Source organism: Crotalus tigris, unplaced genomic scaffold, assembly GCF_016545835.1.
Source record: "Crotalus tigris isolate CLP2741 ecotype Arizona unplaced genomic scaffold, ASM1654583v1 scf7180000018368.3068619, whole genome shotgun sequence".
Lineage (NCBI taxonomy): Eukaryota > Metazoa > Chordata > Lepidosauria > Squamata > Viperidae > Crotalus > Crotalus tigris.
In genome coordinates, this window is record NW_024096968.1 from 2,298,186 (window position 1) to 2,586,543 (window position 288,358).

Here is a 288,358-nt window from a genome sequence, read left to right on the forward strand (position 1 = left end):
GAAAATTATAACTTCTGAAAAGTCAAACCAGTAATCTTTTTCATAATATTGTAATTGCAATGCAAGAGAATTCAGGGTTTTAAAAATATTATTAAATTTGACCTTTCCAAGGTAAGATGTTTGACAAATATATTTCAGCAGTAAAAGCTCAGAAACACTAATAACATTTTCCTGTACAGTAAATCTCAAAGTTGGGGGTACACGTGAGGTGCTCACTGAAGTGCCAATGTATGGGCTTCCCAATTGGCCAACTGTAGGGAGCGTTGTCAACTCATTAAGTTACTTGTTAATTAGTGAAAGGACACTTGTGGGAGCATGTAAGAAGCTGTGTGGAAATTTTTCATGATTTTTGTTCTCTGCTCATGTAATTTATTTTTTTAACCCATTTTTATGTTCATATTTAGTTTCAGAAGAATACCCTCAAAGAAAGGGAAATAGGAAAAGATGTTCTTCCCTCGACTCATATCAAAGCCTTAAATAGCTAGATAACTGATTTATATATTTATAGGGTGCCACAATCTGTATGGTTCTGAGTGGCTCCCCACAAACAGGACAGCTCTTGCTGCACTAACTTTAGGAGACAAGTAAGAAACTTCTGAATCCTGTGTTTACACTTGATAACACCCATAATCAGAAATAAATAAAATTCAACAGTATTTTTTTAAATGCCACAATTTGTGGATGTTTTGATGAAAGACTAGAACTATAGCATTAGATACACTGCAAAATTAACTCCAAACTTTGCTGTCTGCTTTGCCTGTAGAAGCTAAGTTGTACTTCTGAGTTGCCCCAATTGCCAAAGAAACACTTTGGGAATTCCAGACTTAATGTATTCTGTATATTTATTAATGTATCTTTCTTCTTTGCCTTTTCTCTCATCAGTATAAATGATGAGGATTGTAATCCTAAAAAAACATAAAGTGCTTTAATTACATAATAAAAAGTTGTTTATCATAACACTGAACAGCTGATGATAGAGAAAATGAGGAAGAACAGAGTTCAATAGCAATAGCACTTAGATTTTTATACCACTTCACAGTGCTTTACAGCCCTCTCTAAGGAGTTTTCAGAGTCAGTATACTGGGCCACTTTACCAACCTCAGAAGGATGGAGGGCTGAGTCAACCTTGAGCTGATGAGAATAAAACTGCTGAACTGCTGGCAATCAGTAGTCAGCAGAATTAGCCTGCAATGCTGCAGGCTGTTCAAGAATTATTTCATTAGGTTAGAAGTATTCACTAACTGGAGTCTCTCATTGTTACTGTATTAAACAATCAGTAAGGATATAACATCAACTTCTCAATCTTAATTGCACACATAATCTTATTTCAGCTATACTCTACAAACAGGAAAAGTATTTAGAAGCTTTGCATGGAAGGGTATTATTATATTCAATAATATTATGCTTTTTCAGTTAATAAATATCATTCATGTTTATGAATCACTATTGTTAAAAATGACAATTTGTTACACATTGATTAATTTACTTATATTGTACTAGGAGAATGGTTGTCATTCCAAACTTTTATTGTCAAATTTGAAAATGTTCATATGTAACAGAAGCATTGTTATATTTCCATAACATATAATATGTTATATATATTATAGACTGATAAACAACAAAAATAAAGTTATTCTGTTAAAAAATAAGTCAACTCTTATTAATAACATTTCTTTTATGAATATAAAAATATCAATGAATAACATATATTTGTAGAATATACACATTTCAACATACAATTGTATTTTAACAAATATAATCTATGTCTTCTTTCTTTGGAGAGAATTCATTAGTTGCTGTTTCCTATTCTTTTCTTCATAGGAGGAGCTGAATCCGATTCTTTTGAACTATGATTATATGAATAAATTAGTTTAAATATTATTAATAATTTAAATTTAGAATATTATGTATGCTTTTTATAATAGGAATATAGTTTGTAAATCATAAATGCATATCATTTATGCCAATAACTATGATGAACAAATATATCTTTCAGGTTTAATCTGCAAATGACATTGATCAAATTCAGCATTTTGTAAAGGAGGAAAAATAAATAATAAAGTACACAGGATTTTATTTTTTAAAATAAGTAAAATTAACACTTCACATGGATTCATTACATATTATTAATCTTATTAGTCTTAGCAGCCTTTTGAAGTTACAGTGGACTCTCCCCAAAAGCTGCTTGTGACTCAGTCCCAAAGTTCTGGCCCCTGCAGCACTCACCTCAATTGTTTGCCCTTACAGCCAAATGCTGTAAGTGCAGCTCCCCTGCCTCTTCCCCCCATTCCCTCCACTGGATCCCCGCAGGCATTGGGCCTGCTTTCCACCCCCCAGACCTGATAGACAAACCTGTATGAACGTTTTGTTTCTCTTCCTGTTTTTGAATGGCTTGGAGCTTTGGACAAATCAAGCTCTTCTGAGGGGGGTGATGATCTGCTGTACTGACTTGAGGTCATACCTATGTAGATAAATCTTACTTTTAATTTTAGAATGTATGATACTACATAGCTGCAAGTATCTGAAGGAGACAGGCAGTTCAAGAACAAATAAAATAGTGTGTATAAAGTTCTGCATATTCAAAAATACCTGATTATTTACAACTCTACTTGATGCTAAAAGGTGGTACTGTATATATTTACGTGAAACTGGCTTGGAAAACACCCCTTCATATAATCAATCCTTTACATTTATCTCTAACTCCTGTGCCCAAGCTGACCCATTCAGCTTTCTCCCTTCCTATTCAAATGATCATTCTGCATACTTTCCTTTCCAATAAAGAAAAGATATAAGGTGGGAATTGCAGGCACTCCACTGGATCACCTACAGCAGTGTTTCCCAAATTTGACAATTTTAAGGCATGTGGACTTCAACTCCCAGAATTCCACAGCCAGCATTGCTGGCTGTGGAATTCTGAGAATTGAAGTCCACATGCCTTAAAATTGTCAAGTTTGGGAAACACTGACCTACAGGCATTACACTGTCAGGAAGTATTCACTTAACAATTGTTTTCAAACCGCTATCTCTTGAGTGTAAATAAATAGCATGGTGAATTGTAGAAATTGAAACAAGGCTTAGGCCCAAGGCACTGTCTTCCAGACTGCATGAGGAAGAGAACTGAACTCTGCCCTCTAAATTCCAATCAGCCTTCTGAATTCCCATCTCCGGCAGGCCTGGGTTCCATATGCCATGCTTCTCTATCTTGCCTAGTAAGGTTTTCTGACACTGTTTCTGTTAATGTTTTATGAGTAGCCTTTGATCTTGCCAGTTTCAGAGACACAATGGAGGGTTACTGTATTTTTCTTTATAACAATTTAATAGAAAAATTATACTACCCTTTTCTGCAGTTCATTTGTTTCCAGGTTAACTGTACATATACAAATGACTATGAAATCGTGACATATAATAGTTCAATATATTTGATTTCACCCGAATCCAGATACATATTTTAAAGTAAATCTGTTGCATTGAAAACCCATTTTTCTGGAATACAAAAACTATTTTATGGATTGTATGGTAAAATAATTATCTTCTAATACTGCTAAAAAAGAGGAACGATGGCTTTGATCCAAAGTTTTGTGGAGCAAAAATATTAAACTGTATGTTCCAGTAAGCATATTTCTGATTATTCTCCTCAATCTCAAAACCCTTCCACAAGCTTGGGAAAACACTCTGGCAAAAGTTAGAATATGATACTGATGGCTGTAGGTAGAAGGGGAACTGGCAAAAAATGTTTTTTCTTGCTTTCCTTCCTCTCCAAATATCTCCAAGTAGTCCTTGACTTATGGTAGCAATTGGGACTGGAATTTCCACTGCTGATTCAGTCATTAAATGTGACTGCATTGCTTAGTGATCGCAATCCTTGCAGTCCCAGTTGGTATTATTAATCAAATTCCATAGCCATCAGGTGAACAATCTCCTGTTGGTTTCCCTCAACCAAAGTTATAAATTGTAAATCCCAAGCTGGTAGACGTGTAAATGGCTGCTACCAGGGGGGGCCCAGGGATGCAAGGGAGGATTGGAGAGGGTTCACAATGGTGTAGTGGAAGGACTCAGAAGAATGCAAGTGGCTGTGTAGGAGGCGCAGCGCAGGTCCAAGAGGCTGCAAGGGAGTGTGTGAGAGGTGTGGCTCAGGGAAAGTGCGAGAGGGTGTGCAAGAGGTATGATGCAAGATGGGGATGGTATGTAAGTGGCCTGGGTGGCACAGCACAGAGTGTCTGGGAAGGATGCATAAGTTGGGAAGACTTACCCCATTACTTTCTAGGAAAGCCAGCAGGGAAGGGTTGCAAATGATGTTCTCATGATTGTGGGATGCTACAACTAGTGATAAGTGCAAACTGGTTGCCAAGTATCCAAATCATGACCATGTGACCATGGACAGCCAGAACTTGAAGGATTAGTTGTTCAACACCACTGTTAACTTTGAACAGTTGTTGAATGAATGGTTGTAGGTTGAGAACTACCTGCAATGCTCTCTTATCTAGGACAGGAAGTCTTCAACTTACAACCACAATTCAGCCCAAAATTTCTATTGCTAAAGAAACCAGGTAAGTGAGTTTTGCTCCATTTTATGACATTTCTTGCCACAGTTGTTAAGTGAATCGCTGCAGTTGTTAAGTTGGTAACACGGTTGTTTATTGAATCTGGCTTTCCCATTGACTTTGCTTGTCAGACGGTCACAAAAGAGGATCGTGTGACCCTGGGACACTGCATCTGTCATAAATACATGCCAACTGCCAAGTACCTGAATTCTGATCATGTGACTATGGGTTTGCTGCAACGGCCATGTGAAAAATGATTATAAGTCATTTTTTTTAGTGTTGTTGCAATTTCGAACGTTCACCAAACAAATGGCTGAGGAGTACCTGTATATGAATAGAAGGTCCCTTTTGATTCATTAAAACTTGGGGCCTAATTATACATGACTTTATTATTTATGTTTATAAATTTATACTCCATTATATTTGAAAATATGGTGTGCCAAAATGCCTTTTAGTAATATATATGCGTGTGCCAATACATCCATACCTAATTTCTGCTCTATTAATGCTAATTTCGTTTCCTCGTCAGCAAGCTCTTCTTTCTTTCTTCGCATTTCTGAAGTATTAATTGATTGTAGTTGTTCTTCAAGGTCAGTGTTTAATTTATTAAGTCGGAAAACTGCTGTACGGTACTCCTGAAGGAGTTCTAATATATAAAGAAAAAGGATTTATATGTTAATAAAATACAACACTATGATCTGTAATAGTAATTAGCAGAAACAGCGAAGTCACTATGCATTGTCATTAAATAAAAGTATGAAACAACGCTTGATGAATATTTTTTTTGCTAAATATGTACAATTCAGTGTAAGAAAGTGCTGTTTTTACCAGTGAGCTATCATGTGATGCTTGGGATTCATTCTCCCCCTTCCTCCTTTAAATACAATTAAACTAGAAATTCCTGCCTGAAGGAACCCCGTATCTTATAGAGCAGGGGTCTTCAAACTTGGCTCTTTTATGACTCAAAGACTTCAACTCCCAGAATTCCTCAACCAGGCACGCTGGCTGAGGAATTCTGGGAGTTGAAATCCACGAGTCATAGAAGGGCTGAGTTTGAAGACCCCTGTTATAGAGTATGTGTGAAAGAGAGCAGGGTGGGGAGAGGGAGAGGTAACAATCTTAAAAACATCTTTTCTAAGACCTGGCACCTGACAAACCTTTCAACTTTAGATTTCAATAATTGTATATAATCCTTGTTGCTTTCTTAAAATGTTTTTCTAAAAGTAGAAAAAAAATCTACTAAATTAAGAGCAGTGGACTTCTTATTCTACATCAATGCATAGCAAAAATCAAAATAATTTTATTCACCTATGATACAATAAAATGTACATTACTCTATAATGGTTTGTTTTTTTTTAATAGCTGCAATGTGCTTCATACTGGAATCCAGCCAGCTAAAAACTTCTATTTCATTGGCTTAATATATAACAAGAGTAGCAATAGCTTGTTAATCAATTTAATTAAAATCTAGCAGTAATTTCAATTGAATTCTTAAGGGAAACACTTAAGAAAATATTATGTAATAGTTGATTTCATTTATTAAACTCTGAATGCACCTAGGTGTAGGTCGATAACCTTGCAAGCTGGTGGCAGAGGTGCTCCAAAAACCATCCCCCGAAGCTTCTCTATAGGAGGGGCTTTATTCTGGAAGCCTCCAAACTTTCCATTACTGCGAATTCTGTCCCCTTCTCTTGTTAATAAAGTTGGGCAATGCGTCGTTTTCACAACCTATATATATATATATAAAGAAAGAAAGAATCTACTATCAAAATTCAGTATTTTATTGTTGAAAAGTAACTCTGCAAGCTTTTTCTGTGATCCTGTTAGATCAAATGCAAGCTGTATATATTTTTTAAAAGAATATCTTAATTGCTACATAAATGATATAGAATGAAATAGGGGTCTATGTATGAACTTGCTGGGCCCTGTATGAACTCTTTATTATATATTTTATACAAATCCTGTTTGATTTAAAAGACAGGTACAAAAGCATGCTCCATTATCACCACCAGCATTTTTTTGCATCTGCCCATTCTGCAATCCTCAGAATGAGCACGACCTCCCACCCCTACCCAAAATATCAAGCTTGTGGACTATATTTTAAGACAATAAATAACCTGAACATCTTCTAATACTTTTGGTATTTGGGGAAGAAAAACTGCCTTCCTCCTCCCACTTCTACAGTGCAGACACCTACTTTTCCGCTTCTTCCCTTCCAATCTCAGCTTCTGACAAGTCGGATTGGAAGCAGGCTAGAGCTCTTTTTCCATGATCTTATCCTTTTTGTACACTAAGCTTTTTGTTATATACAATATGGAAATCTCACTCCAACTAACTAAGAGGCAAACCTATTCCTTCAGTCCTAAGCTTGGCCCTTCTCCTATAGCACATTGCAACCAGTCTGTTTAAGCACAAGGCACTTATAGTTGACAGTGAGGATAAGAATCCAAAGGACCTGGATTTCAACATGAATCCTGCATTCTTTTCAACATTATTTTTATTCTTGAATTTGCTTCTCCCCTTATGCCAACTGTTTATAAAGGTTTCTCTTCAAATTTTCTGAGGAAGTGAAGCCTAGATGTACTATCTGTACTGAAAACAAAATAGCTCAACACTGGGTTGATTCAAAACAAGCAGACCTTGCGTTTGGGGGAAAACCTGGATGAAAAACATGTGCTGAAAAGAACACATTTTACTGCAATAATTTATTTTTAATTAGGCTGTTTTCAGAATATCTAAAATTCAGATGAGCGTTTTTCTGTCTAAACCTAATTTTGATAGGAACTGAAAGTCAAGTGGTCTCCCTTTTGATATCTAGGTAATCCTTGCTTAACAATGGTAATTTGGACCAGCAACTCTGTTGCTAAGCAATGTATTTTTAAAGTGTAATGTCACATGACTATGTCAATTTATAATCTCAGTTGCTCTTTCATTAATCAAAACCACTTAGCCATAGCATACCATGTGATCTCTTGCCGGCTTCCCCACAGATTTTGCTTTTCGGAAGCTGACAGTTAATATCACAAATGGTAATCATGGGGTTACAGGGACGCTGTGACAGTTGCAACTATAAGGACCCATCATTACACCAAGTTCAGCACCATTGTGGTCATGCAGTAAGGACAACGTGTATTTGTTGATGATGCCCAATTGTACACTGTAATCCTGGAGAAGTCTTATCTCAGTATTTAATGGCTATTATTGTCTGGATAAAAGATAAAGGTTTCCCTGTCCAGTCATGTCCAACTCTAGGGAGCGGTGCTCATCTTAGTTTCTTAGCTGAGAGAACCAGCATTGTCTGAAGGCATTTCCATGATCATGTGGCCAGCATGACTATACCCTGAGGTGCACAGAACGCTATTACCTTCCCACCAAAGTGGTACCTATTTATCTTCTTGCATTTGCATGCTTTCAAACTGCTAAATGAGCAGGCGCTGAGGTAAGCAACAGGAACTCAGGTCTCAAACTCGGGCTGTCAGTTTTCCAGCCAAGAAGCTCTTTAACTACTGATCCCTCACACCCCGATGGTCTGGATAGAACAAGCTTAACCTTAACAGGAAGCGTACATCATAGGAAGATCTACTAGCTAGTAGAAAATGGACACCACAGAACCAAACAAGCCCTTTAGGAAAGAAGGTCTTTATAAGTTTGTGACTAAAATATCAATGGAGCCCTTTTTCGTTTTCAGTCACTCTTATGCATAAAAGCAATAAACAAAGCACTTTACAACTTTAATACACACCTCTTTTCTGTAATGAGTGGCAGCATCCAAATTGTCAATAATAATCGTATTACCCAAGAGCATCTCAAACACTGTAAAGATATATGAAATATTAATACAGTATTTAGAACATAAACCAATACATAAACTGGTATTTCTATTCACACCTACTTATTGTGGAACATCAATAGTGAATACAATGTTAACATCGTGCTATAGTTAACAGAATTACCTCTAAATTAGAAAGAAATTTTGTCAAGATAATCCAGGGTAAGAACAACTGTATTATGAGTAATAAGCATTGGATTCGATAGAGACTCCTTTGATAAACTATAGGTATTCAGAAACTGAATATTTGTATGTAAATGCAAGGCAGGCATGCATGTGTATACTCATTTTATGCCTTGTTCTCTAGTTGCTACATTCCAAGATGTCAGCTATGCAAAATTATGTAATATTTCATGCAGAAGCACATGTAAAAGTGGTGCTACTAGCTATTAGGGATATGTAAGCTTCCCTATGAGAGGAATGTTTCAACAAATAAAGCTATTTCAGCGGAACTTCGGTGGTATTAGGTAGTAAATCGTCTGAACTGGAAGGGATTTGAGGTATTTGAAGCCTATTTGGTCTGAAATACCTTGAATCACTTCCATATTGAAAAATTTATAGGAATTGCCCATTGTCCAGAGCAACATAATCTAGAGGGGGAACAGGAAGGTTGTGCTCTGCTCTGATGTAAGCCAGAGTTAGTTTTTCGTTTTTCAGACTAACTTGTGTTTGAGATCTTAAGTAAAAAGAAAGAAAAGGGAGAAGAGAATGTAATAAGTTTCTTACAAGAAAGGTGGGATAAATAAAAATTATTTATTTAATGCTAAAGAGAAACTTCTCAGTAGCAGTTACTAATAGCCAGATGGCGTTATTATTTGATGGAGAAGAAGACTTTCCAAAGATACAGTTTCTTCAAGCTCTTTCAATTACCAGCCTGGGATAACGGGTCAGGTATTGAAAGTACAGAGACCCAAATTAAAGTCTATATTTAAACATGGAAACTCTCAGTTATTCAGTCTTATCCCAACCTCCCTCACAGACTTGTTTTGTAGGAATAAAATGAAGAGCGACACCCACACAAATTCCTTGAGCTCATAAATAAAAACCTAACAAACATTATTTCTATGATATTTACCTATTTGGCAACTCTCCTTGTGCTCTGGAAATATTAGCAAGTTTCTAGCAAATACAGGATTTCCAATAGGATTGAAACAGTTTCTTTCATGAGGTAAAGGTCTGCTTAAAACAAAGAGATATTCTTTCATTACTGACTTTTGTCAGATAAATACAAAACATTTGGCCACCATTTAGATATTAGTGTTGACTGCTAGCATACTAAAGATAAATTTGCATTTTAAATATGTTACAATATACTTTACCATGTACAGGATTTAAAACAAAATATAAGATAAATTAATTCTTTCAGAAGTAAATCACCATTAGGAAAACAAATCAGCAGCTATTATTTAACTACTCAGATGTAGTGGCTAAAGTCCTGAGCTAAACCGGGAGGTTATGAGTTCTAGTCCTTCCTTAGGCATGAAAACTAGTTAGGTGACTTTTGGGAAGCCCACCTGCCCCACAGATTGTTGTTGTCAAGGAAATTAGAAGTAGAAACACTGTTTTGAGTGTTTTGTCTTGACCAAAAATAAAGGCAGGGGAAAAAAATCAATTAATAAACAAATTATTTTGTGCAGAGATGAAACTGAAAGTTTAGAGTTATTTGTAGTCCTTAAGATACAAATGTAATGGAGCCTGACCATTCCATTCGTAACTCAAGGATTCATAGGAGTGAATGACGTCCCTTGAATGCAATCACTCTCTGCTTTCGCGCACTCATTCATTAATCAAATGCGCGGATCATTAAGTGCACTTAAGGTATTTCAGGGTAGGAAAGGCCATGGGAGGCTTAATGATGGAACAGGCCCCCAAGGCCTCCCTGACTCACTGAGATACCTCATACTTCCCTACTCCGATTCTGCCGTGCCGGACCCACTCACTTTGCAAAGGTCTTTCTCCTCTCTGCTATGGTTTCTTTGCCTTTGAGGGAGAGTCCTCTTGGAAATGCTTTTTGCGCCTAGAGTGAAAGGTTCTGGGGGCCGTGATGTCGCACGACTTCAGCTACCCATTCTCTGCAAAAGAAGATAGTTGCCAGGACTACATTCTCTGGGGGAAAAGTGTTTGCTTCGTTTGCATGCATGTGGGGCAAAGTGTCCCCCAGGCATGCAAATGAAGCTTCCATTCTCCAGGGGAAAAGTGTTTGTGATACCTGTCTGCTGCTCCTCTCCCACAAACTCCTTTCTGCCTCTGCTGTGGCAGGGACGCTACATGCTTGCTAAAATCCTTCTGCTGGGAATGGAGAGAGATTCCATTGGGTCCCTTCCAAGAGGTGAGATGGACGGCACAGTCTCCGAGATCTCCCTGCCATTTCCTGTCTACCCACCCCTGCTTGGGGAAGTCCCTTTCGAGGCTTCATTCCTGCCCTCAAACAATAAAGCTGGCATACATGAGTGAGCAGCATATCCGGGCCATGGACAGCATTGGTTCCTGCGCCCGGCCAATTCCGATTCCACGGCGACTCGCCGGGTTCCAGCCATGGGAGTGAGGTGACAAAAGAGCTCCGTCCCCAGTGGAAGGATTTTAGCGGGCGTGGACAGTCCCTGCCATGGTGTTAAGGAGTTCGGGCAGGAAGGAGCAGCAAACAGGCATCGCAAACACTTTTCCCTTGGAGAATGGAAGTTTCTGGTGGCCATCCTCTTTTGCAGAGAATGGGTGGTTGAAGTCATGTGATATCATGGCCTTCAGAACCTTTCACTCTCGGAGCGAAAAGCATTCGCAAACTGGCTGGACACAGGGAGCGACACAATTGGCTTGTAAATGTTTTTTGCGCTGGGAGTGAAATGTTCTGGGGGCTGTAATCTTGTGTGACTTCAGGTATCCATTTTCTACAAAAGCGGCTGGGTGGCTGAAATTACGCGAGATCACAACCCCAGAACCTTTCACTCTTGGCATAAAAAGCCTTTCCAAGCTGAGTCTCCTCTCCCACAAAGGCAAAGAAACCGCGGCAGAGAGGAAACAGAACTTTTTTGCAAGGCAAGTGATTCCGGTGCGTCAGGATGGGAGTGGGAAACAGTTGTGGGAGGGGGAAATAGGGTGAATGTTGCAGTCGTTTGTAAGGGCGAACAACTGCAACATTTGTGCTGCAACATTCTTACTTTTGAGACTTGCTCATAAACATTAGGGGGCACTTATCACGTAACTTCAAATGTGCGCTAAGTGAATGTTTGTAACTTGGGGATTACCTATATTTATAGATTTGAGGGAGTTTTAAAAGTAGGAATTTGGTTTCCACTAGGAGAGTTTTCATTTTCAAAATTCCTATGTGATAAAATGTTCAATGTAAATTTATAAAAATTATGAAATGTATAGGTAATCCCCAGGTTACAACAGCAATTAGGAATGGAATTTCTGACGCTAAGCAATATAGTCATAAAGTGCAAACATGGTATAAACATGATGTGTTTTAGGTAAAATTGTTCCCAGCTGTCCTGGGATTTATATTTTAAAAGCAAGTTTTTTTTAATGTACTTTGAAAGAGCCTTGTAGTGCACCCAGAAGCAAGTCCTTCATTTTACATTCCTCTTTTTTTTTTTTCTTGATGAAGGACCTGCAAAAGGGAAAGTATGGCTCCTGCTACACTCAAAATAACATATATTTAAGAGGTCAACCTGGACTGGAGAATAATATGCAAAATACTATCTATCTTGCACTTTTGTTAAGAAGTTGAGTTAGGCTACAACTGTTCATGCTACTAAAATAAGATTTAATCGTTTTTTTCATTCTAAAAACAGACTGAAAAAGTAGAAATAAATTTCTGAGCTAGCACCCTTCCTTATCACTTCTGATTCAGCTCTAGTTTTAAGCAAAGAAATAAACTTGATAGAGTTGATAGAATCGTAGAATTGGAAGGGATCATTTAAGCCAATCTCATTCTCAGTGCAGGAATACAAATTAATAATGTCCAATATTGTATATCCCCATAGCAGGAAAAAAAACTAAATAAAATAATCTAAAGATGTTAGAATTATAATTATTACATTTGGAAGTAAAATATTAATTAAATTTGGAGAAGAAAACAAAACTTTACCTGTTCCAATCTAGAAAATCCTTCTTATAAATAGAATCAAGAGGCAACACTTGTTGTGCACCTTGAGTCTGATCAAAGATACAACGTGCAGCAGCTGTTGTCAAAGTGACTATACAATCCATATCACTTGCCAAATGCCAGGAAATCACCTTTGCTACTTCACTGTCTTCAATCTCTGCTAAGTGTGCAATCTTGCACAAAACATAAGCAATGAATTAAAAATTAAGGGTTATTTTGTATGTGCAAAAGTAAGAACTTAGCCTTCCCATGTGCTTAATCTATTTGGGAGACTATGCTATCCAGTTTTGAGGCTAAATTTTATATGCTAGATCTCCCAACATTAAAAAAAGAAAAGAAAAGAAATCTCAAAAGCCTTTACTGAAGAAATTTCTGATTTAAACAAAAAGTTGCATTTAATAAGGTGTAAAAAGAATTGGTTATGCACATTTATAATTATGCAATTTTTACTTAAGTGACAGCTTTACTTATCACTTTTTCACACAAGCACACATAGAGCCTTCAAGTCAATAATGACTCGTGCAGCTGCCAGGATACCCCGATAGTTTTCTCAGCAAGATTTTGCCATTGCTTGCTTCCTAGGGCTAAGAAAGAATGACTGGCCCAAAGTCACCCAGCTGGCTTTGTACCTAAAGTAAGATTAATCTCATGATTTCTACCCTGATGCCTCCACTAAACTGGCTCCTATGATGGTATTATTACATATTAAAACACACTTAATTAAAATATTGTTAATAATGCCCATTTCTGCAATTCTTCATTTAGAATTGGCAGGCAAGTATTATGATTCCCTAAAGCTGATAATATTGAGAAAAATAGTACTGTTGCTACTACTGCTACTAATACTACTGATAATAAAGCCTGAAGATATTCAATAATGTTTATCTGAGGACAAAACCCACATTCCATACACATAGCATCGCTGATGAGATTTAGATTTATCTAAATTATTTATTTGTTATGTTCACCAGCAACTCAATACAGCCTATTTTGTATTTGGGTTCTTATTGTATGTATTTCTATTTTTTCCAATTTCATCCATCCTGTTCTTTCAATAAAGCATTCAGATCTATGCACACGGTCTGCTTTATTGGAGGATAAGTGGGTTTAGCTGCATATCAAGCTCCACACAGAGTAACGTGTAGTGAGGACAGAACAAAAGGAGAGAAAAATAAAGTAATAAAAAAATAGGGTTTTTTTTAAAGAAAATTGAGAACAAACTGACCTTGCCCAAAATATCCTGATTACATTTGGGATATATGGCAACTGTGCATATTCTTCTAGGTTGTTTCAATATATTTTCCTTCTCAGCCTGCTTACGTATTATCAAGGATTCAATATGTTGCAGCTAAAAATTAAGACAGAAGAATAACACTATGTATTATTATAGAAATGTACTTTACAACACATATAAACAATTTACAAACATACAATTAATTTAAAGCTTTTATGACTTTTTATCTTACTTAAACAAGCCTCCACTGGACAGTAGTAAAAATCGTTGGGGTTTCTAAAAACAGCCTGGAAAAGTAGGAATTGATATTAAATATAGTTCACACTGATATTATTTTATCAATGAACTGGTAGCCATGGGATTGGGAATGTACTTCCCTTTTGTTTTTTGAACTACTCTTAGAAATTGGTTTTACATCTGAAAATGAAATCAAAGTGTTAAATTCAATCAGATAAAGGAATTACAACAAAAAGAGTCAAAAGCTGGAAAAAAACGAAATGTGTAATGAAAACAAATTATATGAGGTATTATTTATGATCTGTAAATGAATCTAAGAATTCTTTCATCCTGGAATATAAGCAAATTACAGTATTAACACTGAAATATGAAAGTTGCAATCTTATGTATGCTTATCTAAAACTAAATCCCACATTATATTTGACAATTATTTTTAAACTGATTTAAATAGTGTACATGTTCTGATAGGTGGGTTGGTGCATTTAGGTCAATGCTGACTTCTGCTAAATGTTTGGACAAGCCCCTGCAGTTTTCTTAGCAAGTTTGTTACTGCTTGCTTCCTAGGACTGAGAGAGAGTGAGTGGCCCAAACTCACCCCAATTGGCTTTGTGCATATGATGAGACTAGAACTACGTCTCCCAGGTTCTAGCCTAATACCTTAAGCCAGGGGTCTTCAAACTTGGCAACTTTAAAGACTTGTGCACTTCAACTCCCAGAATTCCTCAGTTAGCCAGGGCTGGCTCAGGAATTCTGGGAGTTGAAATCCACAAGTCTTAAAGTTGCCAAGTTTGAAGACCTCTGCCTTAAGCACTAATCAAACTGACTCTCTTGGATGAGCAGTCTAGTTTTAAAGATACAGTACTGTATCAAGGGCCAACAGATATGCAACCTAACAGAGATAAGGTATTATGCTCTTTCCATATTCAGATTAACTTCTTATTAAATACTGTTCTTTCATGTTAAATAATGTAAAGGTAGTACTTAACTTCGTTGTTCCTTAGTTGGATAGTTAAAAGTTACAATGGATCTCCCTGACAGTAGTTATGACCCCATTCTGAAGTTCCAATGGCTGGGCCCTTCCCCCAGGACCAGGCCTGCACTTTGGGAGCCTGGCAACCATTTTGCATTTATGGCCATTGCAATCTCCCCTATCACATTACCGTGTTTTATAACGTTTTTGCCAAAACCTGTTATTATTTCCAATTTTTTGCAAACCCAGCCCATTGCGAACCATTGGTTTGTTTTATGACTAGGACTGTGGTGGCCACTTTATGACTGTGGCATTCATGTGACTGCTGCAAAAAAGGTCATAAAATGGGGTCAGCAATGTGGGTGACAGGTCTTACAACTGTGTTGGGCAGTCGAGGACTACATGTATTAAAGTCAGGCACTTTGTCTCTATAAAGGAACAAGAAGCCTATTATAGCTCTTTGGATATAACTACCCTACATGAAAATTCTGATGGTTAAAAATGAATGAAAATTAAGACCATACCACATTGGCCTCAGGTATGTCAATCTGATGTGTTTTCAATTCATGTTTGAGCTGTAACTCCTTTTTTTCACATTCCTGTATTTGGCCTGGAAAATAAATCAGCATAACAAATTGGACTAAGTTGAGTTGAGTTTGTTGCTTAGTGAAAGTAGCATCAGAGAAAAACTAAAATAATATTTTTAAGCCAGAGGTTTAAAATGGAATTTTATTGCTTTTTTCAACATTAATTTTAATCATATTTTTATTAGATCTAAATTCATCACTTAAATGTTTTTTTCTCTTTATTTGCTACTTTAATGTATGCTGCAGTATGAGATGCCTATGTTGTTGGGAAATTGACCCTGATAAATATTTCGCACATCATGAAGGAATGGCATTTAAAGTAATCACTAGAATGTAAACAGACTTAGGTTAAGAAGGAGAAATTTATAAGCTGGCAAAATAACAGTCAGATATATTGTGAAAAACAGATATTTTACTCCCCCTACCCCAAAAGCTGTTTTGTGTGTGCTTATGAGATGAACTGGCCATTATCTATATTAGTAGATGCTCAAATAAATTGCACAGAGCAGCTACTGTGTTTAATAACAGTTCTAAAATTTAGATGGAATATTATTACTGTGGCACTGAAGGATACTTTATTTTGTTGAAAGTGAAGTTAGTCAGTGTCTCTATTGTTTTAGTTTGCATGCTCCCACTAAGAACATTTCTGAAATGTTCCATAGATGTTTTTTCAACACTGCATTTTACAAACCATCAATTGATAATTCTTTTTCCTAGTTGGGTGGATCAACTGTGGTTCCTCAGTTAATCCAACTCCGACTTCATCATATTCAAGTAATTATCATTTTGAAATTTAAAAATAATAAATTGGCTAATTCTAGATAGTATCTAAATTTCATAATTATATTGATATTACTTCATAACAGATCTTACTTTTGTGAAGTACATTAATAAGGATGAAAAAAAGAAAGGAATTATTTAATATTTTACTTATGGAATATCTGTGGATTCATTACTCTGGTCTGGCGTGGAAAAAGCAGCTAAAGTTTAACTTTTGTCTTTTTGTAAGAAATAATGGAAGCTGTGCAGATTTGATAGGCAGGAACCAATTCAGATAAAGTTCTACCAAGACTGAGTGTTTGAGCCACACAGACCTGGGGATATTCCATCTCTAATCTTGGATGGGAAAGCATTCCCCCTTTCTAGGCTATCATGCAATCTGAAATTCTTCCTGGATTCACAGTTCCTACTTGAAGAGCAAATGTCAGCTATGGCCAGAAAGACCTTCAACTCCATCTGGTGTACCAGTTGTGCCATTTCCTAGATTGGAGGCCCTCATGACCTAGTCACCTCACAGTTTAATTACTGCAACACATTCTATATGGGAGGATCACCAGAAGAAATAACTGATTCAGATTGTTACCTATTTTTGAAAAGCTTCCATAAGCATTATTAAAATTATTAATAATTTAATAAAATTATTAAACTATATATATGCATCACACTAATTTCAGAGTAAGCAATTTTATGCAAAGAAAAAAATAGAAGTGATAATAAGTATAAAACATACAGTAATACAAGTAATTTTTACAAATATTATTCAGTATAACAATTCATTTATTTCTTTCTTTACTTCCACCACATCCATATATTGATTCATACATTGTTTCTGATCTTTAAAAATCCTAGTCTTTCCAAATTTGTCAAGACATTGTATATACTTCCTAGTTGATGGGATATGGGCAACAATATTTTGGTTTGGTAGGTGATCCTAGCTCCCATATAACTGTGTGACTGTCCAAAAACTGATAGTATCATCTTTGCAAGTAGCAGATATATTGCATGTGTTGGGACATACATAAGGCTGTATCTAGAGCTTCTCTGTCGTACTAAAAATATATAAAAAACCTGTACATAAAATGTTCATTGATGAAACATGAAAATCAGTTACTTGAGAACAATGTGGCTTGTTTGCCTTGCAAAATTATGTGTACATGAATAGAATATCCTTATAGTACTTACGTTTTATTTCAGCAATAAGCTGATTCCTAATGTCAAAACAATCTCTATATGTTTTTATTGACCGTGAAAGTTTGTCTCTCTCTTTTGTAAGAATTGCCATTTGCTGTTGACTCTCATAATCTACAGATGAAAAAAATAATTCATTTTTTCCTTCAATAATAGACATACATACAATGAATTAACTAATGATGATAAACCTAAAGAAGATACAATAACAGAATAACAAAACTGGAAGGGATTAAAGAGGTCTTCTAGTCTAACCCCCTGCTCATGCAGGAGACCCTATACCATTCTGGGCAAATTGCTGTCCAATATCTTCTTAAAAGCCTCCAGTGATGGAACACCCACAACTTCTGAAGGCAAGCTATTCCACTGGTTAATTGTTCTCACTGTCAGGAAACTTCTCCTTAGTTCTAAATTAGTTCTCTCCTTGATTAGTTTCCATCTATCCTGCTTTCTGGTGCTTTGGAAAATAGCTTGACCCCCTCTTCTTTGTGGCAACCCCTCAAATATTGGAACACTGCTATCATGTCACCCTGGGAACTTCTTTTCACTAGACTAGACATAACCAATTCCTGCAACTGTTCTTCATATGTTTTAGTCTCCAGCCCCTTGATCATCATTGTTGCTCTACTCTGCACTTTTTCCAGAGTCTCAACACCTTTTTTACATTAAGGCAATCAAAACTGGATGCAATATTCCAAATGTGATCTTACCAAGGCATTATAAAAATGGTACTAATGCTTCATGTGATCTTGATTCTATCCCTCTGTTAATGCAGCCTAGAATTGCATTGGCTTTTTTGGTGGCTGCAGTGCACTGCTGGCTCATATTTAAGTGATTGACCACTAGGACACCAAGATCCCTCTCATAGATAGTACTATTGAGACCGGCTTCATATATTCTATACCTGTACATTTGGTTTAGAAATAATTTCTTAAACATTATAGAGGAAAAAGATAAATTTTAGAAAATAAAAAGTTGGAATTATTGAAACTCACCATTACAAAACATAAAGGGTAAATAATAAGATTGCAAATATTGTTTCGAAGAAGATATAACTGGCTCAAATACAAGCTTATACTTAGTTCTATGTCTTCCTGGACTTTTTTCTGCTAGCACAAGATCCTGAAAAAGAACAGTGTGATTTGCATTATATATTTAAGACATATTTACCTAATATGACTATACATTTAATTAGTATATAAAACCCTAACCTTTATTCAACACTAACAACTGCAAAATGTTTTTCCAAAATAAACAGCACATGTTATTAATAGCATGTTTTTAACAATAAGCAGGTAAAAATTTATTACTCCTCTCAATTTAAAAATAACTCAAAGTAATGTTCTCAGAACCAGATATATACTATTCACAAGAACAAAACCAACAACCCCAAATATTGTTATAGGTAATCATTGACTAATAGGGACTGGAATTCCAATCCTAAATCATTATGGTTGTAAAACAAATCATCCGATGATGAGCCCTGTTTTTACAAGCTTTTTCAATGGCACTCATTCAGCAAAGCACGCAGTCGGTAATCAAATCCATTCTTCCAAATAGATAATATCACGAATTGTAATTACAGGATATTACAACCAATCATAAATGTGACCCAGTTGCTAAGTACCCAAAATATGGTCATGTGATTGATATTTTATGATGGCCCAAAGTCTTTACAGGTCATAAAGCACCCTTGCTGAGGCAGCTGTAATTCTGAATGGTGGTTAAGCAATAGAATCATGTCCATTTACAACATTTTCTAAATTATAGAAAAATTAGGCAAAGAAAGGTAAATATTAAGAAAATAATATGCCTGTGAACATAGTAGACTGCTGATTTCCATTCCTAAACTATTAATTGGAATATTATTTAAGGAGACTCACCTTAATTTCAACAATTCCTCCGTGAAAACAAAATTCAACTGTACTTTTTTTACCCTGAAACAGGGGAATATCAATGTCTTTCTCAGTTGAACTTTCAATTTTTGCTACAATTTTTCCATGTAAATCACTTCCAGTACGGTTGTTGTATTTATCCTTAAATTAAGAAGACACTTGAATTAGAATTGATTTTTTTAAAAAATACATTGCTGGCTGTAGAATTCTGGAAGTTGAAGTCCACATGCCTTAAAATTGTCAAGGTTGAGAAACACTGCTTTAAGGTAAACAATGCCTCGAAGTTCTTTTGAAGTGTTTCATCTGTCGGTACTATGACAACATGTATGTATGTATGTATGTTATGTTTTCTGAGGTTTTCGTGAGTGTTTGTATGTAGGTCTTTGGTTATTCGGGTTTTCTCCCGCGTCAAATTGGAAGTGTCTTGGCGACGAAGTCTCATTCGTCATCTTCAGGCTGGTGTTTTCAGCTTTGTGCTTCTAGGAGCAATGTGTGATTGTAGCTGTTTCTTCCTTTTAACTGCCAGTGGGGGTATGAACTGATTGGGTGAGAGCTTGGCTGTGTTCTGATTGGGTGGAGGTATGTTCTGATTGGTTAGGAGCTTGGCTGTGCTCTGATTGGATGGGGGGTTGGCTGTGGTCTGATTGGATAGGGAAGTATGTATGTATGTATGTATGTATGTATGTATGTATGTATATATGTATATAATTCCATTTTAAACCACAATTCAGTTTAATCACCGTTACAATGAGAGTCAAATTCTTGACAAGGGTCCGACTGTCAATCTCCTGAACATTAGAAACAGCAGGAGTATTTGGCAAAGTTAGTGGCTTCAACAGTACTGGTTGGTTTGGCACCACATCAATTATAATCTTGAGAAAAAAAAATACAAAATATAGAGACTTAATGTACATATAGAAATTTATTAACAGCATTAGCCCTAATTGTAGAAGTACCCATTCATATTCTTGTCATATTTCACTCCTTTCTAGCTTGAGCCGATGAAGCAATTGGCAATGTATTACTACACTAGTATCACAAAATTTCATGTCAAAAAGAGGTAATCATGCGTCAATAATAAGCATGAACTAGATCCTTTAAACTTTTAAAGTTTAATCCCACTTTGGTTAAAGGTGGTGTGGCAATTTTATGATTGTTACAATTCTATTTCATTGTTGAAATTGTGCTATTTGTTGTTTTGCTTAAAATACACTGTAATCTATTTTAGAATAAATGCTTCAGAATGTTTAAGTAACTTTGTTTGAATTTATGTTTTGATTCTTTGCAGCTTTTTTAAAATCAAAGCATATATCCCAGAAAATAGTGGCACAGTTGATTAGTTCACCTCTCTAAATTTTATCATTGGCTATACAAAAGCAACATGAACTGACTTCCCTCATTCAAATAATTTTTTTAGAATGTTATTAGCATTTATTCACTATTTCATATGATAGCAATGGACTAGAAACATGCCTAGCTAAGTATTTATGACTTTCTATGTTACTTATTGAAAACTAATCTTTGACGAGACTGGTTTCTTTGTTTAAAGCAGTGGTTCTCAACGTTTGTGTGAAGGCGACCCCCGTCACACAAACGTTCTGCGCATGTGCGGCGCGGCGCACATGCGTGGCGCCGCCCCCATGCACGGCGCGCATGCGCGGCGCCACCCCCTGAGGGGAGAAAATGGCGGATCGCCTTCTTTGGCGACCCCCCAAAAATGGTCGATTGACCCCAAATAGGGTCGCGACCCATAGGTTGAGAATCGCTGGTTTAAAGTTTAAAGGACCCAAAATAGGTACTTAGGACCCAGATTCAAAATTCTGACAGCTGTCCCCCCCGTCACATGATTGCATTTTGGGTGTGTGACAATTGGCCCATATTTATGTGATTGATTTATAATATTTTTTGCTCAGGTTTCTGCTAAAACGCCTATTGCAGACAATTGATTCGCTTAATAGCCCTTAGACTTACATACTGCTTTATAGTGCTTTACAGCCCTCTCTAAGGGGTTTACACAGTCAGTATATTGCCCTCAACAATCTGGGTCCTCATTTTATTGACTTCGGAAGGATAGAAGGCTGAGTCAACCTTGAGCCGGTGAGGATCAAACTGTTGAACTGCTGGCAACCAGCAGTCAACAGAATTGGCCTGCAATGCTGCATTCAAACCACTGTGCTACCACGGCTCACCAAAACTACAGATTTACTTAATAGCCATTGTACTTAATTAATGCTCAAAAAAATATAACACTGGGTTGATCACAAGATGATCTTTTAACAATCAGCATGGTTACATCATAATTTGAGCCTTAGCTGCAGTTGTAAGTTGAGGACTACCAGTATCAACAAATAGACAAGCACAGACACTAAATTATGTAAGGAATCTTACATAGATTTCTTTTTTCCCTATTTGCTTACACAGTCTTGCCCTCTGATAATGTCAACTGATAATGCTGGAAACAAGAGGACAACACATATCAAGCCATAGAAAAAACCCAACTTCTTCACTTTGCCAGCTTAAATTCTCCAAATCCAATTCAAACAAGTTCTGATCCTTTTGCCCAGAATGAATATGACAGATATTTGCTAGAATTCAAAAGTGTGCCAATAAAAGGCAGGGCCGGGAAGGGGGATAGCTGAATTAATAATTACTGATTAAAATTAACTCTCTGCAAAACAAAAGGCCTTATTTACAAAATTAACAGATCCCTATTTGCATGTAGCAAATATTCTCTACACAGTGAAGTTTATGGCTCACCCCCTCATCACAGGTATAGGAAAAGTCCAATTGGATAGTGCATGAGTAATTTTGTATTCAACTATGTGAAGCCAAGAGCCAGTAGTTCTCACAGAGCAATGATGTCAGTTATGTCAACAACTAACAACCTCTCAGTTTTAATATCATGTAATGCAGATAGAGAGGGAGGGGCAATAGGTTTAAACTGTTATGGGTATAAGAGGTAACTGTCACTGACAGAGAACAATCAACAGTTCTGTATGGCTTCATTACAGTTTTTGATAAAAAATTGAATCAGCCCTGACAGTCAATTTTAAATCTAGCAGCCTCATTAAACAATGTAAAGTTATTATTATTTATTATTATTATTATTAGCTCTATCCTGGACCAAGAAATCTAATATCAACAAAGATGTCAGTTGATTAGATGATTCTTCTGATACATTTTTTTATTTCTGAAACTAACAAAGATAAAACTTATTTATGCATGTTATAAAAATCAACAAAAAACTTATAGTTGGTTAAAATTTTACTACAGAAATAATAAAATACAATTTTAAAAATGTAAAACACATTTTTACATATTATTTCAAAAGCTTACCTGTTTACTGTTAAGAACATTTGTTTTGTCAATTGCAAATACAAAATGGATGATGTATTTGCCCACTTTTACTGGAACTGTTTTATTCCTAAATTATGAACACTAATGTTAGTATTTCTTTACAATACTTAAATTCTCAATATTTTTCACTATTAAAGTAAAATATTGTTACTCTTTGAAACAAATAAACCAAAAACAATTTTTCGAAGTTAACTTGTTTTTATTATATATCTTATTCAGTCTGAAAATAAATACTTAGACTGATTAGAAATAAATAAATAGAATCCTCACATTTCATGTCTGCAATACTTGCTATACCACATTCCTGAAAGTTTAAGGGCTGAGAATTGACAATCCACATTCCTGAAATTGTTAGTTCTCAGCCCTTAAACCTTCTATTATGTCATTCATGACATCGATATGCTTTAATTAATCTAATTAGTCTCAAATAAAATTATATTTTTGCATGCATATTCTCAATTTTGAAACACTATTCTAGACACAGGTATTTAACAGACAACATATCAATACCTAGGTAGAAAAAAACCATACCTGCAATATGAATTTCAATCTTAATTAAAAAAAATTGCTATCAAACCAAACTATATTTAAAAAACAAAGTTGATTATTTTGCCCCTCATAGTTTTTTCTAAGCATCATTATATTAGAATTACTATAACACAACATTATTTGTTAACCTGACGCAAAAAAAGCCATCATCCTTGTCATTGTTTGCTTTGGTACATTCAAATGTTGCAAACTAAAAGAAAAAAGAAAAAAGATAGGGTTTTAGAGAAAGCCACATTATATATGCAAGCATTTAAAACTAATTGTATTAAATTCAGTTACTTTGAATCCCTGAAAATCTAAATAAAACAATTGACATTGTTTTAATTAAGAACTTAAAAAAGAGTATATATAGTAAAAATGAAGCTCATTGTTGTTTTACTTTTTAGCCAAAAACAAATCAATGGATTATCTTAAAAGATCAAAGTTCAATGTTAATTATGTTGATATTTAGGTTAAAAAAAATGTAAAATAAAATGCATACAGAACAAATTCATACAACTATTAAAGTTAATGGGGATATAGCAACAGGAGAGGATAAACCATAGATCCTAGTCAAACTTCTCTGTTGAATAAATTCGATAATTGGACTCCCCTACTAAAAACTATTATCTTTCAAACTCAAAAGCTCTTATAAAATTATCTCATGATCCAAGTAGATAATAATGAAGTGATTCTTCATATAATCTCATTTCTAACCTCTTTGGACTTTAAGGATACTGAAACCAATGCATCGGAACCTTATCTATTACTGAACAAGGCAATAATGTGAAACATCTATGATGGAAAAATAATATAGTTATCCATAAATTGATGAAGTTAAACTGAACTAAATTTGCATGCATATGTAAAGTATCTGTCTACCTGTTGCACATATTGTTTCCTGTTACTTACATTTTCTGATAAAGTATCATCACTATTTTTTTCCCTGATTTTCATACAAATCCTTCGTGAATTTATATTTTTAATATTGTTGCCGTCTTCAGAAATAACACTAACCATGAAATCTGCATCAGGGAAAGAAATGTTTTTCGCACATGTTGCTAAACTTAAATTCCAAATTAAAACTCTGAAGTAAAATATTACTAGTCAGAAATATATGTCAAAGAATATAAGAAGCTAATAAGGATATTATAATGATGTATATTCCATAAAATTACATTACCATATTCCCAGACATTTAATGACATCAGATCATAGCCAAAGCATCCAGTGCCATAATCCAGAATACCAATAGCACTTAGACTTATATACGACTTCAAAATAGTCCTCTCTAAGCGATTTACCGAGTCATTGGTGACAAAGCATCCAGTGATTTAAAACATCCAATGCCATGGCCCAGGATGATAGGACAGAGAAAGGAAAATGCAGTCAGACTTCAAGACTGATGTCAGCACTTTGACTTAAGCCAGGGGTTCTCAACCTTGGCAACTTTAAGACTTGTGGACTTCAATTCCCAGAATTCCTCAGCCAGCTGGCTGAGGAATTCTGGGAATTGAAGTCCACAAGTCTTAAAGTTGCCAAGGTTGAGAACCCCTGACCTAAGCCAAACCATGAAACTGACTCCCCATTTTGACTGGAACTATATTTTACTGATAAAGGCTATATAGCACAGGTGTCAAACTCGACCACGCCACGTGATGTATGGTGACTTTTTTTGCCTTTGTGGAGGCAGGCTGGCGGAGCCTGTGCATGATATATCCGGCACGCAGGCCACCGGTTTGACACCCCTGGGCTATAGAAATAACATTTGAAAGCCCATTTGCATCTTCTCTTCCTTCCCTCTTATACTCCTGAGAGTCAGACAAGAGCCAGTCCGAGTTTCTTTCTTAAGTCTACTTTGATTTCTTCGGTTTAAAGCATACCGCTGTACAAGTTTTTGTAATTGTTGCTGAACAATTTCTCCAAAATTACCTCTGTGGTTCTCCACATGGGATATGTTCATAAACCCTGGGCTTTGTTAGTAGCTAGTCATAAACTGGGATATCAATTGGATGCATGAATTCATTTGAATTGGAGATTAAGAGCACTAAGAAATGGCTACAGAAGCAAATCAAAATAACTGAATTGCTGAATAATTGTCTCAGAATATTAAAATATTCTGAGATTAAAACTGAAAAGAATAATATAAAGTTACTTCCAAAAGGTATTAATAGACTAGAACAGGGGTAGGCAACCCAAAACACTCAAAGAGCCACTTGGACCCGTTTCCCACCAAAAACAAAACACTGGGAGCCTCAAAACCCTTTTGATATCTAAAATGAAGATAACACTGCATATATCCTTTTTTACCTTTATTATAGATGTGTATATGTGTATGTGTGTGTGTGTGTGTGTGTGTGTGTATGTGTATATGTGTATATATATATACACACACACAGACACACACATACATATACACATTAAAAATAAAAGTAAAAATATGACTCTTGGGAATATCCATACTATTAAAACAATGATCACCAAGAGAATGCTTTAAGAGAATAAAATTATATATACACAGAGGTAAAAAAAGGATATATGCAGTGTTATCTTCATTTTAGATGTCAAAAGGGTCTCTCTCTCCCTCCCTCTCTATCTGCCCTTGGTCTGCCACTCCTCTTTCCCCACTCTCTCTCTCTCCCTCTCTCTCTCTTTCTCTCTCTCTCTTCTCCCCCCCCCTCCTATCTGCTGCTCACCTGGCAAGCTTCAAGCTGTTGTCCAACAACCTCCGGGGTAGGCAACCTCGTCTCTTTTATGACTCATGGACTTCAACTCCCAGAATTCCTGAGTCAGCCTAGCTGGGCTAGCTAGCTCTCTCCTGCCCTTCCTGCTTCCTGCTTCCTTCAGAGACGCAGCAAAGGGAGGAGCTCCGCCCAGAAAGCTTTTCAGCTCCTCAGAGAACACTGTGAGTGCACTCTCTTTTACACATACACACACACACACACACACACACACACACACACACAGAGAGAGAGAGAGAGAAGCAGGGAAGTGCAATTGCCTCTCTCTGTCTCTGTCTCTCTCTGCAAAGGCAGAGGAGGCTGGGAGCCACAGGGGAAGGCTCAAAGAGCCGCATGCGGCTCCGGAGCCGCAGGTTGCCGACCTGTGGACTAGAATAATCTTAACTTTGGTAGGATTACACTAAAGAAGAATGGAATATTAAGATATATTCCCAATGGGAGTATAATGGGAGAGTAATTTGTATTCTGCCAATTCAGTAATGCAAGGTACAAATGGAGAAACAATATTCCTAATGCCTACAGATAATTGCGTTTCAGAGTTTGGAGTCTTAGATTTGATATCGATTATAAAATGTTCTTAGCACTACTTCAAAGTAAGTCTTGAAAATTCTTATTTCTTTCCATAGGCCTACCCCTAATCTTTTTATCATACTCAATACACTTTGTCCTGTGGAGCAAAAAAAAAAAAAAAAGATTTTAAGCCTAAATTCAGATCTATCCATATCAGCGGTTCTCAACCTGTGGGTCGCAACCCCATTTGGGGTCGAACGACCATTTCACGGGGGTCGCCAAACAACGCAGTCCGCCATTTTTCCCCCTTTTCTTTAGCTGTGCTACTCCCTCTTATTCTATTGGCTTTTGAAAGCCAATAGAATAGACTCTATTCAAGAGACTCTATTCTATTGGCGTTCAAAAGCCAATAGAATCTATTGGCTTTCGAAAGCCAATAGAATAGACTCTCTTGACTAGAGTCTAATTCTATTGGCTTTCAAAAGCCAATAGGAGTTGTCCAGGCTGTCTCTGCCCTGCTGAGCCCGCCAAAAGTCCCAGTCTGCAAACAGTGCTGCAAGTTGTCTGCAGCTAAGGCGAGCTTTCTGCATGTTTCCACCCCTCCCTGCTGAGCAACTACTAAATGTAAGTAAAAGAGGGCCAGGGGTGGGAGGTGGGAGGCCGACGGGTGCAGGGAGGGTTGCTGGCACGCATGGGGCCCAGTGGGTGGCTTACCTCCCTTGGGATGGGCCAGCTGGTGGCCCAGCCGGTGGTTGGCCTGAGCCGTCGCTGCTGCTTGCCAGCTACGCCTCGGCCGGCGCAGGGGGCGGCACCACGCATGTGCGGCGTTCCTGGGCCGAGGTGGTTGCTGGGCGACGGCCTGCGTGCACCCTCGGCCTGCCCAGTGTGTGCTCCAGCTGCAGGAGAGGAGGTGGAGCATGCACACCTCTTCCTGCCCTGCCCGCAGGGAAATATAGGTAGTCCTCGACTTACGACCACATGGTTGGGGGTCGCGGCATTAGGAAGGCTGAGAACCACTGATCCATATGATACTTCAATATAGCGACATTTAGCACCAAGACATCAGCAGACTGCTATGTTAAGCTATAGAGAAACAGCCATTTTATAACCTAAAAATGGACATAGACATGGAAAACTATCTTTTAAAAGATGGCTGAAAATATTCTGCTGAAAAATAAGAAATAAAAGATAAGAAAAAGCATTCCAACTTTCTAATGGGTTATGATTAGAAAATAAAAAAATGTTAAAGCACTCACCAGGAAAAGTGTTTCCAGCAGTAAAGCTAGCATTCTCATCATATGTAATATTTAAACATTCAGGTTTCTCCGAGTCAGGTAAAACATTTATCTTGATCACTGGACTGCTTAGTGCCTTCTCGTTATAGGAGGCCTTGAACTGCAAAGTGTATTCTCCCCTGAAATACCATAATAATTAAGCATCAATATAGTTCTACTGAACGGTTCAAAGTTTTAAATAGAAATATAGGAGTTCCAATTACAGTAGTCTTTGATTTACAACCATTTTTTACAACTGGCATAGTATCGTCATAGTCATGTGTAACAATTTTTTGACACTTGGCAACTGCCATGTATTTACACCGGTAAACGGCACCTGAATGACCTCTGCTGGGAGAGGGATGGGGCTAACTCATCATCACTTCTTTTCTTGGCTTCTTGGCAGCCTTTGGTACCATCAACCATGGTATCATTCTGGACTGGATTCAGGGATTAGGGATAGATGGCACTGTATTGTGTTGATTCTTCTCTTTCTTCCCTGTGTCTGACGCTCTTGGTCCTTGCTTTGCGAGATTCCACAGGGTTTGGTACTTTCCCCTCTCCTGTTTAACATCTACATAAAGCTGATGGGTGAGATCATTCATCACTATGGGGTAAGTGTCTTCAGTACACTGATGATACTCAGCTTAATATCTTTGTCTATAATAAATTAAAAGATGCTGTTGATATTGTCACTTGATGACTGGAAGCTGTGAGGGTTTGGATGGGAAGAACAGGTCTCAGCTTAACTCTAGTTACACTGAGTGGCTTTAGGTTTTGGGGACTTCTGGTTCTAGGGATTTATCATCTCTTGTTCTTAATGAGGTGGCACTGCCCCAGACATTGTGTGCATTTTGGACATCCTCCTGAATTCCAGATTCCTGTTCAAAGAGGGCCCTTTCTTGGACCAGGTATTTGGTATGTAATATCTGGTAGGTAATCATTCTCTGATTACCTACCAAATATTACTGTCAAGTACGCTACATTGGACTGCCTTTAAAGTGTGTTTCCAGGTGAAATTCAAGGTGTTGAAAATGTCCTATAAAGACCTACATGGCAAATGATCAGGGTATCTGAGGGATTACACCTCCACTGTTATATCTACCTGTCCCACTGAATCTGAAGGAGAGGCATGTTATAGGTCCTGTCTACTAAAGAATATCATCTGACAGGACTCGGGAAGAGATCCCTTTCTACCTTGCTACCCATCCTTTGAAATGTCATTCCCTAGAACTTAGGTTGGCCACTATTCTATTGGCCCTTTTGAAAGCCCTAAAGACATGGATATGTAACAATGTTTGAGAGTCTGGTGGTAGCAGTCAGCCTGTTTAAAATACTGAATTGGATGCATTGATATTTACCCTATTGATTTTTGTACTGAATTTTGAGTTTGTAATAATGATTTTAGTATGATTGTTAGTCTATTTTTATTATTCTTGCTATTAATGTAAATATCGTGAGCTGTATTATATATGTGGTTTTCAAATGTTCAAAAAGTTGAACCAGAGCTTCACATCTGACATTTTGCAACATCTAATTTAAAAAAAAATTTTGTAAGGTTTTGAGCCACATGATTTTGTTTCTTTGAATCTTTTTTTTCTGGTCTGTTTCATTGTTGGTATTGTTCCTGCTTACCTTATATCCCATATACGTATGTGTGTGTGTGTGTGTGTGTATATATATATATATATATATATATATATATATATATATATATATACACACACACACACACATATATATATATATATGTGTGTGTGTGTGTGTGTGTGTGTGTGTATGTATATATATATTTTTTTTCCTGAGGTTTTCGCGGGTGTTTGTATGTAGGTCCTTGGCCATTCGGGTTTTCTTCCGCGTCAAATTGGAAGTGTCTTGGCGACGTGTCACCACCACACGTCCACGCAAAAAGCAAACCCAAACCCACACCAATGATGAGGCACGACCACAAACCAGAAGCCAGACCACAGCTGCATCATTAGCCACTTTAAACCCCTCCAATCCATACATGAAGCAAACTGACACCCACCATGAAGATGAGGCACGACCACGAACACGAAGTCAAACAATAGCAATGCAGCTCACCATCTCACATCTCCCTGCAACTCAGACTAACCTGAGCACAACAAAGCCCCCACCCAAACAGAATACTCCCCCAACCAATCAGAGTACAGCCAACCCCCCATCCAATCAGAGCACAGCCAAGCTCCTAACCAATCAGAATACACCTCCATCCAATCAGAACACAACCAAGCTCTCATCCAATCAGTTCGTACCCCCAGTTAAAAGGAAGAAACAGCTACGATCACACGTTGTTCCTAGGAGCACGAAGCCGAAAACACCAGCCTGAAGATGACGAATGAGACTTCGTTGAAATGTCGCCAAGACACTTCCAATTTGACGGGGTAATTCCCCAGCGAGTAGAACTGGCGGATATACGATAACAACTAGATTGTGCCAGAGAAGAGGGAGAGATTCTCTACCGGTTGATTTGATAGGAGAACTGGGGGTAACGAGTGGTGAATACCCACTATCGTGGCAGAAGAATCCCCTGGTGAAGAAAAACGAAGAGGGATTTGATGGAATGGACAAAATATTGACCAGCAGCGAATGGAATGGCGGAGTGCTGTTGTTAACATGGCGAAAAGGAATAGCCCTCATGAACAAAGGGGGAGAGATGTCGGATTGGATGATAAACAAGCTTGGATGGAGTGTATGGAAGGAGATAAGAGGGTGGATATTGTAGAACGGGGTGAGACACCTAGGTTTCAATCACTAAGGGTGAGGAGGTCCGACCGTAACTCAGTTGAGACACATAAAGGGGCTAGAAGAAAATTGAACGACCCGCACCCCCCACCTGGTAAGGAGAGTTGCGCACAGGGAGGTGGGAGAATAGAAATGATTACCACAAGAAAGAGAGGGGAAAGAATCCTTTCTAGCCCCACAGTTAACAATGGAGGTATGCACGGCGGAGTATGGAGAGGGGATAGGAAAGAACCACATGCTGACGTGAGAGATGCATTCAGAACTCAACACGGTCAGCTGGGACCGGTTACACGATCTAGAAGCCGGATGCAGGCAATTAGAGAGTGCATATAAGCTTCTCCCAATGACTGCTTTTTTAAACCCTGACGATGTCGGGAGTACCCGACGAAAGCTAGGTTTGGTTTATTAAATATTTTCTATTTATTCTCTTGGTGATCATTATTTATTCATTTTTATAGCATATACATACATACATACATACATACATACATACATACATATATATATATATATATATATATATATATATATATATATAGGGAAGAAGTTATGGAGGGGATGAATTTTCACCCCCCATAACAACAACAACGGCCCATGGACATTCAGGAGAATAATCAACGATTGAGGGACTCCTCCCCCCTGCTCCAGGACCATGCACACGCTCCCGGACAGTGAGAGAACGGTTGCATGATGAGAAAGAGGCAATTAGCCAATAAACAATCATTCCCGACCCCCCGAAACCTAAAACAGCGTTGATCCAGCAGCATCAGGAAAGAAGGAGAAGGGGACCGGCTTGCCCTGTGATGACAGTCCATCAACAGAAACAACAGAGCGCCAATCGGAATGCCCAAGAGGATATAGAGATCGAGAGCAGTGTGAATGGGGGGGAAATGCAAATAAGGGTAGAATGTGATAGAAACTGTAAAAAAGATCAATGTGTTGATGGAGGGAGGGATATAAAGGAACCAGGCATATATACTCAAAAAAGGAGGGCACACAAGGGCTTGTGTGAGGAGGAAGGAGATATTCAAGGGATTCAGTCTGACGTGGAGTCCGAGAACATTAATAATGGGGTGAAAGAGCAAGTAGATGTCAGACGGAATGGCAATGACAGAAACGGAGTTTATGCAGCCAAAGAGAGGGAAATGGACAGCAAGGGATGGGGAGAAAGGCTGAGAGTGCGCCCCCTTAGAATGAGGGATCACAATTGGGGAGCAAGTAAAGATCAGAAGAAGGAGGAAGGTAGGAGACACGGAGGTGTGAAGAGGGAACAACTTAGAGATACGAATGACCAAAAAAGGGGAGTAAAGAACCTCCCTAATTCAAGACAGTGGGAGGTAGAGGGGAATAATGACACACCCACAAGCAGTAAAAGCAAGAAAAGAGGAGTCATCAGTATGGAAACCGTAATTAAAAAGCAGTTAAATCAATTAGGACCTACGACAAGCTGTGTGCAAATGACGGCTCACCTATAAAGGCACTCTCCCACAGACCAGCATTAACATTAAAGGTGCCAGAACGCTGTTCCGTGCGTTCTATGACAAAAAAAACCCTGGATGTTTCAACAAAGCAATTTGGGCAAATTCTACAAGGGAAAGCTCCCAAGGATCTTATCTACCAACACTGACCAGAGCATTTTGAGATCCTTGGGAGCTTTCCCTTGTAGAATTTGCCCAAATTGCTTTGTTGAAACATCCAGGTGCCAGAACGCACGGAACAGCGTTCTGGCACCTTTTTTTGAATGGAAGAACTAAGCTGCCAGCGTGAGTACAGACTTATCAATCACACATTGCTCCTAGAAGCACGAAGCCGAAAGCACCAGCCTGAAGATGATGAATGAGACTTCGTCGAAACATCGCCAAGACACTTCCAATTTTATGTGGGAGAAAACCCAAATAACCAAAGACCTACATATATATATATATATATATAAATAGAATGAATAAAGCGCGTTCACCAGGAGAGTTTAAAGTTAAAATACTTTAATTAAAGTATTTTACTATATTAAAAGGTTGCCAAGCTTTTGTTGGGAAAACTCCCCAACATCTTCAGGGCTGAGAGATCGTTTCTAATAAGGTGGTTTAAACGGGTTCCATAGACGTCTGCATGTGGCTCCTAGACCGTGTTAGCATTCCCCACTGAACAGCTGATAGGTGGGAGGGGGAATCGGAGTAAAGATTTCTTCCGTCGTTCTCTCGAGCACTTTTGTTCACATCTCCACCGTCGATCTCAGGGGGTATTATTAACACTATGTTCCACCCTCTCCCGGCAGCACTGGCTCTCGTATGCCCGGGAGTCGCATTTTGGGTATGCTCATGTTTTTAACAACTGGGGGGGGGATAAGAAATACAGCATACGATAGAACGCTCGGGCTACAATCGCACATGCCGGGGGAATGATTCACCCCCCAGGGAGTGAAACGGACACTCTTGTTACGTTAGTTGGGCTGGGTTGTGAGGGGGGGGAATAGCTCCGTGGTGATTGATCCCTTGGGAGGACAGAAGACTACGAATGGAGCGTGCCTGAGAGATTCTCCGATGAAGGATGAGGACGGAAGCCCCAAACAGAGTGAGCAACGGACTGACCGGTTACGAGCTAGGCGATGACTTACTGACATGCACACACTCTGGAACGATTCCCCCCAAGAATATAGGGAGGAGAGTGATGATAGACCGAAGGGGGTGATGGAAAGGAATAGGAGGGAGAGTGGTACAGGACGGGATGGCATACAGGGGCTACGATCCGAGAGAACAGGAGGACTGGAACGTGGCTCGGAGGGGATGGTTGGAGGAACTAGAAGGAAGCAGAAAACAGCAGCTACCGCCCGTGACAGACAGAATCACGAACGGGAAACTAGTGAAACATGCACTAACTGCAAGGAAAGGGGAAATATCCCAGCTAATTTTAGAACTAGTGAGAAAGACACACGTAACAGCATACATAGAAGGAGTGAGAAAGAACTAGACCCCAATGCAGGACACACACTTAGATTACAACGCACACAGCTGGGACCCATGACACGATCCAAGAGCCGAGCGCAAATGATTGGAGGCTGCATATAAGCCCTCCCAACGACTGCCATTTACACCCTGATGATGTCAAGTGCTCTTGAGGAAAGCTAGGTCTAGTAAATAAAAGTTTTAGCATTTTTATAATTTTATTCTCTTGGTGTTCGACTATTTATTGATTTTAACATATGTATGCATGTATGTATGTATTGATGTATGTATGTATGTATGTATGTATGTATGTATATATTGTTGTTGTTGTTGTTAATTGCGAAGTCGTGTCCGACCCATCGTGACCCCATGGTCCTCCAGGTCTTCCTGTCCTCTACCATCTTCTGGAGTCCATTTAAATTCACACCTACTGCTTCAGTGACTCCATCCAGCCATCTCATTCTCTGTTGTCCCCTTCTTCTATTGCCCTCAATCTTTCCCAGCATTAGGCTCTTCTCCAGTGAGTCCTTCCTTCTCATTAGGTGGCCAAAGTATTTGAGTTTCAACTTCAGGATCTGGTCTTCTAAAGAGCAGTCGGGGTTGATCTCTTCTAGGACTGACCAGTTTGAACGCCTTGCAGTCCAAGGGACTCGCAGGAGTCTTCTCCAGCACCATAGTTCAAAGGCCTCAATTCTTTGGGGCTCAGCCTTTCTTATGGTCCAACTTTCACAGCCATACATTGAAACTGGGAAAACCATGGCCTGGACTATACGCACTTTTGTTAGCAGGGTGATGTCTCTGCTTTTTAGTATGCTGTCTAGATTTGCCATAGCTTTCCTCCCCAGGAGCAAGCATCTTTTAATTTCTTGGCTGCAGTCCCCATCTGAGGTGATCTTGGAGCCCAGAAAAATAAAATCTGTCACTACCTCCATTTCTTCCCCATCTATTTGCCAGGAATTGAGAGGGCCGGATGCCATGATTTTGGTTTTCTTAATGTTGAGTTTCAAGCCAACTTTTGCACTCTCCTTCTTCACGTGCATCAAGAGGCTCTTTAGTTCCTCTTCACTTTCTGCATTAGAGTGGTATCATCTGCATATCTTAGGTTGTTGATATTTCTCCCGGCAATCTTAATTCCAACTTTTGATTCATCTAGCCCTGCCTTTCTCATGATGTGCTCTGCATATAAGTTAAATAGGCAGGGCGACAGTATACAGCCTTGCCGGACTCCTTTTCCAATTTTGAACCAATCAGTGGTTCCGTGTCCAGTCTCACTGTTGCTTCTTGACCCGCATATAGGTTTCTCAAGAGACAAATGAGATGGTCTGGTACTCCCATTTCTTTAAGAACTTGCCACAATTTGTTGTGATCCACACAATCAAAGGCTTTTGCATAGTCAATGAAGCAGAAGTAGATGTTTTTCTGGAACTCCCTAGCTTTCTCCATGATCCAGCGTATGTTGGCAATTTGATCTCTAGTTCCTCTGCCTCTTCGAAATCCTGCCTGTACTTCTGGTAGTTCTCGATATATATATATATATATATATATACATACACACATTTATATATATATACATACATACACACACACACACACACACAGTATATTCTGATTAATAGGAAGAATTTCAGACACTTACTTAGGAGCATGAACAGTAAGACTTCCAAAGCGTGCTCTACCAGTTTTATCTGTTTTATGCAGCATATCTGGAGGAATAATCTGGAAAAAAATATTTTCTTTTTATGAGAAAATATTGCTAAAGCTAACTAAATAACATTTTTTCATATATATTCTTGACTTCTCAGTAAAATGTAATATTCTCAAGATGACTTATTATGAACATGTTCTATTGTTTTTTTCCTCTATTTGTATTTTTGTATCAGTTTTATATATTTGATATGCTCAATTGACTTAATCAATAAAGTTTTATCTATTGAATCAAATAATTCTGCAGAAAGAAATAAGAGGTCATGGGAAATAAACTTTAGGAGACTATATGGGCAATCAAACTCTATGGTTGCAGATGGAATGGGATAACTTGCCATGGCCATCTTGCCTTGGCCATCTTGTCCTGGCCGACTCACCCCGATCAACTTGCTGTGGGACAACGTGATGCGACCAACCCGCTTCATTGAAGAAATGGTGGAATAGAATAATTAAAGAAAGGATGTTAAAGGAGGGACAAAACGAAATGTGAAAAAAATTAAAATAATGTTGAAGAAACAGTGGCGGATAACAGTAAAGTTATCTTGTGTTGATTTATCTTGCAGCGAGTTGTGGCGAGTTGTCTGGGGTGAGCCAGCTGCAGCAAGCTGGCCGCGAGGAGTCATCCTAGGGCTGGTTCCAGAAGTTCCCCATTTCTGCAGAACCACAGTTTGTTGGTTCCAGCCTTTCTGTCATTAGAAGAGAGTGGAAGGACAACTAGCAACAGTATGTAAATTGAGGCTGTCAATTTCCTCCCTCTTTATTAAACTAAAGAACTTGCTGACTACAGTATAGATTGTGACAACACTATCTGGCACATATATTAATAAGAATAATAATCCAAGTATAAATTAACAATCTTCAAGTGGCAATGTATCTATCCAAAATATTCTGAATATGTTGTAAATATTTTGTATAATAATGTATGATAGGATCCCAAAGTATTTAAAGCAAATAAGAATTATTTTTAAGATAATTGAGTTTAAAGTTATAGAGTGCTCCGAAATGGAATGTAAATTTACTAAATGAATAAGGAAGTTGTAATGGGAAGACCAAGTTTCACTTACTTTTATATTACTATGTTTTGAAAGTGTGATTGTGATATTAGATTCAGCAGATGGATTATTCCACTGATCACAGAGCTGGATTATAATAGCCTTTGGTAATTCTTTGCCATTAATTACAGATATAGGCTAGAAAAAAAAACAAAGATTATTATTTAGAATTATGTAGAATACATAGCATGATATACTGTTTCATTAATTACTTGTAAATATAAATCAAATTACAAGTTTTGTTTCAGTGTTCACTTTTATACTTGATAATCTGTCAAACTTTCAAGCATAATTAATAAACTCTTCACCTCTCAAGTTTTATAGATTCGCAAAATCAATTGTTAGCGTAGCATCATTTGGTATTATATCATATGGCATTGACTTACCTTCTCTGGTTCTATCCAGTCCTGAAGAACTAATTTAGCTGGAGGGCCAGCAATCAATTTTAACTTCATGTAATCAGAAAAATCACGCCAAGCAACATGTAGTTCTTTAACTTCTGGTCGGCCTGGTTCAAACATAATTCCTTTGACAGAAATAGTTTGTGTATTTTGCTATAAAAATATGTAATAAGAGATAAAGGAAACTTAATAGGATTTTATGGGGGGAAATGAGCTGATTGTAAAAGCATAGCAAGAATATACTTATTGCATATTTCAGGCAACTGACTGAAAAATCTAATGCTAAATTTGGCCCAGGAATTACGTATGTTGACAAGAGTTATAATCTGTTTCACAGATATTTGGATCAATGTCTAGTGACAAATATATCATTCTACATACAGTGATGCTCAGGAGTTTGTGAATCTTTTAAAATATTCAGTATTTTTATATAAATGTGACCTGAAATGTGATTGGTTTTCTACAAAGTCCTAAAAGTAGATAAAGAGAACCCAATTAACACAATTTAGGGAATAATAAAATAGTTTTCCTAGATGGCATTCTAGCCATCTCTTAATATTCATCTAGCTGTAATAAGTCTATTACTGTTGTTCAGAGATGTGGTCATTATGTGAGTCATCACATGATCAAGTGAGTTGTCACACCCATTTGATGAACTTTATAGCTATTGTTTTTCAGTGAATCATAGTTGTTGTGTGAGTCCAGTTTTTTCCTCATTGACTATGCTTGTTGGAAGCTGGATGGGACAGTTACAAATGGTGATCATATATTCCTGGAATACTGTAACTGTCATAAATGCATGCCGGCTGCATTTATGATCACATCACTGCCGGGTGCTATGAGTATAAGGAACAGTTGCAAAATACTTTTTTCAGTACTGTCATAACTTAGAATGGCTGCTAAATGAATGATTGTAGGTCAAGAACTACTTGTAAGCTGCTTTAGGGATAGCGATTTAAACTCCTCTCCCTACTTCTTTAAAACAAAAAAATATTTTAATGGATATAAATGCTATATAATGTGGGGCATTAAAAATACCTGCCAAAAAGTTTTCAAATATGATTTATCCAGACCATTCCCAGAAATCTTCAAGTCAGCCATACAAGATGATGTCAGGGACTTAATCTGATTTCCATGCTGATCTGTAATCATTATCTCTTTTATATAAAAAAAAGTACAAGTTATGAATATACTGTAGAGCACATTAGAGTTACAAAACAGATTAAAATATTACATATTTATAATATGTTATTGCAAACTACATTCTACATAAAACTTAAGTCCTCCTTGATGCTAAATACAACAGTAGTTTGATTTCATGCTTATTCAAGATCTGAAATGGGCTTAATGCTTCAGTCTATGCAAACAAAATTACAATGTAATATTCTATCTCATAGTCTAAATGTAACAGAAGTCTAGAATCTTACCCATCATACCATTAATGCAAATCTAACAGCACTGAATCGAATCAGAATGTGGGCCAAATGTAAATGTAGATTTACTTTGCACAACAGGGATATATTCAAACTCAAATCTCCTGAGAACTGTCTAAGTAAATAAAAGCAGCAGGGCTGCAGTTGGTGAATATATAAAGCTGCTGAAGATTGCCATGGTACTAGCATGGTGTTAATTAAAAGTGTTAAGAGTTACACATACATACCAATTTCATCTTGCAGCTTTTCACCCATTTTTATTATATCTGATCCTTTAATTTTGCATTTGATAAGTTTTGGCTCATCAGCAAGTGGTCTAGTGAAATAAACAGTGAGAGGTTAATATACTTATTTTAAGGAAGTAGTGATAAATTTCATATTATTCATACTTTGTACAATTATCTTTACTGGGATTTGAGTAGTGACATTTGCAGAAAGGGAGTGGGGGGAGGGAGAAATGACAGAACATATATTGTGATGTTGTAATGCAAACTCCACCCCTTGTATACTTTGCATGTGACACTCTGCTACAAATACAAAAGAACAGACCATGCATTCTGTTGTCATGATACATGTTTTGTTATTTTGGCATTATTGTGACTACATGGAAGTTTTGAGCTTCTTCATCCGAATAATTGCAAACATTACAATGGAGTAAATTACATATCAATGTGGGACTAATCCATAATCCTGTGCTTTCTGTTAAAGCATCTCTTTTCCTCCTCCTAAAGTGAACTTGTGGCTTGAGACCCAAAAAGATTCTGTGCTTTAAAAGTAGAATACTTTCTACTTATCAGGCACAATCTTCCAGGCTACACTGATCGTCCTCCTGAACACTGATCTTTTCCAGAAAAGACTGCAAACAGCAATCACATGATTGTGGAGGCAGTTGGCAACTGGTTGTAAATGTGAGCAGGCAGCCAAGCACCCCAAATGTGGTGATGTGGGCAGGTGTGACATTTATATATGTTAATATATAGAATGTTTTCTTAATATTCATACTGTATGTCTGTATAAACAAAAGGCATAGTTGGCAATAACAGTATTTTGTCCAGCAGGAAAAGCTACAGTTTCATTACTGAAACATGATTGAAGAAAAAGTACAAACCTGACCACAAATGAAGTTGACAAAGACACATGCTCATCATTGAAGGTAAGTAGACAACAGCTTTCATCGTTTACAGATGTTGGAACTTTCACATTAGGTAGCAATCCTTTGATCAGTTGTTTGCTATTAAACTTTGGACTCCAGCTTATCTAAGATAAAAAATGCTTTTAATACTAGAAAAATAACATTTTCCCTGTTCTTATGTATTTTTTTTTTACCGGAAATCCATGAACCCCTGACTGTTAATGACTGAACTAAAACTGCTTCAATTTAATATAAGCAAATATATTTTATTGGGGCTATTTCTGAATATCCAAAAACTATGCACATTCAACTCTAAATAAGTGTAATGTTCCCAATCTAATGCTTTCATGGTAGGCCATAAAAACTGTTTGAAATAATTAACGAAAAGTATTTTTCAAGAAAGGTGAACCATTTCATAGTCCATGTGTTTCTTTACTATAGCAATTAAAGTCGTCTGCTCATAAAGTGTGCAAAAAAATCATATATACAAAATATAACCCCAAGTACAATGTATTGCAGTAATCCAAGTGAAAGATGACAAAAGGCATGAATGACTGTGAATGGCTACCACATGTTCTTCATGTAGGAATTGGGAGTTTAAGGAATTTTCAGGTTAGGGGTGCATGAGGAAGGTGTAAGGATGTGAGTAGGTACATGAGGGCTTAAGGGAGGCACGGGGAGTATCAGGGAAGGTGTGCAGGAGTGTGTAATGGCTAGAGTGGAACTGGTCTACCTGATCTCCAGTGGCCAATGGAGGAAGCAGTCTACCTGGCCTCTGGAAGCTAGGAAGGACTGATCTACCAAATATCTGGATAGTGATGCAGCAACATGGCAGTGCTGAAGCAACCAAACTTTTGCCACATTTTAATTCCACAGGAGTCATGGATTCTGGATTTTGAATGCATTCTGTAAATTAGCCCATCTGAGGAACCTTCATCCAAAAGTTGTTGACCTATGATGCACTGCTTCCCCCAGTTAAAGGCTAGTGGGTGATATCAAGATCAGAAATGCAAATATGCTTCAGATCTGGAATTAATATCCTCTCAGTACCTGCTGATTGTGCCTTAAAGCTGCTGAGCTTTTGGAGGTTTACAGATACCACAGAGACTCATAGAATTATGCATCCAAGGTCAAAAGGAGGGGGAAAATGCAACCTTATAAGGAGATGGGGGAGGGGGGAATAGGCATCAGTTTTCCTTACTCATCCCATAAAGTAACGTTGAAAACCTATGTTTCTGCTGAACTGCAGTAAATTGAAAAAAGGTTTGTTTTTGGACTTCAAAAAAGCATGTCCTTTTAAGCATATCCCTAATAGTCAGCTTTCGATATTCTTTAAAGACTAGCTCTTCATATTCCATAGTAACATTTAAGAATGAGCATTTCAGAAATTTGAACAAAAGTAGAGTTTTCTAAGATCTATATGTGGACAAAAAAGAGAGCAAGCTGAGCTGCTATTTTTTTTCTTTCCTCGAAGTTTCACAAATATTAATTCATTACAAAAGATATACCGTATATTCCGGCGTATAAGGCGACCCGGTGTATAAGATGACCCCCAACTTTGGCGCCGAGTCGCATGCCTAGAAAGTCATCTTATACGCCGGAAACTACCGTTATTTCCGGCATATAAGACGACTAAGCGTATAAGACGACCCCCAACTTCGGCGCTGATTTTAACGCTTGCAAAAGTTGTCTTATACACCGGAAAGTACGGTAGTCAGCCTAAGTAATTGTTCCACAGTCTATTTTGCTTAGAAAATTTAGAGCTATTAATTAAACAAATTAATAAGAACATCTCTAGACACATTTCCATAATTACATTCACATGAGATGTCCATACTTACTTTAAATTTTTCAGCTAGAGCTGGAGTTATTATGATTTCTTTTTCTCCCTCATCATACATATGGAAAGTAAGATTTTTTAGCACATCACCTGCAACGTGGTTAATTTCTTCCTGGTTTCGAATCTGAATAACTTTTTTTTCTTCAGTGCAATAAACCTGCAGTCTTGCAGCATAGCTACTAGGAAGCAGTTTAATGATTTTGGATACTGGGGGCACATTTTTACAACTCTAGCAATAAAAACAAAAAGAAATACCACAAGGAAAAACAAATTGACTTTTCAAAGCTGTATAACAATATTTTACCTCATTAAACCTAATTAATAATAGTTATTACACTAAGAATATTTACAATATTAAAATAAAATATAATCTATATAAATAAAAATGTAAATGTTTGTTTGTTCAAAATCTTAAATTTCTGAAAGTTCTTCACCGATTGCTTTGAAATTTTGACATGTTGCATTCGAATACGCGCATTTTTATGTACCTATATTATATAGATGTCACACCTGTGACAGGTAAAAACATGCTTTTTTGGAAAAACAGCGCCATCTGTTGGACATAATCTCTATATCTGCACACACAATGGAACAACAAAAAATATTGTATACCCACAAGCATTGTGAAATTAAACATATTACAAACGTGTGCTTTCTCTTTTCTTTCTTTTCCATTTAACCACACTGAGCCACAGCAATGCGTGGCTGGGTACAGCTAGTTTAATATAAAATCTATATAATGTATCAAAATACAACTAAGAAACCACTACTTTGGGGTTTTTTAAATATGCTGTTCCTAACAGCATCAGTTACAATTGCTATGGTTATATGCTTTTCTTCCAAAAGAAAAAATAATAAATTTTATTTTTAAAAATAAAGATTAAGTTTTTTATATAATATTTTATTGAAATTTAAAATTACAAAGATAAAAATACTATAAACAAGAAAAAATATAGAAAGTACAAAAACATACCCACACAATGATATAAAAAGAATTAACTTCCTCTTTTATCCAAACAATTATAAACATTTTTAATACCGTATATGCCGGTGTATAAGACGACTTCTGCAAGTGCTAAAATCGGCGCCAAAGATGGGGGTCGTCTTATACGCCGAGTCGTCTTATACGCCAGAAATACTGGTAGTTTCCGGCGTATAAGACGATGTTCTAGGAATGCGACTCGGCGACAAAGACAGGGGTCGTCTTATACGCCGGGTCGCCTTGTACGCCGGCATATACGGTAGCTTAATATCTATTTCAATCAAAACTCTCTTCATTTCATAACTCATCTTTTATCTATTGGCAAATAATAAAAATCTTTCAATCTTAAATCAGCAAAAGTCCATGTCTAATATATATAAACAAATCTTTAAAACCTCATCATTCAAACGTAATTAAGTAAAATTCCACTGATTATTAGAAACAACAAATTGAAAATATTAATATTTACTCCCTTCAACTGAGGTTCCACAAATTAATTTATCATCTTCTCTTCATCTCTACTCAATTATAATATCATAACTTATTATTTCTTCTAAAAATACAACAAAACATTCTTCTTCCTATATCTTCCCCATAAAAACAATTTTAATATCTCAATATTAAGTCCTAGTCAAGAAAAACCATTTAAAAACTGTTAGAAAAGAGGCGAAACGTATCCTGCAGTTTAATCTTGACCAAATAGGCCCACTTTGTAAATCTTAGTTTTAGAGATCTGGATTATTCCTTTTAGTTAATGTCCAAATTGTTGGTTTCTTCTCTCTTTTGCTTTTCTCAGGAATTCCTTCAAGATAAAACCTCTCTTTTGCAAATCAGAAGTAAGAAAGTTATTCAAGTCACTTTTCTGAGTTAAAATATAGGTATCAAAGTTGTTTTTTGATATAGGTATTTGGGTCTGTTTTTTAACTATTGAAACCTCAGCCAGTTTCGTTAGTTGGTCTTATATAACATTCTCACATCCATTCATTTTAAATCATATCTAAAACAGACTGATTTTCGGTTATATTAATTTCAATGTCTTCTTTTAAGATCATTTTTATTGTATCTGACAGTCTAAAGCAGGCATGTCAAACTGCCGGCCCATGGGCAAAACCACACCCACCCCATTGCTGGCAATGGGGAAAAAGTTGCAATACGTCGCACGACATCATGTGATGTCGTGAGTTTGAATGCTTGGTCTAAAGAGTATGTTTGGGGTACATTGTTGCCAAGTATTCTTAAATTCCAGGGTCAAAATATTTTTCTCCATTCTATATTAGTGGGAATTCTCTTTTAACTATAATCTTTAATTATTTCTAATTGCATCCATAACCAGTCTTCAAGTTCTCCTCTTATGTTTTTCTCTCATCCAAATTTCTCAGGAAAGGATTTCTTACACTAAAACTTAGATCCTCATATAGTTTAATAGGATTTTATACAAACAACAAGCAATATTCTAACTTTTCCAATGTCTTATTTCCACTCAATCTGACCTCTTGTTCCAGTTAATTTTTCCCTAAAATCAACATTCTAATTGCCTTTAACTGCTTAATTCCAAATTTTAAAAAGGTTTTTCTTTTAAACTTATATAAATTGTTCACTGCGGGTTGGAGAAATATCACCCAGTAAAATAAAACTTATACTTTTGGAAGTTCTTAATGTCCAAAAAGTAATTTATAAGCTACTTCCAATAAAAGCGATTTAGAAGAGTGGTGAACAAACACAGCATCCTTATAAAAGGCTCCAACCACAGCTTAGGCAAAGCTGTCTCTTCTGACTCTCGGAGCTCTTATACCTGCTGGAAATTGCTAATTTGCTGGCCTGTCACATGGAGCATCTATAAGGAGCCTGTGGCTGATCCCAAGTTGTTTCTTTCTCCAGAGAGAAATTCAGGGAGCTAGTTCCTTTACCAGCTTTACTTTCTACTGCAATCATCTGCTTGGCTAAAAGTGAAGCCATCTTAGTCTGCCATACTCCCCGAAACTCTCAAAATTACATTTTTTGGTTTTAGCACTTCTTTTTGTTATGGTTGCAATGTTCATCCAATCTAATAAGAGATTTAGCTATAAAAATCTTGCCTTATTAAATTTACTGGTAAACTGAAATAATGTTCACGTGCAATTTACTAGCTGTTGCTCCCTATTATAAAAGCCATGACTGAGATGAAACTTGTAGATATATGCTTGTACAAAATTACCGTAACTGAATTCAAGATTCAAAGATTTTTGTTTCAGCTGTTAATACAACTTGTTCTTTAATATATTAGGGACTAGTCTAAGAAATTACATATATTTGTTCCCCATGATTTTCGTGTCTGAATACCACCTATAATCTTAAAAGAAATTAAAATATCCACAACAAAGACTATTTTATGCTTTATCAGCTTTTTTTTTATTGAAAATTTTTAAAAGTTTTTACAAATAAGGAGAAAAAAAAATAAAAAAACAAAAAACCCTACCCAACCACCCCAACCCTCCCAGTCCATCCCCCCCACCTTCCCAGAGCTGAATATAGGCTTGATTAAAATTTCTAAAAATCTTAAAAAAAATTAAAAAAATATAAACCATTAATATATCTAAATACATTACCTAAGCTTATAAGATAATTAACAATAATATATATGTAAAAAAAAACATAAATATTAAAAAGAAGAGAAAAAAAATTACTTAAAAAGAAAGAGAATAAGAGAAAAAAGAAAGAAGAAAAGATATATATATATATAAAGAAGTAAAATAAGATGAGATAACAATAAAAAATATAAGAAAAGAGAAGAGAAAAAAGAAAAAAAATACAATCTATAAAATATTAAAATTTATATATAGGTTATTGAAAAACTAAGTAATATTTTTTTATATCCAACTTATGTTGTATAAAATCTATCCATTTTTCCCATACCGCAAAAAACTTCTCTTGCGATTGATCCTTTAAAAAAGCCGAAATCTTTGCCATTTCCGCCAAATAAGAAACTTTAAAAAACCATTCTTGCAAGGTAGGCAAAGATTCCTTCTTCCAGTATTGCCCTACTAACAACCTTGCGGCTGTGATTAAATTTAACATCAGTATAACCTCCTTAACATCACAATCAGTAACAATACCCAACAAAAACAATTGTGGGGTAAATTTTACCCTCCTTCTAAAAATTCTTTGAATATTCCACCATATCTTAATCCAAAAAGCTTTTATATTTTTACACGACCACCAAATATGATAATAAGTAGCATCCAAACAACCACATCTCCAACATTTAGGCTGTAAGTCAGGATACATATGAGACATTTTTTGTGGATCAAGGTGCCATCTATAAAACATTTTGTATGCTTTATCAGCTTAACAAAGACTATGCTTTATCAGCTTTTTTTTTTTTTAAAAAAAAAAAACACCTCACATAGGCCAAAAGCATTGACAGTAAACAGAGAAAAGAGTATTCAAGGGTTCTAGAGCCCTGGAGAGAAGAGGGAGATTATCTTTAACTTACTGGTATTTCAATTCTTGCTTTAAGTATTTGAACTTTCTTTATATTTTGAATGTGCAGAGCTGGTCCAGTTAATTCATTTTTGCCAGTATTGCTGCAATCTGCAGTATATACAGGAAGGCCTGGAACTCCAAAAAACTAATATAATCAAGAATAATTTCAATTAAGGTTATGGCCCATTCAAGTCACAAGATAGCATAGATGTCTTAGAACAAAATCTTAAAACAGACTACAAATATGAAGTAGCAATGGTTTATTCCTATAAAAAGATGACATTCCTAATAAATACATATGCTATGGGTTATTAACATAAAACTCTAGCCACAATATCAACATCTACATTCTAGAGTTGAAATCACAGAATATTTCCATACTGTTATTTTCAGCAATATAAACAATTATATTTGAGAGCCATTGCCTACCGTGCACTGAACATGTAGTTTTGATTGGGCTGTTATGTTGCCCACTTCATCCAATACTTCAACATGCAAAGATAAAGCTGTTTTATTCTCAAGTGTCAAGACATCAGAATCTGTTTTTACATTTAGTTGCCAAGGAAGGCCTGTTGGAGGTTAGAAACTGACATTTAACTTGTTGCTACCAGCATTAAAAGGGTTACCTTGAGGTAAGATGAGTGTCCAATAAATGTTATAAATAAATAAAAATGTTAAAAAACAAACTAACAAGGAAACTTTGAAAATATCAATTTTTAAAATTATATTCAGGCCATAAACAATACAATATAAACTACAGACTAGATATGCAAGCCAATGCAGTTAATCCTCTATTTTTATTTTTCCAGTAATAATTTTTATATGATAACTTAAAGTTAAAAAGACATTTTACATTTTCATTTTTATATATTTTAGTAAAGTTAATGTTTAAATTATATTTGGTGTTACTCTATTTTGCCAAAGCAAATTAGGGAGATGATTGTTTTCCATTGCCGTATACTTTAAAGCCATGAGGAAATACTATAGAAACTTTTTTTTCTTTCATACTAACAAATAAAACTGTAGGCTGTGAGTTCTTGTTATATCTCACACCAGAGTTAAGAGGAACGACACCAGGTAAACACATCTTCTCAGCAATTAGCTTGTGGCAACAATAATTACAAAATAGCCATACCAAGGCAGAAAGGTGAGTCCGGGGTCTATAAAAACCAGCGGTCTTCTGGGACAGGAGAGATGAGATCCCCAACTTTTCAACCTAGAGCAGTGGTTCTCAACCTGTGGATCGGGACCCCATTTGGGGTCCAACGACCATTTCATGGGGATCGCCAAACAATGCAGTCTGCCATTTTCCCCCTTTTTCTTTAGCTGTGCTACTCCCTTTTATTCTATTGGCTTTTGAAAGCCAATAGAATAGACTCTCTTAAATAGAGTCTAATTGTATTGGCTTTCAAAAGCCAATAGGAATTGTCCAGGCTGTCTCTGCCCTGCTGAGCCCGCCAAAAGTCCCATTCTGCAAACAGTGCTGCACCAGTTGAGTAGTCCTCGACTTACAACCGGTTGGGGGTCGCAGCATTAAAAAGGTTGAGAACCACTGACCTAGAGGTTCAGCCCTGCTTCTAAAACTGGGAATTATAGAGGATGTTCTACTACATTCTGCTGTCTTTTTCATGCTTTCGAATAGAATGGGACTATTGAGAATATCCCATACACAGTGCTTTGGAGGAAACTACATGAAAATTCCTAGGCTGTAAACTGTGCTAAAAGCTTACAGCCAAAAAGATGGCAGCAGTGGCAAAACATTTATATTTTGTGAAAGAGCATGCTGAATGCTCATTGGTATTAGTTCACTTCAAATTGTCATATAAAATAACTGGAACATTTTAGGGACCATTTGAAAATAAAAAGACCTCTTTTAGTGAATGTTACCAATTCCATTTTTTTTTAAAAAAATGCTAATATAGTGTTTAAGCATTCCAGAGTTCTATATGGTTCAACATTTTCTAGTCCTTTCTCTCACAGTAAACCTGAACAAAGATAAAGCTTCTCATTGCCCAGACATTGTCAAAGGCAAGTTTTTCAAAAAGTAAAAAAGAATCTGAAGGTTTAAGTCCAAAATACATGTGTATGTGAGATCTAGTAAGTGTTGACTCCTAGCTGTTGCCTGGACAAATCCCTAAGGTTTACTTGACAAAATTTAGGATTTTCTTTTTATCTCCTTCCTTGAGTTGAAAAAGAGTGACTAGCTTTGTGCCTACAGCAGGATTAGAACTCACAGCCCATCCATCAGTTTCTGCCTGATACCTTTAATACCATACCAAACTGACTCTCCTCTAAAATCCTTACACTTATTTTTTTCCTAAAATATGACAAATCAGACTCTCAGTTTTTTCATATTCAATTTATTCTCTTGAAATTCAGTACAGCTTTTTGTGCTATGTTCATGTTAATTGGCCAGGAAAACAAAACCACAAAACCATTGATCTGATCTATGCCAAAATTGGATTCTAATGTATCTAAAATGTATTTCTCTTTGTAAATCATTAATGTCATTTTCAACCCATGCTTTCATACATTTCAAATATTTTACTTACCTGGGAGAAGTTTAATTTTCAAAACTTGAGATTCTTCCTTTAGACCAGGAAGAGTGATCTTTAGACTAAAATTCTATTGAAATGATAAGATATAATAATAATTAAACACTTGTCTATCTCAGGTCCTTGGGAAACATATGAAATCCAGTATAAATATTTAACTGATTATGCAACCAACAACAATACAACTGTGTTTGACTATTTACTACTTATAGTGAATATTCTTAAAAAGCAATTACGTAAGCATATGTTTGCATCTTTACTTGTAGTACATATTACTGAATACCCGCAACTATTGAATAGAGATTTTTTAGCTCCTTCCAAACTCTGCTTCAAATTATATTCAGATTATCCCATCATTTGAAAGGCATGCCACTACTTTAGATTCATAATTTATCAAAATCAGTTTAACTGAACAGGTATGCAAACAGCTTTAAATGCTTTAGTAATAGAATAAAATAGAATAAAAGGTTTGTTGTGATAGCTGCAAATTCTATTTTAAAACTACCCATTAATTAGATAATTAAAAAAAATCATTTTGTATTGAAAAAGATTAGCTTACCTTGCCTTGGTAATTATTTACAAGGCCTGAAGCAATTATGCCTTTAATGACACAATTTGGTCTTCTTGTTATTTCTTCATACTGTAATGTTAGACCACTACAAAATAAAACTTAAAATCAATGGAGATCAATAACAGTTGCAATTTTAATTTTAGTTATCATTTATGAGATAAATGGTTATATTTCAGTAAGAATTTTCTCTCTCTAATTCCTCTGAGAGACTAATCTCTGAGAGACCAAATAGCATGTGTGAGAGATATAGTCCTCACAATCTGTATTGTGTTATAGGTAATGAAAGGTAAAAATGAGAAAAAAAAGTGTCTGGCTTTGTAGTGGCTGGAAGTTTTAACCCTTCAATTCGTCTTTTTGAGAAACAGACAAATCTCACAAGACATAAACAAATAAAAGCTTTATTTTAAAAGAAGATACTATAAAAACATATTAAATTTTAAACACTCAAAATGTAAACATTCAGTGTTGAATGATTGAACTGCAATTTGATAAAAGAGAAAAAGAAAAATCTCATATGACAATATAATGTCTGAATAGACCACAAGATGGCAATAATACATTACAAATAGGATTTCTCTTAATTATACTTATTCTTGATTTATTTGGAGACTTTGCAAAAGTGATTCTGTATGGCTTAGTCTTATTAGAACAAGAATATTTTGTAGAGAAAAATGATAAATTTTCTGAAACATGACTGAAACATTCTTATGGTACTGGAGAAACATTCATATCATTAATAGTGGGAAGGACCTTTGAGCTGTCCCTCCTCCCCCCGCATCAATTCATAATGCATGGGAGAAAGCAATGATAAACCACTCCTGTACTTTTACCAAGAAAACTACATAGATAGAAAATACAAAATGATGGACAATGTACTGCTGGTATGATGTGCCCCTCAGATTAGATAGCACTCAACATCCTACTGAGGAAGAGCTGAGGATTTTTTTGAGTACTCATGGTATTATATAAGTTACATATAAGTTCCATATAAGAAAAAAAAATCTGAAGTTAACAAAGATAGAATTGCAGTAGGAATGTACAATTTGAAAAGCATGAATACAGAAAAGCTCAACACAGTAAAAGATGAAATGAAATGACTATAAATTGATATCTTAGGTATCAGTGAGTTCAGATGGACTCGGATGAGACACTTTCAGTCAGTTTTTAATCAGGACATGAAAAACAAAGAAGAAATAGTGTTGCTTTTATAGTTACGAAGGAAATAGCAAGAATAGTACTTAGCTACAGTAGTCAATGACTGAATAATATTGGTTCGTTTTCTAGGGCAACCTTTTAATACAGGACAAACTTTAATATAGCACTTAGACTTATATACAGCTACACTGTGCTCTATAGCAGGGCTTTTCAACCGGTGGTACCCATATCATCTGTGGTACTTTGCCACGTGGTAGGTGGTACGCGACTATCCTAGAAAAATGTAGTGGGAGTGGGGAATGAGCCAAAGTGACCCAAGCCTGAGGAAGAGGTAGCGGCAGGACTGTCTGGGCGTGGCAGAAGCCCCAGGAACTGGCAGGGCTCCAAATGATTGGCACTTCCAGAAGAAATATGGAGCTGGAGGTGAACTGAAGAAAAAGGGGGAGGGAGAAGAGGAGAGCAGGAAAGGGGAAGGGAAAAAAAGACAACAGGGAAAGAGAAGGAGAGCTCAGCAGGCAGGAAGGAAACAGGGACAGGGAAGAAGCAGCAGCTGTTACTGGAAGAAAAAATCCCTTGGTTCGTTTTCTCCAGCCAGGAGAATGCAATGAGCGCCGATGAAATGAAAAGCCAGCAGATGAGCATGTCGAAAAGGAGGTGGGTTTATTTAGTTCTGGATCAGCTGGCAGCTTGATTGGGTTACCATAAGGATTTTTGTACAGTTTTTACAGCGTTTTGTAATTCAGAGGCTCCTTTGTGTGCTTTGGTTATTGGAATATTTTAGTCTGTATTTTAGGCTAGCAATGAGTCCAAAGTGTTGACTTCTGTAGGTTTAATCCCTTTAAACAAATGTAATTAGTTTTACCCCGTTATCTTGAGTCTGTCTATGGATTTTAGAAAGTTTTCATTGAAGGTAAAGCTTTAGCTTTAAGGCTAAAGCTTTTTGCAATTGCCAGAGCCTTTCAGTCTTAGGTTGCAACATTGTGACACATGACATGCCTGAGGCAGCTTAAAGAAAAAAAATGGAGGTTATGTGTTTCTTTATTGTGTGAGTCTTTCTTGCTTTGCACTTGATTCCTGTGTCTTTAAGGGTGCAGGGAAGGGACATGTATGTGTGTGTGCATTCTTACTACACTGTGGAAAGAGCTCAGAAGGGAGAGAGGAAGAATGGCCGACCAGCTAGCTCAGGAGTCTACAAACTTAGCAACTTTAAGACCTGTGGACTTCAACTCCCAAAATTCCTCAGCCAGCCATGATGGCTGAGGAATTCTGGGAGCTGAAGTCCACAAGTCTTAAAAGGACCAAGTTTGAAAACCCCTGAGCTAGCTGGTAGTGGTGCATATTAATAAACACGGATAAATTCATCATACATTTTTCAGTGCAAAGGGAAAGTGATTCAGCAAAAGAACAGCCACCGAAGAAATTAAAACTAGTACTTTTTTCCTTTTTTTCTACAGTTTGTAATACTTTATTAGACTCATAGAATAAAATAGAAAAATACAAAAGCAAATAGTAGGACACAGTGAGGAGGAAAAAGGGGGGGAAAGTGAGGGGGAGAAGGGAAAAAGAACAATTTCCTCTGTTGCAGCAAAAGGAAGCATTAACATTGAACCTCAACTTTTTACTTTCCCATAATATTATAAACTAGCCATTTCTATAACACCAAATGAATCTAATCAGTAAAACCCAAAATCCCCCCTCTTTTTTTAGTCATCAAGTTTTTGACACCTTGCTAAGCACTAGTGGTACTCAAATATTGTCATGTCCTAAAATGGTACAATCTGAAAAGGTTGAAAAGCCCTGCTCTACAGCTCTGTCTAAGCAGTTTACAGAGTTAGCATATTGCACCCAACAATCTGGGTCCTCATTTTACCAACCTGGGAAGGATGGAAGGCTGAGTCAACCTTGAGCCTGTCAGGACAAACTCCTGGCAGTGGGCAGAGTCAGCCTGCAGTACTGCATTCTAACCACTGTGCCACCAAGGCTCCTTAATATGATTATTTAAGTTTATCTTCCAAGCACCAATGCAGAAGAGATTGATTATTTACTCGATCAAATTCAATTTATAATCAATGGAAATTGCCAGCAAGATATGTTGTGATTGGTGACTAGTTGGAAACTGGAAAGAGGAAAATGTAGTTAGATTGTATGGTTTAGGAAACCAAAATGGAACAAGAGACCATCTTATTAATGTCTGCATTTCTGTGACTTCATAATAACATTATTGTCAAACAACCAAAATCCCTCTATATGTGGACATCCCCAGGTGGAGTACATACAAATAAAATTGACTATATTATTGTTGGAAGGAGGTAAAGGAGCTCAATTATATCACCAAAGACATGGCTGAGTACTAACCGTGGAACATATCAGGAACTGCTCATGTACAAGTTCCAAGTAAAGTTAAAGAAGAAGAAAGCTGCTTAGGTTCCAAATCCAAATCCCAAATCCTCCTTTAAATCCTGAATCTGATTGTTAAAGAACCAAATTATGGAATGAACTCAAGAAATTATTAAGAATGAATGTGAAAAAAGACTTCCCAAAATGAAGAGAAGAAAGCAAACTAGATATCAGAACAACCCATGGAAATTGCCAAGACAAGAAAAGCCAAAACTAAGGGAAACAAACATCTCAGGAACTTAACAAAGAATTTCAGAGAGCTATTAGAAGAGATGAGAAGCAGTATTTAAATAATATTCATAAAGAAATTGAAGATGGAAGCAAATATGGAAAAATAAGTTCTTCAAAAGATCTCTGATCTCTGGAGGTATGCTATGCCAGTGGATAGACAGTAACCAATTCAAAGAAAATCAGAAGATGGAAAGAGTATACTGAAACTTCCCTCAGTAGAAAGATTAATATCCAACATAAAAGATATTCCCTACCTACATATACTGTACCTCTAACACTAAAGGATGAAGTTAGCTCAGTACTCTGATTATCAAGTCAGAAAGCCATATAGGAGTCAAGGTTTTAACCAAGCTATGCCAGCAATCTGAGGAATGACACAGTGATCAACCAATAGGGAGAGGCCAATCTACATTTCATTACCCCCCCCCCCAAAAGACTTATCAGAATGTGCAAACTATCACACACACACAAGAGTAAAATACTCCCGAATCTAGCTATTTATCTGTAATTGATTCAGGGGTTTTTTTTGTTTTTGTTTTTAAAGGGAGACAAGAACATAGGAGAAAAAGAAGATGGAATTGTATTTCCTTGAAGAAAACAAGATAAAAGAATCCTCAGCTGTTTGCTCTACAGAACAGTCACACATCATTGCATGATATCATCCATTCATACCTAAGAAAAATTTGTCACATCCATCATTTTATATATTCTCACTTTATTAAGAGAGCAGAAAAAAATAACTATGATAGAAGCATTTTCATTTCATTCCATTCCGTTCCACTCCCCTCCACTTTCTCTGAAATTTGCTGAAATGTAAGATATTTTAAAGAAAAATGTTCTAATTTTAGGACAACACAAGGAAAATAAATAGTTATGAAACACAAAATGCCCAGCATTCATATCAAATTACAGTCAAACAGCAATTTTTTCTCTATGTTATAAAAATGAGATAACTATTACCTTGCTTCAAGGCCTGGTACAATATCTTCCGTCAGTTCAGTGGAATGTCCAAAGGCATCCTGGACATCTAGAGGAACATTGAATGGATGCCCTATCCGAAATGGAGGATCCAAAATACCTACTGAAAACTTGTGAGGTTTGCCTTCTGAGAAAAATAAAAAAAAAAGTCAACATCTTAGTTGAGACTGGAATTTTTCAGTCACACCATTGATGGCTCTAGTCACTTTTTGCTATCATAATCAACTTTCAATTATAATTTTCTCATATATAAAATGAAGGAGAATTTCTATTATTTGAATTAAAGGCTATTTCTATTTCATTAGGTAAATTTCGTGATGCGTATCTTTAGAAATACAGCAGACCTCCCTAGTGCTACTTACAATCCATTTTTGAAGTTCTGACAGCCCCAGCCCTCCCACAGCCAGGTGACAGTATTTTGGATGCTTGACAACTGGCTTGCATTTATGACCATTTGCAGGGTCCCGTAGTCACATGACTGCAGTTTTCAGCATTCTTTTTTTGCCAGTTTCCAGCATTTACTTCCAATTTTTGCACATTGCATATAATGGATTTTTTTACACAACCATGATGTTTGATTAATGAGAGGCATAAAAATTTTGTAAAATCAGGCATGGTCAGGTGGTGATCCATTTAACAATTATCACAACCTTAATTCTGGAGTCAATTACAGTTGTAAGTTGAAGATTACCTACTGTGCATCTGATTGTATTAAAAAATATGAAATCTAATACAAGTAAACAGGAGATTTGAAAACAGAGTACATCAAATAAATTTGTGTGTCCTTTCATTCTAGAATGTAGTTCATATAACGTTCTGGAATATAAACTGACAGCAAACTGCACTCCTTACTAGCACTGATATTGATACCTAGTTTGGGTAATGAAATGTCTGCAAGAAAACAAGCAAGCTCAGAGAGCACCAAGGACCGCTCATTTTAACCCTGAGCTACAAATATTCTTCTTTATTGGTAAGACGTACCTTTTACATGAAATTCAAATGTTTTAGATGGAAGAGGAAATCCTGCACAAGTGTCTGCATTACTTTCATTCAACACCACTTGCAGATTTAGCGTGTAGGTTCCAAGCTTAGAAATATTTTCTGTATATAATCAGACATAAATGTTAAATTTAAGATATCAAATATTATTCAACTGTGGGATATAGTCAAATAAACAAACAAAAAACCCCACTTACCCATTTTTTTGAACCAGTAAGACCATTTCGCTCCATGACTGATATAACAAAAGAGTTCCTGATTTCCACCAGGAGCTTACAAAAAGAGAGAGACAAACATTTTATATGTTTATATTGTGTATCGCCTGCCTACCTGCCTGCCTGCCTGCCTCTAATCTAAATACAAATTTTTTCCAAATGCATTAGAATTATCTATAATTATCAATAATTACCTATACATTATTTACCTTACCTGCCTCCCAAATATATTAGTATTCCAGTTCATTTTTTTCTCCTATTAACTTTCCCTCAATCTAACATGTTTTAATTTTTGTAACTACATTAATGACATTGTTGTTGTTGTTGTTAATTGCGAAGTCGTGTCCGACCCATCGCGACCCCATGGACAACGTTCCTCCAGGTCTTCCTGTCCTCTACCATCTTCTGGAGTCCATTTAAATTCACACCTACTGCTTCAATGACTCCATTCAGCCATCTCATTCTCTGTCGTCCCCTTCTTCTATTGCCCTCAATCTTTCCCAGCATTAGGCTCTTCTCCAGTGAATCCTTCCTTCTCATTAGGTGGCCAAAGTACTTGAGTTTCAACTTCAGGATCTGCCTTCTAAAGAGCAGTCGGGGTTGATCTCTTCTAGGACTGACCGGTTTGAACGCCTTGCAGTCCAAGGAACTCGCAGGAGTCTTCTCCAGCACCATAGTTCAAAGGCCTCAATTCTTTGGCGCTCAGCCTTTCTTATGGTCCAACTTTCATAGCCATACATTGCAGCTGGGAAAACCATGGCCTGGACTATACGCACTTTTGTTGGCAGGGTGATGTCTCTGCTTTTTAGTATGCTGTCTAGATTTGCCATAGCTTTCCTCCCCAGGAGCAATCATCTTTTAATTTCTTGGCTGCAGTCCCCATCTGAGGTGATCTTGGAGCCCAGAAAAATAAAATCTGTCACTACCTCCATTTCTTCCCCATCTATTTGCCAGGAATTGAGAGGACCGGATGCCATGATTTTGGTTTTCTTAATGTTGAGTTTCAAGCCAACTTTTGCACTCTCCTTCTTCACCCGCATCAAGAGGCTCTTTAGTTCCTCTTCACTTTCTGTGGTATCATCTGCATATCTTAGGTTGTTGATATTTCTCCTGGCAATCTTAATTCCAACTTTTGATTCATCTAGCCCTACTTTTCTCATGAAGCAGAAGTAGATGTTTTTCTGGAACTTCCTAGCTTTCTCCATGATCCAGTGTATGTTGGCAATTTGATCTCTAGTTCCTCTGCCTCTTCGAAATCCTGCCTGTACTTCTGGTAGTTCTCGATCCACATCCTGCTGGAGTCTAGCTTGTAGGATTTTAAGATAACTTTACTAGCATGTGAAATGAGTGCAATGGTGCGATAATTTGAACATTCTTTGACATTGCCTTTCTTTGGAATTGGAATGTAAACTGACCTTTTCCAATCCTGTGGCCACTGTTGAGTTTTCCAAATTTGCAGGCAAATTGAGTGTAGCACTTTTACTGCATCGTCTTTTAAGATTTTGAATAGCTCAGCTGGAATACTGTCACCTCCACTAGCTTTGTTGTTGCTCAGATTTTCTAAGGCCCATTTCACTTCACATTCTAGGATGTCTGGTTCGAGGTCAGTGACCATCTCCTTGTGGTTATCTGGGATGTTAAGCTCATTCTTGTATAGTTCTTCTGTGTAGTTTTGCCATCTCTTCTTAATCTCTTCTGCCTCTGTTAGGTCTCTGCCATTTTGGTCCTTTATCATGCCCATCTTTGCATGAAACCTTCCCTTCATATCTCCAATTTTCTTGAAGAGATTTCTGGTCCTCCCTATCCTGTTGTTTTTTTCTATTTCTTTGCACTGTTCATTTAAGAAGGCATTCTTATCTCTTCTAGCTACTCTCTGGAATTCTGCAATCTTTTTGGGTGTATCTTTCTCTTTCTCCCTTGCCTTTCGCTTCCCTTCTTTCCTCAGCTATTTGCAAAGCTTGTTCAGATAGTCATTTTGCTTTCTTGCATTTCTTTTTCTTTGGGATGGTTTTAGTTGCTACCTCTTGTACAATGTTGCGAACTTCCATCCATAGTTCTTCAGGCACTCTGTCTATCAGATCTAATTTCTTAAATCTATTTGTCACCTCTACTGTATATTCATCAGGAATATGATTTAGTTCATACCTGAGTGGCCTAGTGCTTTTCCCTACTTTTTTCAATTTAAGCCTAAATTTTGCAATGAGAAGCTCATGATCTGAGCCACAGTCAGCTCCTGGTCTTGTTTTTACTGACTGTATAGAGCTTCTCCATCTTTGGCTGCAGAGCACATAGTCAATTTGATTTCTATGTTGACCATCAGGTGATGTCCATGTGTAGAGCCGTCTCTTGGGTTGCTGGAAAAGAGTGTTTGTTATGACCATCGTATTCTCTTGACAAAATTCTATTAGCCTATGCCCTGCTTCATTTTGTACTCCAAGGCCAAACTTGCCTGTTATTCCGGTTATCTTTTGGCTTCCTACCTTAGCATTCCAATCCCCCATGATGATAAGGACATTATTTTTTGGTGTTAATTCTATAAGGTGCTGTAGGGCTTCATAGAACCGGTCAATTTCATCCTCTTCAGCACCAGTGGTTGGGGCATAGATTTGGATATTGTGATATTGAATGGTTTGCCTTGGATTCGAATTGAGATCATTCTGTCATTTTGGGGATTGTATCCCAGTATTGCTTTTCCTATTCTTTTATTGACTATGAAGGCTACTCCATTTCTTCTGAGGATTCTTGCCCACAGTAGTATACCTGATGGTCCTCTGAGTTAAATTCACCCATTCCTGTCCATTTTAGTTCGCTGATTCCTAAGATGTCGATGTTCAATCTTGTCATCTCTTTTTTGACTACGTCTAGCTTGCCTTGATTCATGGATCTTACATTCCAGGTTCCTATGGAGAAAAAATCTTTACAGCATCGGACTTTCCTTTCACCACCAGATATATCCACAGCTGAGCGTCCTTTTGGCTTTGGCCCAGTCGCTTCATTCTTTCTGGCGCTACTAGTACTAGACCTCTGCTCTTCCCCAGTAGCATATTGGACACCTTCCGACCTGAGGGGCTCATCTTCCAGCGTCATATCTTTTTGCCTTTTAGTACTGTCCATGGGGTTTTCATGGCAAAGATACTGGAGTGGTTTGCCATTTCCTTCTCCAGTGGATCACATTTTGTCAGAACTCTCTGCTATAACCTGTCCGTCTTGGGTGGCCCTGCACGGCATAGCTTATAGCTTCATTGAGTTATGCAAGCTCCTTCGCCACGACAAGGCAGTAATTCATAAAGGGGATTAATGACATTAGTACATTCCTTATTTCATTCCAATATAGCTGGTTTAAAATACAAAAGAAAAAAAATTCAGTACCAAATTGTAAAAGTAATTTACAATTTATTTTAATATATAGGTAGAAATTATAATAGTGCTGAATGAATGGAATTTATGACTGGCCCTCAAAGTTGTGGCCATTGCACTAGCCCTGCAGTCGTGTGATCAAAATTTGGGCAACTGGCACCCTGCTTTCATTCACAATTGAAAGGTGAGCTTCAATTTCCCCCCCACACACACACACATCTACCCCATCTATGCTATTTGGCCGCCTTGCACTTCGCTGTCTCTGGCCAAGCATACGTTGCCAACAGCAGGAGAAAGAAGATGGAGGTCAGTTGGGGATAGTCGATGCAACAGGGGTAGTGGCATGTAGGGTAGTGGGTCCAGGGCAGCAGGGGTGGTAGAGTGCAGGGTGGCCAAAAGAGCATATATGGGGAGATAGACAGGTGGGGGGGGAGTTGAAATGGAAGTAAGCATAGCAGGGTACGAGAAACATATATTCCTGGCCTAACCGCACAGTCCTGACTTAACAACTGTAACCAGGAGTACTGAAACTGCTATTGCTAAGCGGTGGAGTCTTGTTATGTTTTGTCTAAGGACCATATCACTTAGTAACAAAAATTCTAGTCCTGATCAAGGTTGTTAAGCAAGATTATCTGTAAGTTGGCTGAAATAAAACCAATTCAAACATTTAACGATGGAAAATGTAACCTATTTTCATTTAAGAATTAAAATAACAATTTTTTTTCTTAAAGTGCATTAAAAAGCAGCCATAGATTAATATTATTTTAGGAGAGAACTCTACTGAATAGATAACGTAACAGTGAAAGTCTTTTCTGTAGCATTTGTTAGTGTTTACAAAGTTTCTGATATTTCTTCAAGCATGGGCTTGTTCCTATAAGGATAAACTGTTTTTCAGTTCAGTTTTTTTTAATCTGGGACATTTTTTTTTAAATTTAAAACATTTTTCTGGGGTAAGCTTTTACTTGCAAATAAGGAAGGGAAGGCAGGAACTAAAAACCAATGTGCAAAAAGAGAGGAAATGATATCAAAATGCTAATGAAGAAACAACCTTGTCTGGCACGATACATGAAGGTAGTATAAAAGGCAAACTCTTAACACTCATTTTCAAATTATCATTACTTTGACAGCACAATATTATATGAAATCATAAAAACATTCAAGATTTTTTTTAGATTTTTTTATTCTGCTTTTATTACTTTTATAAATAATTCAAGGCAGTAAACTCTTTTCTCCTCCTATTTTCCCCACAATAACAACCCTGTGAGGTAAGCTGGGGTGAGAGTGAGGGACTGGTCCAGTCACCTAGCTCAGAGGCCTCCAACCTTTTGGGCACCAGGGACCGGTTCTGTGGAGAGATGTTTTTCTGCAGGCTGGAGGGTGCCTGGTTTTGTGTGCTGCCTGCATCCCGCGGATGGGGCTTTGCTTGTTTGTGTGGACTGGTTGCTGGCATGCCATGGCCTGGTACTGGTCCATGGACCGGGGACTGGGGTTCCCTGATCTAGCTTTCATGCCTAAAGCAGGAATTAGAACTCAGTTTTTCAGTTTCTAGCCTGGTACCTTAACCACCAATTCTAAACTAATGTGTATTCATGATGTCAAGAATATAAGATAAAACAGTGACACCATTCACATATTTATTAGCCACAACCTTATAAAAATTACTTGGAGTTGCTATGCATAAGCAAAGCAGTTACCACTTGTAAAATATGTTTATGCATATAGTTAGAACTTTTGTTTTCATAAAATATTGGCAAGTTTATAATTATAAAAAATCCACTTATTGAGACTTTGTGATAACCTTGATCCTTGTATGGTTGTGGGCTAAATTTCTTGAAACGATATATATTATACATGGCTGAAGGCAAGAAACTTGTAAAAACCTATCAAAGAAATACACTGCATAAGAGACTGTTATGCAAAATACAAAACGTTACACAAATTAATATGTATATTTGCCTTCTTTTTTCAATTTTAACTATTTAAATCTGTTTGATGACTAACAGAAGAATCTATCCATGTAAATATGGTTAAACATAAATTACTACTTAACTCTTAATTTCCCCCCTTTTTAAAGGCAAAATTGTAATGCCACGTAAAATGTACTGCAATTTTTGTCTTCAAAAAATGGAAATGGAAATGAATACAAGTAGTACTAGGCTTACAACTATTCATTTAGTAACTATTTGAAGTTACAACAGCACTGAAAAACGTATGACTGTTTTTCACACTTATAAATGTTGTAGCAACCCCATGGCTACATGATCAAAATTTGGATGCTTGGCAATAGGCTCATATTTATGACAGCTGTTTCCTGGGTCATGTGATCACCTTTTGTGACCTTCTGATAAGCAAAGTCAATGGGGAAACCAAATTCACTTAACAACCATGTAATTAACTTAACAACTGCAGTGATTCACTTAACAATGTTGGCAAGAAAGGTCATAAAATTTGGTAAAACTCACTTAACAACTGTCTCATTTAGCAACAGAGATTTTGGGCTCGATTGTGGTCATACATCGAGGACTATCTGTATTTGTATATTATACCTGCATGTTGTTCATTATATTAAAATTCTAAATCCCGCAAAATTTCTAAAACATATTCATTATTATTTATTTATTCCATTTATATGGCCAATACATGTAACTCTGGGTGGGAGTTGGGCTGCCACATACTGTACATACCTAAATAAATAAGTGATCAAAATTCAAAATGTTTTGCACTTTACATTTACTGTTGTAGCATAGTGGCAACAATTTGAGCATCTTATTTTAATATATATTAATCCATTAAAATAATGTAGGAAAAATATAACTTGCATGCTTACAGTGCAAAATAAGCTTAAGTTGTACAAGTAATTTCTTTGATCCATGACTTGGTCCTGGAAGTTTTTGCATAGCCTCGCCTTTTTTATTCAGTATTTCAACTTTTAAAGCTCCTTAGGAAAAAAGAAAGCAACCAACATTCATGAAAAACAAATAAATTGAATCAGGTTTTAAATTACTAACTGAAATAACAAGCAATCCACATATTTATGAGAAACAAGTTGAAATTAAGCTATCTCTGAAATTAATACTAACCTATTTTAAATCCTGCACACTTAGTCTCATTTGGTAATAATTCATCTCCTTCAGGCCATGTTATTGACAAACTGTTAGGAAATCTAGCAAGAAAAGAAGTGTTAAAAATCACTTTGGTGAAATAGTTACATAAATGGCATAAATAAATAAATAAAGTAAAACACAGAGGAATTAAATTAACAAGACAATAAAAATGCATCTAACTACTTAGGTAATTTTCTTTAAAAAAATATAAACAATATAGTAATTTGTTCAGCCACTGCAGGCTATAGCAGTGTGTCAGCTCCAGGTGATCTCAAATAGACTAAAAGTGAGTTAATGATTGGATAAGAAGGGACTGGGAAAATCTCAGGGTTACAGATAAGACTGGGAAGTTGAAAAAAATCTGTTAGAAAACAATGGTAAACTTATCTTTTATAGTCAAACAATGCTAATCGTCATGTCTGTATAGTCACAAGGAATCAAGCTTGACTCAATGGAGTCTTTAGTTTAATATGTATTATTTAATTATTAATATTAACCTATTACTGATTGCATAAAATCTTAGCAAGAACTATCGACCAACATTCAAGAAAATGTCATGTAAAGTGGTGCTTGCTTCAACAAATGAAAAGTGCACCACATGAGAGAAAATTTTCTCTCTCAAGAATATTATTTCAGATATAATCAAACTATGCAGCTTGTCAGTTTTTGATGAATCTGTTGGAATATTCATGAACAGGAAGAGTCATGTGGTAACTCAGTCAGCCAATGTGAAGAAAGTGCTACTGAGTCTGTGCAAAAAGAGTATTGAGTTAGGAGCTGGATTTCCAGTCTCATGTCTGTCTCTGGTCTGTCTCTATAAGAAGTCTTCAATTAAGCTATGTTGCTGTAAAGAAGAATGGTATTGTAAATATTTTTATATAAATATAAAGTTATTTGAATCAGCTAAATGCAGTCAACTGTGAGAGCTTCTGATTTATTTTTCACCAATAGAGAAAATTAAAAATCTCTAACAGAATCAATTTTTAACATAATGTTTAATTGGGTGACAGGCTAATATTTTTATTTGTGTTTACTTTTTTTTCCAAAATGACAACATTATTTATTAGCTATAGAAACTTACCGAGACATTTCTTCTTTAATATATTTTTTCACTTCTGCTTCTGACACCGAACGATCAAGTTTGCATATTGGAATGATCTTTATTTCATTGTACAATGCTTGAGGCTCCTGAAAATTAATATATTTATAGGGAAGTAGAAAATTACCAATATCTACATATATTTATTCATATCTTTTCTTATGAAGACTTTGAAATTTGAACATATCTAAGTAAACTATTATATTCCCCTGTAATTAAATGCAATAACAAATTATAGCATAATTTTTAAAATTCCCATTTTTAACTATTTGTCGTAGAAATTAAAACTACTAAGTCAATTTATTAGTGTATTTTCTAATAAATATTTACAGATTAAAACACTATGTATTAACTGGGGAGACATTTTTAAAGTACTAATTTTATCTCACAACTTATTTATGATTATAAATTTTATATTGTCTCTTTAAGAATTGATTAAAATAATAAGCAATAAAAATAACAAATATTTATCATGGCAAGCACTAAGCACCATTTTGCTATCAAGTAACATTTTTCTCTCTCACAAGAATTAGTTTTTAAAAAGCTGCTTGTTATAGGTATGTACTACTTAAAGATCAGATATTTTCGGAGTTATTTTATTTTGTGAAAATTTAATCTACAAACACTCCTCTTCCTTATATTTTTTCAAGTTTCTCTTCATAAATATCGTTTTTTGTTAAGTTTTGGATTATACCTGGCAACAATTTTATTGAAACTAACTCATTATTAGATAATATTACTGAAATAAATCTTCCCTTGTTTACCGTTTCTTCCACCTGCACCTTCTCCTGTACAGGTAGTCTTCAACTTTGATCATAACTGAGCCCAGAATTAGGGTAATAAGTTTTTTGCCGACATAAGTTGAGCCACCCACATGATCAGAAGTAATTTTCCAGCCTTTCCATTGCAGGAATCACATGACTATGAGATGCTAGCTAGATGCCAAATGCCTGAATTTTAATCACACGACCAGAGAGATGCTGCCAGCCATAAGAATGGGGACAGTTATGTAAAAGTACTTTTTCAGTGCTGGCATAATCTCTAGCAATTGCTAAACAAGGCAGTTAATTGGTAAGGAAAGACTACCTGTAATTTTAGTTTCTTCAATACTTGTACCATACAATTCCATATTGATTCTAGTATAATACACTACAAAAAGTTGTGGCATTTTAGAATTGGAGTAGATAAATGTATGGTGAAAAAGGCTATGGATTCATGATGGCTAGTCTTTATAACAGAGGCATTTATTTTTTAATATAGTTGCTTGGAAGTGGATAAGTGGAAATCCATGGGAATAGAATTCTGGATTACATAAACCAGGGGTTCTCAAACCTGGCCATTTTAAGACTTATGGACTTCAACTCCCAGAATTCTGGGAGTTTGAGGACCCCTGACATAAACTTTGATCCAATTCAGTACAGTTCTTACATTACATTTTTTCTATTCAGGCTTGAATCAAACATATAACTGGATTAATTTAAAACTTGAAGCTATTTACTTACCAAAGCTATCTGAACATCTCCACCAGTAGCATAGACATCTCCATCATGATCTCCATACAGATAAAAATGTTGAATTCTTCCATGATACACAGGAGTTTTTTTAACTGATCTCACCTAACACATAAATAGCATTTACTTTTTACATAAAAATTTAACTTAATCCTAAAAATAATTTCTATAGTGTTACAATTTGTAAAAATATCTAACTTTGTCATAAATGTAAATAACAAATAAAAAGATTAATTATTATACTTTGGTTTACGATAACTTTTCAGCAATAATGTTTGGCAAAAATATTTTCTAATACAGTTCATAAAGTCTCTTCTTGGGCAATAATACAAAGCACAGTTTGCTAGGGAGCAAATAGCTTTAACAATAAGGAGTTATAACTAATTGCTGTATTTATTCTTATTGTAATGGTTAGAAATGGGATTGTTTCCAAAGAAAAAAGAAAAAAAATTCCATTTCAGATAGTCTTAGGATTTTCTTTCCAGGATTTACAGGGTTTAAAAGTTTGTGAACAATTTTCTGCATGTATATGACTAAAAACATGATCTGTTCCCCAAACAAATCCTTAAATTAAATAAAAAGAACTCAGTTAAATAAACAAAACTGAAACAAAAGTTTTGGTTTTAGTACAGTTTTTAATTATATTTTAATCTGTGTATTTTTTAATTTTTTAAATTATATTTCACTTGATTTATAACTTGTAAGCCACCCAGAACCATCTTGCAGGGGAGATGCACAGCATAAAAAATAAGTAAATAAAATGAATAAAAAATATCACACTTGAATTGCTAAGTAAAGGGCCAGTTTCTAACAATTTTTTTATTTAGAAGTCTTCTAAGATCCACGTAGACATTTTCCAAACTAATTATGGTAGAAATAGCTACATCTCAGTTGTCTGGTATGCGCTTATCTTGCAAGGAATAACTAGTGGGAAATACACTGCGGAAAATGGTAGAAAGCCAGGCAAATGTAAATAATAACCTCATTATCACGTCTTCACATAACTAGACAACTTACAGTCACTATTAAAGCTATTTTATGAATATATAAATCTTGTAATGGCAACACTTTTTTAAAAGCACCAATGATATTTTCCAAAGCACCTGAAGGCAGGACAAGAAGCAACGGGTGGAAACTAACCAAAGAGAGAAGCAACCTAGAACTAAAGAGAAACTTCCTGACAGTTAGAACAATTAACCAGACTTCCGGTGGTGACATCAGGGCGGTACAGAGGTAAGGAGACAATCTCTGTCACCTATCTCCGATTTTTCCACGTTTGGAGACCCTTTGGGGGCACGGGGAAGTCTGGAGGACAGCACGTGAGAAAGGGGGATGCCGGAGGAATAAAGAGGCGAAAGGCGATCACCCATTAGGACAAAGGAAACCTCCTAAATTCAACGTGGAAACTTCTGCCATTAGCGGATGGCAGATCTGAGGCCCTGATAAAGCCACAGATGATGTGGAAGTAAGAAGAATTCTAACAGACTGTGCTAAGTAGTAAGCTGTAATAGCCTATAATATTTCTAATAGAAAAGAATAAGAGGAGAGTCTAACAAGATTTAAGTGTCTATTAGGACAGGCGTTGAAAGGAAGCTCAATCAGTGAGGGAATCCTCAACGCAAGCGGCGACCCAGCGGGGGAGCTGTGAGTCAACAGATCTAAAGAACCAGAAGATTAAATAATAGAAGGAAGACACAAAGAAAGATAGTGTATTAAATCTGTGAGCACAGAAGACGGAGAGGTTTGAGGAAGAAGCTGGGAGCTGAGAGATCATGACAAAGTTGAAGCTGGTAGAGCCTGTGGATCGAGAGAACTGGATAGAGAAGATTGTGAGTTGAAAGAAAATGGTGGTTTAGAAAGAACGAAGGTGCGATTGAAAAGCGGTTGGAGAAAAAACTTGAGACAAACCTGAAGGCTGTGAAGATCGGGAACTCAAATAAGGTGCGGCCAATTATGGAAAATCGTGGTCTGCTGTAAAAATCCGAAGGTGGAAAGAGAGATTGAGAGGACACGATAGCAAAGGAAAGTGAAAAGAATAGACTGAGGTTGGAAGGAAAACCTGGAGCTTGAGAGATTCCACTCAAAAGAAACAAGGAAGGAGATGAGAGTGAAGGAGCGGAGCGACGATTGGAGAAAAGCGACAGGAGACAAAGCTGAAAAAGATGGGCTGACGCTGAGAAAGACAAGGCTGGAAAAAAGATTTATAGCTTGACAGGAACGGCGTTTCTAATTAAGACGAGCGTGAACGGAAGGGAAGAAGACGACAGAAGACAATGTTGGGAGTATCAGGAGAGTAGACGAGGTTTGAGAAGAGATAAAAATGGACTATATAATTGTGAAAAATTGTTGGTTAAATAAGTAAGAAAGAATAAGAAAGTGAAGGAAGTTGGAGGAGGTAGAGAGAGGAAAGTTCAGAGAAGTTGAGGAAAGAGAAGCTTAAAATTAAAATAAAAGTTAATTAAGTTTTTGGTCAATTAAAGGAATACTTAGAACTCTAGAGAAGCAGGAGATAATTATGGCAACATTGAGGACAGGAAAAAAAACGGTATCAAGCTTAACATTGACACCTTCATCCCCACCTGGCCAAGATCAATAGAAGGACTGTTTGGCACAGATAAACAAAATGTAATAGCTAATATGCAAACTATGCAATCAACACTCCTCATTATCCAAGAAACAATGTTAAAAATGCAAGAGACAATATCAAAAAATCATGTGGAAATGAGAGGCGATATAAATAAATTGGACAATAGAGTTGAAATGATACAACAAACGATGGAGAAAAATGAAGCAAGAATTCAATCAGTAGAAGTGAGGTTAGATAATGTTGTGAAAAAAGTTGACATATTAGACACAGAAATGATAGCCTCTAATAAAAAAATGGAGGAAGCAATTATTTATTTGGAAATGGGCAAGTCGGAATTTTACCTACGCTTCCAAAATGTGATAGAGGAGCAGGAAGAAGATCTGGGAGATATTATGGCAGATTTGATTTCTGATGCGTTGTAAAGGGACAAACAAGAAATTCTAACGGAGATAGATGAACCATATAGAATTCAGACAAATTATGCTAGATGTAATAGACTCCCATGAGAGGTATACATTAGGTTTGCCAGAAAAAGGGTGACAGATATAATTTATAAAATTACAAGGGAAGAGCCAATGATCTATAAAGGTGTAGAAATACAAACTTTAAAACAGATACCGAAAAGGATAAGAGATCAAAGAAGGGATTATAGATTCCTCAGTTCCTATTTAATAAAAAAAAAGTATACCCTTTAGATGGTTAATTCCGGAAGGAATGTTGATAACATGGAGAGAGAGGAAGATTAAAATAGATAATCTAGAGAAAGCCCGGGAATTTTTTGATCAATTGGAAGGAACTGAGGTAGAGAACAGTAGGAAGGAAGAATTGGAATCCAAAAGCCAGGAAGACCAACAACAAGAAGTTAGGGAAAGAGAACAGAAAGTAAGGGAGAAAACGGACAGAGGAAGGAGAAAGGAACAGGCCCTAGAACAGTGGTTCTCAACCTTTTTAATGCCACGACCCCCAACTGATCATAAGTTGAGGACTATTCAACTGGTCGTAAATCGAGGACTACTCAACTGGTGCAGCACCGTTTGCAGAATGGGACTTTTGGCGGGCTCAGCAGGGCAGAGACAGCCTGGACAATTCCTATTGGCTTTTGAAAGCCAATAGAATTAGACTCTATTCAAGAGAGTCTATTCTATTGGTTTTCAAAAGCCAATAGAATAAAAGGGAGTAGCACAGCTAAGGAAAAGGGGGAAAAAAATGTTGGACTGTGTTGTTTGGCGACCCCCGTGAAATGGTCGTTCGACCCCAAATGGGGTCCCGACCCACAGGTTGAGAACCACTGCCCTAGAACAAGACAAGCTCACAAATAAAACACACAAGTAGAAAATAGAAAAGGAAATTAGGTTATTATCTATTAATATTAATGGATTAAATGCACCAGTAAAGAGAAAACAAATATTAACAAAGCTAGCCAAACAATACATAGACATTGTCTGCTTACAAGAAGTACATATTAAACAGCAACATAGGAAATATTTAGAGCAGTGGTTCTCAACCTGTGGGTCGAGACCCCATTTGGGATCGAACGACCATTTCACGGGGGTCGCCAAACAAGGCTGTCCGCCATTTTTTCCCCCTTTTCTTTGGCCACGCCCTTGGCACCCGGTGATGTATAAGTGGTTGGGGGTCACCACAACATGGGGAACTGTATTATGGGGTCGCAGCATTAGAAAGGTTGAGAACCACTGATTTAGAGTTTCCCAAATTAGGATCACTATATACAGTATTAGCTGAACAAAAGCAAAGAGGAATAGCAGTTTATATTAAAAAAGAGATAAATGCAAACTTAAAATATCAAGATACAGATGGAAGGGTATTGATAATAGAAATACAAAGTGAACAGAAAACCTGGTTATTAGTAAGTAATATATGCACCGAATGAGAACCAATACGATTTTTATTATAAATTACATGAGAAATTGATAGAATTGGGTCATTTAAATATTTGTATTGTGGGTGATTATAATGCGGTGGTGGATGCAAAAAAAAGATTACATTAGTGGTAAGAAAAATAAAAAGAAAATATTACCAAAGCCCTTCTTTGATCTGGCACATGAACTTAATCTATCGGATCAGTGGAGAAAGAGAAATCAAGGGAAAAAAGGATATACATTCTTTTCAAACCCACATAAGTCATGGTCTCTAATACATATGGTATGGGCAAATGAAGAATTGGGACAGGATATAGAGACTATAGAAATAAAACCAAATGTATGGGCAGATCATAATCTGTTGGAAATAGTTTGGAAAGGTCGTAAAAAAGTAAGAAAAAGATGGGTAATGAATTCTTATATTTTGAAGGAAAAAGAATTTATTGTACAGACTAAAAGGGAAATGGATTACTTCTTTAAAGAAAATACAAAAGAACAAATATTGGTACAAATTATTTGGGACACAGCGAAGGCGTATTTAAGGGGACTAGCAATAGCTTATATAGCAAGGAAAAATAGGGAGAAAAGACAAATGCAAAACATGCTACAGGAAGAGATTAAAAAAATTGAATCCAAACTACAAAAAGAGCCCCAGGATGAATCGATTAAAGTGGGAATGGCATTAGCTAAACATAAATTAAATGTGATGGAGCAAGAAGAAAGAGTTAAAGAATTGAAATTGGCGAAACAAAATTTTTTTGAACATGCAAATAAACCTGGGAGATGGCTCTGTTACAAACTAAAAAAAAGAGAAAGAGGGAAAAATAATTCAGGAATGTTATGATAGAAATGGAGAGTTACAATATAAAATGGACAAAAAGAAAGAAGTAATTCAAACCTATTTTGAGTCATTATATAAAAAAGATGAAATAGACGGGGAAAAGATTAAACAATATTTGACAGTTAATGGTCTGCCAGAATTAAAAGAAGGACAAAGAGACGTACTGAATGGGAAAATAACAGCTGTGGAATTAAAAAGGGCGGTGCAAAAACAAAAAAAATAATAAGACCGCAGGACCGGATGGTCTTCCGGGGGAGCTATATAAAACCTTCCACGAAGATTTTGAAAAGATATTACTAGAGGTGTATAATGATGTGTTGGAGAAATCTAATCTACCAGACTCCTGGATAGATGCCATCATATCTCTTATCCCAAAAGAAGGCACAGACCCCAAACAGATTAAAAACTATAGACCAATCTCGCTGCTAAATATGGATTACAAAATTTTTACTAATATAATGGCTGAAAGATTAAAGTTAATTTTACAAAATATAATACATCCAGACCAAAATGGTTTTTTACCCCAAAGACAAATCAGAAACAATATTAGAACAGTGTTAAATGTCCTAGAGTATTATGAAATACACCTAGAAAACAGGCAGCTTTGATTTTTTTAGACACACAGAAAGTATTTGATAGCCTCAATTGGCAATTTATGTTCCAACAGATTGAGGATATGAAATTTGGTGAGAAATTTAGTAACATAATAAAGGCAATATATAGAACACAGAGAGCTAGTGTGATAATTAATGGAGAGAATACAAAAAGTTTTGAAATAAACAAAGGGGTAAGACAGGGATGCCCAATTTCACCTTTACTTTTTATTTTGACTGTTGAAGTATTATTAGTTCAAATTAGAGCGAATAAAGAAATAAAAGGGATACAGGTCAAAGCAGAAGAATATAAGTTACAGGCATTCGCTGATGACCTGGTTTTCTTCATTGAGGAACCTATAGAGGAAATATGCTTATGGGTGAAATAGAAAAATTTGGAATAGTGGCAGGATTAAAAATTAACAGAGAAAAGACTAAAATGTTAGCAAAAAATTTAACCGATAAACAAAAAAAGAAATTGGAAGAGAATTTGGAATTACAAGTAGCGAAAAAGATTAAATATTTAGGAATTTGGATAACCTCAAGGTGTTCCTCAATAAAAGAAGACAATTATACAAAATTGATACTAAAAATGAAACAAGAGCTTGAGACAATTATCATTATTAGGCAGAATCGCATTGACTAAAATGAATATACTACCAAGATTATTGTATTTATTTCAAACAATTCCAATAAAATTAGAGAAAACTTTTTTTAAAGAATTGGATAAAATAATAAATAAATTTATTTGGGCAGGCAAAAAAGCTAGGATAAATACCAAAACTACAAGACAGTAAGATTTCCCATTCTCTAAATGGGAAATCTATTATTATGCAGCAGGGTTATTATGGATTAAAGACTGGATAAACTTGTATAATGAAAGGACACTAATGATTGAAGGACATGATCTACAGGCTGGTTGGCATGCATTTCTATGGGGGAGACAGAAGAAAACATCAACATATTTCCAGCAACATCAGATAAAAGGAGCATTGATCGGGATATAGGGAAAAATAAAAAAAAAGACAATATGGGAAAATTCCAAATTGGTTTTCGCCGATGGGAGGCAGTGATTCATCCCAATACATTAGAAAAAAAAAGATGATTAGGTATAAAGAATTGCTGGATAACCAAGGAAATCTCAAGTCAAGAGAAGAGTTGGAGGAACAAAGAATACCCATAGATTGGTGGCCGTATTTACAAATTCAATCTAGATATAATAGGGATAGGCAAGAACATGGAATTAGTCAGACCCCACATCAACTTGATAAAATTCTAACAAGTAAGGAAGGAAAACTATTATCAAAAATTTATAAATACTTAGTAGAGATAGAGTTAGAGGAAGAAATAGTGAAGGGGCCAATGATAGCGTGGGCACGAAATGTGGAGCGAAATATAAATTTAGAGGAATAGGAAAGATTATGGAACATAAATTGCAAATTGACGCTATCAACTGCATACAGAGAGAATCAATATAAAATGATTTACAGATGGCATTTAACACTGGCGAGATTGGCCAAAATGTATAAAAACATAGACCCGAAGTGTTGGAAATGTAAAATCAGAGAAGGAACATTTTATCATATGTGGTGGCTGTGCCCCAAAGCAAAAAATTATTGGGAACGAATAAGGGATTGGATACAGGAGATAACTGAGATACAAATGGATTTTAAACTAGAATTATTTCTTTTGGGCATAATAAATTTAAAGATGGAAAAACAACTCCAACACATCATTATACACATATTGACTGCAGCTCATATAGCATATGCTCAATGTTGGAAGAGTGAAAACATACCCACAAATGATATGATTATGTACAAAATCTTGGAATGCGCAGAAATGAACAAACTTACATTAGAATTAAAAAACAAGGAGGCGACAGAATTTTATGAAATTTGGAATAAATGTTATAATTGGCTAGAACAGAGAAAGAAAAAGACACAATTATTGATGTACATAAAATGTAAATAAGATGTAAAGAATGCTTAAAATGTATAGTATTGTTCTGTTAAAAGAAAAGATTTATGTTTATGTATTTTAAGTTTGTTTTGGTGTATGGTGAAAAATAAAAAAAATTAAGAAAAAAAAGAACAATTAACCAGTGGAACAACCTGCCTCCAGAAGTGGTGAATGCGCCAACACTGGAAGTTTTAAAGAAGAAATTGGACAGCCATTTGGCTGAAATGGTATAGGGTTTCCTGCCTGAGCAGGGGGTTGGACTAGATGACCTCCAAGGTCCCTTCCAACTTTATTATTATTATTATATGCTCTCAAAAATCTTAATGTGTTCACTAGCTGAAAAAAAGGAAGTTAATATCTAAGATATTATTTCCATCCATGTAGCAAACTTTATCAATTTAAGAAATGATCTAACTTTTTTAACCAACAAAGAAAATATAGTTTTATTTATATTAGGTTATATAGAATTCACAGCCCATCAAATATACATACATTAAGCAATCTTTTCAAAAGTAATTAACTTACCAAATGTCCAGCTTTATATATATTTCCATCCCATTCAATTGCCGAATATTTAGCCCAAGGACTCTTTCTTTTAGAGCTCTGATCAGCACGTGTAACTATTTCTTTAAACTCAGTAAATTTGATTTGTTTATCATGTTTTTCATGGCAATTCTTGAGCCAATTTGTAAATTCTCTATCAATTTGCATTCTCTGTTCCTGTGGAAAGTTATGTATATGTATTACATGTACAGTTTTTTCAGTTATTGAATGATTATTGTTGAACAAAGCTTATTCTTCTTGCGTTATTTGTTGTAGCCTAAAATAACTGATGGATAATTTCCCAATGTATTATCTTAAAAGCCATACTTATCATTGTAATCCTGTTTTAAAAAGGTGGTCAGGACAATAAAACTAAAGAGGCAGTGACATGTCCATTGTGTCGGATTAGGAATTTTGATTTATATTCCCTCGTATCCATACAGGTGGTCCTCAACTTACAGTAGTTTGTTTAGTGACCATTCAAAGTTACAATGCCATGGAAAAAAGTCACTTAGGACTGTTTTCCACACTTCACTGTTGCAATATCCCCATGATCACATGATCAAAATTCAGATGCTTGACAACTGACTCATATTTATGATGGTTGCAGTGTCCGAGGAACATGTGATCATCTTTTGCGATCTTCTGACAAGCAAAGTCAATGGGGAAGTCTGATTCACTTTACAGCCATGTTACTAACTTAACAACTGCAGTGATTCATTTAACAAGTGTGGCAAGAAAGGTCAAAAAAAGGGGCAAAATTCACTTAACAACTATCTCGCATAGCAACAGGAATTTTGGATTTAATTGTGGTTGTAAGCCAAGGATTACCTGTACTAGTATTCCAAGTCTCAGAAATCATTGCAACCCTCTTTTTTTACACTCTACTCTTTTATATATATTTATAAAACATTAATGGAAGAGCATTCATCACTCAATATTCTTGAGCTGTAGGTTTAAACACGCGATAATGTGATCCAATAGTAATTTATCCCCTTAATACTTTTTTCTGATGTGATATTCTGAGCAAAGGCAGGAAGTTAGATAAAGACAACTTTTTAAATTTCATAATGCCCTCAGCCAAACATCTTTGAGTATTGTGGCAAGAATAAGGGTAAGTTGATGTATCATTTTTACTGTAGTTATAAGAATGTTAGGGACCAACAAAAGGTGCTTTATCAAGGTCCCTTCAAATCTCAGGCTGTCCTGAAACTGCAATAGCTTGTATTTTCTTACTATATAAAAGCACAAACAGTGATAAAATGTATTAGATCTAATTATTTTCTAAAGGAGTGTATACAGTATTAGCAAACAAATAGGTTAAATATTACCTGTCCATTGACAACTCTTGTAAAAATTGTACTTTTATCTTTTAACCTTATTTCCAAATCCGTGAAAGTCAGTTTGTTTGTGCTGACTTCAAACTTGTCATTTGTAAATAATACACCAGATATTCTGTTGTAGCATTCAACTGGAACGAGCCCTCTCTTTTTAGGCAAAGCACACCATTCAAAACTTGGGAGAAAAAGACAACATTTAGAAACACAGCAAGAAAAATATGTATCTATATGTATAAATTTCAGAACTAATACAAACTTACTCTGCTACAGTTGTATATGGGATTAATCTTCCATTCCAAAAACATTCAAAAATAGCTTTTTTCCCTCTGGCTCCTTTTTCTCTTGTATAATATTCCTCTTCTTCACCTTCTCCTTCTTCATCATCAGCATCTTTGAATCCTAAATTTAAAAGTTATTTTCATATCATTGTATGTAGAAATGCAAAATAGAAGTTTTCCAAATTATGGAAAACAAGTGCAAATTGGATGCCCACTTAACATTTCTCTTCAAAAATTGCTAGTGACATTAATTTCTAATACAATCAAAGGATAAGTTTATATATAAGGAGAGTATTACATAACTATATTTGGTTCCTATAATTAAATTGTGTATTTTAGGCAAGGTTTTGGCTTGATAAAGTTGGATACTCTTTCTTTAGAGTCCAATGTGTATTAAGCAAGTATCATACATCCATCAAATAGTTGTGCTGGCTGCTAAAAACTGTCAGCCTTGCAAGGTCTAGACAAGAAGCCCAAGCAGATAAATTAATGTGTCTTTATTGTAAGGTTACATTAACAGAATCTTGCCAAACTGAAATTATTTCTCTCCTTTTTTTTTTTTTAGACTCTGGAAAATGAGGAGTCCTTCTGAAATGCTTTCCGTCCACCTGTGGACTGAACTGCTTGACCATTATCTTGGCTGCAAGTCTGCCTCCTCATTCTCACATGCCATCACACCTTTACTATCACTGGAATCTTTTTTTTTTTTCTTTAAAATTGCAATCCCTCTGAGCAAGGGATCTCTCTAAGAAGTTTGTTACCATCATCAAATTTTTTATTGATTTGGAGATTTTTCCCATCCCCTGCTCCTTTCTTGTCTGATTTTTTTAGACTGAATGTGCATTCATTTTATTTAAAGGACAAAAGAAATCCATACCTAACTAAATTGAGGATGGGTGAGCTAGCAGCTGAATCACACTTCATTCTATAAAATTGGTTTGAAATGTAGCTTAGTAATCAATGATTCATGGAAAGTTACATAAATAATTATAATCATCACACAAAAACCTTCACAGAAAACAATCCTACTCCCCCAACTGTATTTATTTATTAAATTCATTTGCCACCCATCTCGCTGTCATGTGACTCTGTACGGCTTACAATCTGATAAAATAATTAAAACTAACTTTAATTGTTTAAAATAGTAAGACAATGAATACATTAAAATAACAAAGAAATAGCTAAGATAGTGGCAGGTATACAATAGACTGGAGGTTACTGGTTTATAGAAGTAAAGATGGCACAATGTATATTTAATATAGCTCCAATATATTCTTGAAACATAGTTGTCCTTCAATACAGGCATTTTACAATGTCCCCTAAAGCTAGATTGTGTAATATTTAAAATCATGGGAACATGATCAAATTTATCATAATTATTAGTATATGAATGAGAAACAGCATTTCTCCCTAGCAATTACTCACTTGAAGGATCTTCAGGATATGTTTCTTTCTCATATAAGAAAGGATGGTAACGTATAATTCCTTCCACTATACCATCTCTTTCAACACGAGCCTTGAACTCAAAACTATCTGCTGCTGTATTTATATATAAAGTCTGCATATCATCCTCAATTTCTCTCAGATTCACAACCTGAGGTGTCTTCCCCTTTTCAAACAGTGAAATCTAAACAGATAACAAGTGTTAGTTTCTCTGTCTATGAATTTCTTGACAAAGATATCACTAATAATAAAAAGCAAGAAAGATTAAATTAAATACCACAAATTATTTTTTAAAATTTGAATTTGATAACCAATATTTCAAAGAACTGTTAGATAATCATATATTTATGACATGTTATTAATGGACTGGATCCCAAAAAGGCACTTTTTTTAAACATGCAAGTACTACAGGTAGTGCTCAACTTACAACCACAATTAGGACTAGAACATCTGTTATTAAGTGATATGATCATTAAGAGAACAGCACCCAATTTTATGATCTTTTTTGCCAGTTGTTAAGACAATCTGGCTTTTCCATTTACTCTGCTTGTTGGAAGCTCCCTGAAAACATCATAAATGGTGATTACATGACCTCAAGATACTGCAATTGTTTTAAATACATGCTGGTTGCCAAGTGCCTGAATTTTGATCAGGTGACCAGAAAGACACTACAATGGTTGTCAAGTGTGAGGAGTGGTTGTTATGTCACTTTTTTCAGTGCCCCAACTTTGAATGGTCATTAAGTGAATGGTCATAAATTGAGAACTTTATGTACAATGTCTTCTAACTTTCTTTTCTATCATGACCAATAAACTGATTTATATGGCATCCTTAACACAAATTCTCAGACCTGGTTAAAATAAAAAGAAAATATATTCTAAACATTGATTATATCCTAAATCAATGGAGGGATTTTGGAGGGATATATTGGTGGCTAGTCTATGGTGGAAGAGCATGAAAATGATCCGTTCGTCACTAATACTGCTTAAGGTTATATAGAACAAGTAAAATGAGTATATTCATTGATTTACTTCCAATATTGAGAGATCCTACCTCAATGACCATGTTATTGAAAACTTTTTCTTCCTTCCTTGGCAAATTAGTGCAGTTTCCGTTTGGTCCATGGATATAGTAATGATATATGTGTCTGTAATAATAAAATTCATTAACCAAACTGTAAAATAAATAAGCACTGCAGGATTTTTTAAAAGGCCACTGAATACTTTAAAGATATAAAACAAAATACAACTTGTATCTAGAAGCCAGAAAGATAATATATAAATCCAAGGTTCCTGGCTGCTAATAAAAATATTCCACTCCAAACATTTCAACTAAAAACAAAACAACAAAGACAGAATAAAACAAAAACCTTCCTTCTATTATCTAATATTCTAGAATACTACATACTGTATGATGCAGTTTCTAGGTTTAGAAGTACAGGGGGGGGGGAGTTCTAAGTATGATAAAATGTAAGAATCATCAATCAACATACTTGAAAGGTAAGAGACATAAAGTACTTACGTTAACTGTCTTGTCCAACTTTCAAAATCATTTTTCAGGTATTGTATATTTTCAGGCTTCATTTCAGTAATAACAACGGCAGTAAAACTTTCTTTGTCTTTCTCTTCCATAATAAGCTTGCACAGAAATTGTTCATCATCAAAAATGTGGGAAGAATCAGATAGCTATTGGAATTTTTTTTTAAAAAAATACATTAGACAAGGAATGATACTGATTAACTTTCATTCATTTCAAAATCAGGAAAATAAAGTTGTTGTTGTTGTTAATTGCGAAGTCGTGTCTGACCCATCGCAACCCCATGGACAACGTTCCTCCAGGTCTTCCTGTCCTCTACCATCTTCTGGAGTCCATTTAAGTTCACACCTACTGCTTCAGTGATTCCATCCAGCCATCTCATTCTCTGTCGTCCCCTTCTTCTATTGCCCTCAATCTTTCCCAGAATTAGACCCTTCTCCAGTGAGTCCTTCCTTCTCATTAGATGGCCAAAGTATTTGAGTTTCAACTTCAGGATCTGGCCTTCTAAAGAGCAGTCGGGGTTGATCTCTTCTAGGACTGACCGGTTTGAACGCCTTGCAGTCCAAGGGATTCGCAGGAGTCTTCTCCAGCACCATAGTTCAAAGGCCTCAATTCTTTGGCGCTCAGCCTTTCTTATGGTCCAACTTTCACAGCCATACATTGCAACTGGGAAAACCGTGGCCTGGACTATACGCACTTTTGTTAGCAGGGTGATGTCTCTGCTTTTTAGTATGCTGTCTAGATTTGCCATAGCTTTCCTCCCCAGGAGCAAGCATCTTTTAATTTCTTGGCTGCAGTCCCCATCTGAGGTGATTTAGAACCCAGAAAAATAAAATCTGTCACTACCTCCATTTCTTCCCCATGTATTTGCCAGGAATTGAGAGGGCCGGATGCCATGATTTTGGTTTTCTTAATGTTGAGTTTCAAGCCTACCTTTGCACTCTCCTTCTTCACCCGCATCAAGAGGCTCTTTAGTTCCTCTTCACTTTCTGCCATTAGAGTGGTATCATCTGCATATCTTAGGTTGTTGATATTTCTCCCGGCAATCTTAATTCCAACTTTTGATTCATCTAGCCCTGCCTTTCTCATGATGTGCTCTGCATATAAGTTAAATAGGCAGGGTGACAGTATACAGCCTTGCCGTACTCCTTTTCCAATTTTGAACCAATCAGTGGTTCCGTGTTCGGTTCTCACTGTTGCTTCTTGACCCGCATATAGGTTTCTCAGGAGACAAATGAGATGGTCTGGTACTCCCATCTCTTTAAGAACTTGCCACAATTTGTTGTGATCCACACAATCAAAGGCTTTTGCATAGTCAATGAAGCAGAAGTAGATGTTTTTCTGGAACTCCCTAGCTTTCTCCATGATCCAGCGTATGTTGGCAATTTGATCTCTAGTTCCTCTGCCTCTTCGAAATCCTGCCTGTACTTCTGGTAGTTCTCGATCCACATACTGCTGGAGTCTAGCTTGTAGGATTTTAAGCATAACTTTACTAGCATGTGAAATGAGTGCAATGGTGCGATAGTTTGAACATTCTTTGGCATTGCCTTTCTTTGGAATTGGAATGTAAACTGACCTTTTCCAATCCCGTGGCCACTGTTGAGTTTTCCAAAAATACATTGGTTTCCTAAATCCTAGAAGCTTTTAAATGTGAAAGGACTGTTTCAAAGGTGGATATAATCCAATGATTAAAATACTACTATAGTCTTACCTTTCTATTTCTTATATATCCACTATATACAGATTCTTTGTTTCTTTCTTTCTTTTCAAAATCTTCTTTTGAAAGGATAAATTCATGAACATCTTGAGAATTTGCAGGTTTGCTTATCATCTAATAATTTTTTTTAAAAAAATACAAAGTTACATTGGAAGCAATTCTAGCAGCAACAATCAAGATACAGGAAATTTACATCACCAAAATTGCACTGAAGATTATGTACTTTCTCAAATATAACACCTCAATGGACCATTCTATGAAATATAAAAACATAGCAAGAGAAAGACTTATTACCTGATACCAGCAACACAGGTCTCACACAAATACAGCAGATATGTGATTTCAATAGTTGTCACTGAAATCTTCTTTACCATCCCTCAACAACTACAGCCTAGTAAACTTTGTCTTCTACTACAAACTGGCCCATTCCCCATGTATTCACAATCAGTTCCATTGAAGAAGCAGGAGCCTGCTAAGTCAATTACTAATCTAGGTTAACTAAGCAATATTAGGCGTTACTTACTCTAACAGTCTGTCCAACAAAAAACACAGCTTGTTTACCACCAACTCCAAAATACGATATATCACTGTTTAAGCTGCGAGGTACTATTTGAGGTTGTACATATCCTGAATGATCACTGATACAAAAAAAAAAAAAAATGAATAGAAGAAAAAAACACTGTTAAGTGTACAGATGTTATTAAATGAAATTAAACACAATAATAATGACAATGCTTTGGAGTGATAAAAAGAGATATATAAATTTTGTGAAATATACTTTTTATTTACATTTTAAAATACATTTTAAAATACGGCCCTTAAAAACCATACTAATAAATTACTTAACAACCTCAAATGTAGTAAGAGGCTTGATGATGCCACCCTTAAAAAGCTGCACCCTAGTGACACCGCAGTGGCCAGATTCTATGGCCTTCCTAAGGTCCACAAGGAGGGTGTCCCCCTTCGGCCTATTGTGGCATTTAGGGACACTCCGACCTCAGGCCTTGCCAAATGGCTGAGCAATCGCATCAGTCATTTGATTGAAGGTAGTTCTACTACCGTTAAATCTACTGAGGAATTCCTTGACAAGATCAGGTCTCTGAGGATAGAGGATGATGAGGTGATGGTGTCTTTTGACATCGTCTCCCTCTTCACCTCTATCCCACAAGATCTGGCCATCAAGACGATAAAAGACCTTCTTGACAAAAAGGGTTCAGGTCATCAGCAGGACCACCTTCAGCCTCAAGGCCTTATAAATCTATTAGAAATATGTCTAAAAACATACTTCACATTCCAGGGCACTACCTTTGAACAGGTGAAGGGCACTCCCATGGGGTCACCGATCTCCAGCATCACAGCAGAGGCAGTGTTGCAGCAATTGGAGCACGTAGCGATGACCCAGTGATGTCCTAAATTCTGGGCTTGCTACGTGGACGATACATTTGTCATCATTAAGAGGAGCCAAAAAGCTGGCTTTGTGGGCATGCTTAACTCTGTGTGCGTGGATTTGCAGTTTGCGGAAGAAGAAGAGCACCAGGGAGAGTTGGCATTTCTTGATGTCCTGGTCCATCGCCAACCTAACGGAACCCTGAGGACCAGGGTCTACCGCAAATCCACGCACACAGATAGAATTCTGCACTATGATAGCAACCATCTAGTGGCCCACAAGGCCAGCTGCATTAGAACACTCTTCAAGAGAGTAGGCTTCCACTGCAACACTGCTAAGGCTAGGATGGAAGAAAAGAAGCACCTTTTTAAGGTGTGCAGGCACAATGGTTACCCCATGAAGTTCATCAGGCGCCATGGACTACCATCTAGACCCCCCCTCCCCGGTAGGTCTCAAACAGAAGAATATACATCACAGAGACTTCGCATTACTCTCCCTTACATTAGCAACATCTCAGAGGCCACGGCTAGGTTATTGGCATCCTATAACGTGAGGGTGGCACATAACCCCAACCAGATGTTGCGATCTAAGGCGATAAGATTGAAAGACCCACTCCCCACCATAGAGAAATCCAGTGTCATTTACAGGATCAACTGTGAAAGTTGCCCTGCCAATTATGTGGGGGAGACCTCCAAACGTGTCAAAACTAGAATTCACGAGCATAAGTTGGCGGTAAGGAGAGGTGACCAATATTCCCAAATCGGAGCGCATATGCTGGAATCTGGGCATAGGTTCGATTTTAATAACGTGCAGGTGATGGTCAGTGACAACACGAAGGGGGGCCGGCTTCTTAAAGAAGCTTGGCTCTCCAACGAAGAATCCATCAACCGACATGTGGACCTATGCCCAGCACATGTAACATTAAGAGCATGGGCAATGCGTGACTGTCCCTCCAGAGGAAAACAATGTAATATTATAACGTGCCTTCAGCAAAGACGGTTGACGGAGGAGACGAGCCTTGGAAATGCCCGGATAGGGAATAAGCAGCAGCTGAGTAACTCTCCACCTGTGGAAACATATGCCCATCTCCCATGGGCGCAGGAGCGTATTGCCAACCAAGAGCCAACTGCCGATGAATCGAGGGTCTCCCCAGGAACAGCGAGGAGTTTGGCAAAGAAGCGATCTTGTATGGATTCTGGACTATTAAACAACCATGATTTGAATGATCGGAATGTCACGTGTAATTCCACTGGCGACTCTGCAACTAACTCCGCCCACGACATTTCCCTATTGAGCTGCTCTCACCTTGGGAATGCAGGAGAACTACGGGAAGATGGGGAGTCTGTTTGTTATAATCTTAGAGCCTCCACACGCTCCCACAGACATTTGAGAGGAACAACCCCTCGTAGGAATGTACAAGGAGATGCAAATCATGATCGCAAGGACACCGCCTCTCTCCCTTTAAGGAGGGTTGCACACCCCCAAGTAATGGATGAATGTATAAACAACAGTGAGGGGACAGCCCCCTCGGGAGAAGGGGTTAACAATCAACCTGTGGGTGCCACGAACTCCGGGGAGGATGTTAAAATTACCCCCGTTGAAGAGAAAATAGAAAGGGGAGTTAACAAAGTGATACGAAAGATCGGGAAACAGGATGATACGAACACAATGGAATCCTGGGCTACGGGGACGAACAATGAGAATATAGTTGTTAAAGAGGATCGTAGACAGAGAGATAGGGGGAGGAGAATGAAAATAGGGAATACTAAGAGGGAGGATGAAGGGAATAAACAACATAAACACAGACAGTGCACATTTAACTACGTAGAATTAAAGAGCCCCCCCCGACTTACAGTCATACGAGGAAGGGAGGAAGAGCTGTGGTATCGGCACAAGGAAGGAGAGTGAGGAAATTACAGCTTGCAATACAGAAACTACGATCAAAACGCAGGTGGATTGGCTGGGACCTATGACGAGGTCAAGAAGCCGGGCGCAAAGAGCGTCACATTTATAAATAGCTTCTCCCATCGACTGGACGCTACCCTGATGATGGTGGCAGAAGCCAGCGAAAGCTTGATTTTATTCTGGTTTTATTCTATTAAAACTTTTTATAGTTTTATAACTTCCTGGTGTTCATATATTTTATTATTTAACATGAGTCTACCCAGGAATCACCGTTTTGTTTTTAATATTCTTAAAAATACATTTACTATATATTTATAGAAGTGTTCGGGAACATCACAATACTTTATGGAAACCAAAAATGGAAGAATAAAAATCTTTTTAGCCTAAAGATATACTCTGTTAATATGCTCTGTCCAAAGTTGACAAGGGGCATGATTGATGATGTCACAACATAACCAGAGTGAGGTGGCAATTTTAAACTTTTGTGTTTTGGGGACAGTTTATTGACAAAATGGATGCTTTAACACAGTGTTTCCCAAACTTGACAATTTTAAGGCATGTGGACTTCAACTCCCAGAATTCCACAGCCAGCATTGCTGGCTGTGGAATTCTGGGAGTTGAAGTCCACATGCCTTAAAATTGTCAAGTTTGGGAAACACTGCTTTAACATATTCATTTTGCCTCTTAAGCTCTCATGATAAAAAGTAACCAAATCTGTTTTTATTAGGGATAAAACTTAAACCACACATTTGCCTCCCCCACCCCAACTCTGCAATCCTTTCCCTGCAAAAAGTCTGGGCGAACAATTTTGGTCCTTCTCATTGGTGAAGCCTTATGGATCATAAATAGAGTGCCAGGGAACCACATGTACCCTGCATGCACTAATTGCCCAGCTCTGTCCCACAGTATTTCATAGGATTGAAACAACTATGAGTATGAAAATATCTTTGTATTTATAAGTTAGAAGATGCACAGAAATCAATGTGCAGATTTATTCAAAAGTATAAGATAAACTCTGAAATATCAAAATGTATTTGAACTTTCATTTGGATTTCTGAACGTTTAGAAATAACAGAAAAAGCTGGATCACAAACAAGTGTTCGTAGACTTTGTTGTATTGTGTAGGAGAAGGAATGACACAATCTAGGGTTGGAGTTAAAAGGGGAATCAGCCTAGAATCCCTATGTAGCCAAAAGGAGAATAGGTCCATTCCCCCCACCTTTGAATTCTGTGGACTCTTAACTAACTCCTAGCAGGTATTAACCATTAATTAAGAAGATATCTGTGTATAACCTGTTTAGCAATAAATCAGTTTAATTGATCTTCACATGTATACCTGGTCATTTGCACCTGACATTTTGAGACCATTCTTGAACTAAAAATTAAGCTAATCCACAATTAGTTGGGCGTATGTTTCATAAATCTTTATTTTTTATTTTATTTATTACATTTGTTTGCCATCCATCTCACACAGTGACTCTGGGTAGCTTACAATGTTAAAAATAATAAAATAATACAAAAAATCTGTATATAATAAAAATAAAATGCTATAAAATACAAATTATCTACTAAAACTAAAAGATAGAGAGGGGAGATTATATTAGGTCTCAATAAAATATTTAGAGATTGCATCAATAGATATATTTACAATTGCCACAAGAAATGTTCATTATCCCAAATTACTAGACTGTTATTGTAAGTGAAAATGTATGTAATATGTTGCGTATGATTCAACACATATATTTAATATTTTAACATAAACTAAGATTAGAATGTTCCAACCTTTCTATATTGTCTTGTCGTCTAAACTTTGACAGTCGATATACAGCCCAATTGTTTAGTTGTTCAGAAGTCATGCCTCTTCCATTATCAATCACAGCAACAGCTGGTTTTCCTTGAGTATCATCAAATAACTGTTACAGAAAAAAGCAGCAAGATATGAAAACATAAGAATAAAATAAGTCCGTAAAATATTTCAAAATTATTTGATATCTTACCAGTTTTAATTGGATGTACCGAACTCCAGAATTTTGAGAAGTAGCTGATAAGGAGTTATCAATCAATTCTGCAAGTGCAAATGCTAAATAAAAGAAAACGTTTCTATGAATTATCATTACTGAAAAGAAAAATTAAAATACAAATGTTTACTCTGCTTCCAAAAGAGTATTTTTAATTAGACTAGAAATCTATGCATTTATAACTGAAATCATGTTCCTTGGGGTCTCCTTTCCACTGTAAAGATTAAAAGAGGTAATAAATGTTACTGTATCTTTCACTCCATGAGAAAAGCCAATTTTTTAAAGTCTTCTGCCAAATTATACGATCACAGCAAATTTGACTTATTTATTGTGCAACAGATCATGGGAATTCATCCCACAGTTAGTGAAAAATGCTGAAGATTTTCCCCACCCCAAACTCATAATTCCCTAATTGGAAATAGATGATGAATGAACTAGAAGTAAAACAGACCTGAAATAAATAAAATAATTTTTTTAAAAACTGCAAATTGCAGATTGTGTCAAGTTTAGTAACGTATTTGACAAGGGTGATCTAGCAAGATGACTTAACTATAATGAGAATAAAAATAAATCTGCTCTTTCACGGAAAAAGAAAAATTTCCATTCATTCTGCCATTTTAAAGGATAATATTTAAAATATAACACTTGATTAAACAATCAAAACACAATGCATTACCTTCCAGATATACTGTTAATATTTAAATACTTACGAAGAGGATTTTGGCCTTCGCTGGCATAGTATTCATATATTCCACTTTTCACAAGTGTGTCATAATGTGGCAAAAACTCAACGCACTCCTTTGTTGCTGAAGTGAGCAACTGATCAACTCTCTGTAGTAAGTAGAGAGTCATGTTGTCTTTAACAATTCGACCTACAAGATATATATGGAACTTTAAATAAGGAAAATTTTATTTTCTGTACTAATTTCTTAAAATGTGAATGCTTGTTTCCAATACTGCTTTATAACCTGCCACTTGCCCTGTTGCCACATATTACTGCCTCACTCACATTTAAAGTGATCTCAATCACATTTTTCTCCTCCATTTCCAAAATAGTTTTCTGTTGTATCACCTTAAATGCAAGTACTCGCCAACTTACAGCCATTCAGTGACCATTCAAAGTTACAGTGGCACTGAAAAAAGTGACTGGCAAGCGGCTCTTCCTCTTCTGACCATCACAGCACCCCCCCCCTCAGTCACATGATCAACATTCGACTGCTTGGCAACTGGCATGGATTTACAACAGTCGCAGCGTCCAAGTCATGTGATTGTCTTTCATGATCTTCCCAGTTGGTGTTCAACAAGCAAAGTCAAATGGGGGAGGCCAGATTTGCTTAACAACCACGATTCACTTAACAATTGCAATGAATCCCTTAACAATTACAGCAAAAAAGGTTGTAAAATTGGGCACTCACTTAAGCACCACCTTGTTTAAGGATGGAAATTCTGGTCTCAAATGTGCTCATAAGCCAAGGACTTCCTGTATTCCTGCTCTTGGGATGAGCCCTTCAGCTACTAGGCTGATCTCTGCAATTCACCTGCTACTTTGCAGAAAGACGAGCCCTTCAATTAAGCCAATGTTTACCACCCACTCTGGTATTTTCTATACCTCCCATTAATAATAGAGTTTGCATAGCACTGTGGCTGTGATATTTGCTTGGCACGTAGGACAGGGGTGTCAAACTGCCGGCCTACGGACCGGACGCATCATCCTGAAGCTGCGCCCACCCCATTGCCGGCAATGGCAAAACCGGCCTGATACGTTGCGCAACATCACATGACGTCGCGAGTTTGACATGTCTGATGTAGGAGGTTGCTGGTTCAAAACAAGGCAGATTTTTAATTATGCTGATAGTCCTTATTCCTGACCATTCACTCAGTGATTGTTTGAGTTACAACACTGGAAAAACAGATATAATATGTAATTGGTCTTTGAAGTTTGGGCTGTCACAGCAACCCCATAGTCATATGATTGCAATTTTAGTGAATGGCATCCAGTACACATTTATGGAGGTTGCAACATCCCAGGTTAACATGATCTCCATTTGTGACTTTCAGAGCAAGCATTGTCAATGGGGAAAAGCTGGCAGGAAATCTCAAGTCTCAGTCACAGGATGTCATGCTTAACAACCAGCGATGATTCATTTAATAATTGCAGCTGGAGCTGAGAAACTGATGCTAAAAGTCAAATGTATCATGACTCACTTTACACCACATAGGTTATTGAAGGGGTTGATAGTTTCAGTTGTGGCTGGTAAGTCAGGGATACCTGCAATTGTTCTTTTCTTGAGCAGTTTTGGAATTCTTTTTTAAAAAATGTGTAAGACTTTATAGTAAACTGTTTTACTTAACCTTTGTCACCTCTTCAAGATAGGCAAGGTCAGAAAACAGAGCAAGGATTTCAGGAATGCTACTCTATTCTTGGATATAAACCAATTCTGAAAGCTTACCAAACTATCAGTTTGCCTTCTCTTATTACTTTTGACCGAATTACTTTTGGTTTCTTTTCTTTTTCCCAAGACTGAAATGTCTTTTGTTTTCTTTTAATAATTATTGCATTCTTTCATCAAAATTACTTTTGTACTCTTCTACATTTTTTAAAAAAGCCAGGAGAAAAATACCTTTTTATCTGGATTTTAACTGTCAATTTTCACTATGCTATTCTAGAATATCCAACATAATTCTAACATTGTCTTTAAAATAAAAAATGACCTTGAGCCTTGTTGAATAAATTCTTGTAAAATTATTTTTAGTCCATCTACTAAAATAATTTAAACAATTTATAGCCATTATTAATGATATGGTCTATAATTCCTGGCCTAATAAAAGCTTATCTTTCTTAGTTATTAATGCTATATTTGTGTCTTTCCAAGTCTCAGGCTGTAAAATCAATACTGATAAAATGCTTTTCGTATTGCCATATTATCCATTAATATAGTATCTCCCAGTTGAAATTACAATACCTTTTTCTTTTCTAAATGATATGCTAATAGTTTCCCTGGTTTATTTGCAAATTCAATTTTTTTTTGCTTTACATAATTCATTTTTACTTCCATTCTTTTACTGTTAACATTAGTAACTATCATTGTAAAAGTTTAATTTGATAAAGAGACATTTAATTTCTTTGGGAATTTCTTTGTCATTTTTTAAAATCTCATTTTGAATTGAGCATGATATTGCATAAAATATCCTCTCATAAAAGCTTTATTTGCATCCCAAACCATTCCTGTCAATGCTCATACTGAGATTATTTTTTTTTAAAATCTAATCTTCAATTCTCATACCATGATTATGAAATGTTTTGAAGTCCTGATCATGTTCCATATTCTTAGTGTTTTTTAAGTTCAAAAACAAAACAATATTTTAAGAAAAATGTTAGTTGTTCCAAGACAAACATTGATGAAGCATAGTAGCAAAACTTTAATATTTATTTCATAGTACTTGGTATAAAAATGATTTGTCATATAAATACAGTATACTTACCAAAGTTTTCACTTGTTATTTCTTTTCTAGCAGTTGTTGTGATAACAAAAGTTTCTTTGGAGGAAATATCAAATACCTATAAGTACAAGGTAAATCTCTAAGATTAATAGATTAATAGAGAGATTGGGGTTCAAGTATTTAAAAACATTGAAGAATATCTTATTGGAATCCTGATCCAATAAATATTTCCTGCAATAGCTTTTCAGATTTCTTTGGCTTGATACCCAGATTCTACAGAGACAGATCTTCTGGTTACTTATAACTAATATATATATATATATATATATATATATATATATATATATATATATATATATATATATATATATATATATATATGTCAATGTAAGCTTCTTTGATTATAGAAAAGCTTTTGATTGAATTGACTATGTCAAGCTATGGAATATCCTCAGGAAAATAAGAATTCCAGAACACTTCATTATTCTGTAGAAATCTACACAAAGGACAAAAAGTCAGAATCTGGAGAGAAAATGACAAAACATATTGATTCCAGATTGGCAAAAAAGTGAGACAAGACTGTATGCTTTCTCTTTATTTATTCAATCTATACTCTGAATATATATTAAGAAAAGCTGGATTACAAAATAAGCATGATTTTAAAATTGGAGGAAGAAACATCAATAGTCATTGCTACTGTATGCCAATGATGCTACTCTCATAGTTATTACTATCTCCCGGACATCAATATAATTGAAACCACATTGGATAACTATTGTGGCAAATTAGAGAAATACAGAAGAATGAAAGAAACTATGTAACTATGTAATCTACAAAATCAACTGTGCTCCATTGCAACATGTAGGACAAACATCTCATCAGTTAAAAACCAGGATCCATGAACACCGGCTGGGAGTCAAACGCCATGATCCCAAATCCTTAATGTCTACACACACCAACAGCAAACACACCAGTTCAATTGGAGCAACACAAAAATCATCAGCCACGCTACCACCTGCCACGCTCATGAGTTCATCGAAGCCTGGCATTCCGCAAGCAATTCCATCAACAGACACATTGACCTACAACCAGGTTACGAACCCCTCAGAATCCAAATCAACTGCACAGCTAACCAGAGACAGCACTGACCCTCAACCAACCCACACAAGCCCTGCTTTCACCAGTTCACCTCCCAATGTCCTTGACCTGATGTAATCTCCCCATCACAAGACCCATCACAGACCCTCACTTGACACACCCATACCTGAAGTCCTTATAAACAGAAGAACATTGACATCCCCTAAACTCTGCTGAAGATGTTACCTTCAAAAATCAATCCACAACTCAGAGAACGACCCTTCACCCTCAAATATTTTTTCCTCTCCTAAACCGGTAGCAGATATTACATAAGGCCCATATAAAGGGACTTGGTATAATGTGCCATCTGTATCTCTTTGTTCTGAAATATCTCTAAAGATATTTCTGAGCTGGAAGAATTCTGCAAGAAATAATGGGACATTTTATTTATTAAATGTATATGCTGTCCATCTTTCTGTCCGAGGCTGCTTACAAAATTAATTTATTTTATTTATTAAACTTTTATGTCACCCATCTCCCCTATAAGGTGACTCTGGGCAGCTTACAAGCTAGTGTTATGGAAAAAATGAATGAAAAAAACAAGAGACAGCAATACAAAACAATACTTCTTACTTTAAGAAAGAAGTCCCCAACCTTTTGAGCACCAGGGACCAGTTCCGTGGAGGTTTTTACTGCCTGCATCCCACGGATAGGGCTTTGCTTGTTTATGTGGCCCAGTTTCTGGCATGTCGTGGCCTGGTGCTAGTCCACAGACCGGAGGTTGGGGACCCCTGCTTTAAGATTCAGAGGTTTATTTCAACAATAATTTGAAACATAAGCAAACATCATAACATCACTTACATTAGCAACTCATTGCAATGAGGTCCAATGACATAGTAGATCCAACAAGGATGGCTATTGGCCAGCAGCAAATCAATCAGCCCTGGCCCCAATCTCTTATACCCTTTCCTGTCCTAAAACCGTAGACCAGCGGTTCTCAATCTGTGGGTCGCAACCCCATTTGGTGTCGAACGACCATTTCACGGGGGTCGACAAACAACACAGTCCGCCATTTTCCCCCTTTTCCTTAGCTGTGCTACTCCCTCTTATTGGCTTTTGAAAGCCAATAGAATAGACTCTATTCAAGAGACTCTATTCTATTGGCGTTCAAAAGCTAATAGAATCTATTGGCTTTCAAAAGCCAATAGGAATTGTCCAGGCTGTCTCTGCCCTGCTGAGCCCACCAAAAGTCCCATTCTTCAAACGGTGCTGCAAGTTGTCTGCAGCTAGTTGCTAAGGCGAGCTTTCTGGATGTTTCCACCCCTCCCTGCTGGGCAACTAAATGTAAGTAAAAGAGGGCCAGGGGTGGGAGGTCGGTGGGTGCAGGGAGGGTTGCTGGTGGGCATGGGGCCCGGCGAGTGGCTTACCTCCCTTGGGCTGGGCCAGCTGGTGGCCCAGCCGGTGGTTAGCCTGCGCCCTCGCTGCCACATGCCATGGCCGCCCATGAGCGCATGGGCCTGCCTGCCGCCGCACCGAATGTGCGGTGGCCAAGGTAAGGCTAATGGGGCAGCGGCGGGTGCAGGGCGGGTTGCTGGCGCATGTGGGGCCCGGTGGGTGCCTTACCTCCCTTGGGCTGGGCCAGCTGGTGGCCCAGCCGGTGGTCGGCTTGCACTGTCGCTGCCGCTTGCAATGGCTGCCCAGGAGCGCCTGGGCCTGCCTGCCGCCACAGGTTGTGGGGAAAAGCTTCCTCAAATCCTATTGTAGAAAGTCCTCCACTTACAATGGTTCATTTAGTGACCGTTCAAAGTTACAACATCATTGGGAAAAAAAGTGACTTAGGACCATTTTTTTCACATTTACGACCGTCACAGCATCCCCAGGGTCACGTGATCAAAATTCAGGCGCTTGTCCACTGACTCATATTTATGACGGTCGCAGCGTCCTGGGGGGCAAGTGACCCCTTTTAGCGGCCTTCTGACAAGCAAAGTCAAAGGGGAAGCCGGATTCACTTAACAACAGTCTGACTCGCTTAACAACTGTGGAAAGAAAAGTCATAAAATGGGGACAAAACTCACTTAACAAATCTCTCCCTTTGGGCTGAAAAATTTAGAATTTTGTCAAGGCCCTGTTTTTATCAATCTCAATGTTTTATTTTTTGTTAAATCATGGTCTCAGATCTCTGGCTAAAAATCTGAATTGCATGAGCCTGGTTTCTTTCCCAGAATAGTAGAGTTGATTTTCCACCAAAGGAGTAAGACTCCTCCCATGGAGTTGGTGATTGCTGGCTGTGAAGTTCTGAGAGTTGAAGTCCACATGCCATAAAACTGTCAAGGTTGAGAAACACTGTGTTTGTAAATAGAACAACACAGAGAATGGTAAATCATAGGAAATTTTAATGAACTGTTTTGACTGAACTATGCCATGTGTCATGTTTTGTATTTTTTTTAATTGAAAGTTTATAAAATTTTACAATAAAATACTCCCCCCTCCCAACCCCCACCCTCCTCCCCCCTACTTCCCAGAGCTGAATACAGGGTTAAAAACGACAAAAAACATACAACTTAAATAAACATCAAACAATTATACATACATCCAAAAAGCAAAATTTTAAATACTTTAACTCCAATACATAAAAACAAAAATTACCATCCTTAAGCATAAGTTATTCAAAAGCTTACCCTTAGATATACGTTATTCAAAAGCTAAATAATACTTTCTAATATCATATTTATTCTGTATAAAATTCACCCATCTTTTCCACACCAAAATATATATCTCTTGCGATTGGTCTTTCAGATATGCCAAAATTTTTGCCATTTCGGATAAATAAGAAACTTTAAGAAACCATTCTTCTAAAGTAGGCAAGAGATCCTTCTTCCAGTATTGCCAATCAGCAACCTTGCTGCTGTAATTAAATTCAACATTAAAATAATCTCTTTACCATCACAATCATCAATAATACCTAACAGAAACAATTGTGGTGTAAATTTTATCCTTCTATTAAAAATCTTCTGAATATTCCACCAAATCTTGATCCAAAAAGCCTTTATATTTCTACCTGACCACCAAATATGATAATACGTTGCATCCAAACAACCACATCTCCAACATTTGGGCTGCACATTTGGATACATAGGAGACATCTTTTGTGGATCAAGGTGCCTTCTATAAAACATTTTGTAAAAATTTTCTCGTAAATTTTGAGCTTGAGTAAATTTAACATTCCTCACCCAAATCATCTCCCATGTGTCTAATAAAATCGGCTCATCAAAATTTTGAGCCCATTTAACCATACAATCTTTAACTAATTGGAGATATGAAGGGAACGTTTCATGCAAAGATGGGCATGATAAAGGACCAAAATGGCAGAGACCTAACAGAGGCAGAAGAAATTAAGAAGAGATGGCAAAACTACACAGAAGAACTATACAAGAATGAGCTTAACATCCCAGATAACCACAATGAGATGGTCACCGACCTCGAACCAGACATCCTAGAATGTGAAGTGAAATGGGCCTTAGAAAATCTGAGCAACAACAAAGCTAGTGGAGGTGACAGTATTCCAGCTGAGCTATTCAAAATCTTAAAAGAGGATGCAGTAAAAGTGCTTAGATATCCAAGCGCCTGCATAAGACATATTCATATTCTGTAAACTGCACAGATACAAGACCTATAGGCTCAATCTGCAGAAAGATTTCATTTTAGTTTTTTACAATGTAGAGACTGAATCTGCTTCCTTACATTTAGGAATTTACTGAACCAGTTTTACCACACGGGCCTAAACGTTTAAATACATGTATGACCTAATGCTATGACAGCTGAGCTAGGCTGTAACAAAACGGGGTTTTTAAATGACATTTGCATGTCAGCTGTTTTAAATTATTATTTTTACTATTAACAGCGTAACAAGAACAAATTTTATTATCACGTGATGGAAAAAATACCGATGATGATACAATCAATACGATTCTCCCCCCCCCCCCAACCTAAGCAGCCTAATAGCACGCAGGAAGCATACAGTGTTTCAAATTTATTTAGTAAACTGTTTCTTAAGTCATTACTGGGATACAGGAAAAAAAAAAGACATAGCAGCTTCGCATTTTCTTTCTGCTACCGCTGGCTTTTTAGCTTGACCGTTCCTGTCCCTTTCCAAAAGCTCCTATTTTGCTTCCAGGTGCGCTGCGTGACCCGACAAGTCGGCAGAATAAAAGAAGCGCGAAGCGGAGGACGTTGCTGGCGAAACCAGAGGCGCCACTCCAAGAACTACGACGCATTTTAATACGCCTCTCTCCCTTACGTTACCTGGCGGACGGCCTTACGGAAGCCCCCATAGTTTTCCTTGTGACATGAAAGGAGTTCTGCGGCGTCATTCGAGTGGTCCCGACGCCGGTCGTACACGAAGACATTTAAGATTGTGTTGTCGGTGTTTTCTTTCCGCCGCTGCCATGTTGCACCCTCGTCCACCATCCTCGCCGGCCGCGCTACTGGCGGAACGCAGCAGATTGTTTCGTTTCAGCAGAGGAAAAGGACGGGGGGCCGCTGGGGACAAAGAGGCGCGGCCTCTTAATATCGGAAAACAGGGGGAAGCGTAGGAGGAGCGAAGGAAGGCAGCCCAAACTAAACAGGCGAGGCAAAAAAGGAAGAAGAGCGGCGGGGAAACGAGGAAACGAAAGCGATCGCAGGAGTTTCTATTTCTTGGCAGAAAACAGCAGTCGGAGAGGAAAAACGCCTGTTTTGTTTCGGAGTGAAACTTGCGGGAAAAGCGCCACTCCCCTAATGAACACATAATTGAAAATGCAAGCGGCCGCTCTGTGATGCACGTCATAGGAGAGAGAAGAATTCTCCTTGGAGCCAAGGAGATCAACAACAAAAACTATCCTTCTCCAGGTGCCTTGAATCGTTCAGTTTGGGTCGAGGGAATAACGTTGATTTTTTTTCAAAAAGAAGAGGTGAAAGCAAAATAAAACATAAGAATATTAAGACAATACAAAATTAAAAAGATAACATAATAAACCAGTGCCTAATCTATAAATTTAATATGCTGGAGAAAGTTGGTTTTTTTAAAAAAGTTTTTTCTCCTCTCCTGGCTTCTGTTACGTTTTGAAAGTTTAAGAATTGTTTCTTAATTTTCTTAGTGCATCGGTGTTTTTTCTATTTTGTATTCTTCTGAAAGAAATATTATTTTGTTGAAGGAAAAGTATTCATCATGGTTCAGTCCAAGCCAGGAATAAACAACATGGTGACTGCTTTAGAAAGAAGGTTGCAGTTTATTGAAGTGGAGAGCCAGATAGAAAGATGCCCAAATCCAATTCTCATTTCACTTGCACACCGCCTCTCCCTTTTCTGTAACAAAAGGTCCTGCAGTCTGGACAAATCCCCACACTTTCCAGGGTCTGCCACTTGAACAGACCTAACTGTGGTTAGGGAAGGCCAGAGGGAGCAAAATCCAACTGTGATTGGAAAAAGGGTATTCTCACTCACTCTCTCTCTCTCTCACATACACACACACACAGAGAGAGAGAAACATACACACATTTTTCTCACTCACCTGGGCTTTAAAGTTAAAATTTAGAGGTACTTACCTTCACTTTCTTTCCAAAGCAGCCCTTGAGCTCAAACCTGAAACTCCCTTTACTACCCTGGCTCCACATGGGCAGGGCCTGGGAAACCCATCCATAGACACAAGAGGTCTCCTGCCAGCAAGATGGAGCTTTCCAGTCTCAGTCCATTGGAGGCTGAAGTCCCATATGGGGTGCCAAATTATTGAAGGAAAAGTCTTCGTCTTGATTTAGTCCAAGCTGGGAATAAACAACATGGTGACTGCTTTAGAAATAACTCTAATAATTTTAGAAAGTTTATTGAAGACGCGAGCCATGGCACACCAGCAACCGGGCCACACAAACAAGCAAAGCCCCATCTGCGAGATGCAGGCAGCGCACAAAACCATGCACCCTCCAGTCTGTGAAGAAACCTCTTTCCAGGGAACTGGTCCCTGGTGCCCAAAAGATTGGGGACCTCCGTTCTGTATATTCTAGCACAAGGGTGTCAAACTCAATTTCATTGAGGGCCGCATCAGTATTATGATTGCCCTCAGGGGGCCGGGTGGGTGCAGCCTACTGGTGGGTGTGGATGGAGTGGGTGTGGCCTACTGGATGAGTGTGGCCAGCTCTACATTGTTTGTGTCAAGGGTCCCTGTGGGGGCCTGGGCAGAAGTGGGACAGATCTGAGGGTCTCTGGAAGAAGGTGGGTCCAGGGCAAGTGCCAAGGCATGATCCACTGGAGGAGCCTCACTGTTCCTCTCAGGCCATGCGGAGGGGGGGCCTTATGGAGCTAAGACTGAATACGTTTCAGCATAGATGGCCACCACAAAATTGTACATTGGCTCCTGGTTGGCTTGGGCCAGGGCCAAGGCAGAGGGGGCCGTTTCCTCACTGTTTTCAGGATGGCTTTGCGGGCCACATGAAACCACTTTGCGAGCTGCATCCGGCCCCTGGGCCTTGTGTTTGACATGTCTATTCTAGCACCAATTTAGATAATGTTTATTATCCCCAACATGTTGTCACCTTTTCTTTTACAGAAAATGGAGCATCAACATCTTTACTGAACTGTTTAACATTAATCTAAGTCTCATCACTAGCTTAGTTCCCTTACTTAGTTCCCTTACTTAGAGCAAAATTGTAGACTGAAAATGAACCTCGGGCCGATATCCTTTCCGATCTTTAACTGAGTGATTTCATGCAGAGGCCCCCAACCTTCTGGGCACCAGGGACCAGTGCCATGGAGAAAGGTTTTCCGGTGGATCAGAGGGGTTGTGGTTTTGAATACTGCCTGCATCCCGAGGATAGAACTTTGCTTGTTTTTGCAGCCCACTTGGTGGCATGCTGCAGACCAGTGTCGGTCCATGGACCGGGGGTTGGGAACCCCTGATTCAATGGGCTTTATTACAATTATATTCATATATCCTTCTGCATTGTGTAAATTTATCTGAAGTCCATCAGGCTTTCAGTCTCCAGTCCTGTCAAGTTCAACTAATGAAGCTCTCTTCATGCTTTGGGTAAATGTGGCTTACAACTTTTTGAGTTGAATCTTGAAATCCTAGTAATTCATCATAAATCTAAATATGGTTCTTAAACTTTCCACTGACACCATTTATATAGCATATAATTCATTTGCAGTATTATTTCCCTTTCCTGCCCATTTGAACCAACGGCATCTTGAACTATCTTCCTAGATACTGAAAATCCATGGAGATATAAGTGTAATATTTCTATAGTTGTTTTGCATTAGTAAATAGGCTGACTCAGTTTTTGTTCATAGCAGACTACACATTTCTTAAACTACTAGTTCTGATCAGGGCACAAGTTTCAGTTCCTTGTTGCTATCCATCACCATTCTTTGATAGATTCATTGAGAAATTATACTTTATCCAATAGCTATAAACCACTGCCCATAAAGGAGGTGGGTTTGATCTCTTAACAGCTCTTTGAAATGTTCCAGGTATGAAACAAAATGCTTCTTCCCAAAAAGTTTGTTTTGAGTGTTTCTGCTTTACTCACTGCGACTGAACAGTTTTGTGGGTTATGACTGGATTGTATTTTTCAAATATTTTATAATGCAGCAGCAAGGACCATCTTGTCTCTTCTGTTGTTGGTTTAAACTTAATGAAATAATGTGGAAATAGGAAAGTTACTAACTTCTGGATGCATTTTTTGGCACCTAGCAGCTATTTCTATGTGCCAACATAAACATCAGGAAAAGATGGCTGCTTTTGTTCTATATGTTTGGTAGATAACCACAAAATAGTATGCCAAATATTTTGTGGTTGTACTAAACTTAGGGTGTTAGCACTTACAGAAATCATTTTTGTTAAAATAAAAATATTAAAAACAAATACTAATAGAACAAAATATTTAAAAGATTTTTTGTTTGTTTATCTTTTGGTTTTGTAATCTTTTGGCTGAAGAATCCAAAGGAAGTATTTTAATTGAAAACATATTTTCTGCTGAGATTTTTTTGAAAATATAACTAACCCAAGTAGATTTTTTAATAGGTAAGAACAGAGCTGTGCTGCACTTTTTCCTGTAAGAATTTAATTGATTTGAAAAATAATGTTCATGGCCATATTTTCTGCAATTTGCATACTGGGCAGCATTCAACATGGACTTCAGTGTTGTGGCCATGAAGTGAATTGTCTCACTCTACAATAACATGGGTTTATCTTCCTCAAATCTTGCCCTGAGAACTTGTGAAATATAGACCATTAAGAGAGCTAATTTCAATAAACTTAGAGAGAGCTTGGGAAGGATTCCATGGATGATAATCCTCAAGGGGAAAACAACTCAAAAAGCTTGGGAAATTTTGAAAAGTGAGTGAGATTATAAAAGTCCAGTCTAGCACAAAATCAACAAAGAAGAAAAATAACAGTTCTCAAAAGAAACCAGTATGGCTGCATAAAGAACTCTCTGATAAATTGAAAGACAAAAACAAGTATAAAATGTAGAAAGAGGGGCACATAACTAAGGCAGAATATCAGCAAATGACCCAATCCTACAAAGATGAAGTAAGGAAAGCCAAGGCTCAAAATGAACAAAGTCAAAAATAATAAAAAGGAGCTTCTTTCAACTGGTAAAAAACAAGAAAAAAGTTAAGGAAATGATTGGTCCATTAGTGGGAGGAAGTGGCAAGAAGGTGACAAGCAACAGAGAAAGCAGAACTACTAAACTCATTTTTTGCATCTGTCTTTACACAAAGAGAAAAAACAGTCCAACCTATCAAAAACAGTACATAAAAAACAGATTAGAAAGACAATTAAGATAGGCAAGAAAATGGTGAGCACCTATCCACCCTATACAAATTCAAATAACCAGGACCAGATGGATTATACTCCAAGGTTCTGAAGGAACTGGCAGATGTGACCTCAGAACCACTGAACTATATCTCTCAAAGATCCTGGAGTACTAGAGAACTATCAAAGGACTGGAAAAGAGCTGATATAGTTCCCATCTTTAAAAAAGGAAAAAAATGGATCCAGGAAACTACAGACCTATCAGCCTGACCTCAATACCTAAGAAGATTTTGGAAAAGATAACTATGCAATGAATCAACAAACCACCTAGAGGCAAACAAAGTCATAACCAAAAGCCAACATGGGTTTGTCAAAAACATGTCAGAAAAATCTTATGGACCAGAGGAATGCTGTGGATGTAATTTACTTGGACTTCAGTAAGGTATTTGATAAAGTAGACCACAACCTACTACTTGATAAGATAGAAAAATATGGATTAGGCAGCATCACCACCAGATGGATTCGTAAGTGGCTGATTGGCCGTACGCAGCATGTGGTCCTCAATGGAACTGCATCTACATGGAGGGAAGTGTGCAGTGGGGTGCCCCAGGTCTATGTTCTGGGCCCAGTGCTCTTAACATCTTCATCAATGATCTGAATGAGGAGACAGATGGGGAATTCATCAAATTTGCAGAAAACACTAAGCTGGCAGGAATAGCCAAAACTCCAGAAGATAGGCTTAAGATATAGAAGGATCTTGGCAGACTTGAACATTGGGCACTATCTAACAAAATGAAATTCAATGGTGAAAAAAGGTTCTACATTAGGCAAGAAAAACCAAATGCACAGGTACATTTGCTCAATAGTAGTAACTGTGAGACGGATCTCGGAGTCCTAGTGCAGAGGTTCCTAATCTTTTAGGCACCAGGGACCAGTTCCATGGAGATTTTTCCGCAGACTGGAGAGAGTGTGGTTTTGTGTGTTGCCTGCATCCCATAGGTGGGGCTTGCTTGTTTGTGCGGAGTGGTTGCTGGCATGCTGCGGTCAGTATTGGTCCATGGACCAGGGATTGGGGACCCCTGTCCTAGTGGACAATCACTTAAATATGAGACAGCAGTGTGCTGCAGCTGCCAAAAAAGCCAACACTGTGCTGGGCTGCATTAACAGATGAATAGAATCAAGATCACATGAAGCGTTAATACCACTTTATAATGCCTTGGTAAGGCCACACTTGGAATAGTGCCTCCAGTTTTGGTCACCAAAATGTAAAAAAGATGTTGAGACTCTAGAAAGAGTGCAGAGAAGAGCAACAAAGATGATTAGGGACTGAAGGTTAAAATATATAAAGAACGGTTGCTGGAATTGGGTATGTCTAGTTTAATGATGAGAAGGACAAGGGGGGGACATGATAGCAGTGTTCCAATATCTCAGGGGTTGACACAAAGAAGAGGGAGTCAAGCTATTTTCCAAAGCACCTGAAGGCAGGACAACAAATGAAGAAAACTAATCAAAGAGAGAAGCAACCTAGAACTAAGGAGAAATTTCCTGACAGTTAGAACAATTAATCAGTGGAACAAACTGCCTCCAGAAGTTGTGAATGCTCCAACACTGAAAGTGTGAAGAAGAGAGTGGACAACCATTTGTCTGAAATGGTTTCAGGGTTTCCTTTCTGAGCAGGGGGTTGGACTAGAAGACCTCAAAGGTCCCTTCCAACTTTATTATTGTTATTGTTAAATTTTTTGTTCCATGTTGATAATTGTTAGACAATTACAAGGTTTACATTATTGACCAAATTTTCAATTATACTTTTTGCATTCTAATTTCTATATACAAAACAAGTATATTTGAAATAGGTGAATCCATGAACATTTATCATTGGCTATGTAGATTCTCATAAAACAGAATCAAATTTTAAGGCCTAGTGTATTTATGCATCAGAAAAATGAATATTGGTTTTAATAACTACTACAATAAAAAACAGATAGCATCCAAATGCTATAACATCACATGAACAGAAGGTATGATTCAAAACATTACAAAACATTGTCATAGCAAGCAAACATTTCAGAGCATTTTTATACTATACAGATGATATTTTCTGAGGTATACAGGGTACTCATCTTCTTTTTGTAATTAACTAGGATTTCTTTCAAGTTCTTCAGTGGATCTTGAGATATAAATTCATTGAATTCTCTGTCAATTTTTATATTCTGTTCAGTCAGGTATTTCTAGAAGAAAATGGTAATAGATTAAATTTTAGAGCTTTTAGTTTTTATTTTATAAATGCAGAACTGGCATGATAAGATTCAATGTAAAATACAGCTGTTATCTGTAGATTATTTCTTTTTGATAGAAAACCAGTACACAATTATGAAATTATAAAAACAGAAGTTTTATGTGAGTGAAAGATATCTTGAAAACTTCCATTAGCTTTAATAGGTTTGAGTAACAGACTTGTAAAAATGGAAGAATACCCAGAGAACCCTACCAACCATTCTCCACCCTCCCCCCCAATACAGGGATCAAAAAGTTATAGGAGCTCCAAAGAAAATATAACAAAAGAACATATATACCCTATTTACTATAGAAAATGAACTTTCAGAGTAAATATTCTATTTATCTATAGATGATCCTTAGTTGCTAAAGCTTAATGGAATTAATAGCCTAAATAGACTGCACTTCTTGCAGAATGAACTGTCTCCAATTACTGGTAAAATCTCATAAGAAAAGAAACAGTAAGATTTTATCTACGTGGTAGCAAGGATGTGAAAATATTATTCATGAAGTGATCTTGATAAGAATTAACAGATTAACAAGCAAGTATATCTTTATTAAGTTGACCATATCCAATTTATATCAAGCCTTGTCTAAATGGCTTAGGCTTCAAAGCCATGGCAGAAACATTAAAATATGATATAATGTACAGAATGCGAACAAGTGGCTGCATAATAATTAACTAAAAAGGCAGCTGAGACAGAAACACTTTTTTTTTTGAACAGATATGCTCGGCTGAGCTATATTGTGAAAAGATATAGATATACAAGAAATTCAGCCAGACATACTGTATCTTGGTAGTCTTTTACTACATAACTAAACTTTTGCATCTGAATTGTGTGCTATTCCCTCTTTTAGAATGTTTGGATATATTTTGTAAACTCTCAAGCAAACCTTGTGAACTCTCAAGCTTCCTCTTTCTGCTATTTATTCAAGATGGATAGTGATTAATATTTATATTTACTTATATGTAAGGGTGTAGACATATACATATGTATGTATATAGCATGTTTATGTGTCTTATGTATGTGTACACTTTAGAGAACAGGCAGCAGAATTTCATTTTTAATGTGTGCCCACAGTAAAAAATGACAATAAATGTTATCTTATTTTAGAAAATTACAGACTTTTAAGAAAATCTTGAAATATGGATTAAAGAATAACTTGGAGAATCACTAAGTAGTTGGATTTGCCATGAAGTGTCCTGGTTATAGTACAATAGACCCAAAACAATTGTATCTTTTCAGGTGAGAATATGGTCAACAATATCTTACTACTGTTCCCTAGGAAAAAAATCCCCTTCCGTATCAGGCTTGACATAAAAGATTGACCCCCATTGCTCCTTCCTGGACCCAGTGAAGCTGATGAAAATACTAGAGAATTACTTTTCCAAATGCACATGCTCTGCGTCACTAACATTTATAAGATATTTGATTGTCTGGACCAATTTGCTTTTCCTAGTTCTTGGGAGATTTGGGATGGCATGAATCTGTCTTCATTTTCTGTATCATTGTACAGTGTAACCTATACTGATTGGTGGAGCTGGAATACAGGCTTCATCCATTATTATTTTTTTGCAATTATTTATGCATTTGGGGGCATGGAGAATCATAGAGAAGATTTCTTGTCCTGGTCCTTTCTCCTTCTTCTACATTGTGGGGAGGAGAAAATAGGCAATGAAGGTTAGTAAGGGAAAGACATGAAATCAAATGTCTTCTTCCCTGTTCTACTCATAATAGAAATTAGAGAAACTACAGAAGATATTTTTGAATCCTCCTATCTTTACTCTAGAATTTACTTAAATATTTCTGAGGAAGTGGGAGTAGGGTTGCTGTTTCTGTATGGAAATTTTTGTCTTTCCTAATATGATTATCTAGAACTTAGACTTAAGGAGGCTGTGTGGAAAGTGATGAATGTTCTTCTCTAGAGAGGCCCTCTTTTGGGTAGTAATCAACTGGATTCAAGGGGAGCAACTTGGGCCTCTGTATTATGGTCTATCTATGGGATGAGAAGGAGATGAAAAGAGATATCCTCTACCTTGTTTAAGGAATCAAAAGAGATGAGTCACTGATTTGACTCTATGTCTGATCCATTTGGTTCTTCAAGTCTCTCTAGTTCTTCCATTGTTAAAGGACAGCTCTCCCTTGCTAGTTTTCATTTTCCTTGTAACACATGAATGTTTATCTTTCTTTCTCCTATCCATTGAATTGAGAGATGAGAAGGAAGAAAGCCTAAAATAATAGAAAGTGATATTTTGAAAGTGAAGATCAGTGCAGTAGCAGTGCTGAAGGAAAAGAAACAGCAGCAGTAGCAGCAGCAGCCTGGCAGCAATGAAGCAGCTACAACTTTCCTAAATTTGATTCTCTTTGGAATAAGAGGTCCAGCATTCTGTAAATTAGCCCATAAGAGATACTTTGAAAAATAAATTGCCCTGTGATGCAACTTTCAGCCAGTTAAAGGATACACACGAGAGTTTTAATAGTGTATAATAGCATGAATTACCTCAACTGTCTCAAGATGAGTAAATATTAGTTCCAGAAGATACTGCATATTTTTATCCATTTTCCTTCTTTCTTCTGAAGTTGTTTGCATAACCACTTGGTATCTAAGGAGTAAATACCAGAAGAGAATAGGAAAAGAGAGTATTGCATTATTTATATTGAAAAACCTTCTATCTATAAATTCACGGTTTGTATAAACAGCCTATAATAATTAACACGTAGTATTCCAAAATCTAAATAGGTTTCACTTTCCCATTTAACTAAAATTAATATTTGTATTACATTGCCTATAATATTCCAAATAATTCCTATGTTAATTTTTATAAATGAACTTTATAACTTAAGCTTATAGGAGTGTAATGTTAACTTAAGTCCCACTGATTTCAGTGGAACTTACTCCAAGGGTGATCAGGATTGCAGCCTTATCCCATCTTCAATGAAAACAAGTATTTACATCTTTTCACATTATTTTTTTCCTGTTTACCTTTACTCCATTCAATTCATACAATTGAATTTTAGTTGCAAGTTATTTTTAAAGAACACGATATATGATAATAATGCAAATCATTAATTTGTCTAGATAAGCAATCTGGTTTAGGGATCAAAAAGTGATCTCATAAAATGGCTGTACTGTTCATGAGTTACTGTTTTCCTGGTGACTGTATTGTAAGGTTTTCAAGTGTTTTGAATATTTTGCATTGCATGTATGATTATTTTATTTTGTGGCGTTTTTTGTAAAGTATTGTTTACATTTTAATTCTAAACTGCCCAGTCACAAATTGAGATGATATAAGTTGAATAAATAAATATATGTTCAACTCAGAAAACCTTCTAGGTTTTAAATCTTTGTTTAATTAAACTAACCGGCATCGTGTTTCATGCAGTTCCTTCATGGCTTCACTGACACCCTCATTGACACCATTATAGAGCAGATTTTTATGTTTCTCCAACAACTCCAGCTCCTTCGTACTCTTTTCTTCTTCTTCAACAACTACCTGCAATATGTATATGGATTAATACTTCAGAACTGAATCATACATTTATGATGCAGATAGACCCTATCTATTGCAGGAAGAGAGCATTGTAAATTTAATATAGTGACATTACTCCACTTCTGTATTTTGTTAGAAGTGCTGTATGCATTTATCTTTTAGATCATTCTCATTCTAGAGAAAATACATCCACTAATGCTGCTTTTAAAAATACTTACTCATGTTATTATATTTATATCCTTTCTTTCCTGTATACACAACATTCCTTCTCCTAGTTTCTCCACAGCAACCAGTTAGGTGAGTTGAGCTGAGGGACATTGACTGGCCCAAAGTTACCCAGCTAACTTTTACGACTCAGAAAGGATTAGAACTCCAGTTCTCCCAGTTCTAGATAAGCACTTTATCCATTACACCAACATGTTTCTTTATGTTGTATGTACAATGTTTCTTAACAGAAAAAAATTCCTAATAATGAATTCTATAGAGCATATGTCATATTTAGGGCAATACCTTTGCTTTTTGCTGACATAAATCTTCCAGTTTTTGTGCTTCTTCTCTTAATGTTTTCACAATGCTGTTCTGTTCAGCTTCCATTGTGTTTACCTTAAAGAATATTATTTAATAAAGGATGTTAGTACCGAAAGTCAAGGGTGCTTCCAGTTCACATCCTTTGCTTTCAAGTCTACATTTTTTGCAATAGATGAAAACTTCCCCACAATACTCTTAATAATTAAAAAAATTCTGACTCCAGCCAACACTTTAATATTTGAAAATCCTTTAGCTTACAAACAGAACAGTTTGAAGATCTGTAGGTGTATCTACTGAACATCTTGAAATTTAGATTGCACTGTCTATTATAGTCTTTTTTCATTCCATTATCAGTTTCCTTTCCTAGCAATCCTATACTTGTTATGAACTCTGAAATATGATTAGGAATAAGAAAAGTATAGATAAACAAGGATTACTATAAGTTGCATTACATTATACAGTATAGCTGGGTTTCCACTAGACCAGAGATAGTTAGGAACTGACCTGTACTAAGGAGCCTTCTAAGCCAATTTTTCTGTGTGTTGCATTTGCAATCTCCTCTTCAGTGTTGTTCATGAGATCCAGAAGGGGAGCCTGCCATAATTATATAAACACAAAAATTACAAAGTTTTCCGGTGAAGTAGTCCAGTCACAGGACTCAAGAAAGAAATACTTTAAATAAATCTCAAATGCATATAATATAGAAAAGATCCTCCTATAAACCGATAAGGCAATATTCTTTCCCAAGTACTTTTACATTAGTTCATGCAGGGAGAGGTTCTGTATTATAAAGCCACAGGAACTGCCATGCTGGATCAGACCTGGTAAATATTGTGTTCCCCATAGTAGCCAATCAGATTCCAATAGGAAGCTGATTAGCAAAATAACACAGCATAAGCCCTTTCAACAATCTTATGATGTTCTAAGGTAGCACCCTTAACCTAATGTACAGGGATTTTTAAGCTTTCATTAACATATTCCAGTCTATACATAATACTTAAACAATTTTTGTGCATAATAAATATGATATCAACTTCCTCTGACACTCATTGTGATAAGAGAATCAAACTTCATCTTTAAGTATTGTTAAACTATCATTTATTGAAAGAAAGCGATTATCTAAAAGAGCTTTACATGAAAAGTGAACTTATACTTACACGAATCTGAGTTGTAAACTTAAGCAGACAATTAGGTCCTGCATCGGGATTGAATTTAATTTCAAAATCAAGACCACCAGAATTCTCTGCACTTGTAGGAATTAGTTTTAATTTTCGAGCCAATTTATGGTATTCTGTCAAATCTGCTTCAATCTATAAAGAACAAACAACATTAAGATGCATACCCTAAGCACCTTACAACTGATAAAATCTATGAAAACCGGAACTGCTTCATAACCACAGTATTGTTTTGCATTTCTTTGTGTTTTCAAAGTTTGTCTTTTCAGTGCCTCTATTTAAATTTTAATATAAAGTGTTGTATCTTCCCAGCTCCTGAAAAACATTAAAATTACTCAAGACAAACTATCAAAAGTTTTTGCTCCTTTTGATTTGATGGCCCATTTAAAGTTGGCTGGTATATGGAGACAGAAAATTGCAATTCAAAAGAGTGCCTACTTTCTGAGTGAAATAGAGCCTTTCAAGAATACATATGATTTGAATTTTTGGATTGGGCCACCAAGGTATAAATATTAGCAAAGACCCTTCTGGATAATCTTGTGAATTTGGTTCACAACAGAAAATCTGGTTCATCTAGATCAGTGTTTCCCAAACTTGACAATTTTAAGGCATGTGGACTTCAACTCCCGGGCCGGATGCATCATGCCGAAAGCGTACCCACCCCATTGCCAGTAATGGAATAAAAGTCACGAGAACGTTGCGACACATCACGTGATGTTGCGAGTTTCGCACCCCTGATCTAGATGGAGACTAAATGACATCTTGCTACAGAAAGAAACAATTGTGGAGAAATATAAAAATTTAAAATTGTGTCTCAAAATAATTTAGATTAAAAGTAGTGATTTAAAAATGGTTTGAGGTGCAAATAAAGCTTTCATTAGGTTATTTTATAAAATATATTAGGGAACTCCCGAAAAAAGTCACAAAAAAAACCACAAGGTATTTTAGATGAGATAAAGAAAAAAGGTGACATAAGAAATTTCCAGAGAAGATAAATATTTTTCAGCAAATTAAGGTTTTACAATGATGGTTATAAATACTATTTATTTTGCTACTATCAGAATAAAGTGTTATTATCTAATTTAGTTTATGGGAAATAAAGCAGCAGCAGTAGTAACGTTAGTCTCCCAGAGGCTAATGTCAGATGTTCAAAACTTTTGTTTTAGCTATACATACTGCTTCTTTTCCTCTTGCATATTTTAATTCCTCATTCCATAGATGCCGCTGCTCTGCTTCCAATTCCTTGGTTAAATTATTTACTGCCTGTTTCAGCTCCTCTATTTCAGAATTCAGTTTCTCAACATCTGCAGTGGAATATTTTTGATTATCACAAATGACTACCAGATGTGCGTTTTCCTGTTTCAGTACTTCAATTTCCATGGCTAAAAGTCAAGAAAAATAAAATCTTGTTAAGAAAACAGATAAGTTTTTTTAAATGTTTAATGAAGTTGAAGCTTAATACTTATTTGGATAAAATTTCAAAATATTAAAAACTTGATCTCATAAGAAGAATCTACTAAAAGGCATGAGAAACTTACTAGTACTAAGAAAGTTGTAATTAAACTCTCTACTTTTGTTTAGATCTTTCCCTTGAGCTGAGAAATACTCAACATTTTATAGCTGGATGCATCACAACGAAACTGCGCTCACCCCATTGCCAGCAATGGGGAAAAATTCACGATACGTCGTGCAACGTCACGTGACGTCCCAAGTTTGACATGCCTGCTATAAAGTAAGGTACTGATGTGTTAAGCAGTTTCTCCTTACCAACAGTTTCTTCCTCCTCTGTAATAGTCTTTGTCTTTTGACTGAGACTGCTTGAGAGAGATTCCAAACTGGCCATATAAGCCTCATATTTTTTAACATCTGCCTGTAAAGATGATTTCAGGCTCCGCAGTTGCTCTAAACGGTCCTTATTCATACAAAAAGATGGAAATTGTAGTGTGTTAACTAAAATCAGACTTATAGAAATATTTTCCCAGACCCATGTACTCAGTTACTCACTGGTTCACTTTCTCTTTCCTTTTCACGCTTTGCAATCTCTTCATTGAGCCTTTTTTCTTTTTCTTCTAAGACTGCTAAATGTTTTTCTTGTACTTTAAACAGATCCTCTGAAAGAAAGATCAAAATAACCCTCTAATCCAGGGGTGTCAAACTGCTGGCCCATGGGCCGGATGCATCTTAGCAATACGTCGTGACATATCACGTGATGTTGCGAGTTTGCTGTAATCACTCAAGTGCTCTATTATTAATCAGAATAAGTAATTGAGACAAAAAGTAAACACTGGGAAATAAGTTGATATTTTGCTTTACTAAATATCAGATTTAAACCATTTTTAAAAAAGGATTGTCATAATTTCAGTGCCTGTGTACAGGTTACAATTAAAATCAGCATTTCTGTCACTAAGTAATGTGGTCATAAAGTGACACAACATGCAACTGCATCACTTAGTGCTGGCAAAAATAGCAGACCCTGTTGCCATTGTTAAGCAAGAACCTAACATGACTGTGACATGGGAAGAGGCATGAATCCCAGGCAAGTAGCTGGTGGGCAAGAGCTACAGGCATGTGGATTATCTGATCGTAGGATCAAGTCTTCATTCACCAATCAACAATTTCCATCACTGTATTTTTTTCCCTTTTTTCCTTTCTCAAAAAACTAAATGTACTGAACATATGAACTTTGTTGATGTTCTTCCACCTAAACTATCAATCAGATAATAACTGCATCAATATAGCTCCATTATGTACCATTAGTCCATGCTCTCTCCCAACATATATTTATATCCCACCTTATGCCCAGCTCAGGGCAGCATACACAGTACTACCTTCAACAGCTTTACCACAATTACTCATAAGTAGCCTAGTCCATAACTTCAGCCACGATTCAACTAAACATTTTAATTATTTTACTTTTTAAGAGACACAAAAATACTACTTAATCAAAATAATAGTTTAATCTGTATATATTAGTTCACTAACAACATGGAGCTGGATTTATATCTCATTGCCGAATATTCATACAAAGAATTTATGATCTTTCTGCCCAGGTTTGACTTAGAAGTTAACTTAAGCCTATGAGAAAAGGGTTAAGCACAGCAGATAGACTAAATATCAAATGCCTATTATTTATATAATAAAATATACTGTAACTCATATTGATAGATTAAGTGAGATGATGGGGGGAACACACAGCCAGCATGCCTGGCTGAGGAATTCTGGGAGTTGAAGACCACAAGTCATAAAAGGGCCAAGTTTGAAGACCCCTGCACTAGAGTTAAAACAGAAACATCCTACATTAATAGCTTGGTGAGGAATTTTTTTAAAAAGTTTGAGAAACTACAGAAAGAAAATGGTAAAAGATTCATAAGATTAATAGTAATGCCTATTTTTTTTTAACTTTTTACAATTTAAATTACTCACTTAATTTGGAGTCTATTTCAGCATCAAATTCTTCGAAACTGTCTCCACCCTTCATGAAATGGTCATAACATTTTATAGAGTAGTCCAAAAAAAGCTGAGGGCATAATTGTAAAGTAGTTTAATTTTAGGGATCATTTAAAATATGCTAAACTTTATTGCATTGCAGATTATGTGTGCTTTTTCTCTATTAAGTAAAGGTTTCACATTTCTAGATCAAAATGCTTAGTAAAAAGGTAACTTTTAACATTCATCCGGTATATTATTATTGCTGATTTCATAAGTAATATATACTAAACTTTTATCAGAATCATAATTTTATTGCCAGCAAGTAATATGCATTCCACATCCTAGGGAGAAATAGCTAAAATACCTTGTTCTGCAAAATTCCATCTTCAGTTTCTCCCAAAATCTGTCCTTCATCAAATGACTGTGGGTTTTCTTTCATACAAGTAAACAACTGAGTAAGACACAATGACATAGTCACAATGAATAATGTTTCCTACTGTAATAGTATAGCATACTTGCTATTTCCTTTCTGAATTAATCAGAATACAATTTGTGTATCCCTACCCACATTTCTGAAGATTGTTGCCAGCCAGAAAGGAAACAACATTAAATCTATTAGAATTTATATTAACACAAAATATTAATTTTTAATGAAATTTATTTTGTTCTGGGTCTCATTCACTTTTGGTGAGTTCCTGGCATGGAACTCAAATGTGGCCCTTTGCCTGAAAATTACTGATAGCAAATTTATCATTATTTGCTTGATAAAATTAATGTGGCAACAAAAGTGCAACAATAGTTCTAATGATGCATTATATATTACAAAGAATCTGTTAAAATCACAAGAACATCAAGAATTTTATTAACCCAGTTATATATTTTCAGTGTATCACTTCTATATTTATAAGATCAACATTAGGTGAAATAGCAAATACCTATAAATGTGGCTAAATATATAATTGGTTATCTATAATACTGTAAGGGCCCAGTCCCTTACTTGAACTTGAGATATCATATCTGTCTAATAGATAACCCAAGCGGAGACTTCTTCATCAAGCAGCACTTTATCTGATCAAATTAAGCAGCGGGGTGGCAAACAATCTGGAACACTGGCAGAGTTACGGCCAGAAGTGCCATACCTTAGAAAGTTAGTAGCATTGCTTTATAAACTTTGTTAGCCAATGAAAATTAGACAACAGAGCCATTATATCATAAGGAAGACATCAATCGTTCCTGTACACTCTTATTCCCTCCTTTAGTACATTCCATCCATGTACATATTTCCCACGTTTGCATGAGATTTCCCTGGTGCAAAAGCCGATTACAAAAAGCAAGAAAGCAACAGATAGACTAAACAATTTCACTTTGTGCCAGAACCTTTCAATACCTTGTAACAATCTATCAGCCACACCAGAGCTGCTACAATCTGAGGCCACGTATGAGGAGCACCCACAGTATACATAGAGCTTTTCGACAAAGGAAATGGATAACTGTAAGGAAAATATGTTTTCTATTTAAAAAAAATTTTTTCAAGAAAATGCCACATACAATTCAAATTACACTTAAATATAAAAAGGAACTGTACTTATTTTTATTTTCCATAAAATAATTAGTTAAAATGAATGTTAAGAATCCCACCTTCTTTATTTTCTTATGAACAACTTAAGGTTCCCCCTCTCTATATAGGATATAGCTATATATAAGATACAGGTAGACAATCATGCCAAAATAAAATCATATCAATAGCTTGCAACCCCAGATGTCAATATTATGTTGAAGTCAGGAATCATTTGTAGAGAACACATATATTATTATATTTGCTGTATAAAGTGTCTGCCTTCAAACTAAGCAAAATTCCTGGCAGACACTCAGGAGTGTCTATGTAGTTTTCTTGTTAACAAATAGACCTCATTTAGCCTCGGGCAGTGAGTGAAGTTACAACAGCGATGAAAAAGTAACTTTGTGAACAGTGCTCACATTTACAACCTTTGCGCATTAGTCAGTTAGTACTTGTCTATGCTGGACCAGCTCAGCCCTGTGACCTTAGTAATTGGTGCTTATGAGTGACAAGACTTTAATCAGTTTCACACCTTCAGCTTTTTTTTTTTTTTTGCCCACTAAAAGAGGCTCAGGGCTTGGGAGCATGCTAGGCAAAAAGCTGGCACTAGCTCATTTCTTTCAATGTGTATTCCATTGTGCCTGTTTACTTTCATGTAATCCCTGTCTCTCCAATGAATATAAACATCAATTTTCCGTTGCTAAATATCTCAGCACTGGGCTGAGCATTCCAAAGAGTGGGGGAAGAGAAGAAAAAGACCTATATTTGCCCTTTTACCCAAACGTCCTTGTGAATCAAGTACCAGAAACCTTCGCCGCCATTTAGGCTCACCTAGCTTCTTTGGGGTTTTATTCTTCTGATGCTGTAAAGCAAAAGAAGCTGAAATCATAAGCACAATATGATTTTCTATTTAGCTATTATATAACAACCGCATTGCCTGTCTCAATTGTGGCTGCTAAATGAGACTACCTGTAACACAAATAGTTTGACTAGTTATAATAATATATTGTATAAATATTACTAAATTAAAATGAAATAAAGTTAAGAGTCTTAATAAACTCTGGAAGATGGTAATTTTCTAACATGTAATCAAGAAATGTATTATCCACAAAATATTTTTAGTTATATTCTTTTTAATTGGTGAAATTAATTAAATGGGGAGGTACTTACCCAAGGTCTTTAAAAATTCTTGGGATTTCTTCTTCAAATTTAGAACCCAAAAGGTCATATGAAGGGCAAAAAAGTTCATAAATAAAGCTGAAAATTTTCACAAAGTCCTTAACAGAAGGAGTTTGGAGTGATTTCACAGAGACTGTAGGACCGTATCCATATGTTAGAAGAAACTAGGAAAAAAAATTAAAAGTATTACTTGTTTGTGTTTTTATGCTAGTTTACAGAGCAATCCAGACCTCTGTATGCGCCAAATTATTGTTCAATTAGAGAACTTTGCAGATTAATCATGTATTTTAATTAACAAAGATTTACATATATATTTGCTATAATTAAAATATATTGCTGAGAGTTCTAAGATGCATTGTTTTTTTGTGAAAAGTGTGATAGTTCATAGCATTTGTGATTTTAAAATTCATATCTTTTTAAAAACCTGGATGGCCCGTTATTTCTTGGCTCATTAGTCTATTTTGACCTTACTTTTTCCAAATTTCATTGATCAGCAGTCACAGTTTAGTCTGATTAAAGAGAGATTTAATTAGTTAAACTAAACAAGTGCTGCATACATCACAAAGTTGACGGATACATTGCTGAATGAATGCTTTGTCATGAAGTGGTCTAGGCTCTTTGATTTTCTCCATGCTTCCAAATGCACCATATTGACTGTTCCGTAAGCTCCCAGGGCCACTAGTCCTAGAATTAAAACCAGAAAAATATGCAACCAGGTTAACTATGGCATTATTCATTTTATCTCTGCAAAACTATTTAAATATAGAAAATACAATTTATAACAACAAATGAGACTTAATAGAATGGCAATGTCATTTGAAAGTCTTCCAGCTCTTATATTGAGAATATAAGACAGAATAATACAAATTTTATTGATTTGAAAGCTATAGCAGACTTTACATGATATGTTAAAGTCCCACTCCAAAAATGGCCAGGGCACATTTTTGGAGAAGGGTCCTGTCAATTCTCGAAAGCTTCAGATACTAGCACAAATTCTAATACTTTTTTTTTACTCCTGATGCAAGGCTTTCCTGCACTTAAAATTACCTAAGTCCTTGATGCTTTTTCTTGTCCTTTATTCTAGTGGAAGTGATACTGAAACATTGTAATATTCAAGTTAATCCTACCAAGTGAAATGCTAATTACCTTTTGCCAAAAAAACTAGTTTTCCTTTCTGATGTCCCTGGTGCATGCTTTCCCACACTCTGCTTTCCAAAAGTAGTCCTTCTCTCTTGCCTTGAAAAGAAAATATTATTGAATTGTACAAATTATTAAACACCACCAAAACTGAAATCATCTTCATATGCCATCCAATAAAGTTATCTGTTGTTTATTTTTTGTTACATTTGATTTTAATGTGGTCTATTCCTTAATATGTACTTTCTATTATAGTTTACTGCATGAGTAAATTAAAGAATAGATCATACTTTAATCCTAGCTTACACAAAGTAGTGAATTTATCTAATTAACCATTTTTTTTTACATAGAATACATATTATATGCCTTTAAGAGTAACAAGAGTAAAACACAAGTGGCATTCATATTTTCAGCAAGCATGCTTTGGAAATGTAAGCCAAATAAATGAATGCCACCTCAACTAAAGGAATCTGACTGTCTTACGGTTGGGGTGTATGAAGTCCCGTCTTATTAGTATCCTGCACCCTCAGTGGCTGGATGGATTGCCGGCAACTGATTCGACTAGTACTTGAACTACGCCTCATTGTTGTAGGGAAAACTGTAATACAGAAGAATGCTGCAGTCTTTTGGTAAACTTGTAAACCTGTAGAAGGGAAAGCAGAAATGGCTGTGTCCAGGGCAGCAGAAAGGATTGGAATGGATGGGTGGCAAAGCCTCTGCTGATAATATACTGGAAAGAATTCAGCAGAGAAAAGCCCTTGGCTACAAAGAAAACTCACTCCCAGTCTTGCACCAACCAAAGGGAGATTTTTGAAAATTGAGACGTGAAACAGGTTTGAAAAGGCCTCAAACCTCTTGCTCACTTTAAGAAAAAGAGCAGGGTGCATTTGCTGAATATTTTCTCTCTCTCTCTCTTTCCGTTCCTGAATAGAACAAAACCTGGAGGATCCAATCTGGATCGGTTGCTGGGACTAGAGGTTTAGTCTCCCGAGCTTTTGGACTCATGATGGAGCCCATCCTCGGGGAACTTCTCTCTCACCAGAATGTGTGTAACTAAAGAAGAGGATTAAACCTTTGGCAGATTGGGTCCTGCAACGTTATCTTGAGACACGTATATTTGCCTTCATTCGTCAGAACAACGCCTCCCAAAAAGGGGTTTCTAGCTTTACTCCTATTTATTCGGCGGTAACGAATAAACTTGCAAAGAAGAAAGAACGCAAACACTTGCAAAGAAGAACGAATTAGAATATGTAATATAAAATTAATTTTTCCTTTGGTGTCAGAAAAGAATGGGGATTTTCCTCTTCTGAAAGGAAAGTTGTGACGGCGGTTTTAATTTTCCTCCAAGAAAAAGCAGAGGAGCGCTACCGACTGGTGAAGCTTAAACCAGCTGCCAACTACGCCTTGGTTCCTCAAGGAGAGCTTTGTATTACCAACGGTTAACACCTTTTCTCCCAATCCGACCAAGCTGGGAAAGAAAGGGCAGCGGCCGACCTCAGTCAGATACTAGTAACCTAGCCATCGGTAGCAGCATTGCTCCCTTGAAAACTTCCCCTGCTACATCGCCACTCACCGCTCTTTCTTGCTCTGTCACCGCCCGTTTCTCACTTGCTTTCAAATTTACCCGCCTATCGCAACATCCGCTTGCGTTAGCGTCCATTGACTTAAAAAAAAAAAAAAAACCAACCAGGAAAATAACGTCATTTCCTTCAGAAACAGGAAGTTGTCTTCAGGATAAAATTGCTCAAGCAGAATAGTCGCGTTTCTTCTCTATGGTTATCTCCGGCGTTCCACCGTAGCGGCTTGTTGTAGCTGTGAGTTACAGGCGGGAAGGTGGTTTCTCCCTTGGGAACGAAGTACGTTCTTCCCTGTGGGAGTAAGGGGAGTAGGTCCAGCTGGCATGCTTACAGACTGATATTTGTCCTTTATGGGCTCTGTGAGAGCGGCTATTCGAGTCCGAGACGGAGCAGAAGACTTGGCTCAAGGGCTACTTCGCGATCTCCTCACCGCGATCGAAAATGCTATAGTTTACTCAGAAATAAACTCCATAGAATTCTGCAAGATTTACTAAGTTATAACTGCAAGAAAGAACCCAGCTCAAATTTAATCTCCCCCCAGGACTTCGCTAAATAGTTGTAGGAAACCAGTGTAGTGCAAGAGGGATAGTAACTTGACTGATAGATTTAGCTATGGCTCTTCCGGAATTGTAACAAGATAGGTATCTAAAGCAGTAAGTTCTCTCAGCTATACTAATGTAAATGTTAATTATCCATATTTTTAAACAAAACTAACTTTTGTTTGCTCAAATGTTTTGATGTGTTCAGACCTATTGTCTTACTTATGGGCAATTTATGTTTTTAATTTGAATCTTAGCCTAACATTCAGCTACAGGAAAATGAATGATGTATGACACAGTATAGGATCTTGTATATGAATAATTTTTCCCCTGAAAATTATCTCAAGTATCTGTTCTCTGAATATCATTATTGCTATTTTTCCTTTTTGTTATGCAAAATGTTGGATACAGAATACAGGAAAATATCTTCCCATTGGCTATAAGAATAGTCTTAATGAACTACTAATTTCTTAAAGCAATGGCATCTTTTTTTCAGACTCACATGGATGCTTGAAAATGATTGGTCTCTTGAACAGAAGAGAAATGCTGTGCTCATAGAAAGTCCTAGTTTCACAGGATTGAATTAAAATACCTGACATTTGGGTAAACTAATGGTTAATGCAACACTTCTCTAAAGATTTACTTTTCTGTTTCTCCCCACCCCCCAAGGAATACAGTTTTTAATCATTTGGAAGAAGAATGCCTTAGAAAGCAGACAATGTCAATTGTATGTTATCTGCCAGCTGGCTGGATGCTAGATCACCTCTCTTTCATAAATAAATCTGGGTACAATTTTTGCCATTCTCTTGAGCAGTCAGCTCAGGATTGTTTTGACAATATTGTTATTCCTGCTTCCTCAGATACAAATCTGATTCACATAAAATCATGTACAAAAAAATTTATTCCTGAATTTAGAAACTCAGGAGAAAAATCTAATCAGATGGTAAAGAGGACATACTTATTTCGAGAAGATTTTTTTAATGTACTTAAGCCCCATATTCCTGCAAGCTTCCAGACGGAAAAGCATAGTGGGACTAGTCTAGAAACTAGTAAATGTGAACAGCAGAAAAATGACGACAACAAATCTGTTATTACAGTTAAAGTTAAAAAGGTAGAGTATAAAGATGTTTCTTACACATTTACATACATTTTCATCTGTAAATAGCATAAAATGAAATCCCTGGTTTATTATAAAAATATGTATAGATTGTTACTTTTGCAGTCCAAAAGTGTCCTTTGTAGATTATTGGTAATAAGTACTGTATAATTTTACCTGCTTTCAGCATTTAATAAACCTCTAGTAAATGAAATCAAGTACACCTAATTTTAGCATGTGCTAGTAAAATTTTATTAGTGAATTTATAGATAACAATGGTCCTGTTTTAGAAGACCATACTAGTAGTTCACTGAGTAATATAGTAATAATATGTGTCTTACACTCATGCTATCATATGTATTTGCAGTCCCTGAGTTGTAATCTTAGAAGGAATTGTTTAATGCTGGTTTCCTTACCTGGCATTTTCTCTTTCAAAAAGCCACATGGCTGTTGTAGTTTCTGTGTCACATACAACGACACGTTAGATAATAAAATGAGGGACACTTTCCCATCAGTAGTCTGAAAATGCTATATTTTTCCTATAGTCAGTAGTTTAGAATGAAACGGATACTGCAAAAAAAAAAAAAAAACGAAAAACAGAAAACAAAAAAACCATAGTTTTTTCTTTCCAAAAACCTAAATATCTAGACAATTTCTATAGTTCATTTATTTTGGGTCACCGATATTTGGTGCTCCCTGGATATACTGTATTACTGCTGTAATTTTCATGAAAATGTAGCACTGGCATTTCTGGATGGGATCAGGGTATGAAACACTAGCTGGATAACTCCACTTCCCCCAGTATCCCAATTTCCATTATCTCCAGCCAGCACAGGCTTTGGATAAGAGAATTATTTGTGAGGTCATCTGGAGCTCATCTCATATTGGAGAAGGGTATTGTAGGTAATTAGTGTTACACGTAGTTCTTAGTTAACAATGGTAATTGGGACCGAAATTTCCATCGCTAACTGATGCAAATGTGATGTCATGTGACTGCATTGCTTAGTAATGGCAATCCTGGCAGCTGAACTTCTCTTGTGCTCCACCTTTGGAAGAAGACCCTCCAGGGCCTTCTTTTTCGAAAGAAGCTTGGTGGGTGAAAGAAGGACTTAATTAGAGCACATACCTGCAAATCAAAACCAGGATTTCCCTGAAATTAACATTTCCCAAAGAACTGGAAAAGTGGTGAAAAATACCACAAAGGAAATTCCCAAGTATCTACATCCCACTAGAACTTATGGTTGGTGAATTGTGAGAGTCTGAGAAGCATTGTCACCATTGAGTCCAACCAATTAGGTTGCAAGTTATGCATCTATAAGATTCTGCTATTTACTAACATACACATTTAGTTGTCTTTGTGAAGTTTAAGGGATGCTAGTTCATTGCAAAATACATCTTTTCCTTATATACAGAATGTAATTAATGTAGCTAAACATTTGAATGGTAGTATTGCTAACACCCATTTTCAACTTTAGAAACGGAAAAGAAGCAGTGAACTTAATCATGGTGAAAGTGATATCTTAGATTATCATTTAAAGGTAAGTTTGAAGACTAATAATGGGACAGTACCATTTATTTTTATGACATACATATGCTCATCTTATTGTATGTTGAAATAAAAGTCAAATTCACACTTCATGTTTAGGTATAATGTAGTTTATTTATTTATCAGATTTTTATTCCCCCTTTATAAGTAATTCAAGGCAGTAAATATAACTAATATTCCTTCCTGCTGTTTTCCCCACAACAACAATCCCATGAGGTGAATTGGGCTAAGAGTGGCTAAGACTGACCCAAAGTTACCCAGTCAGCTTTTATGTCCAGAGCAGGACTTGAATTCACAGTCTTCTGATTTCTACACCAGCTCCTTAACCACTACACCAAATTGGCTCCAGTCATGACTGAATACATTGTATGAATCCACCCTTGCTTAGTGCAAACTATTCTAAAATCATATTGCATTTTGGGGGGGGGAGTTGTTTTAATTGCAATTTCTACTATAAAACACACTTTTTGCTATTCTAAAATTAATGAGTATATATTGATAAATATTAGACATCTCATCTCCTGTCTATAAAGGTGCCTACAGTGAACAGATTGGTATTTCAGCCATATTTTAGTGGGGAAAATTCACTCTACAGATAGTCCTTGACTTACAACAGTTGATTTAGTGACCATTTGAAGTTACAACAGCCCTGAAAAAAAAGACTTATGACTGTTTTGCACACTTACGACCATTGCAGCCTCTTAATGTTCATGTGATCAAAATTCAGATGCTGGGCAACTGGTTCATATTTATGATGGTTCCAGTGTCCGATGTTCATGTGATCACCTTTTGCGACCTTCTGACAAGCAAAATCAATAGATTGACTTAACCATGTTACTAACTTAGCAACTGCAATGATTCACTTAACAGCTGTGGCAAGAAAGTTGTAAAATGGGGCTGAATTCACTTAACAAATGAGCAACAGAAATTTTGGGCTCAATTGTGGTCATAAGTTGAGGACTACCTATAAATAGTATTGTAAAAAGTAGGAAAGATACTGCAAGTCAACTATTTTGAAATGGCATATTCAGAATGCTTTGTAAAATGAAGTAAATTAAAAGTTTGCAATGATATATTTAGATAAAATATTACAGTAGCAAGACATACTACCAACAGTGCTCTGTATTAGTAGGATCATGGTTTCCCAAATTGTAACATGAATGTTGGATTATCAGAAAAGTTAAAGAAAAAAACTGGATGCCTTTGAATTGTGCTGCTAGAAAAAAGTGTTGAGAATACTCTGGTTATAGGGAGAACAAACAATATTAGATGAAGTAAAATAGACTTCACTGGGAGCATTAATAATGAAGCTAACGCTTAAATATTTGGGGCACAAAATATGAAGGTGAGTTATTGAAGAAGACACTGTTGCTTGGAAAAATGGAAGGCAATTGAAAAAGAGGCCAACACAAAAATGTGGCTAGATACTCTGATGACAAACAAAAGAACTGATAGATGAGGATGCAAAATCTCAGAAGTCACTGAATGATTAAAAAAATAATAGCAAACCCAGTGAAAAAGAGCTAGTATGAAATTTTCTTAAATAAAATTTTCTTAAGTTCTTTCACGAACTGTAGTGTATACATAGTCTATTTATTGTGACTAAGGCTATTTCCCCATTATTAACTTTTAATGTCTTGATAGCCTCATCCAGTCATTGCTGAAGTATTATAAAGCATATTCTATTTACTAGTGTTTTAGCTTAATAGTGGTTAAATGACTCTAGAATATTCTATAAGAAATGACTTAAGAGATTATGCATGGGCCAGAGTATGCTGTACTTTTAACTACAATCAGTCATGTGGGTAATAACTGATTTCAAATGCTAGAAAAATCAGAAGTTGTTGTTTCACATCAGTGGCAAATGCAGCTTTAGAACAGTAGGGAATTATTTGCTTCTGTCAAATCATGAAGTCATGATATTGTTAAACACAACTAAAAGAATATATCCTGAGTAACATACATGCTGGGTCATAATGTGTTTTGTTTGGGGTCATTGAGCATTATTAAAAAAGCTGTTTTTATAGCTTAGATTATGAATTAACTAAGAACAGACTTACATAATATCCTAAGTCATAAGGTACTTAGCATGATTTTTGGTTTTTATTTGCTAATCTTATTTATAAACCATGCATTTATTACGTAACAATATGTGAATCTCTTATTTACTCAACAGTCTGGCTAAGCCATGGCTAAGTGTGATATATGCATGTAGTTTGGCTTCTTGTACAAAGAAAGACATTCTTGTTATGTGTAAATTAGGCCTTTTGATGGTGGTAGTTGTTAATTGATCTTGTGTATTCCTAAATACAGTGAATATTTTTAAATAGTTTAGTTTCATTTTCAAATTGCAAATTTGAAAGTAGTGATGAATCTGTAGGCCTCAATGTTAGTAAAAGATTGCTACAAATTTATAATAGTCCTATCTCTATTGTAATGATTTTGTTTGCAAATATGTCCATGTGAAGAATTCTCCATTCAAACACCAAGAAATAATTTTAAGATGAACAAATCTAAAATCATTTTATAACTGTTTAATGTTTACCTTGTGCAGTCATTAATTCATATGAACTTCTTAGTAAATTACAGTTGACAAATCTAAATGTTTCAAGCAATTTTCCTTTATCTTTTATTGCTGTACACAGATCAGTGGCATAATTCTGGATGGGAGTAGATGGTTAATCCAGGAGGCACGCAGAAATGGTTTCCTTCAGCCTAATCCTACAGACCAGTTTTATGTCAAGACATCTGACAGAGGACACAATAATTGCAGTTTGGCTGAGCTATGCGAGATGGCCAAGTGTTTCGTTCCTATGAAAGAAAAAGAACAAAAATGTGTAATAGACAAGGAAACCTCTGACCCAGAACAAGTTCAATTAATCTGTGTTACTGAAAATAATACAAACAATGCAAAGATGTTAACATTAATGGGACAGAACTACTTATTTCCCCCCAGAAGTTCATTTCTTTTATCAGATTTTTCATGTATGCAGCCACTTTTGAATTGTGAGTACATATCTTAGTAAAATTACTCACCTATTTAGCAATCCCTAAATATTTTGCCATAGCAATTCTGTGTATATTTTAGTAAAGGACGAATTGAAAGACCTGATTATCCATTTGAACAATTTTATGGTATAGATTTTATGGTACATGTGAAGTTGTTATAATTGTTTGCGATATGAAACTGAGTCATTAGTTAAATACAGCTTTTACATATAAGAGCAATATGGTTGACATAAACTTATAAGGGCAGACTTTATATATTTTTATGTAGGAAAAGATCATACTTTCACTTCCTTTGAAATATGTAAGTATTAGGGGCTTAAAATATGGGAAATACTTTTATAATTTCAAAGAATATTTCTTTTTTTCAGATAAAAAGAAGTATGGCATAATTGTTATAGACCCACCATGGGAGAACAAGTCTGTTAAAAGAAGCAATCGGTATGATTCCTATAAATGTATATTTTTATATAAATTAAGTATATAACTTTTAATACCATGCCATCTGGCATATTAAGGCTTTAGTGCTACAACAAAAGTAAGTAATTTGCAAAAGGGTATCTGAATAAAATTTCTGGTATATGCTTGATATAAAAAATTGATTACAACAACAAAAAGCAAGCTTTTTATGATTGAGATTATTAAATGTAAGAGGATGTAATGATTAGTATTTATTAAATGACACTATTCTATTAAATTGTAAAATTAATTAGATTGCTGTATAGCTTAGCATTCTATATCCATGATAGTTAATTTTATGCTTTTGAGAAGCTTGCAAGCAGAATATGAATATAAGTCTCTTGTTGCTTATCCACAGTAGCTCTCATTCAGAAGTCTACAGTCTCATTTGGCAGGAAGTACATAATCATCAGGATTGTCAACCATTAATAGTTTTATTTTATCAGCATTTTCATAATCCCCCTTTAAAATTCTGCAATCTGGTGACCCATAGCCACTCTTTAGTAGTGAATTTCATACTTAAACAAGATGTTGCTTTCAAAACACCACATAAATGGAATAAATTACAGTTATTGCACCTCCAACATTTAATCTAACATTCAGAAATGCAGCAAAATATTTCATTAAAAGCTCATTTTGCTTCAGAAGTTTTTTCTTCTTCTCCAATATGTATCTGTTTTTTGAGGCGAAAATGGATTGTAATTAGATTGCTGCATTCAGTGGATCCAAATGTAAAAGGGAAGCTTTTCACCACTGGATGTCACTCTTGAATCAAATTTAATCTAGTTAGATATTAAATTAGACAAAGTTTGTAAAAGTGTCACAATTTCAAACATCTTTTCTTGATTTGGATGAGCTCTAAATTTTCTCAATGTATCCACATTTAGGTATGGTTTCTTGTCTCACTGGCAAATCAAAGAAATTCCTGTTCCAGCATTGGCAGCTCCAAATTGTCTTGTGGTCACATGGGTGACCAACAGACAGAAGCATTTACAATTTGTAAAGAATGAACTTTATCCTCACTGGTCTATATATGGTGTTGTTGAATGGTTTTGGGTAAAAGTAAGTTTGCTGGATTTTTTTCCTATTTAATATTTATTTATTTATTTATTTATGAAACTTATATACCGTTTTAAGTGCAAGCACTCTCTAAGCGGTGTACACCAGTAAGCAATGTATATATATATTTACATTGCCCCCAACAATCTGGGTCCTCATTTTACCTACCCCGGAAGGATGGAAGGCTGAGTCAACCTTGAGCCGGTGAGATTTGAACCGCTGACCTGCTGAACACAGTCAGCTAAAGTGGCCTGCAGTACTGCACTCTAACTGCTGCGCCACCTCGGCTCTTATTTCCTTATGGTAATTCCAGTACTAATTTTAGTGGTACATTTTAAATGCATTTTACCTTATTTTTTATTTATTTATTTTTTTAAATTTATAAGTGACAGGTTGGGATAATCAAAAACTCACACACCTCAGTTCTGAACATCAGACTTACATACCATATTTCTATTTTTATTACAGTTAAAATTAAAAATTAAAGAATAAATGAGAACATTGTCAGCCTAGATATGTGCAATCAATGCCAGGGCAAAGCTTAAACTGTTTTTAGTTTTTCTACTAGAAATTTTAGAGTAGGTTTGTTTGTTTGTAATTCCTTAATCCATCTTTCTGCTCTGGTGATCACTTAAGAACAACTATATCAAAAGTAAACAAACATTAATAATAAACTCACAAAACAAAGGCACCTTCTAAGGGAGTGTAGTCTATAGCTGGAGAGCAAAGATGTCCATTCTCATGTATCAGAATGATGAGTTTCTGATAGTGGTTGCCTCTTAAAAAAGGCCTGTTCTACCAGTGTAAAAAGGTGAACAAGGTCTAAATGGAAGATGATATTATATAGATAGTCAACCCCTGTAGATAAGCATCAACTGATATGCCATTAGCAAGCAATGCAGAATGTATAGATTCATACATTCCCTGTACTTTGCTTTGGTTGGCAGCTTAGCTGCCACATTTTACACCAGCTACAACGTCTGGACATTTTCCAAGGGTAGCTTCCTACAGAGCACAGTCGATAACCATTGTCAGGCTCAGAAAGTCCTGCAGATGGCGGGCTAGATGCAAGTACACAAAGGTGAAACTTATAGCTTAGGATCAAGGCGTTCTTCAGCTTTCGGAGGGAATGCACCTCTACCCAAAACAAGCTGAATTTCAATTTCCAAATCTATTTTCCTCTTTGCTAACAGCACTGTTATCTTGTCTGAAGTAATTTCAGCTTGTTACTTCTCATCTGGCCCATTATTAAATATACTTGAACATTTTAAATAATGTTCAAGTATATCAATTGCTTCCTTGGTGTATGTGGGATTCGTTGTCTAGCTTGGAATAAACAATCACCAGCCAAATCTTCCAGAGAAAACAACGATATTTTTATTTTTACTACTTTGCAAAGAGGGTGTATCACATACTCTCGGGTACAGTGGACACATCTTAAATCATCAGTTTAATTTCTTCATATTCCCTATTGCCATCGCAATTTACCTCCCACCTTTTCCTCTTTGGCTGAGTACTCAGGCCGTCACAACTTATCCGAAGTGCCTAAAGTGAGTACAGTATTCCCCGCCTTGATTACATCTCCCATTCTTCCCAATCTATCATCCCCTGCCCTTATTTACAAATTACCTTTTATGGCTATTAGTTCCTAGGGGTTGTCTTTGAAGTAACTATCATATCAGCAGATTCTTGTTAAAGCTGGCTTTGAGTGTAACGGGCCTCTGGTCCTACATACTGATGAAACTTGAAAAATTAAAATATCATGCAAAAGTATATTTATTTCAGTAATGCAACTTAAAAGGTGAACCTAATATATGAGATAGACTCATTACATGCAAAGCAAGATAGTTCAAGCCGTGATGTGTCATAAGTGAGATGATTATGGCTTACAGCTCATGAAAACCCCAAATCCACAATCTCAGAAAATTAGAATATTACATGCAATCAATAAAACAAGGATTGTACATAGAACAATATCAGACCTCTGAAAAGTATAAGCATGCACATGTACTCAGTACTTAGTTTGGGCCCCTTTTGCAGCAATTACTGCCTCAATGTGGCATGGCATGGAAGCTATCAGCCTGTGGCACTGCTGAGGTGTTAATGGAAGACCAGGATGCTTCAATAGCGGCCTTCAGCTCTTCTGCATTGTTCGGTCTCATGTCTCTCATCTTTCTCTTGGCAATGCCCCATAGATTCTCTATGGGGTTTAGGTCAGGCGAGTTTGCTGGCCAATCAAGCACAGTAATCCCACGGTCATTGAACCAGGTTTTGGTGCTTTTGGCAGTGTGTGCCTCTCCATTCTTCCTCCAGACTCTGGGTCCTTGGTTCCCAAATGAGATGTAAAAGTTGCTCTCATCAGAAAACAGGACTTTGGACCACTGAGCAACAGACCAGTTCTGTTTTTCTTTAGCCCAGGTAAGACGCTTCTGATGTTGCTTGTTGTTCAGGAGTGGCTTGACAAGAGGAATATGACATTTGAAGCTGATGTCCAGGATCCGTCTGTGTTTGGTGGCTCTTGATGCACTGACTCCAGCCTCAGTCCACTCCTTGTGAAAGTCCCCAACACTTTGGAATGGCCTTTTCCTGACAATCCTCTCCAGGCTGCGGTCATCCCTGCTGCTCGTGCACCTTTTTCTTCCACACTTTTCCCTTCCACATAACTTTCTATTAATGTGCTTTGATACAGCACTTTGGGAACATCCAACTTCTTTTGCAATTACCTTTTGAGGCTTTCCCTCCTTATGGAGGGTGTCAGTTATGGTTTTCTGCACAACTGTCAGGTCAGCAGTCTTTCCCATGATTGTGATTCCTACTGAACCAGACTGAGAGACCATTTAAAGGCTCAGGAACCCTTTGCAGGTGTTAGCTGATTAGAGTGGGACACTTTGAGCCTAGAATATTGGACCTTTTCACAATATTATAATTTTCTGAGATTGTGGATTTGGGGCTTTCATGAGCTGTAAGTCATAATCATCTCACTTATGACACATCACGGCGTGAACTATCTTGCTTTGCATGTAATGAGTCTATCTCATATATTAGGTTCACCTTTTAAGTTGCATTACTGAAATAAATGAACTTTTGCACGATATTCTAATTTTTCGAGTTTCACCTGTATAGTTTCCATACTCAAGCAAAATTCATAAGATTAGAAAAATATGCAATGCATTCTTCCAAAGACTAGCTCTACAGTTTCTGTAAAAACAATACCTTTTTCCCACGGTATAGTATAGTAAGGAGCTGATGATACTCCTTTAAAATTCCAAAAGACCTTTTGCAGCAGTTTTTTGTAGATACCATATAGCATAAGGAAAGGATTGAACCCTATGGAACACCATAGATCAACAAGACATTTATAAGCTAAGGAGAATAGGACAAGAAAATCTTGCTGATGATGTTACCTAGTTTGGTAACGAAACGTTCAGAAATTATATTGAAACAAGCTTGGAGAACAAACCACAGCCAAAATCGAAAACCCGAGCTACAGGTATTTTCTATTATTTCATAGATCAATAATCTAGCACTACCTTCTGGTTATGACAAAAGATCTTCCAGGCTGAATGGCTTCATGAATGCTTTAGTAATAGTGCAAAACACATGGCATTGATGAGCACCTGAACACTGAAAATGTGCTGTGTACCGGTCATGAGCAGTCATGAAAATACCTAGCTTGGAAAGCTCAGAGGAGACTATCCTGCAGTAGTTCTGTAGGCTGTATACAATTTGAGGCCACTTAAATTCTTGGTGGAGACTAATTACATTTTTGCTTTGATGAACTGAATCACATTGTTTCCAAGGTGCAAAATAAATCTAAGCTGTTTCATAAAAGACTATTCTCTCTCCTTTTCCAGCCACTCAAATACAAAAGGTTATGCTCAGAATTAGCAGATAGGGGATGAAGTATTGGGATAAGTTAGTTGAAATTTCTGCAGCCCATGTACTTTCTCCTGCCTGCTTTCCAATCTTATTCTGGTGTACACTATAGAGTCGCCTGGTGAACAAAGCTGGGAAAGATAAATTGCTTCAATTTCTGTCAGCCAAGGGTCTATGATTCACATGTTGTCAATAGATGCTTTTCCAGCAATTGATCTAACATTAAGGAATAGGATTTTTAAATTGGAGGAGCTGTTATCACCATATTGTTGATTTTCTTAGAAAAGTTATAAATGGAAAGGAAGGGGAATGATGCCATTTTCCTGTGGTGATCAGATTGCAGCCCTTAAGCATAAATTGCCCCGATCAATGATTGTAGCAGTGTTCAGTGTTCCAATTTTGCTTTTACATATACAGCAATCCCCTATTCAATAGCTTCCCTTATATACTTGAACCTCAATATTCCTCAACTTTAACACTTATTTTGTTCATAAGTAATGCTGACACAGTTAGCTCAAGTTTAATCTTAATTTATAACTCAGTGTTAAATGGATAATTTGTAGCATTTAGCCTCAGTGAGGGATACATAAAACACTAGAATTGATTTTGTTTGACCAGATTTGGGCAGCTCTTGACTCCTGATCTGGAGAAATGTATGTTTTCTGTATTAAAAACAAATTTGTGTAAAACACACAAAAAATAGCTTGTGCCAGTTGTTTCCACTTGCTACGTTTGTTCAAATTTCTCTGTTTCAGATTACAAAGTCTGGGGAATTTGTGATTCCATTAGATTCTCTTCACAAAAAGCCATATGAAATTCTTGTACTGGGTAGAGTCCAGGGAAATACAGATGTACCATTAAGGTAGAGACATTGATTTTGTTATATTATTTATGTGCAGTATTATTGAGTAGCATTTAGTTAGAAATGCTTAGTTGAGTTTTGCAAACAAGTTTAAAGTAATGAGTGCCGTTTCTTAATACAAGATCTCTGATTAGTTGTCTCTTTCCCATGATGGTACAAAACTATTTTTTTCAAGAAATGCTTTAAAGTGCCTTCAGTGAATATCCAATTATTATTAAATTTGGTGGGGGGGAGGATATAATTATAGAGCTAATAGATGCATGTGATGACCTAGGGCACAGCACAGAGGCAACACAGTCAGCTGGGAGTTCAAACTGCCCCTTTATTGCTCCAAATGTTCCCCAAATGCTCCCAAGTTCCTGGCAAGCCCCAGAACAAGTAACTACACACACACACACACACACACACACACACACACACACACACTTGGTTGTTGCTGCCAAATGGATCATGTGTGGCCTGGAATTACACATTGATCTGGTTTTATAAAGCCAGGCAATATTTATATTTGAAATATATATTAGTTGTATTCTGTCTTCTTCCTGTAGTTTTACTTTTGTTTTACAGAAACTTAAAAAAATTCATAAGCTGCCCTTTAGCTTTCAGAAAAAGAAATACTCTCAACAATTAGGTATTAGCTTCATTATGGCTTCCAGTATGAGAATAGTTTCTTTTTTTTATCATTCTTATTATTTTGTTTAGGAAGAGAAGCACCAATGAACGTAAAAATCTTTCCCAGATACTGTTATTTGTATAAATCATTTAAGGTTTTCTTTTTATATTTTCTTGTTATAAATATATATAAACAGGCTTTCAGAAGATGAAAAGTTTTCTGCAATTCCTGATCAGAAATTAATTGTTAGTGTACCTTGTACTCTTCATTCACATAAGCCTCCTCTTTCAGGTAAGTTCCAGAAATAGATATTTATATTTTCAATTTGTCTGGCTAGTTAATTGCTTAGTATTCTTACCTATTTGTATTGGTGATTTTGGACCATCATTAATATGACATGGAAGTCATGGGGCTGTAAAGCACTGTGAAGCGGTCTATAAGTCTAAGCGGTCTATAAGTCTAAGTACTATTGCTATTGCTATCTACAGATAATAAACAAAAATGCTCTTATATAAATAATTGTATTTTCATAATGTAAGAAATGGTAGGCACATTAGCAGTTGGGACTAAAATTTCTACCACTAAGTAATGTGGTCATAAAGCACAATGTCACTTGACCACTTTGCTTAATGACAACAATCCCACACTTCCCACTGTTGTGTTAACCAAATTCCAGTAGTCAATAACCAAAACCCACCCCAATTCAAGCAATTCAGGGTGCAGTCCTCTCACCTGAACCCCGATACTTTCAAGATATGGGATTACCTCCCTTTTAACTCGCCCAAATGTCTATTCCATCCCAACTGTGCTCTTTTGGCTGTCCTGCACCCTACTTTGTGGGGTGGCAAGCAGCTCTAGAACTAAATGGCTCTGGGCTACTTTTCACACTAGATCTCGGGCTTCTTGGTGTGCCCCCTTCAGCTGCTGCAGCCTCACCCACCAGTGCAGAATGATGTGAAGCCACAGTTATTTGGGACGTCCCAGCCTGGCTCAGCATGTGCACAATGCCCCAGCCAGCTCACCCAGTCCTAACTGCAGTTGCCTTGCCACTATGTACTCTGAAGCTCCTGTGCTTTACCGCTCCAGCTGACCTTCAGTATTTTCTTGTTCCTTCTGCTAACAATGCGTGTCTGCCCTGGCCCTTTGCAAGGCTATGCTGTCTCTATGAGGCCATCTTCCCCAGGTCTCGTGAGGAAACCACCATGCATGAACTGGAAAAAAAAGCCTTGTCTGCCAGCTGTTGCATCATGAAGGGCTGGTCTGGGCATGCTTGGTAAGCAGTGAAAGCAGAAGGATGGAAAAGGTCTGCTAGGGTGCAGAGGCCATGGAGTGCAGAAAGCCAAAAGGGCATAGAAGAGTAGGAAAAAGGTAGATGAGGAAGTTGAAGCATTCCTTGCAGTTGTAAATACGAAGATGCCAATTTTGATCATGTGACCATGGGGGAACTGCAATGGCTATAATTTCAGGAACTGGTCATAAAGTCCTTTGTTCAGAACTGCTATAATTTCAAATGGATGCTGAACAAATGATTACTAAGTAAGAGCTACCTGTAGTTTATTTCTGTGTGTATGTGTATGTATGCATTTAATACAACTGTACAGAAAAGTTTGTGAGTGTGTTCTTTGCCAGCTAATTGCTTCTTCAAATAAAACAATATTTTGTTTGCATAGTTCCTATGTCATTTTGCACAAATATGTGGCTAATTTCTAAATTAATAAAAATAGTGAATGATTATACCGAACAGCATAAAACTGCAGATGACTGAACTGCAGATTTAAGGGCTTCGATGTATGAGAGGATTTTCACGTCTTGTCAGGAAAAGATAAAATGTTTTACAGTGGTAAAAAACAATTAACTAGAAGTGCCAGTAGAGGGAAGTTTTACCAAAGTTTATAGCATGAACATAAAAAGTTGGAATGAAAGAAAACATATCAATTATCTGCAAACACTGTTTTGTTTTAAAAAGAAACCAGTGCAATTTACAATGTTTTTACTGTACCACAGTGCTTTATTTTAATAAAGACCTCCTTGCTATCTTTTGTTCAGACAAAAAGAGGACTTTCTATAAATAATCAAAATTATATTTTGTTTCATTATTTGAATTTAACTATGAAATTGTGATACTGGAAGTTTCTTATAACACTTCTTTATTTAATACTCACTTCATTAAATATGGCAAATAAAATTTAACATAGATTACAGAAGTTTACATTTGTTTTTGTAATTGTTCCTGGAGAAAGAAATTATAGCACAGCATAGCAGCCTATTCCTAATAGCAAGTATTTTGATTGTTTATTTTTATTCATAAGTTAAGAGAGAAAAAAATCTATGAAATTTCTTGTCCTTAATTATTATTTCAAATATTTTGAAACAGTTTGTTTTTATGATACTTTCAAAATAATGAATTAATTATATCAAATGCCTTATGGTGCAGACTCTGTGTCATCAGTTGCATGAATTTGAGGCCCAGATTTTTTCTGCATTTTCTGCATCTCATTTCAGCTTATAAGCCCTCAATTCTCCCATCCATTCGCAATTACAAAATTCAGTTTGGGATTCAATGTGATGATCATAGACCGAATCAAAGGCTATCTACTTTAATTCAGATCTTGAAAACTGATATAAAGCACCTTTCATTGAGCAACATAAACTTGTAAAGGTCAAGAAAGATTAGATCAATATAAGTCCTGTTTTATTGCCGTGGTTAGAAAAGATGATACTTATTTTACCCGCATCTTTGTGTATTCCTTCATATATAAAGGTTTTGTTATGTAAAGAGTAAAGTATCTACATTAGCAAGTTTTCCACCTAAAAATGAGGATTGAAAAAAAATGTAATGCAATACAAAAGCAAGGTAATTTTATATTTCTCAATAATTTATTTTAATAGAAAATGAGAGAAAAGAGTATCCATGAAAAATTATAAGACCTCAGAATCCTTACTGGCACGAATTGGCTTTTTTTAGTATCAATACATGTTACATAGTACAGCTGTGTGAATCATTCATCATCCTGAAAGTTTGAAGCAGTTATTTTGAGGTTTTCCTGGATTATTTGCATATTTTTATGCATGTACAAAAGTAACTTCCAGCAGGATCACTGCCAAAAAATTGATATGATCAAAGCGTCCTTTAAACAATTTTGCAAGCAAACTTTATATGAATTACTCATGTATAAATGGATTCTCAAAGGAGCTTAGCAAAAAAATAAACATGAAAGTTACTGCTAAGTTATTTTAAATATTGGTTCTTAAATTTGTTTCCCTATGAGTTTAAAATAGCAACAAAAGCCATGGGAAACCTTATGTATGTTATACTATTATTGTATTTCATGCTACCAATTTATTCCCTCTATGCTATTATATATATATGTCTGCCACAATTACAAGACCATCAATGGATATGTAAAATGATATTAATGTTTAGATTTACATCTTCTCTTTATTTTGTATAATTCAAAGCAGTATACATAATAATCCTGCCTCATAATTTTTCCACACTAACTCTTCTCAGAAAATGAGAGGCCTCACAGTCACTCTGCTGGTTTTCATTCCTAAAGGGCAACTAGAATTCATGATCTGGTGTTTAGTCCAGCACCCTAACCATTACACCAAACTGCTTGTCATAATTACTCTCTTGATTTTCAGTGATATGCGATGCCAAGTCTGAAAATAATGTCCCTTTTAGGTGTGTGTGTCTGTGTGTGTGTGTGTGTGTCTGTGTGTGTGTGTGAGAGAGAGAGAGAGAGAGAAATCAAAACAATAGGTTGTAGGTGCATTTGAGTAGCTCAAGACCTAAAATTGCGGTTACTTCAATGAGGACAACAAATCTGAGATTAGTATTATGGCCCATGGACCAGAAGGACTATCATCCCAGTTCATAGGCCATTCTGTGTTCAGAGAATAAGAAGCCTATTTCAGTAGTGAAATAATATGATACAAATGTTACATTTCATTAAATAATCAAATTTTCCTGGTTAAAACATGTTTAGCACAGGATAAAATAGCAATAGTGGCATTTTCAATGAGAAAAAATTAAGCATTAATCATTTCGCAGTTTGTGTCAGAACAGCAACCATATAAAGAAGACTTAAATGCTATTTGTAATATAAAACCAGAGATTGCTGGAGGCAAGGTATAGAAGAATCAAAGTAGAAATACTTTGTGACAAGAAATACAAAGATACAGTGACAATAAAATTAACACCAATTAACCCTTTTATGGAAAATATTTCAGCAAAAAGTGCACATTCAAACACAGAATTGAACATGAGATTTGTTCCCATTTCCTGTTTTTCCTAGATTTTTTTAGGTAGGTAAAGTGGTATTAACAACACGGTGTGATTATTATGTCTTTTCTGGCTGAAGTTTCTGGGAAAAATAATACAGAAAATAGGCAAAGGCATTCAAAAGAGAATTTCACTTTACTAGCAGTTTTAGGATAATTAGATTGAAAGGAAGGGAAAAATAGTCTACAAGGCAATTAAAAGTGTCTACAAGGCAATTAAAATAAAGCATGCAGTTTCCTCTTAAGTCACCGCAAAGCAGCAACGCAAATAGAAGAATTCAAGTCCATAGAGAGAAAAGTGCATATGATATCCCTACTTTATGGTCACATTTAATACAGCAGACCTTGACTACCAGATGTAGGATGCAAAAGTATTGATGACTACAGTATACGGTAGCAAAAAGCAAGTTTTGCAGCCTCTTCACTACCATTTAGTGGTCTGTATTTTTGCAGCTCATCTATGATAGCCCTTCTTAAGGGGACACTGCCATCTTTTTCCTGACTTGCACTATATACTGCAACTCAACAGGTTACCATTTATTTAACCTGTTGGACAGCCTTCCCAAATGTGTCCAGCACTTAACTGTTTTCTAGTCATTGGCCATTGTGGCTGATGATTATGGAAGGTGTAGTCTAATACCAGTTTGGAGAAATGTGATATATAGATCCAGTGATAAAAAATTATGCACCAAGTAAAAATAATTTTATTGAGCGTTAGCAACAAAGACTTTATCCCATTAAATTGGAAGAACCAGACATGCTGCAAAAATCAAGGTGACCTAAGGTGGCAGCAAAATGATATAATGATATTCCTAACCTTTTGTAGCTTCCTAAAGGCTGTACAGATTTCCAAAGCCTGGAACTGGTAGCCCAGATTACATGCTAGCCATTGTAGCTGTGATCTGTGAAAATTATTGAAATATTTTAGGTCACAGTTTGTGAAACTGGTGCCCAAATACTTTTAAGTTTAAACATAATTGCCATCTGGTTATGAGAACATCATTAAGATACTTAGAACAGTATATGATTTTATATATTCAAACTGCTGTTTAAAGGATTAATTGGTACTGAAGCACAGCAGAGCATGACTGATTTGTCTTGTATCTTCAACTTTAAAAAAGAAGTATTGTAAGGAATTAACAATCTGCCTATTCAATAAATTACACTCTTAAGGGATCATCAATAGGAAATCACAACAGTTTAAGTGGCTTAAGGTTAGATTTGCGTGTTTCTTCAAAATGCCATATGAAGCCAGTGAAAGCTATAGTGGAAGTAAATCATACTGAAATGGAGTAGTTATCTCTTAAAAGTAAAATGCAGTTACTTAAAGCAAGGGTCCCCAACTCCCGGTCCATGGACCAGTACCGGTCCATGGCATGCTAGCAACCGGGCCGCACAAAAAAACAAAGTCCCATCCGTGAGATGCAGGCAGCACACAAAATCATGCACCCTCCAATCCGCAGAAAAACCACTCTCTATGGAACCAGTCTCTGGTGCCCAAAAGGTTTGGGACTTCTGACTTAAAGTTTACAATCAATGTAACCAAGTTATACTTGACATGAATTGTTTCCTACGTAATTCTGTTTTTCAATCTTAAATTCAAAATTTGAGGGAAGAAATGGTAAATATATTTACCTCTGTCAGTCAAGAGTTGTATTGGCAACCATCCTAAGTAAACCTTTAGAGTCTTATGACAGTCTGTAAATGAGAGTAACTGGAAATTTTGGTAGTACTATTCATTTTCAAGGATGGATATTTCATATTTGTGTCACATAAATTTTCTAAATAAATAAATATTCCTATCTGACAACATACAATAACTTTGGCTAACAAGAAATTCCTTAAAGCTATTTACCCTGTCTTTATTCTCAAACTTCCAACATCTTATCATCCTCACCCTGTGTTTTTTTTTTTTTTTTTTTTTACTTTCCAGAGATTTTGAAAGAATATACTAAACCAGATGTAGAATGCTTGGAGTTGTTTGCTCGGAATTTGCAACCTGGATGGACCAGTTGGGGCAATGAAGTCCTTAAATTCCAGCACTTGGACTACTTTACTGTTTTACAGGATAATGATGACTAGCAAACCATAATTATTTTTGACGGATATTTATTTCTCAGTTCTGAATTTCACCTTTGCTAACCCTAACTCTACAGATATAGTGTAAATGGTTTTCAAGAGCAGCTCTACATTGCTCAAATGTCAAAAAATAACAAGGATGGAACTTGTTATTCCATGCTTAGGTTGTGGAGGTCTTTGCTACAATAATTAGAGGTGAAGGTACCACTGTCTGATATCTACAGTAGAACCCCTCTTGGAACAGCCAATCCAATGCCTCAAAGCTGTCAGTCAATGTGGTGTTTTGCCTCCTATTCCCATAATCCTCCCAGAAAGTTCTGGATCATACCTGCACATCCAGCCTCTGGCTCTTTGAAAGATTGGCTGCCATTGTGGAAAAACTATTTTATTTAAATGTTACACATTGCTTATTTATAACTTCTAGTTCTGTCATTAGAAGTTTTACATTTTTATGTTTTGATGCTGCACATTCCTATTTGACAAAAGGGTTAAACTTTAACTACATAATGTTTAGCATTTTGTGGCTTAGAAATAATGGCTTTAGAAGTGTAATTAAAGCTTCTCATAATATCCCATTGAAAACGATATTTTGAGATGTTTCGTTAATTAGTTATGCAGGGTTTTGGTCAGGATTAATTTCAGTTGGATTCGGTCCCATGTCTATGCTAAAGTTAGTTCTTTTCCTCTCAATTCTTCAATACAATTTTAGTAAATATGTGCTTTTTAATATTAGATCTTAAAAATATGTTTCATACTGTGGTTATTACAATAATTAAATTATATTTTTCAGCAGTAACTGTAGGAGTTCTTTTCTCATCTGCATGTTTATATGTGCAAGAGTGAAGAAAAAAATTAACCGGTATTTAAAAGAAAGGAAAATAAATTTATGTTTATAAAATAAATGTTTTTTGTTTTGAGACCAACAAAGCTAAAACAATAACTGGTTTGTGTGTGTGTGTCTTTTTAAAAATGGTAGGATGTAAATCCCAACAGAAGGAAATAATATATCAGTATTTCTTTTACAACACAATCTTCTGCTTAATTTCATTGAAATAATAGTTACTCAATTAAAAGAGCTTGATTTTCTGTCAAGAGATAAAATATTATATTTCTAATCTTCACATATACAGCCATGTTCTTTGATCATGCAGTATTCACAGATACTCAACAACTGATTTTACAGTCTTTATCTCTCTTAAAATCTTGGAAAGTTCTTGGATCAATGTATAGTAGGAAAGGTGCTCTCTTTCCACGACAGTATACTAAGAGTTGTCTTTGGGTTCTATTGGGGCACAAATTGGATTTTGATTTTGAAGGAGATAAGTACTTAAAGCTTTGGAATATTTTTACTTTAAAAGTAGGCCCTGCAGGAGAAATACACTTCATTGCTTGAGATGATGGAATATTTTGGATTACAAATCTTTGATTGATGAACAATTTTTATTATAAAGACCACCTACAAAAAATGAAATGGATGTCCCATACTCAACTTTAAATGGTAAAAAACCATCTCTAACAAATGTCCCCAAAGTCTTAGGTTTGACATACTACCAAGAAAATATGGATGAAGAGCAGAAAGAAATTCTCTCCATGTTAAAATCAATACAAGAGACTATTGCTTTAGCTCATGATGAGATTAGAAATAACACAAAGGAGATAAAAAGACAATTTTCTAATCTAAATTTACAAACCCAGAACATGACCACAAGGAAGGAACTAGCAACCTAGAAAATAGAAGGAAAACTAGAGGAAGCAGATCCAAAGATTGAGGACCTAAAAGAAGGAACTAACCAATAGATTCAGACAACTGAAGAACTAGAAGACAGAGTGATAATATTGGAAATGGAAAAGACATCTTACTAATCAAGAATTCAGGACATATTTGAGGAAAAGGAAGAAGAAATGATTGAATGGAAGATAGAGCGGTTAGGAGAATTGTGTGGAATTGGAGAAGAAGGGAGGCTGTTTAATGAATATCAATGGGTTCGTTCTTCCAAAACTACTTCAACCAAATGGTCTTTCTTATTCCAAACAATGTATACAACAACAGGAAAAATTACTTGATGATTCAAATGTGTTGACTTGGAAAGTTAGTTGGCAAAGGAAGAAAGTTAGAGTAAGACCGAAGAAAATAGAGGTTTTGATCCATTAGATGGGATATTATATTATTAACTAGATGTTTGAATATGGAGAATAGATAATTGCTAGAAATAGAAGTACTATAACTAGAAAGATAAAATTTATAATTAGAATATTAGATTTTGGTATGAGAAGGAAAACAGGAAAATGCTAAGAAGTTTGAATAAGGGAAGGTTTTGGTTACCCAAATATAACTTACTTTGAAATTATGAACAATAGAGACATTTTGAACATTCATGAGAAATTAAAATTAAAAAAGCGAAAACAGAATACTGATTGACATATGGATATTAAGTGCAAATGCAATTAAGATATGTTTTGGTTAGAAAACTTATCTAAAACTGACATTATTGATATGAGAAAAATGTAACAAAGATGTTGATATTCAATTGTATATTAATAAGAATGGTATTTGCCTAGTGTGGGAAAACAGGTACTACCAGAAGAAGAGAGGAAACATTTAACCATATAATATTGGATCTAGACTGAAGAAGTTAATATATACCACTGAATTACTAATGGACCCAGACAACACGTCTATTAAGTATTTGATTATAAAACTAGAAAATTAATAAAATATAAAAAAGTAGGAATAAAATACTTAATTGGAAGTAATCATGAGGAGAAGTTAGACTAGTTTTTTAAATCCATTAATATTATTGAAGGAAAAGCCTTCATTCTGGTTCATCCAAGCCGGAGATAAATAAACAACATGGCGACTGCTTTAGAAAGAAGGTTGCAGTTTATTGAAGAGCCAAGTAACAAGATGGCTCTGGCAGGAAAGAGGAGAGAAAAAAAAGGCTGAGCACATGTGGGAAGTACGTTTTTATACCCTCTCTAGCTTTTTGTTTGAAGTGGTTTCCTGTTCCTGTTTCAGGCTTTGTATTTCCTGTGTCACGTATTCTGACCTGAGTCTGGATGTGCCCTTCTGGTATTCTTGGTGGTGGGTTAATCCTATTATGTCCCAAGGGTTATATCCTACTTCCCTGGTGATGGGAGTAATGACTTCTAGAGTTTAGGTGGGGTATGCAGATTTTAGGTGTCTTTGTCTTCTTGATCTCCTAGCTGGGGCCTTTCTGATGGTTTACATCTGCATTTGTACAGAGCTGGCTTCTGCTTGGGACAGAGAGATTGGGGGCAGGGTTGGTTTCTGCTTTTAAAATCCTTATGAGGAAATATATTTTTCTGCCCTTTTAATATTTCCTTCTCTGGGGAGCTGACTTCCCTCAATATGTAATTTTTATTTTTTATTTATTTTAAAATGTATTTGCAGCACATCTCACGTGGAGCTACTGTAAGCGGCTTAAAACAGTAAAAACAGAAAAATGGAGTGTAAACAACAATAGCAAAATAATGAAACAATAAAATAATGAGATAATGATAATACAATAATGTGACATTAAAAAATGGACAGAGAAAGCATGGAATGTGGGGGGGGGAGGTGGGGTTTCAATCTAGTAGCCACTTCCTGTGTGGAATTCCCCGTTAGATGTCAATGATTTTTCTTGACTTCATATTGGATTCACAGCAGTGACAATACCTTCAACTTAAGACTACTTTGATGATTCAGTATGAGTCAGATGCTTGGGGTACTTGAGTTGTTTTCTAATTTAATGAGATTGTTGGGGGCAAGATGCTGACATTTGTAAACCGCTCAGAGAATGTTATAAAGCACTGTTCATAAGTTGAAGTGCTATTGCTATTTGTTACATATGTCCCAAGATGCAGCCAAGAGTAAAAAAAAAAATGTTCCAACACTTTAAAGTGAACAATTTAAGAAAGCAAGATGTGTTGCAGTTGTCTGATATTAAGGACAAATTACTTTTTTTAATGTATTCTAAATTCACACTTAGTTTATCTTAGTGAATGTTAATCAAATTTTTTCTTTAAATGAAAGTGAAGGATTGAACTTGATCTGAAAATGTCAAATTAGCATTTGACCTTTTCTTATTTTTATAGCCTTATAAGCAAAAACATAGTTGGTAATGTTTCCTGAGATTTTTTTTAAAAAAAAATAGATAAACTCATAGAGGTGAATGATTCAATTAAACTTGTACAGAAATCTGGCAAGCTCTAGAGGGAACCCAGTATGAGAAACCTAAATTGGATGTAGACAAAAATACCTGTGGATTAGATATTTTCATTCAGATGCCTCACCTACAGTCTAACTCAACATTATGATAAAAATCAAAATTCAATTGGAAGAGGAAGACTCAAAAACTGCTATAATTATTTATGATAAAATATTGATTTTTAAATGTTCATTATCATGTAAAATATACTTAAAATTTCTATATATCAAACATGTGGAAGATGTGATGGATATTTAAAGAAGATGCACGTTACGCCTCTTCTAATTTAGATGTACAAGATTTGTGTAGTCTTCTGTAATTTAGGGGACTCTATGCAGGTTTTCCCACAATCTGACATTGCCAGCTCATGCACTTCAATGGAGAAATGAAATGTCTACTGAAGATATAGACAGAATGTTAATGAATCTTGTGAATCATTCCCTTGCCTTCCCCATAAATACTCTTAGCAAAGTGTGAAATTATTATTATGGTTCATTGCACAGTCAGATGGAGGTTTAGACTGGATTTTTGTTCACCTATTGTGTCTTTCCTAAGGACCTGGGATAGGCAGATCTTGATGTTTGACATTATTAAAGTATCATCACAGGATGAAAGTTCTACCGAGCATTGTTGCTACTTTGTCATGCTGTTGTTTGTAGTCAGTCTGGGCAGTTCTGAACACAGGGGAACTACCAGAGGACTGGAAAAGAGCATGTAGTTCCCATCCTCAAAAAAGGAAAAAAAATGGATCCAGGAAATTACAGACCTGTCAGCCTGACCTCAATACCTGGGAAGATCCTGGAAAAGATAATCAAACAATGAATCAACGAACACCTAGAGGCAAACAAAGTCATTACTAAAAGCCAACAGGGGTTTGTCAAAAATAGATCATGCCAGACAAATCTTATTGCATTCTTTGACCAAGTGACAAAATTAGTGGATCAGAGGAATGCTGTGGACATAATTTACTTGGACTTCAGTAAGGCATTTGATAAAGTAGATCACAACCTACTACTTGATAAGATAGAAAAATGTGGGGTAGACAGGATCACCACCAGATGGATCCGTAGCTGGCTGACCAGCCATACTCAGCAAGTGGTCCTCAATGGAACTGCATCTATATGGAGGGAAGTGTGTAGTGGGGTGCCCCAGGGCTCTGTTCTGGGCCCAGTACTCTTCAACATCTTCATCAACGATTTGGATGAAGGGATAGATGGGGAACTCATCAAATTTGCAGACGACACCAAGCTGGCAGGAATAGCCAACACTCCAGAAGACAGCTTAAGATACAGAAGGATCTGGACAGACTTGAACACTGGGCACTAACTAACAAAATGAAATTCAATGGTGAAAAAAGCAAGGTTCTACATTTAGGCAAGAAAAACCAAATTCACAAGTACAGCATAGGTGGCACCATGCTCAATAGTAGTAACTGTGAGAGGGACCTCGGAGTCCTAGTAGACAATCACTTAAATATGAGCCAGCAGTGTGCTGCAGCTGCCAAAAAGGCCAACACAGTGCTAGGCTGCATTAACAGAGGGATAGAATCAAGATCACGTGAAGTATTAATACCACTCTTCAATGCCTTGGTAGGCCACACTTGGAATACTGCATCCAGTTTTGGTCACCACGATGTAAAAAAGATGTTGAGCCTCTAGAAAGAGTACAGAGAAGAGCAACAAAGATGATTAGGGGACTGGAGGCTAAAACATATAAGGAACGGTTGCGAGAATTGGGTATGTCTAGTTTAACGAAGAGAAGGACAAGGGGGGACATGATAGCAGTATTCCAATTTCTCAGGGGCTGCCATAAAGAAGAGGGAATTAAGCTATTTTCCAAAGCACCTGAAGGCAGGACAAGAAGCAACGGGTGGAAACTAATCAAGGAGAGAAGCAACCTAGAACTAAGGAGAACTTCCTGACAGTGAGAACAATTAATCAGTGGAACAGCCTCCCTCCAGAAGCAGTAAATGCTCCAACACTGGAAGTTTTTAAGAAGAGACTGGACAGCCATTTGTCCAAAATGGTGTAGGGTTTCCTGCCTGAGCAGGGGGTTGGACTAGATGACCTCCAAGGTCCCTTCCAACTTTACTACTATTACTATTACTAGTTCTCTTGCAATACTAAGTGGTTGATTGTTTCTTCAGCTTTTTTTCACAAGTAGCACTTGCTATCTGTTGGTATCTTCTAAGTTTGGCTTTGTATGCATTTGTTTTTAAGGTTTGGTCTTCTGCAGCCAGAATTAGCCTCTTTGTCTTTTTCTTCAATTTTCCTGTTCTTAGCCATTGCCAGGTCTTGCTATCTGCTTTGCCTGCTATTTTTTTTAATATACTGACTATATTCTGTTTTCCCGTGTCTCTTTTCTATTCTTCATTGTACTACCTTCATGGTATAATACCTTCAGTGCATCTTCTTCACTATCATTCAGATAGTCTTCCAATGCTTCTTTTTCTTTTCCAATTGTCTGGTGTGCTTGCAACATTCCAGGCCCACCCATGCTCCTTGGTAAATAGTATTTCAACATTGCTGTGTGGATGAAGGGGATGATTCATTGTCTTATTTTCTGGTCTTCCTACTCAGGACTGCTAGTTCAGTTTGAATCCAGTCACTGTTCCAGCTGTGTATGTAATGACCGGAATTGTACAGGTTTAATTGCCTTGATGGTACTTCCTTCACTGAGTTTGGACTTTTAAGATCCTCTTCACTCTTCCAACCTTCATCTCGATTTCATTGTGATTGATGTTTGCCTGAATGATGCCTAGCAATTTCTAGTGGTTTTATTTATCCAGACTCTTGATGTTATTTCCATAGGGCAGAAGTCCCCAACCTTTTGGGCTGCAGGGACCAGTTCCAGGGAGAGAGGTTTTTCTGCAGACTGGAGAGTGCTGATTTTGTGTGCTGCCTGCATCCTGCAGATGGAGCTTTGCTTGTTTCTGTGGGCCGGTTGCTGACATGCTGCGGACCAGTACTGGTCCACAGAGCAGAGATTGGGGGCCCCTGCCATAGGGCATTTTGATTCCTTCAATTTTCACTATTTTCTCCTTTTGATGAGTGTGGCACATTTGTCCAGTCCAAATTCCATTGCAATATCTTGACTGTTTATACAGACAGTGTTGAACATTGATTCTATTTCAGATGGTATTTCTCCATGCAGCTTCAGATCATCTATGTAAAGGAGAAGGGATAGCCTGGCACAGGGGTAGGCAACCCAAAACACTCAAAGAGCCACTTGGACCCATTTCCCACCAAAAACAAAACACTGGGAGCCGCAAAACCCTTTTGATATCTAAAATGAAGATAACACTGCATATATCCTTTTTTACCTTTATTATAGGTGTGTGTATGTGTATGTGTATATGTGTATACACACACACACACACACACACACACACAGAGAGAGAGAGACACACACACATATATACATTAAAAATAAAAGTAAAAATATGAATCTTGGGAATATCCATACTATTAAAACAATGATCACCAAGAGAATGCTTTAAGAGAATAAAATTACATACACACAAAGGTAAAAAAGGATATATGCAGTGTTATCTTCATTTTAGATGTCAAAGGGGTCTCTCCCTCCCTCTCTATCTGCCCTTGGTCTGCCACTCCTCTTCCCCCACTCTCTCTCTCCCTCTCTCTCTCTTTCTCTCTCTCTCTTTCTCCCCCCCCCTCCTATCTGCTGCTCACCTGGCAAGCTTCAAGCTGTTGTCCAACAACCTCCAGGGTAGGCAACCTCGTCTCTTTTATGACTCATGGACTTCAACTCCCAGAATTCCTGAGTCAGCCTAACTGGGCTAGCTACCTCTCTCCTTGCCCTTCCTGCTTCCTTCAGAGACACAGCAAAGGGAGGAGCTCCGCCCAGAAAGCTTTTCAGCTCCTCGGAGAACACTGTGAGTGCACTCTCTTTTACACACACACACACACACACACAGAGAGAGAGAGAGAGAGAGAGAGAGAGAGAGAGAGAGAGAGAGAGAGAGAGAGAAGCAGGGAAGTGCAATTGCCTCTCTCTGTCTCTGTCTCTTTCTGCAAAGGCAGAGGAGGCTGGGAGCCACAGGGGAAGGCTCAAAGAGCCGCATGCGGCTCCGGAGCCGCAGGTTGCCGACCTGTGGCCTGGCAGATCCTGACTTGTTCAGTATTCTTGACAGAGGAATTAATGCAGGAGCAAACAGTAGTGGTGATAGTGAATGTTCTGTCTTGATATTAAATCCTCCTAGTTTTCCATTGTGCCATTGATCTTTGCACAAAGTTTCTGAGCTTTCTATTGTAGGCATTTAATTATCCAGTCATGTGGCAGTGAGTCAAATGTCCTTCTCCTCCTCCTCCTTTGTCAAGGGAAATGCAAAGTTTTGGCTCTTGCTCTTCTGATGGCCTTAACCATAGTTAATTGATGTTTTAGTGTGTCTTTGATGTTGTCTTTTCATCTTCTTCTGGACCTTGTGTAGGGAATCAAATGTCTTCTTGTAATCAATTCAAGCTACATTCAAGTAGGTCTTTCTTATTTTGCAGTTTTCCATAGGAGTTGATCTTCTGTTCCTCTGCTCTTTGGCAGTTTCCTTTTAGCTCAGATGGAAATAGCTTGTTTTCAGCTATAGATGTTGGACTGCATCAGCTACCACACCACTTAGCACTTTGAAAGTTGTGATAAGCTGGTAATTGGCCTGTAATTTCCTGGTTCTGCCCTAACCCCCCAGTCTTTTATTATAAGGTAGGTTTTGCCAGATGTTAACTAATTTTCAATTTTGCCTCCTGCCGGTATGCTTAGCAATGAGTGGGTGCAGACTAGTCAGATGTTTCAACCAAAATCATGCAGTTCATCTTCACCTGGTGCTGACTGATTCTTGAATTTCCTTGCCCTTTTCTCCATCACTTCTGGTATTGTTACTAGTTGTTTCAGCTTATTTTTTATTCTTATCTGCCTCCTTTAGCCAGGCTGCATTCTTGTTGTGCTTCTTTGGATTATCCCATAGCTATTCTCAGAACTGAACTGTTTTTCTTTGTCAGGTGACTCGTTCATTATAATGGCTCCATTAATGAATTGATAGAAATATTTCTGATTTGTCTGAAAATTGAGATTTTGCCTATAATGTGCAATTCAAGCTTCAAATCTGTTGATCTTTTTCATTGTAATTGTTATTTACTCCTTTATTAGTTCCACTGCTTCCTTGATTTTCTTTGTTATTAGTGATATTTCTTGTTCAGGTATTCTTTGGTCTTTTATTTAATTTGTTGCTTGCATCTGATCTTAGCTTGCTGATCTTACTTTCCAACCTGATCTTCCATTTTGGTGGTGTATTGTCTGGCTTTTTTCTTGTGTATTGAATTTTGATTCTGGCTTTCTGTTGCCTCTTCTGTCTGAGCTACGTATGACAAGGCTTCAATTTCTTTGCTGTTTTCAGTTTTTCAAATTCTACTTCTGTAAATACTTTATTTCGTATTATAAATCAGTGTTGATCTGCTAGTGTCTGTTCTGCTGATTCTGATTCTGATGTTGTTTTTTATTTTTATTTTTCCAGAACTGGTGTATTCTTTCCAGATATCCTCTTTTCTTTGGACTTGGATATGTAAATAGCAAATCATTATTTCTTTGTTTTTAGCAACTTTTCTTCCAATAGCAACTTGGAAACAACTTTTCTTCCAATAGTCCTGCAGATTTAGCCATGGATGTTCAACCAGCAATACGCTTTATGAGCCTTATAGCCCACTTGCCTCCAGATGTTCATGAACTCCAGCACCTAATGTGATTGTTATTCACTTGGGTGACAATCAATCCATCCCTCAATCTAAATTTGCCCATCTAGGTATTGTAGGAAGACTCTAAATGTCCAGTAACATTTTGGTTAGATTGTGCAGATAAGCAAAAACATTTTTTTCTCCTGAAGAATCTCATTGGCAAAGCAATTCATAGCAACAAGTGCACCATTTGGAAAGGTTATATCAGTAGCAGATGTTGAGAGTTCTGTTAAAATGGAAAGCTTGCCTGTTTCTTATTCCTCAAATGTCATTTTGAGGTCTTTACAAGCAACCTAATTAGGTATCTGATTCTTAAGGAGCTCTTTGTTGTGAAGAAGGCTCTTTGAATAAAACTGGAAAAGAGAGATGATGGTAAATAACTTCAGTTGCAATGCAGATGTTCGGAATTCCAACGTAAGCGCTATAAGTTATTCATGGTTAGACATTTTTTACTATCAAGTCATCTATAAAAAATATTCCCAATGAAGATATAATTGTTTCATTTAAAAATAATGGTGCAAGACATTGAGTCTGAGACCAGCTGTGACACTTAAGTTATTTGCCACTTGGATGAACAGACAATCAAATAATCTAATTAGTCTCCCCATGAGAAGCAGTCAGAAATATGATGGTTTTCCTATTTAACAATCAATAAAATGGCAACATGATAAAATATAACCAGGCAAGACATCTGTACTATAAATGCATTAGTATGAAAAAAAAAAAACCAGAAGCACCATAAAAGCCTGATTACTTAAATCTTAATTTGCAATGGTTAGTAATTAGCAAACTGTGTTTTACATTTTCCATAACAATGTCTGAAAAATGAAGGCAAATAGTAGTTACATTAGCATCTCTGTGGAAAGAATGCATTACTGGATTTATTCCAGTTATATAATAGTAAGACTATTGGGGGCCTACTTATCAGCTGATGTAAAATGTCAAAAGCTATAATGATAGCACTGAAACTCTGCCAGTATACTTGAATTGATTTTGGAGCCAAGACTTAGGAAGTTGTAAGAATTTTCCTCTGAATCAGTGGTTTTGTGCAGAAAAATAATGTCTCTCTGGCCCAAATAAGGTATCTGCAGCTGGAAATGAATGCAATAGAAAACATCCAATATTATTTCTCAATATTTAATTGTTATTTTCCTCTCTCCCTTTTTCCATTTCAGTCTCTGATTTCTTCCTAGCTACATTATGTGCGTGTGTGTGTGTGTGTATGTGTATGTGTGTTGTTTGCAGATTCTTATGGGATATGGCAACAGTAAGGCTACAGATTCTCCACAGAAGGTAAAAATAAAATTTAAACTGGGCAATCCCATATTTCTTTTTGACAGGATCCTCCTTAACTCTGAAAATACAGATGATTCCCATGATAAAAATGTTCTTCCTCTTCTCTTAAAAAAAAAAAACCCTATTCTTTTATCCACAACATATTATCACAGCGTAGTCCTATTATGCCGGTTTCTATAGTTTAATAATTTATAAGATCACAGTTTTTAAAGAAGCTTCATTCAGTCACCGTTCTGTCTCAGAACCAACAGTACACCCCAGGTAATCAACTTGTCTAATCTTCCAAGAGTCAATTCACCTCCTTAACCTTTTTCTGAGTCAGATCATGTCTATAAAACTTCAGGACAAGTTTGCCTGCAGACTTCCTCCTCAGTTTTCCCCATGGTTTAATGTAGAAGGTAAGGTCTTTAAGTTCTGCGAGAAAAAGGAAAAATTCTCTAGGGAAGTTTGCTCTGTTAATAAGAAGACAGTATATTTTAAGGGGGAAAAATTGACCCATTTGGAAATGTCAAGCAAATGCAGTTACCTACATGAAACCAATGGGGTTTGAACTAAGTGAAAACATTTAATGTGACAAAAATTCTTTGTACAAAAAGTAGAATCAGACACTGAATTTATTTAGCATAAAACAAAAACAGATAATTATTAGTATGTATTTGCTAGCAAAATTACAAAATATTGTTGTGGTCAAAACCTGCCTCACCCAAAGCAACCAATCACCTTGAAGAAACAATATCTTTTTATTTGATATACCAACAATACAGGCTATAGTGGTATTGTAGAAGACCATTGTACTTCAAGGAGTGTAGATTTTTCCTTCATATTAAAGAAGAAGATTTAAGTTCATGATGTATAGCTTTTTTCACTCTTGCTTGATAAATAAAGGGGGACATCTTCATACAGGTGACAGTTTCCAGATTCTCATTCCCATCCCAGAGTTTTTGTCAAGCACCAGGGAAATCAGGAGATTCAGGTAGTTCAAATGAGTATAAACTAAAGATTTATTGCAAGCTTAAGCTTTCTACAACAATCTGAGCTACTAGCACTCAAGGGAAATGAGTGGGAATTAAGAAGGCATTCAAGGTGGGCTGGACTTAGATGTCTTGTGTGTGTGAAGGGACTCATGACTGATGATGCATTTGACCCCTCACTCAAATTCAACCTAGTCATCTGCTACAGTTTTGTCAGTTTGCATGTTAACAGATGCATCATCCAATCAAGGTCAGGTCCTGCAATCTTATTACTATGCAAACAGATTCATAAGGTTTTGGCACAAATTTTGATAAACCCTAATATTGCCCTTTGAACTTCAACACAGTCTTAATGCTGAATGATTTTGGGGTCTCTCTGCTGTTGTTCCATTGGGGCTTTCAATAGTTTATTTATTAAATTTATCTTCCCCCCCACATCTTACCACAGGGTAACTCTGGATGGCTTGCAGTGTGATAAAGGATAAAACCATTCAAAACCTATACAGTACATAATACAAATAAAATAACAAAAAGATGGGGCGGGAGGGACTTCTGGTTTGCTTTTGTAGTGCATGGCTGCGTGAGAGCAGACCTCTGCTCCCCACAGCTAATTTCGCCCTGTCAGGGGGGACCTTAGATGGGTCCAAAGTCGCCCCAAAGAGGTGACTGCGAAGGAGGGGTGCCCCATTGATCACAAAGTGATGGCAATCACTTTATTTGATCTGGGGAAATGCCTCCGAACCCAACAGGAGAAAGGCTAGCCACATGCCAGCGTCTAGCCCAAGCTACTGCAGCCAAGATCCAAGAGCACTACCAAGAACAACGGTGAACAGCGTGCTTGGAACTGGTGAGAGTATTTGATCTTCTCTCCCTTATTTTACAACCAGTCCCTGGAAAAGATCCCCAAAGCAAACAACCTCCGAAAGTGAGGGGAGAGGACTACATTCCCATTCCACTATAGACAGAAGCGGCAAATTAACCTTTAAGAAGGAAAGAACCTTATTGAAATTAAATTCAAAATACTACAATCTGATCAAACTTAAAAACTAAAACAAATTGCTAAGATTATATTCTAAAGGATTTTTATTGAATTACATAAAAAAATAAAAATAATAAGAACTTTTTGTCTGAAAGAGCTGGAAAATAAATATTTGCATCTAGTGGACAATGAGAATATAGCACATTAAAGACAATGCCCAGAAACAGAAAAAAAATCTGTTCCCATGAACTCTAATAATCTTTAAGAAGATAGTTGCTAAGGAACAGAGAAGAGATTGCATACTGGGCTGGCTATAAGATTGGAAAGTATTTGAAGGAAAAGAAATACTTTGATTCTGGTTTAAATTTATGAACTGTTTAAAAACTTTGATCTATGATAAATTATTGAGAAGGGAAGTTACAGGAAGGATTTAAGCTGGCTAAATATATTGAATTGACAATTGACTCCTGAAAGAAAGAATTGTTATAAAACATTGATTTTACTGAAACCTTGACAACTGAAAATTACAATGGATTACAAAAATTATATATAAAAACAAGAACTATGCAAAATTGGACTGTATGGATTTTGAGTTTTGGTTAGCTTGACAAGGCTAATTACATAGACTATGGCATTTATGATGAATATGACATACTCATCAAAAAATGATAGGAAACCACACCTAATATTTACTCCTGAAAGATTTAGCCTGAAAGATCAAAGACCTTTAGAAACACTTCAAGACAAGACAAATACTTTCCAAGACAAAATTTATGCAATGCTACAACAGATACAAACTACAATAAACTTAAACCATGAGGAGATTAAACATAACTTTGATACTATAAGTGAATATACTTCTAATGAGCTGAGGTGGCGCAGCAGTTAGAGTGCAGTACTGCAGGCCACTTTAGCTGACTGTGTTCAGCAGGTCAGCGGTTCAAATCTCACCGGCTCAAGGTTGACTCAGCCTTCCATCCTTCCGGGGTAGGTAAAATGAGGACCCAGATTGTTGGGGGCAATGTAAATATATATATACATTGCTTACTGGTGTACACCGCTTAGAGAGTTCTTGCACTTAAAGCGGTATATAAGTCTCATAAATAAATAAATAAAATAATTTAAATCTACAATCAAAAAACATCCAAAGAATGATAGTAAAGAATGAACAAACAATCCAAACAACAGAATGTGAACTAGAAAAAAATGATTCAACTGGTGTAGTTACAAATGAAGGGAATTATAAGTTAATACAAGCAAGAAAAAACTTACAAGCTTGGATACAACAATAAATATGGAAAATTATACATTAGAACGTCAAAATAAACCTGAGAAGAAAGAAGACTTAACAAAATGGACACTGCTAGGAGAATCATTGTTTGGGAGACCAAAAGCATACATCCTATCTATTATGTATCCTCTACTCCTAACAATAACTACAAAAATACAAGAACTGGACAAATTGAAAATATTAATTTAGAAAACCATTTGGCAAAGGAAGAAGATTAGAGATGGGCTGAAAGGACTGGATTCACCCTACCAGATGGAATATTATATGAGTAAACACTTGTTTGAATATGGCTAAATAAACAAATAACTTTGACCATAAAGGGATTTTAGAATAAGTGGGATATAAGAATATAGTATTTTTGATAAGATATAAAATGTAAAAATATTAGGATGTTGTAAGTGAAGGAAAAGTTTGAATTTTAAAGACAAATTAAGTTTGAAAAGATTTAGGATTAAGGAATGATTGAAATATTGAGGGGAAATTAAGCTTAATAAGAACTCTGAAAAAAAAGGATATATAGTGATTTAACTAATTTTTACAAGTAGAAGTGAAATATAAATTGACCAGAAAGATGTTATGGATAGATGTTATGATAGATAAGTAGTATAGTATTTCTATAATATATGAAAGATGAAAATACTGGGATGATATATTTAAATAGAAAATTTGGAATTTAGATATTAAATATTGGGAAAAATATGATTGACAGAATTGTTTGAGTATTATGGAGAAATTGATCTTAAACAGGATTTATGAAAATAAGATACATGGCGAATCAATAAAATGACTCTTACGAAAATAACATTTGATAAGAAAAAAAATGCTACATATGGATGCTACTATTGGTATAATTATAGGAGAAAATGTTTTTATTTAATCATTTAAATATGGAAAATATCAAATATTAGAAATTATATTTGTTTAATGTTGTAAAAGGAGAATACTACTGGGTGAAGAGAAGATTAAGGAAATATATTATAAATTAATTTACTAATTATGGAAATATAAAAATTAATTATTGTTTATTAACTATTATTAATTGTATATTCTTTTCTAAAAAAATTATGAATCAAGACAACACGCTGTATGCCAGGCACTAAGGCTGTTATTGTAAAAAAACCAATAAAACTTTTACAGACAAAAAAATGGGGAGGGAGGGAGTAGGATGAGCAGATACTGTAAATTACAGCATGATGTTGGAATGTTTTTGATAAATTCTTCCTTCTAGGTTGGCATGTCAGCTACATTATATTTGAAATATGGTCATTGAATATAAATAATTTGGTTGACTAGGCCAGTGGTTTCTGATTTTGCCTCTGTCACCACTCAGTCAATTCAGCTTGCTGTGAATGTTTTATTACAAGTTCACTTTAAATAATTCATAGGGTGTGTGTGCATTTCATTGGTTTGGTAATGAATGCAATTCATGTATGGGAGGAAGTACCTGTTACTAGTATGACCACCAGCATTACAAATTAAGCTTTCTCAAAATCTTATCTGGGCAACATCTGGTCCTCTCAGCATGGAGTACCCAACATCCACTTGGGAATACTGTAAAGAAATGTGCACTTGCAGTAGCAGTGGGAGGGAGTTTTGGCATATAGCTTTTCTAGAAAGATGCTTATATTAAGAGACTGCACAGTCCCAAGTTGAACGGGGGAAGGGAGAAGAGTTTTGGCTAATTACACCTTGGAATCTTTCGGGATATATTTAGCAAGTGAGAAAGTTGTAGCTTCAGTTTGCCAAGATTCTGTTCATTAGGTGTAAGCAAACAAAAGATTGAAATTGATTGGATTTCTCTATGCCATCTCTGATAGATACTGTGTTTCTACTAAGGCCAGTGGATGTCATGATTCAGGCTTAGGACTCAGATTCTGAATCCGAAGAAGCTGCTCCAGCTGAGCTTGTGGATTGTCACCAAGCCCAGGAGTCACCAAGCCCAGTATCATATTAAGCTTATAAACAGGCATCACCTGGACAGGTGGAGCAGTAGGGTGAGGATGAAGTAAGGCAGGGGTGAAACTGCCAGCCTGTGGGCTGGATGCATCATAGCGAAACTGCACCCATCCCATTGCCAGCAATGGAAAAAAAGTCACAACACGTCACATCATGTCATGTGACGTTGCGAGTTTGACACCCCTGAAGTAAGGCCTCCCAGTTCCCACAACCAACAAGTAGAGAGGAAAGCAGAGACTTTCTATGAGGCTCCCTGCCAAGGATTCTTGATTAGTGATAACTGGCTACAGCTTGATTTAAGAGGCACCTATGACCTTCATTCCTTTTGCTGAAAACAATGTCTAATCTCACACTCTTGTTTGACATTCCTGTGATTCCTGTTTATGTAAGAAACCTTGAAGCTTTGTACAGCTTAACAATTATAACCTGGTTCTTTGAACATTGGACTGATTTTGGACTATTCTGTGTGCTATTTAAAATCATTCGTACAGGTATCTTGGTTTGTATGCTTTAATTTAATATCCCTTGACCTTGAGTAAACCAATTTATCATAGCAATTATGTAGCAAAGCAGGACATTGGAAAGTATTTGACTCCATTATATACTCAAAAGATGAAAGCTCTAACACATTTTAGGCCGCCCTGTCTTATTATAAAAATAACACATGAGTGATAAACATAGTAAGCAAGATTGGTACTTCTCTGGGAGTAGTATCCCATTCTGAAACCAACATTTATGTTGTCCACTGAAAAGGAGTCTACTGTCCCATTTCTGTTTTCAAACCTCCATTGAGTTGATAGGTGAGAATAGCAAGTTACTCAAGGCTGAGTAGATTGCCAGCAGATAAGAAAAAAATGTAAATTAAAATGGTCTCTGGGAAAGAAAGCTTGCCTGAGTAGTTTCATTTTTAATAGGAACAGGAAGAGTCCAAATTTCAGGGAGCCAAGTCAGGTTTGTCAGCAAGTCTGAAGATCAGAATATCAGGACTTTCAAGCAGAATTTACAAGATCAGATGGTTATTTCCAAGAGAGACTCAGCCTTCCTCTTAAGCCAGGCTGCACCAACTATCTTTGATTAAGATAGTCCCTTACTTGGCAAAGAGCCCAATTTAATGTCTTTGCTCTGCTCTCTCTACCACTTGCTGAGTCTGAGGCCATACCTCATTATGACTGTTACAGCTATTCTGATGGTGCCTGCATTGATCAGTTTCAGGTGATTCCTGGTTTGGTATCTCCTAAGGCTGAACTGCTTCCAAGTTTTGGACTAGAATACCTTCTATGGCTTTAAAAGAAGATATAATCCAGTGAACTTGTTGAATGCCGCTGTTACATATGGAGAGGGTTATATCTGGTTTGGAAAGGAGGATGCATTAGACTGCTTTGAGAATTTCTTAATATAAAATAATAGTTTAACAGCCTTTTGGTTCACCAAAGTTCTACACATTTCAGTTCTTCCTTGGAATCAATTATAGCTCCAAGATGTAGGCTAAAAACAGTGGTTGCCCACATACATATTTGTCCCTCTGCTTGCAGTTAATTCAAAGAACAAAAATGCAAGCCTTGAGGCATTCTTCCTCTTTGAATAGGTTCAGTACAAAAGATATGAAAGGAGGGGAGACAGTTTGCATCTTTTCACTCACTATTCTGGTAATGGGCGTTCCTCATTATTTCAGGATGAGAGAAATTCTCAGGATAGTGCTATATGAAGGAAATATTCAGACAATAATAGGCCCAGTACTTTTCAATATCTTCATACACAACTTAGATGAGGGAATAGAAGGAAAACTTATCAAATTTGCAGATGATACTAAACAGGCAGGAATAGATCAAACATTTCAAACTCGCGGCATCATATGATGTCACATGACATATCAAAACTTTTTCCCCATTGCCGGCAATGGGTGGGTGCACTTTCCTCGTGATGCATCTGGCCCGTGGGCTGGCAGTTTGACACCGCTGCTCTAGATGATAGGCTCAAGATTCAGATGGATCTTGACAGACTTGAACACTGGGCCCTATATAACAAAATGAAATTCAATGCAGAGAAAAGAAAAAGTCTTACACATAGGCAAGAAAAACCAAATACACAGTTATAGTAAAGGTGATACCTGTGAGAGGGATCTTGGAGTCCTAGTGGACAATCACTTAAATAAAAGCCAGTAGTGTGCGGCAGCAGCCAAGAAAGCCAATGCAATCTGAATTGCATTAATAGAGGGATTCAATTAAGATCACGTAAGGTACTAATACCACCTATAAAGCCTTAGTAAGACCACACTTAGAATACTGCATCTACGATGTAAAAAAGATGTTGAGACTCTAGAAAAAGTGCACAGAAGAGCAACAAAGATGATTAGGGGAGTGGAGGCTAAAACATATAAAGAATGGTTACAGGAACTGGGCATGGCTAATCTAGTGAAGAGAAGGACCAGGGGATACATAATATAGTATTCCAACATTTGAGGGGTTGTCACAGATAGGAGGGGGTCAAAAAGAATAATGGATGGAAACTGATCAAGGAGAGATTCAACCTAGAAATAAGGATAAATTTTCTGACAGTGAGAACAATCAACAATGGAACAGCTTGTCTCCAAAAGTTGTGGGAACTTCCTCACTGGAGGCTTTTCAAAAGGAGACTGGACTGCCATCTATCAGAAATGGTGTAGGGCAAGGGTGTCAAACTACCGGCCCCTGGGCCGGACACATCACGAAACCATGCCCACCCCATTGCTGGCAATGGGGAAAAAGCTCCGATACATCGTGCGACGTCACATGATGTCATGAGTTTGACATGTCTGGTGTAGGGTCTCCTGCTTGGGCAGGGGATTGAACTTAGATGTCCTGCAAGGTCCCTTTCAGCTGTTCTATTCTGTTCTGATCTGTTCTATTCATGTAAATATACAAATGTTAGGGATACAGATACAGGGATATATTAATTAATATATATCACAAATATATATTAATTATGATTATAAAACATTTCTTCTTATCAGAAGAAAAAGAACCTCCATTCCCCCAAGCTTTCCCTTAAATTTCAGGCTAAACCAAACAGTTTGTGGCAGAAAATTAATACAATAAATACAGTACATTAGTAACATTCATGATTTTGTCTCTAAATGTTTACAAATCTTCAGGTTCCTTGTAAAATTCTTTTAAACCTTTTGCTTGCTCCATATTACTTTTTCTATGCCTGCCATTGTAGCAAGATAAAGTCACAGCAGTTGTCTTCTAAGCTTGCTTGTGCTCTTGACTGATTCTTAACAGTTTACATAAAGGCTATATACTGTACATAGTTAGCTCTCCACCAGCTTTTCTTTATCAGAGAGAATTGCCAGCTTTGTCTTTTTTCCCTGTCTTAAAAAAATATGAACTTTGTTGCAACATACAAAAGGCATGCTGATTTTCTACAGCTATTTTTTTAACCTTTCAGCAGACATATCAAACAGCAAGAGGAGCTAAAGTTGGTGATCTTTGTTGAATCCATTTCTAATGTACATGCTTTATTGTTTGGTTCCTAGCTGCCCTTCGGTATTTGGTAGAGGACATCTGCCATTTTTTTAATTAACTAAATACAAAAAAAAAAAAGCCCTGCAAAAATTATAATAGAAAAAAAAAGAAAGTTAAACAAAAGGAAACATATAAGGCATCTTAAAGCGTGGATTAAGAATATAATTAATTCTTCAAAAACAGACTTAGAAGAGACTGGGTAGGAAGAATATTGATACCTTTGAAGTGGAGAAGATTCCTGAGACTTCTGTGATTAGCCAAGGAGAGAGAAAACATACTGTTGGGTCATCAAACAAATCAATCCAGAGTTTTAACTTGATGCACAAATGACCAGGCTTGAATTACCCTACTTCAGACATATTATGTGAAGATCCAGCTGTCTTTACTTGTATTACTTATAACTTTCTATGCTGCATGTTAATTCAGTTGAATTCTAAGTTAATCCAGTTGAATGTATTTGGAAAACCAATACAGAATTTCTTTCAAGAAACCACATAGGCAGATTGAAGGCTTAGTATTGTACTTCCATACCTGTAGTTCCAATAAGTTTACCATAAAAGCCAATATGTTCTTGGCTGAGTATGCCTACACTTGTCACCCTAGTTTCTGCATCATTTTTGTCTTGGTTAAGCTCAATATATTGAATAACATTTTTAATTAAATATTTGACTCTAGGAACTTTTTGTGACATGAACACAATGCTGAAGCTATCAGAAGTTGCCATAGAAACCAAATTCTGCAAGAGCGATGTCAAATCTGTAGTAAACTAAATACTCCTTATATAATTTACTGTCCAAAAAATTGCCTGAACAAGACAATATTAACAGAAATAACTGTTTCAGGGGGTAAAAACAGGTTGTAGATGTCTCGAAAGGCACTGAGGGGTGCTTATATTCCACAAGTTATTTTCTTTTCAGTTTATTCCATAGTCTTTTCCTCAGTGATTTTACATTTAATTTTAAATTTGTACTTAATGAAGGTAGTACTAAGTCTATGAGTTGTACTTGTTAAAGTCATTTTCCTAACTTGACTAGTCCCCTGTGTTTAGGAGGAAGGTTTACTCAATATGAGTTTTATTATTATTGTAATATTTTGCTGCAGCAGTACTTTTACATCCTTATAGCGAAACACATCAATCATTTACAATTCCACTCTTCTTATGGCATTACATTTTATCTCTGCATGTTAAGTTTTATCACCTTAATCTCTCCTTGTTTTTCAGTTCATTTCAAGGGGACAATTTATCAATCACTTTTATTTGTGCTATTATGAATGTTTGTGACGTCCTTAATATTACATCACTTGAATTTCAAGATGATGAAAAAGCTATAGAGTAATACAAATACTCCTTATTTTAATTCATACTTAATTTCAAATTAGTTTATTTCTTTAGCAAGTTCGTTTATGTTTCCAAGTTGAAGGAAATATTCCGTTCATATTGGGGGAGGAGGACATGCAACATGTTTTGATGGACGTTCTTTTCTATCCCACCTTAAATCTTGCTTCTAAACTGTAACAACCACAGATTATCTATAAGCAGGAAAAATTCAGCTACGTATCACTATTAAGGGTAAAATTGTATTAAAAACACAAACAAATCAAGAATTAAACCTGCTGGATACTATAAAATATATAACAACATAATAGTTTATTGTGTTATTTTCCTGGATATGATTTCTATTTATCTACATTTACTGCCATCTGAAATATTTGCTGATTGCAGGGGGTTAGGAGGGAAGAGAGCCCTGTTGATAGAAAACTTGCTTTCCTCAATAAACCTTCTTCTGTCCTTAATTTTAAGCTTTTTGCTGGGTGATCAACTCACTTGTATATCAGGATAAGAGACTGAAATCTAAGCAAAAGAGAACAGTGTAGACAAAAGTTGCTGAGAAAAAATTGAAATATTTTAAAAATGGAGTAGGAATACATTGCTGAGTTTCTCTGCTCCTAGAGAATCTGTGACAGTTTAGATTTAGAAACAAAATCTGAGGGGCTAGAACATATTAATTCAGTTCTCTATTTCTACATTTTGAGTTGCATACTTACAAATGAAACATGAATAGATAACATAAATCAAAGATATTGTGAATATTTTTTTTCCCTGTCTTCCAACAGACATGAGAGAGAGGCCAAGTTGTAAAGTTTGTAGCATAGCCAGGTGACCTTGGATAAGACACAAACTTCTCTCCTTTTACAGTGTGACAAGAGCACAGCAATTTCAATGAGCATGAGGTGATATGTCAGTGTCATTTTTACTTTCCACATTATGAAAGAAAGTCTGACACACTCTTACTATTATGCTGCATTTTTGTATAACTATAATAATAAATGTACAGCTTTTACTTAAGCATAATAGAATAGCCTTGAATATGTCAGCACAGTCAATTACCTATATATATAAAAATACTGCCTTGCTTATACTCTTTTGTGTCTTAATTGTGTTTTTCACTTCCCTTGTACTCTACATTCAGTTAATTTGAGCTTGTAGGTTTATGCTATTGCTTAGAATTAAGGTCTTTTAATAGAAGGACATTCATTTCTGTGCCACAGTATTAGCAACTGTGCCCATAAATACCTAGAATCTCATTGCTTAAAGCTGACACTGAAAGACCTTTATACATATTTGAACAATGTAAATAAGGAGAAAGTTTATCAACCAAGTATTTTACTCCATTGAACCAAGACAGTTATATGAGGATGTGATATTGCCAAGTTCAGTTTCAGATCTTCTCTGGTGGAGCCAGCAGCAGCACGGCTAGCAAAATGTCAGCGCACATTCATTGTCTCATGAAGTATTAACTCAAAGTCAGTTAATCAATTTTTAAGGGTTGTTTTTTTTAAAATGTACATTGTATCTGTTTTAATTACAATGGTCACTAAGGATTCCACAAATTGAGGACTGAGTCTGCTTCTCATCTCAAACTATTTATCTTATCCAGGCTGTTTTAGGTTTAAAAAATGGAAGATGGGGCAAAGAGAAATTCAGTGTTTACATCCTAATCATCTTTCAGTATCTCTGCAAAAGATTTTCTTACATATAACATTAGTTATAAGGAGACCCTGAAACATATTCTACTTAAAAAGAATAAGTGGCATATTATTATATCATCCCTTGAGTAAATGTACTTGAAAAACAGTAGAAGCTATCCACTACTTTAATCTAAGAGTGATTATACTCCCTATTTTCAGTACATTCATCCATATGGAGAGATGACTTTGTCTTGTTCGAAAGAGATAAACTACAATAATGCTAGAGCGCTTTTCTGACGTTTACTGGAAAAAAAAGTATGATAGTATATAATGTAATGAATGCAGAAAGGGTAAATTTTACCCTTGAAAGATAAAAAGGACAAGTAAAGAAAGTGGAAAGAGGGGAACATAACTAAGTCAGAATATCAGCAAATAGCCCAAGCCTGCAAAGATGAAGTGAAGAAAGCCAAGGCCCAAAATGAACTAAGGCTTGTGACCAAAGTCAAAAATAACAACAAAAAAAAAAGCTTCTTTCAACATGTAAAAAACAAGAAAAAAGTGAAGGAAATGATGGGTCCATTAGCGGGTGGAAGTGACAACAAGGTGACAAGCAACAGGGAGAAAGCAGAACTATTTAACTCATTTTTTGCATCTGTCTTTACACAAAGGGAAAAAACAGACCAATCTATCAAAAATAGTTCCATAAAAAACAAAATAGAAACACAAGTTAAGATAGGCAAGAAAATAGTAAGTGAGCACCTGTCCAGCCTAAATGAGTTCAAATCGCCAGGACCAAGATGGATTACATCCCAAAGTTCTCAAGGGATTGGCAGATGTGATATTGGAACCACTGAACTATATTTTTCAAAGATCCTGGAACACAGGGGAACTACCAGAGGACTGGAAAAGAGCTGATGTAGTTCCCATCCTCAAAAAAGGAAAAAAAAAAGGATCCAGGAAATTACAGACCTATCAGCCTGACCTCAATACCTGGGAAGATCCTGGAAAAGATAATCAAACAACGAATCAACGAACACCTAGAGGCAAACAAAGTCATTACTAAAAGCCAACATGGGTTTGTCAAAAATAGATCATGCCAGACAAATCTTATTGCATTCTTTGACCAAGTGACAAAATTAGTGGATCAGAGGAATGCTGTGGACATAATTTACTTGGACTTCAGTAAGGCATTTGATAAAGTAGATCACAACCTACTACTTGACAAGATAGAAAAATGTGGGGTAGACAGAACCACCACCAGATGGATCCGTAGCTGGCTGACCGGCCGTACTCAGCGAGTGGTCCTCAATGGAACTGCATCTATATGGAGGGAAGTGTGTAGTGGGGTGCCCCAGGGCTCTGTTCTGGGCCCAGTACTCTTCAACATCTTCATCAACGATTTGGATGAAGGGATAGATGGGGAACTCATCAAATTTGCAGATGACACCAAGCTGGCAGGAATAGCCAACACTCCAGAAGACAGGCTTCAGATACAGAAGGATCTGGACAGACTTGAACACTGGGCACTAACTAACAAAATGAAATTCAATGGTGAAAAAAGCAAGGTTCTACATTTAGGCAAGAAAAACCAAATGCACAAGTACAGCATAGGTGGCACCATGCTCAATAGTAGTAACTGTGAGAGGGACCTCGGAGTCCTAGTAGACAATCACTTAAATATGAGCCAGCAGTGTGCTGCAGCTGCCAAAAAGGCCAACACAGTGCTAGGCTGCATTAACAGAGGGATAGAATCAAGATCACGTGAAGTATTAATACCACTCCACAATGCCTTGGTAAGGCCACACTTGGAATACTGCATCCAGTTTTGATCACCACGATGTAAAAAAGATGTTGAGACTCTAGAAAGAGTACAGAGAAGAGCAACAAAGATGATTAGGGGACTGGAGGCTAAAACATATAAGGAACGGTTGCTAGAATTGGGTATGTCTAGTTTAACGAAGAGAAGGACAAGGGGGGACATGATAGCAGTATTCCAATATCTCAGGGGCTGCCATAAAGAAGAGGGAATTAAGCTATTTTCCAAAGCACCTGAAGGCAGGACAAGAAGCAACAGGTGGAAACTAATCAAGGAGAGAAGCAACCTAGAACTAAGGAGAAACTTCCTGACAGTGAGAACAATTAATCAGTGGAACAGCCTGCCTCCAGAAGCAGTAAATGCTCCAACACTGGAAGTTTTTAAGAAGAGACTGGACAGCCATTTGTCCGAAATGGTGTAGGGTTTCCTGCCTGAGCAGGGGGTTGGACTAGATGACCTCCAAGGTCCCTTCCAACTTTATTACTATTATTTACTTTTTGGTTTTCTTTTGTAGGAGAAATAGTCCTGACCCAGTGATTTTGCTTTTTCTTGAGTATGAGAGTCATGGCAAAGATTCCCTTGCCATATTTCTGCTGCCAAGTTATTGTTACCTACAGTACATTTTAAGCCTAAGCTGCAACAGTAAGGCCTCATTAAGTTTGCACTTGGTGGGTGCATTAAAGCAACCAGTCCAGTTCTCTGTTCTTCGAGTTGCAGTCATAACACTGGTAGAAAGCAAGGAACATCCCAGGGACAAATACAAGAGATACTTCACAGTTTTTGATTGTCAAGCCAATTATCTAATACTGTATGTGCAACTGATGGAAATCTGGCATAGCTATTGGCAATATATGGCAGGATTTAAGGAAAAACTACTGGTTTTGATGCATTTGGTTATTTGTAGCTAGGAATATGAAGAATAAGAGATTGATTGTTCTTAAATTGAGTGTAAATAATACAAAATGGTTCATTTCTTATAGTGTAATTCATGTGAAAGCATAGCATTAACTTTGCATAAATAGATTTTTATTTCTTCCCCACCAAAGTTCTTATTAACAGAACTTTAGTTTAACAGGTGATGATGGAGCAAGATGGGTCCCAACATTCTAAATGTTTCTTGAATGAGTTTAAATCATGAGAGGTGAGGAGAACTAATTTACCTTCCAAGATTTAAACTATAAGGTTGAACATATAAAAGACCACAGAGAAATCTCAGAATTATCCTTAGTCCATTTTACTTTCTGTTGATCAGTAAGCTGGGCTTGTCAAAGCAGTAAGATTTTATTTCACCTACACAAGCTACATTTATCTAACAGTAGTAAATGAAGGTGCTTCCCTTTTTTTATTATTATGGTGGGTTTATTGGGGAATGTGCATATTTTGTTTCAAAGGATTTGGATTGGATGACTTAAATCCAGTGAAGAATTTTATATCTGAATGTGATATAAATACTTTAGATAAATACGGATCAAGTTGGTTGCAAACATCTCAAGGAGTAACTGTAATGAGAACCCAGAAGGATTCCTGCCAAAATAACCTGAAGAAAAAAAGAAACAGAAAGAAACAACACAAAAAGGGAAATGTGAGTACAAATGATTGAAATGTAGGCTCTTGTAAAAAAATAATAAAGATAAGCTTTAATATATTATTTATGTGTTAAATAATATATTCAATTATAAGCAGATACCGAGAAAGTAAAAGTGAGAAAGGAAGAAAGGGTGGTTTAAAAAGAAACCTTTCTTGAGCATGCTGTGGATTTAATTTTCTTGGACTTCAGTAAGGCATTTGATAAAGTAGACCGCAATCTACTACTTGATAAGATAGAAAAATGTGGGCTAGGCAGCATCACCACCAGATGAATTTGTAACTGGTTGACCAACAGGACTTAATGTGTAGTTCTCAATGGATTGCATTGGAAGAAAGTATGCAGTGGGAAACGCCAAGTTTTAGTCCCAGTACTCTTCAACATCTTCATCAATCATTTGGATGAGGGGATAGATGGGGAATTCATCAAATTTGCAGACAACATCAACCTGGCAGGAATAGCCAACATTCCAGAAGATAGGCTTAAGATACAGAAGGATATTGAACACTGGGACGCTATCCAACAAAATGAAATTCAATGGTGAAAAAAGTAAGGTTCTACACTTAGGCAAGAAACACCAAATGTACAGGTATAGTATAGGAGGTATCTTACTCAATAGTAGTAATTGTGAGAGGGATCTTGGAAGAATGGTTGCTGGAATTGGGTATGTGTAATTTAATGAACAGAAGAACTAGGAGTGACATGATAGCAGTGTTCCAATATCTCAGAGGTTGCCACAAAAAAGAGGAAGTCAAGCTATCCTCCAAAGCACCAGAAGGCAGGACAAGAAACAATGGATGGAAACTAATCAAGGAGAAAAACAACCTAGAACTCAGGAGAAATTTCCTAACAGAACTATTAATCAGTGGAACAACCTGCCTCCAGAAGTTATGAATGCTCCAACACTGGAAGTTTTTAAGAAGAGATTGGACAACCATTTGTCTGAAATGCTATAGGGTTTCCTGCTTGAGCAGGGGGTTGGACTAGAAGACCTCCAAGGTTCCTTCCAGTTCTGTCATTCTGTTCTGTTCTGTTCTGTTCTGAGAAAAGCTCCATCTAACAAAGCTATGTCTTTGAAAAGGGACATAGGCCTAGACTGGACTTCTGGAAGCCAGACAGTCCTCCAAATGCAGCAAAATTTACCTACCAGTTCTACCGAACTGGTGCGAACCAGCTGAATCTCACCACTGGATACAGAGTGTAACAAAAATTGGAAAAATGCAAAATGAATCCAAATATATTGTTTTTATCATTGACCATAGTACTGCTGTCAGATAACAGTCCTGTGTCTTATGGAATGGGTCTTCACTGTGCTGCTTTTCAATTTATTTCTGAATTATGAGCACAGTACTAAGAGGCATCTAGTTTTTCCCCATTCAAGATTGCTAAGAGGAGTTAATCTCTTCTAATGTAAGCTGATAATTAGATTCTCATAGCATAAAGATTGGGATTCACAGATTGATAATAGCACTAAGCAAATCATCGGTACTGTCATCAATTGTGTTAAAATCACCGTTGAAATTAATTAAGAGAAAGCTAAGATCCTCACATCTGGGCAAAACTCCAAAGAGTAAGTGGTAAACAGACCAACTTTAAGCTGAACTGCATTCTTCCAACTGTTATTTGAATTAACATTTTCTTCTAGTAGTAGCTGGACTCAGCATTATATTACTTAAGGGTATAATAAACAAATGCTTTTTGGACATTCTAGTGTTCTACCATTAAAGTGGGTATTAAACCAGTCATTTTTGCACATATTAACAACAGTGTCTTTTCCCTGTTTTATGGAGCTGAGATTAGATAAATTAGTGTGAACATTTTCTAGATTAGAGTTTTGTGATTAATATTTGCTTCCCTAGTTATGAAAGAGAGGGAAAATGAGCAATTCACTCACTAGTTGTTATTAGAAAATTTAATTATTGGTTACAAATTCTTTCTCTTTCAAATGATGGAAATTATGCTAGAACAAATAAATGAAAATTTTTCTGCTGGAAAAACAATTGATTCTAAAGATTGGTACTCCATAGCCAGCAATATGGATTCTCCCTGGAATATTTTCCTTTCTTGTAGCCTAACAATTTTTTTCTGCTGCTAAACAAATGTTTAAGAATTCTCATTATCTTGATAGGACTGAATGTAGTTGCAAGTAACAAGCATGCACCTTGGTATGATTGGACTAATAATAATACTGAATGTGATAGTTATCTCAAGTTTATTTTACATTTCTCTCTTTGAACACTGACAAAGCTAAGAATGCAGCAGATGCAAATCATACATTTTGAGAGATGTTTTAAGAAAACAACTCATAATTTTAGGCATTGCCCATGTATCAATAATCATTATATTTTGTTGCCATGTTAAACTTAGACTGTGCAAATTCTTTATATTTATCTAATGTCAGGAGAAGGAGGGTTATCTTTATTCAGAAAAAATAATGACTATCAGACTAGAATAACTCTGGTCACAGTAGCAAGGTTAATTGTTTTTCCCCTTTGGATTGTTATGGTCTGTTGTTAAAACAAGATCTTCTTTCCTTCCTTCCTTCCTTCCTTCCTTCCTTCCTTCCTTCCTTCCTTCCTTCCTTCCTTCCTTCCTTCCTTCCTTTACCTAAATATTGCTGTTACTAGTATCTTTTGTTAAAAAAAAGTCAGTATAAACAACTCAGTCCTATATACAAGCTTATAATTTATCTAAGCAACAGACGGATGGAAAAAGGATGGAAAGATGAGGGAAACAAATCAGGCATAAGAAAATTAAAAAAGAAAATGTTTGGTTGGAAATGATATTTCAAAGGAATGATCCTGCTTCCCATATCTGAAATTAAAACAGCACAGATTTTTAAAGATTATAATGAAAAAGAAAAGAAAAACAAAATCAAACAAAATTGGCCTTGGAGAAACTGGAGATAAAATAATGCAACTCTTGACATAGCACAGATGAATGCTATGCTTTTTAATGGATACATTCTTTATTGCCAAGTAAATCACCAAGTCATTAAGGGCAGCAGCAATGACAGCAGATGCTGAGGCATGAAGACTCTTAAAGGTTGGCTCTCAGGAAATCACACTAACCCCCACCAGGCATTAGAACGGAAACAATCTATTACTGTTTCTATGACTCAGTACTCTTCTACTGTAGCTTTCCAGTGCCAATCAGCAAACTTGCTAAGAAGTCAAAAGTAAAGTTTTTATCACCTTACCTGAATGCAATGATGACCTGTGCATTGTGTATGATATGCAGGGCTTTTTTTTTTTGTCATAGAATGCCCAGAATGTAGTTCCGGCACCTTTTTTGGATGGAACCTTGTAGGGTAGGCAAGGCGGGTTGTATGATGTGTCTGTGTTCTGACACTTTTTTTTTTTTTTACAAAAAAGCACTGATGAGATGTATTAAACTGACAGAGTTCTGATGGTATCAGATCCAAGCCCAAGGACAACACAATGAAATCCAATTGATTCCAATCTTTTATTTGCTTACACATATTGGACAGAATCTTGCCAAACAAATCTTCTACCCTATCAGATATACCCTCAGAGAGTCTAGGGTGTGGTTACCCAAAACCTCTTCTTTCCTCCGCCATCCAATTTGGGACTATGCAGTCTCTTAATATGGGCCTCACTCTGATGGAGAGAGAAAGCTCTGTGCTTCCAAAATTCCTCTCCAGTGTTTCTTATGGTGAACATTCCATCACAGGTGTTAGTAGCAGGGCCAGATGGAGGAGTCAGGAGCCTTCCAGCATATTATTTCTCCATAAAAGCTGCATAGCTTTGGCCTCTTTTGCCCACCTATTTTTTTCTGCTGGTAGAGAACAAGAAAAAGAGGAGCCTCAGCAAGGGTATTACAAAGGATTATTCCTTTGAAATATCATTTCCATCCAAATCTCTTCTTCTTGAATTGTGGGAGGACAGCATCCGCCCCAGGGAAAGAAATATTTGGGGTAATATTAAAATTTATATTTAATATTATATTATATTTCCCAAAGGAATACAGTAATGGACAAAGAAAATCTTAAAAGACAAAAAACAACCCCCAGAAACCAGGCTCAGCCCCTCTCTCCCAGGCAAAGACCAGGTCTGTAGAAATGCAGATTTGATAATCCTATTCAGAAAGGTTGGAGATAAGAAGCTAGAAGCTGATGAGATTAGGAAGACAAAGACCCCTAAAATCTACATACTCCACCCAAACTCTAAAGACATGAACTTTAGAACATAATAGGATTAATCCACCAATACCAAAAAGGACACACTCAAAAGCTCAGGTCAAAGTTCATGCCACAAGAACAGGAAACAACCTTAAACACAAAAGCCCAAGAAGGTATAAAAACCCACCACTCCCTGCTCCCATGTGGTCAGCTTTCTCAGAACCACATATCTGTCTGGCTCTGCTCTTCAATAAACTACAACCTGCTTTCTAAAGCAGTCTCCATTTTGTTTATTCCCGGCTTGGACTGGATCCTGATCAAGATTTTTCTTTCCACAGAATTTTCCTATGCTTGATTTGTTTCCCTTATCTTTCTATCCTTTTTCCATCTATCCATTGCTTAGATAAATTATAAGCTTTTATATAGGACTGAGTTGTTTATACTGACTTTTTTTTACACAAAAGATACTAGTAACAGCAATATTTAGATAAAGGAAGGAAGGAAGGAAGGAAGGAAGGAAGGAAGGAAGGAAGGAAGGAAGGAAGGAAGGAAGGAAGGAAGGAAGGAGTGATCCTCATTATTGTTTATAAAGCTTCTGGACTGTGCTGTTACTTCATTTTTTAAAATACAATTGTTACAAAAGTTATACATTTTCATTTTGTTAAAAATCCACTGTTGTGCACCATGTGCAACTAAAGGAAGCATTGACTATGTTACTTTGAATGCTGGAAATAGAGGGCAATAGGATGTATCTGGTGATTGTCTGATGTCATCACTTTTTTCTGATACTATGGTAAAGATGTTAAAGATAAACACAATTTATTTGCATAGTTCTTGACTGAATTGATTACAACAGTATGTCTCCTTGAGTCATTGAGTTGCATCCAGACTTTGGTAGTCAGGCTTTAATCGTATTCATATCAATGGAAATTGAGTTATCCATGACTAGCTTCCCACACTGATTGTTGGACAGACCCTTCTATCAATCACTTTTGTATAAATCTCTTAACCACAATTATTTAAATTGTGTATACTTAAATTATTGGGTATTCTTGCTTTTTTACGAAGTAAAAAAATCTGTTCTCAATTCTCAAATGTATTTAGTAACATTTTGTACATGTATTGCATTGCCCATTAAACAAAATGCACATTAATTACATTTGTAATGGATTTCTTAAGTTGTTGTTCAAGGTTTTCTTGCTTTGTGTTCTCTGGTGTCCTTGATGTATAATAAAATATTCATGAAACACTTATATTTTATAGCAGAAGCTAGCCTTTGAAAATGCTTTTTTTCATTTTCTTACAAATACCAGAAAATAAATGCATACACATAAATATACATACCTGGGTTCAAATCCCAGCAGATGTGAGAACTATCTTTGTTTTTCCTCTGTAAAATGTGAATAATAACTCTGCACCCAGATGACCTTTGGCTACTTAATCTACAAAGAGATTGGCATCATCTTTTCTAGAAAATCTTGTTGTTTCGCAGCTAAAACTCTACCACAATTATCAGTTGCACTGTATTTAAAAAAGTTAAATGAACCTTAATGTATTAACTAGAACAAGTTCCCAGATGTGTTCTTATCTTTTTTACTGTTATTTTCTCTTAATCATCTGAAAAACTTCCATGTTTGTTGCCCAAAGCAGAAGTATTAATACAACGTTTGGCAAACAAAATAAAATTTCTTTGGTTCTCTGAAATTCAGATTTGAAAGTACTACTGGTTTTAGGGAATGACAATCTATAATTACAACTCTACCTAAATTGGACCCAAGGAATGGTCTTGCCAAACTGTTCAGGCAACAAGACAGGCAATTGTTTTCTGTTTATATGGAGAACTTTCCAGTACAGTATGATCCAATACTTTAATTTGTGTACCTATATACAGTATGTACAGTTCTCACAGAACCATCTGCACTGGTGTTGAAATTGTTGCACACCCTGATAGTGCCTAATTGTTTTGTAAACACTGTTCAAATTATGTGTGTGCGCGCATAGATGCCTGTATATTGTCCAGTGTAAGAATTAAAACAATAAACAGAAAAGTGACCCAATGAATCTCTTGAAGGATGAAGGATTGGATAGCAATCAATGAATGCTAAACATTTTGATCAAATATACATAGGCATTTACATAATGCTGTCTGATAAAGCCAATATTGTGTGATGAAAATATGAAGGGAGCAAGTTCACAAAAAAATTTTTTGTCCTAGTTCTTTATTTCCTAAAATGTGTAGGATTGTAATAAAATTACACTTGATCTTTTTTTTCCAGACTGAGGGCAAATGCTTTCTAAGCAAAGCCCCTATCCATCCAGATTGTTGTTTGCAAGAGAAAAGTATAAAATCTCTGTCTGCCTCTATAGTAAATGAATATTATGCTTAAAAACATGCACCCAGTCTTTGAAACAACATCTTCAGGCATATTTTTCATGTCTGAGTCTAGCATTTTTTAGGCGCCATATGCAGTCTTTTTAATTTTCCCAAGCTTTTGCATGCACATAATGGTTATTTTATGATTTATTTATTTTAAATGTCTGTTCTTCAGCTTGACTGTTTTTATTTTCATGAGAAGCATTTATAATTATCCACTGTGACTCCTCAGAAGCCATTAATGATGGAAAACCAGATGTAAATGCTTTACAGAAATGCAAAAATATGCCCATTCTATTCAACCATGTTACAGTTAAGGGAAGAAACCATGCTACATTTAAGATTTACCAAAAAGGAAAGTTAAAACAAAAAGCAAGAACACAAGCTCAAAAAAATCCCCACCCTGAAATAATCAGTCTTTAGAATGGATTAGATACTATAGTTTATATGTACAAATCCAGGGCAAATGAAGATATTATCAATTTACAATTTCACTTGGATTTAGAAAAACAAAAGCAATTGATAATGAGAGAGCTCATTGGAAAAAATAACTAATTCTTTTGTAAAACTAGACAATAAATGAAAGGTGGATTCTTTTGCAGCAGAAGGAGCTTTGCATTTTGCAGTCAAATGTTACAATGATTTTAAGTCAGTAAATTGTTCCTCCATCTTGATCAATATTTCCTGAATTCTCAACTAGCCTGAGAAAAGTATTGTTAACTTGATACTTGTACCAGATCTGTTGAAGTTGTTGTAAAAGCATTTGAAAAATGTATTGGAACTTGTTTAAAAATAGTTTGAATCAAAGTAGTTGGATGCAGGACATCTGCATAGGGCCAAGAATTCAAGATGGCCATGGTGTCTGCACAACTGAAACCCCAACTTTTTTTTCATGTGTTTTCCATGTGTGACTTACAAAAAAAAGAGTAAGGCTTCGATTGTGAGGTCTTAGCTGAGATCTTGGCTTTTCTTCAATCCTCTCATGGGTACCTTTATCAGATGGAGTAGTTGTACCAAATGTCCATTATGAAAGGCACAGTTCATTCATAGGCTGACATTGAGTTGCAGTTGCCTCACTAATAACAAGATGGGGAAGAACAGTGGTCTACAGGAAAAACAATTTAATTGTTTAATTATTGACAAGCCCCATGTAGCTGGACAAGGCCAAAGAAGCAAGAAAACTACCCTAATTCCAATAAAATATCTTTAATGTTATTGGGATAAATACAGAGTTTTGGAAACAAAATAGGAATTTCTCAGCTTCATGCCTCAGCTCACAATATAGGTGATGTCTCTTAACTATATTTACCTATGATGATGATTGGGTCTTGAAGTCACTGTTGACTCTTGCTGACTGTCTAGATAAGTCCATGTGGTTTGCTTGGCAAGATTTCAGAGGTAGTTATCACCACCTTCTTAGGACTGAGACAGAGAGGAACTGGCTCTGAGTCATCCAGCTGGCTTTGTACTTAATGCAGGATTAAGACAAATAGTCTACCAGTTTCTAGATGAATGCCTTTAACCATTACACCAAACTGGCTCACATTCTGTGAACTACTAATACTTTATTATTTATTTATTAAATAATAAATATAAAAATAAATATTTCCTCAGTTCATTCTTGCTATTGTTGCGGAGACCAGAAGTTAGTCAAATTGGCTTTCATTTATATTTTATATATTGCTAGCCCATCTCAGGTTTTGCCCAGTTGAAAAAAAAATCAACTGCTTTTCATCCTTGAGGAATGGGTCCATAGAATTACTTCACTTGTCTTATCAAATGAATTGCACAAGATTAGGAGGTACTAGAATCCAGTGCTGGCTGCATCCCTTTTTCGCTTATCCCTGATTACCTCAGATCAATTCATCCTTCATTTTCCAGTTTCTTCCTGTGAAAATCTTGTTGAAGTTTTTGTGATGTCCTTTCTTTATGTTCAACATTCCTTGTCTACTATAAAATAAGTAATGTTTTATATAACAAGCATTGGTTTAGTGGCAGATGTTTGTGATTGCATATTGCAGACGCTATTTGTAAGTTCAAAGACTTCATTTTTAAAATTTTAATAGCCCTTTTTATTTTAGTAATTTTTACCCACAATGAAGATCAAATGTATATTTTAAAAAATAATCTAATAAATAGGAAAGCAAAGTATTTGAGATGTAAATAGAGTATGGTTTTTTTGTTGTTCAATCATTCAATTGCTTCTAACTCTTTGTGTCCCAATGGCCAATAGTTGGTCAGGATTGTCTGTCTAGCTGATTCTCACAATATCAGTGATATTGTTCATATCTCTGTTACTGTATACATATGTACAGATCATATATACAAATCCAGGGCAAATGAAGACACTATTGATTTACAATTGGAGTCATAAAAGCAAAAACAGATGAGAATCAAAGAGCTCATTGGAAAAAACTGACATTGTTTTGTAAAATTAGACAGTATAGTAACGGTGGTTTCTTTTGCAGCAAAAGAGCATTGCATTTCACAGTTAAACATTACAATGATCTGAAATCAATAAATTGCTTCTCAATCTTTTTGAAGACATTTCATGAAATTTTGAAGCAGCCTGAAAATTATGTAGTTGAAAGTATTGTTAATTTGACACTTGTACCACATTCTATTGCCATCATTCTAAAAGCATTTGGAAAGCACATGGTATACAGAAGCAATCATGGCATAGTAATATTATTTCCAATAATCATTCAGTATTTCAATTGAAAGAATAGTGGTTTTCAATAAAATAATTGAGGTTCAAAATATACCTAAAGATACTGTCAATATAATGGTTTAATACGTAATGGAAACCTTAAATGATTGATTTGAAAAGTGCTTTATACCTGCAGTACAAATTTGGTAGGATTATGGTATGATAAAGGTGGAAATAATTGTTTGGAAATGCGAAGTACTGTGCAAAACAATTAATGGTGTGATTTGTCAAACTCATTGCTTGGCAGGGAATTTGGCACTCAGATCATTACTTTAGAAATGAATCAATGTTTCCATATTCACATTGCCCAAACTGAACTACTACCTTCCATTGTGAATTTGTTAATCTTGAATTCAGAGCAATTGTGATTATTTTTAGGTTGATCCAAATGTTTCAGCTTTGAAGTTATTTCTCTTACAATACAGCTCAAACTACTGACTATGATTTAAAACATGTTTTGAACTTGAGTTCAGAGAAATCTATCTCTGACACATGGATACTATCCTGAATATAACCCAATCAAACATAAAAAAAATTGAAAAGACAGTAACTTTTGCCCAGGAAGTGCTGAAAATATTGATTCTGAATGTAAAGCTCACAACTTCATGTTTCTGACAATAGAGGGATTACGGGCAGAAAAGTGCAAGGAGAGCATGTTGAAGAATGTGATAAATTCTAGGCTTCTATAAACTATAGACTAGATGCAAGGGATGTTTAGACTAGATGCAAGAGAGCCAGCATTGTCTGAAGACACTTCTGCGGTCATGTGGCCAGCATGACTATATACTGAGGTGCATGGAATGCTGCTACCATCCACTGAAGTGATACCTATTTATCTACTTGCATTTGCATGCTTTCAAACTGCTAGGTTACTAGGAGTTGGGGCAAGTAACAGAAGCTCACACTGTCATGCACCGCTCGGATCTCAAACCTAGGCTGTCAGCTTTTCAGCTGATAAGCTCAGCATCTTTAACTGCTGAGCCACTCTCCCCTCCCCCTCCCGAAAAGAATTTTTCTTTAATATAAATATCCTGCAAAAATATCGATGTCTTCTTGAAGGCAGAGAAAGAATACTGTATAATCTCCAAAAAAGTATGCATGGCTATAAAGGAGTTTCAAAGAAATGGAAGTGAAAATAAAGATTACCTTTGATGTTAACAAATACATTAAAATGGAATAATTATGAAAAGATTGTATGTGAATGACTTTTAAGGCTCTGCTCTCTCTTATTATTTGGCTTGTGGTTAAAGATAAATTTGAGTCAACTTTAACTTTCCAAGAACATGGACATAATTGTGTTATTCTCCTCATGACAATATGGTGGTTGTTCTTTCTTATTTCCCAATCTAGCCTATACTGATGATTCATCTACCGTGTATCCCTGAAAGTAAGACCGGGTTTTATTTTTTTTTTCCTCCAAAAGAGGCACCAGGTATTTCTAAAGAACCCAACTAAAGCCCCAAACAAATTTTATAGCCTGTCCCCATTATAAACTGGAATCTCCAACTAAGTTTGTTCACTTTATCTTTTTTCCTAGAAAAACACAATATGACACTGCTTGTACTTGCTCTGCTCTTTCCTCATCTTCAAAAGTGAAAAATGTATTGTTTATACCTATGCAGGTTTCTTTGGAAAAAATAATTACATTGGATCTTACTTGTATCTAACTTAAGAGTAAAACCAGTAAAAAGCTAAGTCGTTTCACAAAAATGAATTTGTGAAAATCATATCATGCTACAAGTTTTTCATCCTGATTCAGTACTTCTATTTTTCCCTTTTCTGAATGTTGCTATGGTGATGCTTGAAAACATGCTGTTTCAATTTCATTTCTGTGTATTCTTGACACTGAGTATCGGGCATGTAGCCTACGTTTTGAGATTTACATGGCACAATGACTTAGGTCCTTTAGCAAGAAATGGGGGTTAATTTCCTTTCAAGAGTCAATATCCTCTGGATGGAAAAACACTCAACAGTTACAATGAATGCATTTTCTTAATATACCTGCTGAGAATTTGGTGAAATGATTTTTCCTTTCTGATGTTTTAAAAATTGGAATTTGCCCTAGCTTCATACTTTGTTTGACCTCACATAATTAAGCTTTTTATACATACTGCATATATGAATATTATTACCTATCCTAATCTACCCTATCCTATCATCAATATATAATGCTTTTCTTCTGTTCAGTTGTGTCTGATTCTTGGAGACTGCCTTAATTCTACCAGTTTTCAGGTACATAGGAAAATGAGTTTTACAATCAATGTATAATGTGTATAAACAGTCAAAGTACAAGTAGGTCTCACTTAATGACCCTAATTGGGGGCAGAATTTCCAACACCAAGTAAAGCAGGTATTAGATGAAACATCACTTCCTATATTTCATAGTATGTGAAATATCTGCTTATGAATTGTTGGCTTTCCTAGTTATGGTATATTTCCGATAATTATAAATAATTTTCTATTTGACAGTCTTCAGTTAGGGACAGCAATTGGGATTGGAATTTCTGTCGCTAAATGATATAGTCACAGAGTGCAATGTTACATCACTGCATTGCTTAGTGACAGCAATACCAGCAGTTCTGCTATCTCCATTAACCAAATTCTACTGGTCCTTAGCTGAGGACTGACTCTGATCCAAGACATTCCTGTTGGGTCCATCCCTACTCCAACCTCAGTAAAGCAATGCATCCTCTTGAATTTCCCCTGCCTATCATCACCTCTGTCCTTTTGGCTCCCAGCCTACCTGCTGCCACCAACTGCCCCCACTGCCCAGTTCTGCCCACTGCCACTGAGCCCACCATATCACATGTCACCACTGTATCATCCAGGGCCTTCTTTCATGTTGCCTTCTTTTGTGCTGGTGGTACAGGGGCTTTTCTTGCACACTTCCAAGGACCTCCACTCGTGGGCTTCTTTTGTGAAGAAGTGTGTGAAAGAAGTCCCAAGTCCAAGTGTGAAAGAAGGACTGGACTAGAAGGAAGTTTGTTCAGCTCTGTTTCAACTTTCAACAATTGCTGAACAAATGGGTAACTGCAATATTTAGATAATTTTTATGGAAAGAAGGAAGGAAGGAAGTACAGAAGTAAGAAAGAAAGAAAAGAAAGAAAGAAAGAAAGAAAGAAAGAAAGAAAGAAAGAAAGAAAGAAAGAAAGAAAATTTCCTTATAATCTGTTATCTCCACTAAATCCTTGTCTTAGAAATTATCTTGCTTTATTGCATATATTTTAGACAAGAGTACAGTAATTTCTCAAGTTTCCTTCTCTGGAGAATTTTTTAAAAAAGAAATATTCCACTTTCCATGCCTATAAATTATCCAATTCCAACTTTATAGATCTAAGAGCATGCTGAATTTCAGTTACAAAGCGTTTTATATTTTCAGTTCACTTTCTGTGTTATGATACAAACATTCTTTTTGTGACAGGAGGCATAAGTATAATCTTATCACAAGTATATGCTTTAAATGGTTCTCCATCTGTCTCCAATTAGTCACTTCTCTCTCTTTTTAAAATCTTTTTTTTTGTTTAACAGATTGAGTTTTCCAATAAATAAATGATATCATTTACCATTGGTGGGGGTATATTTCCCCCAATCAATGGTATTACTACTGATGCATAATCAATAATTAAAATTGAACTGCTGTTGCATTTCTTGACTAAATTAACCAGTAATTGATATATTTAACTGTTTCGATTTGGCCACTAAATTAAATTTATCAATGTATGCATGTAGAAAGTTCCAAATCAGTAAATAAAGGATTTATAATTATAATAACATTTAAAATTCATCACTTGATGGATTGATTAATTAATTAAATGTATAGAATTAAAGTTCATCTTACAAAATTACTTAAAACTCTCTAAACATTGATATTAATATCACCATTACTTGTCATTTTCCCAAAATTGAGTTGTCATAATCATGTAAAGCAAAAAAGGAAAAAAATTGGGGAAAAAATTAAAAATAAAGTAAATATTTTTAAGAAGACAGTAAAAACTATATTAGGTTTCAAATACTGGCATTGAATTAATTAATTAAGTTAATATTAAATTCTGAAATGGACAATTCCAATCATTAGATACACAGCTGAAATAGTGGACTAGACTCAAGCTGAACTAAAAGCCCTGGACAGGAAGAAAAATAATGACAGTTAACCATGCTCCTCATCTTTGCAGCAATGTTAACAGACTCTACTTATTAAGGAAAATAGCTGGGCATGGAATGTTGTAAATATATCAGATCGTTGAAGAAGAAAAAAGGGCATTGGAATTATAACTGACAGTGAAGAAGATGCACTGAAGATAATACACCAGGAAGCCTTACTGAGTACTGAAGAGACCAAACTGACCTAAAAGAAAGACCAAATAAAAAGCAGAAAAAGGATATGGCAAGACAAAGTACTACATGACCAGTACATTAAAAAAAAAGCAGGTAAAGCAGATAATAACAAGATCTGGTAACGAGTAAGAGCAGGGAAGTTGAAGAAAGAAACAGAGGAACTAACTCTGGCTGCACAAGATCAAGCATCAAAAATAAATGCATACAAAGCCAGAATTGCGAAGACAGCAACTGACAGCAAGAACTGCTTTGGCAAATAAACTGAAGAAACAGTGGATCACCTAGTTAGCTGCTGCAAGAAGATCACACACACTGAATACAAACAACAGTATGACAAAAGTAGCAACAATGAGCCTTTGGAACAGACATGTCAAACTCGCAATGTCACGTGACGTTGAGCAATGTATCGGAGCTTTTTTGCTATTGCCGGCAATGGGGTGGCTGCAGCTCCGGTATGATGAAACCGGCCTGTGGGCCGGCAGTTTGACACCCCTGCTTTGGAAGATCTGGAAGAAACACCATTTGCCATTGCAAGAACTGATGGGACCATTAAAATAATTGAAACTTAAGAAGTTAAAGTCCTCTGGGATTTTAGAATTCAAACGGACAAGCACCTGCCACATAACATCCCAAACTTGTCAATAAGTGGAATAGAAGAAAAAAGACTGGAGAAAATCACAAAATACAAACAGAAATAGAACATCTGTGGCAAAAGAAAGCAAAAATAGTATCAACAATAAAAAGCACCTGGGGTGCAATCCCCAAAGAAGTGGAGCACCACTTGAATAGCATCAGCGCTGATTAATTCACAATCATTCAAGTACAAAAGGTAGCTTTTCTTGAAACAGTTAACATCCTGCAACAATCCCTCTAATAGCATCAAGCATTCACATTTGCCTATCTCTTGGAATGGATTCAATGGATAGATAAAATTGCCAAATCCAGTCTGAACATTTGGCTGACTGTGCGACCAACCATAACAACAACAACAACAACAGCAACAACAACTTTATTAATTTCAATTTATACAAAAAAATCTTTCATGAATGAAGGCAAATATACATATTCCAGGCTAATGTTGCAGGATCCAAACTGTGTCGGTCACCGGGACAGGTAGTTTAGACTTCTGAGCTTTCAGACACATGATGGAGCCCATCCTCAGGGAACTTTTCTGTGTGCTCTGGGCTGGTCTATGTGTGATATTTACTGTATATAGTTGCTGTTGTGTGTAGTTTTCTTTGCCTGGGTATTCTCTCTGTGTTTTTGCCATTTAACATTCCATATCACAAATCTACTTCTTTGAAAATGTATTAAAATATATTATCTGTCAGAGAAGCAGTTGGACAAGATCCCAGATCTAATTTGTCAAAAATTCAAAACTTGATAAATAAGACTATCTCAAAAATTACACAATTATTAACACTAAAAATCAATTTATCAAAATAGAACTTATAAAGATTGTATAAAAATGAGTATCAAAAATAAACTCAAGTGTAACTACAGTAATGAAAATGCCATAGTCACAACGAAAGAAGAAAAAAGAAATCCCCCCAAACTTAAATAAGGATGTCTAGAAGGAAAATACCAGTATACGTAAGCATCCCTTCCTCTTAAACTGAAAAATAAACAATAGGATGATTAAAAAAAGGATAATGAAAAAGAGAAAAAAGAAAAACAAATCTATGTACTGGTAGGCCTTGACGTAAGACCACAATTGAGCTGAAAATTTCCATTGCTAAGCAAGTTAGTTATTGAATTTTGCCCACTTTATGATATTTTTGCCATAGTTTTTAAGTGAATTGTTCAATTAAGTGAATCGTTTACTTGTTAAGCTCATCTGGGTTCCCCCACTGACTTTGCTTGTTGTAAACTGGCTTAGATGGTTACAGATGGTGATCACATGATCCGTGGACATAAAGACACACCAGGTGCCAAGAGCCTGAATTTTGATCACATGACTATGGGGAATTGGCATAGTCGTAAGTATGAAAACTGGTCATAACTTTTATCAGTGCCATTGTAACTTTGAATGATCACTAAACAAGTGGAGGATTATCTGTAATCCCTATAGCCATCAACCCTTCAAACCAATATATAATTTCAAAGGGAACTTTTGCAACAACCAATTATTCATCCATGGTTTCAGACAGTTTAATAGACTTTTCTGGATGTTAGAATTTGCAGACACCATTATTTGTTTGTTTGTTTGTTTATTCATTCAATATGGCTGCCTACATACTCTCAATGACTCCAGGCAGCTTACAAACAATAAAAAAAATTAATATAAAAAGGGTAAAAATGGTAAAAACAATAACTCCCCCCACTCCCACCCCAAATGTAGCAATAGCAATAGTACTTAGGAGCTATGGTGGCCCAGTGATTAGAATGGGCTAATTCTACCAACAGCCAGCAGTTCGATTCCCAGCGGCTCAAGGTTGACTCAGCCTTCCATCCTTCTGAAGTCGGTAAAATGAGGACTCAGATTATTGGGGCAATATGCTGACTCTGTAAAACTGCTTAGAGAGGATTTAAAGCACTGTGAAGCAGTATATAAGCCTGCTATTGCTTTTGCTGCTGCTAAAATTATATACTGCTTCATAGTGGTTTATAGCCTTTAAGTGGTTTACAGACTCAGCATATTGTCCCCAACAATCTGGGTCCTCATTTTACCAACCTCAGAAGGATGGAAGAATGAGTCAACCTTGAGCCAGTAAGGATCCAACTCCTGGCAGAGGGAATGCAGAGTTAGCCTGCAATACTGCATTCTAACTACTATGCCATCTCTTAATATCCCCAAATAAGCCAGGTACTGCTGGATAGAAAAGTAAAGTTTTTATCCCCTATTTTCTGACCATAAGGTGTGATAAGGTAGATCAAGAAATAACATAAGCCTTTCTTTTTTCTAACTGTGGGTACATGGAAGATGTTGTACCGATCCAAGGTCTAAAAAAAATTGTTAATAATGGAATCTATAGACTGTCAGGAACAGGATCTGCATTCGGGAGGCTTGTGATAACCTACTTGAATAGATTCAGAACAATTATATGAAACATATTCTCAAAGCATTTTCTTTTGCTATGGACTGTTCATGCTTTAGATAAACACAATTAAGCGATTTCACCAGTATTTATTTATTTTTGCTTATTTGCTTGACCTTGGATGCAATTCAAACCTTGGCAAGCCACCAGCTCTCCATATCCTGCTTCATTTTGAAAGCAGCTAAAGCTTCAATCAATTTATCATTTGCCTCTTATTTTAGCTCCCTGTTCTTTTAAATTCTTCTTAATTCTGGTGTGTCTTTTGCATTTTATCACCTTCATCAGAAAGTTATGGAAGACAGAAATTTATTTGTTTATTAAATGTGTACACCACCCAACTCCCAGTGACTCTGTGTGGTTATTTGTCACTTTACATTACAAGAATTTAAAAATTACTCTCATCCCAAGTTACAATATTGGATGGAACTTGTAGAGTTGGTTCTTTGAGACTTTCAATTTAAAATGGAATTTTAGAGCAATTCTGCACTTCAGCCTATGATGATTGCCCCTCCTGCTATTCCTGGCATGCACTGTTTTCTTAAGTCAACTTCCAAAATTCCAGTCCAGATTGCCAGGCTGGTACTCAACTGCTGCATACGTGATTGATTGGTCTCTTACTTCCTCCCATCCATTCAGAAGAAACCAGCTTCATTGGCTGGTTGGTGGGTGGAGCATTCTACAGAGACTATTTCCTTTGAAAGATTGTTGGCTCCTCATTATTCCCTATGCATTTTATTTGCTTTTTCAGAAGATTCATGCCTGGATGCCTCCAATACCCCTTCCTTTGCTACATTATCTCTTTTGACCCTGACTCTTTTTTTCCTGCTTCTTGTGGTGGTGCCATTGCTCTGGTGTTACAATAATCATGGAAAGAAGAAATAGGCCATTTTTTTTGTTTTTACTATACAGTGTAGCTCCATGGAAACTTTATACCTATGAAAACTTATCGTTCAACTTAACAGAGACAAGTGTTTCTATGTTGAAACTTAAAGATATCAAAAGTTAAGAAATACATGAATAAGAGGAAGCTTTGCAGTACTGTGGGGTGGGGGATGGAAAAGCAAAGGAAACCAGTTTTGGCAGCAACTGGGATTAAATGGTATTCCCTAGTGCTTCACATTCTAATCAGGTTGAGGCCTGCTTACTTTCCAAGCTTGACAAGGTTATCTGGAGGATGGCTATCCTCACTAAGTAGCTTGTATACCAATTCTCCTCATTTTATTTGAAGATATTTAAATAAGCTTCTCCTTCTTCCTAGTATCCTTAACTAAACTCAGCCTAGCTTTAGGTTTTGGATACTAGATCTACAGTATGGGACTGGCTACAGATTGTCTTCCTTGATGAATTGTTGCTCTTTCTTTATTTATAAATGTGCTTTTTTGTTTTGCTTTGTTTCACTAAGCTTTTTTTTTTTGCAGCCACATTGATTTATTCCTCTGTCTTCCTTATTTTGCTCCCATTGGAATTGTTTCATATTTCTTTTTTGCTGGATCATATATTAAATTATGCTGAGTGTAAAATGAGATAAAATGATAAGCAACAAAAAAAAGAGCTCAATTTATCCAGCAGTCTGGATGATTTGGAAAACTACAGCTGCACCTTCTCATGTTCTCCAGCAGTTGGTTTGGAGAGTTACGCTATCTCTGAACTGAACAGTGCCTTCCAAATTTATAGTCATCATCATATCCTGAGATAGGAAATTGCATATTTTAATTTATGAAGTATGAAGACATATCTGGTCTGACTTGCTCAGCATTTAAATATCACTATTATAAGAGAAAGCCCCTTGATTTCGCAAATCTAACTATTTCATGTTTAAGCTAGCTAAACTTCTTGTTAGCTAGCTTAGCTGAATTAGCTGGAAATTATAACTTTGAATGCCTATCTAAAATTTGCTTTGTGGCTCTACATTTTTCACATATTTGAGGCTGCCTGTAATATTTTACCCAACATATTCACTAGATTATCTAGATGATCCATGCATCTCCTGGAATGAATGGCAGAAACTACATTTGTGTACCCAGTTTGTGTCTAACATGAAGTTATGAAAGTGATACTCGCTAAAACACAGTGGATAGCTTACACAATGAGTAAAGTTAGTTATAAATTTTATGAGGGTTCTTGCTTGTTTTTGAAGTCTTGCAATTTTATATTTTAGAATACTGTGACTAGTATGTATACAGCATTATTCCCTTTGGAGTCTTGCACTAGTCTAAATGTCATGAAAGCAATTTTATCGTTTGTCATGATAATTCAATATAACAAAAAGTACCTTATGAGGATGAATATGGAGAAGGCCTTTATATGATTACATAACATGATGATAAATGGTAACAATTTATATTCATTAAGAAAGCAGCATTCCAACAAAATAATTCCTATAAAGGTTTCTTTTGCCTCCATTTGCCAAGTGTGTCCGTGTGTGTGTGTGTGTGTGTGTGTGTGTGTGTGTGTGTGTGTGTGTATCTAGATAGAGAGAAAAAGAAAGAGAGAATGAGCCAGGTTAGAAATCAACAAGCAAATTGAAACAATATTTGTGGAATTTGTGAATAAAGAATCCTAGTTTTTCAATAAGAATAAAAAAGGCAAAAAAAGTTCAATACAATAACTGTTCAGAGATGAGAAAAATATCACATAAGGCCTTTTCCCAATTACTCTGGGGGGTTCTTTTGTCCCATAAAAAAAACTGGCTGGGAAGATCCAGTCCAGTATGGCTTGCAGAAGATTGTTGGATGTTTTTTGAAGTGAGGAATTTCACACTAGGCAAAGAATAGATCCCACACTGCTTTTTTAAATTCTGAAACCAATAAAGTTGTGTATCTTGTCATCCTCTTAATCTCCAGGTGTGCAGTGGCTTCTTTTCCTTTTCCACCATTTGTTTTTGTGCACACATTGGGGCGGCTGGTAGAATTTCTTTCCTTCTGTTTCACTAACAAATGGTAATTTGCCTTAAAATCCCAGTTAAAGTATGGAAATAAACATGCAATTTAGAAAACGAACTAAGAGTTCACTGCCTTTGTCAGAATGATAAAATTGATATTGTGACACAGGCTCTGCCCTTTTTAGATGTGTATGCTATATTGTGATAGAATAGAATAGAATAGAATAGAATAGAATAGAATAGAATAGAATAGAATAGAATAGAATAGAATAGAATAGAATAGAATAGAATAGAATAGAGCTGGAAAGGACCTTGGAGGTCTTCTAGTCCAGTCCCCTGCTCAAGCAGGAGAACTTATACCCTCTCAGAAAAGTGACTGTTGAAGGAAAAATCTTCATCAGGTTCCAGTCCAAGCCGGGAATAGACAACATGGAGATTGCTTTAGAAAAAAGGTTGTAGTTTATTGAAGAAGAGAGCCAGACAGAAAGATGGCTCTGGAAAAAGTGACCACATGGAGCAGAGTGGTGGGCTTTTATATCTTCTGGGGCTCTTGAGATTGTTTCCTGTTCCTGTTTGGGGCTTTGTATTTCCTGTGTCGTGTACTTTGACCTGAGTCTGAGTGTGTCCTTCTGGTATTCTGATGGTAGTGGGTTAATCCTATTATGTCCCAAAGGTCATATCCTGCTTCCCTGGGGCTGTGGCTAATGACTGTTGGATTTTTGATATGAGGGATTGTTGATTCTAAGGATCTTTCTTTCTAATCTCAGCATCCTGACTCTAATCTTTCTGACAAGATTATCACATCTGCATTTCTGCAAACCTGGTTTCTGTCTGAGGCAGAGAGACTTGGGGGATTGGTTTCTGCCTTTAAAATCTTTTGGGGAAATATATGCTACCTTTTTAATATTTTCCAAAATATTTATTTTTCTGGATTCTTCCCACACGACTGTCCAGTCTCTTCTTAAAAACCTCCAGTGATGGAGCGCCCATAATTTCTGAAGGCAAGCTGTTCCACTGGTTAATTGTTCTCACTGTTAGGAAGTTTCTCCTTAATTCCAGGTTGCTTCTCTCTTTTATCAGTTTCCAACCATTGTTTCTTGTCCTGCCCTCTGGTGCTTTGGAGAATAATTTGACCCCCTCTTTTTTGTGGCAGCCCCTCAAATACTGGAATACTGCTATCATGTCACCTCATTTCTTCTATTCTTTATACTAGCCAAACCCAAGTCCTGCATGATACATGTAGGTAATGGTGGGCTTTATTTGCAATCCTACAACATTTCTGATGCCATTATGATACCCCTTCCCATTGCTTGCACAGATCACTGAAGCAAACCTTTTTGATTATTGATGGGAATATGCAAGCTATGTGTCACATGTGACTAGAATGGCTAGAATCCTGCTCCCGCCTCCTTACATGTCTGCTTTCTTCCAAGAAGCTGCCATCATCCTGCTACAGTATTATATTTACTCACTTTATTCTTCTCCTACTTTTCAGGTAATTATCATCTCCCAAGCAGCTTACAACAACTTATAAATAGAGTGAAACTCTGATCCTAGTTCACAATCGGAGAAGACAAGACTTCACACAAAAGGTGAGAAATGGAGAGAAGAGACACAGTAGGGAGTGCAATTCCTTAGGGCTCTAACAAAGTAACAAGCAATTTCCTGGCCTTTGTAGACATTTCAGTCTGGGATTTTCCCTTCCCAGGAACTCCTGCATGAGTATCCCCTCCTTTTAAGAATATTTAAAATTAGGTTAAACTTGGAGAAGAAAGGGATGTATTTAGAAATTTTATTCTTAAGGTGCTCAAGAAATGGCTGTTTGGGCAAAAGCTCTGTACATGAGAGCATATTCTTAGATACTTTATACAAGAGGACTGCAGGGGATTAATATTGAATCTGATAATGGTCCCAAGTTTTTCTCTTACTATGTAGCTCCTGTGTAAGACTTGAAATAAATATAATCTTGTATAAAATACTTCCCAACTCATTATCATGCAGAGCCAGGAAATTGTATTTTCCTCAAATGTAAAGTAAGATAAAGATATAACCAACTCATTTCCATTATTTTGTGGTTCCTCCAAAAAAGCTTTTAGTGCATGCACATTTCCATACAATTTCCAACACATTTTACTTGTTATATTGTACCTAGAAAGCTTATTTTCATCTTTAGAGCAGTCTTCTACGTATTAAAACAAACAGAGAAAGGGTAGTTTCCAGTGTTGTCCTCCTTTATATCTATTCTGAAAATATAGTAATATATTAGTAGGATGTTCCCTAAAAAAATTAAACATGCCAATGACTTTCTGTGATAAAAACTGAATCTCGAAATTGACAGTATTAATTTGACCCAAATGCCTCTATTTTTACCCTGAATGTTACATTATTTTTTGCAAATATTCCATAGTAGAATGACATACAGGCTTCCCATGAATTCCTCAACAAAAAGGAGTCCATTGACCCCCAGAAAAGATTACTATTTTAATTGTGCTTGGTCTTACCTGTAATTACATTACATTTAATGAAGAACTCTACTTGCAGATTCAAGATCGGAGACATTATGGCACTATCTTATGCTAATTTATCGATGGGGAGATTGTAATGGGATTATCACTAATAGCAAACCACCAGCTGTAGTGTGCCAAGCTCCTTTTCAACTACTTGTGAAAGCTCTTCTTAAAATCCCCAAGATCCAGGGGCATTTTACTAAGATTCTAAATATTGTATCACAAACATGCATCTGAAAAGTATGTTGCTTTTCAAGAAAACGATGAAGGACCAGGCCATGCATATTTTGTCAGCAGTAGAAGCAAGGAAGGGCAAAAATCAGTTGGGGCAGCCCATGCATCACAGAAAGGATGACTGTATTGGGATGGCTGAGTCTTCCTGGGATGGCTGCTTTGTGCAACATGCTGCACCAGGCTGGGTTGGACTTTGCATTGTGAAGGACATTGTGCCCCAGAACTATGGTGCATCAAGAAGCCTTTTGTGCCATGCTGCTGGTTTGGGGCATCTGAGGCTGCCAAGGATGGCTGCAGCTTTGCTCTGCATTGTGGCTCAGTGACTTCTTGCAGTCCCAGAGTTGCAGTGCAGCAAGCAGTCCCAGAGCCATGTGGTTCTGGCACTGCTTGCTGCCCTGCTAGGAAGGTTTCAGTATGACCAAAAGGCAGAGACTGTGAGAATAGGCAGCTGGATCAGTTGAAGGGGAGACAGTCCCTTACTTTGGAAGATCCACAATTCAAGACTAGGAGGGGCCAACCCTGGAATTGCTTGGATTGGGGTGGGTCCTTGGCTAACAACTAGTGGAATTTGGTTAATGATGGCAATGGCAGGTGCCAGAATTGCTGTCATTAAGCAATGGGATCATATGATATCCCACTTTACAACCACATCACTCAGCAATGGAAATTTAGGTCCCAGTTGTGGTATCTTGTGTGTATATAGCAATACTGTTCGTTTTATGTGAGTATGTGAAACTTAGTCCAGTTTCCAATTCCATTTGCATTTTAATAAGACAACAAATTAGAAATCAAGTGTTTAATATTTATACAATATAAACAGTAAAAATTTTGCTGACCCTCATCTGTTACAGATTTAGAAGTCATTGTCCCTTCTGATCTATATAATTCCAGTGGTGGGATTCAAATATGTGAACAACCGGTTCTCTGTGTGTATTCCTCTTCTGGAAGTCCATTCTGGGCCTCGGCAACAAAAAATTAGCTACTGGTTCTGCCGAAGTGATGTGAACCGGCTGAATTCCACCACTGCATAATTCCCATTATTCCCTACAGCCTTTACTGTTAATGATTTGTTTTAGGTAGAGATTCAATAGATCTATAATTCAACCACAATCATATTCCATAATACAATATGCTCCCTAACCTACAGTAAAGAAGGGCATTTGGAAGAATTTCTCACTCTGATAATCCAATATCAAAACCACTTGACAAACTACAGACAGAATCCTAAGCTCTTTTTCTTCTTGTAATCCTTCAAGATATTGAAGTTAAACTCTGCAATACACTGAGCAACTGCATGGAAAATAATGAAATTGCTTTAAGTGGATTTCTATAAATCGTTGGTTGAGTAAGGCTGTTATTTTTCAGAAAATAATCTACAATGAAATTAGCAGACCTTCCTTCTGAAAAAATATGCATATAAATTATCCAGAAAGATGTTATCCTAAGCATATTTATAAAGTTATTAAAATATACCAGGAATGATAGGAGGGTGGACTGAAAATTACATTGATTTCCCCATCAAATTCATCCATTAAAAGATAATGACAACCTCCTTCAGTTAAAGCAGGGGTAGGCAACCTTGGCTCTTTTATGACTTGTGGACTTCAACTCCCAGCAAAGCTGGCTGAGGGATTCTGGGAGTTGAAGTCCACAAGTCATAAAAGAGCCAAGGTTGCCTACCCCCTGAATTAAAGAATGGAAGGAGAGCTAAGACCAAGACATTTTTATGTGGGGAAAAATGTCATTTCCCAAGAAAATAGTCATTTAAATTTGACAACAAATTTCCTTTAAAATATTTTTTTTCCAAACTAAATATTGTTGACACATTAACTGCATATTTTAGTTTGCTATCTCCTCAGAGAAAATACAATAAACTCTTCTTAGCCAGACTTAAACTCCTGTGGCTAAAAAATTTAATAATCTTGTTTTTTCAAAATGACGGATCCTCACTTGCATGAGTGTGCATATATAAACATGCATGAATCTGCAGATGCATTTTGTGGGAGGGCATCTGAATCTCTATGTGTTTATGTAAACCTTGGTGTGTGGATGCACTTGAGTGTATGTTTAAGTCATCCATCCATCCATCCATCCATCCATTCATTCATTCATTTTTATTCTAACGAATACTTGAGGCAGTTCACAAAATTAAAAAAAAATCTACAAAGTTAAAAACATGCATTCAAGTTAACATTAAATTTAATACTAACATTATTTAATAATTTCAAACCTGGCAAAGTAGCAATATTTGCATATTTTCTAAATGCAGAGAAGTAGAAGTTGGATGCAGCTTGTAAAAGCGTGCATCTTATATCTAGGAAAAGAGAAATATAAGACTTGTCCTCTTCCTCCTGTCAGCAGAAAAAGCTTTTTGCAATGGAGGAACCTTCAAAGGAGGCTCTGCTACAGATCTTAACAGACAGGCATGTTTTTAACTTAGGTTCTAAACTACTCAAAGCTTTAAAGGCCAAAATCACCATGTTGTATTAAATCAGAAAGCAAATTTCAGTTCAGCACAAATCTTTCAAAACAAGCATCTTATGCTTCCTGTACATTGCACTATTTGCAACCTAATTTTGCAGCCATTTAAATTATTAAATCAATTAAAAATAAAAGTGATTTTATCACCTGAAGGAAGCAAGCACAAAAGTATTTAAAAGAATATTGTGTTGAAATCAGAAAATCTGTATAGACTGAAAAAGCAACAAAGAAATGCAGCCTGGGGAATTTTTAAAATGTCAGTGTTGAATTATATCTCCAAATCATGGAATCTGTTTTTGAGGAATATTGTTAATATTGAACAGGGGAAATAGCCAAGAGAATCATACGGAGAAGTGTGTAACTTGACAATTTTTGAAAAAGTTACTGTTTCTACTAATAAAAAAATGACAGTTTCCTACTGATATTGATTTCATAATATCTTGGAAACCCAGCTAAATTTTATATATACACTTTAATACACTGCTATGAAATGGTTAATATGTGATATATTTAGGCAATTTATATCAATTTTGTATTATCAATAGATCATAGTCAAAAAGATAATTCATCAGCCAGCCAGTATTTCTAAGAAAGGGAAAACAAGAGGCAGTGGTCTAGGTTTCTGCAGTTGTATACCTTTCACATTTGACACCCAGCCTGGATCAGTTTTAATACTTCCCTTCTTTGTTCATGAGAGCTCATTAAGTATAGTATATTGTAATGTTTAAGGCCTCAGTCTAGAGACCAGATGGTTGAGCTATACATCTGCTTTAGGCTCAAAGCCAACTGGTGATTTTGGCCCAGTCACTTTTTTCTGTTCAAGGAAGAAGAAACTAGCAACTCACTTCACCTTTACAAAATACTGCCAATAAAATTGCTGCCAGGAGCCAATAGTGAATTGAAGGAACAGTTTGTTTCCTTCACCAAACAGCTGATAGGCATGCTGGCAAAAATGACTAACTCCACAGCTGCTGCTATCCTCTTCCATGTCTTTGTCTCCTTACTGCTTGCACCTGGTTGGACTCTCCCACCCCACCCCCATTCTGGCACATCATTGTGTCTTTGTGAATTACCGTACTCGCACATTCTGTGCATGTTGCCTCTAACAATTGTAAGAAAAGCAATGATAGCTAGATGTGATTTTTTTCAGGAATCATACATTTGAAGGGACCAGTACTAAGAAATGTAATAGGGCTAAGAAAAAGATAGGAAATGTTTTCAGTCCCCAGATCAGGCTAGCTGGCAGTTTTAACCACAAGAGTTTGCACATAACCTAGAAATAAACTGCTTGTTTTAGTTTATGCTTATATATCTAAGTTCCAAGAAAGCAGGAACTGTGGGTTAAGCAAAATTGCACGCATTGCTAATAGAAAAACTAGCTTAAAGGGCAAAGGTAATGTCAAAAAAGGGGGGAAGTAGGTAAGGGGTGGAGAGGACTGTAAAGGTAGGGAAATTCCAAAAAGGGGGAACTAGGCATTCTGGAAAGATCGTCCTTGTCAAACGGGTGACATGGGAGGGACTTGTGCTTCAGGCTGAGGGAATAAAATGCTGCTGAAATCTATTTCTGGGTATGCCTACTTGCTAGCCACCTGCTCTTGCAAGAATGTTTTTTCCAATAAACTGTTTGCTGCTTCATTTAATGACTCTGTCAAATTCTTGGAAACTGAGTGTGTTTCTCAAGCCATCACCTCTAAAACAGCACAATCTGACCCTAATAGAATTATGAAAAACAGCAATGGATTTTTGTTGTTGTTCTCTTCTTGAATGAATGTCATCTCATAACTTTTTCTCTGTATGGATGGGCAGTAATTATCCATATACTGAAGAAAGCAGAAACCAAAGTCAGAAGATTCCATAGAAAACTTTATACCTTAAAGCAGTGGTTCTCAACCTTTTTAATGCCGCGACCTCCAACTGGTCATAAGTTGAGGACTACTCAACCGGTCGTAAGTCGAGGACTACTCAACTGGTGCAGCACCGTTTGCAGAATGGGACTTTTGGCGGGCTCAGCAGGGCAGAGAAAGCCTGGACAATTCCTATTGGCTTTTGAAAGCCAATAGAATTAGACTCTATTCAAGAGAGTCTATTCTATTGGCTTTCAAAAGCCAATAGAATAAAAGGGAATAGCACAGCTAAGGAAAAGGGGGAAAAAATGGCGGACTGTGTTGTTTGGCGACCCCCGTGAAATGGTCGTTCGACCCCAAATGGGGTCCCGACCCACAGGTTGAGAACCACTGCCTTAAAGCATCTGCTTTACTGTGAGATTTATCCACAAAAAAACCCCCCTGGTCCTTAGTAATTACTCCAGTGATAACACTGAAGAAATATATCCTTAGACCTTAATCTGATGTGATATATTGATTTTTAGGGATTAATTCTATTTGTCGATTTTTTTTAAAAAAAAATTCGGTCAGCTTCTCAAGATTGGCTAGGTCTACCTCCAGGAAATAGATACCACAAAGACTCCTGGAATTCTACTTTATTGCAGGATAGAATAACAGCTTCTGTATCGTATTATATCATGAATGAAGGTGGGGCAGTCCTGAGTTTCTTTCTTACTGCTTCCTGTTTTTCTGGGCTTAGGTGAACTCTTCTTCCTTTAAGATTCTTCCCATATACCTCTACAGTTTAGGTATCATGAATTGATAATGTGTTTGATATTTATATATTATTTTTATTTTGTTTCTCTATATAGATTGCTCTGCATTTCTTTTCAATAACATTATTTTTTTTAAATTATGATCTTTCCTGATTTGTTTCTCCACTCCCTAAACTGCATTCTAGTTTAGATCAGAGTTTAGCTTTGGCAGAGACACTCATAAAATAAAATTAAAAAGGACCCCAGGATGACCTTTCCAACCACCCAATTTGCATGGCTAGTTTTTGCATTTTAACAAGACAGTGACAGATTTAAGAGAAAACTATTTGCATAAGAAGTGTTTGTTACTGTTCAGTAAGAAAGCAAGCATCCATATTCTCTAACTATTCTTTGTCTTGTCTTCATGCCCAGAGGAAAAGCTATTAACCAATCCAGACACTGAATTTGTATATCATTTTTCTATAATATCATTTAAAATTTATGCTTTCATTATTCATTTCTGTACACTTAATTTATATCAGAATATCTTTATAAGCAAATCCTTATTTACTTATAAGCAATAAGTATCCTTATTTTTCTTATTTTTATTCCACTAGAATTCCTAGCGGTGCATGGCAATAAAAATGTAAAATAAATCACATTAAAAACAAATAAAAATATTTCAAAAACATATCCTTTTTAACAGTCTGGTATTATCAGATATGGCTAGTCAGCAACAGATCATTTCAGCTACCAAATAGTTCCTATTTGATGTCTTTGGTGATTTATTCTCTACCAATCTACACTTTTAGCTTTCTTTACGGCAAGAAGGATTTGGTCTGCTGGATCAAGAACAAAGAAAATTGCTAGGCAGCTCTCACATGTTGGCTAAATGTAGCTTGCAGTTGAAGACAAAATCTCCATGGCATTATGCTCAGGAAAGAGATTCCCAATAGACATCTGAATTTATGCAAGCATTCCCAGGACCTGGTGCCTTTCTTAGTGTTTCCCATCCTCTGATACCATCACTTATAAAAACAAGTAAAACAGCCTGAGTAGAAACTGCCAAGTAAAATAATTTGCTAATTTGAATCTTCCTGTTTTGAACTCAGAAGGAAGAATTAGTGATATTTTTGTGAGTGGATGCATGTGCAGAGCTGAGGAAGGTCCCAATTTGTATTAAAGATTATTGCTTCTCTGAAACTATTTGCAAATGTTTTCTAGTATTTCAAAGTTCACTGCTCACATACTCTCTCTCTCTCTCTCTCTCTCTCTCTCTCTCTCTCTCTCTCTCTCTCTCTCCCCCTCCCCCTCTCTCTCTTTCTCTCTTTTAGCAATGTAATTGTCTTGCTTTTATTCAGGAGCTCTGGTGGCACAGTGGGTGGCGAAATTTAGGCTGTGGGCAGTATTTCAGGCAAATTTTGCCCACAACCAGGAGTTTGATCCTGAGGCTCAAAGTTGACTCATCCTTCCATCCTTCCAAGGTTGGTAAAATGAGAATCCAGATTGTTGGGGGTATATCGTAAACCACCCAGAGAGTTCCATAAAGCACAATGGGGCAGTATGTAAGTCTAAGTGCTATTACAATTGCTATAAATTCACCAAGAGCATCCATATAAAGTGATTAAAGTGACTTTATGTCATCTGCGGAACACATCTCTTCCCTGTCTAAGTTTGCCCCCAAATATCAATGCAGACAGTGTCCAAAGAAAGTATAATTTCTAAATCTATAAAAGGAGATGCCAATGCCAGTATGTTTTGCAGTTTATGTTGCATGGTGATTAAATATGTAATTTACCATTTGCTGGCTTTTTGAAATACAAGTGCTGAGAGGCATATTTTGGTACATGCTGCTTATATGAGGATGCTTGTTATTGTTGTTATTATTTACAAAGATTTTGAAATTGACTAGAAGCTAAGGGGCATGATTAAGACTGTGTTTACTGATAAGTACAATTACCTAAAGAGGGATTTTGAAGCCTGGGAATTATTTTCCCCTCCCAAGGATTGTAAATTTAATCAGAAAGTGGATATAAAGATGATACTTATATTCAGTGTAAGCATTTACATAAGAAGTAAAAAATCAGCATTCCATGAAGAATGGAAACTAAGCGTTCGGATCAGAGATGCTCACTGTACAATTACTATTTGTGGAAGGGCAATCTGGCAGTCACCATTAACAGCCCTTCCTTCCTTCTTTTCTCCCTCCATGGACCATACCTGGAGCTCAACTTAGAAAAGGAAGACACTTTATTGTAGATGTGTGTTAGAAAGAGTGTGGGAGGGTAACTGAAGAGTAAGTTGCAGGCAAGAGAAGGGAGCACAGGCCAGGGTAAAGTGCAACAGAGAGGGCAACTGGCAAGGAAGAAAGAGCAGGAATGAATTCCAACAAACTCAGAGTGGAAGAGCTGTAAAGCGGAGTAGAGCTTGTTCTATGTCTACCAAATGGAAGTAGTGCCTGTTCCAGTCTGCATTTATATCCAGCCATACACTTTCCTTTTCCCAGTCTCCTACCAGCACTACTAGGGACTATGCAAAGCCAACTGATAGTGAACTCGGCTAGTTCAGAGTCACAGTACTGCTAAGCTGGTAATATCAGAATGTCAATCAGCATTAGAGAAAAACTAACTTCAAGGTGGCTAGTTGTAAAGAATCAGTTATAGGTCAGGCAATCATATTTGTAAAACAAAGAGGAAAACAACTGTACACAGGAGTAGTTACGACTTACATGCATAATGCACATAGGCATAGACATATAGCTATATGATATTATTTTATAATAAGAGTTAAATGGAAGTTAAAAAAAATAAGAATTATGAAATGGTTTTTGTGTAATAAAATCTCCCTGAAAACATAGGGGAGACCACAGTTTCATCAAGATTATTGGATTAATGTGTCAATCTCTGTTTCTCGTTACAAATAACTGTGGGGATAAGATGGAGGATTCAGCAGGGTATTATGGTGCATATGTGCATGTGTGTGTGTGTGTGCGTGCATGTGTATGTGTTGTGTCCAAAAAATTACATTGGAAGCCGTGGCTGTGTGATCAAGCTCTGACCACATTTTTATGTGAGTTTTCATGTGCAACACCTGTGAAATGCATACAAACTCAATTATCCCCACTGTGGATGTCCCTGCCCCCTGGAAAAAGCAGGCTGCTTCCATAGAGTATTTTGATATATTTTTTCCCCATGAGTTTGCGCCGTGAAATTATCTGTCTACCAGCTATAATAGTACAACATTCTGTGGCAAAACAGAAAGACACTCTTTCTGAAACAAACTATAATAAAAAGCTGTCCATAAATTGAAAACCTAAAGACGAAAAAAAAAAGTTCTCATTGACAGATTCCCAAGAACGATGGGACTCTGCACTAAATAGACAACCACTTCAGAACTTGGTCAGAGTATCAGGATCAACCATGGTTCTTCTCCTTTCTAATATCAATAGAGAAGTTCATTACCATTCTATTAATGGAAAGGAATTTCATATAGCCATATATTTTCCATCATTGCAGTGAACTGAGTATTATGACATTTATTTCAAATACAGTCCTATTGGGAGTTATGCCACATGACTACTTCAGCATTTGAATCCGTTATTGTTTTAACATTGAGTATCTGCAGGAGAATGAGAATGACTCTTTAGAAATGAATGAATGAATGAATGAATGAATGAATGAAGTCTTGGAGTCTTTATTGGATGGTTATTATTTTTGCAGTCTGTCTCTCTCAAGAGTTTTGTGTGATGGAGAAGAAAGAATTTTATAGCCACTGTCATTCAAATGAGTATGATAGTCGCTTCACTGCAACAGCGGAAAGTAAATGGCAGGATAAAAATTTCTTCTTTCCAAAAGAGAAAGAATTTTTCTCTGCTCTTGACTGCTCTTAATGAATCACAGGATCTGGAAGATTACTGTGAAGATTACTATTTTCACATTTTTCCTTTAGTATGGACTTTAACCTGGAAGCTTTCCTCCCCATTCTAAATCCTTAGATGATACTAGTGTTTTCTTCTAAATCTCTGTAAGGGATCTTTAGCTAAGGGGAATAAACAGATTTCAGAATGGATGTATGCGGCAATTAAATGATTTTATCTAAAGAACAGCCACCTTAAATCAATTTTGGCTAAGAAAATATTAGAGATGTTTGGAATAACTGGAAAAATCTATTCAAGAAAATAAATTAAAATGCAATCTATGAATGTAATGGCAAGTAGCTAAGAAAGAATCCAACCTTGTGCAGACTTACTTTAAAGAGCAGAATTTATATTAAGTGGGTATAAATTTAACTCAGTGATAGTGATATTTCATTGAAAATAGGAATCAGAGAAAACCTTTAGGACTGAGAGTTAGGGAGTAACCAACCCCAGGAATATTATGACTTCTGCTGTGATCAATGATACGTATAAATTGCAATCTTAAATTATTTGGTTTTTATTATATAATATTGTATTTGACTCTTATATTGCTTCATCTGTTTTTCTTGTATATTGTATGGAGTTCATTGACTACTCTATAAATTCACAGGCAAAGTAAATAAAATCCTATACATGCACACTAAAGAAAATCCCACTCTATATAATTGGATGTTATATAGGTAAGTAAACATGGAATTTTATCTTAAGTTCTCAGCTATAAAACCATCAACATCATGTTCATCATCATTATCATTGTATTATTGTTCATACTGAGTGTAAGGAATGCCATGATAGAATTGCAAACCACATGATTATAATTTATGTAAAAGTTTGGCTTTTATGGTTATTGTTATGTCCTGGGCCTGTGCAAGCAGGCTCAGGGCATTGCAAACAGTCCCGGGCAGGTGCAGGCTGCCCGGGACCAGACAGGCTGTCGCCAGTACGTGTGCACATGCACGGGTGCTGGCACGCCAAAAGTTACAGATTGACCCGGGAAAGTCCTATAAAAGGAGGCTGCGAGTTTTGGGCATTGCCGCCATATTCCAATGTAAGCTGAACTGAAGAATAAAGGTTTCCTGAGAACTACAACTGCTTCTCGTGTCTTACCATTTCGCGATGGACTCAACAGTTACCAAAACTATTCTCCAGCCACATAGCTGGATAATAAGGAGGTCAAATTCTTATTGGATTTAAAAACACAGGCCTCACAGAACTTGAAACATAAACCAAGAGATGTTATATGATTAAAAAGAGGAAAGGTTCAGGTTCATAGATTTAGCAATAGCAGAAGATGAATGAATTGACAAAAACCAAAAGGAAAAGACAACAAAATATCAGAATTTGCAATTTGAACTTGAAAGTTTTGGGAAGAAAAAATCAACTGTAATATCATAATATGGAAATCTTGCAGCTGTACCAAAGGGTTTCACTAAATATTGGGAAGTTTTAAATTTACCGGATTAAACCCCACCAACTTTGAAAAAAAAAAAATAAAAGTATGGAACGTTTTACATACCATGATCATGGTTCCATGATTCCTGGGCTCTTGTTTAGAACTGGAATAATCATAAAATACTTAGTTTAAAGACTGTGATATGCTTTGAATGAATAGGCAATAATAACTACGACATTACTGAGCAAGTAATCGGAGCTGTTCCAAATTATGTAATATGGTATTGTTTGGCATGATTTGTCAGACTGAATGGATGATATTTTTTAGCATTGAAAATGTAATGGCTGTTTTTTTATGTTTGCAATGGATTGCTGCCAAAAAGAAAAATGTTTGTGACCAGTTGTTGCCAATGAGTGGATTTCTGAGTTTATAGAACTGCCATCAAAAGACAAAAATCTGTACAGTGCAGTTATTCCTTGCTTCACTTCTTTCTCTACTTTCCCCAATAGACCATGAATGCTAGGTCGCGCATTGTAACAAAGTCTATCTAATACTTTTATTATTATTTTTTATCCCTGGTCACTAAGATCTACTTTTTAAATTGAGGTTACCGATAAGGACTGTCAACAATTTGGTGTCTATGTTACTTTGTAATCAGCCTGACTCTTTGTTAGATGTGTTATTACATAGCATGGGTGAGTCTTTGAATCTGAAGGGAAATATTTCTTGCCTAAAGCATAACTGAGATGTTCTAAACAAATTTCTTTAAAAAGGAGGAATAATTTAAAAAATGACAATGCTTGCTTCTTCAGATTTGGGTTTTTCATTTTGGTCTTGGACTTGATCTGACTGTAAACAACAATTGAGTTGCATTCAGAATTGAGAGCTTTTTCAAAATGACAGAAGCAGCATCATACTATGACAACACCTGCTCCATTTCTTTGGTATGAGAGTGCAACATCATGGCACAAATGCAAGAAAGCTGGAATTTTTTTAGCACAGAGTACAATGCTGCTTTCATCATTTTCCCTCCCTTGTTTCCTTACAAACTACTCTGAGCAAGCATACCAGAGGCTTTATTATTTATTTATTAACTGATTTATAAGGCCACCCACTCAAATTATGCATCTATGGGCAGTGTATGTAGCAGCAGCTGGCAGAATAACCATCCTAACACATAAACCCCGACTTCTGCATTCATGTACACATCTTTGTAAATGTGTACGTGTATGCACACCTGTACACACACTCATACCATTCATACACATGCATGTAAGAGGCACTATTATACAAATACTTAATTCCCTATATCACCCAAGACAATAATTTGGGAATGGATTATCCTTTACTCAGGTGAATAACAATATCAAGGCAAAGAGGCAAGGATAGAAAAATGTGTTTTCCAAGTACTGTATCTCTATATCAATCTCCATTAAATTATCATTAATTCCTAGTGGCAGAACATACAATGAACATTATTGTTCAGCCTCTTTTCTATGTTTGCCTAGTGTGCATTATGTTAAACAGTTTGGGGAACATGACTTAAAAAAATTAATTATGTTTAATTATTTCATGGGCTGTTACATTGCAGGCTGTTTCTTCTGTTCAGTGGAAACATGCTGTGAACCATTTCTCACTTTAGCAAATCTGTTTTTGCTCCTACAGTTACAGCTTTCACTTCTACTTATTTATCTTTCCTTCCAGTTCATCTCTAGCCTTAAACAATTACTCTTCTCTGAGCCTGAAAGCTTTACCTATTGTATTCCAGCTATTGGTACCTGGTTGTTTCCATTTTTCTCTTTCTTTTGCCATCCAATGTTTTCCTCTTTATGGCTTTTGTAATTTTACATTAACTGTGTATTTATATAATTATTTTTTAATTCTCTCTTACAGACCGCTGCCTGTCACATCATTCAGTCTCTGAAAATGATTTGTGGATCTGTTTGTAACTTTTAAAGTTCTAAACAATCTTGTTTTTTTGATTCCAATGGTGAACTTTACTCATATATTATATTAATTAAAGGGTTGGGTTTTTTTAGTGTAAGCAATGTGCTTTGGTATACTTTGGAAATCCCCTGAATATGCAGAAATTGTCCTTGTGTCCTGGAGAATGGCCCCATTTCATATCCTACCACTTTGCATGAGGTATTCATGTTTGGTGTTAGATTATAATTTCAGATTTAGGTATGTAGAAAAATATAATTTTGCTTATTCTCTAGTTGTAATCAAGTTGATTCTTCAGTTAAAACATATAGCTGAAAAGATCTTGAGATTATTTTCTTAGGATATTGGCCCAGCTAAAAACATATAGATACCATTTGCTATAAATTACTGCAATATGTATTTTTCTATAAAGCAAAAACAGGCAGATGGCGTTATCTGTGATTTTGTTTTATGACATTTTGTATTATCTCATAAAATGCTTTGAATTATTTTTTAAGTCATAAAATGTTTTATAAAATTTGCCAGATTTCAATTCCACAGGACTCATGGGTCCCAGATTTTGGATACATTCTGTAAATTAGCCCATTTGAAATATCTTGGTTCTAAATGTTTTGCCCTGTGATGCACTGTTTTGCCCAGTTAAAGGTTACAGACACTAGAGATGTAGTAGTATGTAGATGAATATATGTCTACTCCAAATAGTTGGGTTTTTTTTTTACTATCCTTTGGCCTTCACTGTTACTGAGCTAACTGCTTCACTGTTACTGAATTAACTATCCAACATCAGAAGTTAGGACAATATCAGGAGAAGGTGGAAGAAGATGAGGAGTATTTTTCAATTTAAAGCAGCAGAAGGCAAAGGGTTTTACTTCCTGACTGGTTACAAGTCAGGTTAATAATTCACAAAGTAAAAATGGGCTTTTTGCTTGACTGAGAATGAAGCCATGTAGACAAAACACACTGCCACTGAATAGAGTACAGTGGTATCTTGGTACTCATCGGTAATTCATTCCAGAAGACACAGTGAATACTAAAACCAACAAGTACCAAGAAAACCATGTGACTTATCAAGTGACCCACTATTTCAGCTGGAACATGAGGTAGCCAGTGTCAGCAAGTTCTTCATTGTACATCAACTACCGGGAGAAATATAATTGCCAGGACAAGATTTCTGCTTCAAAACATGTCGGACACTGAATTCTACAAGTTTTGAAGCAATCTAGTGCCAAGGTATGACTTTACTGAACAAGCCATGCCTTTGTTTTTGGATTCATTATGATCATTTCTTCTTAATAACCCTTTCCAATTTCACTTCTATCTTTCAACAAATACTCCAGCTCCAAAATTAAATGTCTTCTCAAAAATGCATAATGTTACAGTAAAAGTTGGAAATGTCCTTGAGCTTCATATCCTTCCCTCATCCCTGGAAGAATAATTTGTTAGTTCTTATCAATATTGCCTATCTTTCGTGCAGTACCTTGCCATGTGAGAAAATAATGCTCCACATTATGTGTTACTCTCTGGCAATTAATGGGTAAAAATTAGAGCAATACAATATAGTGCTACCACCTGGCTATATAGTATTGAGGAATCTGACTAGAGGTATTAACCCTTTCATCCAAAGAGATAAACAAATCTCACAGGGCAGAGATAAAATTAAACTTTATTGAAAGAAAGAAACAATTGTAGAAAAACACAATTATCCATAATAGAATGCAGATACATAATGCTAGAAAAGAAATTACAGTAGTATCCTAAAATGGAGATCCAGCAATTGCAAATTAATGGAACAAGAAAAGTATTTAATAGAATATATAAAAATAAGAAAACAGCAGACCACAAGGGGGTGCTGATCTGCTACCAATAAAGAGAAGCTGGTTTGTAAGAGATAAATAACACAGATTCCCTCAAGGTTTGGTTTAAACTGGCATAAAATATAATGCTCTTAAATTATGCAGATAAAATAAAACTTGTTGCAATGCTGTGTGCATAAAACACACCTTAACTTAGTGTAATTTTAACTAGTTGTGTATCTTCTTCTACCCCAGTACAAGATCCCTTAATCCATAGCTGAAGAATGATCTCAGCTTTTTCTTGTTCTTTTCTCTAGCACACCAATTCTCATTTGTCTCCCTCCACACAGATTTCTGTCTTGTCTTTTATTAGAAAATAACTTTTGTCTAGGAAGGAAGAGGGAGTTGAGGGACTCTCTTGAGCTTACATGCCAAAACCTATGCCTGAGAAAAGTTGTTTATTCAAATTCAGATGCTGTCTAGTCTCTAGACTAGAAGAGAGGCTACAGCATCATGTATATTGCTGAATTTACAGCAGCATGCATTTATGTTATATTTCTGAGAAAGGTAGCTAATTTTGGAATCTTGTAAAAATCTCTGCCTTTGAATGCAAGATGAGAAGACCAGCAATATACTGCAACATCAGGAATGAGGCAGGCTCTACACTCCCAAAAATCATTACAAGGTAAAAGCAGGAAAAGATTGCTTTTTCTTATACAGGTAAATTATAGAAATGTGAGAATTTTTTTTCTAAAGATACAACTAGTGATTAGCTGATAGGAAATATAAGGGTTTTGTTGACTAGCAATATAGGTTAGAAACATGTTCAAACCAAATTATTGAAACTGAAATCCTAAGACAGCTGCATGTACTTATACTTGTTTATTTGCTCACTTCCTTTTGGAAACCCATCATATCTTTGTACCTATTGCACATTGTGTTCTTCTGATTCCCAAGCAATGACATTTAGGAAGTTTCATAAGATTCAAAAATTAGGTCTAGAATCTTTAAACCACACCCATGTCCTCTTCTGATATGTAACCAGAGGTATCTAAGCAGGAGAGCAGAGGTAAGCTCATTCGGCTAGTTATTAAAAAAAAACAACCAGTCCCATTTTGCTAATGTTCTTGAGTGATAGACTGAAGATATCAGAAAAGTAATAATTGTTACACTTTTTAATGGCTTTTCAGCCATTTAATAATTCATTTTGTGTGTACTTTGAGCATTATGTCTTATCTGACTTTATTTTGGCTGAAGAACTGAGAACCTTTATTAAAGACGTATAATTCTCCTTCTGCTCTGAGTTAAGTGTTTTGTGTGTGCATGCACAAATGTATGTTTGTGTGAGAGAAAGAGAATGGAGAGAAGAGAAGGCAGAGAATGAGATTATTTTCTGATATATTTTCAGCTTGTTTGTTGACTCAAGTGAACATGTCTGCCATCCAGATGCTATTCATCTTGTCAAGGTATGGAGGCTATGCTGTTTATCTCATAGCAAATATTTACATCCATCCAACTGCTGTGGCACATCTGGTGCCTGGAAGACGTCTCTGCACCTGAACCTCACCTGCACAGAAATATATCCAATGCCTTCCAGATGTGCATGAAAAGGCAGTCAAAGATATGAAATAAAGCAGTATGACCACTTAACTTTGTTCTTTGGAAGAAGGGGAACACGGTGCTTTGAAGAGTTGCTTCATTTGTAGCATTATCAAAATAAGACAATACTACAACACTTTGCACAGCCTAATGTATCTGTTAGAGAACCAGCTTGGTTGAGACACCAGGCTAGAAATCAGAATACTGTGAATTCTATTGTTGCCTTAGGCATGAAGCCAGCTGTGTGATTTTGAGCCTGGAAAACTCTAGGAAAAAAGCAACGGCAATTCACTTCTGAAATCTTGCCAAGAAATCTGCAAAGTGTAATCCAAGCAGTTTCTAGAAATCAACACTGATTTGAAGGATATGTGTATATGTATATGTATATATGTATACGTATACGTGTACATGTACGTATATGTATATGTGAAGAACACACAAGGAATATTTGTTTTTAACAGTTTTGATTACCTGATTTTACTTAGATTTTTTTCATCTAGAGTTTAGTGAAAACCAGAACTGGGTTTGTAATATAGCTCCTTCTTAAGGGGTGAATAAAATGATATATCAAATGCCTTTCAACACAATATTAATTCTTCTAGATCAAGGGTATCAAACTGGCGGCCAGTGGGCCAGATGCGTCATGCACAGGCCACGCCTACCCCAACTCCGCAAAGGCAAAAAACATCACGTGATGTGGTCGAGTTTGACACCCGTGTTCTAGACCTTGCTGATGTATCTAATTTCTTCAGTTTTTGTAGTCATTAACACTCTGTTTTGTCATGTGTTTGTTACCTTTGTTTTTCCAAAAGTGTAAGAAATTTGCAAGATAACCTCTTATAATACTTGACTTTATCTGTTTTCTTATCTTCTGCTTGAACTGACTGAATTCAAAAATAAATAGGAGCAATTACTTGAACAGTGTTCAAACCTTAATGAAACAATTGAAGCTTTGATAACTGAGAAATAATTTTAAAATTGCCACTTATATTATCCAACCATAGTATTACCCTGGATGAGCTATATAATTACACTAACTACAGAGTGGATAGTGAAATTTCTCTGGAATGGCAATACAAGAGTGGATATAACAACTCTAGTTTACAGAGGATTCCATTCTGGATAGGACTCTCCTCAGAGCCCGCAAATAATTATAAGATCTTCCTGTTGCTTACAAAGTTCCTGATCATTATATGTTGTATATCATTAATCTCCAAAGCCTCAAAATATTCAATTACATCCAAATATGAGGAAAACTGCTCAATTCTGAATTCCACTTGGCTTTCAAATATTATTCTACCAAACAACAAAAGCAAAATAAAAACAGAAATCAGAATGATACAGTTGCCTTAAATCAAGAAATTCTTGAGATTACATCCTTCTTGGGCTCTGACGCTTAACCTAATCTAAGATAACAATATGAAGGATAAAAGAAGAAAATGTGATGCTATAACTTTCTTCATGGGAAGAATTTTCCCCTCCCCCATTAATGTATCAATCATTTGCACATTAGAGTGGAAGAAGGAGTATAGAATCTGATTGCAACTTATTTCATATAAATATTCTGAATCTAGTAGTCCCATCTCTTGGCATGAATATATTTGAAAATAAAATTACTAACTACGTGGATAGAATTGGAATGATTTTATGTGGCACCTATTGGGAGATTATGACTTATGCTGATGATATGGGACTGCTTTCAGAAATGTAGGCAATATTTTTGTGAACGTCTTCTGATAGACTAATCCCTTCAATCTTTATCTCAAAAAGTTGAACGTATCTTTAAAAAGGTAATTCTGACTCACTAAGAATGGTTGTTTTTATTCTATAGGAAGGTAAAGTGAAGCCCCATTCATCACAGTAGATATATTTCTAGACACAATAGCAAAAATACTGGCTTTTGGATACTCAGTAAGAGCCTAGCTAGGGAATACTAGTTATATAATTGTGTCCAAAAGTACAAACAGTGGGAGCAATGGAAGAATAAAACAAACAAAAACAACAACAGACTTTTGATACTGGTTGTGGAGGGCAACACATTTAAGCTTACACATAATAGAACTGGTAACTGATGGCATTCCCATTGAGAGGTCTTCTATTCAATTTCCATTCCTTATATGGTCATTAACATTTACATGTGTTAGGCATTTGAGTGGATGGGAACTTGAAACTGAATATATATTTGTTTTATATATAAAAGCATGTATTCTAGTTTCTGCATGTTGATCATGATCTCAGGGGGCAGTTGGCCTTTATGATTGATTTGTTCTTGCAGTTTGTGCTGCTCTTAGCAACTGTCTCCAGATTCAAGCTTCAGAAACATCTATCTTCTTTCACTCATTCTTTCTCAATGTCCAGCTTTTGAAATCTAATATTGTCCAAGAGTAGTTCACACAGTCAGTGAAAAATAGTACAATAACTTATACGAAGGTACAAAAACAAGCCATCTCAACTCAAAAGAGAGGCCAAGTGATCAGCCATGTAAGGGGGGGGGGAGGAGAAAGAGGTTTTTAGTACTGCTTCTCTATGTTTATATAACTTGTTTTTGAAGCACAGCAGTTACTGAACTTTTTTCTTCAAAACATATTAGTTGAAGCTCTTAGATTTCTTGTAAGCTCCTTTAATGATCCACTCCTGACTGTTGGATGACGCATTACCATTGAAAAGACCATTGCTTGAATTATATTAAACTTTGTTGTCACAGAAATATTGTTTCTCTCCATAGGATTAATCTGTGATGTACTTCTCCAGCACTCTGTCTATCTTTATCTATCCTCAAACCTAAGAAAAAAAAGCTGTCTACTACATTTACTTTTTCACCATCAACATTTAAGTTTGTAAAACATGCAAGTTGGTATTACTTTGTGTTCCTGTTATTTTACATTAAACCAGATTTTAATGTTCATAATCAGCTCTTCCAAGACTTCTTTATTTCTGGTTAACAAATTGGTATCATCTTCATGTCTTGATAGTCTCTGGTTTTGATTCCAGGTATTATTTCTCCCAAATCTGATTTTTTATTTTTATTTTTAAAAGTGTATAAGTTAGACAGATTGAAAGTTTTTTTTCTTTTTCCCTTCCTTAATTTGAACAACTCTTTTCCCCCAGCATATAGTATTTTGTAGATTCAGTTCACCTAGTAGGTTATTGTTTATTGTAATTTGTTAAATAACAGGTACTGTGCTAGCATTCTCATGTTTCCTATTTTGATATATTGTATGTAATGAAAGGTCTTGTTACTATGAGTGAAGCAAAGGTAAATCCTCTCTTGTTTTGTCCTCTATCTATCTTACATTAGCTATTTTATCTGATCTCATGAACCTCTGTGTTTTGTGAAAACTGCCCTTTAAGTTGGCATGCATAACTGTATTCTTAAGAAAAAAAAATGTTTGTGAGGAATTGGTGAATGATTCAATAAGTTGTATATTTACTTCCCTGTCTTTCTATATTTGCAAATGCACATTTTTTTCAATATCAAAACTAATTTTATTCCATATTGGTGGATATGATCTACTAGCATTTAGTAGATGCAAGTTTCATTGGATAGAGGAGTAGCAATTTAAGTTTGATAATGTATAAATAAGTTTGCTGCTATTAATTATTATAATTATAAATTATTAAATTCTTTCACGATCATCTTGACTTTTCCCATCTTAGATGTAAAATTTCCTTTGATTTTTCTGATTTGCTTTAAAAAAACCTTATTTTTTATTATATTCCTTTTGACATTCTTGACTGTAATACTTTTTTCTTGTCTTTTGTTGCTTGACTTCAGAAGGCTCTGTTCAGTCTTTGTACATATTTTTTATAGTCAAAATCTTTCATTCTCCATCCCTCTTTGAAATTTTGGGAATATTTTTTTCTACCTAGGTTTTTCTGATTCTTATCTTTTCTTTAGATACTCTTTGATATAAGTTACACAAAATGTTCATTATACTGATTCCAGATTCTGGCTATAAATATTCTTCATATATTGCTGATACCCCATTGTAATTTCCAAATTTAACCTGTATATTTGAGCCTGTTCCAAAGTCTGTACCTAGAAATGTCTTGGATAATCGGAAGCACTTCTCCATTTTTTTAAATTTTAATTATGGTCCTTTAAAGTTGATGTTATCTGAAGTCCATACATAATGTCTGCTTTTCTGTGTTTGAAACATGAACTGGTAACAGCAAAGGTTTATTTTTGCAAAATTCTGTTTCCTGCATTATTTTTTTGCAGCTGTTCATTTTCACAGTTTTTCCGATGGCTACCTGTTCTGCATCTTAAGGGAAATAAAAGTTCTGTTGGTTAAGATTTAGCTATGCCGGCAGACTTTTAAACTCTAAATTCTTCCTTTCATCATTCCAGTGACTTCATTTACTTTGATATGTTCTCAAGAAAGCAGTGCATTGATTCAGCCTATAGTGCTTTCAGAAATAGGACGGTGACTTCATAGAGGCATACATGTACTTTTCTTGCCAATACTATGGAAGAATTTCCTCTTTAATGTCCAGGATGTTCTTCTGGGATGCTTTTGTCAATCTTGGTTCAATCTACAACCTGGGATTTCCTGATGGATTCTTATCTGAGCATTGGTATCTGCAAGATAAGGTCATAAAGGCAAGATGGCATAAGCAGCATTGCAATGCAAGCCACAACCCTTCTGTGCATGCATGTAGCATTAATGTATGTATTAAAAGGTTGTAGAGAAGGTGGTGGCGTCTCAACTCTTGCGATCCTTGGAGGAAACCAATTATCTGGACCCTTTTCAATCTGGTTTCAGGCCCGGCTACAGCATTGAGACTGCTTTGGTCGCACTGACCGATGACCTCTGGCGAGCCCGGGATAGGGGTTATTCCTCTATCCTGGTGCTTCTTGACCTCTCAGCGGCTTTCGATACCATCGACCATGGTATCCTTCGGCGTCGTCTCGGAGAGGTGGGGGTGGGCGGCACCGTATTGCGGTGGTTCTCCTCCTACCTCTCTGACAGGTCGCAGTCGGTGTTGGTGGGCGGACAGAGATCGACCCCTATGCGCCTCGATTATGGGGTGCCTCAGGGCTCAGTCCTGTCCCCCCTCCTTTTTAACATCTACATGAAACCGCTGGGTGAGATCATTCGGCGACACGGGGTGAGGTATCATCAGTATGCGGATGATACCCAATTGTATATCTCCACCCCGTGTCCTTTCAGTGAAGCAGTCGACGTGATGTGCCGGTGCCTGGAAGATGTGAGGGTCTGGATGGGGGTGAATAGGCTTAGACTCAACCCTGACAAGACCGAATGGCTCTGGGTCTTGCCTCCCAAAGGCCAACTGGATGGTCCATCTTTAGTCCGGGGGGGGGGCAAATTTACCTCCCTCAGTGCAGGCACGCAACTTGGGTGTCCTTCTGGACTCACAGCTAAATTTGGAACAACATCTATCGGCTGTGGCCAGGGGGACCTTTGCACAGGTTCGCCTAGTGCACCAGTTGCGGCCTTATTTGGACTGGAAGGCTTTACTCACAGTCACTCATGCCCTTGTCACCTCAAGACTGGATTACTGTAACACGCTCTACATGGGGCTACCCTTGAAGGGCGTTCGGAGGCTGCAGTTGGTTCAGAACGCAGCCGTGAGAGCGATTGTGGGCGCGCCAAGGCACACCCACGTGTCACCTATCCTCCGCGAGCTGCACTGGCTTCCTGTGGGTCTCCGGACGCAATTCAAGGTGTTGGTTATCACCTTCAAAGCCCTTCATGGCATAGGGCCAGGTTACTTACAGGACCGCATTCTGCCGCACAGCTCCCAGAGACCGGTGAGGTCCCATAGATTGGGCCTCCTTCAGGTCCCGTCGGCCAGACAATGTCGGCTGGCGGGCCCTTGGGGAAGGGCCTTTTCTGTGGTGGCTCTGACCTGGTGGAATCAACTTCCCCCCAAGGTTCGAACTACTCCGGCCTTTAAGAAAGCCGTTAAAACTCTCCTGTTCCGGCAGGCCTGGGGCTGATGTCCCCGGGGGGCCGGGATATGATCGGACTCGTGGTATGACTGGATTATTTTATTGTTTTATGACTGTTTTTAACTTTGTACGCCGCCCTGAGTCCTTTGGGATTGGGCGGCATATAAATATTTGTAAATAATAAATAATAAAAAATAAATAATAATAAAGCAGTTTGCCTCACATCACAATGGTGCTTCTACAATTTTGCCTTTCTTTTTGTCTTCTCCCGATGGATGCTGGCTGTTTCCAAGGGCTAATCTGGTCAGAGCCTGTAATGAAAAGATGGAATAACCTCGAGGAGCAGGAGAAAGACCTGTAAACAAAACAACTGTCAAATAGAAATATAACTTTGGGCCAGAACTGTAACCTGAGTAAGTATCTCAGAGAAGACTCTCCTTAGTTCGCCAGAAGATAAAAGGAAGGACTAGGGAAATGCATTTAGACTTGAAAGATGGATGTCCTTCAAGGTAGCCTGGATTAAGAAACTAAAGTTATGTAATATAATACAGCTTTTATTATAAGATTATAATTAACAGAATCTCATTATGTATTGCTACACACACACACATACACACACCTTTTGGACTAGCAGCATAATCCATATTTTAAAATAAAATGTATGGTTGTAGCCATAATGAGTGAATACAGCCTTTACTTATTGGATGCTTGTTTTATATGGCAATCTGATTGCTACCAGACTTCATCCACTTCATCTTCCCCTTTATTTTTTCAGTGGCTGTTCACTATGCAATTGTTCCATTTTGTATTCCAGAAATGATGAGAATGCCATTTAAATGATAGATACAGATTTCATAATGAAGGGAAAACTCTTCAGCTTTTATTAGCATGAAAAGTTGGGACAAGGTATTGAGTAAATTTAATTCTTCCTTGTAAAATAACCTGTATTTGTTAATCCCCTAGTGTTCTTACATAATTATCTCTGGGGAAAGGTTTCCTGTTGGATGTGTGCTAAAACCCTAAATTAAATTTGCTGGAAGTTGTTTTAAAAGGTCCCTGTGTTGCTGATGATTTAGTTCATAGTGACATGAACTTTTCTCAGGAACATATTATTCCTAGTAATGATAACATATACAAGGGCGATTGGATTCTTTTTCTCTCTTGTTCAAACATCTATTTATTTAAAAATAAATGTTTTAATGGAGAAATTTTCCATGTATTTTCTGCAGCAGATACTATATTACTAATCGCTTTGGTCTAATTCCAGATATGACAATATTGAAGTTAGTAAAGTGACATTTTTTTCCTGAATTTTAGAGAGTAGGCAGGTGTCATTTTATACATAATGTCTGCTCAGATTTGATCCAAAATTAGAATTATTTTTTTCTTTATAAGTTTCTAAAGCTATCAAATGTGTGATAACAAACAGTCCAGTAATGACAAGATTATGTGGGTTGATTTTGGTTTAAAAATGGCTGACATACTGAAACTCAACTGAGAAATAAATATCTCAGTGACTGGTGCATTAGTCACTCTGCATTATAAACCATTGTAAAACTTAATGTCTTCTCAGTAATGCAAATAGACATAAAATAGGATGCAGCTTGGGAAATGAAATTATTTGTTTTGAAGAAAATGTATTCTCTGCTTAACAGTTTCTCCAATAATTAGTATAGTAGGAATAAGAACCTTCCATTTTGCCAGAAATTTTCTTATTGCAAAGATAATGAAACACATTAAATATGTTTCTCAAATTTGAATGAATTTGAAAATTAAAGCGGGGAAGAATTCTACTTTTAAAAATATGGCAGGATATGATTAAACAAGTAGATAATTTTATAATGGCCAAAGCAAACACACTTGATGTCTTAGTTTTAAAAATTCTTGAAAACTGATTTCATTTTCGATGTTCATTCCAGTAAGAGAAAACTGAGGAGATACTTAACATATCCCCTATGCTAATAACATTTTTCTTTGCTATCTGTTTGCTTTGCAGTGATGTAAAGGTGTGTAATTTATGTGCTTGATCATATTTCTTTGCTTTATTATATTTTTTACATGACAAGAAAAAAGAAAAAAACAATAAGAAAAAGAAGCTAAGATAGAAAGCTGCATAAGACAGTAGCTGTCTGATTAATATACATGGAGGGATGCCTATTATTTCCAAAATTTTATCAAATTTATATTGTCACTCATCTCACAAAAAAGGACTCTGGGTAGCATACAGCAGAAAAAGTATAAAACAATTATCATGTCAAACATAGTTTTTTTATATGTATATAGTCACATGGTTGTTAAGTGAAACTGGTTTCTCCATTGACTTTGCTTATCAAAAGTCGTAAAATGGAGCACATGACTCCTGAGCCCTGCAGCCATGATAAATATGAGTCAGTTGTCAAGCATCTGATGATGGGGATGCTGCAGTGGTCATGAGTGTGAAAAATGGTCATAAGTCACTATTTTCAGTGCTGTCATAACTTTGAACTGTCACTAAACAAACTATTGTAATTTGAGGACTACCTGTATATACTGTATATATTTAAAAGCACTCACAAAAGATTCAGTTAGTAACAGTGCAATCTCAAGTTCTCATTGGTTCCTTGAGGATCCTAGGTCTGATAACATAGCCAGATCTCAGAGACTTCCATAAAATAAATAGGGATGGAGCTGATGTCACTTTGGGATGGGTACCTGCTTCCTTGGGACCTATCAAGGGTCGCTGATGGGAGATGGGATCAACAGCAAGCCTGTCTTGTAGGATGTGATGGGATGAGCAGATGCAATCAGAGAGAGGATGTCCCTCAGATGATCTGGCCCTGGGCCTTGAAGCTCTTTAAAGGTCAAAACCAGCACCTGGATCCAGGAGCAGACTGGCAACCACGCAAACCAGGAGTCCTGCCTTAGGCATGAAAGCCGACTGGTGACTTTTGACCAGTCGCTCTCTTTCAGCCCAATCTATCACACAGGATTGTTGTTCTAAGGAAAAAAAGGCAAAGGAAGGTGTATTAGGTATGTTTGCCTCCTTGAGTTAGTTACTGTATAAAAGTAATAAAGGCAAGATTAAAAATCAAAACAAATCAAATCAATCAAATCAATAAGGTGCAGCTTATGGTCAGACACATAACACGTGCTGTTTTAGACATAATTACCCATGCCTCCACAGTATAGGGCTTTGTGCATATTAAAGATATTTAGATGCTTTTGCTTGCTTTTTGCCTCCATTTGCCATTTAATTGTTTTATATGTTTGCTGATGTTTAATAAATAAACAAGCAAGGAAGCTTATTTATCTTCAAGATTTTGCTTCTCTTCTGCCAGGATAACCTCTCACCTCACCCTCAGAGTCCAAGAAACTTAAGGGAGAAGGAGGAGGAGAAAGAAAGAATAAGTAACTTATTTATTTGTTTATTTGTTTTTAAGACAAATAAGGTAGCTCAGCTTGACTCTGGGCAGTGAACAGCATAAAAATGAAACAATAAACCAAAGGGAAAAAGCAAACAAAACCCCACAATGTACCTCATACAGTATATAAATACAAAATATAAAATATAAAACAAGTAAAGAGGACTTTCTTTCAACTGGCCCCTAATGCCAAGAGAGAGCAGCAGGCAGTTGTTAGTGAATAGCCTTGAGAGAAAGCTGGAAGAAGGGTGATGCTGTAAATAGATGTTCCTAATTGCTGTAAATAGTTGTACATAGTAGAAGAAACATAAAGCCTTCACCATCTCTGCTGTTCTGTAGCAATTGTCCTCTTTAACAATATAAGCATACCCAGCTGCCAAAGATTCTACAGTCACACTGGGGCAGATTTTTCAGAGTTCTTGGGAAGGGAAGGTCTAGATCCTTTAAACTGGTTCAACTTTTCACCTCACTATATAAGATTTTATATTGTGGCACATAAAATTCCTTCATTCCTGAATGTCAAAATAGAGTTAATTCCAAAAAGAGTTAAAACAAATGGTAGTATTTATTAGACTGAACTGGTGTATAATTGGCATATCCCTAAGTATAATAGGCATCTATGTCCAGTTGTTGCCAGTCTACAATCATACCTTGGTACTCAACTGCTTCAAAACTCGTTGAATTTGGTCCAAATTGAGAAAAGTATACATGGACTGGTGATGGTGATAGAAGAGGGGTTGAATGTGAGCCACAAGGCACAGGTGGCACCTTTGCCATAAGCAGCTGCTTCTTATACATTATGAGATGGACAAGCTACAAATCATCCTAAGTATTTTCAAATTTTATATTTCCTCTGATTTTTTAGTTTTCTTGAAAATGCCTTCTGCACCAGGATAATTATGTCAGTGTAATGTAATGCTGATGCATAACGTTGGCATATTTTCAGTCATTGTAACTGAAAAGAGCTTTAATTAATACCCTATAGTCCTCCAACTAACATTGGATTATTTTCTTGTTATTGGCTTCTATCATCATCCAGGAAGACAGAATGAGATTATTAATTACTGTTGAATCCATTTGACGGAAGCAGAAAATATAGCCTTTTGACACATAACTATTATTATCAAAGGGGATCAAGAGACTGGCTACTGGGAAGGATGATGAATTGTGCACATTGCCCAAAATCTCCCTTGTATCGGTAGGAAACTGGCTATAGTCCTTTACCAGGCTTTGTCCTAAAAGCTCAGTTTGCACTTTATTAATTTTTGGTGTCTCTCAGGAAGTAATCATGAGCAAAGCTGAGGGCATATCTATCTCCTGTAAGATTTGTGCTGTCATATTTTTTCTATTACTTGCTATCTAAAAGAGCTCTTGCATTTGAGGAAGTTATGAATTTAATGAGAACTATTTAAAGCAATCTGTCCTGTTAACTGTTGTGTCCTGGGCCTGATGAGGAAACTCAGCAGGCCCAGAATTGTTGCAAATGGTCCTGGGCATTCTAAAAGCTGCCCGGGAGCAGATGGAGCGGCGCCAGCCTTGTGCGCATGCGCAAGGCATGAAGAAAGAAGAACTAATATTGGTTCACTCTGTCTGGGTTTCAAGTCCTATAAAAAGGCCTGCGTGCCTTTTGCTTTTTGCTTGGAGTTGGAGTAGGAGAATAAACCATTGTTAGTTGTCACCATGTGTCTTCATCATTTGCACGTGAATGAAGGATTTAATACTGGCGACGAAGGTGGGATCCTTTGCAAGCTGAAACAAAAGATTTAAGGACTTACTCTTGAAGTCCTGAAGAGGGGAAGACAGCGTCTGAATCAGTGTCCCAGCCTGCCAGTATAGCGTCGCTGGAGGGTGAGCTCAGCTAAAGGACCCTTTCCTCAAACAGCAGCTTGCAGAGGAAGTGAGTGGTGAAGATCATAAACTTTACGATGTCGAAGATTGGCCACTTGACTGATTTCAATGTCTCCCACCCAGAGAGATGGAATTCCTATGTAGCACGGGTGGAGAACTACTTCAGAGTAAATCAGATTAGAGAAGATGGCCTGAAGGCAGCAACTCTTTTGTGTGCCTGTGGACAAGAAGCTTTCGACATAGCAGAAAATCTGGTGGTCCCTGCACTCTGGAGTCAGTAACATGCTGACTTGAAGAAAATGTTAAAGAAACACTTCCAGCCGAAGTTATCCATCATTGCTTGGAGGCATGCATTTGAGCAGAGAGACCAGAGGCCGGGTGAATCTGCTGTGGACTTCATTGCGGCCTTAAGGCAAGCAGCCAGACCTTGTGAGTTCAAGGATCTGGAAGAGAGGCTGCGAGATCGCTTTGTCTGTGGCTTAAGGAACAGAGACTTACAACAAAAGATTTTTGCAAAAGAAGATGTTTCCTTCCAAGATGCGTTGCGAGAGGTGGCAGCTGAGGAAGCAGCAGGCGGGGCTGTGAAGGTCTTGTGCCTCGCTAGGAATCCTCCAGACACAGCTACCATCCATCAAGAGGACACTCGAGAAGGATCAGAAGTGGATCCTGAAGAGGAGGTTGACAGACTTCACCAGCCAGCTGAGAGGAGGCAGAAGGGATGTCCAGTCAAGGCCCCAGCATCTCTTCAATGCTTTGGGTGCGGAGGACGCCACAAGCAAGCTGATTGCCGGTTCCGCTCCGCCATTTGCCAGGCGTGTGGCAGGCAAGGCCACATTGCATCTGTCTGTTTGGGTTGCCAGAAGGTTCAACCTCGGGAAGAATTGCTTCAGAAAGGTACCAGGATCCCCAGCCAACACAGGGGGGGTTTCTATACATTGCGCAGGAGCATTCTGAGAACAGGGACACACAAGCCCCTTAAGAAGAAACTTTCCATTAACGTAAGGTTGCAAGGGGTTCCCCTTACGGATGGAGTTGGACACTGGGTCCGCTTTTTCCATTATTTCAATTAACACCTTCAAAAGGATTTGCAGCAGTAGTGGCGTTCGAATTAAACTCAGGCCATCGAATCTAATACTCACTGATTTTCAAAATTCTATGGTGTGTGTTAAGGGGGAGGCCATCCTTAAGGTACAGTATAAGGATTTTGAAGGTTCCCTAGGTGTGGTGGTTGTTGGGGATGAACGTACGAGTCTTATTGGACTCGATTGGTTCAAGGCTCTGGGAATCCAAGTAACTGGGCTGCACAGCTTGCAAACGCTGGGCCCTGCAGAAGTTTGCAAGGAGTTTGCAGATGTGTTTAGTTCAGAACTAGGATCCTACAAGGTGCCTCCCATTTCGCTATGGTTAGACCCAACCATCACACCCATCAGGGTTAAGTCTAGGAGGGTACCTTTTGCCCTCAAGGGTAAGATAGATGCTGAACTGGACAAATTGCTCCAGCAGGGCATTTTAGAACCTGTGGATTCTAGTCCATGGGAAACTCCTATAGTAACGCCTCTAAAGGCTAATGAGGAAATACGTATATGTGCAGACTACAAGTGTACACTGAATAAGGTGTTGCAACAGCACGCTTATCCAGTCCCTGTTGTAAGCCACATCCTGGCCTCCCTCAAGGGGGGGGGCGCATTTTTGCGAAACTTGACCTGACACAGGCCTTTCAACAGCTACCTGTTGATGAGGCAGCTGCAGAGGCCCAGACTATTGTAACTCACAGGGGGGACTTCAAGGTCAAGCGACTGCAATTTGGGGTCAATGTAGCCCCTGGCATATTCCAAAGTGTCATGGAGAGCACACTTCAAGGTATTCCTGGGGTCTGTCCCTACTTCGATGACGTCCCCATTGCTGGGGAGTCATCTCAAAATTTAGCAGAAAGATTAAGGGCTGTCTTGCTTCATTTTCAAAAAGCAGGCCTTAAGCTAAAGCAGGATAAATGCAAGATAGGAGTCACTTCTTAGGTTTCAGGATTGATGCCCAAGGCATTCACCCTGCTGATGCTAAACTACAAGCTATTCAACAGGCCCCAAGCCCCAAGTCCAAGAGTGAGCTGCAAGCCTTCTTGGGGCTCTTAAATTTTTACCATGCATTTCTCCCACACAAAGCTGCAGTGGCAGAGCCGTTACATAGGCTCTTAGACAAGCAGGCTCCTTGGCAGTGGACTAAAGTCCATGACAAGAGCTTTAATGAGGTTAAGGTCTTGCTCACTTCTAATGCTGTTTTAGCGCATTTCAATCAGCAACTGCCTTTTTCATTGCATGCGATGCATCTCCTTATGGGGTGGGAGCAGTACTTAGCCATCTGAAGGCTGATGGGACACAAGTCCCTGTGGCCTATTATTCAAGGACTCTGTCATCTGCAGAGTAGAATTACACTCAGTTTGACAAAAAAGCCTTGGCCATAGTGGCTGGCATAAAGAAATTTCATGATTTCTTATATGGCCACCACTTCACGATCTATACAGACCATAAGTCTCTGTTGGGTTTATTTACTACTAACAAACAGACACCACGTATTATTTCTCCTCGTATGCTGAGATGGTCCATTTTCCTGTCAGCATATGTTCACAAACCAGGAAAAGAAATGGGCCATGCAGATGGCCTAAGCAGACTGCCTTTAACTCAGGTAGAAGCAGACCCTGCTCCTGCCACAAATATTCTTTCCATTCAAGAGTTGCCGGAATCTCCCCTCAATGCTAGGGACGTGGCTGCTGAAACTGCCACTGATCACATGCTTACATGCGTGCTGACATGGGTGTTGTCAGGATGGCCTGACATGTGTCCAGATGCGACATTTCAAAATTTTTGGCAAAGGAGACACACGCTGTTTACCTTTAATGGGTGCCTTTTAGGGGATAGCAGGGTAGTCATCCCAGCCTCATTGAGGTCTAGAGTCTTGATCTCTCTGCATGAGGGACATCCTGGGATAGTCAGGATGAAAGCACTTGTGTGCAGGCATCTTTGGTGGCCTGGGCTTGATAAAGCTATGGAGGCTCAGGTGCACGGGTGCCAAGTGTGCCAACAATCACGGCCTGAAATACCTCAGGCCCCTGTACACAAGTGGGAGGAGACACACACCCCTTGGTCAAGGGTACATTTAGATTATGCTGGGCCCTTCTAGGGGCAATTCTTCCTTATCCTTGTTGATAGCCATTCCAAGTGGCTAGAGGTTGTTCCTATTTCCTCCACTATTACTGCCAGGACTATCCAGGCGTTGAGAGGAATTTTTGCATCACACGGACTTCCAGATGTCCTGGTTTCAGATAACGGCTCTCAATTTACCTCTTTTGAATTCCAGGCTTTTCTTCAGGCCAACCTGATCCGGCATGCAACGTCTGCTCCCTTCCACCCTTCCACCAATGGGCAAGCTGAAAGGATGGTGCGCACCACCAAGGACGCACTCAAAAGACTCGCGTTCAGTAGCTGGCATCACAGGTTAGCTGACTTTCTTCTTGCATACCGTACCACACCTTGCACGACCACTGGGAAGAGCCCAGCTGAACTCCGCTGGGGTCGCAGACTCATTACTAAATTGGACAGGTTGCATCCATACCGGGTGGCTTCTCAGGTGTTGCGACCACGGGCACCAAGGAGACTACAGTTGGGTGATCTGGTCTGGGCTAGGAACTATGCTCTTGGTCATCTGTGGGTTCCTGCTGTCATCTGTAAGATCTCTGGACCTCTCTCATATGAAGTGACCTTGGGAGATGGCCATGTCCTGCAGCGTCACATCGATCAACTGTGCTGGCGGTTGTCCCCTGTGGATTCCACCCCTGCCTCCACTCTCAGGGGGGAGGGGGCCCAGGAATCACGTCGCACTTCAGGTCAATCTTCTGAGACACAATCTCACTGTTCCTGGGATGTACCACAGGTCGCTAGTGATTTCCCAGGGGAGGTGCAAGGGCATCCTCAGAGTTCAGCTATTGTGCCAAACAGGGAGTCATGCATATCTGCAAGAGCTCCAAACAGGAATTCACCTGAGGCGGAGCTTGCCATAAAGGTGGCCCCTAACTCTGGCACCTTGGCCACAGAGGACTGGGAGTATTGGGGACACCTGCAATACAGGTCACGTCCGAGACTGGTCGCGGGTTCGAGGGACTAAGTTCCCTGGAGCCATCCAGGGTAGTTGGGGAATCCTCAGCCAATTCAGAGGATTGGGGAATTTCAGCTGCTCTCACAGAGCCTGGGGAGAGCTCTGGCAATTCTGCTGGCAAGCCTCAACAGGGGTCACCTGCAAAATTTGTGCATAAAAGTCCTGGTCTAGAGAACCCAACAGACGGGCCGGTAGGCCAGTCGCCCTTAAGAACAAGTCCTGGTCTGCCTAGCCGGGCAGGTGAGCTGACAGGCCAGGCACCCTCCCTAACCTTGCGTAGGTCACAATGGGCTAAGGCCCCTCCTAAGCACCTAGGCAAATATGTGAGGTTCTTGTCAGTACAAGGGACCTTACAGGTCTAGGTTAAGGAGATGGGACCTACACAACAGCAAATATACACAAGGTATATATCACAAAGTATATCTAATAGACATGCAAGCAGTTTCTTTAGTCTGACAAGATTTCTGTCTAAGGTGAATACAATTAAAAAACTATTCAGAAATAACTCTACATGTTGTTTTGTTTCCTTGGGCCTGACACTTTTTATTACATCCAAAAGATTTTCAAAAAACTTTTCTTTTGATATGTTAAAATTTGCTTTTGTTGAAGATGATTGATGGCCTTGATATTCTTGTAGCTTTTCCGAGAACAGAGAATTTTCATAACTACTCAACTAAATTCAAGAATTTTAGCTAATCAGTATCAATATAATTAGTAGTGAGTTTTATTTGTGCTATGATTACATTGTGATCCAATGAGAGATATTTTTCTGTCCTAAATCATGGCAGTATAATACATTCTGAAATAATCAAACATTTTATTGAATTTTCTAATCACAGTTTTGTAGGGCAAGAATATTAAAGCTAAGGGATAAAATCTTAATATTCCTTGTATGACTTCAACTGTAGCTCAGAGCACATTATCACAATCAATAGAAATTACTATTGCCATTTGATATCTTTTGTAGTGTTAACATTGATGTATGGACAGGATGACACCATAATTGTATTATTTAAAAAGGATTTATATACTCTTAAATTCATATCAGTATTGAAACCTGATTCATCCTGGAAATATGTAAAAGCAGACAATTTGTCATTTGCATGTGGAACTTTTCAATTGTTCATGTTTCACTGTGGTAACATAGTTATGACTTGATTTATCATTTATATACAATTGACAGTTTTAAGGAAAAATGTGGATGTAACTTTGCCTAATGCAGATAGGGCTTTGTTGTTTTAATCTATTTCAATTATATGATGACAGATGGATTAAATTCTGATTAAACTTTAATAAATCTAAAATGTTAATAGCATTAATATTAGAAGTCCAAATGAATAGAAATATTTAGACATTCAATTCAAACATTTTAGCTCTGAATTGTATTTGGTTATGTCAGCATGAATATGTCTCTCTTTTTAAATCAACAGTTTAGGTGAATACCAGTTCTAAATCGTATATATCTCTTGATTCAGATCCTACTCACCAAAATGCTAACATGATAACATTGCAGAAGACAAGTAAGTTAATGGTTGTTGATCTGGGTGTTGAATGTTTGTTTTAATGCATTTTAACCCACTCAGTGAAAAATCAGAGCGTTCTATATACTATATATCGGTAGAAGACAAATGAGGTGAGCTTGGACCAAATCAAATATATTTTAGTAGGTATTAGAACCTATTAACTGAATGTTTACAAGGTGTGCAAAAGGAATAGAAGCAACAGAACATAAAAAGAAGTGATATGGAATGTCAAAAGTGTTTACACCAGCTTAGAAATCTAAATAAAGAAATTTGTGATATAGAAGACTATAGCAGAGACATGGATACAAGAAATACTGTTGTTGCTTTCCATTATCACACACCAAAGAAGGGCATAATGCACGCGATGGTTTCAAAATCAAATTGCAGATCTTTAAAATAGACCATTTTAATATTTCTTGGGAGATAAATTCTGTCATGATTGTTTCAGTAAGTTTTTCACTTTTGTTGCTGGCAACTTTCTCCTTCCCAGAATTAATTGAATCATCCATCTATGATTTGATCTTATCTAATACAGAATTACTTGAGGTAATAGGAATATTGAAGGGAAAGAAAGCTTGCTGGAGTTCTTGATTTTAAGTAAAACTAGAGCTAGGTGTACTTAAAATCATAAATTGGACTTTAAAATTTCAGATTTTAATAAATGAAGAGTAATGATGAGTAGGACTTTATTAATATAGAACCAAATGGAAAAAAATGACATGAATAGAAGTAGCGAAAAAGCGAATTAGTTAAGTACTATTTGGTTTTTAGGCTCAAAAATAAGTGTGTTCACTGTACAGAAGAAGTAATTGAGCAACGCATTTAGACAAGATTATGGAAGATAAGGTCACTTCAATAAGAACAAAAATTAAATCAGGTAAAGCAGCAGTAAAAGCTGGAAGAATGAGAAAAAGAAGAAAGCTTCAAAATGTGAATTTATACTGAAAGAACAATCATTCTAACCTGGACCAAATAAGGCTGCTCCTTTGAAAAATGATTTGGATTTGACTGCCAGTGGATGATGGATTAGAAAACACAATCATGCTTGACTGGGCAGAGAGAAGCAGAAGAAGTGGCAAATGGACAAAGTAGGTGGATGGGATCAAAACGTTTACTGGAAAGTCAGGATGGTGAGTATTTGTCTATAAGTCATCAGGATGTAAATACATTCCATCGGTATCTAAATTACTAACAATGAAAAAACAGAGCTTTGAAACTGTTATTTTGTCTTGTCCAGCAAAATGGTATGTATTTCACCAGGAAATTGTAAAGAGCAGAATGAAACCTGAGATGGAGAGAAACATGAACAGGATATGTCCATTCTGAATATTTATGTCTCCATCAGGGCCAATGAATTACTTCTTAGAGAAATGAAGAATGAGTTATCTGATACTGATACCAACCCAGCTGCTGTGTCTCTTTTCCTATGAGAACTATTATTATGAGAATAATAATAACACCTACTCTTGGCTATCAGCAAAAGGAGTACATACTGTTTTGTCTGACTCTTCTTTAATTGTTCTAAGGTACTTTATCTACCTTGTCTGTAAAAGGAACCAGTTTTAATCCTTGGCACTCTGAGTTACAAGAAGGAATAGTTTTTGAACAGTTTTGTGTTGCGCACCAGTTGTGGCCTTTCCTAGACTGTGAAGCTGTATTCACAATCACACATGCCCTGCCCACTTCCAGAATGGTTTATAGTAACATACTTTACATAGGGCTACCCTTAAGGAGCATCCAGAAGTTTCAGTTGGTGAAGAATATAACTGCATGGATAGTTATGTGTAACCCCAAGGAAACACATGCTACATCTCTGCTCCAGAAGCTGCACTGGCTGCCTGTTTGCTTTCAGGTATACATTGCCTTGAGAATACAAAATACCTACAGCAAAATTGCTGCAAAATCACAGGAAATTCTTTTGATATCATTGACATTCACATCCTGAACATGAAAATTTCAATTGTCATAACAGGAACATTCAGGTAACAGATTGTTGACCTTGGTTACTGGTCATAAAAATGAACTTTTGTAGAGTTTTGTTGTCATTCATTATTCAGTTGCTATGATGGAATTCAGGTTGTTTATGAAAGAATAGAGAAAAGAAACATTTCAAAAATTGTGCACTCCAGGATAAAAGCATGACCTTCAACAAGATTAGATTCATTCATCTGTAGCTCTCCCCCAGCAAAAGAGTTTTAAAAAATATGTCTTCCTTCTCAACTCAGTCAGAAGGATTACCCTTACAAATATATATGGAAGAAGCAAATAGAAAGAAATATTTTATAGACTATTTTTGTAACTGACTCTGAAAAAGTGACCACAGGTAGTTAATATATGGCCCACTGAGAATTGATGACCTGTAGTTCCCAATATATCTCACCATAAGCCATGCTGGCTGTTGAAATTGTACTTGAGCATCAGTACAATCCTCAATGCTACAGGTTGTCCATCCTTCTTATGGTTCATTCTTCTGCATTTCTCATCTTGACAATCCTCAGTTTCCCTTTTAAAATTCCTTCCTTCCTTCTTTCCTTCCTTCCTTCCTTCCTTCCTTCCTTCCTTCCTTCCTTCCTTCCTTCCTTCCTTCCTTCCATTATCTAAATATTGTTTCCTTCCTTCCTAAAATTATCTAAATATTGTTGTTACTAGTATCTTTTGTTAAACAGCTCAGTCCTATATACAAACTTATAATTTATCTAGGCAACGGATGGAAAAAGGATGGAAAGATGAGGGAAACAAATCAGGCATAAGAAAATTCAAAAATAAGAGATTTGGGTGGAAATGATATTTCAAAGGAATGATTCTGGTTCCCATATCTTCCATAGCCTTTACATGTCAAAACAATCTCATGTAATTTGATGAGCTGAAATTAAAACAGCACAGATTTTTAAAGATTATAATGAAAAAAAAAAGTAAAGCAAGATCCTTCCTACCTCTCTCTTACAATATTGTTCATAGGTTTAGCAAATTAATTAATAAAATGAATATTCTTCCATTTACAGGTGGGGAAATGATGATATGAAAGACTGCAAAGCTTTGGGTCATGTACAGTTAAAGAAATTAATCTGACATTGCAAAAATTCACACTTTGATAAATAAGAGGACTCTTAGATGTATAGGGAGAGGAGATTTAAAAAAGGAGTAGATCAGAGAATTTGATAGAGAATCTTAAAAAGTTTTATTTATTTATTTGTATACCACCTTTATTATTTTTACAAATAACTCAAGGCAATGAACATACCCAACACACTTTCTTCCTCCTATTTTCCTCATAACAACAACCGTGTGATGAGTCAGGTCTTCATTGTTCTGGCATATATGCAAACAGGAAGAAGGAAGAGATATGTACATGCAGAGCCTGACTATCAAAGATAAAGGAAAGAGAAGCGTGTATATGCAAAGCCTGCCTAAACGCTAATTGGTTAAAGGCTGATACCAAAAGCCATATGCCTGGTATACTGTATCATGTACAGAGATAAAGTATGGAATAGACTCTGAGCCAATAGAATGTCTCCTAGTTAGTGATTCAAATTCCCATAGGGTTAAGATAAGGCATAGAGTTGAAACTGAGTCAGCAGAGTGCCTGTTAGATAACTCCTGAAGTGCCTCTTAGACAATACTTCTGCATCCCACAGTTGAAAAACTGTATAAAAACTTGTTGAATCCTTTGTTCTATGTCCTAGCATTTTGTTGGTTGGGACCCCTTTTGCTGAAGCACTTCAGTAAAATTAAATCAATCCTGCACCTCGTGTCTGGTAGTCTTCATCAGCTTTGGCACCAGGCTCTGACCCGAATTTGGGGACAGCATCTATGAGATGAGGTGGGCTGAGAGAGAGTGACTGGCCCAAGGTCACCCAGCTGGCTTTCAGGGCTAATGAGGGACTAGAACTCATGGTCTGCTGCTTTCAACCTTTTAGCTTTCTAAATATTAAATCTATTATTCAGAAAATTCAGTATTGTGCAAATATTATATGTTGCAGATTTAAAAGTAATAAAGACAGGCATATCGATCCTATCTTAAATACAAAATCCTAACATTTACACTAATGTGTGAACATGAATAAAATCAGATTTCTAATAGACAAATTTAATAATCTATTTAATAGTTTATTTTTATTTAAATACATGCCTATTTATGAGATTCCCATTAAAAAGAATCTATTCTGTCCAGGAAAGGTTGTTCCTTATTTTGATTTTAATTATATTATTTGGGAATTGCATCTCTTTAGGATCTTGTAAATTGTGAACAATAAACATGTGTAACAGAGCAAGCACTTGCTAACTCTGCTACAACATTGCTTGTTGTACTGTACATAATTCTTTATTTGAGATGGCAGATTGTATTTTGTTGGTTGAAACATCATACATGGAATATCTGTAGAGCTTTAAAATTATAATGCAAATGCCTTTGCCTAAGTGTAACCAGGATTATCACACATATCTATTTAGCTATGTTAAGTATTTGTTGATTAACCTGCAAAGAATTCTGTCTCTTGACATTCATTATGATAAAGATTCTTACAAAGCTTTCTGTCTCTTTTAGATTATTAATTGTGTCAATTGTAACAGGCCCTTCAAATCTGGCCTTTTACAGCAGATAATCAGCAAAGCAACTTGTGTTGTCTTATATTACTTGGTATACTTGTACTTTATTGCTACAAAGGGTCATGTTATGCTAATATTGCAAGTTAACATCAACCAGATTGTTTGTGTAAGCCTCATTTGTCCTGAGGGCTAGAATCCAAGAAACATCTTGATGTGTACACAAAAGAAATATGAAACTAGGTATAGATTACCTTACTGTTTTTCAAAACTGTTGTTTTGTTTAGTTTTGCTCAAGTTTCATCTGAAAGGAATAGCAATATAGAAATAAGCTGTGCCTGATCAGAGGTTTGAGTGTGTGTAAAGTAGGACATGAAAAGAGAACTTAACTTGCAGATCAGCATGTCCAATATTTTTCTAAAGACTATGTACAAAATGAAGCATTCCTTGCTACCAGCTGGACTTTTTTTTTAGAAATAGGCAGTCATTTGTTAAAAAAGGATTGCTACATCCTCGGTATTCAAAAACAAGAAAGATTAGGATAAATAAAAAGTTGTTAACTTTTGTGACTTTTCAAATATCTAAAATAAAAATCCAGGACAACTGAAAGATTCTCAGATTGCAATCACAGCACATTAGCTCAAACTGATAAAATTCCTCAGATCATCATTATTGCAAAAGCCAAATTTGACAGCTTTAAGCTTTTTAGCTTAAATATTGAGTATTATTCTTGTTCAAAGTTTCTCACTACATAAAATAGTAATCACTTGCTTTTATTGTCATTATTTGTTTAACATAGGATGGTTCTGATCCATATATTTTCATGCCTGTTTGATACTACCCAGAGTCTGAATTTTTCTTGGTTAGTATAATTGTCCAAACCCTGGAAAGTCCCTTGCTCTAGCTTTCTTGACATATTTTGAAAATGTGTTGTCTTTTCTTTGTGTCTTAGATTAGGTTACAGGTATTGTGTTAATGACAACAAAGTAATTTTTCTGTAATTTGAAGATTACATCAATAAAATAAAATAAATCTTTGACTCAGTCTGAGTAATATGTTGATCTTGCTTATGCATCCAAATTTGCTTATTGACCAATTCTATTCCTTGTTATTTGCAAATGTTAAATATGTATTTGAATATAAGAACAACCCTGCAGTTCTTGAATAAAAACAGTTATTTCCCTAAATAATTGGATAGCATCTCCTGCTATAAGGGTAGACGCAAGATGGCTAAATACGATAAATGTGATATCATGAACTTGAGTTCTAAAGAATTCCAAAAGCTGCTATTGACAGAAAAACAGCTGTTAAGCTGTTATCTACTGGGTTACAATCAGTTAGAATGAAGTGATGACTGCACAACAAAAGTCCGGCACACAAAACCTTCTGGCCATCTGCTGGTGATACAAGTATGTGTACATAATTTATAGGCATGTGAGATTATACATAACTTTGCACGTAGGAGAGGAAAGAACACTTACTGCTTGTAACTCCTGATGAGTATCAGGAGGTGTGGAGGTGGTTCAGCAGATTTCAGTATAAGGTATAGCTCTGTTTCTGGTAAGACAAAATACACTTTCAATGTAGTTAATGAGTTCCTTTTGAAGAAACTCAGTATATCCTTCAAAGTCCTGGTATATATGAAAATACAATTCTCTGGATGAGGCTGTTTGTGAACAAATTGTTCAATCCTTATTTCAACTAAAGAAGATGAGATACAGAACATGAGCAGCTATAGATGTGCACATCAACAATAATAAGCTCACTTTCCCAAGATCTGTTTTCTTGATTTATAAGGGAAATAAAAGTATTATTAAACTCAACTGCAGGAGATAAAAAGATATGTTCATTTTGGAACATCAACTCATTTATTTCCATTAAAATCTCATGATTTTAATATCTAGAGTAGCTTTATCTAGATATATTTGTTTAGCATATAAAACAGTGAGGCAGCAGCTTAGTGCAGTCTTGTATTTAAAAATTCAGCTGGTAGCCCTGGGCAACAGGAATCTCTGTATCCAAAAGAAGAGCTGGCAGATAAGTCATATCACTGTTCTGCTGATACAGTCTACTTGATTTCTGTAATGATCACAGATAAAAGAGTGCCAGTATAGCAATAGAAAAATCCTTTTGCCATTCTTTTTCTCTCAAATGACTTGTAGATATCCCCTTTAAAATTTTGGCGCTACAATATTTGTCCTAGAGAGGAAAGTTTGCCTTTTCTTGCAACTCATAAAAAACCGGCCGGACTCAGCGAGTGGTCCTCAATGGAACTGCATCTATATGGAGGGAAGTGTGTAGTGGGGTGCCCCAGGGCTCTGTTCTGGGCCCAGTACTCTTCAACATCTTCATCAACGATTTGGATGAAGGGATAGATGGGGAACTCATCAAATTTGCAGATGACACCAAGCTGGCAGGAATAGCCAACACTCCAGAAGACAGGCTCCAGATACAGAAGGATCTGGACAGACTTGAACACTGGGCACTAACTAACAAAATGAAATTCAATGGTGAAAAAAGCAAGGTTCTACATTTAGGCAAGAAAAACCAAATGCACAAGTACAGCATAGGTGGCACCATGCTCAATAGTAGTAACTGTGAGAGGGACCTCGGAGTCCTAGTAGACAATCACCTAAATATGAGCCAGCAGTGTGCTGCAGCTGCCAAAAAGGCCAACACAGTGCTAGGCTGCATTAACAGAGGGATAGAATCAAGATCACGTGAAGTATTAATACCACTCTTCAATGCCTTGGTAAGGCCACACTTGGAATACTGCATCCAGTTTTGGTCACCACGATGTAAAAAAGATGTTGAGACTCTAGAAAGAGTACAGAGAAGAGCAACAAAGATGATTAGGGGACTGGAGGCTAAAACATATAAGGAACGGTTGTGAGAATTGGGTATGTCTAGTTTAACGAAGAGAAGGACAAGGGGGGACATGATAGCAGTATTCCAATATCTCAGGGGCTGCCATAAAGAAGAGGGAATTAAGCTATTTTCCAAAGCACCTGAAGGCAGGACAAGAAGCAACGGGTGGAAACTAATCAAGGAGAGAAGCAACCTAGAACTAAGGAGAAACTTCCTGACAGTGAGAACAATTAATCAGTGGAACAGCTTGCCTCCAGAAGCAGTAAATGCTCCAACACTGGAAGTTTTTAAGAGGAGACTGGACGGCCATTTGTCCGAAATGGTGTAGGGTTTCCTGCCCGAGCAGGGGGTTGGACTAGATGACCTCCAAGGTCCCTTCCAACTTTACTACTATTACTATTACTTATAGAAGACTAGGGGAAAATGAGGCTTCAGTTTATATTTCCTTTGTTTAAAATTGCTGCATGAATTAAATCGGAGTCTCTATTTTACTCTTATAAGTAAAATATGGTCATAATTCTCTGTTTTTTTCATAGCAAGCAATGACATTTCCCACTTCTAAGAAGGGGCAGATGACTGAATTCATGAAGGTGTAGAGCTAATAATCTATATAACTTTGACCTTGGATGGACTAATGTGGCATTGCAAAGTCCATTTACGGAGTTACATTCTGTCACATTTCAGCCAGATAGTGGATTTTAATTTAGAGTTTTTAAATATTTCAAAATGTCCCCTGACACTTGTTGCCATTTTGACTTTTATTAAGAAATATAATCTAAATGATAGCCCTTTTCCATATGTCTGCATTCAAAATAATTAGAAATGAGGCTTCCTTATGGCCAGAATTTAAATCAACTTTCTGAGGATTTTACTTCATCTTTGAAGACCCACTATTAATCTTGAAGTTCACCTGTTCAACTTGCAATTTGGTGATAATTTATTAGCAAGTCTAGCTTACTGCAAAAATAGCACTAATATTGTGTTACTCATAAAAGATAACACTTAAATATGTTTCCTTGAACATCTGCTTCAGTGAAAATGTCTCTTATGGTTCCTAGAATGTGGTTTTGTTTGTTATGTAAGCTATTCATACACAACTTTCCTTGTGTGAAAAAGATAAATGTACCATTTCTTTAAAAGGTTTTTGCTTTCAGCATTAACATATTTTTATGTGACATTTGTTAAAAAATGAATTGATTATTAAGAAGCAAATCTCTTTTTGGCTACTTTCATTACAATTGTTCATCTTTCCCTCTAGAAAGGTTCAGAATTAGTTTCTACCTGAAGGTAATAACAAACTCATTAATCCTTTGCAAGATCATCCAGACTTTTTCTTCACCACTAGCATTAATTATTTGAGAAAAACTTCAACATGCCTGACAGCCAGAGGAATGAATTTATAAGGCTTCCTTGGGACTGTATCTTTCTATGGAATAAAGGAGAACAATTCTCATCAGGCAGTGTTTGTTACTGTTCAGCAATTCATGATTACATACATAACGCTTCTCTTTGAATTGCTCTTTACACAGAATACCTATCCTTGTTCTTTTCAAAAATCATTTACTCTGAATAGGCACTGAATGCTTGGAATTATTTTTCTACTTCTGAACTTATTTTAGGATATCTGTTGGAATAAAATCCAGCACAAATCCTTCTTTCTATCTAAAATAGGAATCTTGACAAAGGTCAAGAGATTATCTATGTATAGTATAGATAAGGCTTTGTTTAAACTACCCTATGAATTATGGCCAGGGATAAAGAGATACATTTTGATTTTCCTTTCTAAACATATTGAGTCTTCCTAATTTAATGAAATGGGCACTTAGTTTCTAGGGAAAACCCCATTTTTACATTTTGAGTATAAGAAAATGTCTAATCGTTGGGGTTATCTCACTGAAGAAGGCAGTTGTACATATATTCAGATGTTGAAATCTGAATTTTATATTTTGGTTCATCATTCTTGCCAAGTAGTGAAATATGGGTCTAATCAATGTACAGGAATCAATGTCAAGGAATAACCCAGAAAGAACAGAAGCAGAAATTGAGCCCTTTAGCAGAAAGTCAAATGAAAAGCTCAAAAATGGCAGCAGTAGCATTGCAATACAAAAACAAAAGTCTGACTGCACTTTTAACCCCTATTCTGCCAGCAGTTTCCCTCTCAGCTCTTTTTCCTTTATAATTCCACCAAGAATGCTTTTTTTCATACTTTTCACTGACATCATTGTGTGGCATTTTGGACATTCTTTGTCATTCTTCAGAGTAGGTCCCACATTATCTTTTCATTGTGACCATTTCCATTCATGTTGTTGGGAGGTTAATCTATTTGCTAATATTTTTCCCATTTTGTATTTATACTTTCCTGCCGTTGTTTTACTTTCACTGTATTTCTTTCAATTCTGTCCTTCCTACCATAATCATTTAATTTCAAATCCATTGTCACTACCAAAAACAAGTCTGTCTCATTTTCAACAGTTTTCATCGCCCTTGTATTCCACAAAACTATCAAAATAATGAAATCAACCATGCTTCTAGATTTCTGTCTATTCCTTTACCACATGTACATTTGAAGAGAGTTAATTTTAAATTTTACATGTAAAACAATTAGGTCTTTTTCTGAGTTAACAAACTTGTGTCATTCTGATGCTGTCCTGGTTTTCCAAAGGGCTTATTTGCTTTTTCTGTACTCTCTCTTATCTCCTTTCCATGATTTAGCACAGGGGTCTTCAAACTCGGCCCTTTTATGACTTATGGACTTCAACTCCCAGAATTCCTCAGCCAGCATGCCTGGCTGAGGGATTCTGGGAGTTGAAGTCCATGAGTCATAAAAGGGCCGAGTTTGAAGACCCCTGATTTAGCTGAATATATTTTTATCTGCACCACATTCATTTGGAATATTGCATGATTTCCTCCCCCCCCACTCATCTCTGAATAAAACCATTTATTGGAACATAATACAACTACCACCAACCTATGGATTCTTAGAAACAAAGTAAACTGTCAACAGAAAAAGAACCAGTGGTCGATTAAGTCTGTCATTTAAGTTTTTTGTTTGTTTTTGTTTGCTTTTTAATTTATTAATTTATTTTAATTATTTATTTTTATTTTATTAATTAATTTTATGATAATGATGATTTTTTTTTATTTTTGTTGGATGATAGACATGTGTTTCTCCCAAGCATCTTTAAACTCAGCCACTGTTGACTGACCCACTACCTCCACTGGAAGTTGGTTCCAAGCTTTTACTACTTTTTCTGTGAAGCAATACTTTTAGAAACATTACATCACATTAATATTACTTTTGAACTTCCCTCCTGTCAATTTGAGGTTATGTCCCTGTGTTCTTGATATTGGCTTATTATTGGAAATAGTGTCTTTTAGAACCTTATTCACACCCTTAATGTATTTAAAGATTTCAATCATATCCCCCCTTTTCCTGTCTGTCCTCCAACTTGTACATATTTAGCTTCTTCTAATACGTTTTGACCCTTGGACCTTGCCCTGTTTTTGTTACTCATCTCTGGACTCGCTCAATCTCATCAATATCTTTTTTTAAGAAAGTACTCCAGAACTGGACACAATATTCTAAATTATTTTCACAAGTACCAATTAAAAATCTTTTATTATAGCAACCGTCACTAGCCCTTTCATTATAATTACTTAATTTCTTTACAAATGGCATTTCACAATATTATTTTTAATTCAAATCTATTATATCCTTCTTCTTTCTCTTTATAAGTACTGTACATACATTTTGTCAGTTCATATTCTTTTCTTTTACCTTTTTTAACATTTGAAGTTGCAATCTTTTATATCACCAGATGGGCACATAAATATTGACCCCTGCCATCCATCATGATTTTGTTTAATTGGTTTTCATATGTAGTGCTTTTTAGTAGGATATAGATAGTATAGACTAAATGCCTTAGTTATATATCTGCTGTATGTGTACTAATGGTAGGTGCTAATTGTACTAATCAGTTTTGGCACATTTGACTGTATGCAATAAGCATAACTTAAGCTCAGTTTTGTCCCAGGCATTAAGACACTATTTTATGCAAGCTAGAATCTTTAATGTAAACACAACTTACATTAAAACCAAAACAAGTGGCTTTATGCAGCAATATATGCATTGTACTGACATATTTTCAAAAGGAATATAGTCTATCAGTGTATTCATATTACTGTAACAGTGTATTCATATTAATGTAACATTTAGATTAAACAATGACTCAGCCTATGACTGAATCCATTCTTTATCTGCAAAACAAATGAAACTCTCTTGATATTAACTTGAGTTTACATTTATCAAATAATTATAAGCTACAAAGTACTGCATTTGAGAGGAAACAAACAGAATACTGCTTAAATTATTCTATCTGGCCTAGATAGTACAAATAGTTTCAATTTTTAATGGAAATCAAATTAACCTCTCCCTCACATGTCTTGTATCTCTGACAGCTGTTTGTAATGCTCTTCCCCATCAAATGGACAGAAGTGTCATTTCCTAGCAACTAGGAAATGTTAATTCACCATTTTGATTGTCTTTCTCATCTAAGATCAGCTCTAATTTGCCCTATATGAAAAGTTTGTCCTTGCCATTTAAGCAATGCACAAACTGGTTAACAGATACAATTTAATTTAAGAATAAATAAGTTCCCATAATTCTGCAGCACATGTGCAAAGTTGTCAAGTGCCGCCTAGAAAGAAAAATATGCTTATTCATTCTACTAAAAAAACATGGTTGTAGTAGTGTCTACAAAGTTTATTTGCTCTCCACTTCAAGAAAGAAAATATAATAATTAATAGATGATTTTTTTAATAAGTTTTTTGCACTTTTATAAGTTATTTGCACTGGTTCTACTGGGTCATGAAAAAAGTCCTCTGGGAAATACACAAGATCTAGGTTAGAAAATAGTTTCTTTGCTGCTGATAAAAAAAAAAAAAAGGATAGAGGAAAGAACTTGTTCCTTACCTCAAAAGTAGCTATCTTTTGCCTGAGAGCAAAATTTTATTATTATTTTTTCTGATCAGGGTAATTGCAGTCTCCTGTAATTTAAATAATTTGTCCCCATCACATCAAGAACAGGCCAGCAAATGAGGAAGAATGAATGAAAGCACATAATGGTAGATAGAACCATCCAACTCCAGCCCTACCTCCTTTTATTTCTGAACAGGTAGAATACAGGTTTGTCTACAGTTTCTTGTAGTTTTATTTATAAAGATTGCTTATGAGGCACACATATTATCTAAGGGACTTAAACATAATGATGATTCTGGAAACTGGTGTTTTGTTTTGCAGCATACTCACTACATTTTATTATTATTATTATTTTAAAAAAACAGATAAGTTTTCTTTAGAGTAAAAAAAAGGTGAATAAGATGTCGAAGGGAGGTGTCCATGAGCATAATAACTTCATTTAGTAAATTTTTATATTTTCAGAAGAAGCAGCAACAAACTCAAACATAGCCACCTTGGGATAACTGAACATAAATAGAAAACCATGGTTGTAGTAGTGTCTACATCGTTTATTTGCTCTCCACTTCAAGAAAGAAAATATAATAATTAATAGATTATCAAGTACTTAATATCAAAATATTGGGTGATTGGCAGTCTAATCTAATTAAGACATTACAACTATGGTAGTATAATTAAGAACTTATTTTCCCATAGAACCATCACAAATAAGTTCTACCAAATGTGCAATAGTATGCAAAATGTTGTACTGGGAGGAAGGGCAGGAAGAATTTAGACAGCAAAAATTATAGGTATTTCCTAGTAATTATATCGCTATGTTACACATGAAATCTCCATAGAATCAAAACCTGGGATGCTACAAAGCAAAATGCAGTGCATCCTTTCTCTATACTTATATACCCATATACCTTTCTTTATGTGTGAGCATACTACACTAGGTAAAAGTAAATCTCCTGACAGCTCCTTTTTGAATCTCCTAAAGCCAAGGGGATACAAGGTATCTCTATCTATGTCCTGATTTGTAAGGAAGAATGTGCAGTGTTAAAATTCCCCAGAGGAAATAAATATAACCTACACAACAGCTAAGTACATGGAAAAGAAAAAAGCTGGAACTCAATGAAAAGCAGCACCATCACCTTCTTAGGAGTTGTGAGAAAGAACAAAATACTGTAATGTCAAAGTTGAAGACTGGATTTGTTTTCTGAGTTTAGAGTAAACCTCTGTAAGAATGAGCTCAGCTTTAAAATCTTATTACAGTGAAAATCTGCCTTTCTTGAAATCTATAGTGGTATTTAGTGGTATAGTGGTATAGTGGTATTTTCAAGGGAGTTTTTTTTTTTTTTTTAAAAAAAATGTTTACATGGGGAGACACAACAGGTGAAAGCAAGCTTCTTTTTTTTCCTGGTATACGTGGTTGTACATATAATAATACTCCATATTATTAGCATGTTTAAGAGGAAATATAAAAAGTCTGAACAAGGTCCTCATCAAATAGAATGTGGAATACCCTATGTGGTGCTTTCATTGATATCCAGTCCAGATACAAATTCCCTAAGAATATCACCCTTGCCTGCCCAGTTAAAAAAATAAATATTCCTCTCTATATGGCATCTGTGCAAGACAAAGCCCTCCAAAATTGTGAAATATTATTTGGGAAGCCTGGGAATATCCATCATTTTTAGGAGCAACCAAATAACAAGGCCCCAGGTGTTGATACCACCTCTACAGAAATGCTGAAGCCTGAACCACCCACAAGCATCATAGCCTTGTGTCAGAAAATTTGGGAAATTCCAATCCTGGCCACAGGTTTGGAAACAATCAGTGTTCATTCTACTAATAAAAAAAGAGTAAGTCCAAGAATTGCTCCAATTACCCACCAACCGACTTCATCCTTCATGTTAGCAAGATTCTCCTTAAAGTAATACAGCAATATATGGTGCCAACCATTGAAAGAGAATTACCAGAAACTCAAGCTGGCTTTAGAAGGGGTCATGGCACTCATGAACATATTACAAATCTATGCTAAATCATGAAAAAAATCAAGAATTTCAAAAGAACATCTGCTTTATTGATTACAAGAAGCCTTTGACTGTGTCAGTCATGACAAGCTATGGAGAGCCCTAGAAGATCTGGAGTGCCTACACACTTACTTAAATTGGGGCATTCAAAGAAACCTATGGGTTCAAGATAGAGAAAAGAGTGTGCAAGGTTGCATTATTTTATCTTTGTTATTTAATCTGTATCCTGAAGGGGTCATGAGGAAACTGGAACCTGAAGAATACAAAATTGGAGTAAAGATTGGAGGAAGGACCATCAACAACCTTCAATTTGCTGATGACACAACCCTCTTTTCAGAAACCAAGCAAAAGGATTAAAGAAGAAACAAGCAATTTGGCCTCTCCCTAAACAACAAAAGGAGATTTCCCCCTTATCCAAGGCCAGAGTAATTTGGATATACTGGGTTATTTTCCATTCAGTCACAACACAGTTGTCTCTTGATCTCTCATTTTGAATGGTTTTGCCTGACACTTATTTTCTCGTATTTATTTAAATCAGATATACAGTAGCCTTAAACTGTCAATAGCATTCATTCTTGCACCTCCCAAAAGAACTGATGTAAATCAATAATTTTTTGAATGGACAAAATGATATTAGTTTTAAAACAAGCTTTTAATATAACAAGCAATGTAAGAATTGATAAAAGCTATGGTGCTGAAACAGAATGTTTGAAATGCCACCTTAATAAAGCAGTATATCCAGATAACACCCCAGAATCGATGCCAGTCTAAATTATGGCTGACTGAAGCATCTTTCTCTAGCTCTAGTTATTTTGGCACAGATTATATGACGGAATCAGATTGATGAAACACATTGCAAGCAAATAGAATTAATAGGCCATCACTCTTTTGTGTTGTTCTTGTCTTATTACTAGTTTCCAGTTTGTGTTCCTGATTCTAGAAATAAGGCTAATTTCAACAGAAGTGATAAGGAAGAAAAACAATAAGAAGGAAAGTTAAATAAAAAGATTTCACTTTGATATCAAAATAGTACATTTGAATGTATATATCCAAGATTCACGACTGAATCGCTAGATAGATGTTCTATGTTATTGTTTTTTTTAACATTTTGACTAAAATCAAGAAAAGTGAATTACTGAACTGAGAGTATCTGAGCTTAGTGGATCTAGTTGAAGCCTAGCATGTCATACAGGAATGAAAAAATGACAATACGCTAGGTCTCTCTTGAGAGATGTCATGACTTTTTATGAGAAAAAGTGGGATATGAATTTTTTAAATTAAAGATAAAGGTATTCCTTTCTTTAATGGCAAACAAGGTTAATTTTGCTAGACTTAATTATACCTTGATTATACTAATGTCTCAAATTTTGGAAATAGGAAGTTATTAGCTCCTACTATTGACACATTCATATTACTTTATTTTATCAATATGTGAGAGATTATTAAAAAGTGACTTTTCTGGAAATGCTTTGTTTGATTAACCATCTATTCCCTTTCTTCCTTTAAATTTGTAATATTAATGTAATTCTTAAAGCATATTCCTGTACCCAAATAAGCTTAATAAATGCAGGCTCATTTACATTTATAACTGCAGTAATATTAGTGGTTATATATGGCTTTTGATATTCCTCATAATTATGCAATAGTTGAAGCATCAAAGAATTAATACTGGTGGGTTTATTTAATGTTATATTAATAGGGAACTATAAAATTTTGGCAATAGCACATGAAAACCTTGAGCCAGTCACTTATTAAATAAATAAGCATTTGGACAAAAATTGTGCTGTTTAGAGATAACCAGATTTGCACACGTGAATGGTTTCAGAAAATGAATTACCTATATTTTAGAATAATATATATTCAGCTAAGAAGTATATACTGTGCAAGTTTGAATGCACACACATGAAGAGAGAGGGATAGAAAGTTAAAGGTTAATATGAAAATTGCTACTAATACATATAAAAAATACAGGTAAGTCAAAAATTCAGGTATTTATATACTGTTAAAATTATTTACACTAAAGGAAAGTGAGGTTTTAAGTTCTCTGAAATGAAAATACAATTATTATGTTGACCTTAGTGGTCTTAGGATTTTTCCCTTGGGTTTTTCTTATTGGTTTATTACATTATGTTATCTTCCTTGGTATATTGTTTTATATAGTTTTGTATATCTCACTGTGATTGGAATTGCTTTTGTTTCTTGGGTCAACACTGACATTCTTTCCAACAGCCAAACAAATAGAAGCATTTTTTTTATTAAAAATTTTTATACAGTATACAATATCCCCAAGCCCACCCACCCCTAACCCTCCCCCCACATCCCAGAGCTGAGTACAGGGTTACAAATTAATAATCAAATTCGAATTAACATTACCCAACTATATAAGTAACCAAATCCATAAAATACTTTAACTCCCATTTAAGATAAATATAAGCAAATTAAAACAAAAAGAATAATATAAACAAGTCAATATTAATTAAACCATAGTAATACCAAATCTAAAATGAGTTATTATACTATCAATACTAATCTAAAATTTACTCATAAACTAGATGAAACTTTTTAATCCCATATTTATTCTGAATATAATCTATCCATTTTCTCCAAACCTAAAGATATCTTTCTTGTGTATGATCCTTCAAATAGGCAGAAATTTTTGCCATTTCTGCTAAATTTGACACCTTAAACGTCCATTCTTCTATAGTAGGCAAGGACTCTTTCTTCCAATATTGCCCTACCAATAACCTTGCTGCTGTTATTAAGTTCAACATCAAATTAGTTTCTTTAACATCAAAATCTACAATAATAGCCAACAAAAATAATTAGGGGTAAACTTTATCTTTCTTTTAAAAATCTTTTGAATGTTCCACCAAATTTTAAAAAGCTTTTATATTTCTACAAGTCCACCAAATATGAAAATAGGTTGCATCCAAGCTACCACATCTCCAACATTTGGGCTGTAAATTAGAATACATACAAGACAGCTTTCTGGGATCCAAATGCCACCTCTTAAATTTTGAGCCTGTGTAAATTTTACATTTCTAATCCAAATTATCTCCCATGTATCCAACGGGATCGGTTCCTGAATATTTTGAGCCCACTTTACCATACAATCTTTAATTAGATAAATAGAAGCATTTTTTTAAAAAAACAATTTATTAGTCTATTTATAGTTGAGATATCTAGGAAATAATCTATAATTAAAACAAAACAAATAAATTGGCCAAAAGAAAAACATACGCTTATGCTCTCCTTTGACCAAAAACTTTAAAGCAGTCTTAAAGAGTTGTAGATTCAAATATAACCTTACAACAAGCAAATGCATGTTTATATATATCCAACTTAAGTAGAAATGTGATGGTTTTAGAACAGGTTTGGAAGTTTTAGCTCTTGTAAAATGCAGAATATAAATAATTCAGTTGCTTGTAGAGGGCAGATAATTGTAACACAGAATACTGATTCTGTAGCAGGAGCTCTAATTACAAAGGTATCTTTGGACCTAAGTTAAACTGACAGTTCTCAACTTTAAATTCCTGAATAGTATATGTGCAGGTTATGTGAAAAAACACATGTTCCAGAATAAATATGACTAAGCACTAAAATATACGCTATATTCAAACATCTGTGGATAAATTTTGTTAGTTCAGCATGTAGTAAAGAGACAGAATAAAGAATGTAGTATCTGTTTATGAAATCTACTTACTTAAGACTATCTGTGTGTCTATTTTTCAATGGTGGTAATAATCTGGAAGTTCTATCTGCTTTCATATGGATGTCAGTCTTTGTTTGGTACTCTGAAGATTCCACAGTACATTAAAGTTTTATGCTGTCTTTTAGTTGTATTTTATATTTTATTTCCCCAAACACTATTTTGTAAAATCCTGGAAAGGGGGAGAGAAATAGTTTAATATTTAATATAATTTGGTGACATCCCATTATTGAAATACAATTTTGCTGAGATATTTTTCCTTCATCCCTGCTTCCCAAAAATCAGTTTTTCAAGATATTTTGTACTCCAAAACTTGAGAGGAAATTGAATAATTTTAATTCCTAGAATTACTATTTTAAATTTTGTTTCTTTAGATTAAATATCAGTATTAGCTATATTGCAGAAATAATGAGAGGCACTGCTGTGCAAATTAAGCCTACCATCTTTTTACATAAAAAATGGTAGGACTACAGTTGCCCAGTTGCAGCTGACATATTGACTCTTCTTACCTCTAGGCGTATCTGGATATAACCTCATTAATCTTTGATAGAAGAACAATAAATAGGGTAAGGTAAATTGCTATTGATGGGAAATATTAGCCTCTCATGAGTGACATGAAAAATGCCTTTTCCTTCTTTTTCTTATAGTAGTACTTTTTATCTCTCCTAATAAGAAGAACTTGATAGCTTTGAAAGAGAAATATCAGCATTTACCTCCCTCTTGATTTAAGTTCTCTTTCTCACCTTTCTTGAGCTGGGGTACATCAGCTTTGAGAAGACATCATGGGTAGTTTTACAAAATAGCTCCATGATAGGTATGTCAAGTAATAAAATAATCAGAAAGCAAATGGTGAGCTTTCCTTTCATGGCCATCTCTAGTTCCCAGGGGGTAAATAAAAAACCCAGAAGCTGATACTTTGTTCTGAAGCATATTAGTTTCTCATGTATATATTTTAATAAAAAGGTTAAAATTATATTTAAAGGAATAAAGTAAGGTTGGTATAGAATTTAATAAGTTGTTCCTGGGATAGGAGAATTATAATGTCATGTTGGGGAGACAGTTTATAGTTTTGAATTTTGGCCATTTAGTTGTCCTATAAGGAGGATTAAAAAAAAGTAACTACAGTCTTTTGTCAGACCTGTCAGAAAAGGCTGTTTTAGCTGATAGCTCTGACCATTTTGTCAATTGAACAATAGTAGACTTTCCCTGAAAAATTAGGATGTTTGTAGAGATACAGGGAGAATTCTCCAAGAACTATCAAATATACATTTTTTCAGGACCATGCTTTGCATTCAAAGAATAAGTCAGATAGAACACCACATAGAATGATACAAAGCAGATGGACCAACATATGGGGCACACTACTTTTTGAAATTTTTAAGTGTACTAATATTTTGCATCAAATAATAGGATTTTTTAAAGCACAGCATCAGAGTTTAAGTCAAGTAACCTAAAATAAGGAAGAACTATTTACAAAGTTTTGAGGAGGACGATAGATTGGCTTTATTGTATTCAATCAATCAGCAGTTGATAAGAGAAGGTATAAAGAAATAAATATGGATATTTGATCTGGGACCAATTAGGGTAATAGTTGGGATGATTTTATTCTATCCTAGGCTGCATTATCAGAGGGATAGAATAAAGATCACATAACATACTAGTACTATTTTATAAAATCTCAGTAAGACCACATTTAATGCATGCCTGGGTGTGGGGAAAGTAATGATAAAGTAATGATATCACAATACTCATGTGGGACTTCAATGCAAAAGTGGGAGAAGGAAGTGATGCTCCTTTAGTTGGAAATTTTGGCTTAGGAACCAGAAATGGTAGAGGTGACAGATTTGTAGACTTCTGCAAGGAACATAGGCAACGTGTGATTTGCCCAAAAGTTGCCCAAAAGACGCCTCTACACTTGGAGATCACCAGCAGATACACGAAATAATGTAGTAAGGAACCAAATTGACTAATTTACAATAAACAAAAGATTTAGAAACTCAGTAAAATCAGTAAAGACATACTGCAGATGTACTATCTGATCATAATCTACTTCTTGCTGAAGTCCAGCTGAAACTAAAACGGATGAAAAACCCAAATCCTGCTAAACCAAGAATCAACAGAGACTTCATCATTAAACATGGAGGTAAGATTAAAGAAGAACTAGACAATCATTTAAGGGAAACCAACAACCTGAATGATGATGATGATGTAGAAGCGAACTGGAATAAATTAAAAAATGCAATAGTAGAGGTAACAAATTCAAAACAAAGAGAGGGGTACCACGAGAAACAACAGTGGATGACGGAAGAAATTCTTCATCTCATGGATAAAAGAAGATCTTATAAAAATGAAAACAAAGAAAAATACAATGAATTGCAGAAAACAATTAGAAGAAAAATTCAACTGGCAAAAGAAAAGTGGTTTGCAAAGAGATGCAAGGAAATAGAAGAGACAGAACGTATACATGATAATTTCAATTTACACAAAAAAGTGAAAGAAGCAGCAGGCCTCTACAAAAAGAAAACCAACAACTTAGTTGACAAAGAGGGGAAAATTATCTTAGATGAAGATAAAAAATGAAAAAGATGGAAGGAATATATTGAAGATTTTTTTGAGGACACTAGGGATGATATAGATATGGGAAGTATAACAACTGGACCAAATATCATATGGAAGACATTGAACATGCAATAAAAATAGCAAAAACAAGAAAAGCCACAGGACCTGATGATATCCTAGTAGAAATTTTAAAATTGCTGGAAGACAATGGGAAGAATTTTTTACTGCAGCTCTTCAATCAGATATACTGTATGAAACAGGAAAGATACCAAATGATTGGCTAAAATCAACCTTTGTGACAATCCCCCCAAAAATAAATGCAAAAAAGTGTACCGAAAACAGAACAATAAGCTTAATGAGTTATGCTCTGAAAATATTCCTGAGAATAATTCACACAAGAATATACAACAAAACTGAAGAACATCTAGGTAACACACACTTTGGTTTCAGAAACTATCTTGGTACATGAGATGCGCTGTTCAGCATTCAGGTTCTTGTACAGTCTTGTAGAGATGTCAATCACAATGTTTACATGTGTTTCATTAATTTTGAAAAAGCTTTTGATAAAATAAGACACAGCAAACTATTAGAAATCCCGAAATAAGGGGGACTAGATGACAAAGACATCCAAATAATAAAGAATCTGTATTGGCATCAGGTAGCAAATGTGAGAGTAGGCCAAAAATACTCAGCTGATGCAGAAACAAGAAGAGGGGTCAGACAAGGATGTATTCTGTCTCCACTGTTGTTCAATATCTACTCTGAGTCAAACTTCAATGAAGCACTGGAGAACATGGATGCTGGCATCAAAGTAAATGGTGTTTGGATCAGCAACTTAAGATATGCTGATGATACAGTTCTGCTTGCCAGTAAGCATGAAGACCTTCAGCTCCTCATCAACAGAATCACAGAAATATCTGAAAAATATGGCTTGAAGCTTAACACCTCAAAAACCAAGATCATGGTCATCAGCAAACAACCCATTAATTTACCACTAATAAATTCAGAAGGAATACCACTAGAAAAAGTTGAAAGGTTCACACACCTTGGTTCCAATTTACATGAAAGCTGGGACATGACCGTTGAAGTAAAGACAAGGATAGAAAAAGCCCGAACAGCATTCTTCAAAATGAAAAAGGTCTTCTGCAGTCACAACATAAGCCTAAGACTGAAAATCAGGCTTGTCAGATGCTATATTTTTTCTATCCTGCTCTATGGAATAGAGAGTTGGTTTCTGACAGAAGGCCACCTGAAGAGACTAGAAGCATTTGAAATGTGGATTTACAGGCGGCTGTTATGTATAAGCTGGGTTGACAAGATCAGAAACGAGGTGATGATAAGCCACCTGGGAAAGCCAAGGGAAATCATCAAAACAGTTAAAAAACAAAAATTAGAATATTTCGGACACGTGATGCGACACCCAGAAAAATACGGCATACTCTATTTAATCCTCCAGGGAAAGCTTGAAGGCAAACGAGGTCCAGGCAGAAGAAGAACATTGAGGCTTCAAAATCTAAGGGATTGGTTTGGACAAAACTCAGCAGCACTTTTTTGTGCGGCTGATAATAAAAACAAGATCGCCAACATGATCGCCAACATCCGATAACAGATATGGGACAAGAAGAAGAAGAAGAGTGTGGGAAAATGTTTCTCCATGTTTGACCCAAACTAGTCCCTAATAGATATCTGAAATCTTGAAAGGAATAAAGGAGATTTTTTCCAGTTATTTTTTGGGGTGGTGGTGGTGTATTAGTGTTAGAGAAAAATATGTTTCTAAACTTAAGGCATTCATTGCACATCTTAAACCTTAAATCTGGCAAAAGGTCCACATTCTGGGAAATTTTCAAAAGGTCTATACATTTTGGACTATTGTTTTCCACCTTGTCAGGTTCCAAGAAATAATTGGGACTTATAAAAACACCTAAAAGGTCACTTTTCGATGCATTCTGCTATATTTTCTCACCCAACATCTGGTCTGAAGAAATAACAACTAAATTGTTCATTTGTTACCTTAATTAATGGAAAGAATATGACCTTGACAGAGATATGTAAGCAATAAGGGAATCATATCTTAAGTCTTAAGTAGACAGAAAATATGCAGAAGATGCTTAGAACTCTTGGCACAGAAATATAACAAATATAACAAGGTGGTGGTGGGGAAGTACAATACAATCAGATTGGCAACGTTTTGTTATTGTAGCCATCTGAATTAAAGTTATTTCAGACATTCTGTGGAATTGATTTCCCGGTTTGGTCTATCTGGAGGAGCTGACATCCCCTATCAAATCAAACATTCAATTAAACTATGAACTATATTGAAGAAATGCTGAACTCTAATCAAGGAACTACAGAGGAGAAAACCACCTCCCCACAAACACTGGTAGGGTAAATCACTTTATTTAAACAAGGAGCAAACCTGACACACAAGAGTACTGATTATGTTGCCTAGTGAGGTAATAAAACATTTGCAAACAAACAACCAAGTTCAGAGAACAACATAGACTCCATAGTTCAGACTTGAGCTACATATATTCTCCTCTGTTGACATCATAAAGTAATTGCTGTTGAGGGTTTTGTTTTTGGAATTTATAATAGCCTAATGAAAGAAAATGGTGGTCTGCCACCCAATTAGAACAAGTATTTCTACCTTCACTGACCAAGATCAAATTTTATTACTGTTTGTAGTTGTTCTCAATGAAGTACTAAATCACATTCCTGTTTGTCAAGAATAATGGAACTAAAAGAATGCCGAATAAAATGCTCTCCTGAACATTGATAATTAAAAGAGAGAGAAATATATATATATATATAAAACCTTTCTCCTTATTTCTTCAACAATTTTTAAATCTTTGTAAAATCTTCTTTTAATAAAAAAATTAAAAAAACATAATTTAAATAGTTATTCTTGCCACTAACATTTATCATAGTTAATAGCATCCATGGAATGTATTGCATAATGTATACGCATAATGTAATTTCATATAAAGAATAAAAAGCAATTGCCTAATATTAATATATTGTAGTACTGTAGACATAGAATAATGAGGGTGAAAGTTCATTCTCCAAACTTGTGGGTTGGTTTCCAAATGTTTTGTTACTAGGCTAGGTAACATATTCAGCGGAATTTAGGAGATGTCACTGACCCACCAAACCATAAGCTCAGAGAACGAACCTTCACCCTCATCCTACACCAGCGCTACAGATATTTGCCACTATTGCAAACATAGAGTAATATTAGAAGATCTCATATTCTATCTTCAAAGGCAGAATTTAGCTAGTGCAAAACTTTATAGGTGAAATATATGCATTACATAACTGAAGACTTCAATTGACTAGATGTCCGAACTTATGTGGGTACTCCTTCTGCTGATTAACTATTCTCCTTTAAAATTCATCTAACCAGGTAACTAAGTAATATATGTGAATTAAAGCTTTGTGATTTTTCTAGGGAAATCAGTCATATAAATGAATAATGTATTCACAGATGAAGCCACTTCTTGTAATGGTATTGGTAATAAAAGTATAAAATAATGCCTGGATTTAAAAAAAAGGAAAAATGTATGTATATATGTCTGACGTTTTTTATAATGATCTGCATTTAACCAATAAGAAACACTTTAATATCAAAAAGGAGAGCCTGTGGCCTTCAATCCAGTGAACAGATAACAGACATTACAGCATGCTCTGATCAAAGAAGTGATCACTAATCTTTTTGGAAGCCCAGTGACCAAACATGACAGGGAGGCTATCAATTCCTACTTGCATACTCAAATCAAAGAAACGTTCAGATTATTGGCTTAACTGATATTGCAGTATCAAATACTGAGGTAAGAAAAGCTTATCCACTCTACCACTTATTCTTCCCATATGGTTACAGGAGTGAAAAGTAAAATTAGTGGAAAGGGAGTTCCTAGATAAGTTTCATTTTTATAAGGATGTGCTAGGCACTTTTCTCAGCAGCAGCGAGAATGGGTTAATACTCTGATGGCCTGTTCCGTGTTTATACAACATAGCTATTAATTTATTCCTCAACAATTTCAGTGTTTTTGTATCATGAAGTTTTTGTATTAGTAAATGTGATATGTGAACATAACAAGTTTGCTTTGTTAAAGATTTTAAAAGGTAGGATTCTCCATTACAGGTAGAATGCAACTAGAATTTCTGTCATAAATCAGAATTGAGACTGGAATTTCTGTCATAAGATGTTGCAGTCATAAAGCAAGTCATCATGTAACTGGACCCAATTTTATTGTCATTTTACAACAGAAGTTAAGTGAATCACTGTGGTCATTAAGTGAACCCAGTTTCCTGAATTGAAGTTATTTCATTGGAAATCTGCTGGAAAGATCACAAATCATGATCACATGACCACAGGATGCTGCAACTGGTCATAAATATGTGTGTATTCCATATAGCAAATATTAGGACAATTGTACTTTAGAAACACTACATTCCCCTTATTGCTATGCAGTGAAAACGGTGAGGTGAAGATGAGTCTGGATGTTCTTTTTCTGATAGCAATTATTTTGTTCAACAGCCTTTCATAGATCTTTTTCAAAGTAAGGGTTGAGTGACATTTATTTAAATAAATAGGAGCAAGTAAATTTCTGGGGTGAATGAAGTATTGATTAGGAGAATTACAGGTTTTCATCCAATCGATACTGATATTTACAAGCTGCAGCTGAAAAGGGCAGTTGGAGACAGCAACTAACCTTCTTGGTTAGAAAGCAACCACCACAGTTTAAGGAGAGAATAATGCAGTGGTATAAATCAATAAAAACTACACTCTTTCTAAAATAAACATGAATTTCTATTATTTTCAGGTGACCCTTTTAAAATTTGCAGGAAGCTTTTTATTTGTATGGAAATGCTAAAATCTTTTATTTGGCAGATATGGGTTCGTGTTTTTGTGTGTAAATCTAGGATGAGCAATTGGGGGGATTGGAATGGATAGAGGACATGTCTCTGTGGGAGATAAACCAAGAATACATCTCTCCGATTGTGATATGCCTGATAAATGAATAAAGTAATCTGGATCATAAAACCAAGACAGTTAGTGATGAAAAATCAGCTCAGTTTAGGATTCCCAAATTAAATGGTCAGTTGGAGAAGACTCCTAAGAAAACAAACCAGTGAATTGTCAAACAAATCAAGTTGTCACTTGAGGCACAAATGACCAGAATAAAATTATCCTACTTCAGATACATTATGCAAAAAACAGCTGTCTGAAAAAGGCTCTAATATTAAGAAAGGTGGAAGGAAAGAGAAGAAGACAACCCACAGCAAAATAGATTGACTCATGAAATAAAACAATTGTCTGTTGGATGATTTCAACATAGAAAGACTTTCTTTCTGAGATTTATTAACATTTTCTTGTTGGTATATCAAACTGGGAGCTTTGGAGACAGGTGTTAAAGATGATTTTTTACCATTTGAGGTTAAGTATGGAACACTCATTTTGTTTTTGTATGTAGTTTTTATAGTCCAATAGGGCCCCCAACACAGATAAGCAGCGAAGAGGGTTTTTTTCCCCTTTTCCCAGCTGCAGTCTGCAAAGGTGAAAGTTTCCACAAATAACAAAAAAGCAGCCTGAGTCCCCCCCCTTTACCCAGCTGCAGTCTTCAAAAGTGAAAGTTTCTAAAGACAACCACAGTCTTATCTGAGTCTGGGCTTCAAGCCAAGTTCCTTTAATAATAAATTGTAATGCTGCAGTTGTCCCCTAGATGTCATTAATGTCGTCTTCCAGCTTTTTAAATCCAAACTTATAGTACAAACTTTTCAAGTCTCTTTTCTAAAAGAGTCTCAAAAATACTTTTAGTCCCCAAATTTCAAAGCTATATATCTGTATTGGTTCCAAATTAATCTTGTAATTTTCTCTGTTTTCCCCCAAGCAATTAGTTCTCTGCTTATCTTTTTCTGAGGGAATTGGGTGGAAATTCCCCTTCCCTCTGTCATTAGGGAGGATTCCTTGCTTTGAGTGGTCTTTACCAGAAAAAAGTTTTAAAGTCATAAAGAGAGGATATAGTTTCACCCAGTTCCATCCACGTTGCTAGTTACTGCTTATTTTCTTTGATTGTCAGCAGCTTCTGACTGGCCACAGAAGTGTAGCCAGTCTTTCCCCCACCAGTTTGGAGGGCTTTCTCAGATCAAACAGAGAAGCTGCTGCCCCTCTGCAATCAGTGAGGGTCCCTTCCTTCGTCACCTCTCTGGGGCAACGTTTGACCCTTTTTAGGGTCCCCAGTGGGACGAAATTGAATGTGGAAGATAGAAACCTGTCTTCCTGTGTCCGTCATGCCACAACAACTAACCGGACGTCCAAAAGCTTGTGGGTTTTTTGACCCCTGACATCAGGAGAGTTGATTCTGATTGTCCTGTATTTACCTGGTGTGCAGTTTGGGAGTCCTTTTGTAGTCATGACTCCTGCTGGAAGAACAGATGATAGGTGTGTCCAGGGATGCCTTTCTATAAATCCATCTTGTGCTCCAATTGCACCCATTCCTGGTTGACTCACACACATGCCTTAGTATAATGGAATGAATATATAACCTGGAAGAAATGGTAGAGGGATGATGCCTAAGAAATCATCAAGAAAGAGAGGAAGCAGCCCATAATCATTTAATGGTCAAAGAAAGAAAATGGTTCTGAACAAGTCTTTAGAAAGGCCACTGGGTCTGCAGAGAAACAGATTTAAGGCCACTGACCATTGCAAATGAAATCCCCTGTATAGGCCTTTCTCTGCATATACATATGCATTTTAATATTGTATAATTCCTTACAGGAAAGGAATTTTAACATCATAACTTTAGTGAAGTTTTATTTTACCTTTCAGGGTGCTGAAGGAAGCTATAATAATGCCCCATTATCAGAATATTTATATCTTTGCCCAGATGAAGCTGTTAAAGCAATTGATTATGCACTGCTACATTGTTACACTGCTACACTGTCCTTTTTATGATAGTAGGCACTTCAAGCTTATTAAGTCAATTCTTTATGGAATGTTTAGGTCAGTTTGAAAAACAAGGTAGCTCATTTCCTGTTGGAAAATTCACAAATATCACCACAAAGTAGCTAGGTTCTACTGTAATATATAGATAGAGATACAGATAGACAGACAGACAGACAGACAGACAGATATCAAAGATCAAAATACTAGTACAACACAATCAAATAAAACCAAAATGGGAAATTAGCACAATAAAAAAACCCAGTGATTAATTATGTGGCTAATAAGCCAGATCCAAACAACAATATGTCACCAGTAGACATTTTCTGTGTGAAACCCGAAGTCCACTCACAGCAATTAGAACACCACAAAATTTGGCAGCTCTCTTATTTATTTATTTATTTATTTATGAGACTTAGTAATAGTAATAGTAGTAAAGTTGGAAGGGACCTTGGAGGTCATCTAGTCCAACCCCCTGCTCGGGCAGGAAACCCTACACCATTTCGGACAAATGGCTGTCCAGTCTCTTCTTAAAAACTTCCAGTGTTGGAGCATTTACTGCTTCTGGAGGCAAGCTGTTCACTTATATACCGCTTTAAGTGCAAGCACTCTCTAAGCGGTGTACACCAGTAAGCAATGTATATATATATTTACATTGCCCCCAACAATCTGGGTCCTCATTTTACCTACCCCGGAAGGATGGAAGGCTGAGTCAACCTTGAGCCGGTGAGATTTGAACCACTGACCTGCTGAACACAGTCAGCTAAAGTGGCCTGCAGTACTGCACTCTAACTGCTGCGCCACCTCGGCTCTTAGATTTTTCAGTAGACGATCTCCTAGCAAATATAAAGCATTCTACCCCCAGGCTTGCCTGGAAGATTAGTTGAAAGCTAATTTATTACTTAAAGTTAGCGAAAGATTGATTCAGAGAAATAGACTTCACAGGAAGAGCGCACTGCAACACATGCAATCCTGTCTTGTTCAACCCATCCAAACAAACATTGAATAGAATATTGCCCATCTTGTATCGTCCAGGGTTTCTAACACAGCATTAAGTCTAAACAGTGAGAATAGTGTTGTATGTGGGAGGGAAAGGATGTAGGTGAAGGCAAGATAAAAAATCTACCCCTATAGCTGCTCTATAATAATAAGAACATTACTCTGATTACTCAAAGGTTTATCATTAAAGTGGCTCTCCCAAGATACAACAGTATGAAAAACTGCGGTCAGAAAAGTCACAATGTCTTAACACCAGGGATATAGGATTTTTTTTTTCTCCCAAGAAGAAATAAAGATCTCAATATCTAAGTCAGCAAAGTTTCATCTGAGTTTCCCTAGAGGCAGAGGAGAATTTGCAAAGACAGAGAAGAATTTGACATATAACAATCTTCATGAATTTGAAGTGGGTTGCTTCTAAGGTTTTTATATCACTGAATGCATAATACTGGGTTTAACTCTGAAAAATTTGATAGCAGTTGGACAAAATCATTGCCACTGTGCCTAGGTAACAGATGCATTGTCTTTGAGGTTCAGATTAAACATACCTCACTGGGAGAAAACTCTTAGATGTTTGAAGGCCTTGTCTTGTTTGATATTCATTCAATTTATTTTCCAAATTAACTGAAAGCAGTTAATGTACTTCTTAATTAATGCAATAAGTATAACAGCTTTTGTCCTGGAATAATTAAGAACCATCTTTTCTTTCCTGTAGAAACCTGCAAGGATTTACAAGCTCTGCCTGAGCCATACCTGTGTCAAGGATAAGATGACTGCATTGAAGGCATAAAGCAGGAGAAATATTTGCCAGAACCAGACTGTGAAACTTGCTTTTATACTGAACTTGAGTTATAATACTAATGTCAAAGTTAAAAAGGAGAGAAGTTGTTTAACTCTTTTTAAAAATAGTACTGAAGCAGAAAGGGTCTCTAAAGGTCCAAACCACTGGTCTGCATATGTATGCTTTTATGCAGTATCATAATTAATTCATGGATATGGCAATATGTAGGAGTAGTGTCACTCTGAAACAAACTCTCATCTTCAAACAGGATGATAAAATTGATCCCCCAGTTTTCAGCAAACTAATAAAACACCACAACTGGGAGGAGTGGTCAGTATAAGTAAATGAAGAGATAAGCACCAGAGCTCAACAGTCAAAATTTAGTTTTAAAAGTTTTGTGGGAAACAGCTTTCCTCCTTCCCTTACAGCTTTTTCATTCTTTAAATAAGCAGTAAGTAAAGAGGTCTCACGTATGGAACAGAAGACCAATTAGGTAGGAAGTTTTCAGCTAAGTGCAGAGGACCTGCCTCATCAGAAGTTGCACTAAATATAGAACAAAAATACTGAATCTCTGTCTAAGAAGAAATTAGCTTCCCAGCTCCTGAATGTATTTTTAGAGATGAGTGGGCTAAAAGCCTCAAAATGTGGGGGGTTTTTTCTCTGTAACTGATTATGCTAATCTTCTCTTGTTAAGAATTTGGACTTTCATTTTTTCCCTTTTCTTTCCACATAGAACCTTGCAGATTTTCTTCAAACTATATATTATTTCCTCCTGTGTGTCTAATATTTGACTTTGAAGCAAGCAAAGTCCTCTGGATGTGCCCTGACAATCCTTGCTTTTTAAAGAAGTTGTGCTTTTTTCCTGAGTTTGTACATTATCCAACAGGCTTAAGGGAGTAAATATGTGTTTGAAGTCACTAAGGAAATTTTTTTTTGGGGGGGGGAGAAAGTTGATCATGTCCTTTCAGAGTATTTCCTAGAAGTAGCAGTGGGTGGAGTAAGGGAGCAAATTACCAAAGCAGCTTTGCTCTGCTGTGCCCAGTCCCTGTTCTTTTGATATGTGTATTAGGACAATGCATGCATATAGAAGTAGGACGTGTATATGCCTGATGATATTGCCTGTGTGAAAAAGGTGCCTTTTGGGGCACCCTGCACAGCGGAACCTCTTGGTGGTGCCAGTGCTGATGGCCCTTGAATTAAAGTAGAAGTCCAGGGCCTTCAATAGTCTCATTCTATTATCACTGCCCTCTACTTCAGCCTTGGTGCTACCATCATTCCCACCTTAAGTGCCACCTTAAGGCCCAGGACCATGGTGTGAAGCCCCACAGCTTGTTGATCTTGCTTCATTTTGTGGTTTTGCTTGTGAGAAATGCTTTGCTTGAATCTTCAGCAAAATGAAGTATCTTTTCTGCACGATCCTACTCTCAACCAATTCTGGATTAAAAGTTATTTTGGTATCTTTCACTTAATTGAAATCTCAAATCAGCAGCAAACTACCAGCAGCATGCTAATTAAATTTATATATAGCAATATGAACTCAGCATAAAATCACAACTCCTCAAAATCTGACTGATTATGTGAAAAAGCAGACAGAAAGAATACATTCTGCAATTTTCTTCTGAACTTTAATAATAATCAAAGTATGTTCTTTCTTTTACTGCAGAATTATCCGTCAACTATTGATAAATCATACCTGTAAGCAATTACACCCAGATGTACAATAAGCAGTTGAAGGTGATGTAGTTAAATGATTTAAGTAACATTTGGTAAAATCACTAGTTTCAATCTGATAAAATAATGATGAAGTTATTCTATCATGATCAATAACAGTAGAGGGAGATTTAAAGTCAGTTCTTAAAATTCAACAACTTTCTCAAATTGAATCTAGCAAGGGAAGTAAAGTAAAGGGAATACAAATGGTATTCATTGAGTTTTGTGGTTCTCTTGCAGATGTTTCTTTTCCAGCCATCAGTTCATCATTAATTCATGTATCAGCTTGGGAGAAGCTTGACACTCTTCCTAGATTTTGAATTGAATCAAATTCAGATATAATCTTGAAGGAACATTATATCATCACAGATCTAATTTTCAGATTTTGAAAATAATATATTTAAAGAATGGGTAATTTTTTCAAAAGAAGGAGCAGAATTCAAATTAGTGAAAGAACTTTCTTTTGCTACTTGTAATTCTATCAAAAAAATCTACCTTTTTTCAAAATGAGTAGTATCAGCTTTGTTCTTTGGATGCATTAAAATGATAAATAATGGGCACTTCTTCCAAATTATAACCTCAAAAGAGTTAATCGAATTCACTATTGTCAGATTTGCCGGCCCAAGGCATTACGAGGAGACGACTCGTGTAACAACACAGCTTCTTTATTGATCACTCCACACACTCAGCAACAGAAAAAACGGCATGCAGGCCTTTTATAGTGTCCATGTTCCACACAACATCAGCCAATGAAAACTAGGCTGTTTTCGTGCCTTGTGCATGCGCGCAAGGCTGGAGACAGCCAGTCTGGTCCCAGGAAGCCTTGTGGTTTGCAACATTTCTGAGCCTGCTGAAAGCTGGATGAAACAATAGTACTTTCATTGTTATAGCAGCACAGGTACAGGTGTTCAATTGACAGGATGTTATTGTGAAGTACAATATGCCTGCACACAGGCAGAACAATCTTACATTTGTAATTGGACCAAAGAAAATACAACAAAATAATACACTGCAATTTAACACCCCTACACCTGAGTGTTTGTTCTACTTTTTGTTTACAGGACTAGCAAGGTTCCCTTGGCTTGACAGAAACCTCACATGGTCCAGAAGGTGTTTGGATGGACCTTTGGTCCTCTGTGACCTTCTGATGGCCGGTGTGTTTGCCTAGCCTGCCAGCTGGCCTGCCAGGCTAGGCAGACCAGGACTTTGGTGCCCCAAGGACCCAGGTGACTCACCCAGCTGCTGACTGGCTGGATCCCCTGAATCCAAGCCAAGGTTCCTTGGGGGGGGGAATTTCCCAAGTCCACAATGGACTCCTCTTGGGAACACTGTCCCTCAAGCCCAAGACCAGCAGCTGGAGTAGCCTGAGTGGCTGATGTGCCACTCATGTAACCCATGGCCCCCGTGTATGTGCCAGAGATGCCAGAGTCAGGAGCCACCTCCATGGCAAACCCCTCTTCTGGAGACTCCCTGTCTGGAGCAATAGCTGAAGCCTGGGATGTCCCCTTTTCTGGAGCAATAACTGAAACTGGCGGATGTCCGGTTGGCCAGAGAGACCGTGGTCCACAATCGTAATTGTGCAGTTGGTCTATGTAACGTCGGATGATGCTCCCATCGTCCAAGGCCACTTCGTATGATAGTGGCCCAGAGACCTTGCAGACCACTGCTGTGACCCAGAGATGTCCAGTCTATAGTTCCTTGCCCAGACTGGATCACCCTCCTGTAGTCTCCTAGGTGCCCATGGCTGTGACACCTGTGAAGCCACCTGGTCTGGGTGCAACCTGTCCAGTTTTGTGATGTGGTGGCGACCCCAGCGGAGTTCTGCTGGGCTCTTGTGGCTGTGCAAGGTGTGGTGCATTGTGAAAGGAGGAAATAAGCTAACCTGTGATTTCAGCTGCCATAAGTGATTCTCTTGAGAGCATCTTTGGTAGTGCGCATCATTCTCTCCGTCTGGCCATTGGAAGATGGATGAAATGGTGCTGAAGTTGCATGCCAGATCAAGTTGGCCTGTAAGAAAGCCTGAAATTCACAAGTGAATTGGGGGCCATTGTCTGAGACCAGGACATCTGGAAGTCCATGGGAGGCGAAGATTCCTCTCAACACCTGGATGGTCCTAGCAGTAGTAGTGGAGGAAACAGGTACAACATCTAGCCACTTGGAATGGCTGTCAATGAGGAGAAGGAAGAATTGCCCTGAAAGGGCCCAGTGTAATCTATATGTACCTTTGACCTAGGGGCTTGTGTCTCCTCCCACCTATGTACTGGGGCCTGAGGTATTTTAGGCTGTAACTGTTGTCACACTTGGCACCCGTGAACCTGCAGAGGAGAGAAAATACCTAAAGCAAGGCTTTTCAACCAGTGGTACGGGTACCACCTGTGGTACATTGGCACCTGGCAGGTGGTACGCGACCATCCTAGAAAAGTGGTAGCAGGGGAGAGGACTGAGCTGAACCAGTGGCAGCACCGCACAAGCCTGATTGAGAGATGGCTGGAGCTACAGAGCTGTCAGGGCTTAGCGGAAGCGCCAAGATCAGTGCGCCAGGCTCTAGCTGGAGCTCAGCGCTGATCCTGGTGCTTCTGCTGAGCCCAAAAGAAGCGCTGATCAGCTGGAATGTTGCAACATCTCTAGGGTCTTGTGATTTACATTCAGATACTTGGCAACTGATTCATATTTATGACGGTCACAGTGTCCCAGGGTCATGTGAAGTGATCAAAACCTGCTGCAACCATCCAGCAGATGGGGGGAATAAAAACCAAACACTCTCCCACCCCACCCCCACTGCCAATCCTCAACAGAAATGCTCACAACTGTCAGCTGTCCTCTGCCAGCTGCTGATAAACTCCAAACACAGAAGGAACAGGTGACCAGCAAACTTTAATGCAAAAGAAAAGTCAGCACTGGGAGTGAATTGCTCCTAATGCTTTACATAGTTGTGCTCCACCCACCAACCTCACCCCACTGCAAGCCAGCATCCGGTCCATATGGATAATAGGCGTAGTGCACCACCCTTTCCCCCCCTCCAGACACACCCACGGAGCCTCTGCCGTCCCAGCCATTTGTTCTGATAACGAGACAGCTGGATGAAGAGAGACGCAGCCAAGGTAAGGCACAATCCCTCCCTCGTCCTGCTTATCTAGTCCCTTGTCCAGCTGGTAGGAGGAGTGTTCCTGGCTTCTGTCTCCTCTGAGGACGGCACCTGCAGTGTCTGGCTGCATGCTCCCCATCTCCTGGCCAATGGCAAGCTCAGGGGCTTGACAATGGCCAAGGCGTCTCTGTCAACCTGAGTGTAATTACTCTCTGCAGATGCAAGAGTCCTTGAGTAGTAGGCCACAGGGACGTGTCCCATCAGCCTTCAGGTGGCTAAGTACTGCTCCCACCCCATAAAGGGATGCATCACCAAGCGATACACACTGGTAATTGCTCATTGAAATGCACTAAGACCGCATTTGAAGAGAGCAAGACCTTGACCTCATTGAAACTCCTTTCATGGACCTTTGTCCACTGCCATGGAGCCTGTTTATCCAAGAGCCAGTGTAATAGCTCAGCCAGTGCAGCCTTGTGTGGAAGGAATGCAAGATAAAAATTTAGGAGATTCAGAAAAGCCTGAAGTTCACTTTTGGACTTGGGACTTGGGGCCTGCTGAATTGCTTGGAGCTTGGATTCAGCAGGATGGATGCCTTTAGCATCAATTCTGAAGCCTAAGAATTCAGTGGAGGTGACTTCAATTTTACATTTATCTTGCTTCAGTTTCAGACCCGCTTGGCGGAAATGAAGCAAGACAGCCCTTAATCTTTCAGCTAAGTTTAGAGATGACTCTTCAGCAATGAGGACGTCATCGAAGTAGGGGCATACCCCAGGAATACCACGGAGCTTGCACTCCATTACACTTTGGAAGATGCCAGGGGCTACATTAACCCCAAGCCGCAGTCTTTTGACCTTAAAGGCTCCCAGGTGCATTACAATGTTTGAGCCTCAGGTGTTGCCTCATCAACAGGTAACTGTTGGTAGGCCTTGCCAAATCAAGTTTTGCAAAAATTTGCCCCCCCCCTTGAGGGAGGCCAGAATGTGGCAACCACAGGCACTGGATATGCATGCTGTTGCAACACTTTATTCAGTGTACATTTATAGTGCGCACAAATTCGGACTTCTCCATTAGCCTTTAGAGGCATTTCAATGGGGGTTTCCCATGGACTAGAGTCCACAGGTTCTAAGATGCCCTGCTGGAGCAGCTTGTCCAGTTCTGCATCGATTTTGCTTTTGAGAGCAAAAGGCACCCTTCTAGGCTTAATCCTAATGGGTATGATAGTTGGGTCTAAGCGTAAGGCAATGGGAAGTCCCTTGTATGAACCAAGCTCTGTGCTAAACACATCAGCAAACTCCTAGCAGACTTCTTCAAGGCCTAACGTTTGCAGGCTGTGAAGCCCAGTCACTTGGATTCAAAGGGCCTCAAACCAATCAAGTCCAATGAGACTCGTGCGATCATCCCAACTTCCACCACACCTAGTAGGCCTTCAAAAGCCCTATGCTGCACCTTGAGCATAGCCTCCCCCTTCATTCTGACTCTGGAATTCTGGAAGTCAGTGAGAATTAAGTTTGATGGCCTGAATTTTACTTGACAGCCACTACTGCTGCAAATCCTTTTGAAGATGTCATGAGAAATAATTCCATTGACAAAGGAACCCCCTGCAACTTCATGTCAATGTGAAGCTTTTTTTAAAGTGGCTTATGTGTTCCTGTCCTTAAAATGCTCCTGCGTGATGTGCAGAAACCTACCCTATGTTGGCTGGGGACTCTGGTACCTTTCTGAAGCAATTCTTCCCTCAGCTGGACCTTCTGATGACCCAAACAGACAGAGGCAATGTCGTCTTGCCTGCTACATGCCCGGCAAATGGTGGAGTAGAATCTCAGTCAGCGCGCTTGTGGCGTCCTCCACACCTGAAACACTGAGGAGATGCTTGGGCCTTGTCTGGACACTCCTTTGGCCTTCTCTCCACTGACTGGTGCAGCCTATCCACCTCCTCTTCAGGATCCTGGTCTGGATCTTCTCAAGCACCCTCTTGATGGATGGTTACGGTGGCTGGAGGATTTCTGGCAAGCCACAAGGCCTTCACAGCACTGCCCGCTGTTTCTTCAGCTGCAACCTCTCTCAAGGCATCTTGGAACAACACATCTTCCTTGGCAAAGATCTTCTGCTGCACTCATGACTTCTTAGGCCACAGACAAAATGGTTCCGCAGCCTCTCTTCCAAATCCTTGAATTCACAAGGCCTCGCTGCTTGCCTTAAGGCAGCAATAAAGTCCGCAGCAGAATCACCAGGCCTCTGGTCCCTCTGCTCGAATGCGTGTCGCCAAGCACTCACTGAAAGTTTAGGTTGGAAATGTTCTTTCAGCATCTTCTTTAAATCTGCATAAGACACTGACTCCAAAAGCACCGGGGCCACCAGATTCTCTGCTATTTCAAATGTTTCCTGTCCACAGACACACAGCAGGATAGCCACTTTAAGGCCGTCTTCTCTTATCTGATTAACCCTGAAGTAATTCTCCACCTGCGCCACATACGAATTCCAGCGTTCTGGGTGGGCAATATCAAAATCTGACAAACGGCCTATTTTAGACATCGTAGCCTTCTGCGAGCTTGTTATTTGGGAAGGGGTCCCTTGCCAAGCTCACCTCCAGCAATGCTGTACTGGCAGGCAGAGTCGCGATGCTGGACGCCGAACTCCCCAGGACCTTCTTAGTAAGTCCTCTCTTCTTCCGTTGTTAAATGTAGCTTACAGCGATCCCACCTTCGTTGCCACTGTTAGATTCGTGAGCCCAAGGCATTACGAGGAGACGACTTGTGTAACAACACAGCTTCTTTATTGATCACTCCACACACTCATCAACAGAAAAAATAGTGCACAGGCCTTTTATAGTGTTCATGTTCTGGACAATGTCAGCCAATGAAAACTAGGCTGTTTTCACGCTTTGCACATGTGCACAAGGCTGGAGACAGCCAGTCTGCTCCTGGTGTTGTAGTTGTTATTTGGTTGTCTAGATTGTCTAAGTTCTCAATATATTGTGTTTGTTTATCTTTAGCATCCTCCATCTTGATGTTGCTTTCTTCAGTTTCTGTTGCTTTTTGAGTTACAGGTGCTTTAGTTGAAATCAAGGTTTGATTGTCAAAGTTCTCAGTAAATTGTGCTTGTAGTTGTGTAGAATTCTCTTTGATATTAATTTGTTCCTCTTCTGTTGTTTTTTGGCTTATAAGTTCATGAGTTGGAATCTGGGCTTCAATTTGTAATTTTAAGGTGACATCTTTGTCTTTCACTCTGGAGTTCATTAGCTCAGTGGCTTCAAGGATTTTTTCAAGTATAAGTTTATAGTTTAGTTGTGGGTAGGCTTCCTCCATTTCTATGGTGATTAGAGATAGTCTTTTAGAGGAGGCTATGTCTAGTAAAAGTCAGCAAATGTCCAGAATCTACTTTTAATTTCACCCAGTTATGGAATCCATTTCCCCCTCAGCTTTTCTATCTCTTCTCTTCCTTTTTTTTTCTGTTCCTCCATACCTCATTCTCCAGATTTTGCTTTTAAAAAATTGTTTCTGCTTTCCTTAATTTTTTAAATAAAGCAATACCAAAATGTTATTTGAGAAATAAAAAGAGCAGTCTATTTAGGAATCTCATTTAGAATATTCTGTATATCTAATGTTATGTGATAAGGAATTCAGCATTTTTAAATCAGATTTCTTAAGGTCAGTAAAATGCCACTGTTTTGACAGTGAACAGTGATCACATAACTCTCTTGCGTCCAGATGGCTGGCTGTTTACCAGCAAGGCAGTGCTGATAAATTCTCCAATTAGATAGGCATTAATATTACATTGCTTGAGATTCTAGACACAGTCTGACCTCATGGAGTGAGTGAAATCTTGCTTCACCTCCTGGGCTTGTTCACCAAATATTACTCTGTTTCCATAGCAGAATCCTCTTACTGTAATAAGTATAATCAATTACAGTAACAATGAGGAACGAAAATAAGAATAATATGGTAACTTAACCCATTTTAACAGATCCTGCTACTTAGTTAAAACCTTATCTTTCTCTAGATTCAGTGCAAATGTGTGATTTCCTCTAAACTTGAGTAGGCAGTTTCTTTTTCTTTCAGGACTTTATTTCCTTGGAGATAATCCAATCAAAGTCCACATGTGAGCCAGAAATGAGCCAAAAGAGCGTGGGATTATCAGTTGTATCTCTTTGGGGCATTCTTCCCCTTCCCCGTCGTGGCATTTCCTTTTATATTACCACCACCACCATCACCCCGCCATTACTCCCAATAGTGTCCATGCTGAAGGCAGGAAGAAAGGACAGATCATTTCTATTGTAGTCTGAATGCATTGCTTTCTGACAGCTGCATGATACTTTACAAGACAGTAGGTTAGCCAAGGACTGCAGCTTATTAATGAAAACTCCATTAGAGTCAACAGGTACCAACACACAGGTCAGATTCAGTCCCAATGTATGCATTGCCTTATGAAGCTACCAAATTCTATTACACGTATAAAATATTTGCCCATAATTTTATTCAGAAAGGGGAAATGATTTAAAACAAAGTCTGATGATTTAAATTTTAAGGCTTCATCGCTTTTGAGATGAAATACATATTATATTTTCTCTCTAAAATATAGATTATCATGAGCTCCCTAGCCATGAACTCCCTAATCTTGATGATACTAATTTTATTACATAATCTGTTTACTTCTTAGAAATAATATTGTTTGCAAATGTCATTATTTCAAATACGATGTTTCCTTTGAAAATGCAGACATTGGTCTAGCCAACTACCTATAGCATAAAGTGCTGGAAATGCTGTAACAAGATACTTTACAAAAGATTAGCCTGACATATTCTATACTGTATGATAGATGAAGCTTCAAGCTTAACAAATAAACATTGTTCTTAATTCTGTATTTTATAGTTTTAACTTGAGATCTATTGAAGTATATAGGACACTCTTTCAAACTGACTTTCAATATCATCATCATTATAGCCATTGTCTATCCACTGTAGATGAACACCTCTTTTGCACGTTTCCAAACAATACGAGCTTTCTTTTGCCAATTAGGCCCGCAATACTTGCTGATGTCATCCTTCTTGTTTTAGGTCTCTTTTGTGGATGCTTTTTATCAAATGTGATCCATTCTATGACTGCCTTGATCCATCTGCCCTCAATTCTTTTTTGCTATATGACCAGTCCATTTCCATTTCAATTCTTTTACTCTCTTGATGATATTGTATATTTTAGTTTGTTCTCTAATTCACCTGCAGTTCTTTCTATCTTGTCTTGTAATGCCGAGCATGTATCTTTCCATGGCTCTTTGCACCACTCGTAGCTTTTGTATTGATTGTGAGGTTATTATTCATGTTTCATCAGAATATGCTAGAGCAGGTAGCACACACTGATCAAAAACTTTTCTCTTCAGACATGGGGGAGGAGGTTGTTCTTGAAAATTATGCTTAGCTTGCTGAATGCCTGCCAACCACATTTAACATGCCGTTCAATTGAAACTAACTTTAAGAGGATATAAATATGACTATAACTTAGTTGGTAGACCACGCATGTTTCAGTCCTCTGTAACTGTAACAGCTATTTTTAAAGATGAAAAGAAATATTAGGGTGTCAATATAAACACTGCTATTTATTTCCTTTCCTTTTACAATAAAGGGTCTTCTGAAAATGTTAGGATGTTAGAACATTGCGTTTAATGAAGACAAAGCAATTTAATAAGTTTAGCTTGACACCTAAAGAGTAATTGCGTAAAATTGTGTACGTAGCAAATTACAGAACTATTTTTAAAATGCAAATTCAGTATAAAAACTTACTGAGTTCAGAGGAAACTGCTCCCAGACTGAATTAGTTCCAGAATTATTGTGGAACTAGTCCTTTTTAGTTTAATGATATATTTTCTCAGAGATATGGGTATATCTTCAGAGCAATTATAAATACTTTGAGGCTAGTTGTACTTTATTTTTCCCTTCCAGTAATTTTTGAGAAGTGAATGGAAGAAACATAACAATAAAGAGATGAGTTTTAGATCCAGAAGATCTCAAATTCTGCTCTGATCCCAGATTGTTTTGTTTTTTTGACTGGATCTTCACCAAAAGTAGAAAACATCTATCATTTGTTAACCCAAACAAACTCCTAAAAATATCAGTTTTTCAAGTTATTTATTAGGTAGCTTTATATTGAATTTTCAAAGATAATTTTCTGACAGCAAATTTATTTTGGCTCCAAATGTAGTGGATAGAACCACGATACAATTTAACCATGATAATTGGTCAGGGCCCTTAACAAATATTTTGGAGTATTTGGATTTGGAGAAACTGTTTAAACCCAAACAAAAGGATACCCATTTCATTTTAGTGCATTTTGGTAGTTAATTAGAAAATAGTGACATGATATCCAGATACTCTTGGGCAAAGTGCTTACCTTCGAATAGACATAGTTATACTATTAAATTCTAAGTAAACCTGTCAGTTTTGTTTTCCAATTAATTAGTTGATGTAGATGACGCAAGTAGAAGGATATTTGAATTGTATGTTTTTGGAAACATGTTTCCAAAAAAGTCTTCTCAGGCTATAATTTTGTCAAAGAAAGATAACATGAAAGAAAATTGTTATCAAGAGTATTACCATTACTTTCATAGTAACAGAGGTCTTCAATTCCCAGGAATGCAATTTCTGCTATTCCTAGTTTGAGGTGTACTCCAATTATATCTTTTCTTGACATATTCTATCATGTATCTAAAGTTTGGAAGACTAATTGCTAAAACTTATTAGGTGAAGATCTCAGCACTTAGGAGTGAGCAGCTGCTGATCAAAACAATATAATCCAAGATAGGATAACATCTAATTTATATCTAAATAGACATGCAATATGCAAATATGCAATATAATGTATTACACTTAATCTTATACAGGAAAAATACGATTTTAAGGAAGACATTTAGTTAACCATTTATTCTGAAAGAAACCATGGCTTCTTATTTAAAAAAGAAACAGTTCTATATTGTGCAGGTTTAATACTTTATCACTCCTGGCAAGATTTTCATGTTTTCTGTTGTTTAATAGATAGATTATAAACCATCCAATTATTCAGAGACAAAAGAACCAAAGAGCTGGGAACCCTCAAAGAGTTGTATTTATAGAAATAGGTGCTAACTGACTTCCTTGTGATAGCTATTCTTCTTTGGATGATTCTAATTTTGAAAGATTAATTTATCTATATCAGATTCTAGTGTTGCTTGAATTCTAGGACTGTCAGTTTCTAAAAAAGATAACTGCTGCAGATTCACAGCAAAGCATCTGGAGAAAAATTATTGTAGGCATGCAACCATGCAAACAAATGGCTGTTAATTGGTAAAATTTCAGTTAATCATTCCTTACAGCAAGTTTGGAAAATATGAATTAAATTTAGTTATAATCGTAGATGAAAACACCAAAATGTTATAAAATGGAAAATAATTTCTGATAGAGAATTCAGGTAGAATTCACGCTTATGCACTGAAAGAAAAAAAATAAGTGTTGGGTTTTTTTGTATTCTCAAGGACACAAAATGCACAAGTTTTAAAATAAAAATTATTTCCTCAAACCTTATATAATAGGACTACCTGTATCTGGGTAGGAGAAGATTCTAGAGCTAGGAATTAAATAAGTAATGATAATAAAAAAATATTCCAAACAAAAGCACCCAAAAGAATTTTTAACTGTATATGCCTATTATAATCTATTATACATTCTATAATGTAGCACAATATGTACTAGTTAAAAACTGTTATGTAACCAGCTGTTGCTTAGAGGAAGATGGCTACTTTTTTCTTGTTCATCTTGCATACCCCAAATCTATAGTTTGAAGAGCTAGTTTTGATAGACTTATTCTACCTAATTTCTACCACAGTTATTTCTTCAGCCAGGATTATCTAAGTGCCTTAGCAGGAAATTCAGAACAGGCAGGGGAAACAATGTTGGCTGAAAGTTAGAATATTGTTTTGCTCTCCTATCTGTTTTGGAAGCAGCATGTTCAAAAAGATAATAGCTTTCAAGGACCGGTATGATTAATATTGTCTGGTAAATGAAATGTAATTCCTAGAAATACAGAAGCAACAGCAACCATTCCTAGAGTTGTGCTAAAAAGCCCTCCAATAGTTACCAGCACATTTATTAAAGAAAAAATATCAAGTGTCATGGCCCTTGGATTATATTTTCAATTGTTTTAAATTCATCATGGTGTGTTTCAAGCACAGAGACAATCACTAGGTAGTTATTTGTAAGACCTCTGGTATTCTGAGAGTCATCAGCATAGGACTTAACCTGTGAGATTTCAAGCCTTGACTATAGAAAAGGGAACTGTCATGAGTCCAGAAAGTAAGGCAAGAACAGAAGGAAGACAAACAGCTGGCTTACCAAAAATTGCAAATGCAAGGAAGCCAGGGACATGACTATTCATCTTGCTATCTCTCTCTGTGAGCTTTCTGACTATGAAGGGTTGCAGAATGACCTACTCTCAGAAAAGACTTCCACAAAAAGTCTTCATTGTCTGCAAGCACTGCGTTCAACCACCAAGGCTTCTGTTTTTGTGCGATTAGCTTAGGGTCACTCATGGGGATGCCTGCTAGAACTGCTTTTTTTTTTCTTTTAAGAAAATGAAATGGGAAAATAAACAGCAAGCAGAGGTATGCCTTTCCTTCTCTGCATTCTAAAAATCACTGTAAATAATTCTTGCCTTACACCTATTGTCCATAAAACTCTGTCATTGATATAAGTAGTGATAGCACTGCATATGGAACCATGTTCACAATACCTGCTAGATATGGAATGATACTTTTACATGAAATTTCTTTTATAGCATCAACAACTTGCTTTTCTAGATTTATGCAGATCATATAATTACTATGAGTAACAGCCTGAAAGAGTATAGCATAATGGACATGTATGTATGCTAAATCTATATAAAAATAACCTAAGAGAAACAGGAAAAAAGGTCATAAGGACAACCCCAAAGAGCAAAAGGACACTATCTTTAGCCACAGGACAAAAGCAGACAAGGATCTCTCTAACATGAAGAGGCATAGTCACTGTTGGCAAGAGTAGCCAACTATTGAGCAGGTTGTAAAACAATATTATTTTGACCAGCAAAAGGGCCCCTGGGAGAATAGGTAGATATACAATAGATTCATAGGGAAAGCCAGAATTCAAAGCAATCAAATGACCATAATCATGCTCATCAGAAAGTATCATAAGTGAAACTCTCATTATTAGACATTTCTAATACATTTATGGGGGCAGGGAGTGGAGGAGAGAAAAATCAAGTGCCTGAGAAGTTAGGCTCAAAGCAAAAACATAATATTTGGTCTTTCTGAAATTTGTCAATGTTGTTCAGCTTCCAACCCAAAAAGCAGATTTAGGGATATCGGTGAAGTCAACAAACACTGTCAAAAAAAGACTTATAGTGCTAATAATCACCTAGCACATTTTAGAGTTTAATTACTACCTAATTATCACCAATCCAATCTATTTTAATTTTAACATTGCAAAGTGTTTGACTTGTGGTAACACAAATAGCCTACAGTAAAGGCATTGAAAATACCAGAGATGTCCCCCCTCCCAAAAGGGGGGGGGAAGAAGGACAAGTCAATCATAGCATGTGCTAATGTCAGCCAAATGTTTCAGGGTAGATGATAATATATTTTGAGAGATCTGGGGGATAATCTTGATCAAGAATTCACAAAATCTAAAATATATTTATGATGACAACATTTTCTCACTATGTTTTGCCTCCTGTTACTTTTGGAATTATTTATGACAATGAACAATGGACGCAGTTTCTGAGTCATGAAAGAAAATCAATAGATATGTGTATAGGTTTTGGGCAACAATCAATTTGTTGGAGACAAGAAATGTGCATAAAATCTGAATAACATTAGAAGTACAAAATAACATTGTAATAATGAATGTAGCAAGGAGTCTGTTCAATTGTATTTTCATGTTAAAATTGATTTAATAGTATTGTCAAATTGACATAAGTTTTATTTATTCACAAATAAATTTCTCATATGGTGCTTTTAAATCAACATATGTATTTGAAAAGAGCTTACTCATTGGAAAGGAATGCATTTAACATGTGTTGAAAGGGTTTACTTAGTCCTTTTTTTCTGAAATATAGGTATTGATAAAACAGCTTGACCTTGCTGCTGTCTAGGCCCCTAACATAGTACAATATATGTCAATGGGTACATCTCCATTCCACCACATTAACTTTTGCTGATTAGGACTGAACAATGGGTTTTAAAAATGTTTCTACTTAATGAATTTCCAAAAAGTAAACTTCAGCTTCACTAGTATAAAACAAGTAATTTGTTATTTACCTTTCTTTGCAGCTAAGTACTTGTATGTTCTAATTACACTTAGAGACAAATACAGACATAATACTTAAAGTAACTTGCATCAGCCTGACTCTTAGAGCTTAAAACTCTGTCTCTTTCTCCATTTCATCCAAAGATTTTGATTATTCTGACACCACAGGCTTTTTCATACCACATATCCAACCACAAACCAAAATTGCTCTGCCAAAAGAACTGAAAACTCTATGGCTGAATGTAGTGATCTGTTTCCTACAATATGCTAAGCACTTCCTCCTCATTTCAACAAAAAAGTTCTTCCCCTTCTTTCCTGCCCCCATCACACTCACCAATTAGTTTTTTGTAACACCTAATTAATGGAGAAATTTGGAAACTTTGAAAGCTTTTCCTAATCTTTGTGTAATATTTGGCTTCTCCTAAGGCAAACATAATGATGGTGGATTTTAGATAGTATTTTTGAAGTTGGTAACCCATGGATGATTATAATTGTCAAATTGAACATAGAATTGTTGTCAAAGTATTTATAAAGAGGATTAAAAAGATACCCTTGCCAAGAATGTTATGTTTGCAGTGGTGCCTGGAAAGTTTAACAGATATTGGATTGTTTACGTATTCTTCTCACTATTTCTTCAAGGAAGAATAGTAAATCACTCTCCATTGTTTAAGTGGAATTCATAGTAAAAATAATTGCGTTTTGTAAATAAATTATATAACATTTTCATCTGAAAGAAAGGAGTTGCCAATGATGAATATTTAGATTTCTGCAAAGCTATTAACAATGAGATTGATGTTAATAATTTATTTTGCAACTCTACATGATTTTCTGCATGCTTTGTTGTTACTTACTTGGTACTCTCAAGAGTGTACATTTTCCTCCTAAAAAAAGCAAAAAACTTGGAGCACAAAATTTTGTACCTAGAAAAATGCAATGGTAGCTGCAGATAATTTGAATTAGTCACTATAATACATAGTGTACTTATATTATATGCAGTACAAATTTTGTATGTTGAATTATATAGACCGGGGTATCTACAGGGCATGGTAAGAAAAAGTAAAAATTGTGACATTTTCAGTTGGCAACTTCCTTCTTAATGCAGCCTCAGAAAAACAAGCAAAACTAGTACATTGATTCTCTGTTGGGTTGTGTTCAACTTTACAGATCATAAATGGAAGAAGTCTTATTTAAGTCCATGAAAGCTCTATACTTTTTCAGGCAAGTAAACAGCATGGCAGCCACTGCTCCTGATATTCCAACATTTTTAATTTAAAGACTAATAAACTATTTTTATAGATGGTTTTCAATTATTTTTATCATTTAAATTATAAATTGATCATTGATTTGTCAGTCGCAGATGAAATTGGTACATATTATTTGTAAGTAAATACTCTTAGGATCCAAGGATAAATCAACTAAATGTAGTTCTATTACAGTTTGAAAAAAATATGTATTAATGGATAAATCCTGGATGTGCTTGTATCCTAATATCCATTTGTAATTACCTGAAATTTTCTTGCAATATAACAGAATCTTGTGAAATTAAAGAGGAGTAAGAGAAGCCATATTAAATAAATGCAAAGATTCTGTCTTGGGAAAATGACAGAATAACAATTATTTCTAACAGCAACATCTAAAGAATATTCTTAAAGGAACTGAAATGGTTACAATTAAATCTTGCATTTTGACAGTTAAAAAGTCCATTTGGGAATCCATTTTGTATTAATAGAAATAGGAGATACTAATACTGCATGATGTAAAAAAAGATATTGAGACTCTAGAAACAATACAGAGAAGAGCAACAAAGATGATTAGGGGATTGGAGGTTAAAACATACAAGGAATAGTTGCTAGAATTGGTTATGTTTAGTTTAATGAAGAGAAGGATGAAGGGTGACATGATAGCAGTGTTCCAATATCTGAGGGATTGCCACAAAGAAGAGGGAGTCAACCTATTTTCCAAAGTACCTGAAGGCAGGACAAGAAACAATGGATGGAAACTAATCAAAGAGAGAAGCAACCTAAAACTAAGGAGAAATATCCTGACAGTTAGAACAATTAATTCATTAGCTCAAATTAGCAACAATAACAAGTCTTCATATTAAAAATTGCAAGTACTAGAAATGGGGGGGGGGTGTTCCAGAAAAAATTTCCCACAATCTGAGAATATCCACTCAAAGTCTTGCTACTATATAGCTGTTAGCATTGGGAAAGTGTGTGTGCCAACTTTAATTCTACACAAACCAAGGTTCCCTGATGTCAGTAATGTTGTAGATAACTCATCAGCTCCAATCCTACAAAACATGGCAGTCAAACTACTAATGACATTGCCATCAATGTAGAATTATACTTATATTTAAATCATAGCAGTGTGGCTAGTACGTTTCTGTACACAATTCAAAGTGGTGCTTAGGTATCATGCAACAGCTGGCCCCAGCTGAATCTGCTAATTTGATCCAGTCATCCAGAGTAAAGTTCTTTCCTTTTCATGAAGTACATGAGGTACTGAATCAGGTGACAGGCCTTCTCTGTTGTAGTCTCCAATCTATGATCCTCAAAATATAGGCATTCCCTACTTTGATGATGTTTCCAAAAGAACTCAAAGCATTTCAATGAGCCTTTTGCTATAGTTGACTGGATATGGATGCCTTTCTTAAATGATTTAGCATATTTATAGATGCTATGCTTATGGAAAGCAAATATGAGGCTAACGTATTCCAAAAGTGATAATGCAAATAGCATAAAATTTTAAATTTTAGAAATATCCAATCAAAACATAATAAGGTAAAGGTTCTATTCTTTGGGGAGAAAAACTCCTACATTGCGGCACCTATATTACTCATGCACAAATCAACTGAAGTGATTGGGAAAGATTGCATTTAACAATTGATATTCTACACTGTTTTCAAACATTTATCTTTATGCACACATTCCAACTATTTTTCCTATAAATTCTGGGTCTGTCCCAGTCTGCATCATTGATTCTTACTCCTTTTTAAAACTAGAAACAAATTGATTTTTTTAAAATTGATATTCTTGCAAGATATTACATTCTATAGCAAAGGCAATTTAAGCCTGATTTTTAAAACTATGTGCTTAACTAGATTTAATGAAATACCTCAGGATTCATTTTAAAGAAAACTGAAATAATTTTTAAAAGTGTAGTCATGTTAGCCCATTGCAAGAATACACCCCCCCAAAATCTTGTATCATCTTAAAAAATTAACTGCAGTCTATTTGCCATAATAAACGTGTTCGTCTCCAACATCCTACAAGATTGCTTACTTAAATAAAATAAGTAACTTATTTTTGTTAATTTGTGTTATTAGTTCATTTCTGAATGTATAGTTTAATCAGTCCAAAACTTTAAAAAAATAATGAACCTATTTGATAAATCCCTCTAGCCTAGTTTATTCCCTGGACATTATTACATCTTCCTTTAGTTTATATTTTAGCAAAATCAGATTTAAATAGAATCCTCTTGCTGCAAATTCACACCTGGCCATTTAGAGTAATGGAAAAATGCTCTTGATAAAATATATCTTGCACTATTCTCACAATATACTTTTTTATTCCAAAGGATTTTAAAGACCATTCACACTGAGGATTATGGTTCAGTCTTAATTACCTTTCCAAATAGTGTAATATGTAGCTGTGAGAAGGCAGGAGGAGGGAGCAGAAGGAGAAGATTTTATCCCATCTTTCTACAAGTTTAGACATTATGTCTTGCAAACAGCCTCCATAATTGCCACGCTGTCTATATGGGCAATTGATCATTTTTAATGTATTGACGTGACAGTGCTGTTAAGTACAATGAGAGTTTTAACACCTGAAGAGCAGTTGGTAATTATAAGAAAAGGGTAGTTCTTTCACTTATTCTGGTATAATGGTTCAATAAGGCATTTCTTACAGAAAAACAGCATGTTTTAAATGTTCCTCAGTAGATTGTACTCAGGTAGCATGTCACATTCTTGATTGCTGTTCTGAGAATGTATTGCCTGGATGGGGCGGTCATTTATAGTAATCTTCCCTTTAGATGGTCTCTTGGAATTCATGGGATAATAGGAAACATAAGGGTGCTAACATAATTTTTTTCCTCTTGAAGGAAATGAGCACCACATTTTTAGAGCATACCATTTTGAGGTCTTGAATTCCAAGACATGCAAATGAAATGGATATTCAAAGATACTGAATAGAAATATATAACGGTAGCAGCATTGTCTGATAATGTATGCTATGATTAATTTGCATTTTCTTTGTTAGGTACCCCCACAAAGAGGGCTGCAATAGGTAGTGACATTTGGTAACATTTCAATTGTGGAACACTTTTGACTGCTACATAAGGATATATTGATATTTTGAATAGCAGAGTTTGGAAAGCAACAAATGATCCATTAGGCTTGTTGTATGTCTCTTATATACATACTGTATGTATATCTGTTAAGGCATATAAGAGTTCAACTGCTTTTTTAATTCAATAGATCAATTAATAATTTCTTAAGATTTTGTAGGTCAGATTAGTTCCTGAGGTATGATCCCAAAGCCAGTTCAATTCATTTACATGGTGTAATTGGATATAAAATACTTCTTGAATTTTTGAATGGGTATAAAGAAGGGGCAATAAAGAATTTGACATATGATGTTACTTGCAGTTTTGCTTCCATCTTTAGTAGTTTCTCTAGCAATAACTTGTGCCTAAGGGCTTTCTAAAATATTACAGTATTACATATTTTTAGAAGACCCTTGCAAAATTGAAAACAGAGAAACAAGAAGAAACTTAAAGTAATGAGTGGTCTAACCTAACTAATGTCATCCTGATGTTTATTAATTTGGAGTGGTAAGTTACTCTTATTCATTGCTTCTGAGGAAGCAGGGAATTGTAATGTAATTATAGCTGAGATTAATAAAGCATTGGGCTGTGACTGAAAGTGGATATTATACTTAAATTACTTTCACTTGCGGCATTTCTCCCACTGTCTTACCCCTAAAGCTTGCTGTGATGCAATCATATAAAATCTAGTGTTAGTCTGGAATGTAAGAGCTAAACATTGAAGAGTTTTCTGATGTCTATGTCTCTGTTCCACCCACAAAACAACAGGGAACAGTACCGTGATGGCAAAATGCAGGGCAAGGGGATCTATGACTCTCTCCAACATTTATGCAGCATGAAGGAAAAAGCAAAGTTATTCAAAATATTACTAAGGCAAATTATAACTTCGCAGATGAAAAGCAGGGGATGTTGATGACTGAGTTGACATTGTACACTCACCCAAGTGGGCTGTGTCCCTGTAAGAAAGGTTATTTTTGAATTGTTGCTGTACCTTAACACAACTGATAAACAATGTTAAGGGCAACAATTGTTTGACCATTTTAAAGACAGATTAGTAGCCATTAAAAAAAAAATCTGGAATGAGCAATTCCGGTCTTTTAATGTAGGTGCTATTTGTGTACCCAGCAAAGCTGATGTCTTTGGCATGAATATCTTGCCGAGGCTTTTCAAGAAGCTAAATCTCTGTAAATGTTCACACTGAATTCTTGAGCTTTTTACTAGAAAATGCTCCTAAAGAGTTGGAAGAGCCTAGGAAAGGGTCCTCCATTGCTGTTTTAATTCAGCCCATTAAGAGACACTGTGACAAATATTGCATAAACCTCTGAAAAATGGAATCTCCCAGTAGAAATGATACACAGGTGACCTTTTAGGAATAATATTTTAGGACCTAGGCATATGGTGGGAGATACCACTTGTGGCTGGGGGAGCATTCATTACTGAGCATTTATAGTTTGTTGCTCCAAGATAAAGTAATAGACCTTAATAAAGAAATAGGAGCTCTTAAATTATGCAATAGGACTGTGATGGATTGTATCTATGAAGTGGGATGGTGGAATGATAGACTACAGTAAAATGCCCGTTTCCTAGAAAGAGGGACACATTTTAAAGAGAGGCCAGAGGCAATGTAGCCTGCAGCTGGATTGGAGACAGAAGAAAGAATTTAGGATAGCCACTGCCTACAATCTCCCAGAGTGTATGAGGTTGGCAAGATTCCTTTCATATGATCTGAAGAAATAAAGAACTGAACTTGGGCTGGATTGTTCTATGTCATTCTTGGATTGGGCATGACAAAGGGCCAAGACAAGTTTGGGTTTTCCAAATGAGGCCTTGCTTGCCTTGATTCTGCTAGCCATCATTCAATTTATGTTCAGCTGCATACTGAAATGTTTACAATGTCTTGTATTTTTCCTCATTTAAATGGTACTACATGCCAGTCCAAAAATACAGCTGTGAAATATTTTTTCAATGGGAATTTTTTCAGGGCACATTGTTGCTGATCCTAATAATCTAGATCAGCCATCAAAGCAGTATTTTTACAGTATCATAGCAGTATTAGCTATGATTACACTAGTAATCTTTGCTTACTTCTCAAAATGTGTCTTTATTTTGATTTTTACAATAATTTTATGAGAAAAGATTCAGATTGAGAAATTAAAGATTCATTCCAATGATACACAAAACTGTTATACACAGTGCTTTTTTTGTAAAAAAAAAAAAGGTGCCAGAACTCACACATGTCATGCAGCCTGCCTTGCCTACCCTACAAGGTTCCATCCAAAAAAGATGCCAGAACTCCATTCTGGGCGTTCTGTTACAAAAAAAGTCCTGGTTATACATACTGGTAAAAATGCAGTGATTCTTCAGATATTGCTAAGTTGCAGTGGTGACCAGCCCTACATAGTCATAGTTAAAGTATACAGAGACATAAAGTTTAAAAATACACAGATTCCCCACTCTTATTTTAAGGAGGAATAAATCTTCAGTTTATTTTAATGAGAGAAGTATATGACCTCCAGAATTGGCTGCTTTGGCGAGTTTGTTGGATACTATATTTAAGAAGATCATATAGATAACTATAAGTCTTCACACTATCCCTGAAATTAGGATTACAGCAGTGAAACATATCTGCACAAGATATGGGAATGAAAGACACAAAAAACTTTTATAAATTGCATTTAGGAGATGGACTTACAATCAACCTCTGGATCTAAACTTATTTGTACAACTTTATACAAGAGATGGATTCCAAAATCTTAAAATGAATTAATATACAATCAGAACGGTCACAGTGGCATTTTTTTCTCACAATTTAAATATCACATGCTACCCATGCTATTTTTTACTTATCAAGGAAATACAGAAAAAGATTCCAGTAGGACTTGTAAATTAATGTACATACCATTTTACTTAAAATAATTTGTTATCTTATTTAGCTTTATTTATGCACATGGCAAGTTTATAAAAAGAAACAAAGGCAAGAAGACAGGATGTGTTAGTGAGACACGTGGCTTCATGTGGTAATGACAATATGTTTACTCTCTTTTTAGAGTATATGTTCACGTGTTCATGTGGTCATTACATGAATGCTATTAAATTAGCCATGGTATTTAAGTTAATTTTATCTCTTTTACAATGGAAAGTATATTTCCGATTTTAGATAGGGACTTCCACTGAATGTGTTCCTAGTTAAAGTAAAATTCCTGCATATAAAATATAGGAAATTTATAAGAGAAAATAATAATGGTAGCTCTCAACTTACTATCACAGTTGAGCCTAAAATTTCTGTTGTTAAGTGAGACCTTTGTTAAGTGAATTTTGCCCCATTTTATGACCTTTCCGCCTCAGTTGTTAAGTGAATCATTGCAGTTGATTAGTTAGTAACCTTGTTGTTAAGCGAATCTGGCTTCCCCATTGACTTTGCTTGTCAGAAGGTTGCAAAAGGTGATCTCATGACTCTGGGACACTGCAACCATCATAAATATGAGTCAGTTGCTTAGAATCTGAATTTTGATCATGTGAACATGGGGGATGCTGCAAAGATCGTAACTGTGAAAAACGGTCACAAATCACTTTTTGCGGTGCTGTTATAACTTTGATTGGTCGCTAAACAAACTGTTGAAAGTTGAGGACTACCTGTAATCTTTCTTCCTGTAGATTTTGATGTAAGCTTGCATAGAAGCTTAAATATATAATGTTGGGGAATTATATAGCCATTACACAAAGGATATACTAGCTCAGGACATCAATACTCTTTTGCCATGAAACTGAACAACATACAGGTGAAACTCGAAAAATTAGAATATTGTGCAAAAGTTCATTTATTTCAGTAATGCAACTTAAAAGGTGAACTTAATATATGAGATAGACTCATTACATGCAAAGCAAGATAGCTCAAGCCGTGATGTGTCATAAGTGAGATGATTATGGCTTACAGCTCATGAAAACCCCAAATCGACAATCTCAGAAAATTAGAATATTGTGAAAAGGTTCAATATTCTAGGCTCAAAGTGTCCCATTCTAATCAGCTAACACCTGCAAAGGGTTCCTGAGCCTTTAAATGGTCTCTCAGTCTGGTTCAGTAGGAATCACAATCATGGGAAAGACTGCTGACCTGACAGTTGTGCAGAAAACCATCACTGACACCCTCCATAAGGAGGGAAAGCCTCAAAAGGTAATTGCAAAAGAAGTTGGATGTTCCCAAAGTGTTGTATCAAAGCACATTAATAGAAAGTTATGTGGAAGGGAAAAGTGTGGAAGAAAAAGGTGCACGAGCAGCAGGGATGACCACAGCCAGGAGAGGATTGTCAGGAAAAGGCCATTCCAAAGTGTTGGGGACTTTCACAAGGAGTGGACTGAGGCTGGAGTCAGTGCATCAAGAGCCACCACACACAGACGGATCCTGGACATGGGCTTCAAATGTCGTATTCCTCTTGTCAAACCACTCCTGAACAACAAACAACGTCAGAAGCGTCTTACCTGGGCTAAAGAAAAACAGAACTTGTCTGTTGGTCAGTGGTCCAAAGTCCTCTTTTCTGATGAGAGCAACTTTTGCATCTCATTTGGGAACCAAGGACCCAGAGTCTGGAGGAAGAATGGAGAAGCACACACTGCCAAAAGCAGCAAAACCTGGTTCAATGACAGTGGGATTACTGTGCTTGATTGGCCAGCAAACTCGCCTGACCTGAACCCCATAGAGAATCTATGGGGCATTGCTAAGAGAAAGATGAGAGACATGAGACTGAACAATGCAGAAGAGCTGAAGGCTGCTATTGAAGCATCCTGGTCTTCCATAACACCTCAGCAGTGCCACAGGCTAATAGCTTCCATGCCACGCCGCATTGAGGCAGTAATTGCTGCAAAAGGGGCCCAAACCAAGTACTGAGTACATATGCATGTTTATACTTTTCAGAGGTCCGATATTGTTCTATATACAACCCTTGTTTTATTGATTACATGTAATATTCTAATTTTCTGAGATTGTGGATTTGGGGTTTTCATGAGCTGTAAGCCATAATCATCTCACTTATGACACATCACAGCTTGAACTATCTTACTTTGCATGTAATGAGTCTATCTCATATATTAAGTTCACCTTTTAAGTTGCATTACTGAAATAAATGAACTTTTGCATGATATTCCAATTTTTCGAGTTTCACCTGTATGATTAGCAGTAAATGAAGATATTATGCAAGTGACTTTGTTTGGGAAGAGGGAGATATATCTAGCATCAGAACAGAGGAATAACAGAGTTGGAAGGGACCTTGGAGATCTTCTAGTCCAACCCCCTTCTCAAGCAGGAAATCCAGTGGTGGGATTCAGCCGGTTCACACCACTTCGGCAGAATCTGTAGCTAATATTTTGTTGCCCAAGCCCAGAATGGACTTCCAGAAGCCGCATCCACACAGAGAACCAGTTGTTCACATATTTGAATCCCACCAATGAGGAAAACCTATACCATTTCAGACAAATTATCCTCTTCAGCATTCAACCAATATGATACCATATGCTGCACACCAAACCCCAAGCTGCAAAAAAAAAAAAAAAAAAAAGCCCCCAAACCAACCAGAAGTTATTTTTGTAACAGTGGCTCTCCAGACCTTGAGAGATGAAATCCATAGTTTATAAAGTCAATTGAAATAGAACTTAAATGATTCTTCTACTTCAGTGATTCTCAACCTTTTTAATGCCGCGACCCCCAACCGGTCGTAAGTTGAGGACTACTCAATCGGTCGTAAGTCGAGGACTACTCAACTGGTGCAGCACCGTTTGCAGAATGGGACTTTTGGTGGGCTCAGCAGGGCAGAGACAGCCTGGACAATTCCTATTGGCTTTTGAAAGCCAATAGAATTAGACTCTAGTCAAGATAGTCTATTCTATTGGCTTTCAAAAGCCAATAGAATAAAAGGGAGTAGCACAGCTAAGGAAAAGGGGGGGGGGGAAATGGCAGACTGTGTTGTTTGGCGACCCCCATGAAATGGTCGTTCGACCCCAAATGGGGTCCCGACCCACAGGTTGAGAACTACTGTTCTACTTGGAAATGCCTCATGCTTTGGGCTTTAAGTGAAAAGGATATTCCTAATTTTATTTTCATGATTTCACTGAATTAATAATTAAATAAAATGGTGAATGATGTCACTAAAATAGAAACAAAATATTTTGTATTTGTAAATTATATTTGCCACCCCAGTGTAGCGTTTCAAGTCTTGGACTAGAAGCAAAAGACACTCCTGGTAAAATCCCAACTTAACAAGGTAACTTTGGCCAGTAAAAATCTCTCAGCCTCTTCAGTGTTCCAGAATTGTTTGTGGGGGAGAAAAAAACAGGAGAACATCCCTGTCCTCATTCTCAACCCCATTCCATCCCCATCTGTGCTGTTTTGATTAGTTAGACATGTAACAATAAATAACAGATTTAAAACATTGGTCCTGAAGCAGTGAAAATATTAGCCTTAGCACATTGATTTTAACTTGGGGGCCCAGCACAAAAGTAAAACAATGATTGATGGAGACGTTTGGCCTGTGGCCTTCTATGAGGATGGGTAAAACAATGATGGATCATTCAGTCACTTACCAGTCTTTCGAAAAGTCTAGGAACAAAATAGCACACCGGTATGTTAAAAGAATAATTAAGTAATCATGAATTTATTTCTCAGGATGTATCAGCAGATCTTTCCCATTATGCTGGTAACCCCACTTGGGAGATAAAACATCATCTGCAAAAGACTTATGCCCGTTCAAAACATTACAAATAGCCTTCATGTGATTCCAGACACAAACACTGCTAGAAGCCTGAACTCTAGGCTGTAAGTGATGATGCATAAGCAAATGTGTTTTGGCTTTCCATGCTCTACACATTTTTTTGTCTTGTAAGCACAGCTTATTATATCTATTAAATATCAAATTGGAAATATATCCGACAATAGCACTACCTATTGTTGCAAGTATGCATGGATGTTTCTCTGTAAACAAAGGTATTTCAGGGGGAAAAAATAGCCTCACCTAATTTATGTTCCACAGACCAAGAATAACTGATCTCCTGTTCTTGCTATGGAAAGCAAATTTGTTGCTTGTGCCATTTATTGTTATTAACTCAACACGTTAAAAGCAAATAATCTTTTAAAATGAGCATGGGAGAAGATTTATATTGGGAATTGTTTGCTTACTGTTACTAGACATCATCTAAAATATCAGCTAGCATGAAGCAGTGCAGAACAGAGTTTGTCGCTTTATCTGCAAGCACCAATTAAAATAATTCAGAATGATAGCTACAACTGGTGGATTTACAAAACATACTTCAGTAGGGAGATGACAGTCTACTGGCAGAAAAGCTCACTTTGCATTTACTTCCCAATGTTTTATCCAAACCCTTAAACAGAAAGAGACATCAGAGTTTTCAAGTAAATTTTAATATGGCTGTCATGATACCGACTGCATCTCCTTTTTTCGTTTCAGATGACATCTGTCTTCCATACTTTTGCTGTTCTAAACGTGGCATTTTGATCATCTTGTTAGCTGGATTACCAGGTAGTTGCTTTACTTAGCTCCTTATTTGCTGAAGCTTTTTTGCTGTTGTGAAAAAAATATTCTAAGAAGTTTATGATTTCAGATGCAGTTTAAAGCTTAAAAATAAAAATATAATACAATAGAACATAAGAAAATATGACCGCCACAGAAGTAGCAGCAACAACACGCAACCTCATATTAAACAGAATAAAGATTCAGCTTATTCCCCAAAGGTCTGTTGGAAGAGCAATATCTTAATGGCCTTCCAAAAACATAGGGGTATTGGGACCATTCTGAAATCAAGGATAATGCTATTGGGAAAATGTGAATATAATGTGTGCTCTAGGACATTAAATTTCCAATCTATTGTGAATATGAGGGTGGATTTTTACTTAAGCAAATAGAGTTTGAAAACAGAAACATGACAGATTGCCTTCTCCTCCTCTTCCTCCCCCCCTCCTCCTCCTCCTCCTCCTCCTCCTCCTTCTTCTTCTTCTTCTTCACAGCAGGACTAATATTAGTACATGATTACCTCTGCTGGCATTGTGATCTGTCCCTCTTAATTTTACATCATACTTCCAACCATGAGATGTGGAGATCTGAAAATTAAAAGAAGTATCACTGAAGTTTAAAATGTTACCATTGTAGCCAGAGCATAAACACTGGCTCACAAGATACTTAATACATGGATCTTATCCTCCATTACAGAAGAAGGAAGGAAGGAAGGAAGGAAGGAAGGAAGGAAGGAAGGAAGGGAGGGAGGGAGGGAGGGAGGGAGGGAGGGAGGGAGGGAGGGAGGGAGGGAGGGAGGAAGGAAGGAAGGAAGGAAGGAAGGAGCCATGTACAAGAACTTTATAGTTACAGTTAAAGGGATGGGGCTAGGTAGGATTTAATTCCACCTTATTATTTGTCTCTTTTGCTGGTTTTGTGCAAGCTATTTATTTTGTTACTTGAAAGCACTAAAATGAATGCTCATTATGTTGATTAAGCAACTCCATATGCACAGGGAACAATTAACTGAAGCAGCTAGTATCTTGTTCATATGTGTAAGTGAGGCTTTTCCTTGGTGGTTATGAGGTTCTGGAAAATTCCCTTAACCTTATATTTTTGTTCCTTTATTACTGTTCCTTGTTTTTCCTCTTTCATAGTATGATGTCATAGCATAATGTCTTTTCTCCTATCTCCCTGTGAATATTGGCATTTTATATACCAATAAATATGTAAGTAAAGTATGCGTTTGTGTATATAAAAATGATGTAATTCTTTAAGAGAAGAAATTGGCAAAGGAGGGAAGGAGAAAGAAGATAAAAGAAATGAAGATAAAAAGGCAGAGTTGAGACCAATTAAAGCAGTAACCAGAATACTGACCATTAATTTTTTACCATGACTTTTGCCACATAAAAAGCCTGATACCATACAATTCATACATCAAATCTGATGTTAGGTTTTAAAAAAACATTTATGCTAAATTCATTTGTTAATTCTTTTGCTTCTCATTTTTGAATTATTTTTAATTATTCTGAATTATTCACATTCATGTTGTTCATATTTGGGTAGAGAATATTTTTCCATCTTAAGAGGAATGGCTCCAAATTAAACCTAAGATTCAAGCCATTTGTTGTGCTAAAATGAAAGTCCACCTTTTTTTTTTTAAACACAGCATTTGCCCAGAGAACACTTGCCATTTAGATTTTATAGGCAAACTACAACATATGTGCTATTAATTGGCAGCTTTTTCCAAAGAGAATACTTAATTATAAAGGTAAAAGGCTTTTGTTCTCTTTAGGGAACAAAGGCTGAATCTACCCACTCCATTACTGTCATACATCAGAAAATGATGTGACCTTCCTTCTTATCAAAGAAGTAATTAATGCTGCTTTGAGAGTAATGCTATTCAGAAGCATCACACAATAGAGTTTGTATACCTCCAGAATCTCCATTACACATCAAGGCTCTTTTCATCTGCTTTCATTCCAACTGCAATGGTTCAATTTACTTCTGAATAGAACAACAGCTTACAAACTCTGCTTGAAGTTTGGGGATTCTTCTAGTGCAGAGTCTGACAATCCGTGGTCAACGTGAAGCCCAGATAGCACCACATTGGCAGCTGCAAAGTGCCCTGAGATCAGTGCCATTTTGTTTAGAGTCAAACATGTGGCTCGTATACATACACCTTCCTTTCCCTTTGTCTTAGAACATTAAGATCAGAGAGTATAGCAATGTCATGAAATTTAACAACATTAAACATTATAGAATAATGATCTATATGCTAGAGAGAGGCAAAAAATGCTTAGACAGTAGTATTTCCAAGCCAAATCTATAATGTCTTGGGTAAAATGGGCACAATATCAAACAATGATATCAAAAACTAAATTTATATGAAGTTAAGCCTACTGGAAGATCAATTTTCAGTACAAGAGATAATAATTGGACAAGTTTGAAAGCATGCAAGTAGATAAGTAGGTACCAATTTGGTGGGAAGGTAAGTGTTCTGTGCACCTCAGTATATAATCATGCTGACCACATGACCATAGAAGTATCTTTGGTCAATGTTGGTTCTCTCAGCTACGAAATGGAGATGAGCATCACCCCTTAGACTTGGACACCATTGGACAGGGGAAACCTTTACCTTTTTATAGGCAAAACAGCTGGAACACTATCTAAACACTATCGGCAATGACAAAATCACTATCAGTCAATTGCAAAAGGCAGCTTTATTTTGAAGAGCTTACATCTTGTAACAATACCATGAATACCATCAAACATCAACATCTGCAGATCCAGGTCCCTGGGAAAAAATTAGATAAGTGGATAAAAATGTTATATCTGATCTAAACATCTGCTTGACAGTTTATCGTGATAATTATAATTGGATATAATAATTGCTTTATTTAATATCAGAATATAATTTTCATTTTAGACTGTTGCCGTTGAAGAAGAATATGAACAAATTAAAAAATAAAGATGATAAGTATGCGAAAATAATTCCCTTGATTCTATTTATAGAATTTTAATGCTTAATGGTTTCAAATATTTAAAAAGATTGATGATATTTATATCCCGTCTTTATTTTGTTCAACTCAAGGTGGCAAAAATATCATTTCAAAGACCAGGAAGAAGTACATGACCAGTTTTACCTTTGCTTATGACTCACCAGCATACATTGTCACAGATCTTTCTATGGAGTTCAAACACACTACTGAAATTAATTTCAGAAACAAGAATATAGTCAGTTTTTTATTCATTCTATTGATAAGAAACAATGACAATTTGAAACAATGACTAGATTAATCTCATTTTGTTTCCTGTTCTAGTACCCATATTTTTCTAAAAGTAGATATGAGTAGGAAGGGGTGGCAGTTAATCTCTGAGTCTTATATCTGACTAATTAGAGAGATGTTTCATAAAATTTATTATATCCATTACTACTTATGCAGTTGTACTCATATCAAAACTTTATTTTGTGATGCAGCAGAGCACCAGTTTGTGCTAGATATGATCATACCTTGTTTTTAATTTGATTTTTTTAAAATATCCTTTAATTTTAAAGAAATAAACTTCTCTTTAATAAGTGAAACATTAAGATTAGCTACAGCATAAATAAAGTTTTTAACCAGTAATTCAATATCAGTAATTAATATAAACTTCTGCCACAGCTAGTGTTTCATGTTGGTATATGACATAATCAAAATTTTCTCAGTCTGGCTCCTGACAAAAAAATAAATACAATAAATCTAAGAAAAGTTTATACACACAGTTTCCCAAGGCAATCTGTCATTATCACAAGCTTTCCATTTCTGCCAAGATGAGAAAGTAAACCTTATAGCTATTTATTGTTTTGTTGAAAACTGAATAAAGACTTGTACAGGTATAGCCATTTCTTCTATCCTCTTTTCACTAACTTTGTGAAGATCAATATTTTTCTTCCCTGACTGAGATGTGTGCTTCAAAGACTTCTGAAATTGCTAGTTTCAGAACTACTAGTTTTTTAAACCACCAATTAAAACTGAAAAAATGGAACATTATCCAAAATATACTCAAACGTATTCACTAATCATATTTATTTATTTATCAAATTTATATGATTAGTTTATACAATTAAAGTGACTCTATATCAGTGGTTCTCAACCTTTCTAATGCCGCGACCCCATAATACAGTTCCCCATGTTGTGGTGACCCCCAACCACTTATACATCACTGGGTGCCAGGGGCGTGGCCAAAGAAAAGGGGGAAAAAATGGCGGACAGCCTTGTTTGGCGACCCCCGTGAAATGGTCGTTCGACCCCAAATGGGGTCCCGACCCACAGGTTGAGAACCACTGCTCTATATGATATACATAAAAACAATGCATATATATAAGTCACTATAAAAATATAAAAATCAGTATTAAAGATTAAATATTAAAAACAAAACCTACAAATCCCACAAAAAGAGAGAATAAGTATATCCATTTTTAGTATATCCACTTTAATAATGCAGCAATCTAAACATGACTCCAGTACGTTGGGACACACACATACCCAGTGACATAACAGGTCTTGAGAGACTTTCAGAATGTCAAGAGAGGTGTAGCTAACACATTTTGGGAGAATATCCCATAAGGCAGACATTGTGGGAGAAAAGCCCCAGTGCCTGGGATTTACCAAATGTAACACACTGGCAGATGGTACCTATAGCAGGCCTTCTCTAAAAGATCTAATGTGGCAGGCTGATGTAATTGGAGTCAGTTCCTTAAATATGATAATAGGTTGGTCAGCGAATAAAAAAAAAACCCAACCTACAAAGACTAAACTTAGTATACATGGTGGAGAGATACATGCCAGCAACTTTTAGTGGTCTTATGTTCCTCCTCTTTTGCTCATATAACCTTTAATAAACCTAGATCCACTTCATATATACTGTGGTATACAAATATTTTGCAATACTTACGGAGATAAGCTCTACTAGATAAAAAGACTTAAATTTAAAGTTTACCCAAAGTGACAACTATGCACAAGCAAACAAATTTTATTTGTCCCTTCCAAGAAGTAAAGAGGACACTCTTAGATATTTTCATATGCATCTGTGCTGGCATCTACAGGGATCTCGAAGTCTAGAAATCAATCACTAGAGATTAAGTCCATTCCGAGTGGCTGGCAATAACGGCAGAATGGAACGCTGTTTATGCTCTCTGGTGGGGACTCTACTCTTCCTGTATTCTGATTTCTGACATGGACAGGTCAGATTTTTTTTCCCCCTGCATCCCTGATTTTCTATTTTAGATGCATTCCTGATGGCAACTCTTAGTCCTGGCAAAGCTCTAATCTCAAAAACTAGAGAGTAAGAGGTCATTAACATCTAACTTGCTTTTTCCAAGGGAAAAAGTAATTAGAACTAATTAAAGCAAATATTGCAAAAATAAATTAACTAGTTCATGGAAAATATTATTAGTAACTACAAGCTTATATTTCAAAGCAAATTCAGCCTTAGTTTGTGTTATATTCCTTAAAAAGTGAATCCTAGTTTCAACTAACTTTTAAAAACAATCCCCATCCCTGCCTCTTGAAATTTACAGTATTCTTCTGTAAAAGGTAGGTAAGGCTGCCATTTCCCATAGAACACTTTTTCTTTCTTTCTTCCAAGTAATTGTCAAGTAGCAAGGGCCTACATTGCTCTCTTTGGGACAGATTTAGGTAGTCGTGATTTAACATTTCTCTGCCTTGGAACTAAAAAGAATTTCAGAATCTGTCTCACAAACTTAATTATTGCAAATATAGATGGTGAAAATTTTATATTCTCTTAAATTACATGGAAATTACTGAGTTTTTATGTGTCCAAAATGCAGTGAATCTTATTCTATTTTTAGTCAGGAGTACATCAGTTCCATCACCTATCTGCAATATCTAAACAGAAGCGGTAACTCAGTCTATGCGCATAGTACACTTGTGCTATTTATGCAAGATATGACAGCCTGGAGACTTGATGACATTTTCATCAAACGGAACTTCTAGGCCCCTGTCTTCTTCCATAAGAGAGTCTGTGACACTGATCTAGTACTGCACTTAATCACATGGTATTTAAACATTCTCTGAAATCTGCTGCTTGACTTTCTCTCACAATCTATTAATATCATTCGGAGATAATGAGCACACTCAATTTATGATTTTAAAATGTTAAGGGAGCAGAAAATAAAGTAGAGTTGTAATAGCCATCAGGACTAGCTCCAAATTTATGGATGCCCTTGGCAACAGTGCCTTCTGAACTATCTCTTCCTATCTGCACAGGGTTTATAGTGATCTTGTTGAGTTTTTTGGTTATGATATGACATGAAGTAGCAGTGGGATCTTCTGAGAGCTTGCAGCAGCCACTGTTGAATAGAATAGAATAGGATAGGATAGGATAGGATAGGATAGGATAGGATAGGATAGGATAGGATAGGCCAAGGAATTTATCTCCGGTGCATAAGCTCTCAGCAATATGTACATGAAATGTGCCATAATAACCTGCAGATCATCTGGCACAATAGTTGGGTATGCACAATTGGTTAACAATTGGGTCAGACAAGTTTGTATTTTTGTTTGTTGTAGAAACCTAGTCACTTTCCTACCAAATTATGATTCTTTATGTAGTTATTTCTTTGGCCATAGTGAGAACACAGCAATTGTTCTTTGTTAATTCAGGTTTAGGAATTGTCAGACTGAAAGGAATGTAAATAATGTTCTCCTAATATTAGAAAAGGAGACCCCAAAACATTTATAATTCCAATTGGATATTGTATATCGATGCCAGGCTTATTAGTAGTATGTGTTCTTAACATTCACTGTCACAAGGTGCACAATTGGATGTAACATACCACAAAACAATAGATATGGTTTACCGTTATAAGCCACCTTGACTTAAAAACAACAATAGAAAGATGGACTAGAAATCTAATAAATAAGAAATAAATATTGTAGATATTCATATTACAGAGAAAATATTGGGAATACTCTTAGAACATAAAGACAAAATCCTCTTCTTCCCTCATTTCTTTTTCTTCTATCTCCTATTTGTGCCCATTTTTCTTCTAAAATGAACAAAACAAGATTAAAATATTCATCTCTTAAAGGCTTTGAATTTACATTTCCAGAGCAATACATTTTCAACTTTTTAATCACTATTCTCTTTCTTTAGAACATCCCTATTATTTATAGGGGTGAAATAATAGATGAAACTATTATTTTCATCTTGTCAGCAGCAAGAAAAATCTAAAGACTAAAATGCATTTAATGAATAATTAGAAAATCAACATATACAACAGCAGAAGTACATAAAGCAAGCAAACATATCAAAAGTCATAACAAATGGTAATTCAGTACTATTTAAAATATTTTATTATTAAAAAAGGAACTTATACAATGAAACTATTATTCTGAGTAGGCAATTATTGAGAGAAGATATTATCCAGTACTAAGGTGACCAACCATCCTCCTTTAGGGAGGACAGTCCTCCTTTTGTGAGTTCTGTCTTCCCTCGAAAAGTGTCCTCCTACATGTCCTCCTTTTCGATATTTGAAGACTAATCTGCAGGGCTTTTTTTCCGTTATAGAACGCTCAGAATGGCGTTCCGGCACCTTTTTTGATGGTTTTTTTTTCAACTTTTGCATGAGCTGTGCTACTTCCCCTATTGGCTTTCGAAAGCCAATAGGAATTGCTGCTGAGCCCGCCAAAACACCCAACCGGCAAACTTTGCACATGCAAGTTGTCTGCAATGAAGGCGAATTGGCAGGAACTTTGCACCCTTCCCTGCTACCCAACTACACCATCTCCTAGTTAGTCCCGAAGATACCTGGATGAGACTGGAGCGGCGACATCATGATAACTTTCTCTTGATCTTCGGCCCTGCTAGGGCAATAATGGCTGCGGGCGCAAGAGGCAGGGACAGCGGGGCTGTTGTGGGTGGGGATGAGGGGCGGCGGTGGGCGGTGGCCGGCTGTCCCCTGTGCTGTGAAAGCCACGGGGCCTGCTCTACACGGGGCTGTGCAGGGTGGATGGTGGTGCTGGTGGGGCGGCTGCAGGCGGGGCAACTGCAGGCAGGGTGTGTTGATGGCAGGCTGCCCCCCGGGGCCGGAGCTGGCGCAGCTGGTGCTTTAGGAGCTGCGTGGTCTGCTCTACACGGCGGGGCAGCAGTGCTGGTGGGACGGCTGCAGGTGGGGGTGCGGCATGTAAGCATAATTACAATATAAAATGTTATTGTTACAAATGTTTTTTATTATGCATTTATCATATTATAGTGTATTCTGTATTATTGTTGCAATGAATAAAATGTTTCTTTTATTTAAGATATTTTTTTCTTCAATTTATTTGTGTCCTCCTTTTCATTGTAAAAAAGTTGGTCACTTTACCAGCACAGACAATTAGTCAGTAAAAATGTTACTGTGAGTGGGTAAATATTCAATCAAATATTTGACAGAAACAGCAATTATTCAATAAACAGTATATAATTGTACCCAATGGAGCTCACTTGTCACAAACAGTGCAAATAATTAGCATATTCAAAACAGTGGTGGGATTCAGCCTGCTCGCACCAGTTCAGCAGAACTGGTAGCTAATTTTTTGTTGCCCAGGCCCAGAATAGACTTACGGAAACAGCATCCGCACAGAGAACCGGTTGCTCACATATTTGAATCCCATCACTGATTCAAAGGATATTGCAATGACCATCCAGATTTTTAAACTATTTAAACAGAGCAGATAAATGTTCAAGGCCATTACAAATCTATTGAGATTTTTCTTAAAAAATAAAACCAATCTTTATCTGCTTTACATAAGTATAAAGCACAACTTGTAAACAAGTGGAAATCAAACAAATTCTCATACTTCATACATGCATAGTTTTGGGCTCTCCAAATGAAAAAATAATAGGCTTGAAACAGAACGGACAGTTATTTTGACAAAACATTTACTGGGTAAAGCAAAATTACTTAATTACATTACTTAGTTTTTCTGGATCGAAATGGATGTTTCAAATGTATAGAATTTCTATGAACTATACAAAGCAGTTAGTAGACACAGTCCTTACTTAACGACTATTTGTTTAGCAGTCTAAACTATAGTGATGCTCAAAAAATGGTAGTTACACCTGGTCCCCAAAGTTATGACCATTGCAGTACTCCTGTGGCATAAGACCACAGGGAGGCTTCAACTCAACCCTCCCCTCCCCAGCTCCCCCATCCTTCTCTGCCCTTTTGACTGCTCTACAGTTCACTGCCTCTGCAGGCCTGCTATCCTAGGTTCCAGTAGCCCTGGACATCACAGGCATCACGGAGAAAAAGAAAGTACAATTCTGAAATCTCAATTGTCAAACTCTGGAACAAGCTTTACTTTCTGAACATTTGTTTAATGAACAGGGGCTGCATGTGGGGTCATCAAAAACAAAAAACCAACCTCAAGGTAGGGCCGTTATGACCACATGAGCTGAGGGAGATGTGTGGTTCAAAAAATGTGAAAAATAAATAAATAAATAAAGGATTAAAGTCTTTCCCTTTAATGTTTGTACTGTAAGTAAAACAGTGATGGGTCTTTAATTATATGTTTTGATTTCCCCCCCCCCATGTAATGGTTAATGAAGCTTTAGGAAACTTCAGCCACATATAAAGAAGGGAGGATTTGCAGTATTTTCACAAGATGATTATAGACTGAATTATTAAACATTTTTCGTAAAGAGCGAAGACCATTTTCAGTGAAAAAAAATATCCCTTTAGATTTGTCAAATGTTCATTGCAGATCTATTAACTTTCACTGGTCTTCCAAAGCATCTGAGGAAAGGTCTAGACCAGTGTTTTTCAACCTTGACCATTTTAAGATGTGCAGACTTCAACTCTCAGCATGCTGGCTAGGTAATTCTGAGAGTTAAAGTGTACACATCTTAAAGTGGCCAAGGTTAGAAACACCCCTCTAGAGAGCCTCTGAAGAAATGAAAAATGTTTTTCCCAAGGTCGCCCAGTAGTTTGAGGTAAATCATAACAATCGAAATGGCCAAGCAAAGCCAGGAGCAGGAGACAGAATTGCTATGGCAGAATTTCAAGAGTGATATGCAGTGAGAGCAGCAGTAATATAAACATTCTTGTACATGGGATAGATTCCAGAGATTCTTTTTTAATGGAGGGTCACACATATTCATAACTAATAATCACAAATACATTTGGCAATCACAGAAAATTTTAATCGGGCAACAATTCAATTGAACATATACATCACCGGGATTAATGCAATCACTTACCACAAGAATAGTTGCATAACATTAATGACATCTCACTGTAAATTTATTCTCCTATGCCTAAACCATTTCCTAGTAGGACAAGACAATGAAAATTAATTGTAATGTAGAGAGGTCTTTAGAAGCAAAGCTATCTTTCCACTACATTTTATATAATAAGGGTATAAAGTCCAACTTGTGGTGCTCTTGGCAAAGACCATTAAAAATAAAATTCAAAAGGAGGATGCTGGCAGTTTCAAAGCACTTAAAAGAATAAAGAACTAATAGTGCTTCATTAGTAGGGAAACACTATGGGTAGCTACTTAAACTGTTAAATTGACATAAGAAGGTAACAAAGGTTAGAACAAAAGTTCTAACCATTATTAAGGAAGCAGCCAATCCAAATTAAATAGAATGCACTTTGATCTTTAGCAGCTGCTTTTAGATTCAAGATACCATCTTCCATATCACATCAATTCTCAAATGTAAATACTAATCATTCAGTTTTAGCTTTATTGATGATCATTTACATTTCCCAAATGTTGAAGCTTTCGAGGGTAAATTGTTGGATTGCTTTTATAGTTTAACTTGCTGAATCGAAATCTGCCTCTTTTTAAATTATACAACTTAAGGAAACAGACATGTATGACATTATCTACTTCATAGCATAGATTAGAGCAATACACTTTATTTTGATTATTAGGTCTAATATTTATTTCCTGCCTTATTTCCCAACATTTTAGAATTTTAAAAATTGCAAGTGGTATTCCACTAGACGCAGGGGTAGGCAACCTTGGCTCTTTTATGACTCGTGGACTTCAACTCCCAGAATTCCTCAGCCAACTATGCTGACTCAGGAATTCTGGGAGCTGTAGTCCACGAGTCATAAAAGAGCCAAGGTTGCCTACCCCTGCACTAGAGAGTATATTTTGGGTAATAATGCAACATGGTATGTTATATGAATGTATTTTGCACATAAATTTACTTTGCTGTAGATGAATTTAATTCCCCGAGATTGGAGCCTCTTAGAAACCTTTTCTTTCTATAATGGAAAATAATAATGGACAAAAAAATTCAATATGCATACTTTGTGAATGAAAAGGAATCTTTAGATCTGGATGTGTAAAATTTTGCTTTGAATCTAATTTCCTTTCCATGAGCAAAAATCTGATCATAAAGTGGTATATTTTTATTCCTCTTCTCTCCACTACATTGTCTTCTAAATAGTATAGGATATGGCATAGTTATATTTTGTACAAATTTGTACAATTTTTGTACATATTTTCAAATAAAATAAAAATATTTTTAAAATAAATTTTAAAATGCATTTGAATTTTTTAAAACTTTCAAATAAAAATTTTGCTACAAAAGCTTATTTTGTCTTCACTACAAAAGAACTGAAGAAGATCATTTGAAAATTTTGCAATTATAGGTTATGCATTAAATAAATTGAATCAGAACTTAAATGTTACTGATCAATGGTTAAGAAAACATATTGGTGAAATGCTAAGGGAATTACTTCAATGCTTCAAAGGATTTCGTGGAAGAAATTAGTAAGTCTACGCAATTGTTTGACATTTGATTGGAATTACAGTGAGTTCAACATTCAACTAACTGTAACTGATGTCCAGAAGTTGCAGAGGAACAATCCTATTTTTTTTTAATGAAAATAATAGTTTTCATAAAATTATCCACGGTGTCCTTGTCTATGGAGATTCTCAGTCATCCAGGTCATAGTCATCCCAAAGATGCTTTTTCACAAGGCAACTGGACTTTCTTGTTTTTCTTTGAAGATGTTTCGCTTGTCATCCAGAAGCTTCTTGGATGAGAAGCAAAACGTCTTCAAAGAAAAACAAGAAAGTCCAGTTGCCTTGTGAAAAAGCATCTTTGGGATAACCATAGTGTCCTTTTTTCCCATTCTTCTTTAAATTTGTATCTTATTAGGAAGATAATAAAAGCTATATAGATGAGACAAAAGTCCTATCTAAGATTTAATATTATCTCCATATTGACCATTGTACTGAAGCTTCTATAAAGCCCATAAGTGAAACTTAAGAGCTTCCTTCTGTTTCTGTTCTCTGGCAAGGAAGATAGAAACTAATATTGTCTGCAGTTTGGGCTCCCATTTTGATGTTTCCAGTTTGTATTGTTTCTAGGCCTGTGAGAGAGTACTGAATTCCAAAGGACTGCTTAAAATGTGTTAAATAATAATTGAATAAATTACAAGTTTTTTTCAGAAAAGAGTGTCAGATTTTATTTATATTTGGGGTGTATAATTTGGTACGGAGTAATGAATTTGTAATGAATTATTCCTTGTCTTAGTTGTGACTGGCAAAATAATTTGTGTTGGATCAAAAAGGTCTAGCAGTAAGTATGCTCTGTTTATTTATTTATTCCAATTGATAACCTGATTTTCATACTGGAGTTCAAGGAGGCATACATATATTTCCCCAAAACAAGACCTTGTGAGAGAAGTTGGGCAGAAAAACAGGCACTGGTCCAAACTCATGAAAAGATTGCTTCTGACTCACCTTTTCAGTGCTTGATTCAGAAGGCAGTTTTATAGATTTGAAAGTTACCAATCACAGTTATAATAACTTGGAATAAAACTTTATACTAACATGACAAAGCTTCATCTGTATATCCTCATCTGTAAACTCCCTTGAAGGTTTTTGTGCAGTAAATTTAATTCATCTCTGGAACTGGAAAATTTTGTAAGATCATACTTAGACTAATGCCACAAATATAAAGACACAAGCTAATAAGTAAATATTTTTAAAGGAAGAAAAATCTATTTGGATTACAACATTAATTAAACTCTAACTCTATTGAACTGAAAGGTCAATTGTGTTGTCATCCTAATGAAAACTTGTGTGGTTATAATTATAGCTTATATAAGAACTGTCATTCTGGTAGCAACTCAATGTCATCTGCAATTTACTTTGAAAATGTACCCACATAGAACTTTTCTAGAGGAGGGGCTGCATTGAATCAACACATCAAAACTCTGCAAATAATACATTTCTTTGGGAAAGTTTTATTTTTATTTGTGGCACTGATCTTGAGATCTTATTCTAATGGAGTATAAACTTGTAAAATCCATCATTGTTCTAGCTGAAGAATCTCTGAAGAAAGGAAAAGAGAAAGTAGCTTGAAAATACAATATAGCAACAAGTGGGTATGTTTCGTTACCAATTAACAGAATGATCTGGTGATTGTATGGCCCTTTAATGTGAAACAGTATCTTTATACTTCATCATTTTTCAATTTCTCTAATTCTCAGGGTTTTATATGTTATGTACAGCTAGCAAAACTGGTACTGAGAAATGGTATTTTGCCATAATGACTCTACCTTTCTTATAGTTCATAATTATGTTTTCAGCAGAAGGCCACACATTTTAAATAATTCCAACAATACCAATAGGCTGGTTCAAGAATATGGCTACCTGAATAATTGATGAATTAACATTTTAGCCCTACATTGTAGGCAGAATATGGCAGGACAATCCCTTTGTAACAACTATAAAAGTGTGATCTGTGTATGATTTCATTCAAATGGTTTCTGTTCTCCGGGGAAGACTGCAACTGTAAGAAATTGCTTGTGCCCATTGCTAGATTGTGTTCCTGTGCTGTTGTAGAAAAGATAATCAGTCTTATTAAGTTGAATAATGAAAGTCACATACTACAGGGATGGAGCTTGGCACTCAATTCCAATCCCTCAGCAGGTAGCTAAGGCATTTTAAAACTGAATTTGACAGCTTTGACTTACACTGATGCACCTACAGTATACAGTTTAATTGGTAAGAATAAAGAAATGGTTTGCCACTGACATCTTCCAAGATCCTTTTCACAACTTCTTAGCCTAGTCAGTATCCCTAGGCTTTCCAGCTGACTTATTTCCACACACAGATAGGCTCAACCTTGCTTCACCTCTGAGATCAGGTATGTCTGGACCTGATTTATGTCGACTGAGATGGGAATGCTGCAGCAGAAGCAATAGTATAAAGTATTAATCCACTTAGCCTGAGAATAAAAGAGCTCTTACATTCTCCTATTATGTTAGGTACAGTTTAGTCCAGGTTTCTCTAGAGAAGTCCAAGCTTATTTAATTTTTTATGGTTTGAAGAACACTGATGTTTGCCTTCACAAGAAAACCATAATAATTGTATTCTTCCACAAGGTGGTAGAAGTGAGCAATTGATTATTACCTTCTGGGTACATAGTTACATTTTTATTGGATGTATCACCAATATATCCTCTTAGCTGAGTTATGGAATATTAAAAATAATAATCATACTTTATATTAAGTTCAAGGTCTAATAATAATGGAGCTTTTGTTTATTCAGAAGGAGAAGCAATCTAAAAAAAAATCTCTTCAAAAGATTTCTTCTCATACTCACCCTCTTTTCAGTGCCATGATTTTATAAAGGAATTTATGATAAATATTTTTAGAAATGTTTTGGCAATAATCAGAAACTCCCATAAAAAACTCCTCAATATCTTATTTGAAAACACTTTGTGTTTCATTAGCTGTATCTTCATCTTTTTTTAATGGTGACTTTTGCCAGCATCATCATTTCCAATCCTATTGCATTGATATACTAAGAAGTCTGTTGGTGCTTTCATTAAAATGCTGCCATTTGGTAGAGCAAGTTAAAATATTATTTCTCTCTTTTGTATTTTTAGCCAAATAGGAAAGCTCTGAGAAGTCAATGCGAACAAAAACTTTCACTAAGTGTGACTCATTGCCATATGCATAAGCATTGTCCATAATGCTATGAAGTCAGAATAATAGAACAACAGAAAAAGAATCTTCCCTGTTTTCTTATTATTGCTTGGACATTTAATGCTCTTTGAATGTAAGTATCCTTTGGAAGAAGCTAAATTTGATACACTTCTTACTTTTGTGTCTAAGTGTCTTCAAAATTATTTCCATCTGTCATTTACCATATGTAGCTCTATGTTTGCTTATGCTAAGCTGTTTTCCCTTCCTGGCATAGAAAAGAGGATGTGATTAAGCATAATGATGAACATTTCTGATGCCAGTATCTGAACTTAAAAGGAGCCTATTACCTTTTACTAGTTAATCAAGCCATATCTAAACTTCACTGCAAAATGAGAATTTAACTGGAGTGTATTAAACATGAAACATCAAATACAAAGTATAAGCACTTCCCTGGATGTTACATCAGTTAACAGTCTAGATTAGGAGTAGTATTTATTTGCAAGTAAGAACTTTGCATTGAAATAGTATTATCTATTTAGTTACAGTATAATAACTATGTATCCTGCCCCCTAGTGGTACAAAAGTATGCAAATGCAAGTAGATAAATAGGTACCACTTCATTGGGAAGGTAACAGCATTCTGGGTGCCTCAGCATATAGTTATGTTGGTCACATGACCACAGAAGCATCTTTGGGCAATGCTAGCTTCCTTGGCTAAGAAACAGAGATGAGCACCATCCCTTAGAGTCAGACATAACTAAAGAGAGAAAAGCTTTATCTTTACTTTTAAGAATGTTACATTTGGAATGTCAATAAATTTAGAAACATGAAATTGATTATGTTGGAACTACAAAATAGGAAATAATAAATAGCTATATTTATTCTTATAAATAAAGTTCTACTGTATAGAAGTCTTAGACTTGGCTCAGTAAAATTTGGTCCTTCCTTTCATTTCAAGCAATTTTATGGCTCCTGTCTTAGCTTGTCCAGACACTAGATATTGCAAATTCCCAGTGTTTTCTAGTATAGTTAGAGGCTCAAACTTCTATTTTTTAACAACCTGTAGAATTTCATCCTGAAGATAGTGATAAAAGGCCTGCACAATTTTATGCAGACTGTATATAGAAAATAAGGAAGATGACCTTGACAGACATATGCAAGTTCTGTTGCCAAGGCAGCCAGGGATAAAACATATTTCAAGTTCAGAGCAGCAAGATAACCTTTGGAAGTCACTCAATTACATGCCTCTTTAATTCTAAGTAAACTCTAAGTTATAGAAGGAGATACAACATAAACAGACTTACAAAATTCTATTACTATAGTCAATCTTAATAAAAGTTTTTCAGGTCTTCTATGAAGTTAATTTCTTGATCTGCTCTGCCTAGTGGAGATGACACTGTAGGAATTAAATCTTAAACTTTAAGCTTAAATCTCAATGAACCTTAAATCTTAAACTTTAAGCTTAAACCTCAATTTAAAAGTGCTAAAAAGAATAGCAAGAACCGGGTACTAATATTATTCCAAAATTAAAAATGATCTGACATCCTAAATAGTTAAAATATAGCAAGCCTAGGTTTCAAAGGCAATCATAGTTTAAGATACTTATTTTTTAATAGAAAGCTGAAAAAATCAGATGCAAAGAAGAAACAGCAAAGCCTGATTAAAGATAAGTGATAAATGGCAGAGCCTTAGCCTGCAAAGGAGTCCTTCTCAGTCAGTTTACTGTTTATTTCTTTATCAAACAATAGATCAGTGTTGTAGTGATGAAGTTACAACGGCACTGAAAAAGGCACTGAAAAAAGTGACTCATACACTGGAATATCGAGGTAAACAGCTGATTGTACTTAAACAAGTGCCCAAAAGAGTGAGAGACCTGCAAAGGCCTTACCAATACATAACTTCCAAACTGATAAGGAAAAATATTAATTTTAGATGGCTAACTCCGGAAGGAATTCTGGTAACATGGCAGGAGAAAAAGTTTCGCCTAGACTCAATAGAAAAAGCAGAGGAATTCTACAGGGAAAACTTTGGTAGCAAGGAAGATTTAGTTGAAAGAGAAGCAAGAGAGGAAGGAGAGACACTGGTGCAAGCCATTGAAGCTAGAGGTAAAAGAGTTGAGCTTCGAGAGGACACTGATGAAGGGAAAAATGAAGAAAAGAAGGAGGAGAGTAGGTTTAAGGAAATTAAAGAGGCTAGACCGATAAGATCAACAGTGGAAAGAGGGAAGGATTTACAAACTCAAGAGTCTAGACCAGCAATAGTAACTAGATCTAAACATAGATAAGGAGGGGAAGAAATGTGTTGAATCTATATCTATCAACGTTAATGGCCTCAACTCTCCAACAAAAAGGAAGAAGTTTTTCAATAGGCTCAATAAGATGAATTTAGATATAATAATGTTACAAGAAGTCCACATTAAAAAACAACATCAATATTTATTAAATTGTCCTAAACTGGGGAATATGTTTGCAGCACTTTCGCAATATAAGAAAAGAGGTGTGGTAGTATATATTAAACAAGAAATTGTGGCTAAGCAAATTTACAAGGACGAAGATGGCAGAATTCTAATTGTGGAAGTAATTTTGAATAAAACCAAAATTCTTTTGGTTGGAATTTATGCCCCGAACGAGGGGCAAAAACGTTTCTATAAAAAACTCTACAACATTATTAGCCAATTGGAACATGATAGCATTTGTATAATGGGTGACTATAATGCAATTGTGGATAATAATCTAGATTATAAATGTGGAAAGAATAGAAAAAGAATTAGAGGAACAATATCTGATATTTTCTTTAAAATGGTAGATGAGTTTAATATACAGGATATTTGGAGAGAAAGGAATCCTGGGAAAAAACAGTTTACTTTTTATTCTGGACGTCATCAATCTTGGTCCAGAATTGATATGGTGTGGATGTCAGCTGACTTAAATTTAGAAGTAGAGGAGATTATGATTGATACAAATACCTGGGCTGATCACAATCCGATTAGAATTAAATGGAAGGGGCAAAAAAATACGAGGAGATGGACTCTAAAAAGGGCAATCTTAAATCATAAAGAATTCAAATTAAAATTAGAAGAACAATTGGATCTGTTTTTTAAGTCAAACAAGAAGGAGGATACAAACTGCCAAAATTTATGGGATACAACCAAAGCCTACATGAGAGGCGTTGTAATTTCTTATATGGCTAGGCAACACAAAATCAAAACACAACGCCAAAGACAACTGGAAGAAGAACTACGTAAAGTTGAGGATAACTTGCA

The 288,358-nt window shown here is 36.4% G+C and overlaps 3 protein-coding genes across 12 annotated transcripts; 1 reads left to right on the forward strand and 2 right to left on the reverse strand.

Annotated features, from left to right (window-relative positions):
- Positions 1-824: 824 nt before the first annotated feature.
- On the reverse strand, positions 825-93,238 carry SMCHD1 (structural maintenance of chromosomes flexible hinge domain containing 1). 4 transcript variants are annotated; one of them, XM_039351030.1, is made up of 48 exons: positions 92,510-93,235; positions 87,173-87,248; positions 84,400-84,561; positions 83,669-83,751; positions 83,454-83,584; positions 78,903-79,017; positions 78,374-78,493; positions 76,648-76,811; positions 76,180-76,273; positions 75,109-75,310; positions 73,666-73,804; positions 73,397-73,580; positions 72,048-72,242; positions 63,651-63,764; positions 62,131-62,237; positions 61,026-61,108; positions 60,773-60,883; positions 54,571-54,645; positions 54,356-54,475; positions 53,357-53,501; positions 48,602-48,698; positions 48,040-48,112; positions 45,917-46,056; positions 45,498-45,632; positions 41,045-41,272; positions 39,180-39,328; positions 38,299-38,387; positions 37,677-37,795; positions 36,624-36,791; positions 36,250-36,375; positions 35,118-35,197; positions 27,759-27,916; positions 24,164-24,276; positions 23,401-23,462; positions 22,703-22,790; positions 20,107-20,238; positions 19,355-19,507; positions 18,467-18,593; positions 17,466-17,585; positions 15,441-15,526; positions 13,701-13,823; positions 12,458-12,648; positions 9,446-9,549; positions 8,284-8,354; positions 6,098-6,269; positions 5,029-5,187; positions 2,353-2,461; positions 825-1,847 (listed from the first exon to the last, which is right to left on the reverse strand). In XM_039351030.1, exons 1-48 carry the CDS (start codon positions 92,672-92,674, stop codon positions 1,790-1,792), a joined length of 6,015 nt encoding a protein of 2,004 aa, XP_039206964.1. In that variant the 5' UTR covers positions 92,675-93,235; the 3' UTR covers positions 825-1,789. The 4 variants fall into 4 exon arrangements, with proteins under 4 accessions (XP_039206964.1, XP_039206965.1, XP_039206966.1 ...); XM_039351031.1 differs by having other exon boundaries at positions 9,446-9,546; positions 92,510-93,234; XM_039351032.1 differs by lacking the exon at positions 20,107-20,238 and having other exon boundaries at positions 92,510-93,236.
- Positions 93,239-98,667: 5,429 nt separating this feature from the next.
- Positions 98,668-113,421, reverse strand: NDC80 (NDC80 kinetochore complex component). Of its 2 annotated transcripts, none has more exons than XM_039351036.1 (17): positions 113,339-113,394; positions 112,249-112,363; positions 111,775-111,864; positions 111,186-111,312; positions 110,620-110,792; positions 109,279-109,381; positions 108,256-108,342; positions 107,886-107,979; positions 106,467-106,573; positions 106,230-106,374; positions 105,639-105,844; positions 104,445-104,597; positions 103,792-103,881; positions 103,270-103,362; positions 102,632-102,762; positions 101,769-101,871; positions 98,668-99,220 (listed from the first exon to the last, which is right to left on the reverse strand). In XM_039351036.1, exons 2-17 carry the CDS (start codon positions 112,347-112,349, stop codon positions 99,068-99,070), a joined length of 1,956 nt encoding a protein of 651 aa, XP_039206970.1. In that variant the 5' UTR covers positions 112,350-112,363; positions 113,339-113,394; the 3' UTR covers positions 98,668-99,067. The 2 variants fall into 2 exon arrangements, with proteins under 2 accessions (XP_039206970.1, XP_039206969.1); XM_039351035.1 differs by having other exon boundaries at positions 98,669-99,220; positions 112,249-112,408; positions 113,339-113,421.
- An 80-nt stretch (positions 113,422-113,501) lies between these two features.
- Positions 113,502-133,701, forward strand: METTL4 (methyltransferase like 4). 6 transcript variants are annotated; one of them, XM_039351041.1, is made up of 9 exons: positions 113,502-113,579; positions 114,551-114,992; positions 116,453-116,515; positions 119,169-119,529; positions 119,901-119,970; positions 120,876-121,050; positions 125,679-125,785; positions 126,595-126,689; positions 132,616-133,701. In XM_039351041.1, the coding sequence occupies exons 2-9, from the start codon at positions 114,600-114,602 to the stop codon at positions 132,762-132,764; spliced, it is 1,413 nt and encodes a 470-aa protein (XP_039206975.1). In that variant the 5' UTR covers positions 113,502-113,579; positions 114,551-114,599; the 3' UTR covers positions 132,765-133,701. The 6 variants fall into 6 exon arrangements, with proteins under 6 accessions (XP_039206975.1, XP_039206972.1, XP_039206973.1 ...); XM_039351038.1 differs by having other exon boundaries at positions 113,526-113,995; positions 114,378-114,992; XM_039351039.1 differs by having other exon boundaries at positions 113,526-113,995.
- The last annotated feature ends 154,657 nt before the right edge of the window (positions 133,702-288,358 follow it).

Excerpts from the sequence above, each read along its gene's own strand:
- METTL4 (XM_039351041.1), top strand. The coding sequence starts at position 114,600 with ATGTCAATTGTATGTTATCTGCCAGCTGGCTGGATGCTAGATCACCTC. Across the intron at positions 114,993-116,452 it reads TTACAGTTAAAGTTAAAAAG|AAACGGAAAAGAAGCAGTGA; the intron begins GTAGAGTATAAA and ends TTTCAACTTTAG. Across the intron at positions 119,530-119,900 it reads TATGCAGCCACTTTTGAATT|ATAAAAAGAAGTATGGCATA; the intron begins GTGAGTACATAT and ends TCTTTTTTTCAG.
- SMCHD1 (XM_039351030.1), bottom strand. The coding sequence starts at position 92,674 with ATGGTGGACGAGGGTGCAACATGGCAGCGGCGGAAAGAAAACACCGAC. Across the intron at positions 75,311-76,179 it reads TCAATAACATGGTCATTGAG|ATTTCACTGTTTGAAAAGGG; the intron begins GTAGGATCTCTC and ends TTATCTGTTTAG. Across the intron at positions 17,586-18,466 it reads ACCCTTTATGTTTTGTAATG|ATTATGAGAGTCAACAGCAA; the intron begins GTGAGTTTCAAT and ends TTTCATCTGTAG.
- NDC80 (XM_039351036.1), bottom strand. The coding sequence starts at position 112,349 with ATGAGGCGTAGTTCAAGTACTAGTCGAATCAGTTGCCGGCAATCCATC. Across the intron at positions 106,375-106,466 it reads AGGAAAGAGAAAGTGAACCA|GACCGTTTAGAGCAACTGCG; the intron begins GTGAGTAACTGA and ends TGTATGAATAAG. Across the intron at positions 103,882-104,444 it reads AGTTTACAACTCAGATTCGT|GCTCCCCTTCTGGATCTCAT; the intron begins GTAAGTATAAGT and ends TAATTATGGCAG.